Source organism: Lissotriton helveticus, chromosome 12 (genome assembly GCF_964261635.1).
Source record: "Lissotriton helveticus chromosome 12, aLisHel1.1, whole genome shotgun sequence".
Taxonomy (NCBI): domain Eukaryota; kingdom Metazoa; phylum Chordata; class Amphibia; order Caudata; family Salamandridae; genus Lissotriton; species Lissotriton helveticus.
The window spans coordinates 854,311,568-854,579,250 of record NC_136073.1 but is presented as its reverse complement, the minus strand read 5'-3'; the positions used below and the strand labels follow the sequence as shown (position 1 = coordinate 854,579,250).

The 267,683-nt window shown below is 47.5% G+C and overlaps 1 protein-coding gene across 3 annotated transcripts; it reads right to left on the bottom strand.

Moving 5' to 3' along the window:
* Positions 1–118,432: 118,432 nt before the first annotated feature.
* On the bottom strand, positions 118,433–249,249 carry HDGFL2 (HDGF like 2). 3 transcript variants are annotated; one of them, XM_078668584.1, is made up of 16 exons: positions 249,071–249,244; positions 244,456–244,532; positions 244,227–244,365; positions 227,058–227,261; positions 226,427–226,546; positions 219,765–219,842; positions 218,666–219,023; positions 198,150–198,237; positions 196,700–197,123; positions 195,154–195,227; positions 193,981–194,051; positions 183,015–183,085; positions 158,898–158,999; positions 144,265–144,472; positions 140,080–140,212; positions 118,433–118,839 (listed from the first exon to the last, which is right to left on the bottom strand). In XM_078668584.1, the coding sequence occupies exons 1-16, from the start codon at positions 249,143–249,145 to the stop codon at positions 118,740–118,742; spliced, it is 2,322 nt and encodes a 773-aa protein (XP_078524710.1). In that variant the 5' UTR covers positions 249,146–249,244; the 3' UTR covers positions 118,433–118,739. The 3 variants fall into 3 exon arrangements, with proteins under 3 accessions (XP_078524710.1, XP_078524709.1, XP_078524712.1); XM_078668583.1 differs by having other exon boundaries at positions 196,700–197,126; positions 249,071–249,238; XM_078668586.1 differs by lacking the exons at positions 118,433–118,839; positions 140,080–140,212; positions 144,265–144,472; ... (4 more) ...; positions 196,700–197,123; positions 198,150–198,237 and adding an exon at positions 207,953–209,150 and having other exon boundaries at positions 249,071–249,249.
* Between the last annotated feature and the right edge of the window lie 18,434 nt (positions 249,250–267,683).

Here is a 267,683-nt window from a genome sequence, read left to right as displayed (position 1 = left end):
CAAGCGAGACCTATTGGCTATGCCAATGCTTGTTGGCTGCTAGTATGTGTGTAGTGACCAGCAGCAAGTTACTACACACACCCCACCAGCCAAACATCAGTGCTCACACACTGCCAGCCTGGCACCAGCCAGATGCTAGCTCACACACAGCAGTGTGGACTGGCGTTTCGGTGTGTGTAGTGACGCAGCTGGTCACTACACGTAAATAAAATAAAAACTAGGTTTGAGGTCTCAGTGAAACAATACGTTTTCTCAGATTTATTTTAAATCTCCAAAACTTTATTTTATTAGCAAATTAAGCGACGGGCCAAAACGTGTTTCACAATGCATATCGGTTCATAAGGGCCATTTTTAACAATAACTAATACATTTATTTAAAGAAGCACAGCACATATAAAGTATTTATGCCATAAGTGCAGAGAATTTTATATAAACCATGAATGAGGACATGAAAAAGAGGAGTTTTAGAAACAAAATGAAAAAATATAATTCTATTCATCATTTATATGGCAATCATACAAACCAATTGCTACTATATTAAAAGAAAAAACACAAAGGAGTGAAAATAAGGAGAAATGAAAGCACCATATCTGTGATAAAAAAATGGTGTCATAAATCCCCAAAATGAAGAAATTACTATAAAGACCCACATCTTGTGATTGAAGAATACAAAGACAGAACCATATTGAAAAGCCTTAAAGCGTTTCAAAGAGTAATGTAGATATTGGGTGAGAGCCTTTAATGTGCACATATTGGCTGCAAAATGTATACCAATGAGGTATTTGAAATACGTAAACAGTATTCAAACTAGTAAAAGATTTTTTGATACGACAAGTCTGAAATACAGAAATATTTTGAAGAAAAAAAATTACATTGTTATACAACTTAAAAACAGAAGGAAAAAAAATGATACAAGATCACACAGTTCTATAGCTTAAAATGTTTATCAGTTCTACAATGCTGAGGTATTATGACCCAAGTATTACTTAAAGAAAAAGTGCCTGACACCTGTATGAATAAGGAGCTTTTGTAACTAAAAATAATACAATGTCTACAAGAAAGAAAAAACAACTGTAAGAACGTGGCCTCTTTCTGCATGGTTGCCCCCATCTTTTGCTTAACTGCTGATGTATTTTGACTGTGTGCGCCCTGGGCTCCTGCCAATCAGGTACCCAGGGCCCTCGTTCTTTCCCTAAAATGGCATTGAAAAAAAAATAGGCACTCTTTGCCCACAGGTCAGTCCCTTGTAAATGGTACCCCAGGGAAGGCCTCTATGGGCTGCAGCACTTATTGTGCCACTCTTAGAGACCCCGTACCTTTACACACACACTGCCATTGCAGGCTGCATGTTTTGGTGCAGAGCAAGGTGAATAGTCGACATGGCGACATGGCACATATCCTTGTGTGCTATGCCTACAACCCACTGCCCTGGCATAGGTCAGCCACCCCTCTAGCTGGGTGCACTATACCAGTGGTGAGGGTACAGGTGCATGAGCCCTGTACCCCTACAGTGTCTAAGCCAATTCTTAGACTTTGTAAGTGCAGTACTTCCATTAAGAGTATATGGTGCTGGGAGTTTGTCATTACGAACGCCACAGCATTATAATGGCTTTACGGAAAACTGGGAAGTTTTGTATCAAACTTATTAGCACATTAAACCCACACTGATGCCAGTGTGGGATTTAATGAAAAATGCACACAGAGGGCATCTTAGAGATGCCCCCTGAAAAACGACCTAACACTAGTGTCCAGGCTGAGTGGCTGCTTGCCAACTGCCACCACCAGACATGTTTCTGGACCCCTGGATCAAGAGCCTGCTGCTCTTTGGTGTCTGAAATAATGCACATCCTGGGACGAGGAGCCAAGCCTCTTCCCCCAGGATGAGCAGGGTCTACGAAGGGGAAGCTTCAGAGGCTTGCTACCTTTGTGAGCTTCCCCAGGCCTTTTACTGCTTCCAGCAACTGGCCCCCACCGGTTTTACCCTCCACTTTGGGTGGGCGAATTGGTGGGAATACCAAGTGAGGAAGGGACGTGTGACCACCTTTGCTAACCCCACCCCTCAGGAGGGGGAGGCGAGGTGAAACACAACTATCAGTCCCTGCCATCTTGCAGATGGGGGGATCCAGCCAACCTGAGTGAGGCATCTGTCCTCCCTCACACTGGAGGGTGGCATTATAGGAGGTGTACCCACCTCATGGAAGGGAACCATTGGTCCCAACATTTACTTACCTGTAACACCCCTAAACCTAGTATTTAGGGGCACCGCTGAACCTTGCCTCCTCAGACAAGAAGAGACTAAGAAGAAAAGGAGAAGGACCAAATAAGATGTGCTAAAGCTAAGAAGAGGAGGACGCCCACTGAATTGGCCCCAGCCCTCCCTGTCCACACCTCTACCGGCCTGTCCCCACCTCGAACCTGCAGAAGCGAAATCCCGGTGTGTCCTGCAGCCTCAAGAACCCGAAGGACCTGCCCTGCCTTTCACTCCAAGAACTTTGTCTCCAGCGAACACCGTATTTGTTCAACCACAGACTGTGGCTCCGTTCAAATCCACGAGTCTGCACCCGATGCCCACGGCCCGAGTGGCCCAACATCACAAGAAGGTCTTCCTGGCGATCCTGACCTGCGATCTGGTGATCTGACCTGCCTCGACCCACTCTGCAACGCCTGCACTCTCTTTCTGGAGGATCCCACGCCCGGAGCTGGTAAGAAAACCAGACGCCTAAAGACACCCCTGCACCCAATGTCCCACGGCCTTGCGTGGCCCAACCGACTGTTTCCCAGCGTCCCCAGGCATCGTAACTTACCTCTCCAACTGGTGGTCACCTCCAGAAAATCTTCGTCCCCGAGCCTGCAGTCTGTTGAAACCGGAGAATCCACATTTAAAGCAACAGGGCACCAAATGCCAAAACAGCACCCTGCACCCAGCCGCCCCTGTGCCACTGCAGGTGTACTTTGGGTGTTAACTCTGATCCCCCTATGCTCTGAGCCTAACAGCAGGAGCTTTGCTCGCATCAACCTTGTGGGCAGCCACCAACCGGAGGCCCTCTATCCCCCATTGGATAACATTGGGCTCAGCACTCTGCAACCCGCCGCCGAGGGTGCTTTGAGAGTGCATCCTTGACCCTGGGGGAACACTTGTTCTAACCTCAGAAACTTAACCCCAAAGACCGAGTACTTACCTGTTAACCGATAACTTCATTTCTCACCATAGGAATACATTGACTGTTTTCCCATGAAAAGTGTTTTAAGTGTGGAGTTGATTTGTATGAAAACCTGAAAAGCTACACCTGTACAAAACAGATTTTTCTTACCTTTTCTCTAGGAAATGTCCCAGTGTGATATCTAGGCAGATCACACTGAATAGAAAAAGTTCCTACCAGAACAAAAAGTAAATAATAGCACACAGTGTCAGAAAGAATAATACGAAAACACTGCACATGCCCAAGTGGAAGAAAGAAAATTAGATGTGCGCAAAAGGCGGCACAAGTAAACAGTACAAGTGGAATGAATAAACAATGACATACAAGATGCCGTTCCTAAATGAAGTAAATGCATGAAAATGGCAAGAGACCATAGACACTCAAAATGTTTTAAAAAACTATTTATTATACTAAGCTAGGAATAACTTTGCGAACATGCCAGAAAAATGCAGAAGGAATAAAGTAAAATAAAAATTAAATAAAGATGCTCCCAGACCACATGAATCTTGCTGTAAGACGAAAGCAGTATGGCTCTATAGGAGTGAATCCTTGAGGCTCAGTTAGACATGAACTAGTAAATGGGAAAATGTAAGAAAAGCCGACATGGCAGCACATGAGGCTAAGTTGGGGATAAACATGAACAATTGGGAGTGGCGGCTGTCTTAAAGCCGAAAGGCACTCCTAATAGACAAAGTATTGAAGAAGCTGCTAATGAGGCGATTCAATGTGGGGCAAAGCGCATGCTACAATCCAATAGGAGATACGACCAGTGGCGGCTGCTATGGGGCCGTGGTAGCGAGGCGGCCAGTGGGGATAAAAAAAAAGAAAATGGCACTTACCTGCCCGCTACCTCTCCTTCGTTCTTCCATCGTGGATGCTACAACAGGAAGCACCCAGGCTCCCAGTCTGTCCCAGCCAATGACGACACTGCTGATAGCAGCGACGTGATTGGTCTGAGCGCTGTGGTGTGGTGCTCCGTGAGGGAGTGGAAGCCTAAGCACGTTCTCCACCCAGGCTGTAATGCAGCCTGGGTGGAGAAAATGCAACTCGCGCAAGATGGTTTGGTAGGCCAAATTGTCATGCACACTTAAATGTGGAGAAGCGTGGCTCAGTGGTTAGAGGCGGCAGACCCGGAAGCTTAAATCGGCCGAGGACCAGGGTTCGATTCCCCGCCTCGGCGGGTCTTGGGCTCAAAAATTCCACGGACTCGACAATTCTCACTCCGGTGCCTACTCGACTCACGGGGTCACACTCTGCGACTCTGGGCAATAGCTTGCTTAATCTCCACTACGGCCCCTCGCGGCGGGATGCCTGGCTTTCACCTTGTGGATACCCTGCCGGGGTATCTCAAAGGGGAATACCAGGACGGGTTCCCTAAGCAAGCGCCTTGATACCTTCGGGTGATACGTGCGCTATATAAGTCGCAATACATACAATGCACATACCACTCCTCCCCCTGCTGCCTGACAGCCCTGCCAATAAAAAAAACTGGGCCCATATTTTTCGTGTGAGGCGACGCTCCTCCTCCGGAGCCGCCGCTGGAGACGGCTGTCTTAAACTAAAAAAGACACTCAAAATGAAGTATTGATGAAGCCGCTGGTACGGCACAGGTAGCAGCGCAAGACACGTGTGCACAAGCAGGATGAAATTAAACACGCAATGTTCGTTACCAAAAAGAGAAGCGTGAGCATGGAGCTGCTGCGACGACTGAATTCAAGTATTAGCACACATGCGTGTGCTACAAACAGAAATTTAAATAAAATGTAATCCTGCAACATTGATGCATGCATAAAAGAGAGATGTATAACAAGCTTATACTATACTTTAGAAATAATAACTTGTAACACTGTTCTATGCACAGAGAAAAGGGCAAGTGAATCTGATATGAAGGGCACATTGGGGCAAAGCTCGCACAGCAAACAAACTAATAAAAAAACAGAAAGAAAGTGAACGGACTCTGTTCTTATCTCAAAAAGTGCTCGTGTGATAACCTACCGGCATGATAACCGCTGTGTTGTGAAGACGCAAGATATCTTTAACGCCATTGCTCAATAGAGCACCCAATTTAAACCTGAAGTCAGGTCACATGAGGAGGCATGTGAACAATGCCAGAAATTAGGTTGCAATGCTAACTGCTAGCAGGTCAGAAAGCACTCGCAGCCAACTTCACTGGGGAGTAAATAAAACAAAGAAACAATATAATTGAATGGCCAACTTTTGTTGTACCAGATATGAAACTTTCGAACCACATTGTAAGGCTACAGCCTTTGATCTACCCTATCTACACCTCCTGTGTGCTTGTTGTAGTCTAGAATGCACACTGGTTTGTACACATCTGAAACCTGAGCCCAGTCACAGGCGCAGTACTTTCACTATGAATAGTTGTGAGCATGTGGACATCTCTTCTGTCTTAAAATTTCACTGCAAGAAGTTCATTGCTATGCAAAGCACTGCTCTGCCCCCTTTCAAGTTTTTTTACACACAAGCTCTTTAGGATAACCTTTACGGTTAGAGCGGATTGTGCCACATGCCCCAGTGCACACTTGAACTATTCTTTAAATAATTTCATACCTGTGTAGAAATTGCCCACGTATAAATGGTGACCTTTGTGAAAAAGTGCTCTGGCAAGTTCTCGCACAATTTTCTTACTGACTCCAAAAGTGGAAGGATACCTAGGGGGGGCAAATGAAGAATCCCCACCAGTGTACAACCTGAAATTATACGAATACCTAGTGGCACTTTCTCACACACAGCAAATACTGCTTAATACCATACCGTGCTCTCTTGCTGGGAAAATATTGTCTGAAAACCAAACGACCCGTGAACAAGACCAGAGACTCATCCACAGATACATCTTTCCGTGGAACATAGATCTCTGAGAAACAATCTGTTAAATGGTTATGAACATTGTGAATCTTGAAGAGGGTCACAATCAGAGTGATCTCGTGTCAATGCTGTAGCATTAGCCACAAAATGCAGCATCCGCTGCAGAAGCAAATACCAATTTCAACTCATAGTTGTTGGGGAAACGAGGACACTGCATTCATGGGAACTACGTGTCCCAGAACTTTTTTTTGCCTGCTGAGGGGGCGAGGCCCGCAATTGACCCACGCTATAAAGCGCCGCTAGCATTCCCTCTGCACGGGATACAAAGACACTGCATTCACGGGGACTACGTGTCCCAGAACTTCTTTTGCTTGCTGTGGAGGCGGGCCCGCAATCGACCTATAAAGCGCTGCTGACATACCTGCTGTGCAAGACGTGCCCAGGCGTCGGCCGGGGTGAAGACTGGGTCAAGAGCGGGCCGTTCTTCGCTCATCATCGTCAGTTAGAGGTCGGGCTGGGCTACCTCCCTTTGGCTTTCTGATTTGTGCCCCTCAACACAACCAACAAAACAACAATAAACACTGTCTCAAATTAGAACTCAACAATCTCAGCTATATCAAACAGTAAATATAACTATTGACATATAATGATCTGGAAAAACTATAAATACAATCCATACAATGAACTTGATTCTCTAAAAAGATACCTCTCATTTACTTGCCATAGACATCTAGACTGAGGAGCGATTGCACAGACACAGCAAGCACCAACGATATTCCACTAGAAAGGAAAAACAAAAAAATACACACAAGATAACACAATATAGATCTTGCAAAAAATCCAAACAGGAATTTGAAAAAATCATAAGCTAAATATGCTGCAATTATTACAACCGTGAAAAAACAAAAACAGTCAAGCCGGCAATGATACTCATTTGAAGTAAATATCACGAAAAAGTTTCCTTACCAAATAAATGCAACTACACAACCTGCAGATCTACCAGTGCTGAATCCACAAGCAGGAGTTGCAACCAAGGAAATCAAAAGCTTTGAACTACAATAAAAAGGAGAAATAAACATTAAGATTGCAAATGCTGACAAGAAGTAAAACAGTTAACAATATAAAACACTATGAAGTCTGCACCTGGGAGCAAATCGGCATCACAACCATCCGAGCTGCCCCCCAAGGGGAGCACAAAGCAAAGGCCCAGAGGGGAGTGACCCTTACACCAGACAAACACCAGTTTACACACAGCACCATCAAAACACCAGCCACACACAGCACCATCAAAACACCAGCCACACACATCACCAGGCAGAAGCCAGTTCACACACACAGCTAGCAAAATCCCCAGTTCAAACACAATGGGGGAAAAGCCTGCCAAATGCCAGTACATGCAAACTGCCAGTCAAACACTGTAGGAAACTGGCTCTATATACACTACACCAAAATGAGGTATAGTGTGTATTGAGTCCAGGTGACCCCAGAGGTAGGCAGAGGTTAAAGTTAGATGGAACCTTACTCTCTAATAGTGGTAGCTTGGTCGAGCAGTAAGGCAGAATCAGAGGACAATGTTAAGCATTTGATGTACACACTCAGTCAGCATATGAATTCACACACTCAAGGACTGAACTCTAGGTCAATTGTTGTTGTTTAAAAATATATATTGTTGTTTTATTTTTAGAACCAAGCAAACCTGGCACAGGTAAGCATTAAATAGGATGGGGGGATGCAGTAGATTGCAATACTTAGCAAATACAGTACATTGGAATGAATAGGCTTTTCCAGTAAATTCCAGGTAAGTTACTTTTTACGTTACTTTTCTAACTCAGTGCTGGATACCTAGATTCAGCACTGGGACATTTCCTGCAAACAGGTAAGTAAATACATTTTGGTTATTCATGCGATTTAAAAAAATATATGTTTAGATTTCAAAACTCTACACTTTGAAACTTTTTGGAAGAAAATTGTCAATGTTATCCTACGGAGAAAAAACAGGTTGTCGGTTCGCAGGTAAGTTATCGACTGTAAATGTCGGAATTTGTAAAGCGCACAGCTACCTCCACCGGAGGTGTCCCGGCGCTGTCCGTATACCGCTTAGGAACCCTTCCTGGCTTTCCTGGGAAATGTCCACTCCTGGGCACCCCCCAGGTGCAGCCAGGCATCCCAGCGCTTTTGGGGCCGTTGTGGAGACTAAGCAAGCTATTGCCCAGAGTTGCAGCGTGGGACCCATGATCAGAACAGGTACTGAGGCGAGAATATCCAGTCAGGGGAATTAATGAGTCGGAGACCCGCCGAGGCGGGAATCGAACCCTGGTCCCTGGCCAGAGCTCTGCATCAAGGTCTGCCTGCTCTAACCATTGAGCCACACTTCTCCACAACTGTGGGAGTTAAGGTTCCGGGGTTAGACTCAGGGGTCCCCCAGGGTGAGTGATGCACTCTTGTTATATCCTCAGCGGCACTAGGGCGGCCAGGTGCAGAGTGTTGAGGCCCAATGTTATCCAAAGGGGGGTAGGGGGCCTATGGTTGGTGGCTGCTGGCAAGCAGGCCACTGGTTTGTGGGAGCAAACCTCCTAGGGTTTAGATCAGGGCAAATGGGGAAACAAAGTAGCCCAAAAGGTGCACCCTCAGTGGCACTGGGGAGGCTGGGTGCAGAGTGCTGTTTTCGACGTTGGGCGCCCTTTCTATGGAGAACCTCCGGTTTGCAAAAGCACTGCAGGCAGGGAGACAAAGGACTTCTGGGTGCAAGCACCACTTCGAGAGGTAAGTTGGGAAGTTAAGGGTTGGATAGGCACCGTTGGTTTGGGCACACAAGGCCTTGGGACGTCGAGTGCAGGGGTGCCTTTTTGGGGTCGGATCTTCTTACCAGCTCCTGGTCGTGGTTAGGGGGGCCTTCTTGGTTTAGACTGCAGGCTTCGGCTGGAGGCTTGAGGCAGTTCAGGGGTCACCGGATCTCACTTCAGGATCGCCGGGGTGACCTCCTTATGGTGTTTTTCTACTCGGGCCGGGTTCGGCAGGTGCAAAGTGGGCTGGATTTGCGGTTTCCGGCTGCTGCCAGAGGTTGCAGTTGAATAATTCCGGTCTTCACGGGAGAAGCAGTCTTTGGAAGTGAAGGCAGGCAGGTCCTTCGGGGTTTTTGAGATTGCTGGCTGCAGGACACACCAGGATTTCACATGAGCAGGTTGGAGGGGAGACAGGCCTGTAGGGCTGGGGCCTAGTCACTGGGTGTCTTCCTCTTGTTAGCTGGTTGCACAGCTGTTCGGTCCTTCTTCTTTTCTTCTTGTCGTTTCGGGATCTGAGGAAGCAAGGTTCAGGGTGGCCCCTAAATACTAGATTTAGGGGCGTTACAGGTAGGGAAAGGGCAGGGACCAATGGGTCCCTTCCCTGGGGTGGGTACACCCCTATCGTGCCACCCTCCAGTAGGAGGGGGGCAGAAGCCTCTCCCTGGTTGGATGCATCCCCCCCATCCTCAAGATGTTGAGGACTCAGAGTTGTGCTTCACCTCGCCTCCCTCACCTGAGGGGTAGAGTTGGCAGAGGTGGGCACACCTCTTTCCCTCATTTGTTTTTCCAGCTGGCTCTTCAGCCCAAAGTGGGGGGGGTAGAACCAGTGGGGACCAGTTGCTGAAAGCAGCAAACAGTCTGGGGAGGCTCACAAAGGCTGCATGCCTTTGAAGCTTCCCCTTCGTGAACCCTGCCCATCCTGGGGGAGGAGGCTTGGCACCACGTCCCAGGATGTGCATTGTTTCAGGTCCCCGAGAGCAGCAAGCTCTTGACAAAGGGGTCCAGAAACATGTCTGTTGGTGGCAGCCTAAGCAGCCACTCAGTTGGGTCACTAGAAGTTGGTCGAGTTTCAGGGGGCATCTCTAAGATGCCCTCTGTCGTCCATTTTACATTAAATCCCACACTGGCATCAGTGTGAGTTTAATGTGCTGAGAAGTTTGATACCAAACTTCCCAGTTTTCAGTGAAGCCATTATGGTGCTGTGGAGTTCGTAATGACAAACTACCAGCACCATATACTCTTAATGGCAGCACTGCACTTACAGTGCCAAGGAATGGACTATGGCACTGTAGGGGCACAGGGCTCATGCACCTGTCCCCACACCACTGGCATAGGGCACCCAGCTAGAGAGGTGACTGATCTATGCCAGGGCAGTGGTTTGTGGGCATGGCACACAGGGATGTGTGCCATGTTGACTTTTCACTTTGTTCTGCACCAAGACACACAGCCTGCAAAGGTAGTGTGTGAGTGTCAGGGTACAGGACCTCTAAGGGTGGCACAGTAAGTGCTGCAGCACTTAGAGGCCTTCTCTGGTCACAGTGCCCTGGGTACCTGTGGTACCATTTACCAGGGGCTGACAAGTGGCCAGAGATGCCAATTGGGTTTAGGCTTCAATGCAATTTTAGGGAAGGAACATAGGCCCTGGGTACCTGATTAGCAGAAGCCCAGGGCACACGCAGTCAAAGAACATCAGCAATTCAGCAAAAAGTGGGGGCATACCATGCAAGAAAGAAGGCACTTTCTCACAAACACCAGTACACGCAGACCACTAGCCAAACTCCAGTTCACACACACCCAGAAACATATTCCTGGGGTTTAGTGGTATTCTGCCTCCCTAGTCGTGGTCAGATTGGCCTAAGAAAAGTCTGATCTCCCCTAGGGAGAGCAGAAAACGAAGGACATGCGTAGACTATACTAGAGAGCAACCCAGCATGCATATACAATAAAATCCCTGGTGTCTTGTGGGTTTTTGCCCCACTTGGGGGCTGATCACAATGGAAAATGGTTGATCTGCCCCCACCACGGTGGGAGTGGGGGCAAAACTGACAAAACATTTTCCCGAAAATGAGGAGCAACCCTTCCCTATTGGGCCACTCTCCAACATTCGCCAATGCTACATGGCTGATCTGCCCCCAGGGCGGTAGAAAATAGCGTTAAAATGCCCCAAAAAATTGGGGAGCGACCCATACCCAAGCGGCTGCTCCCCAACATTCCATATACAATAAAATTCCCGGTGTCTAGTGGTTTGTGGGGGGGCAGAAAACATTCAAAAGCATGTGAAAAATAATGGAGAGCGACCCTAGCCCCAGGGGGACGCTCCCCGCAACAACAAAATCCCTGGTTTCCAGTAGGTGCATTCCTGCTGCGCAATCGCAATCTCACTACCGATCCTGCAGCAGGAATGCACTGCAGAGAGACACCAGACTAAAGGAGAAACTCCTTCCTTTCCCAAGTGCCTCTTTACCCTCCCGATACCCCCTGGAAGGAAACAGCTTACCATACTCCTGGACGCGCTGGAAGCAGATGGCTTCCAGCACGTCACCCGACATGCGTGGTGACGTTATCAGATGTGCTTAGGAGGGGTCAGGAGTAGCAGCTAAAGTGCTTCCTGCTATCCCTGGTGGGGGCATGAGGTAGGGGTAACCCATTGGGGCAGTACCAGCACTTCCCCCGTGGGGGTGCTTAGACATGTTGGACACACCCTCAGGACCCGAGCGCCGATACTGAGGACATGTCCAGCATGTCCTTGGCGCATAAGGAGTTAAGAAAAAAGTACGCTGAATCACAATGCAACAGCTGAAGGACACTATGAAATCAATTAGTACTTGGTCCATGCTCCAGAGAAATAAAAGGAAGTGATGCAAGTCATATGGTGGCCAATTAGGAGGCAGCTAAACAGATTGACAGTCAAGCCATGCAAATTGTGAGTAATTGGCGGGCTTCAACCCCGTTACTGTTTACAGTATCCCTCGCCGCAACCGCTCATTTGTGCTAGTAGGCAAGAAAAGCTTTCAAGTCAACTCCTATGGGTGTTAATCTGCTTGAGTACAGGAACATTTTTATTTGGACTTTGATGCTGTTTTAGTCTATGATATGGATATCTCAAGCAGTTTAAAGTCAGAAGAGGTCCTTTAACCCCTTGGACGCGACCGCGATTCTGCGCCTGTGCGGCCGTTTTAATGAGTGGGCGGGTTTATGACAGCTCCCAGTCGTCATCAGCACACGCCCACCATGCTGCATGACGGACGGGGGCCGTCATCAGCATGGAAGGGGTTAACATGGATATGTTGGGTGAGGGTGATGGCTTGAGCTGAGGCTTGGATGCCCCCAGCAACTAACTGTGTCCATTTCTCTTTGAAACTTAACTCTGTACGACATTTGTATACACTTCTCTTCGGCCAGAGCAATAGTGATTTTCTGAAACACAGCGCAATGAGTATTCGTTTTCACCAACCTCATATCTTGCTGGGACCGACCATTTTCCTTGTAAAAAAGAAGTGTGCCATTTCTCTTTGGTTTCTAATTAGCAACATTTTTGTCAGGATAATCCTTTCTGCCCCTCTCAGTATGCAGTTTAAAGGGCCCACTTCTACATAAAGCCTAAGTGGGTTAAATCCAGCCAAGCCCAATGGAATTACAAAACATTGCAGTCAGGACAGGCATGTTTTGTGTCGAAAGTATGTTGTGCAACACGTTCTGAGACATTATGTCACTGCCTTGGTACACTGATGGATAAGAGATTGAATGTTACAAAAAGTTACTGCTTTTTTTAGGACAATTTCTACACAGTCAGCAGGTCATGTTCCGATTGTATATTTCCAGCAATTAGTTATTTACAATGCATCAAAGTGCAAGAACGCAGTGTCCTTTATGTGTTCTAGATTAAAATAGATTTAAAAACCAAATGCAATATTGTACTCCGCAGAAAACAAATCTACAAGTACATACGTCTTTCATTTAATAAACGGTGCAAATCGCACCTACAATATGATATGGCCAGGTCCGTCAAAGTTTTTTTTTTTAATTCTTTATCCATGCTGCACAGTATCGGGGATGCAGTATAGTGACGCTAAAAACCATTGACAAAGCCATTAGGTCCCAAAGGCGAGACTTATTGTCTTTCCCAGAGATTTTTTTATTTTTAATCTCTGCAAACTATTTGAAGTGTGACGCTCAAAGTTTTTGGGTGGAACAAAAGGCAGCTGTAGCATCTCTTTGTGGAAGTGGACAACCTTCACTCCTATGAGGGGTCATGGAAATACTGCTTGAATTGAGCTCATGCCAATTGCTATGGATTGAGGCCACATTCCAAACCATTGTTTTTTTGCTCACTGTCCCATTCTAGACATGGACCAGCCATACACAAATCAGTATTGGTCTTACTCCAATAGGAATAGTCCAGCTGACATTGCCAAACCAGATGCCTTGTAGATAGAGTGACCAGATTCTCAAAACAAAATACGGGGACAGGTCATAGACATAGAAGTAGGACCACGGTTTGCAGTAACCATCGACATAAAAGTAGGACTATAGACATAGAAAAATTACTACAATGACAGCTCCCTCCACAGACCGAGATTAAGCATTACAGGCAACAAATTCGAGGTCTTTTATTGGCACCCCTCTCCTTTACGCAGCAGCATTAGTACTTTTTATTATATTTACACAAGTGATGGGAGGAATGCTGGAATTCATCTCAGCCACTGGCTATGCTCCATGTCAGAATGGTCCTGTTGGCACGTGCCGTACCCACCAGTCACCTCTTTGGCAAGATCCTGTTTCTGCTTTGCCCACCAATTGTGCACCATCTTTATGGCCACACATTGTAGCCCTTGCCGTGTCCCCCACCAGCAAAACCAGCAAAAAGCATTAGCATAGGGCAGTTTCCTAGCTGCGGAAAGGCTGGTTCTTCATGAGCGGGACGCTCAGCAGCATGGAAAAAGCTCTGTTTGTGGGACCTCCTGTAGCTGGAACCCAGCCCAGTTGTGCAGGCCGGCTATGGGAAACTTCACATAAAGTCAAGGGAAATCTTAAAATATTGCTCAGCTCTGCTGATGCAAAGTTTTCAATTACACACCTGGTTGCTCGCAAAGGTTTTGCCTTTCCACCCCTAAAGGCGAGCCAAACTTACCAGCCCAACCAAACCGACTCTGGCAAGATCCAGTTTGCACAGGTCTGCAAGTGAGCCAAAGGTAAAGGGGAACCCAACAATTAATTTTCAGGGGCTTTCCTTGCTTGCTCTGTAGAGGCGTAGCCAGTATTGATCATCCACTGGTGTGGCCACGTCGCGGTGTATCTTGACATGGAGCGAGGTATCATTGGAACACGCAGTAGGCTAAGTTGTGGCAGCTGATGACATGCACCAGAGTAATTACATGGGTTTTGAGGCGTTCTGAGGCTAGGGAAGTTCCTTGGAGGTATACCAGGGAGTGACCAGATTTCACTTCCGGATATGATTTGATGATACTGACTGGATTGTGAACCCATCAGATCCACATCATGTCTTCAGCCACGTGAGAATGTTGTGGTCCGCTGCAGATAGTGCCAGGAGGAGAGATGTGAAGTTGTGACCCATCGTTTGTGGTGGGCACCTCATCCCGCATGATCATGATGGGTGTGGTGGTACCTATACATATTCTGAAACTACGGAGGATTGTGGTTCAAGGCAGGCAGAACTGTGGGATTGCTACCATTGAGGACTCTTTGCCATCCATTAAAGCCCAGAGCACCACTTCTACACAACCGAGGGTCATAGTAAATACAAAAGTAAGTACTTTAAAAGAAACGACAATTTTTTTTTAGAGCTTTACCTCGGTATTCATTTGCGTGTTCATTTATTGAGTCATTCTAAATTGTATACATGCAGTGATGTCATCATTTTCTTCATCCACCTATTAAATTTTTTATTCAGATGAAGGCTCCGCCTACTTTTTTCCCCTCCCAGTTCAAGCCTCTTTCATTCTCTATGATTGCATAAAGGCATTCTTTCTAGTTCTGTAGGATAGTGCACCTTTTTGTCATGGTCACCCCCACATTTTACTCCCCAGTGCTGATGATTTAGACTGGAAGTGCACTGGAAGCCTGCTAACCAGGACCCAGTGCCAATGCTCTTGCCCTGAAACAAGGTAAAAGATACAATTATGGGGAGAGGAGCTGGCCTAACGGCTAGGGCGGTTGACCTTGACTCTGGGGAACTGGGTTTGAGTCTCGACAATGACGCTGAACATCCTGTGATTCTGGGCAAATCACTTAATCTCCCCGTGCCTAACAAAATTTAATGTGTCCTCATGTAATGCAATTGGTGCTATGTAAAGCGCTCTGATACCCGATTCGGGTCAATTTCGCGCTATATAAAACTCTGTAAAATAAAAAATAAAACAATACAATTGGCATTCAATGTGGCACCCCTGTAAGTCCCTAGTAAATGGTACCCCTGGCACCTTGGAAATGGGTACCAAAGAAGGTTCCTAAGGGCTGCAGCATGTCTTATGACACCCTAAGGGACCCCCATACAAATTGCATGCAGACTGCAATTGCAAGCTGCGTGACACAGTGCAAGCCACGGTGCAAACACAACATGGTACACACCCTTGTGTGCCATGCCCAAGTCACTGTATACGATACATGTAAGTCACCCCTACAGCAGGCCTTACTGCCCTAAGGCAGGGTGCTTTATATCCTATGTGAGGACATAGCTGCAGAACAGATGTGACCCTGTGGTGTCTAGTTCAATTGCTCGATATTGCAAGTAAACAGGGAAGCCATCTTACGGTGTGTACTACTCAAAACAAGTTCCCAAGCTACATAATGGCTTGAATGAAATCTATGCTGTTTGGTATCAAACACCTTGGTTTAATAACTCTATACCGATTCCAGTGATGTTTTTTTAATACATGCACCCGTAGGTGCCCCCAGAAACATGCCAGCCTCTAGTGTGCTAGATGACTGGTGCAGCCAAGCCTGCCACCACAGACAGGTTTCAGACCCTCTGCTGCCTTTGATATGTGACCCCAGCTTCCCCCAGACCTGGGAGATGTCACCCCCTCCCCAAGGCCCATTTAGCACCAGGACACACGGAAAAATGAGCTATGGAGTAGGCGTGTTGCACACACAAGCTAGTCACACCCCTACCTGATGAACTCCACGAAGGAAGGGTTCCATCATATTGTTTTTGGTGGAAGTAGGAACTCTGAGTTAAGGTTATGCCCACTCCTCACAGGAAGTGGTCATATAGGGAGTGTAGTTACCCCAAGGGTAAGTTGTCCATTGGCTACAACCCTTCACTCCCCTTAACACTCCTAAATCTGGCATTTAGGGGAGCCCCTGGCACCAGGAAGGCAGAATCGACTGACTCAAGAAGAAGGACACCGAAGAGCCGCAACAAGCAAGAACTGAGGAGCAGCAAATGACTTGGCACCTACCCTGCCGGCCTGCCTGCTGTCCCTGAAAATTGCAACAAAGAGGACTCATCCTGCAGCTGGTCAGCCTCCAAAAGCCTGGGAGGGCTGCTAGCACTTTGCAAAACAGCCAGCATCTCCTGTAGAGTAGTGGACCTACTTCCCTGCATCCTGCAGGCAGTGAAACGCAAGCTCCACTTTACTGAACTGCTGCCCCCGGCCTCACTGATACAGCATCATGCAGTAGGATGTGTTTAGTGCTCCCAGATGTCAACCCCATCTTCCCAGCGAGTAACGAAACGCTAGACCCTCCAGGAGCCCTCCAGCACCAATACCCGGGGTAACAAAACCCTTGCAACAGCCAAGACTTGTTGGTGGTCCAATCTGGACACTGACCCCACAGAGACCGACCAGCCAACGAGGGATGTCAGCACTGCCAAAGCCATCATCCATAGTGGGCCAGCTGTCCTGTTGACGCCCAATCTCCAGGTCGTCACCTGAAGCAAGTGTCTCTGATTGGCACAACCCAACACCTCACAGCACCTCTGCACCCAAGCCCCCAGAGCCTGAGTCCAAATGAGCCAAAGGTGTCCCTAGCACCCAGAGACCCCAAAGACCTGAACTCACCTTTGAGTTCTGCCAGACTGGTCTCCCAGTCCTGCCTGCAGCCACTGCCTGCGGGGTCACCGAAACAGAGTGCTACTGACCGCCGTGACCCGCCGGACTAACCGACGGTGCATCCCAGGTCTAGAGACCCTAAAGACCTGAGCCCCTCTTTTGCAGGAACTGTTATCCATTGATGGGCCGCCCACACCCAAAAGCACCTCTGCACCCAGATGCCCCAGAGCCGACTAAGATGACCTGTTGGTGCTGTCTTGGACCTTGGCCCCTACTTACCTTAAGTCCTGAAGAACAGTCCTGTAAGCCGTTGACAAGTGGTCCTATGCAGTGTATGTTTTCCTCAAAGGATAATATTACCGCAAATCCAGTATTGCATTTTTAGATGCTGAAATCCTATCTTGAAAAGTACTCACCTGAACACAAAGATCTTGGTGCCTAAAATAATATATAAAATGTGTTATTTTTATAAATTGGTGTCGAACTTCTTTACAGAGTGTGTACCCCATTTCTTGACTGTGTGTGTGCAACAAATGCTCAACACTCCCCTTTAATTAGCCTATGCTGCTCGACCACATTACAACAAATTAGAGCACCGGGGATTTTTGAAGAAAGCCCTGTAAACTAATAAGGGTTGCCTGGACTCTCTCCACAGTGTACTTCGCTGTAGTGCACTATATAGAGAGCCATATTCCTACAAGCTCCCATAAAGGTCGTCCCCCTTGTTCCTGTTTTTTCATAGCACCAATTTTACTCTTGTCCTCCCTTCATTCATCTCTTCACCCTGGGAAGCGCCAAGTCGCCTCCAGGCATACGTTTGTGCATAATAAAAAATCTTTCATTCATTCTTTTCATTCATTGGTGCAGTCCCAGTGGAAATGTATTTGTTTTAATTATTTTTTATTGGGCACCTTAGTTGTGCACAGGCCCACTTTTTTTAGGTCTTGCCTACTTGACAGTGTATGAGCTTACAGTGGTCTTAGATCTCGCCCATTTTTATCATTAGCATGTGTGGGCTTTCTTTGCTCTTCTTGCATTTGTCCCTCCCCTAAAGAATGGACACCTTGCTGTGCCCTTACACTGCTAGCATTTTCAGGTGCTACTTTTTTCTTTTTGTTTAAGCACTCTACGAGATTGCATGTGTTTTCCAACTGTCTCCATGGTGAACTTCTCTTTCACGTTCTGTGCTGCTCTCACTCACTTACGTGCTTCTCCAGTGCTACCCATCTATGATGCACTTATCCTCATGTGCATTCCTTGCCTGTGTATTTCTACACTTTTTATTACATATTTCTACCTTCTCCCAGCTCCAAATGCTCTCTTTCACTGGTTTGCTCTTCTGAACCACTCTCGGCAATCCGCTTTGTTCTCCCTATTGCCATTTGCTCCAACAACCCACACCCTCTGTTGTTTCAGTCCCCCTGGTGGATTCCGATGTATAATTCACTCTTTTTGAGGTAAGGTAGGTGAACAAGTAGATACACAGATCCGCAGAGTATATAAATCGTGACCACCTTATTACCGTTGATACTGCCGGAAGGTATTGGAAAGCTTCCAAGACAAATTGGAGTTGCTGTATTATGTCTGTGGTTTCTTTAGCTTACCATAATTCAGGAAAGGGTTTCCAGGTTCAACTAAACCCCTTCAACCAGAGGAATGGCTTCTTCATGAAGAAAAGGGCCCTGGGATTTCTATTATTGCCATTTGTCAATCAGTAACATTGGTGACCCCTCACACATCCATTTCTCATCACAGTCTTGATTTAGCCACTGAGAACAGGTTAATGGTCATCACAAATGTTCTTTCATAAACACATGTAGGATGAAGAATATATTGGCTGCCATGTTTTGTAAATTTTGTCAGTGAAGAAGCACCTCTGTCTCATGATGTAGAGTCTCTTTTGTTTGTGAAGCAGCACCTTTGTCTCATGGTGTGGTGTCTCATTTGTTTGTGAAGCAGCACCTCTGTCCCATGGTGTGGTGTCTCATTTGTTTGTGAAGCAGCACCTTTGTCTCGTGGTGTGGTGTCATTTGTTTGTGAAGCAGCACCTCTGTCTCATGGCGTAGTGTCTCTTTTGTTTGTGAAGCAGCACCATTGTCTCATGGTGTGGTGTCTCATTTGTTTGTGAAGCAGCACCTTTGTCTCATGGTGTGGTGTCATTTGTGAAGCAGCACCTCTGTCTCATGGCGTAGTGTCTCTTTTGTTTGTGAAGCAGCACCTTTGTCTCATGGTGTGGTGTCTTTTGTTTGTGAAGCAGCACCTCTGTCTCACGGGGTGGTGTCTCATTTGTTTGTGAAGCAGCACCTCTGTCTCACGGGGTATCATCTCATTTGTTTGTGAAGCAGCAACTCTGTCTCATGGTGTGGTATCTTATTTGTTTGTGGATCAGCACATCTGTCTCACAGGGTTGTATGTCATTTGTTTGTGAAGCAGCACCTCTGTCTCATGGTGTGGTATCTCATTTGTTTGTGAAGCAGCACCCAAGTCTCACGGGGTGGTGTCTCATTTGTTTGTGAAGCAGCACCTCTGTCTCATAGTGTGGTATCTCATTTGTTTGTGAAGCAGCACCTCTGTCTCACAGGGTGGTGTCTCATTTGTTTGTGAAGCAGCACCTCTGTCTTGCAGGATGGCATCTCATTTGTTTGTGAAGCAGCACCTCTGTCTCATGGCGTGGTGTCATGTTTTTGTGAAGCAGCACCTTTGTCTCATGGTGTGGTGTCTCATTTGTTTGTGAAGCAGCACCTCTGTCCCATGGTGTGGTGTCTCATTTGTTTGTGAAGCAGCACCTTTGTCTCGTGGTGTGGTGTCATTTGTTTGTGAAGCAGCACCTCTGTCTCATGGCGTAGTGTCTCTTTTGTTTGTGAAGCAGCACCTCTGTCCCATGGTGTGGTGTCTCATTTGTTTGTGAAGCAGCACCTTTGTCTCGTGGTGTGGTGTCATTTGTTTGTGAAGCAGCACCTCTGTCTCATGGCGTAGTGTCTCTTTTGTTTGTGAAGCAGCACCATTGTCTCATGGTGTGGTGTCTCATTTGTTTGTGAAGCAGCACCTTTGTCTCATGGTGTGGTGTCATTTGTGAAGCAGCACCTCTGTCTCATGGCGTAGTGTCTCTTTTGTTTGTGAAGCAGCACCTTTGTCTCATGGTGTGGTGTCTTTTGTTTGTGAAGCAGCACCTCTGTCTCACGGGGTGGTGTCTCATTTGTTTGTGAAGCAGCACCTCTGTCTCACGGGGTATCATCTCATTTGTTTGTGAAGCAGCAACTCTGTCTCATGGTGTGGTATCTTATTTGTTTGTGGATCAGCACATCTGTCTCACAGGGTTGTATGTCATTTGTTTGTGAAGCAGCACCTCTGTCTCATGGTGTGGTATCTCAATTGTTTGTGAAGCAGCACCCAAGTCTCACGGGGTGGTGTCTCATTTGTTTGTGAAGCAGCACCTCTGTCTCATAGTGTGGTATCTCATTTGTTTGTGAAGCAGCACCTCTGTCTCACAGGGTGGTGTCTCATTTGTTTGTGAAGCAGCACCTCTGTCTTGCAGGATGGCATCTCATTTGTTTGTGAAGCAGCACCTCTGTCTCATGGCGTGGTGTCATGTTTTTGTGAAGCAGCTCCTTTGTCTCATGGTGTGGTGTCTCATTTGTTTGTGAAGCAGCACCTCTGTCCCATGGTGTGGTGTCTCATTTGTTTGTGAAGCAGCACCTTTGTCTCGTGGTGTGGTGTCATTTGTTTGTGAAGCAGCACCTCTGTCTCATGGCGTAGTGTCTCTTTTGTTTGTGAAGCAGCACCATTGTCTCATGGTGTGGTGTCTCATTTGTTTGTGAAGCAGCACCTTTGTCTCATGGTGTGGTGTCATTTGTGAAGCAGCACCTCTGTCTCATGGCGTAGTGTCTCTTTTGTTTGTGAAGCAGCACCTTTGTCTCATGGTGTGGTGTCTTTTGTTTGTGAAGCAGCACCTCTGTCTCACGGGGTGGTGTCTCATTTGTTTGTGAAGCAGCACCTCTGTCTCACGGGGTATCATCTCATTTGTTTGTGAAGCAGCAACTCTGTCTCATGGTGTGGTATCTTATTTGTTTGTGGATCAGCACATCTGTCTCACAGGGTTGTATGTCATTTGTTTGTGAAGCAGCACCTCTGTCTCATGGTGTGGTATCTCATTTGTTTGTGAAGCAGCACCCAAGTCTCACGGGGTGGTGTCTCATTTGTTTGTGAAGCAGCACCTCTGTCTCATAGTGTGGTATCTCATTTGTTTGTGAAGCAGCACCTCTGTCTCACAGGGTGGTGTCTCATTTGTTTGTGAAGCAGCACCTCTGTCTTGCAGGATGGCATCTCATTTGTTTGTGAAGCAGCACCTCTGTCTCATGGCGTGGTGTCATGTTTTTGTGAAGCAGCACCTCTGTCTCATGGTGTGGTGTCTCATTTGTTTGTGAAGCAGCACCCAAGTCTCACGGGGTGGTGTCTCATTTGTTTGTGAAGCAGCACCTCTGTCTCACGGTGTGGTGTCATTTGTTTGTGAAGCAGCACCTCTGTCTCATGGTGTGGTGTCTCTTTTGTTTGTGAAGCAGCACCTCTGTCTCATGGCGTGGTGTCATTTGTTTGTGTAGCAGCACCTCTGTCTCATGGTGTGGTGTCTCTTTTGTTTGTGAAGCAGCACCTCTGTCTCATGGTGTGGTGTCTCATTTGTTTGTGAAGCAGCACCTTTGTCTCATGGTGTGGTGTCTCATTTGTTTGTAAAGCAGCACCTCTGTCTCATGGCGTAGTGTCTCTTTTGTTTGTGAAGCAGCACCTCTGTCTCATGATGTAGTGTCTCTTTTGTTTGTGAAGCAGCACCTCTTTCTCACGGGGTGGTGTCTCATTTGTTTGTGAAGCAGCACCTCTGTCTCATGGTGTGGTGTGTCATTTGTTTGTGAAGCAGCACCTCTGTCTCACGGTGTGGTGTCTCATTTGTTTGTGAAGCAGCACCTCTTTCTCACGGGGTGGTGTCTCATTTGTTTGTGAAGCAGCACCTCTGTCTCACGGTGTGGTGTCTCATTTGTTTGTGAAGCAACACCTCTGTCTCACGGGGTGGTGTCTCATTTGTTTGTGAATCAGCACCTTTGTCTCATGGTGTGGTGTCTCATTTGTTTGTGAAGCAGCACCTTTGTCTCATGGTGTGGTGTCATTTGTTTGTGAAGCACCACCTCTGTCTCATGGCGTAGTGTCTCTTTTGTTTGTGAAGCAGCACCTCTGTCTCATGGTGTGGTGTCTCATTTGTTTGTGAATCAGCACCTCTGTCTCATGGTGTGGTGTCATTTGTTTGTGAAGCAGCACCTTTGTCTCATGGTGTGGTGTCATTTGTTTGTGAAGCAGCACCTCTGTCTCATGGTGTAGTGTCTCATTTGTTTGTGAAGCAGCACCTTTGTCTCATGGTGTGGTGTCATTTGTTTGTGAAGCAGCACCTCTGTCTCATGGTGTAGTGTCTCTTTTGTTTGTGAAGCAGCACCTTTGTCTCATGGTGTGGTGTCTCATTTGTTTGTGAAGCAGCACCTTTGTCTCATGGTGTGGTGTCATTTGTTTGTGAAGCAGCACCTCTGTCTCATGGCGTAGTGTCTCTTTTGTTTGTGAAGCAGCATCTTTGTCTCATGGTGTGGTGTCTCATTTGTTTGTGAAGCAGCACCTCTGTCTCATGGTGTTGTGTCATGTGTTTGTGAAGCAGCACCTCTGTCTCATGGCGTAGTGTCTCTTTTGTTTGTGAAGCAGCACCTTTGTCTCATGGTGTGGTGTCATTTGTTTGTGAAGCAGCACCTCTGTCTCATGGTGTAGTGTCTCTTGTTTGTGAAGCAGCACCTTTGTCTCATGGTGTGGTGTCTCATTTGTTTGTGAAGCAGCACCTTTGTCTCATGGTGTGGTGTCATTTGTTTGTGAAGCAGCACCTCTGTCTCATGGTGTGGTGTCATGTGTTTGTGAAGCAGCACCTCTGTCTCATGGTGTGGTGTCATGTGTTTGTGAAGCAGCACCTTTGTCTCATGGTGTGGTGTCATTTGTTTGTGAAGCAGCACCTCTGTCTCATGGTGTGGTGTCATGTGTTTGTGAAGCAGCACCTCTGTCTCATGGTGTGGTGTCATGTGTTTGTGAAGCAGCACCTTTGTCTCATGGTGTGGTGTCATTTGTTTGTGAAGCAGCACCTCTGTCTCATGGTGTAGTGTCTCTTTTGTTTGTGAAGCAGCACCTTTGTCTCATGGTGTGGTGTCTCATTTGTTTGTGAAGCAGCACCTTTGTCTCATGGCGTAGTGTCTCTTTTGTTTGTGAAGCAGCACCTTTGTCTCATGGTGTGGTGCCTCATTTGTTTGTGAAGCAGCACCTCTGTCTCATGGTGTGGTGTCATTTGTTTGTGAAGCAGCACCTCTGTCTCATGGTGTAGTGTCTCTTTTGTTTGTGAAGCAGCACCTTTGTCTCATGGTGTGGTGTCTCATTTGTTTGTGAAGCAGCACCTTTGTCTCATGGCGTAGTGTCTCTTTTGTTTGTGAAGCAGCACCTTTGTCTCATGGTGTGGTGTCTCTTTTGTTTGTGAAGCAGCACCTCTGTCTCATGGCGTAGTGTCTCTTTTGTTTGTGAAGCAGCACCTCTGTCTCATGGCGTAGTGTCTCTTTTGTTTGTGAAGCAGCACCTCTGTCTCATGGTGTGGTGTCATTTGTGAAGCAGCACCTCTGTCTCATGGCGTAGTGTCTCTTTTGTTTGTGAAGCAGCACCTTTGTCTCATGGTGTGGTGTCATTTGTTTGTGAAGCAGCACCTCTGTCTCATGGCGTAGTGTCTCTTTTGTTTGTGAAGCAGCACCTTTGTCTCATGGTGTGGTGTCATTTGTTTGTGAAGCAGCACCTCTGTCTCATGGCGTAGTGTCTCTTTTGTTTGTGAAGCAGCACCTTTGTCTCATGGTGTGGTGTCTTTTGTTTGTGAAGCAGCACCTCTGTCTCACGGGGTATCATCTCATTTGTTTGTGAAGCAGCACCTCTGTCTCATGGTGTGGTATCTTATTTGTTTGTGAAGCAGCACCTCTGTCTCACAGGGTTTGGTGTCATTTGTTTGTGAAGCAGCACCTCTGTCTCATGGTGTGGTGTCTCATTTGTTTGTGAAGCAGCACCTCTTTCTCACGGGGTGGTGTCTCATTTGTTTGTGAAGCAGCACCTCTGTCTCACGGTGTGGTGTCTCATTTGTTTGTGAAGCAGCACCTCTGTCTCACAGGGTGGTGTCTCATTTGTTTGTGAAGCAGCACCTCTGTCTTGCAGGATGGCATCTCATTTGTTTGTGAAGCAGCACCTCTGTCTCATGGCGTGGTGTCATGTGTTTGTGAAGCAGCACCTCTGTCTCATGGTGTGGTGTCTCATTTGTTTGTGAAGCAGCACCCAAGTCTCACGGGGTGGTGTCTCTTCTGTTTGTGAAGCAGCACCTCTGTCTCATGGCGTAGTGTCTCTTTTGTTTGTGAAGCAGCACCTCTGTCTCATGGGGTGGTGTCTCTTTTGTTTGTGAAGCAGCACCTTTGTCTCATGGTGTGGTGTCTCTTTTGTTTGTGAAGCAGCACCTCTGTCTCATGGTGTGGTGTCTCATTTGTTTGTGAAGCAGCATCTTTGTCTCATGGTGTGGTGTCATTTGTTTGTGAAGCAGCACCTTTGTCTCATGGTGTGGTGTCATTTGTTTGTGAAGCAGCACCTCTGTCTCATGGTGTGGTGTCTCTTTTGTTTGTGAAGCAGCACCTCTGTCTCATGGTGTGGTGTCTCATTTGTTTGTGAAGCAGCATCTTTGTCTCATGGTGTGGTGTCTCATTTGTTTCTGAAGCAGCACCTCTGTCTCATGGTGTGGTGTCTCTTTTGTTTGATTGTGAACCAGCATCTTTGTCTCATGGTGTGGTGTCTCATTTGTTTGTGAAGCAGCACCCAAGTCTCACGGGGTGGTGTCTCATTTGTTTGTGAAGCAGCACCTCTGTCTCATGGGGTGGTGTCTCATTTGTTTGTGAAGCAGCATCTTTGTCTCATGGCGTGGTGTCATTTGTTTGTGAAGCAGCACCTCTGTCTCACGGTGTGGTGTCATTTGTTTGTGAAGCAGCACCTCTGTCTCACAGGGTGGCATCTCTTTTGTTTGTGAAGCAGCACCTTTGTCTCATGGTGTGGTGTCTCTTTTGTTTGTGAAGCAGCACCTCTGTCTCATGGCGTGGTGTCATTTGTTTGTGAAGCAGCACCTCTGTCTCATGGTGTGGTGTCTCTTTTGTTTGTGAAGCAGCACCTCTGTCTCATGGTGTGGTGTCTCATTTGTTTGTGAAGCAGCACCTCTGTCTCATGGGGTGGTGTCTCATTTGTTTGTGAAGCAGCACCTCTTTCTCATGGGGTGGTGTCTCATTTGTTTGTGAAGCAGCACCTCTGTCTCACGGTGTGGTGTCATTTGTTTGTGAAGCAGCACCTCTGCCTCACAGGGTGGCATCTCTTTTGTTTGTGAAGCAGCACCTTTGTCTCATGGTGTGGTGTCTCTTTTGTTTGTGAAGCAGCACCTCTGTCTCATGGCGTGGTGTCATTTGTTTGTGAAGCAGCACCTCTGTCTCATGGTGTGGTGTCTCTTTTGTTTGTGAAGCAGCACCTCTGTCTCATGGTGTGGTGTCTCATTTGTTTGTGAAGCAGCACCTCTGTCTCATGGGGTGGTGTCTCATTTGTTTGTGAAGCAGCACCTCTTTCTCATGGGGTGGTGTCTCATTTGTTTGTGAAGCAGCACCTCTGTCTCATGGTGTGGTGTCTCTTTTGTTTGTGAAGCAGCACCTCTGTCTCATGGTGTGGTGTCTCATTTGTTTGTGAAGCAGCACCTCTGTCTCATGGGGTGGTGTCTCATTTGTTTGTGAAGCAGCACCTCTGTCTCATGGGGTGGTGTCTCATTTGTTTGTGAAGCAGCACCTCTGTCTCATGGTGTGGTGTCTCATTTGTTTGTGAAGCAGCATCTTTGTCTCATGGTGTGGTGTCTCATTTGTTTGTGAAGCAGCACCTCTGTCTCATGGTGTGGTGTCTCTTTTGTTTGTGAAGCAGCATCTTTGTCTCATGGTGTGGTGTCTCATTTGTTTGTGAAGCAGCACCTCTGTCTCATGGTGTGGTGTCTCATTTGTTTGTGAAGCAGCACCTCTGTCTCATGGTGTGGTGTCTCATTTGTTTGTGAAGCAGCATCTTTGTCTCATGGTGTGGTGTCTCATTTGTTTGTGAAGCAGCACCTCTGTCTCATGGTGTGGTGTCTCATTTGTTTGTGAAGCAGCACCTCTGTCTCATGGTGTGGTGTCTTTTGTTTGTGAAGCAGCACCTCTGTCTCATGGTGTGGTGTCTCATTTGTTTGTGAAGCAGCACCTCTGCCTCATGGTGTGGTGTCTCATTTGTTTGTGAAGCAGCACCTCTGTCTCATGGTGTCGTGTCTCTTTTGTTTGTGAAGCAGCACCTCTGTCTCATGGTGTCGTGTCTCTTTTGTTTGTGAAGCAGCACCTCTGTCTCATGGTGTCGTGTCTTTTGTTTGTGAAGCAGCACCTCTGTCTCATGGTGTGGTGTCTCTTTTGTTTGTGAAGCAGCACCTCTGTCTCATGGTGTGGCATCTCATTTGTTTGTGAAGCAGCACCTCTGGCTCATGGTGTGGTGTCATTTGTTTGTGAAGCAGCACCTCTGTCTCATGGTGTGGTGTCTCATTTGTTTGTGAAGCATCACCTCTGTCTCACGGTGTGGTGTCTCATTTGTTTGTGAAGCAGCACCTCTGTCTTGCAGGATGGCATCTCATTTGTTTGTGAAGCAGCACCTCTGTCTCATGGCGTGGTGTCATGTGTTTGTGAAGCAGCACCTCTGTCTCATGGTGTGGTGTCTCATTTGTTTGTGAAGCAGCACCCAAGTCTCACGGGGTGGTGTCTCATTTGTTTGTGAAGCAGCACCTCTGTCTCACGGTGTGGTGTCTCTTCTGTTTGTGAAGCAGCACCTCTGTCTCATGGGGTGGTGTCTCTTTTGTTTGTGAAGCAGCACCTTTGTCTCATGGTGTGGTGTCTCTTCTGTTTGTGAAGCAGCACCTCTGTCTCATGGTGTGGTGTCTCTTCTGTTTGTGAAGCAGCACCTCTGTCTCATGGGGTGGTGTCTCTTTTGTTTGTGAAGCAGCACCTTTGTCTCATGGTGTGGTGTCTCTTTTGTTTGTGAAGCAGCACCTTTGTCTCATGGTGTGGTGTCATTTGTTTGTAAAGCAGCACCTCTGTCTCATGGTGTGGTGTCTCATTTGTTTGTGAAGCAGCATCTTTGTCTCATGGTGTGGTGTCATTTGTTTGTGAAGCAGCACCTTTGTCTCATGGTGTGGTGTCATTTGTTTGTGAAGCAGCACCTCTGTCTCATGGTGTGGTGTCATTTGTTTGTGAAGCAGCACCTCTGTCTCATGGTGTGGTGTCATTTGTTTGTGAAGCAGCACCTCTGTCTCATGGCGTGGTGTCATTTGTTTGTGAAGCAGCACCTCTGTCTCATGGTGTGGTGTCATTTGTTTGTGAAGCAGCACCTCTGTCTCATGGTGTGATGTCTCTTTTGTTTGTGAAACAGCACCTCTGTCTCATGGTGTGATGTCTCTTTTGTTTGTGAAGCAGCACCTCTGTCTCATGGTGTGGTGTCTCATTTGTTTGTGAAGCAGCACCTCTGTCTCATGGGGTGGTGTCTCATTTGTTTGTGAAGCAGCACCTCTTTCTCATGGGGTGGTGTCTCATTTGTTTGTGAAGCAGCACCTCTGTCTCATGGTGTGGTGTCTCTTTTGTTTGTGAAGCAGCACCTCTGTCTCATGGTGTGGTGTCTTTTGTTTGTGAAGCAGCACCTCTTTCTCACGGGGTGGTGTCTCATTTGTTTGTGAAGCAGCACCTCTGTCTCATGGTGTGGTGTCATTTGTTTGTGAAGCAGCACCTTTGTCTCATGGCGTAGTGTCTCATTTGTTTGTGAAGCAGCATCTTTGTCTCATGGTGTGGTGTCATTTGTTTGTGAAGCAGCACCTCTGTCTCATGGTGTGGTGTCTCTTTTGTTTGTGAAGCAGCATCTTTGTCTCATGGTGTGGTGTCTCATTTGTTTGTGAAGCAGCACCTCTGTCTCATGGTGTGGTGTCTCATTTGTTTGTGAAGCAGCACCTCTGTCTCATGGTGTGGTGTCTCATTTGTTTGTGAAGCAGCATCTTTGTCTCATGGTGTGGTGTCTCATTTGGTCTGCGCCCGGCCCAGGGAGGTGCATACAAACAATGTATGGTAGCGGCTGGGTGGCTCACCACAGGCCCGGGTCTGAGATCACGAGAAATAGAAGAATATGAGCTTAAGTTGTAAGAAGAATGTAAACCTTTCCCACTGAGCAAGTTAATTAACATATTCTCGTCCCGCTAGCCAAGATGTGAAACGTCATAGATGGTTACTTCTTTAAGGCACGTTTAGTATGAGCAAAAAAACTTGGCTGCAGCAGTTCCAGAGGTGTGGCGCCGCAGCCAGGGCGACTGACGCTGGAATCTGGGGATCACGGTTCGATCCCCGGCTCCCGCGGCAGGTTAGCCCAGCACCATGTGACTCTGGGCAATAGCTTGCTTAATCTTCCCGACGGCCCCCAGCGCCTAGAGACCCTAACGGGTGATTGTGCGCTTTAAAAAAAAAAAAAAAAAGTTACACTAAGGCAATATCCCGCATTTTACAGGAGTTATGAAGATTTCTGGTAAGCAATCTACACAAAAACCCAAGTGAGCACAAAACATCTCATTGTAGAACCGACAAAAATCACTTGATGGCGCTATTGACCAATTTATACGAGTTCCAAGAACGGACTGTGAATAAACGATGACTAACTTTTGCATGGGAGCGCCCATGGCTTTTCCTTCTCAAGTGACAACATGTCATGCACCACATCAGATTCACACACAAAAGCATCGGGAAAATCCCTATTTTCGCAGAAAAGCCCAAATCTCATGGAGCTTTGTACCTTGTATGTTTTTTTTTTCCTTTTTGGGGAGAAAAATTTAAATGTGCAACGAGGAAAGTACGCCTGGAAATTCATGTAAGTTGATTTCTGTTAATATGGTCAGTACCCTAACTAACCAGGGTATAAGGCAGCATTCCTTTCCAAGGGTAGATTAATTGAGTGCTATCGAGAGAAAATCTTTTATTTACAGCGCTTATAAGTGGTCAAAATGCAGTAAGTATTGCTTTATAAGGAACGGTTTTTAGGTCTCGTGACCTACAATGCGCGCAAGCGCATTGAGGGATCGAGAATTCAAGTGCTCAAAATCCTCATGAAACCACTAGCTTTTTGCTGCGGTTTTCATGAAGTTCACGTGGCCACATGCACGCGCTTTTGGGCCATAAACTTGCATTTCTCCTCCCCCTCCCCAGCCAGCTTCCCCCAGGCCGTAGCAGCACTCCTCCCACACCAGCACCTCCCCTCTCTCTCCCCGCAAACACAGCCTTGCCCTAGCAGCACTCCTCCTCCTACACCAGCACCTCCCCCCTCCCACACCAGCACCTCCCCTCTCTCTCCCCGCAAACACAGCCTTTCTACGTACATGTATTCCACATCCCAGCGCTCCTTTTCTCCCCCTTCCTTGACCCAGCTTGCTTTCTTAGCCTTCCCTTCCCCCTGCTCGGTGTACCCTCTCCCCCAGCTCCTGTCGCTTCCTCCCCCCACCTCTCCCTCGAGCACATTTTCGACACATCTTTGTCTTTTTTTTAACATTAAATAATGGCGTAGCAGCACTCCTCCCACACCTTTGAAGTGAAGCTTAGCTTCACTTCAAAGGCCCCTGCTGCTTCACACCGTGTCGCATTTCTCCTCCCCCCTCCCCTTCTCTGCCTTCCCTCCGTCTTGTTTACCTACCCACCAACCCACTCTCCGAACAGACAGTTCAGTCTAACTTGTCTCTGCTTCTCTCTAACACCAAGGTTCTGGGTTGTGTACTTTTAACCATAAGATGTCTCCAAGGTTGAAAGTCACTAAATCATTTGCAGTGTGTCACAACTCGACACAGTAATTTGTTATGTTATAAGTTGAACAGTCCTAAATTAACTGGTGCTATGAATACACAATTTACTGACAAACATATGTAAACGGCCATTTACCTAACCAAATAACTGTGATGCGAAACTTCAGTGCGGTAATTATTATGATTAACATATTTCAAAGCACATTCATTCCGATTGTCACAGTAGCTGCACTGTAATGCAAATTATGTGCAATTGCAGTATGTAGCGCTTCTTAAACCACCTCGAAATGCCGAAGCGCTATGCTGGACCACAACTGAGTTCACTGGGATTAACATGAACTTGATTCTCAGCCAAGGGGGATAAAAAACTTGCTCTGCAGGCACCTCCTTGCCCAGCGGCGTGCCCACTAAAATTTAAAAGTGCAAACTTGAAAAATCCCTCAGATGCTGTACATACGAAAACATCGCAATTTGTAAATTACTATAAAATGTCCTATTAGCTCAATTAAATGTGCCGCTCCCCCCCCCCCCCCCCCCAAAAGCATGGTAAGGTAGACACACGGTATCTCTGAAAAGGCTGCAATTGCAAAATGCAATCCAAGCTAATCTCGCGCTCTCTGCCCCTCTCTCTGCTTCAAAGCTGCAGGCACGAAGATGTAGGCCAAAGTACAAGGCAAGAACATTGGCCAACTGTTGCTGAAACAGCCCCCTCCTCCCCAGCTCTCCATGTGGCAGCACCGGACCAACCAGGATGCTCCGCCCAGCTGTTCAGCTCGGCTCCCTCTCCCCTGACTGACAGGCGAGCTGTGTTACTGCAGGAGGTGTCATCCATCACAGGCTAGAGAGGGGTGCAGTGTTCTCAGAGTGTACCAGAAACTTTAGACATCTCCCGGCCTGACACATCTGCAGAGTGTCGGCCGTCCACCTCCTGTCCCTCCCCCATCTCACTGTGAGCAAGTAAATAAAAATGTACAACTGACAAAAAACAACCTCAATGTGCAGTTGTATGTTGGAACAGATGTCTTTGCAGTAAGCAGCAAACTACAGCGGGGGTCGTTTTTCACTTTTAATGCCCTATGCCCCCACCTCGCAGAGAAAGAATCCCATCGCCTCACAGCTCACACGGGCACGATTCCACCCGCAAATCTGGCATGCGCCCCTCCCTCCACCTCAAACGCCTCAATACCTCCGCTCCTTTTAAACGCCTCAATACCTCCGCTCCTTTTAAACGCCACCCCCTCCTCTCACGGAGACACCAAGCAAAGAGAATACGCGGCTAAGACGCTCAAGGGTAAACAGCAAGTTGAGGAACGAGAATGGTGGGCCTGTGTGCAAGGGAAACTGGGTTATGTGGCAGGCTCTGCAGGTATGTGCATTGACGGGGTGCAGAAGAGGGAGGGGAAGAAAATGAGGGGTAAGGTGGCTCCCCGCTTGCGGTGATGCTTGCTATCCCCCTCCAGACCACTTGAATAGTAGCGGAACCGGTGAATCACACAACCACTCTGAGGCTGTCCTTTTACAAGACTGTTCTCCACGGTGTCTCACTCTCTCATACACCCCTCCCCCGGCCCAACACATCTATATGAAATCTTCTATGGGCATTTCTCACACATCATCTCCTTCAACGTCATCACTGTGTCTCCTCTTTGTCCTTCTGCTGGCTTGCGTCACTCCCCTCCCTCTCACACATGCGCCCTCTACTGTAAACACAGCATTTGCGTTATCAACATCTCAACAACTGTGCATACCTACCTCACACTTTCACAAAAAATGGCACTTGCAATTGTCACACAAGTGACCATCAATCTGCGCACTCTGCAGAGAGGCCAAGGATTGGATGAGCATTTATGACCCACTGACGCATTTATGACATTGCATTACACCACATGCTGTAATTGGTGGCACCCAGGTAAAATATAAATCCTACCGCAGCAGCACCAGAACATGCAAGGAGACAGAACAGGAATGACACATGTTGGCAGCACGTGTGTCTTTGTTGCTCTTTTTTGACCGGAAGCGCGCCCTTGCATCAATTTTAGACGTAAGGTGCACTTCACAATAGGAAAAAAAGTGGACTAATGCCGGATTTACGTTTCACACAATTTTGTTTAATCTACTTATCATTATACGTAATTACCCAAACAGAAATTAAAATTGTGCACGCCTCTACTCAGAAGTACGTCGTCTGTAGAAAAGTAAACACCGTTAAGGAATGGAAGAAGTAAAACGTGACATTTAAACAGCAACTCAATCCCTGAGATGCATTGTCGTAAGGATTTCTACAGTCGTTTTTGGCAAATCGAACAGTGTGTTTTTTTTGCCTGTGACGTTAAGGACGTAAATTACCGAGTATTTAGGTCCTTTGGCCCTAAAAAAAAAAGCACTGGCGTTGCCAATAGGTCTCGCAGTAGGAAAGTTGGAGCTATTACAATTGCAAATAACAATGCCTTTTATTTTTGTTTTCATTTTAAAAACATAAAGGGCTTTGTCATTTACAAAACCAATAGCTCCAACTTACCTATTACGAGACCTATTGGCAACTCAAGTGCTTGTTAATATTCTTTGTATAGGATCTTTAAAAAAAAAAAGAATAATCTGCAGATGGAAAGTATTTCCCCAGGTTAAGAACCCCTTTCCTCTTTGTACACAGAGAAAAAGGTATGTTTGTAGTTTTCAGAGCCAATTTGTACATTCAGTACAGCACTTTTTAAGCACCACAGTTAAATGCATAAAATAAGTTTGAAAATCCATTGGGGATACCCAATACCAACAAAGTTATATCTTTGTTGGTGTACCCTCCCATGGCCCTTAACCTATGCCCTGCTGGAAGCAAGTTATTCAACATGTATCATGTGCACACGTCCTGTGTTGATGGATTGATACCATCAGGTAAGGGACTTGTCAGGCCAGGGCTTCAACTAAGGAGGTTATGGGGTAAAAAGTTCAGCCCAAACCCCTAAAAAAACAAAAAAACCTATGGGAGCTGTGCTAGCCTTGTCAGCCACAACTAACTTTGCTTTTTTAGAGAGAAATGTATGAACAAGTCCTTACAACTAGCAGCTCTGTATCTGCCTCTCCCTCGCCCATGACTGAATAGTTTTATTGTCCCTTTAATCCCCCTCATTTGATGGTTTTTCTCACTATGTTTGTGTTTATCCTCTTCCTTGAGCCTTTCGGTCTTAAGCTGTTTTTTAATTGGCAGAGTGCATCTTTCCATTGGTGAAGGCAAGGAACTATTTTGTGTTCTAGCTACAGAGCGCATTGGAACCAATGCTTTCTAATAGAGACTGGCATTTAGGTCTGCCCATTGCTTCTGCGTAGATACATTTCTTGCCTGAAGGATGCGGATGGCAGGCCTAGAAGGTGAAACCTGCGTTTTGTAAGGTTCCCGGAGGGCGCAGAGGCTTCTACCCCAGAACAATTTCTAGAAGATGGGCTGAGGACCTCGCTCCAGTCGACAGAACTTTCAACACTCTTTGTGGTGGAGACAGCACACAGCACCCTAGCACCTCTGCTACGCCGAGGGGACAGCCTAGAGCCATGTTCGCGCCAAACCACCGGGACAAATCGTTCTCAGGTAATGCGGTGAGAACCTGGAACTCACTTCCTACTTCGCTCCATGCCATCACCTCCATCCAGATCTTCAAAGCGGACCTCAAATCTCTTTTATTCCAAAGACACTTTCAGAACTAATTCCCCTCCTTCTCAGACCCTGCCAGGAAGTTCTTTAGTCATTGTAAATTTGTCACATATGTTTATCTTTTTGCTTATACATCCTGTGCTTGCTGTGTTTGAAATTGTGTTCCTTTTGCCTGCGTTGTTTTGATTCTATGGCCCGCTATTGTTCTTTAGTCATTGTAAAATTTGTCATATTTATTCTTACTTTTGCTTGTACAGTCTGTTCATGCTATTTTTGTTTGTTCTATTCCTGCAACAGTTCTCTCATGTAACGTAACTGGTTCTATTGTACAGTGCTCTGACACCTTCGGGTAAAGACCGCGCTTTATAAAAATGCATTAAATAAAATAAATATCTTGAAATGGGCCCAGACACAGGGTGATGTGAGGTTTGAGGAAAGACCTATATGCAACTTTCTGGACTACACAAGGAGGGTGCAGCTTGAACAAAAATCATTTATTGCTATTAAAAAGAAGCAGGAGAGGGCCCCGGCGGGCGGGCGCAGCGCCATGGGATTGGAGGAGAGGCACAGATGGGGGATGGCGAAGGAGCATCCAACTCCACGTGTGGTGGTACAGCCGGGCGGCAAACTGGCGATGCCGATCACCCCTGAGTGCAGGTGGGATGCAACAGTTGTCAATGAGAACTCAAAACCACCTGGGAACCTATTACTGAACTGCCTTACATACATACTGCCTGCATGACATGGTATCCTTTAAATGGCAGAAATGGTCTGTAATGTATAACTTACAAGTATGTCTATCGTGGGGAGTGGCCCTGGCTGGGTGACCTCCAGCTTGACAGTGCATAGTCCACCTCCTGACCTTTTGGGTGGTTGGTCACTTAAGGAGTGTCAGCGCTGGGGCCCTTGAATCGGCTACACCACAAGAGGAGGGACACACACACATGCACTACTGGCGAGTTGGGTGGCTGGCGGTCAAGCAGAGACAGGTAATCGGAGGGCCGGGACAGCCCACTGGACCCAGCACCGGGCAGTAGGGACATGGGTGGAATCTGGTTGCTGCGTCGGGTGGGACCTCCAGCTGGACACAGGGGCCAAGTGAATGCGTACTAGTTGTGAGTTAACATAAGGTCCCTGATGGACCACCTTGCGGTTAACACACTGCTGTTATAGCACTAGTGGGGAGACCAGGTACAGTGCACTCGAGCAGACAGATCCCCAACTTATGCAGGTACAATGAGGAGGAGGGGGGGGGGGGAGCGTGTCAAAGTTACCCATAGACAATGGCTGGCAACAGATCAGATGCACTACATATCGCGACCTGGAACAACTTAATGCCTACACAAAACAATACAGGGTACAGACATACTTCCGTAGACACGACATCCAGCTAGCCAAGCTACAGGAGATGCACCTCACCGACGAGAAAGCATAGAAGGAAATGCAGGGGACAAATGTACTCCGCGATATACTCCTCCTATGCATGGGGGACCCTGATCTAGATGTCCCCCGGGGTGCCATTCCAGCATCGTTGTGTTCATGCGGACAAAGCTGGTCGCTTTGTATTCCTGTATGACCTACTGGAGGGCAGGGAGGCGTGCTCCCTAAACTCTTGCGCACCCAACACGGATGACACATCATTTTACTGGACTATATTGGAAGTCCTGCTCCCCTACATAGACGTACCACTTATTTGGGGCAGAGACTTTAACTGCGTCATGGAGCTGTTCTCGACAGATACCCACCCAGACAATACGAAACCGGGATGACAGCTGCCCTGACTAAAGTGATGACCCACCTGGAATGTATTTACAAATGGCACATGCTACACCCCACACTGAAGCAGTACTACTGCTACTCGGCTGGTCACCACACACAGCCGGCTGCACCACATACTGGTGTCACATACCCATAGCCCCGCTACGCCTGCAGCACAGTATCTGAATAGATTCCTCTCGACCATGCGCCGCTATCGGTGCCTACGTGGCCTGCGGGGAGGATGCCAGTTCCACCACATGGCAACTGGCCCAAGAAGCAATGTGGGACCCCGGCCTTCCGCGCGGACATTAGTACAGAACTGGATGAATACCTGGAGCACACCTGGGGCTCCACACAGTGTAATGCGATTGAGTGGGAGGCACTGAAGGCAGTGGTGAGGTGAGAATGCTGGTCAAAAACATATTTTTACTACACAGCTCACCAATAATCCTAAACGGGCAAGATTTTCATTTTAGTCGACTAAAATGAAAATCTTGCCTGCTTAGGATTATTGGCTAGGTGTGGAGTAAAAATATGAAATGTATCTATCTCTCCATCTTTGTTGTTTAAACGAATTAGAGTGGTCTAGGCCAGGTAGTAACCAGACCCAAGCCTTTTTTGGTTCAACGGTCAAAAACATATGGCATAAGGTGACAACTGACATATGAGCTACAGCAAAAAGAGAAGAGACAAGCGGAACTGCACAGAGCAGGCACGCCAGCCCGGCACCAGTTGGAGACCCACTCTCAGCGACTACAGACCGAGGTTGCATGCAGACAGGGACAGGTCGGATAGGATGCTGGCGTGGCTCCTGAAGCAGAAAGCCCGCGTCCCTTGGTCCTTTCCCTCAACAAACTGGACGGAACAAGAGTGGTACCACTAACAGGCAAAATTCTGGAGTAAACGATGTACTTGTCAACCCTGTACAAGAGGCCCCCAGGCACTACACAAGAGCAGATCACAAACTTCCTACCTACAATCCCCATCCCGATGCTCCCAGCGGAGGGACAGGGAGGGACTGCAGATAACGCGTGAGGAGGTACTCACTGCCATCAAGGGTCTAGCAACAGGGAAGACACTGGGAAGTGACGGTTTCCCCCCTGATTTTTATCAGTTCGACGCAGACATTCTTGCGGACCGCCTCCTAGAGGTATTCCTGGAGGCCGGCAGGAGCGGCAGCCTCTCCGTCACCATGAAGGAAGCTATCATAGCCATGGTACCGAGGCAGGACAAGGACCCGGTGGAAATGGCCTCGTACAGACCCCTCTCCGTGCTAAATGGGATACAAAAATCCGTGCTTGGCTACGAGCCAACAGACTGCTTGCAAGGGCGGAGGCACTAGTGCCTGAGGACAGGTGTGGGTTCATCCCAGGGTGGAACACCATGAAGAACCTGTGGCACCTCAGACATGTCCTACACGCTACACAACATGCAATATGGAACAGGCCCTGTGGCCTTAGACATAGAGAAGGCTTTTGATAGCCTCAGCTGCGCATTGATGTTTGCGTTCCAGACCAAGATGGGTTTTGGACTGCAATTCCTCACATGGGTGAGGCTCCCGTATACAGCGCCCACGGCGCAGCTTTGCACCGGAAGGCCACTCTCTCCACAGTGGTCTTTTGAACATTAAACGTGGCACAATCCAGGAATGCGTCCTGTTCTCACTGCTCTTTGCATTCGCAATGGAGCCACTGGCCGTTGGGCTGTGGCGCACCCTACATCACTGGGGCATGAGGGTGGATGAGATGACACACGTGGTGTCCATGTACGTGGATGACATGCTGGTATACCTGGCCAACCCGGAGGAGTCTCTTTCGATTCTGTTTCAGGAACTGGCTACTTTTTGGGAAGCTGTATGGCCGGAGGATGAAAAGAAAGAAGACGGTACTATACCCCTGTGCAGCCCTGATCGGTGCACCCGTAGAGGCGTTGCCCTTAGTGGAGATTTTCCTCTACCTTGGTATCTGGGCAACAACAGACATGCCACCGTACAACAAACTCTCAAGATGGAGGAGCACACAAACAACGTATCGTCCTAACTTATTATTCCAAATATAATAAAGTTCATTAAGTTACACGAAGTAACAGTTCACGTTGTGGAAAATCATTAACACCCAATCAATGTAATATATGGGACAACATGAATATCACAATATCAATGAATGGAGGAGAGTTTTTTCATGAGTTCTTTTTCTTTCTTTTTATTCATGCGTTGCAAGTGTTTGATCAAAAGCGTCTTGACACAAATCGTATACAGCCTACACGTTTCATCCCTATTTCACAGGACTTCTTCAGGGCTGTTGTAATAGATCACATGTTTTTTTAAAAACAAGTCAAGAAGACCCAATGTGACTAAAACAAATACAAACAATAGCACAATAAACAACACCACATTTAACACAATATATACACAGTACATACATGGACATTAACAATAACCATTGTGCAATACACCAAAAGTACATAATTTAGTTTACATACTTTATGTTATTTCATGTATATTATAATATGAACATTCAAAATAGTACAGATTTCCAACATGATGAAAGGCAAACTCATCACCTATTACATCAGAACCATACGTGACAATATTTCCTGATTTAATTTTTTTTTTTTTTACCAATACATAGGTTCCACCATTTCATGCCCAGAACCACCTCCCAATCTGGAAGTTTGTCAAGAACCATTGCTAGTATGTTTGGTCTTAATCACTGTTCCTGCAAGTGTACAGCCTCCTTTTCCAGGCAAGCTCTTATCCCATTTCCCTATCAAATCATGTTGCCCCCCAATTGCCACAGTACACACGGCATCACATAGAAAGGATAGTGAGAGGGGTCAATCGATTTCTGGAATCCGCTCCCCCGCGCAATAATTAGGCGGGTTGCCCTGGCCAAAATGGTCCTTTTACCCAGATGCCTTTATGTACTCCAAAAATCTTTACATCCAATCCCCTGCTCGATATTCCTGAACCTCAACAAACTCCGAATATCCCTAGTAAGGGATGGGGCAGGCACAGTTGTAGATTGAAGGTACTGAAACTGAGCAGAGAGGAGGAGGAGCTTGGCCTTCTGGACCTAGAACTTTACTATATGTCATCACAACTGCAGCATGTGCTGAAGTGATGCACAACTGACCCCAACAAGGAAAAGCAACTCTTAAGGGGCATGGTGGAGCTGAAGGAGCTTCCCATCTGCCTCATGAGAGGCCGTAGACAATTGGTCAGACTGTTGGAGGTGGTGTCATAGAGGCTGCAGTAGTATGGGACAGGGTGATTTGCCGGATCCTACGCTGCCCACCGTTTTGTAAATCCCTCCCGCTGGACTGGCTCCACCCGTTTTGACAATGTCGAAGGTAATGAGGCTGCGGACTGGAAGAATGAGGTCTGCCTTCAGATTGGGGACTTTTACTCTGCAGACACATTGGCTTTGGGGTCAGAGTAGTGCAATTCCTACAGTGTGCAGGTGGATCTGGACGGACCTTCCGAAAGCACCACTGGGATCACATACCCATAGCCCCGCTACAACTGCAGCACAGTATCTGAATAGATTCCTCTCGACCATGCACCGCCATCTTTCACTTGCATGGCCTGCGGGGAGGATGCCAGCTCCACCACATGGCAACTGGCCCACGAAGCAATGTGGGACCCCGGTCTTACGTGCAGACATTAGTACAGAAGTGGATAAATACCTGGAGCACAACTGGGGCTCCACACAGAGTAATGCGATTGGGTGGGAGGCAGCGGTGAGAGGAGAATACATGTCAAAAGCATATGGCATAATGTAACAACTGACATGTGAGCACCAGCAAAAAGAGACAAGCGTAACTGCACAGATCAGGCGGGCCAGACCGCCCCAGCCGGAGACCCCCTCTCTGCGACTACAGACAGAGACTGCATGCAGATGGGGACAGGTCGGATAGGATTCTGTCGTGGCTCTTGAAGCAGAAAGCCCCGCATCCCTTGATCCTTTCCCTCAACAAACTGGACGAACAAGAGTGGTGACACAAACTGGCAAAAACCGGGAGTTATCGACGTACCTGTCGACCCTGTACAAGAGGGCCCCCAGGCACTACACAAGAGCAGATCACAAACCTCCTAGCTATAATCCCCATCCCGATGCTCCCAGCGGGGGGACAGCCGATGCTCCCAGCGGGGGGACAGTCCGGGACTGGAGATAACACATGAGGAGGTACTCACTGCCATCAAGGGCCTACCAACAGGGAAGACACCGGGAAGTGACGTTTCCCCCCTGATTTCCATCATACCTACGAAGATATTCTTGCGGACCGCCTCTTAGAGGTATTCCTGGAGGCTGGCAGGAGCGGCAGCCTCTCCGTCACCATGAAGGAAGCTATCATAGTCATGGTACCGAAGCAGGACAAGGACCCAGTGGAAATGGCCTTGTACAGACCCCTCTCCATGCTAAATGGGAATACAAAAATCCTTACTTGGCTACTAGCCAACAGACTGCTGCCAAGGGTGGTGGCAATAGTGCATGAGGACCAGTGTGGGTTCATGCCAGGGTGGAACACCATGAAGAACCTGTGGCGCCTCAGACATGTCCGACACACTACACAAAATGCTAAATGGAACGGGCCCTTGTGGCCTTGGACAAAGAGAATGCTTTTGATAGCCTCAGCTGAGCATTGATGTTTGCGTTCCAGAACAAGATGGGTTTTGGACCACAATTCCTCACATGGGTGAAGCTCCCGTATACAGCGCAGCTTCGCACCAGAAGGCCGCTCTCCCCACAGTGGTCTTTTGAACATTAAACGGGGCACAATACAGGCATGCCCCCTGTTCTCGCTGCTCTTTGCCTTCACAATGGAGCCACTGGCCGTTGGGCTGTGGCGCATACTACATCACTGGTATCTGGGCGACGACGGACATGGCACAGTACAACAAATTCTCAAGATGGAGGAGCACACAAACAACGTATCGGCCTAACTTATTATTCCAAATATAATAAAGTTCATTAAGTTACACGAAGTAACAGTTCACTGTTGTAATAGATCACGTTTTTTTAAAAACAAGTCAAGATGACCCAATGTGACTAAAACAAATACAAACAATAGCACAATAAACAACACCACATTTAACACAATATATACACAGTACATACATGGACATTAACAATAACCATTGTGCAATACACCAAAAGTACATAATTTAGTTTACATACTTTATGTTATTTCATGTATATTATAATATGAACATTCAAAATAGTACCGATTTCCAACATGATGAAAGGCAAACTCATCACCTATTACATCAGAACCATACGTGACAATATTTCCTGATTTAATTTTTTCTTTTTTTTTACCAATACATAGGTTCCACCATTTCATGCCCAGAACCACCTCCCAATCTGGAAGTTTGTCAAGAACCATTGCTAGTATGTTTGGTCTTAATCACTGTTTCTGCAAGCGTACAGCCTCCTTTTCCAGGCAAGCTCTTATCCCCCTATCAAATCATGTTGCCCCCCAAATGCCACAGTACAACCGGCATCACATAGAAAGGATAGTGAGAGGGGTCCATCGATTTCTGGAATACGCTCCCCCTCGCAATAATTAGGCGGGTTGCCCTGGCCAAAATGGTCCTTTTACCCAGATGCCTTTATGTACTCCAAAAATCTTTACATCCAATCCCCTGCTCGATATTCCTGAACCTCAACAAACTCCTGATATCCCTAGTAAGGGCTGGGGGCAGACACAGTTGTAGATTGAAGGTACTGAAACTGAGCAGAGAGGAGGAGGGGTTTGGCCTTCTGGACCTAGAACTTTACTATATGTCATCACAACTGCAGCATGTTTTGAAGTGATGCACCACATACCCCAACAGGGAAAAGCAACTCTTAAGGGGCATGGTGAAGCTGAAGGAGCTTCATATCCGACTCATGAGGGGCCGCAGACAACTGGTCAGACTGTCAGAGGTGGTGTCAGAGGTTGCAGCAGTATGGGACAGGGTGATTTGCCGGATCCTTCGCTGCCCACTGTTTTGTACATCCCTCCCGCTGGACTGGCTCCAGTCGATTTGACAGATATCGAAGGGAACAAAGCTGCGGGTCTGGAAGAATGGGGTCTGCTTTCAGATGGGGGACCTTTACTCTGCAGACCCATTCATCACATTTGAGGAGGCCAGGGAGAGCTTTGGGATCAGAGAAGGGCAATTCCTACAGTTTGCAAAACTGGTGCACACTACCAGGGGGATCTGGACGGACTTTCCTAAAGCACCACTGGGATCCCAGACACTGGAGATCATGCTTGAGGGCAGACAATGGAGACGACTGGTAGCCGGATTATATAAGGATCTGGCAGCTGACCGACCAATGCCACAGATCAAGGCGCGAACGGCATGGGAAACCAATCTAGAAACCCACTCACAACTGCAGAATGGACACTGGCCTGTACACCAGCCCAGGAGGTTGCAAGTAACACCAGGTTCAAACACACGCACTTTTACTTCCTTCACCAGACGTACATGACACCCCACTAGACTGCACAGGATATACCCTGCATAGCCCTCGGAGTACTTCTGGTGCAGCAAATCAGGCGCTACATTTGTGCATATGACCTGGACATGTAGGATGTTACATACGTATTGGTAGGAAGTGGTCAAGTGACTGAAGGGGGCCACATGGGTGGACATTCAGCTCACGATCCCACACTGCATACTGGGTTTGAGCCCCAGACCCAAGAACAGAACATTGCAATATAAATTCACAAAACTGGGTCTCCTGCCGGCAAGTCGACGGGTTGCAATCTGTTAGGTGGTTAGCGTTGGACGCATGGCGGCCTGATGGCAGAGGGACGTACAAGAATGGGTGCTAGCGGAGTAGATACACCTCAAGCAGGTCTACATTGACGACAAGGCTGAGGGAGACCTTCGGCACTAGGCGGAAATGCTCCGACAACTAGCAGGGGACGAAGACACGACAGACAGCGAGAACTCCCAGGCTCTAAATGGGGAAGAGACGGGGAGGATGTAGGTATAGATGGGACTGCACCCAGATAGACAACTAGGAGGATGGGCACCGGAAAGTGCTGCTGATAACTTCTCCTGGAGGGAATTACACTTGTGGTGGGCTACAACAGGGTAGCTTGGGGACGTTATTTATTGAAACGTTTTGTTACTAGTTGTTATTGTACGACAGACTTATGCATTTATGTATAAGCTTGTCAACTTTGGGACTGACGCAGACCAACGGTGCAGGATGTGCTAAGCATGCTATTATGCACCTGTATCCTAATAGTACCACATCACATGTCTCTGTAATAATGAGGAGTCTGTGTTTAGAATATGAAACTTTAATAAAAACAAGTTAAAAAACAAATGTCATGTCCGCACGCTAATGACATCAAAGAACACACACTAGCTGTGTTTTACAACCTTCAAATCAAGGGACATATGCAATCTAATAAAAGGACTACTTGATGCGCCACCACCCAAGCCTAATGCGACAACAAATGTGATCAGATAGCCATCCATGAAATGCAAGGGCCTCGACAGCTAGCCCATAGAGGCAACAGCAAACCATGAAAAACACTTCAAAGTCATTACACTCTCTCTGTATTTGTTCTTGTACGTTTTTGAAGAATTAATGACATGAGGTCTAACTGACATATAAAGCTCTCTTTAGCCAGGCCTAAAAGGCTTGACAGACACACACACACACACACAGACAGTAAAGTTATGGTTACATTTGTAAGAAACCCTTAATGTATCTTTTAATAAACCTCAGAAATTCGCTGAAAAAACAGTTAAATGCACTTATAGAAAACAAAACCTAAAAACACAAAAATTCACCATTAATCGTTAGGTAAACTAACCATAACTCACATCCCCGTAATGTCAATTTTAGTCTATTTCCATTCAGCCGATTTTTCTGTATCGAGGAGCAACGAATTGTAGGTGAAATATCATGGTTCTGTTCCATTCCATTTTTTTGGTTCTCACTTGATGGATCTGCATATAAGTTGCCATAAAGAACCCAAATTAGATGCCATTTTCTCTATCAGTTTAATTCAGATTAGTTTACTAGCGCATAAGTTATTACGAAAACAAAAAATGTCTTTTCAATGGAAACTCTGACCTATCCATAACTTCAGAGGCACTATTGCTGCCGCAAAATAATTATGTAATAACACTAAAAATGAGTATGTCCCACTAACAAATTATTTAAAACAAGTGTAGAAATAAACACAGATTCATACAATTGTTACTACCACATCAGAGTAACCTTCTTGAGCAAACACCGCTTAATGCCTTACATACCCATTCTAGCATCACTTACAGATTAAAACGGCTTATAAAACGTACGTATACTTTGATTATACTGTACAGATTTCATCACTTATACTCTGGTTGTGGTAAAACACATTTGTTTATAACAACTGTATTTGGAAAAAAGCAGCACAGCATAACCATACAATCAGATTCGCTGAGTGCATATGTTGTTTGTTACTGGGAGTAGAGGGGCATCAGACTCACTTGAGGCTTGAACTTGCACTCAACAATGGTAATAAATAGCATATTGTACTCTGCTATATAATAAGAGCAAACTGAAGGCTATCCATGCACTAAATTAAGTTATCCGGACCTTTCCCAAGGAGGGAGCACAACGGACCTCAAAGAATAAGTTACTTACGTTCAGTAACGGTATATCGGTAAGAGACATATATCAGTTATAGATTCCTTACCTTGGAATTACACCGAGGCGTCAGACTGGATCCGGAGAATGTTTATTTTCTTCTCAGCAGAACCCCTGGTGGTAGGTGCCGTCGGTGGACTCCGCATTTGTCATCGGCATCGTGATCGCCAGGATGACGTCACAGTACCTACTTAGACGCCGCCCCTGCACGCTGACGGCAGTTCTTTTACAGGACATTCCACGCCAGAAGCGCAGAGCCATGCAACAAACTGACCTCTGGTGCACAAAACTAGGGCTCTGAAAGGGAGTCCCTTACTCTAGAAGTCAGTTCGCAGAACGGGGAGGATGGGTAGGGTGGTAAGGAATCTATAACTCTTACTCATATATCATTACCGAAGGTAAGTAACTTGTTCATCTGAAAGATACTATTAGTTATAGATTCCTTACCTTAGAATAGATACCCCAGTAATACCAATCCCGGAGGTGGGTCTGCAAACTCAGTTCACACCAGAAAGTCCTGGAGAACTGAACAGCCAAAGAAGCAGTCTCTCCGGACTTGACTATCCAGGTATCAATGTTTAGTGAACATTTGCTGTGATGTCTGTCAGATGTCATCGAGGGGGACTCCATGACCCAAAGCAGTAGTGGCTACAGTCGCCCTGGTGGAATGGGTGTGCAGTCCTATCAGAGGTTCCTTTTTCACCAAGGAGTATCAGGTCCTAATGCAAAAGACGACCCATCGAGAGATGGTCCGTTTTTGCACGGCCCACCCTTTCTTGGCGATCAAATAGCCACAAAGAGTTGATCATCCACCCGGAATAGTTTTGTGTGATCCAGATAAAATGATAACGCATGTGTTGGATCCAGACGGTGGAGTCTCTCCTCTTTGGAAGGATGCAGGGGTGGAAAGAAGGTCGGCAAAGTGATGGTCTGACCTATGTGGAAAGAGGTAACCACTTTGGGTAGGAAAGAAGGTCTAGTTCGAAGGACAACCTTGTCCGGATGGACAGCAAGGAAAGAAGGTTTAGAAGATAGAGCTTGAAGCTCACTCACCCTGCGAGCAGAGGTGATGGCAACCAGAAAAGCAGTCTCTAAAGTCAAGAGTCTAAGAGGACAATTATGTAGTGGCTCGAAAGGAGCATACATAAGGTAAGCTAAGACCAGATTGAAGTCCCACTGGGGCATTACGAAAGGAATAGGAGGAACGAGGCGAGAATACCCGTAAGAAACATATTTACAATAGGGGACTTGAAAAGAGAACGCTGATCAGGAAGGCGAAGAAAGCCCGAAATTGCCGAAAGATAGCCTTTAAGGGTGCCTAGAGCAGAGCCCTGCTGGGCCAAAGATAGACGGAAGAGGAGCACCTCTGAAAGAGCAGCAGAAAGGGAATCCACCGCCTTTGTTGTGCACCATGCCACAATTTGTTCTATCTACAGGCGTATACTGTTTTAGTGGAGGGACGCCTGGCTGCCAAGATAACATCACAGACTTCGGAAGGAAGGTCGAAGAATGTCAACTGTCGCCGCTCAATCTCTATTCAAAGAGGTGGAGGCTGGACAGGTTTGGGTGGAGGACCGTCCCCTGTAGCTGTGACAGAAGATCCTCCCAAAGAGGCAGGCTGATCGGAGGATCGATGGCCATGTGCAAGAGCTTGGGATACCAGACTCTTGGTGCCCAATGCGGAGCCATAAGAATGACTTGGGCCCGTCGCGCTTGATCTTCTTTATAACTCTGGGCAGAAGTGGTATAGACGGAAAGGCATATAGAAGACTGCAATTCCACTTGCGAAAAAAAGCTTTGCTGAGCGAGTGCCCCCTTGGAAATTCCAACGCACAGAACTGCTGACATTGAGCGTTTTCTTCGATGGCGAATAGATCTAACCAAGGCTCTCCCCACTGCTGAAAGAGACCTTTCACCACCTCAGAGTGAAGACGCCATTCGTGATCCATCATGCCCCGGTGGCTAAGTTCGTCCGCACTGGCGTTAAGAGAACCGGCCAGGTGTTGAACCACCAGGGACATGCCCTGATGTTCCAGCCCCGTCCATAAGGCGAAGAGCCTCTTTACAGAGACCACAACCCCACCTCGCCCTGTTTATTGCAGTACCACATGCCGGTGGTGTTGTCCGTGAACACCTGCACTACCCTTCCTCTGACAGAAGGAAGGAATGCCTTCAGTGCAAAACGAATCGCCCGGAGCTCTAGAAAGGTTGATGTGGAGGCCGGACTCCACCAAAGACTGAAAGCCACCGATCTCTGCCTCTCCCATGTGGCCGCCCCAAATCATGAGTGACGCATCTGTCACCACTGTGAACTTTGGTTGGAGAAGGGAGAGGGATCTGCCCGTGACCCAATCCAAGCCCAGCACACGGACTCCTGTGGATAGGATGATCACCCGACACCACCGCCCGGCACCGTTGCAATGAAAAACATATACTTTGTTGAGTACAGGATATGGAAAGGAGGTGGAATTTTCTATAAAACAAATGAATGTCATTTGCATAAAATAACTGAAATGTGCATTATATGCATACTTAATTTTTGGCATGTCTCCTTAAATGGTCCAAACTGAAGTGATTACTAATGGTGACAGGCATGTAGAATATATAAAACTGATAAGATGTTAGACTTTGATGTCTTATTACTAAAGTTTAATATGTACAGTGGATGGTTTTGAAAGAGTTTTTTTTCATATTTCTTTTAACCCAATGAGTTGCCTTTTAATACTGTCTCCATTTGAGTATTGTCTCCTTACAAATAAAAGTAATATACTGGTAAGTATAGTCTTCCATCATTGCTTTCCTCATTAACGTTTTAAACTCTTCAATATAGTCATCCATAAGCACAATCCCAAAATACTCTTCATGAAGATTATTCTCTTTCCACAAAAAAACTATGCCAACTGAAGTGACAATAACCCATTGAACCAGCCCTACACAGCTGGAACAGAACTTCTGATGAAGGTTCCTATTAATAAGGTTTACAGAGCAGCCTCATGGAGACCGGTCCATACCATGGTCAGGCAGTACTCCATAAGGCTTAATACTTCCGCACAAACATTAAGATTGGTTAGATCTCTCTACAGAACATATTAAGCTGAAATCACTTAAGTCTAACTGTGCTCCAGTTTTTTTCTCATTCACCCAGCTTTTTCATCCGTCACCTATTAGGATTTGGTTAGTTTATCCAAAAAGCAAACATCCTGCACTGGTTCATAGAAAGGACGTCTTCTGTTGATATTGCTCGGCAATACCTGGTAGTGAAAATAGACATGTTGTTCTTGCTGTTTGCAAGTAGGTCCAAACTGGGCTTCCTGACTCCTGCCCTTCAGGGAGCAGGTCGTCATTTATTTATTTATTTATGAAATTTATAAAGCGCAAACAAATGCCCAAGGGCGCCTCGCGCTGTGAACGGAGGCAGACAAGAGAAATGGAAGTGAAGATTATTGGTTAAATAACCAGGTTTTTATTTTTCTTCTGAAAACGGTGAGAGTAGGACAAGATCTGATGTCCATATCCAGGGAGTTCCAAAGTTTGGCTGTAGAAACAGTGAAACGGCGATCACCCCACGAAGCGGTTTTAGTCCGAGGTACGGTCATCAGAAGGGCATTCATAGATCGTAATGCTCTATTGGGGGCATAGAATGCCAGGGATTTCAGGAGAAAATGAGGCCCTAGTTTGCGGGAGGCTTTATAGGCTATACAGAGTGCCTCGAGTTTAATTCGATTTTTTACCGCCAGCCAATGGTAATCTTTGATCACTTGGGCGATAGGTTTGAACTTTGGGGTGCCAGAAAGCATTCTTGCGGCTGCGTTTTGTACAGACCGCAGTTTATGAATAACTTTATGCTGGGCAATAATAAAGAGTCCGTTGCAATAGTCGAGAGAGGACATGACAAATGCAGTGACCAATGTTTTACCCGAGTTGGGGGGAAGAAAGGGAAGGATTTTCTTTATGGATTTGAGCTTGTAGAAGGATGCTGAGACGATGGAGTTTGCATGCACAGCAAACGTTAGTTTATCGTCCAGGAGTATTCCCAGGTTTTTTACTTTGGTGACTAGTATGGGCGAAGAGCCCAATTCAGTGGGCCACCATGCTCCGGGCCAATTAGGGGAAAGCTTCCCGCATATCATTACTTCCGTTTTATTGGAATTTAACTTGAGACAGTTAGTTGCCATCCAGTTACTGATAGTCAGCATGCCATGCTGAAAATTGGCAGAAATTTTCTCTCCATTGTTTTTTATTGCTAAGACCAGCTGGGTGTCATCCGCATAAGATGTTAGGCTCATCCCACAGTCCTTGATGACTCTCGCTAAGTCTGTCACATATACACATTAAATAGCGTAGGACTTAGGGATGAGCCTTGGGGGACGCCACAGAAAAGTGTCATCCGGGCAGAGCTAAAATTGCCCAGTTGAACCGTTTGGGTGCGATTAGAGAGAAAGGAGGCAAGAAGATCTTTAGCTTTATCCTGGATGCCTATGGCATTGACACGGTCGATCAGGATGTTATGGTCCACCGTGTCAAAGGCAGCGGATAGATCAAGCAGAATGAGCACTGCCGTCCCTCTTTGATCAAGAATGGTTCTTATCTCGTCAGTGGCTTTGATAAGGTCACAGGTTGAAAGGGCCTGCAGATCAGCCCCAAACTAATTGTAGATGAATCAGCGATCAAGATTTACTTTGGCCGAGGTCCTCTGAAATATCAGGTCTCAGCTTTGTTAGAAATGTGCTGAAACCACAGTTAAACTCCAGGGAAATCAATGTTTGAGGCATCAGGACATGCATATGATTTACAGAAATGTCTATGTTTTGAAATAATAGTGGCAAAAGTGAATGGTTTGACTGCTCGGCAGATCTTCCTTTCAGCAACCAATTGTCTAAGTACAGGATACCTTATGCTCATGTCTCCAGAGGAAAGTGGAAAACCAGGCAAGGATTTTGTGAAGATTCTTTGGTTGATGCCAGGGACAACTAGAGGCTGACAGGAAAGACCCTGAAATGATAATAATTAGAAGCTAATGAAAATTGCCTTTGTCTGCAATGCTTTACATAAATGGAAATATGAATTATGTGGATAGTAGGGCCTTAACATTTTTTTCCAGAAGAAGTGAAAAAGAGAAATCAAAGAGTATCTATGCAAATAATTACTAAATGCGGTACTTGAAAACTATATTAACTTCAAGACAGGTCATGAGGCCTCCAACCCACAGAAAAGACACACAGATAGCTACACAGTTGGTAAACAGCAGGCTAGGTGGAGTAGTAACTACAGGTACATTCTACAGTAATGCAACATCTGTGATAAGGCGGTAATGAAACTCATGTATGGTATGTTGTGACAAGTCTTTTTCGAAAGCATAATGTACCTCACTTGTGCGGAACAAAACTAATAAAAGAAGAGTATAAAAGAAAAACTGGCCACCAACCACCTGCTTTCTTTTATCAAAAAAGCTCTTAGCAATATGGTACTTGGTGAACATGTACTACCGCTCCATCCAACAGAAAGGCTAAGACTTGTTTTGGTAATTCCTCCAAATGTTGGTGTTCCTCATTTGTCAGATACACCAGTGGCAATCTTTCTATAAACTCTAAAGCGTGTCAGAATTTACGCTTTCCCACATCAATTGGAACTTTGATTTTCTGCCATCCCAGGGTGTAAAAAAGGTCCAAACTGCAAGCTGTAGAAAGCCAGGTTCTTTTTGCCAGATCTTGTGATCTCATTTGCTCTCTACTCCCTTCAACCAGGAGGATGTGTTGTAACCCATTCTATGCAGGGTAAGATGTAATCAGGTGAGCGAAATGGCAGATGTTGGAATTGTTGCTGCTGCAAGAAGTGGCAAACTAAGCAGGAAGAAGTCTAAGGTCTGTTTTGTGAAAGATGACCCGCAACACGCAATTGCTCTGCAAATGTGCAACGGAGTTGGCTTCCTTGTAACTGGTTATGCTTTGTAGTGCTTATTCTACAATTCCCAAACGAGGGAGCTGCCATAAAAAGGCACACTGTAAATATCTAGCGGATATGGTGCTACGAGCATGCCAAACACATGCACCAGCTAGTTGCCAAAAATAAATGTCTGAAAAATTTGGAGCATTAGCAGTCACGGCTGAAGAGGCTAGCTCACCGGCTCTCAAACTTCCTTTCCCATCCACCTTCATGCTTCAGGAATCAAATTCAGGTAAGGAGAGAGATTGCGCCATATCTGGTCACCGTAAACCCCAGGGATGTTTCTAGATATTAGATGTTTCACTGTAGTTGATGTCATGGAAGGAGTAGTTTCTGTCCTGTAACTCCAGTTCTGTAGTAGGGGTATCTCTGTTATAGTCATAATCTAGTGAATAGTCCCGCCCATGTGCGTGGACCCCGCAGCAATCAAAAATAATCTCTTACAGTGTAAAAAAAATGCAGAAATGCATAGACACTTAAGAGAGAATTTAAAGACAGATAATGCAGCCAAAAAAGGCTACACTGTCCAGTACTTCAACTAGAAATTCCACCACAAAATCCACAAAACAGCAAAGCCTGTACAGATTTCCCCTGCTTAACAGCAAAATCCCTCAGGAATGATAGAGAGAAGAACCTGGACAGACAAGCCCCATAGGCTGCCATTATGTGGCTTAAATAGGATACTTTGCCTTTAAGGAACCTTCCAGAACCTTCTCCCAGTATCCCAGAATGCATAGCAGGTCCAACTTAGTTTCAGTTCTTTTTGAAGGCGTAAAAAACGCCAGACCTGCAGCATTATGTACCTGAACAAATCTCCACCGGGGAGGAGGGAGGGCGCTTATGACTATAACAGAGATACCCCTACTACAGAACTGGAGTTACAGGACAGAAACTACTCCTTCTGTAGTAGGGGATCTCTGTGTATAGTCATAATCTAGTGAATAGAATGGCAAGCCCATCCCCACATCAAGCGGCGGTGGAGAATATGAAATTACGCCACTATTGTGCGAACAAATTCCGCAGCGAAGCCTGCCCAACCTGAGCGTCTGCCCTGGCATCAGTGTCCAGGCAGTAATGCTTAGCAAAGGTATAGACCGACTTCCAAGTGGCCGCCTTGCAGATCTCTGCAAAGGGAACATTACGAAGCATAGCTGTCGTGGCAGCTTTGCCTCTGGTGGAATGAGCCTTAGGTTTACCCCCTAAGGTCTTATTAGCTTTGCAGTAACACAATTGTATGCAGGACACAATCCACCTTGAGATGGACTGTTTAGAGGTAGCAAGACCTGTCCTGACTGAACCATAATTAATGAACAATTGGTCTGACCTACGAATATCTTTAGTTTTATCAAGATAAAACTTCAGCACCCTCCTCACATCCAGGGAATGTAAAGACCTTTCCGCTGGAGATGACGGATTCTGAAAGAACGTAGGCAAAGTGATAGTCTGATTGATATGAAAATCAGAAACAACCTTGGGAAGAAACTTAGGGTGAGTACGCATAACAACCTTAGCAGCATGAAAAACAGTATAAGGTTCTTGGCAACACAACGCCTGAATTTCACTCACCCTGCGGGCCGATGTAATGGCCACGAGGAACGCCGCCTTCCAGGACAGGTGCTGCAACGAAGCCTTATGAATAGGTTCAAAAGGCTCCTTCATCAATCTGGACAGCACCACATTCAAGTCCCGCGAAGGCGAAGGAAGCCTGACAGGAGGGAATACTTTCTTCAAGCCTTCCAAAAAATCTTTGATCACAGGGATCTGGAAGAAGGAAGTCTGTGAAGGGCCTTTCCTGTAGGCAGTCAAAGCAGCCAGATGAACCTTAATGGAATGGACATTAAGGCCCGACTGCGCCAGATGTAGCAGATATGGAAGGATGACATCTTCCTTGCATGTCGTAGGGTCATAGTTCTTAGACTTGCACCAGATGCAAAACCTCTTCCACTTGTAAGCATAAGAAGTCCTAGTGGAAGGTTGCTTAGCCTCCTTCAGTATGTCCATACAATCCTCTGGGAGATTCAGATGGTCATATTGCACTATTTCAGGAGCCATGCCGCCAAACTCAAAGACGAGAGGTTGGGGTGAACCATCCGCCCCCCGAACTTCGTGAGAAGGTCCGGCCTGCACGGCAGCTTCATGTGAGGAAGGAGAGAGCGGTGAAGTAGGTCCGTGAACCACCACTGTCTGGGCCATTCCGGGGCAATCAGAATCATTCTCGCCCTGGATTGAAACAGCTTGATGAGAACCGCCGGAATCAGGGGAATTGGTGGAAAAGCGTACAGAAAGCTGTTCGACCAGTTGATCCATAACGCGTTCCCCAGCGTCCCCGGCTGGTAGTACCTGGAGGCGAAGCCTCGGCATTTGCTGTTTTCGGCGGTGGCGAACAGATCCACGTCTGGAGTACCCCACCTTGCGAAGACTTCTCCTAGTACTTCGTCGTTTATGACCCATTCGTGGTTTTCCTGAATGAGTCTGCTCAGTTCGTCTGCCTGAACATTCTGCACACCTGGCAGATGGGTGGCCGTAATCGACAGTCCTCGAGCCAGAAGCCAGTGCCAGATCGTCTGCGCCTCCTGCGACAGAGTACGCGATCTCGAGCCCCCCTGCTTGTTGAGGTAATACATCGTTGTCGTGTTGTCCGTCTGAACAAGCAGAGAGTTGGTCTGAAAGGACGGGTGAAAAGCCTTCAGTGCCAAGTGCACAGCCCTGAGTTCCAGGAAATTGATGTGGTACGTGGCCTCCATCTGGGACCACGTCCCTTGAATTTGTAGGTCTCCGGAGTGCGCTCCCCAGCCCTGGAGAGAAGCATCCGTCACGATAGTCTGTGTGGGAATGTCCTTGTGGAAGGGAACCCCTCTGAGGAGATTCTCCTTCGAGCACCACCACTTCAGAGACTGAAGAGCATACAGAGACAGTCGTATCTTGTCGTCCCAAGATCCTCTCCTCTGGTCCCATTGATCCTCCAAGCACTCCTGTAGCGGTCTCATGTGCAGCCGCGCATGTGGCGTCAGGAAGATACACGAGGCCATCGATCCCAGCAGAGAAGACACCGTCCTCACTGTCGTGGACGGAGTAGACATGAGAGCATGAGCCTTCCGAAGGAGTGATAAACGTCGCTCTTCCGAAGGAGACACGCTTGCCGACAGTGTATTGATGGAGGCTCCCAAGTACTGGATGCACTGGACCGGAATCGGGACCGACTTGGACATGTTGATGTGCAACCCCAGCTTGTTCAAGAGAACGCACGTCTTCTGGAAGTGTGCTTGAGCTTCCGAGAAGGAGGAGGCCTTGATCAACCAATCGTCCAGGTACGGGTAGACAAACACCTTGTTCTTCCGCAGGTGTGCCGCTACCACTGCCATGCATTTCGAGAATGTCCTGGGTGCAGACTTCAGTCCGAAGGGCAGCACCATGTACTGATAGTGATTGGTGCCGACTTGAAAACGCAGAAACTTCCTGTGTTTGCATGCAATGGGCACGTGGAAGTATGCGTCCTGTAGATCTATGGCACACATCCAATCTCCTCGTTGCAGCTGAGGGTAGATTTGATGCAACGACAGCATGCGAAACTTTTCTCTGCGAATCCACTTGTTTGCCTGTCGCAAATCCAGAATGGGCCTGAACTCGTTTTTGTCCTTCTTGCGGACAAGAAAGAACCGAGAGTAAAGACCTCTTCCTCTTTGAGACAGAGGTACGTCTTCTATCGCCCTTTTCCTTAGCAGAATGTCTGCCTCCGCCTGAAGCTCGCGCAGTTGATACTTCGAGCTGACGGGAGGAATCGATGGAGGAGGGCTGGTGAAACGCAGACTGTATCCATTGCAAACAATATTCAGCACCCACTTGTCCTGAGTAATTTTTCTCCACTCTGCCAGAAAAAATTGAACGCTTCCCCCCACCGGAGCGGGTAACGGACGAGGGGGAAGTAACAGCTCAGGGTCGAGGCCCGGCCGGGCCCTTGGAAGCGGTAGAGGACTGCGGTCTACCTCTACCCCCCTGGCGTTTCTGGAAGGGCCGTCTGTACTGCTGCTGCTGTTGCTGCTGCTGATGTTGTCCGGCAGACTGCCCTCTTCCACGACCCTGCGACCCGAACCGCCGTTGGAACTGGCGGTAGGGTTTCTTCTCCTTGGGCTTCTCCAAGCCCACCGCCGTCAGGGTCTCTGCCTCGGCCTTCATCCTGGCCATCTCGTCATCCGCGTGTTTTCCGAAGAGGGTATCTACGGAAAACGGGAGATTCGCCACACGTTGTTGTGCTTCTGGCTTAAGAGACGTCAACCGGAGCCAAGCATGGCGCCTCTGGTTAATCCCGTGGCAGTATCCGTGCGCAGACAGCAAGGAAATATCCGCCGCGGCGCTAATGGCCTGATTAGAGACCAGCATCCCCTCCTGGACGATCTCCATGAAGTCCTCTTTACGGTCTCGAGGAACGAGGTCCGCAAACTGCTCCATTGAGTCCCACAGTGCACAGTCGTATCGTCCCAACAAAGCCGAGTCACTGGCAGCCTTCATTGACGAGGAGGATGTACCACACGCTTTTCGCCCAGCAGAGTCGATCCAGCGGCTCTCCTTGTCCGGAGGCACCGTGGACGCAGGGGAGGTGGCATGAAGCTTCCGGGCCGCCGTCACAATGACCGAATCCGGCGCCGGGTCCTTTCTCAAGAAGGCTGGGTCCGAGTCCGGAGCTCTGTATTTCTTGAGGAGCCTGGAAGGCGCAGACTTGACAACCGCCGGCGTCAGGAAAAGCTGTTCAGCCGGCTCGAGGAGCCCCGGCACCAGAGGCAGTAGGGGGCGAGACAGGTGTTTCTTGTGTAACGTCTGAAAGATGACAGAAGTCGAAGGCGTAGGCGCTTCAACTTTGATCCCCAACTTCGCCGCTCCGCGCAGGAGAACCTCTTGGAATGTGCCGATATCGTCGATCGGGGACACCCTAGTCTCCGGCGAATCAGACAGCGTGGGCGAGTAAGAACAGGTCCCAGATGAGCGTGACCTGGACCGACGCCTCCTATGGCAATGCCTGGATCTCGATGAAGATCCGCGTCCACTCCTAGACTTGTCCCGTCTCCCCGAGCGAGACCTCGATCTCTTGGGCCTGGGACGGTCCGCCGGCCTCCCCGGTTCCGGAGTCCGAGGCTTCGGCTTTGACTTAGGAGTCTTCTTCGGCGGCGTCGGAAACTTGGGCATCGACACCGCCCGCGGTGGAACCGGGGGTGGGGGAGTCACTGGAAGCGGGGCCTGCGGAGCCGGTCGAGCAGGCAATGCAGGGGGGGTCGGAGCCTTCGGAGGCGGACCCCTTGGCAAAGGAGGCAGTGAAGGAGGTGCTGAAGGCTTCTTCGGGGTATATACCTCGGAATACGCCGTTCCCGGCGAGCCATCATCCTGTCCGGAATGTGGGGAGCCCCCCACAGTCCTGGGCTTGTCTTTTCGACCTCCTGACGCCGAAGATCGGTGCCCAGACGGCGAGCCTGGGTCCCTAGACGTCGAACGGCCCTTCGGCGTCGACCGCCTCTCACTCCTCGACGTCGAACGGTGTCGACGTCTCGACGTCGACCCCGACCAGATGGACGAGCCACGAAATCTCGACGACGGGCGATGGTGCCTCGACGGCGACCTCGACCTCTTCGGACGTCTCGACGTCGACCTGGATCGTCTCGCCGTCGACCTCTTGGAACGTTTCGACGTCGATCCCTTTGAATGTCTCGACGTCGACGTCTTCCGCGCCGGAGACTTCTTCCGTCTCGACGGCGGCCTCGACGACGAGGATCCCCTCGACGACGATGTCCTCGACGGCGAACGGCGGTGTCGCCTCGACGGCGAGCGCCGACGCCGGGTCCTCCGATGTCGACCACTCGACGCCGACGAGATCGACACCGGCTTCGACGGCGGCCGGAACACGTCCCTCGACGTCGACGGGCGACGTTTTCTCAACCCAGAGCCCTGGGGAGACCGGGAACTGGCCGTGGACCTTCCCCTCGACGTCGTGGTCAGCGCAACTGACCCAGACGGAGATCTTGGGCACGGGCTGGACTTCCTGCCCCTGGGGAGCCCCCCAGAGGCCTCAGCATGGGCAGAAGGAGCCCCTCCTGACCCACCTCGTGCCTTCAATCTTCTTTCTTCAAGTCCCTGAAGTCTGATTTTACGCCTGTCCTTCAGGGTCCTTCCAGAGAAGCCTCTACAGATCACACACTCCTCAGGGATGTGGGAAGAGGGAAGGCAGAGGATACAGACCTCATGGGGGTCTGCCTTGGCCTTCTTCCTGGAGCACTCCGGGCATTTGTCAAATAATGCTGGCATTATGGACAATAAAAGAGTGCAGGAACCCAAGAAGAAAGTCACTAAAGTACTTTAAAAGCACCAAAAATCGAATTTAGTGTAAAAACACCAACAAAACCCTTGAAAAGGGAGAGCTCAATGCTCCAGGGTCCTGCTTGCAGGAGCCGGAAAAAAGAACTGAAACTAAGTTGGACCTGCTATGCATTCTGGGATACTGGGAGAAGGTTCTGGAAGGTTCCTTAAAGGCACAGTATCCTATTTAAGCCACATAATGGCAGCCTATGGGGCTTGTCTGTCCAGGTTCTTCTCTCTATCATTCCTGAGGGATTTTGCTGTTAAGCAGGGGAAATCTGTACAGGCTTTGCTGTTTTGTGGATTTTGTGGTGGAATTTCTAGTTGAAGTACTGGACAGTGTAGCCTTTTCTGGCTGCATTATCTGTCTTTAAATTCTCTCTTAAGTGTCTATGCATTTCTGCATTTTTTTGACACTGTAAGAGATTATTTTTGATTGCTCCGGGGTCCACGCACATGGGCGGGACTATTCACTAGATTATGACTATACACAGAGATCCCCTACTACAGAACGGACTCTTTTACTCCAACACGTCTAGGCATTTTCTCTGCATTCCATATGTGCTGTACAGAAACACTGGATTTTTTCATCTCCAAACATGACTCAGCCGGCCTTTTCAGCAAGTCCCACCTGGTGGTGTTAGGCACCTTACGGTTTTAAGGAGGCGTGGCAAAATACTTCAATGGACGTGGACCTTTCACACAAATATAGTCAAGGGCAACTTTTGCAGAAAGTCAGAGATGCTCTATACAATTACAGGCAATTCCACTTAGCCATACGCAAATCAGAGCACTTGGCTGCCCTCTCGAGCAATAAGAAGACATCAAGAGTTCATCTTCAGGAAAGACAGCAGGAGGTGTTGTGCTTGCCAGAATCAGGAATTACAAAGTCATGCACTCCAAGTGCAACATTGTGATCCTGAACTTCTTCTCTTTCCCAATCACGGACAAGGTTTGGCACCATATCCGTCAAGCTCTGTTTTTCGACTAATGCAGCCCTCCAGATCAAGCTGGTTTCTTCTGTGGGAGAAATAGGGGGGAGAGAATTACTGGTGGCTTTTGTTTTGGCCCAGAAGAATAATACCCATCCATCAATTGCTGTAGGAACATCAGAACATCTGATGGACCCTGTATTGTTGTGACTGGAACTGCTCAAACATTTCTTCTGCTTGCCTGTTCTTTTAATACTGGCAACAGCTGTAGGCTGACTATCACTGTACTTTCTCTTGTTCCTCATCATCATCACCCTTCTCTTAGGCAATCTACAGAGGCACTTCAGTTGTGACGTCTCGGTGGGACAATGAACATCATCAGCAGCTCGGTTCTTAAGGTAAAGGGTGTCGCACCCAATGCAACAGTTACCAATAGGAGGACCAACTTGGATCTTGCATTTGTATCACAGCTTTTCTTTACATACCAATGCGAGGGCAGTCGACAAGGGTGTGGTCATATACAAACTGGTGGATGGCATAATGGTCAACAAGGTGGTTGCTGGCTAGAGCAGTGCCTGAGGTTTTATCAACAGCAAATGGACAGTTGGCGAGCAAATCGTCATAGTTGTAGCGGACAAAATGTCGGCATCAGTTGATCAGAGATGTGCAAGGTCACACTGAACAATACTTTTTGTACTAAGACTTACATCAACCGTGAGGCACATGATGTTGAAAGGTCAATTGTAGGTGCTAAAGGACCCTTGAAGATTTTCCATGGTGGTAAAGCAGATGCAAGAGGAGTCAGAATCTTTTTTCTAGAAGTCGCCTTAAGTCACTTGTCTACTTTCACTTTTAAAAAATGTAATTGTAGAAATTACAGGTGTTTTGGGACCTTACTGGGATGGGCCATGGTTGAGTATCCCTTATGTAATATCGAAGTCATGAGGGTACATCCTCTGGACTAGGGTATGTTGGAGAGCTCCAGTCTGACAGAAACCATCCTCCGCCTCCTGCCCTTCCTAGCCTTTACGGTCTGATATAGAAGGCATGATAGTTTCCGAGCTCCTCGGGCACATGGAATACGAAAGCAACTAAATGGTCGTCTGCTAAGATCTTTGGTCTATAAATAACACAAGGCTTTATCCTCCTTTAAAGATTTTGCATGTTAATTCATCGTATACTGTCCCTTGGACCAGAATCTAAGCACAGCCCTTAGTGGATCAGAAACTAAGCACAAGCGATTAGGAGACTTCCTGGGTGGACATCAATACCGAAGAATCTAGAGAGCAAAACAGAAATTAAGCAAAATTATCTGATTAAGATATCTGAAAAATATTTAAACTGCAGAACTCTAGAAGAGATTTACACACACTGTGAATTTGAAATCTGAGCTATGGCTGGAGTTTGAAAATTTCACAATAAAGTAAATGTGATAATTAAGAAATACAGCTGCCTGGCCATTCAGACATGTTATTACTAATTAATGCCATCTGTCATGACTGCGGAATCCAAGGCAAACAACAAGCAACCATCCAACAATACGAATCTATGAAAGATCCAAGGCTCAAAAAGCATAAAGAAGGGCGAGTATTAACAAAGCAAAGCTGAAATGTGGTCAAACTGCAAAACTACTTTTAGGTTAAGTAACATTTCCATTTTGGAGAGTGATTACTTGCTTATCACATCCAGCACACTAAGTAGGATGCAAGTTTGCAAACAGATTTTTCATTATTGTCTTCCAACACCCTGGTCCCTTAGATTTGCATTAACATCTACACAGTAGGACTTTAATATGCCATTGGGAGACAAATTTGCCACACTGCAGATTTCTGCCCAAAACACATGTATAAGTTATTAAGCGGTTATTTTTCCTTGTGTTATGTGTTCCAGGCCCAGCGAGTTAAATTTTGCCAGTCCAATAATCACATATTTAGAAATTCACTCTTCTGGACAGTTTTCTGAAATCAAGTTTGGGAGGAGTTTGCAGTGTAAAAGACAACAAATAAATGAAATACAGAAAAAGCCTGTCTGACATTCAAAGTATGCAGTGCCTCATCTAAAGCAGATTGAGGATACTGGAAAAAGGATGCTAATTAAGCAGTTTAAAGTTAATGTGGTCTCTTTTCCACATTAAGTAGAGGCACACTTATGCCAACACATCTCCAAGGACCTGCAAGTATGGTTGACTTATTCTCAAGTATATCAATTTAATGTACACTTTGTAAAAAGTCACCTTGACCATCAGATATTTATGGGATAATATTTGCAAAGGCTCAAAAGGTAGTTGCATGAAATGGGATAGAAACTGGAGACTATTTTACAAATTCTATTAAAAAAAAAGATATGTTACTGGTGTGTGAAACAACAAAGACGTATCACTAGTTTTAATATATGCAGATAGATCTGAAAAGTATATTCAAAGCGATGCTTAACCTAAGTGCCAATCTAAAAATAGTAGAATTGTGTGGTTGGGATCAGTGGGTGGTATGTGCTCCAATTGCCACCATGATAGAACACACTTTAGTTTCCACAAAACATATCCGATTATTGGCCTGCACACCGCTAAGTTTTCTCTAGGAGGCCTATCCATCTCACACAAGATCCAAATACCCGGATTTTAAGATTTCAGTAGCAAGGCTGTAAACCTGTATGATCTGTGAGGCTTTGCACAACCTGCCTACACAGTGCAACTGGAAAACCTTAGTACTAGACCAATTATTTACTGCTTTGGGACACTGGAGTGCTTCGTAACTCCCTTCTGAGATCACAGCCCTGTGACTGTCAAGGCCCACCGTCCGGGCCCCAGCCTTGTTTGAAGGTTCTATTGTAGTGGTCCCTGGAGGGACTGCAACCACCACATGTTCTTTGGTGTCTACCATCAAAGGTTGTTTTGTCTAGTCTGACACAATCAGCAGATCCTACCATTTTCCCCAGAGTCGGAGACCACTGACTTGTAAGCGACTCCAGAAGCAGAACCATATGCAAGTAAACACGGTGTACCAAATTTGAATGCAGAGTGCCATCATTGAACTTCATTTAAAATCTCAATATCAGAAACTGCCCTCTGGTAAATGGAAAATGCATTCTGAATCATCAGTGGTTTTGCTGATGTCTTTTGCCGATTTCATGATGTAGAAATCCACATCTGGACATTTGTATTGGTTGGATGAGTTATGGGGGGGGGGGGAGTGGTGTCAGAGCTTCATTTAACTGTACAACCCAACAGGTACAATAGTATTCATCACAATCATCGTACTGGCATGATACTCCTAAACATACACCTTCACCAAACACCAGGCGAGGTTTCAATACAACGTACGGTAGATACAACAAGGACATAGTATTTGCCACCTACAACTAACTGCAGGTACCCAGCTTTGGGGAAACTAGGATGTGAAAGGGTGAATCTTTCATATCTATAAACTCCAGAAAATTGCAATTCTCCGGGAGACGAACAGCATCTAGAAGCTGCTTTGTACACATCACTTCAAGACAAGGCCCCAGTGGGTTTCCTTTTTTTGGCCTTAAAACAATACACTAAACACACTCCTTGGTCATATTTTGCCAATTCAATAGGGCACTCGTTATGCAAAAGTGATTCCATGTCAGAAGGCCGTTACCTTTTACTTGCGCAGGAGCAGAATGATGAACAGTTCCCAACGCCCATTCCGAGAAACACCTCTGATACTCCTTATTGGTAAGGCGTCTGAAGTTATCCCCAAAAGGGGAAAGGGGAGTTGGAGAAAGTAACAAACAAGAAGAAGAGACTGCCTCCGGTTATCGGTTCTCTGTACCCTGTACCCTCTGCACTCTCCTCTGCGTTTATTTTTGCTTGGGAATGTAGAGTTCTAAAAAAAAACTAAGAATATAACATTAATTAACTTACTACTCATATATATATATATATATATATATATATATATATATATATATATATATATGAGCAACTCTAATAATTCCACTCTCTTGTAATTCTATACATACTCAAATAAACTTAGGTGTTAGCTCCTCTTCTAATAAAAATGAGTTTCTTTTCATTACAGGTATTAAACTCCTATCTTTTCTTTTTTCTCTTCACAGGAAGAATATTAGAGAACTCTTCCTCATCAGGTAAGTCTGTTTCTTGCTTCCTCAGTAGTAGTTTAATATATACAATTTTAATAAGAAGAAGTTACTTATGTTCAAATAAACAATGCACCTGTTTTCTATTTAACCATATTAGAAAGGTCAGTCATTAACGATAAATAAATGGTACTTAGCTCATCTGAGTGCCTTTCTTCTTCAGTGACAATGGCAACGCTCTGGAGCTAAGAAATGATTCAGTGTTTTGCCTTCTGTCTCACTTTCATTCTCGGAGTTATTAACTGCACATGTACATAGGCAAGACGCACACTCTTCTCTATTGAGAGGAATTGGGGTATTGAAACAATGTCCTGCGCAGGCTCAAAGAAGTGATTTTTCTGGGCTGTTCGAGACTCTGCGCCGACTTCGCGGAATGACAGCTCTGGGACAGGATGTTGGATGCTGAACGAACGGAACTAACCTGACGATAAAACAAAGGCTCTACCCTGACTAGAAACAACAGAGAAAACTGAATGAGATACGTCTCACTGGAAAACCTCGTGTGAAGTGCACAGAAGTTCTAAGCTGTGTGCTCCTAGTACAATCCTTAGACTGGGGGAAAAAGACTAGAACCACACATCCAAGGGTATGTCGGCCATCTTGGAGTTTCTCGATCTCCATAACTCATTCCAAGAAATTGATTTTCTTCTTTGCCTGGTAAAACATTTCCTTCCTTGAACTGTAGCACACATTGTGACATCTGTGTTTTTAAGAATCCTGACAGTACCCCCTTGCAAGGGAGATCCTTCCGGTCGAGGCTTCTTTGGGAACTTCTGGTGAAAGGCCCTCACTAGGCGTGGAGCGTGCACATCTGAGTGTAGTTCCTTCGATTTTCTGGAGTCTAGAATTCTTTTAACTTCAAATTCGTCTCCTGACTCTAATTGCACTGTTCTTGGAGGATGTGTAACCCTCAATTCTGGTGATGCTTTTTTCAATAAGGAAACATGAAAGTCTGGATGCACTTTCATTCTATTGGGTAATTTTAAACGGTAGGTTACAGGATTAACTACTTTTCTGATCAAGTATGGACACCTAAATCTTGGTGGGAACTTATGGTCCCCTTTTAAACCAAGATTTTTTGCATTTAGCCAAACCTTGTCACCAATTTCTAATAATGGACCATCTTTTCTCTTTTTATCAGCGTGTTTTTTTTATAGTTCTCTTTAGCCTTCATCAAATTTTCTGTGGCTACCTGGTGAACTTGTTTTAGATTCTGCACTATATCTTGTACTGCTGGCACTGAAATCTCCCTGCCAATCACAGAAGAATTTGGATGTCTGCCATGGTTAAGATAGAAAGGGGAAAAGACCGTAGAGACATTTTTTGCATTATTATGTGCAAATTCTGCGACCCATAAGGCCAATCTCCTTCCTGATCTAGCAGAAATAATCTTAAATACTGCTCAAGTTCTTGATTTGTCCTTTCAGTTTTCCCATCAGTTTTTGGGTGATAGCTAGGGGAGTATCCTGTCTCTATTCCCAGCCCTTCCATAAACGCCTTCCAAAAATGGGACAAGAATTGAGATCACCGATCTGAGAGGATTATTTTAAGAATACCATGGGCCTGTACAATGTGGGTTCTAAAATGGGTAGCTAGTTGTTTGGCACTGGGGCTTTCTACAAATACTAGAATAGTGTCAAACCCCTGGCTAGAAGGCAGATCTACAATTAAGTCTACAGTAATCGTATGCCAGGGATGGGAAGGGGTGGGCATGGGTTGGAGTAAACTCTTTGGAGACGGTCTCTCCAATTTTCCCCAAGCACAGACCTCACATGTCCTCTCATAAGAGTGAATATCTTTAGTCATTCGTGGTCACCAATAATTCCTTTTGATCAAAAATCTTCTGTCTTCAAGATTCCCTTATGTCCAGCTAATCGACTATCATGCCTCTCTTCGAGAATTAGTCGTTGCAATTCTTGATTAGCTAGGTAAGTTGTGTCAGATTTCTCTCAGAGGATCTTGTTTTGCCCATTCTGACATTTCTTCTGGTGTCATTGTTCTAGCTACTTGATCCTCAATTGTTTCTTGACTTACTGAGCCCACAATTCTGTGTTCTGGAATACTTGTCTGTTGTTCTTGGCGATCTTCGGCTTTTTCTATATTTATTCGAGACAGAGCATCGACTTTCTGATTCTTTGATCCCAGCCTCTAGGTAATCACAAAATCATAGTCTGCAAAGTATAATGACCATCTAAGCTGTTGTGGGGTAAGGGTCTTTGCGGACGAACACCGTAACTGTATGCCTTGCTCCCATCAAGTAACGTCTTCAATCTTTGAATGCGTCCTTGATGACCAGTAACTCTTTTTCGGTGATGGTGTAGTTGGCTTCTTCCGGTGTCAATTTCCTTGATCTAAAAGCCACTGGGTGAAGTTGTCCCGTCTTCTTGTGTCGCAGAGAGAGAACTTCCCCAATCGCCAAATCAGAGGCCTCTAGATAAAAAGGTTCTCAAGGATCTGCATGTAGTAAGACTGGTGCACTGGTAAATTCCTGCAGTCATCTGGAAAGCCTCCTCTGCATCTTTGGACACTCAAAAGGAACTCCTTTCTTCATAAGACGAGTAAGCAGAATTAATTTGTGAGAGAATTCCTTTATAAACCTTCAATAGAAATTGGCAACGACATAGAAGCTTTGCAATTCCTTCATACAACTCTGGGATTTCCATTTCTGGACTGCAACTGCCTTTTGCATATCTATAGAAATTCCAGGAGGGAGAAAGCACAAATCCTAAAAATTCTACTTCTTTTACGTTGAAGGCACATTTTTCCAACTTTACATACAATTTATTTTCTCAATAGTCAAAAAAAATCACTTGATTGGGATGCTCTTCTACAGTGTTTGAGTAAATTAAAATATCGTCAATGTATACGTTAACACATTGATCAATGAACTCGCTCAGTACATGGTTTATGAAGTGCTGAGAGGCTGCTGGTGCAATGGACAGCCCAATGGGCATTACTTGGTATTCGTACAACCCTAGACTTGTTCTAAAGGCCTTCTTCCACACGTCACCTTCACAGATTCTTATCAAATGATAACCCCCCCCTAAGATCAAGTTTGGTGTAGGCTTGTGCTTCTTTCACTCGATCCAAAAGTACTGAAATGAGAGGAGGTGGATACCTTTTCTTGATGGTGACTTTATTTACTGCCGGTAATCAATGCAAGGCCTCAATTTGCCTTCTTTCTTTGGGACGAAGAATAACGGCCAACACACAGGTGACTGAGATACTTCTTAATATACTCCTTCAGGTGTTCATTTTCTTTTTCTGTCAAGGCATAGACTCAACTACATGGTAGATTAGCACCCACTTCCAAATTTATTCTCAGTCATATGGTCTATGTGGTGGCAATTTCTCCGCTTCTACCTCGTAAATATGTCCTTGAATTCTTTGTGTTCCTGCAGAATCTCACTGGTACAGATCACACACACTGAAGCTCCTTTTTCACTCAGAAGGGTCGCTGGAGCTGGATCACTAGATTTTTTCCTTGTACAGAAGGAAAATGCTACTTACCAGAATGCATCTGTTCTTGGCATGTAGAGCTGCAGATTCTCACACTGAGCATTAGATCGCCACCTGGTGTTGGGCTTGGATGCTTGCACCTTGTTGTTGTCTTGGAAGAAGTCTTTGTAGTCACGAGATAGGCGACTCCTCCCTTGGACGATAGTGCACATGGGCATCGACTCCATCCTTCGATTGTTTTTCGCCATGATGGGAAATGATAGAGTTAGTAAAAACAGAAAAGATGTCCATGTGTGTATATCTAAGTAAGATAAAACTGGAACAGATACAGGTCCCGGGGAGGCGGGTGGGCGTGTGAGAATCTGCAGCTCTACATGCCAAGAATAGATGCATACTGGTAAGTAGTATTTTCCGTTGGAGGCATATGAGCTGCAGATCTCACACTGAGCATTGACTAGACAGCAGTATCTCCCCTAGCGGTGGTCACCTGTACCTGTTGCAGTAGTTTGAAAGAGAGTTTTAAGAACAACTTGGCCTGCAGCTGCTTGGCTTGTACATCAACACAATAGTGTTTAGTAAAGGTGTGTGTTGTAGACCATGTTGCTGCTTTACAGATGTCTTCTAAAGGAATGTTCCCTAAGAAAGCCATAGAGGCTCCTACTTTGCGTGTGGAATGCACTCTAGGAGGAATTGTTAATGTACGCTTTGCTTTTTGATTGCATATTTGGATACATTTAGCTATCCACCTTACAATCCCAGCTTTAGAAATGGGATTTCCTACAAACAATTGTTTTGTTTTACAAACGGATTTTGTCCTGTCTATGTAATACATAAGTGCTCTTTTAACATCTAAAGTGTGTAGAGCTCTTTCTGCTACAAAGTCTGGGTTTTGAAAAAACACTGGTAACTCTACTGCTTGATCTAGATGAAAAGGGGTAATAACCTTAGGAAGGATTTTAGGATTTGTCTGAGGACCACTTTGTTACGATATACCCGTAAGAATGGTTCCTGTATAGTGAACACTTGAACTTCACTTACTTTTCTAAGAGAGGTAATGGCAATTAGGAAAGCTGCTTTCCATGTGAGGAATTGTAGTTCACATTTGTGTAAAGGTTAAAATGGGGAACCCATGAGCCTGGTAAGAACAATATTGAGGTTCCACACTGGAGAGGGTAGTAACCTGGGAGGAAGGATTCTTTTTAAGCCTTCCATAAAGGTTTTAATTACAGGGATCCTAAACAAGGACAAGTGTCGTCTGTTTTGTAAGCAGACAGCGAGTGCTGCTAGATGTAAACGCATAGATGAATATGCCAGATTACATCTTTGCAAATGCAGTAGGTAGCAAATGATATTCTTGATTGAAGCATCTAGTGGATCAATCTGATTGTTGCAGTAAATGGCAAATCTTTTCCATTTTGCAGCATAGCAAGCTCTAGTAGTAGGTCTACTAGCTTTTTTAATGATGTTCTTCGAGTCTTGTGGTAGGTTAAGGTAACCAAACTCTAAGACTTCAGGAGTCAGATCACCAGATTCAGCTGACTTTGATCTGGATGTCTGATCTCTTCATGGTTCTGCGTTAGCAGGGATGGGGACAGGCACAGTCTTTGATGTGGAACTAGTGAGAGTTCTAACAGAGTTGTGAACCACGATTGGCGAGCCCATGTGGGAGCTACTAGAATTAGTTTGAGAGACTGTTGTCGGAGCTTGCGTACCACTAGTGGATATAGTGGGAGTGACAGAAAAGCGTACACAAATCTTCCTGACCAGTTCATCCATATCGCATTGCCCTTGGACAACGGGTGTGGAAACCTGGTGGCAAAAGTTAGGCATTTTGCATTTTCGTGTGTGGCGAACAGATCTATGTTTGGTTGGCCCCACTTGTGAAAAAAAATGGTAGAAGAACTTGTGGATGTAGTTCCCATTCGTGAATCAGTTGTGTCTGTCGACTTAACAGATCTGCAATCTGATTGTGAACGCCTGGAAGGCGTTCTGCCAGTTTTTTGAGGGATGGCTCATCTCCAAATGTTCTGTGCAAGCTGTGATAGTTGCAGAGAGTGTGTTCTCCCCCCCCTCCCCCGTTTTTGTATATAGTACATGGCTGTCATATTGTCCGTCTGGATTAAGACAGCTTTGTTCAGTACATGTACTTAGAATGGTTTTAGAGCTAGGAATATTGCTAGTAACTGATTGATGTGGAGCACTGTGTTGCATGGTCCATCTGTCTTGAGTTATACGTCCGAGGAGATGGGCTCCCCAACCTGTGAGTATGGTCTGTGGAACAGGTTCTAAGAACAGCCGCCCTTTGGACAGGTTTTTGGTGATCCACCACTGCAGAGAGAGATGTGTGCGGCTGTCCACCAACACCAGATCTGTAAGATGTCCTTGAACCCGATTCCACTGTTGTGCTAGACATTCCCGTAATGGACGCATTTGAAGTCTTGCATATGGTACAATAAAGATGCAAGATGCCATCATGCCTATGAGTTGCATGAACACTCTGGCTGGAAGAGAGTGTTGGTTTTGAAATTTGGCAACTAAGGCTTGAATGCTCGCTATCCTGGCTGGACTGGGATATGCTAGAGCTGTAGATGTGTTTATTGTGGCTCCCAGATATCAGTGTATATGGGAGGGTTGGAGATGCGACTTGGTGTAGTTGATTGTGAACCCTAAGTTGTGTAATGTTCGAATGGTTTGATGAGTGTGATGAACACACTGATTGAGTGACTTGGCTTTTATTAGCCAGTCATCGAGATATGGGAAGACATGAATTTGTTATCTTCTGAGATGTGCTGCTACTACGGCAAGGCACTTTGTAAACACTCTTGGTGCAGTTGTCACTCCGAATGGGAGGACTTTGAACTGGTAGTGTTGTCGGTCTAGTACAAACCTTAGATATTTCCTGTGAGAAGGATGTATGGAAATGTGGAAGTAGGCGTCCTTGAGATCTAGTGTGGCAAGGAAGTCACCTTGTTTTAACAGTGGTAGCACCTGTTGTAGAGTGATCATGTGAAAATGATCTGAGTGTATATATTGGTTGAGGGGCCTGAGATCGAGAATTGGTCTTAGTGTCCAGTCCTTTTTGGGTATTAGGAAGTACAGCGAGTAAACCCCTGTTCCTTGATGCTGTAAGGGAACAATCTCTATTGCATTCTTTTGAAGCAATGAGAGAACTTCTTGTTTTAGTAGCGTAAGATGTTATGTGGACATGGGAAGCTGCCTGGGTGGTATGTGTGGAGGGGTGTTAGTTCTAGGCAGTACCCATACTGGATAATTTGTCTCACCCACCTGTCTTTTGTGATGGAATTCCAGACAGGTAGGAACTGTGTTAATCTCCCCCCGACTGGAGTAGGATGTTGTGGGGGGAGCAAAGGGAAGTCACTGTTTGGTGTTGGTAGAGGTACGATTGGTGTCATTACCTCGTCCTCTTCCTTTATTGCCATTTCCTCTATATCCGCCTCTAAAATATCCTCTATTGGGGGATGTTTGTGTAGTGGCTTTAAAGGAAGATGAATTGTCTGCTCCCATCTGCTTGGAGGCTCCTCTGTAGAAGGAGCGACGAAAGAAGCCGCGTGCTTGTGGGGACTGTAAAGCTCACAATGATTTGGCAGTTTGTGTCTTTTTTAAATTTTTTCTAGTGCAGTGTCCACAGCCAGGCCAAAAAGCTGTTGTTGGTTAAACGGCTGATTAAGAATAGTAGTCTGGACTTCCTGCTTAAAACCTGAGATGCGTAGCCAGGCGTGACGTCTAAGGAATACACTAGTATTTATGGCTCGAGAAGCAGTGTCTGCTACATCAAGTGCACAGTTTATTGATACATTTGAAATGAGCTTGCCCTCTTGGATTAGATCATTTGCTTGTGTTTTGTATTGTTCAGGCAAATGCTGTAGTAGGGCTTCTAACTGGTCGTAATGTGCCCTGTCATATCTTGCGAGCCGTGCTTGGGTGTTAGCTATGCGCCATGTATTAGCTTGCTTGGGCAGCTATTCTTTTGCCCGAAGCGTCTATCATTTGGGATTCTTTATCAGGAGGTGGCACTTCTCCTGAAGTTTGTGAGTTAGCTCGCTTCCTAGCATTAACAAGCATTGGAAATGCAATAGGGCTCGCATTAGGAAAGTTTGAGCTATTGGTGTTATAAATGAATTATTTTTATTTGTGTTTTTTTTTAAATAGCTAAATTAATAGCTTTATCATTTACAATGCCAATAGTTATAACTTTCGCAAATGTGACACCTATAGCATTTGCAATGCAACATGTTTTGTATTTACGTGACTTAGATGTATTGATATTACAAATAACAATGGCTTTTAATTTTTTTAAATAATTAATACTTAAATAATTTATTTAATTTGTAATGGCAATAGCTTAAACTTTTGTAAATAACATTTGTGAAGATTATGTTCAGTGTTTTTTATTGTGACGAAAATCCAAGAACAGAAGTGAAATATTAACATCTTTTTGTGATTTGTAATAAAGCGTGAAAGCTTGAAAAATTGAAAGAACATATTTGAACCAGTGATGCTGTGGTTGCGCTGAGTGGTGTGTGCATCGATGTAGCTGTTTGGTGGGTGCATTGGTGGAGCTTAGTTGGAGCATCGGTGGAGCTGTATGGTGGGTGCCACGGCGGAGCTGTGTGGTGGGTGCCAGGGCTGAGCTGTGTGGTGGGTGCATTGGTGGATCTGTGTGGTGGGTGCATTGGTGGAGCTTAGTTGGAGCATCGGCAGAGCTGTGTGGTGGGTGCCTCGGCGGAGCTGTGTGGTGGGTGCCTCGGCGGAGCTGTGTGGTGGGTGCCTCGGCGGAGCTGTGTGGTGGGTGCATCGGCGGAGCTGTGTGGTGGGTGCATCGGCAGAGCTGTGTGGTGGGTGCATCGGTGGAGCAGTGTCGGTGGAGCTGTGTGGTGGCTGCATCGCTGGAGCTGTGTGATGGGTGCATCGCTGGAGCTGTGTAGGTGGAGCTGTGTGGTGGGTGTATCGGTGGAGCTGTGTCGGTGGAGCTGTGTGGTGGGTGCATCAGTGGAGCTGTGTGGTGGGTGCATCGGTGGAGCTGTGTAGGTAGAGCTGTGTGGCGGGTGCATCAGGAGCTGTGTCGGAGGAGCTGTGTGGTGGGTGCATCGGTGGAGTTGGGTGGAGGGTGCATCGCTGGAGCTGTGTAGGTGGAGCTGTGTGGTGGGTGCATCGGTGGAGCTGTGTAGTGGGTGCATCGGTGGAGCTGTGTAGTTGGAGCTGTATGGTGGGTGCATCGGTGGAGCTGTGTGGTGGGTGCATCGGTGGAGCTGTGTAGGTGGAGCTGTGTGGTGGGTGCATCGGTGGAGCTGTGTGGTGGGTGCATCGGTGGAGCTGTGTGGTGGGTGCGTCGGTGGAGCTGTGTTGGTGGAGCTGTGTGGTGGGTGCGTCGGTGGAGCTGTGTGGTGGGTGCATCGGTGGAGTTGGGTGGTGGGTGCATCGGTGGAGCTGTGTGGTGGATGCATCGGTGGAGCTGTGTGGTGGGTGCATCGGTGGAGCTGTGTGGTGGGTGCATCGGTGGAGCTGTGTGGTGGGTGCATCGGTGGAGCTGTGTGGTGGGTGCATCGGTGGAGCTGTGTGGTGGGTGCATCGGTGGAGCTGTGTGGTGGGTGCATCGGTGGAGCTGTGTGGTGGGTGCATCGGTAGAGCTGTGTGATGGGGCATCTGTGGAGCTGTGTGGTGGGGGCATGTGTGGTGGGGGCATGTGTGGTGGGTGCATCGGTGGAGGTGGGTGCATCGGTGGAGGTGTGTGGTGGGGCATCTGTGGAGCTGTGTGGTGGGGGCATGTGTAGTGGGGGCATGTGTGGTGGGTGCATCGGTGGAGCTGTGTGGTGGGTGCATCTATGGAACTGGGTGCATCGGTGGAGCTGGGTGGTGGGTGCTTTGGTGGAGATGTGTGGTGGGTGCATCGGTGGAGCTGTGTAGGTGGAGCTGTGTGGTGGGTGCATCTGTGAAGCTGTGTGGTGGGTGCATCGGTGGAGCTTAGTGGGTGCATCGGTGGAGCTGTGTGGTGGGTGCATCGGTGGAGCTGTGTGGTGGGTGCATCGGTGGAGCTGTGTGGTGGGTGCATCGGTGGAGCTGTGTGGTGGGTGCATCGGTGGAGCTGTGTGGTGGGTGCATCGGTGGAGCTGTGTGGTGGGTGCATCGGTGGAGCTGTGTGGTGGGTGCAGCTGTGGAGCGGTGTGGTGGGTGCAGCTGTGGAGCGGTGTGGTGGGTGCCTCGGTAGAGCTGTGTGGTGGGTGCCTCGGTGGAGCTGTGTGGTGGGTGCCTCGGTGGAGCTGTGTGGTGGTTGCATCGGTGGAGCTGTGTGGTGGTTGCATCGGTGGAGCTGTGTGGTGGTTGCATCGGTGGAGCTGTGTGGTGGTTGCATCGGTGGAGCTGTGTGGTGGTTGCATCAGTGGAGCTGTGTAGGTAGATCTGTGTGGTGGGTGCATCGGTGGAGCTGTGTCGGTGGAGCTGTGTGGTGGGTGCATCGGTGGAGTTGGGTGGTGGGTGCATCGGTGAAGCTGTGTAGGTGGAGCTGTGTGGTGAGTGCATCGGTGGAGCTGTGTCGGTGGAGCTGTGTGGTGGGTGCATCAGTGGAGCTGTGTGGTGGGTGCCTCAGTGGAGCTGTGTAGGTGAAGCTGTGTGGTGGGTGCATCGGTGGAGCTGTGTCGGTGGAGCTGTGTGGTGGGTGCATCGGTGGAGTTGGGTGGTGGGTGCATCGGTGGAGCTGTGTCGGAGGAGCTGTGTGGTGGCTGCATCGGTGGAGCTGTGTGGTGGCTGCATCGGTGGAGCTGTGTGGTGGCTGCATCGGTGGAGCTGTGTGGTGGCTGCATCGGTGGAGCTGTGTGGTGGCTGCATCGGTGGAGCTGTGTCGGTGGAGCTGTGTGGTGGCTGCATCGCTGGAGCTGTGTGATGGGTGCATCGCTGCAGCTGTGTAGGTGGAGCTGTGTGGTGGGTGCATCGGTGGAGCTGTGTGGTGGGTGCATCGGTGTAGCTGTGTGGTGGGTGCATCGGTGGAGCTGTGTCGGTGGAGCTGTGTGGTGGGTGCATCGGTGGAGCTGTGTCGGTGGAGCTGTGTGGTGGGTGCATCAGTGGAGCTGTGTGGTGGGTGCATCAGTGGAGCTGTGTGGTGGGTGCATCGGTGGAGCTGTGTTGGTGGAGCTGTGTGGTGGGTGCGTCGGTGGAGCTGTGTCGGTGGAGCTGTGTGGTGGGTGCATCGGTGGAGTTGGGTGGTGGGTGCATCGGTGGAGCTGTGTGGTGGATGCATCGGAGAGCTGTGTGGTGGATTCATCGGTGGAGCTGTGTGGTGGGTGCATCGGTGGAGCTGTGTGGTGGGTGCATCGGTGGAGCTGTGTGGTGGGTGCATCGGTGAAGCTTAGTGGATGCATTGGTGGAGCTGTGTGGTGGGTGCATTGGTGGAGCTTAGTTGGAGCATCGATGGAGCTGGGTGGTGGGTGCATCTGTGGAGCTGGGTGGTGGGTGCATCTGTGGAGCTGGGTGGTGGGTGCATCTGTGGAGCTGGGTGGTGGGTGCATCTGTGGAGCTGGGTGGTGGGTGCATCTGTGGAGGTGGGTGCATCCGTGGAGCTGTGTGGTGGGTGCATCGGTGGAGCTGTGTGGTGGGTGCATCGGCGGAGCTGTGTGGTGGGTGCATCGGCGGAGCTGTGTGGTGGGTGCCTCGGCGGAGCTGTGTGGTGGGTTCCTCGGCAGAGCTGTGTGGTGGGTGCCTCGGCGAAGTTGTGTGGTGGGTGCCTCGGCGGGGCTGTGTGGTGGGTGCATCGGTAGAGCTCTATGGTGGGTGCAACGGTGGAGCTGTATGGTGGGTGCATCGGTGGAGCTTTGTGGTGGGTGCATCGGTGGAGCTGTGTGGTGGGTGCATCGGTGGAGCTGTGTGGTGGGTGCATCGGTGGAGCTGTGTGGTGGGTGCATCGGTGGAGCTGTGTGGTGGGTGCATCGGTGGAGCTGTGTGGTGGGTGCATCGATGGAGCTGTGTGGTGGGTGCATCGGTGGAGCTGTGTGGTGGGGGCATCTGTGGAGCTGTGTGGTGGGGGCATGTGTAGTGGGGGCATGTGTGGTGGGTGCATCGGTGGAGCTGTGTGGTGGGTGCATCTGTGGAACTGGGTGCATCGGTGGAGCTGGGTGGTGGGTGCATTGGTGGAGATGTGTGGTGGGTGCATCGGTGGAGCTGTGTAGGTGGAGCTGTGTGGTGGGTGCATCTGTGAAGCTGTGTGGTGGGTGTATCGGTGGAGCTTAGTGGGTGCATTGGTGGAGCTGTGTGGTGGGTGCATTGCTGGAGCTTAGTTGGAGCATCGGTGGAGCTGTGTGGTGGGTGCATCGGTGGAGCTGTGTGGTGGGTGCATCAGTGGAGCTGTGTGGTGGGTGCATCAGTGGAGCTGTGTGGTGGGTGCATCTGTGGAGCTGTGTGGTGGGTGCATCTGTGGAGCTGTGTGCTGGGTGCATCTGTGGAGCTGTGTGCTGGGTGCATCTGTGGAGCTGTGTGCTGGGTGCATCAGTGGAGCTGTGTAGGTGGAGCTGTGTGGTGGGTGCATCTGTTGAGCTGTGTGGTGGGAGCATCTGTGGAGCTGTGTGGTAGGTGCCTCGGTGGAGCTGTGTGGTGGGTCGTTCGGTGGAGCTGTGTGGTGGGTGCCTCGGTGGAGCTTTGTGGTGGGTGCATCGGTGGAGCTGTGTGGTGGGTGCATCAGTGGAGCGCTGTGGTGGGTGCATCGGTGGAGCTGTGTCGTTGGAGCTGTGTGCTGGGTGCATCGGTGGAGCTGTGTAGGTGGAGCTGTGTGGTGGGTGCATCTGTTGAGCTGTGTGGTGGGTTCATCTGTGGAGCTGTGTGGTGGGTGCCTCGGTGAAGCTGTGTGGTGGGTGCATCTGTGGAGCTGTGTGGTGGGTGCATCTGTGGAGCTGTGTGCTGGGTGCATCGGTGGAGCTGGGTGGTGGGTGCATTGGTGGAGCTGTGTGGTGGGTGCATTGGTGGAGCTGTGTGGTGGGTGTATCGGTGGAGCTTTGTAGGTGGAGCTGTGTGGTGGGTGCATCTGTGAAGCTGTGTGGTGGATGCATTGGTGGAGCTTAGTGGGTGCATTGGTGGAGCTGTGTGGTGGGTGCATTGCTGGAGCTTAGTTGAAGCATCGGTGGAGCTGTGTGGTGGGTGCATCGGTGGAGCTGTGTGGTGGGTGCATCAGTGGAGCTGTGTGGTGGGTGCATCGGTGGAGCTGTGTCGTTGGAGCTGTGTGCTGGTTGCATCGGTGGAGCTGTGTGGTGGGTGCATCGGTGGAGCTGTGTAGGTGGAGCTGTGTGGTGGGTGCATCTGTTGAGCTGTGTGGTGGGTGCATCTGTGGAGCTGTGTGGTGGGTGCCTCGGTGGAGCTGTGTGGTGGGTGCCTCGGTGGAGCTGTGTGGTGGGTGCCTCGGTGGAGCTGTGTGCTGGGTGCATCTGTGGAGCTGGGTGGTGGGTGCATTGGTGGAGCTGTGTGGTGGGTGCATCGGTGGAGCTGTGTAGGTGGAGTTGTGTGGTGGGTGCATCGGTGGAGCTGGGTGGTGGGTGCATCATTGGAGCTGTGTGGTGGGTGCATCGTTGGAGCTGGGTGGTGGGTGCCTCGGTGGAGCTGTGTGGTGGGTGCATTGGTGGAGCTGTATGATGGGTGCCTCGGTGGAGCTGGATTCAATGGTCTTATTACGAGGATGCCCTGGTGTCAGAACACTCATGTTGTAATAAAACAACGGATAGTACATTATCTAGAGATGTATTTGAAATCAACTTCAAGAAATTTGTTTAGCAATATTAGAATCGGAGTGCTTACTCACTCAGCATCAGAGTGGTTAAACTGCTGACCATGGAACGACTAGTTTCGTTCCAATTGTGCAGTACGGTACAAATAAATCTGTTTTGTGGCGTTCATTCAATTTCTTCATGCATGCCAGGTCACGTGCTTTAAACCACAGCCATATTACGTAGGCCATGCATCTTAGAAAGGATTTCTAGTTACACTTTTTTTGGTCATTCCCTTTAGAGAACACACCTCAACTTTCACGAAAGTTACAGCACATTAACAATGAGAGCTGCATTAGTGAGCGCAGGACCCATGATCTTCAAATTGCACACAGTTCTCTACAACATGCACATTAACCCACTTAGCTATGACACCGCTCAGAAAAAAATGCCTTGATAGGGGAGGGTGACACAGAAATTGAGCTGCAGGTGTGCTTCGTGCAAATTATGATGCGATATGTTTGGGGAGCACACTCACACACAACTCTACTCCACACTCCGAGCTCGTGCTAAAACCCGAATCTCGAGGGAGTTGTGTGTCTGTGACATTGTAACCTGGTAGCTTTTCCATCTTCCTTCCTTGTGTGCAGATATTTTCGGTGTGACGATTACGATGCAAATACACTCGTTCGAGAGATTGGAGCTGTCACTGGGGCGCTGGAGTCACAGCTGAGTTTGGAATGAAAGAGGCGGATGCGTGCACTCAGCATTCAAAGACCCTTGGACGCCTTAATGGCACATGGAATACTTTACAGCCTTCTAATGGCAGGCGGCGGTTATTGACTGGGAAGAACAAACAGAAAGCACCAGAAACTAGGCGGAAATGCAAGACACATGGCAAGCTGGAGGGAAAACGTGCGATATCGGCCTCTGCTTTTAAGGGATCTGAGATTTAATGAAAGGTTGGTGCATTTCAAAGGCATGGTGTTTGACGTCTGTGCCCCTTCACATGCGCGGCTCTCTACAGAGAAATCTCCCGAATAGCCCCTGCATTCTGTTGGTTAGAGATGCTGATTTATCAATTGTTAAGGTAGGTGGAAAATAGAAATGGAACTGTCCCCGGAATGGGTAATCAGCATGCATGAAAGTCTACAATCCCTAAATAAAACGCCTGTCTCTAATTTCTTTATACCTCAAAGAAACAAGTTAAACAGGTTTTAAAAGGAGACACGGCCTCCGGCCGTGAAACTTAAAGTACGGCCGGGCGGCCGTGAATAATTAGGTGGTGACAAATGCGCTGGGAGGGCTGCCTTTGATGTGGTAATGCGAGGCAGGCAGGCAGGCGGCTGGTGGCATTGTGCACGCGCTTTTTAGGGCTTGCGCTTGCGCAATGACCTAAAAAGCACATGCACTCAAAGGAATCGCCAGTGGAATCGCCAGTGGTGGTTAAACACTGGATAAGCCCCTATAGAGCTTCCAGCTGTGCACATGTGCACAGCAGGCGAGCCCTAAAAACGACCAAAGAATCTAAGGGCAGCTGACCTTCAATATACGGTACAAAAGGGGGTGGTGATGGACGGAGCATCTGAACCAATCAAACACTCACACCCAGTCAAAAGATCTGGGTTTGATCCATCACCGTTCTTTAGCCCACTCTGCCACCCCAGTTCAGATATGGCTATATGCAAATCAGTCTGACCCTGTGCCTCATGGGAACAGTCCAGCCCGAACTGCCAAGCCATGCCTTCCCTGGACCTGAAACAAGCTTCCGAGGACCGGTTTCTGGCATTCCAGCCGTCTTCAGCCCGGCTTGGTTTAATCCAGTGGCAAAGTGAGCAAGGGACTCACGTCTGAGCATACCCTGCCACACTTGTGGCGGCCAAAAGCGGTACAAAAGGGGGTGGTGATGGACGGAGCATCTGAACCAATCAACCACTCACACCCAGTCAAATGATCTGGGTTTGATCCATCACCGTTCTTTAGCCCACTCTGCCACCGCAGTTCAGATATGGCTATATGCAAATCAGTCTGACCCTGTGCCTCATGGGAACAGTCCAGCCCGAACTGCCAAGCCATGCCTTCCCTGGACCGGAAACAAGCTTCCGAGGACCGGTTTCTGGCATTCCAGCCGTCTTCAGCCCGGCTTGCTTGAATCCAGTGGCAAAGTGAGCAAGGGACTCACGTCTGAGCATACCCTGCCACACTTATGGCGGCCAAAAGCGGTACAAAAGGGGGTGGTGATGGACGGAGCATCTGAACCAATCAAACACTCACACCCAGTCAAAAGATCTGGGTTTGATCAATATAGGCAGGATCTGCAGGTCTATACTTTTTTTCTATTGTGGGGTTTAGAATCCTAGCATGTACAGGATCTTTAAACACTTCGGGGGCATGCTTAATGACTCACGGGTAATATTTGTACTGACTTTTGGGATTACTCAAAAGTATCTAATAGAAAATCCTCTTCTGCCTCATCCGAGTGCATTGTGACCCCATGATAGATGGCAGCCCTATTAATTAAATGTCCAAAACCAATTTTGTCCTCAGGAGGAGAGGATTTGGAGGGGTATGTGTGAGGACTTGGGATGTCTGGTATATCTTGTGGTACAGGGTACTTCCAATCAAGTGGGTCGGTTGGGTATGTAAAAGGATCATCTGGGTCACCCCCCATCCCCATGTCCTCATCATCATCATCATCGTTATGTGAAGGTGTATTATGTGGAGAAGAATGAGGTGGAGAAGTTTCAGCTAGACGTGTAATGGGTTTAGGTAAGGAAGGTTAGAAGGAGGAATAGGAGAAGAAGGGTGCATACTAGATGTAGCAGAGTCCTTCTTCACAGGCACTGGAGGAACAGGTGGTGTGTCCAACTTTCTCTTTCTATATGGTCCCGAGGTGACATGTCCTGTCTTTGGATCAATATAGATCTTTGTCTGCTTTGGATCAAAGGATCTGGATGAAAAATCTCCTCTTCTTAATGTACAGCTTCTGGCGCTGATTTGTTCGGTTCCGAGCGGGGTTGTCGCTTATTTTTGTCTTTAGCCTTAGGAGGTGTAATAAAGTCCTTTGGCGTAGCTTTTGGCCCCGAGGGGTTCGGCTTCGGCACCAGAGCTGGCTTTTTCGGCACGAAAGCTATTTTGTCTACGGGCTTAGAAGATTTCGAGCCTGGTTTGTCTTTCGAAGTCGATGGCGTCGGAACCGGTTTCAGAGCCGAGACTTTTTTGTTTTGGTGCCGAAGGAGCTGCTGGTACGGGTACATGCGGTTTGCTTGGTCCCAAGCTACCGGAAGGCTTTTCGATTTTCTTCGGAGCCAAGCTGGAGGGCGGGGCTCCTGAAGTCTGTTTTCGGTCGCGAGTGAGCCCAGTAGGCGGAGTGTTGACCATTGCCTTCGATTTTGGTGGAGGGGTTGGGGTACGGGCAGTAGTACTCACTTTTTGACCCGGAGTGATGGAGTAATCGGAGTCATCTTCCTCTGAAACGATTTCAAGATCTTCGGAATCTTCTTCTGGAACATCTGGGCCTTCCTCGGAGATGTCTACTGGTTCCGGAGCTGATCTCTGCATGATGTGTCGACGGGTCCTTTGATCTCGGATGATTTTCTTGGATCGAAATGATGCGCAGGCTGGACAGCGTGACGCGTCATGTTCCGGTGATAAGCACAGGTTACAGACCTTGTGATGGTCACTGTGCGGAAACTTTGCTCCACACTGGGGGCATTTCTTGAATGGCGTCCTTTCCATGGGCTGTAGGCCTCACAGCGTGGATAGGCCCAACAGCCCACGTCGACGACCGGAATCGAGCCGATGAAGTCGAGTGGAGGGCTAAGATGTTTAGAAGTTAATTTAGAAAGTTTAAGTAAGTTTTTTCGCATCGAACCACTTAAGAAAGTAGAGGTCGAACCGGAGCGGAAAAGTTACATCTGAACCCGATGGCGGAAAAAAACAATCTAAGGATGGAGTCGATGCCCATGCGCACTATCGTCCAAGGGAGGAGTCACATATCTCGTGACTATAAAGACTTCTTCCAAGACACCAACAAGGTGCAAGCATCCGAGCCCAACACCAGGTGGCGATCTAATGCTCAGTGTGAGATCTGCAGCTCATATGCCTCGAACACAATTTTCTTTGCAGAAACCCAAATCCATCCAGTCGATAGTCAGATTATGCTCGGTGAGCCATGGCAGACCCAGAATTATTTAGAACTGCAGAGCATCAATCAAGTTGAATTTGATTATTTTTCGATGACCTTCTTGAAAGGTCAGCTCCACTTGTTCTGTGTGGCTCACAATTGGTCCGGATGAGAGATCAGTCCCATCGTCTGGTCGCACTTGGTCGCTCTTTGCCTTCAAAATAGCCTTTAGTCCTATCTTAGCTGTGAGAAAGTGCCATCTTTCTTGCCTTGGTATGCCCCCACTTTTTTCTGAACTGCTGATGTGCTTAGACTGAGTGTGCCCTGGGTCCCCGCCAATCAGGTACCCAGGGCCTGTGTTCCTTCCCTAAAAACTATGCAGAAACAAAATACCCAATTGGCATCTCTGGCCACCTGTCAGCCCCTAGTAAATGGTACCCTAGGTACCCTAGGCTTGGTGACCAGAGAAGACCCCTGAGGGCTGCAGCACTGATCGTGCCACCCTCAGGGGCCCTGTGCCCTGGCACCCACACACTGCCTTTGCAGGCTGAGTGCCTAAGTACAGAACCAAAACAAGAGTCGACGTGGCACACATCCCTGTGTGCCATGCCCACAGAACCCACTGCCCTGGCATACCTCTGTCACCCCTCTAGCTGGGTGCCCTATGCCAGAGGTGAGGGCACAGATGCATGAGCCGTGTGCCCCTACAGTACCCAGGGCCATTCCTGGGCACTGTAAGTGCAGTGATGCCATTAAGAGTATATGGTGCTGGGAGGTTGTCATTACGAACTCCACAGCACCATAATGGCTACACTGAAGACTGACAAGTTTGGTATCAAACTTCTCAGCACATTAAACCCGCACTGATGCCAGTGTGGGATTTAATGTGACATGCACAGGAGGGCATCTTAGAGATGCCCCCCAAAACCCGAACCTACAATCCACGTCTGGGCTGAGTGGCTGCAGAGGCTGCCACACAGCAGACATGTTGCTGGACCCCTGGGTGGAGAGCCGCCCGCTCTCCTGGGTCTGCAACAAAGCACATCCTGGGCGAGGTGCTATGTCTCCTCCCCCAGGATGGACAGGGGGAATACCGCCTCTGAGAGCTTCTACAGACCATTTGCTGTACCCAGCAATCAGCCCCCCACCAGTCCTACCCCCATTCTGGCGGGAAAAACTAAGTCAGGAAGGGGGGTGTGCCAACCTATGCCAACTCCACCCCTCAGGTGAAGGAAGCGAGGTGAAGCACGACCCCGGGCTCCGGCCATCTTGTAGATGGGGAGTCCTGCCCAATCCCGGCTAGGCTCCTACCCCCTCCCACAGGAGAGGAGCAGGCTAGGGGGTGTACTCACCCCAGGACAGGGACCCATTGGTCCCTGCCCTTGCCCTACCTGTAACGCCCCTAAAATTAGTATTTAGGGGCTCCCTGAACCTTCCTTCCTCAGATCCCGATACCAAAACGAAGAAAGTAGATAAAGAAGACCCACCGCGCAGTTGCTAACAGGACAACAACAACTGACTTGGCCCCAGCCCTACCGGCCTGTTGATTCTGGAACCTGCTCCTGCCTAAACCCGGCGACATCCGTGGACGGCAACGTTGGGACACCCAGAGGACCTGCCTGCTTCGACTCTCTCGAAGATTGGGACTCCCTACAGCAGAGGGTCTGCTGCAACCACCCACCTGGTGCCAGCCAGTAAGCTCCGGACCAGCCCACTCTGCACCAGCCAAGCCCGGGCAGGGCCAACCTGAACCAAGACCACGAGGACGTCCCCCCGGCAACTGGGACCCGAAGTCCAGTGCCCAAAGACCCTCCTCGAAGAACCAGCCGACGCCTGCAGACTCAAAACAGGGGGCCACCCCAACAGCGACCAGCCGAGGGTAAGCTTTTCCGACACCCAAAGAAACCCCGGCGCCCTCCAGCCCCCTGTGCCTCCCTTTGGGGTACCTGCCTGTGCTCCAAGATCCCAACTTACCTCTCGAAGTGCTGGTCGCCCCTGGAGAGTCTCCGTCCCCGAGCCTGCAGCCTTTTTCCCTTTTGCAAAATCCTCATTGGATAATATTGAGCGCCCAACGGCTCAAAAGCACCCTGCACCTAGCCGCCCGAGTGCCGCTGGCTGTAACCCCTCTGTCCTAACCTACTTTCCCCTTGCCCTGAGCAAGTGACCAGGAGCCCAGCTCCCGGAACCAAGTGGCATACTAGCCAGGAGCCACCAACCGACGGCCCCCTTTCCCTCATTGGATATCATTGGGCCTACCTACCTCTGCACCCGGCCGCCCCTGTGCCGCTGAGGGTGAACCAACTGTACTTACCTGACCCTGGGGGACCCCTGAGTCTATGCCCAGAACCTTGACTTCATCAACCAAGTACTCACCTGGAAACCGGTACTTCACCTACCTGCTATTGGATAACATTGACCCATTTTGACTCGAAAATTTTATAAGTGTGAAGTTTTGAAAATCAAAAATATTCCTATATAATCAGCCGAAGTCCGAAATCGAAAGTACTCACCTGTGATCAGGGGAGAAGCCAGTACTGTACCTTTCAGCCCAGTACTGAACCGCAAAAGTAATCCCTAGCGGGTTTACTTGTAACCTGTATTTTCTCCATAGGAACCCATTGTCTGCTTTTCTATGACATTTCTTCTAATTTTCTACTTTTTAAAACTGCCAATATTCTTTAAAAATCGTACGAAATACTGAAACGCAATTACCTACCTGTGTTTAGTTAAGCCCCCAGTGCTGGCCCTAGGAGACTAGTGCTGGGTTACAAAAGTAACGCGAAAAAACTTTACCTGTATTTCCTCCCATTGAATAGCATTGTCAGATTTACCTTGAAAGGTTCTAAGTGTGAACTTTTAAAACAGTTTCATATTCATGAAAATTCATCACAGTAACTAAAACACTTTTGCTAATCTGGCTTTCAGCTTAGACCCCAGGACTGAATCTTAGATCTAGTCCTGGAACCACCGAAGTAATCCGTAAAGTAGTCAACTGTATTTACCTATGAAAACCCATTGAGCTCAATGCTAGAGTGTGATTCAGAACTGTGTTGCTTACTGCCTTTACTGTAACGATTGTGTACACAAACTTAATTGCTTCCTTGCAAAGTATTTATATGAGAGTACTCATAGAGAAAAGTATATTTTCTATAACTGTCGGTTCTAAAAATAAAACAACTATATCTGTGGTATAAAAACAATTGGCCTGGAGTTTAGTCCTTGAGTGTGTGAAACCCTTTGCTGACTGAGTGTGTACAACAAATGCTTTACACTGTCCTCTGGTACTGCCTTACTGCTCGACCAAGCTACCACTTTAGAGAGTAAGGTCAGTTCTGACTTTAACCTCTGTTATACCTCTGGGGTTGGTGGACTCTATACACACTGTACTTCTTTCTAGTCCTGTATATATAAAGCCACTTTCTCACATTAGCCACATACTTTAAGTTGCAGAAATTCCCAGTCGCCCCTCAGTCTATCATAACCGAGACTTCCATTAAGGATATGCGTCTGAATTTGAATTATATGGAGATTATTAGGTGAGGAGATGAAGATTGTAGAGTGTTTGCCAAGAGATGTTCTTCTGGAGTTCTTTCTTGCTCTGCACACACCTGCCCAACTCCACTTACTGGTGGTGCATGAGGTTTTCCTTCTTCCTTGAGGAAATTTTTGGTGTCTTCCGGCAAATTCTTACAAATCGTCAGCTGCTTCCGCAATACATGCATAAATTATTCCGTTGTCTCTTCTCCTTCTCCTCCTTGGATATGGGCCCCCAAACAACTCTTATTTGCTTGGGTTCAACTCCTGCTTGGTTTTCATTGACTCAGAGATTAGTTTTTACTCTATCAAATCTCGGAACGCTGGACTTGAACTCTCCTCTCCTCTCACCTCTCCTCTCCTCTCCTCTCCCTTTGAAGAAAATCGATCTCCAAAACCAGATCCTCTAGTGCTGATATCTCTGTGGGTCTATTTGGAATCTGGGCCAAGCTATCCTTCAGTTCATCTCTCAAGCCACAGTGAAAAACTGCAGCTCTTTAACTTTCTGGCCAATCGGTTTCCACCTCTAGCTTATTAAACTAGGCAAGATAAGCCACTAGATCCTTATTACCCTGCCTACGTTCTAAAAGTCCGTTATCTGTGGCTTGGAATACCTTTGGCCAATCATTGATTCGAAGAAATTCTTTTTTAAAGTATTCAAAATTGTAAAGTAGAGCATCATCTTGGGTAACCAACGGCATGGGCCAACTTTGAGGTATGAAAACATGACGGCCACTCGGGACTGTGCGTCTGGGAAGAACGACACATAAAATGTAGGGAACATTGCGTTAGAAAAATCTGATGCTTCTGGGGATCTTAGCTGAATCGCTCTGGTGGTGCTAAAGGAATTACTGGAGATAAGGAATGTACTAAATGGGTAGCTACTCTTGAAGTTGACTCTGCATTCTCATTTTCGGACACGGAGAACCTTACTCCAGCGCCAGGGTTCATATTGCTCATTCTAGCTGCAAGTTCTATGGTCTCCCCCCTTGAAACCATAATTTCTTGCTTCAGCCCCTTATTTTCTTCTCTAACTGCCGCTAATTCTTTTTTAATTAGGTCTAACACATCTCCAAGATTCTGCAAACTTATTCCCTCTGCCATTCTGTTCAGATGCAAGTTTTAACACATGGGCACTTCACTCTGTCAGAAGGCCGTTACCTTTTACTTGCGCAGGAGCAGAATGATGAAAAGTTCCCAACTCCCTTTCCGCGAAATACCTCCAACATCCCTTATTGGTAAGGCATCTGAAGTTATCCCCAAAAGGGGAAAGGTGAGTTGGAGAAAATAACAAACAAAAAGAAGAGACTGCCTTCGGCTATCGGTTCTCTGTACCCTCTGCACTCTCCTCTGCGTTTATTTCCGCTTGGGAATGTAGAGTCCTAGAAAAACGAAGAATACAACATTAATTCACTTACTACTCATATCATATATGTCACTCGAATAGTTCCAATCTCTTGAAATTCTACACGTACCCTAATAACCTTCGGTGTTAGCTCCTCTTCTAATAATAATGACTTTCTTTTTTTCATTACAGGTATTAAACTCCTATTTTTTTTCTCTTCACAGGAAGAATATTAGAGAACCCTCCCTCATCAGGTAAATCTGTTTCTTGCTTCCTCAGAAGTTTAATATATACAATTTTAATCAAAAGTAATTTATGTTCAAATAAACAATGCGCTTTCTTTTCTATTTAAACATATTAGAACTGTCAGTCTTTAACGATAAAGAAATGGTACTTAACTTCTCGGAGTAACTTTCTTCTTCAGTGACAATTGCAACGCTCTGGAACTAACAAATGAGTTAGTGATTTGCCTTCGGTCTCACTTTCATTCTCAGAGATATTAACTGCACATGTACATAGGCACAATGCGCACTCTTCTCTATTGAGAGGAATAGGGGTGTTGAAACAATGCCCTGCTGAAGCTCAAAGAAGTGACTTTTCTGGGCTGTTCAAGATTTTGCACTGACTCCGTGGAATGACAGCTCGGGACAGGGCGTCGGATGCGTAGCGAACGGAACCAACCCGACGATAAAATGAAGGCTCTATCCTGACTAGAAACAACGGAGAAAACTGAATGAGATACGTCTCGCTGGAAAACCTCAAGTGAAGTGCACAGACGTTCTAAGCTGCGCGCCCCTAGTAGAATCCTTAGTCTGGGGAAAAAAGACTAGAACCACACATCCATGGGTACGTCGGCCATCTTGGAGTTTCTCGATCTCCATAACTCACTCCAAGAAATGGATTTTCTTCTTTGACTGGTAAAACATGTCCTTCCTTGAACTGTAGCACATATTGTGACATCTTTGTTATTAGGAATCCTGACACTCCACATCTTCTATACAAGAGACATACAATGTTGATAATTATTTTTACGTTGTATTGACACGGCTTGATGGTGCAGTTGAATAAAATAGGGGTATCGAACCACTTACAACCTCACTGATCTGAGGTTACGTCTTAACTTTGGTGTGCAAAAATCCCCAGCTGTTCCCAGTATGTAGTATTATGGCAGAAGGGAGAGCAAATTGAGAGCTGATCTCTTTGGATGCATTTTCCCACAAAAAGATTAGAAGTGTCCTGCTGGTTGTTGATGCCAGAATGCTGGCCAAGCCCGTTTTGTGCTTTTGGCAGATTTCCCCAATTGATATCTGGCTGTCAATCCTGCGGTCTGCGTTTGAGATTGCAATCCTCAGCCTAAATCTGAACACTGCGCGAGTGCTCTCATGGCCTTTTAGGAACAGGGACAGGGTGTCTTAACACGTTCAAGTGCGTCATCCAAAGCTTTGCAAGAAAGCTGTTCGCCACAAACAGCATGGGAAGGCGTAACTAAACGACTTGGAAGAAGCCAGATATCTGTAATTATGAGCAGATGCATAAAACCGAGCTGGTAATGAGGCGCTATACATAAAACCGAGCTGGTAATGAGGCACCTATTGTAGAGTTAATCAGTTGCATCGAAGGAAGCCTTCATACATGTTTTGAAAATGATCACTGCCTCCTGTCTTTTGTGGTCCTTGGCAAAATTTTGAATGAAATCGTCAATATTGTTGAGGGCCATTTCGATTGGATGTGGAATTGATAATACACCATTGAGTTATCTATGCTACATTGTATCTGGCATTGTACTCGGATTTGTTTGGTGCTGGGTTTACAGATATCGCGCAGAAAGCTGGACCAGCATTGGAGGTAATGTAAGTAGGGTCTAGTGGCAGAGGTTAAGACAGGAGCTCTACTCTAGACGAGACTGCTTTAGCAGTGTCTGACATCTTACAAACATTACTGCCTTGCTGTCTTTCTGGTTGCATTTCTAGTGTTCTTCAGACCCTTGCTCAACATCGAAGGGCATTGGAGAACAGTAGATCAAAGAGTTTGCTTGGTTGCTACAATGTGGACTCTAGTGTGACTTTTTAGCAAGTTTGTTGTTGTGGTGCTTGATGAACGTACTTTGTCTTCCGATCACTTATGCCAGGAGTGGAAAGACGTAGAGAGATGTACAGTTGTACCTACAACCTTTGAGGAAGAAAGGATCCAATACTTGTAGGGTATCCTTTGAAGACACTTATTTATTTAAAAAGTTTTATATAGCGCTGGCTAGACCCGGAGGTATCAGAGCGCTTTACATGAGCATCGGATCATAGTTACAGGTTACATCGTTACAAAGGTTACACAGTTCTTAGAGCATGGCAACATAGTTACTTGTAAGGTCGAGATAAACAATAAGCACAAATACGTAAGGGGAAAAGAAGGCAAGGTGAGAGATTCAGGGCAGGAGGGTTGGAGTAGGGGAAGTAGACAGATAATGAAGGCGGGAAAGAGGAGGGGAGGGTGAGAGACACAGCATGGGACGAGGAGGGGAAGGGTGACGGGGACACAAACCGGTAGACGAGTCAAGGCAACGTCCAAAGTCCAGTAAGCTGTGATCCCAGGGGAAGTGGTATCCCTTCCCTATCACTATTGCGAGAGGCAACCTTAACGCAGTGGATTCTCTCAGAGGGGTCTCTGAGACTCCAAGGCCTACATACTGGATCCTTCCGAGTGCTTTGGCAAGGGGTGCCATACCATACCTCAAGTGTGAGTGGCTCCCTTGGCACAGTGGACTCACTCAGCGGGTTCGCTGGGACTCCAGAGTATAAATATTGGATCTTTCCCCAACAAGGGGAGAAGGAGTGCTTAGTCAAAGGGCACAACGGACAGGGGGGTAGGCAGAGTAGCAGGCAGGGGGAGAGACTCAGGGGAGAGAGGATAGGAGCTATGGAAGAGACAATAAGGAGAGACGAAAAGAAGTCTGCCTAAAGACCGACTGGGTAGGTGACTACCAAGGAGGAAATCCACGGCCCATCTCCCCTATAGCTAAACCAAGTAGCTCCATCGGGCATCAGACAAAATAGTTCGGTCTCAATACATTGAGAGAGGAACGAAGGAGAGACATAAATAGAGGGAGGATGCAGGAGGAGACGACAGGAGAGACACAAGGAAGTGCAACAATGTGGTTCAACAATATACCAGAAGAAGATCAACAAGTAAACATTACATCAAACAACCAGCAATACATTTAGGGGAGGAGAGAAAGGAGAGAGAAAGTAGTGGGGCGGGGCGGGGCGAGGAGGGAAAGTGAGGATAAGGGAAGAGACAACCGTAGAGACGAAAGGAAGTCTGTCTAAAGACCGACTGGGTAGGTGACGACCAAGGAGGGAATCCACGGCCCATCTCCCCTATAGCTAAACCAGGTAGCTCCATCGGGCATCAGACAAAATAGATCAGTCTCAAGTGGCGAGGGAAGAGGTTCACAAAAAAAACAGGGTGGGGACAAAGGGCAAGGGCATGTGAGGGCAGAGGACAGAAGCTGGAAAGAGTAGGAGCGGAGAGGGGGAGGGTTGGGGGGAGGGGGAAGGTAAGGTCAGGAGAAACGCGGCGCGTTAGCCCGCAGTCCGGCTGGGTAGGTGAAAGTCAAAGGAGGGAGCCCAAAGTCAATCTCCCCCATAGCTCGGCGAGTCAGCAGGCCCTGGTTCGTTCTTGCTCTTCTTTGGTTGGGTCCGCATTTTTCTTTCAGCCATTTTGGTGTCTCTTGTGTGTGATTCGTTGGAAGAAACCAGAACTCCTCGTCCCGCAACATATGTCTAAAGCAACAGTAGCTCTGTTGGGAGCGCTGTGCTTTTTTCTGACCTATCCTTGCAGCCTAAAATTCGAAGGAGCTTAAAATCTGAAACAGCAGACAGCAACAACCAAGCCCGGTAGGCTAGGCTGCAGTCACGGCCCAAGAAGTTGTATCACAAAGTAGTCTGCCTAACTCACAACCATGGGAGAGCGCACAAATGAGGTAAGAGCCTAGTTGGTAGCTCTCGAAGAATATCTAGCGAGGATCAACTTGGTGTTGATAGCTTCCTGATGTGGACAATAGCATTGGTTCATGCTCCACGATGCCATCATCCCCACCACAATGTGTTAGTGGCATTTGTGAAGCACGGCTTAAACATTGATCTTGTTTTGTCAGTTGTGGTGCATGTGCTTCTAAGGTTATCATGCCCTCCTCTTTTGCAGTGGTCCTTTTCCCTGTGCCCATCAATTCCTTGACTTCTTTACCTCTTTGCCCCTCACCTGTGAACAAATGGCCCTTCAGCACGGACCAATTGAAGATTATACAACTGGGCATGAACAATAGTGATCAGCAGAATTGAACCAGCAGCTCATGCACCAAAGTGCTTTAATGTTCTCTACTCACATAGCAGCAGAGTGGCAGCTTCAGTGAGCCTCTATACTGCTCATTGCAGCTGTGATGAATTACACATTGCAACAAGTGGTGGAAGAGAGTGGTTTACAGAAGGAAGTAATACGCTTCTACTTCTTCTAGTTCAATACTAGATGTCTGTGTAGCTCATAGGAGTACAAGTGATGCTCTCTAACCTCATCAGACAGAGATGGATGCTGTGGGTATGTGACCAACTCTTCTGCAAAAGTGTTCACTGGCCAGTTCTCTAACTATCTAGGTCTTTTTGCTGACCTGGACCATATTTTCGATCTGCTGGCTCTCGTGTCAGGGTTCATTAATTTCCTGTACTGCTTGGAAGGCGACCCTTTATTCACACCAACACATTTTTCGGGTGTTTGACTAGTGGGCCATTGCATAACATAAGTAAACCAAATTTTGTCTAAAGCGGTTTTGCAACACTAATAAAACTTTTAGAACATCAAAATCTTTTTTTGATTTTGTGCCAAATTCAGGTACAGAGGACCTTCCAGCATCGAAGGCAATGCGCTCAAGCACCCTTTTTAGGAAGCAGCCCTTTAAAAGGCCTTAACATCCAGCATTTTCAACACCCCACAATAGCGATTATTTATCGCGCCCTCTTCTCAGTTATGATCACTGCTGAGTCCTTAGTGGGCGCGGAAGCAATGTCATTCCTATTAAAATCGAATAATTTGGAAACTTTTGGTGGTCTATTGGTGTACAGGCCTCCTGGCCCCAGATCCCCGTTTCTCCTTTCTCTTCAGACTTACCTAGAATCCTGTACAGATACGGATAGTTTCACCATCCTCGGGGACTTCAATCTCCATTTGGAGGATAATAATAATTCAGACACCAACCACCTTTTAGACATCCTTGCTAGTTTTGGACTAAAACAAATCGTATGCGACCCTACGCATACAGCAGGTCACACGCTGGACGCACTTTGTTATGTTATCTTTTTGATTAAGCGCAACAGCTGCCCCAGCAACGGGGCGTCCCGGCGCTGAGAAACCACAAGAACTGTACTAAAGAGGGAAAGGGAAGGAAGAAAGGGAATCCTAAGAAGAGGGGAACAGATGAGTCTTAATAGCCTTTCGGAAGGCGGACAGATTTTCCAAAGAACGAATGTTCAGTGGCAAGGAGTTCCAGAGCATAGCTCCCAGAACCCGAAAGGAACGACCACCAATACGGCAGAGCTTAGTACGGGGAACAGTCACTAGGTGTTGGCCTAATGAGCGCAAGTTGCGCTGTGGCGCATAAGGAGTTAAGAGCGGGCGCAAAAGTTCTGGATTTCCGGATTTAAGGATCTTGAATACCACGGTGAGTGTTTTAAATTGAATGCGAGATTCAATGGGCAGCCAATGCAATTTTCGAATGGTAGCTCTTACTGAACATCTGCGGGGGAGACCCACCAAGGCTCTAGCCGCAGAGTTCTGAACGCGTTGCAGCCGCGCTATCTCCGCTTTATTGGCGCCCAAAAGAAGAACACTCGCATAGTCCAATCGGGAGAGGATTATGGAGCAGATTACCAGCAATTCAGGGATGGAAGTCAATAGGGTCACTCCTCTCCCTTGGACTGATCATTATGCGGTCCATTTCACTGTAAATGTGAAAATAGGGAATAGCCAACGTAGATTTAGACCACCGGTGAGGAAATATAGAGCCTGGAAGGCAGTAAATAGATCTGACCTACTGTCTGCACTGGACGCGCAGCCCTTGATCTCCCTCGACGCAAATCATGCAGCCTTGGAATTTCATAGTTGGCTTAATAAGGCGTCCAATAAGATAGCCCCTGAAAAAATACAACCGAAAAAGGTCTCGTCCCCATGGTACTCTGCGGACCTTAAAGCAGCAAAAATCAAATGCAGACAAAAAGAGCGTGCGTGGAGAGCAAAATATGATGCCACACAGAAGCAGGCCTACTGTGCAGCGCTTGATGAATATAAGAAAGCTATTATCCAGGCCAAAACTGCTTTCTTTACTCTTAAAATTCAAGAGGCGGTCAATGTCCCCAAGGAATTATTTCAAACAGTCACAGCACTAATGAAATGTCCTCGGGACGTAATTTTCATCCCCGACCAAACTTTTGTACACAAATTAGCCTTATTCTTTCAGAATAAGGTTCAGAAGGTATACAATGAATTTTTCAGTGTAGCTGAAGATTCCAAAGGAAATGATCCAGTGCAGTCTACACTCAGGGTCGTGGAATATGGCTTATCCCAATTCTCAACTCTGGCAGAAAAAAAAGTAGCCCATCTGTTGCTTTAAATTAAATCTGGCTCCCCATTGGACCCGTGTCCACTGCCCATATTACATCTGGCCCCAGAAGAAATTAGTTCGGTCCTGACCCCTGTACTAAACACCATCCTTTCCTCCGGAGTTTATCCTTCACAATGGAAAAAGGCCTGTATTCGTCCCCTTCTAAAGAAACCAAAACTCGACTCACTAGCCGAAAAAATCTATTGTCCCATCTCCTGCCTACCGCTTCCTGCTAAAGTGTTAGAGAAGGCCATGAACGTGGAAATAACATCCTTTCTAGAAACTTATAACATCTTGGATAACACTCAACATGGCTTCTGCTCAAACCATTCTACAGAAACAGCCCTGCTTATGGCAGTAGAAGAAACACGTAAGGTCATAGATTCGAGGGAAAGGGCTATTCTGGTCCTGTTGGACTTAACAGCAGCCTTTGATACCATGAATCATCTGGTGTTAATCCAAAGGATTCAGGACATTGCCATTTTGGGCACAGCTCTAGCCCTACTGTCCTCGTTTCTGTCATCCAGAAAACAAATTATCCATTGGGAAGGACTTCAGTGGGAGGAATTCTTGCTACCGGGAGGCGTCCCTCAGGGCTCTGCATTATTCCCCACTTTTTTTTAACCTCTATATTGCCCCATTGGCAAAATTAATAAAGAGTCTTGGCTTCTCGCTGGTGTCATACGCCGATGACACCCAGCCGATAGTATCGGTAACCCAGGCAGAGGTTGTCATGGCAGTGGAATTCTCTAACTGCATCTCGGCTTTGATGACCTGGATGAACGCTAACTTTCTAAAATTGAACACAGAGAAAACGGAAGTTTTAGAGTTTGGTCATAAAGCCGCCATTTGGGGTCAGCACTGGTGGCCATCTTCAGCAGGGGCTTGCCCAGTGCCAGTAAACAAAGCCAGAAATCTTGGCTTTATGTTTGATAAAGAACTGGACTGGGCTGCCCAGATCAATCCATTATCATCAGCCTGCTTTTTTATGCTTAAACTTCTGAAAAAGATCCTACAGTTTATTCCTCTTGTTTTGAGGAAAACTGTGATAATTGCCACAATTCTTTCGAGAATTAATTATGGCAATGCTTTGTATTTGGGAGCTGGTGTAAGACAACTGGCCAAACTGCAATCAATTCAAAATGCGGCAGCCAGAGTTCTACTTAAATTACCCAAACATCACCCTACCTCACTCGCCTTAAAACAACTTCACTGGCTCCCGGTACGACGGCACATTGAGTTTAAATCACTCTGCCTGGCTCATAAAGCCCTGTTTGGCGGTGGGGCAGAGGATGTGCAGTCCTTCTTCTCCCGGTACACACCTATGCCTGTTTTAAGATCGGCCACGCTTGGGTTGGTCAAACTCCCCAAGATAAAGAAAGCAAGATGAGGAGGAAAACGTATCTCCCTTCTCGTGTCTAGATTATGGAATTCAATTCCTGGTCATTTGAGAAGAGTAGCGAATAGAATGTTGTTCCGGAAGGAACTTAAAACCTGTCTTTTTACTCAACAATAATCCCTTGATTGCATTGTGGTCTGTTCATTTTCTCTAGCGCCTAGATGCCTCGGCAGTAGTGCGCTCTATAAATATTTTCATTCATTCATTCATCTGTCTATTCATCATTGAAACACCAAGGTCCTTGAGCATCAAATGTTAACTGTGGTATTTACAAACCATTGCTGTCAGATTCATTTTTTAGTGACTTGTGTCCGACGGCTTGAGTGCTTTACGGTTCTGTAGGCCCCGAGTTCCTTAGTACAGCTGAAATGCTTAGCACAGGTTCTTCATTGAAGTACAAAATATTTTTTCCTTGGTAAATTTAGACTATGATTTCACAGTCAAACTGATTGCAAAGTCCTGTAAACCGCTCCATAAGCTGTCCAGCTCTAAAAACCAGTCCAGACACTATCGTAAATAATGTCCACCACTTTCTAGGATTTTCACCAAAAAGTTGCACTATTTCAAAACTAACTATTGCTGTGTTGTCAATAGAGACATATATTTCACACCACGTAAGGTACTTAAAGTCTCTGGTTCAGAAGTGCTGCTTCAAGAACGTTATCCTACACTCATGGCCTAGCAGATGGTGCATCAAAAAATGTAATTACGCAAATGTAGTTCCTGGAAAAACTTTAAAGGACTAAGGCGGGGCAAGTACTCGGAAACACATTGGCCAAGTGGAATACATTGAAATGTTCTGAGGCGTAAAGGTCTTGAGGCTCGGTTATACACAAGGACAACTGCTCAAAAGGATCACTATCACTAGAATCAACAGAGATCCCAAGATCCAGTAGCAGACCAGCAGGAATAAATGCATTTGGCCGGTCAGATTTCCTGATGGCCCCTATAGCTATGAAGGATTTTACAAGTCCATTGAGATAGGTCCTGATGCATGTCAGGTAGGTCTTACAGATGCTCAACTACATCTGTCAGCCAGACAACACAAAACAAACATACAATCTATTGAGCAAGTAACAATTGATTTATTTCCCATGGGGTACAGGGGTAGAATCTCAGCCAGTTGTTGCTTAACAAACATCTGGCGGAGGATTTCCTGGCAGCCCCTAGCGAGAGGCAATGAAGACTAAAGGTCAACTAATGTATAGACTGCGCGGAGAGGGGTACAATACTCCTCCCCTCCTTCATTGATAGAGAGGTCTTCCTCCAGGAGAAGTGGTCCACGGCATGGAAATAGCAGGTCAAAGAAGCAAACCTGGAAAGGTCATGCTAGCATCACTAAAATTACCCAACAGCTTTGCTGTCCATGACCTTCTGCAGGACTCTCTAGGTCAGAGGAGTTCTATAAACCCCCACTACAGCATTAGGCTGTCACCATACACTCGGACCCCCCCTGAACACCAGGTAGGAAAGCAGGTCGCATTGAGGTGAGTGGCAACAGTGTATAATCTCTATATCAAAAAGGTGCACTTTGTCAAAAGGCATTTCCAGAAATTCTTTTCAAAATGACCCAAGAGTCGCGGTGGATGCCAATCAAGGATCTCATGGACAGCGCTATCCATTTCAGAGTGCTAGATTTGTTTCACAGCATTCCACCCTTCTTTTAACACGGTTCTGTTTGGAAGAAGACTGCCTTAACTACAAGGTGCTCAGGAGAAAGGCGAGCAATCAGAAGTTTTGCATACCCCCAAGTCACCGGACAATGGCGCCAGGAGACCAGGTGGCTCAGCCTGGGGCAAAAGCTGGCTTCTTCCAAGCCACTAGGATAGGGACCGTCAATGCCTCATTGAAGGGGAAAAACAGCTCAACCGAAGAGGCAGTATTTGTAAAATATAAGTGAGCTAGTTGGACTTTTTCTCTTCTACAGGTAATGGCCACTTAAGAAACTACATGACCTGTGCGGACCAGTCATGAATGAAGCAACTTTATCATTGTGGGGGCCGTAATTGCCACGCCTACACCCTAAAAAATGTCCAGGCCACTTGCATTCTGTAAAGATAAGTAATAGCCAGCATCTGTGCCAGTGGGGAGGTCATTGTCATTATAGTAGAGGACATTTGCCATCTGAATAAAAGTGTAATCTCAGCGACCACCCCAAGCCTGCTAAAATATTTGTTAAGAGGCAAAGGCCTGTAAGGCGCCTCACCCATTAACTGTTGTGCCCTACATTTGGACCTGACCAAGATGGTCTGCAACTTCTAAAAGTTTGTAAATGTGTGCAAAGAATCCAAAGATGACATGCCCAGCGTGACGACTAGGAAGGTCTTCAGTGGAGGGATCAGTTCAGCATGCGCTAGAACAGTGCCATGAGGAATCCCAGTAAGGTTGACTGGTGTGAGGTATGAGCCACTGGCTGGCACCCTGTGGGGATCCCTGGAAGAGCCTTGAGGTGAACAAGTGCTCTATAGGAAGTCAGGGTGGAGATCCTAGTTAGAACTAACATTGCTGGCCATGATCTGCACAGGCCAGAGGGGATGAAAAGCTAGGAGCGAATCAAAAGATTTCTCAGTTAGCACTTGGGGAAATCTGGCAATAATACGTCCAAGTCTGGCTTCAAAGTAGATGCCAAGACAGAGTCTAGGGAACGGAGTCCCTTACACACCTACCTCTTGGAGTGAGAGTGACGTCAGGTAGATAACCAGTTCTCCTGTGTGCACTCTCTTGTAGGCCATCTATCCTTGGAAGAGGCATGCCGCATGGATTTACTGATCAAAGAAGTGTCTGAACGGGAACTGGCACGAGAGCTGGATCGGCTGCACTTATCCAGGTGCTCATCCTGGTGCAGCACCATGAAAAGTTTAGCCTCCCTCTCTTTGATGGCCTTGGTGGACATGCTAGGGGACCAGACATGACAAAACTGATGTCATGAGGGAAGGGAGTGAAAGCAAAATGTCACAATAGTGGCATAGTCTGACAGCAAAGAACTTTGATAAATTTTCTTATTTTACAAAACAATTTTTTTTTTTTTAAATTAGAAAACTTTCCTATAAGAGCAACTCCAGAGCAGCATCAAAAGGCATGGGAAAAAAACAATTTATGTTATTGCCCTGGGATGACACCTTGTGGTTTCTAGTGTTGTGGCACTTTTGCTAGCGCCTGAGTGTTATTGCAAAGTTTCCAGCTCCAGCCTGGTTGGATTCAAGAAGTGCCTAATCAACAGGCAGAATTATCCATCATAACAGATACAGGCCCAAAACCCTGAAATGAGAGAGGTGTTACTACTAGAGCTATGCCAGGGCCGTTGGGTGTTGCATTGACACAGGAAACAGGAGTGGAGCAGTATATCTGGCCCTCAACTTTGCACTCAGGAGCATCCAAGAATCTCAGGAGTCACCATGGCTCAGGCTCGAGACAGCCTTGCTTTGGCTTCTAGGGGAGCTAAGAGCACAAGGAAACTCCTGATTCAGCAGTTCCTAGTCTGATGCATAAAAGAATCTGCCCTGTCAGCCATGGGAAGCTGCACAGTAATGGCTAGCTTCAGAAGAGACAGAGTCCTAGAGAGATAGACCAATTGTATTCACAGAAGCCTCAGACCCCTTGCACGTGGAAACTGTTGCAAATTGCTGCTCTTCCAAGATCTGGATCATCAGGGAAGTTGGTGTGGCCATGTACCTTGGCTACAAGCAGAGTGTGCGCAAAGGCCCAGAAAGACTTTTCGTTGGTCAACTTGAGTAAAGGATTTGGCAGGTGCTTGTCGCCTGTAGCAATTCTGCATTTTCCTTTGACTCTTGTATTTTGGGGAGTGGCATGGTAGAGGGTGAAGTGTCCCAACAGTACTCCAAATCTGAGACAATGATCTAAAATGGAGAAATCAAGCATGAAAAAACTCCCATTTTGAGAAATGTTATATTCAGGAAAAATCTTTTCCACAAAAATCTAAAGATTTTTTTCTGGGAAAAATATACCCAGAGCAGAATGCTGGTATAAACAAAAAAGTTAAAACTGCCTAAAATTACTAAAATGTCATCGTCTCCAGCACAGAGTTATTCTAGTCAACATCATAATAATTATATCATCCTCTGGAGATGGACCATGGAGTTGCAATACGTCAGCTTGCGAAGGCACCGGATCAGGAAGCAGCACCGGAGATCGCACAAACAATATGAAAGGAGCAGGTTGCGCCATAGCTTGTAGGAACCTCGAGTGGAAAGCCTCCATCATGTTTATGTAAGAGTTAAAAAAAAAACAGAGGCCATTGCACAGTGGGCTGTGGTTAAAGATCGGCCTACATTCCTAGGTGGATTGCTGAAACATGTAGAACCGCCTCTGGAGAGGTTATGGTTCGTCTTCATCCAATTACTTTTCATAACATATAAAAATCAATATTGCATTCTGGTGTCCCTTTCCTGTTTCAGCATTCTGTTCCACTAGAAATTTGGCCGTAAAAAGAAGAGAAAAAATTTTATAATTTTCAGCTTCCAGTCAAGTCAAATGTTCTGTTCACTGCTGGATGAGGCAAATTCAGAAATTAGAATAAACTGATAATGCAAAGTAAATGAACACAAAATATTACTTATCTTATAACCATTTATTTGCAATCTAGTTTTGGGCAAGGACGTTTACAAGTTGCGTTTATTTGAAGCTACGAGTGGAATATGCTACTTACCAGTATGCATCTGTTCTTGGCATGTAGGGCTGCTGACATTTATATCCATGCATAGATCGCCGCCTAGTGTTGGGTCCGGATGATTGCACATTGTTGTCCTGGAAGAGTCTTCGAAGTATCACGAGATAGGTGGCTCCTCCCCTGGACTACAGTGCGCATGGGCATCCCCTCCATGCTCAGATTGTTTTTCGCCATTGTGGCAGAGATGGAGTGTGAGAAAGTAAGTGATGACCATGCATGAGAATAAATGAATAAATTCTGAGTGCTACAGCTGCGACAGGCACCGGGGAGGAGGGCGGGCGATATAAATGTCAGCAGCCCTACATGCCAAGAACAGATGCATACTGGTAAGTAGCATATTCCGTTCGAGGCATGTGGGCTGCTGAATTTATATCTATGCATAGAATAAATAGTAGTACCCTCCTTAGCGGCGGTTGCCCGTGCCAGCTGCAGCAGTCTGAAAGAGAGTTCTGAGAACAGCCTGACCTACAGCAGCTTGCTGTTTTGAGTGTACATCCACGCAGTAGTGTTTGGTGAATGTGTGTATGGTGGTCCATGTGGCTGCTCTACATATGTCCTCTAGAGGAATGTTACCTAGGAAAGCCATAGATGCCCCCAACTTGCGTGTGGAATGCGCTCTTGGGGGAATTGTTAACGTGCGTTTAGCCTTTAGATAACAGATTTGGATGCACTTAACAATCCATCTGGCTATACCTGATTTAGAGATTGGGTTGCCCTTGTGTTGTGGAGAGAAGGCAACGAACAGTTGTTTAGTTTTCCTGAAATCTTTAGTCCTGTCGATGTAATACAGGAGTGCTCGTTTAACATCTAGTGTGTGTAGTGCTCTGTCAGCCACTGAATCAGGATTTGGGAAGAATACGGGTAGTTCAATAGTTTGGTTAATGTGGAACTGAGACACTACCTTGGGCATAAATTTAGGGTTGGTGCGCAGCACAACCCTATTAGCATGAATTTGGATGAAAGGCTCCTGAATAGTAAGGGCTTTCAGCTCGCTAACGCGTCGTAGCGACGTAATTGCCACCAGAAAAGCCACCTTCCACGTGAGAAATTGTATCTCACAAGAGTGAAGAGGTTCAAATGGTGGGCCCATGAGCCTGGTGAGGACTATGTTGAGGTTCCAGACAGGCGAAGGCGGGTGTCTTGGAGGAATGACCCTTTTCAGTCCCTTCATGAAAGCTTTAATGGCTGGCACTCTGAAAAGGGACAGATGCTGTCTATTTTGAAGATAAGCCGCCATTGCAGCTAAATGTATCCTGATGGAACTATACGCTAGATTACACTTGTATAGGTGCAGCAAGTAACTTATCATGTATTGTGTGGAAGCATCAAGTGGATTTATGTTATTATTGGAGCAATATATAACAAAACGCTTCCATTTCGCCGCGTAGCAGGCCCTGGTGGTAGGTCGCCTAGCCTCCTTTATGATGTCCATGTAGTCAGGAGGCAGGTACCACGCCTGCCGTGCCCACGTTGGAGCAACCAGGATGAGCGTCATGGAGTGTTGCCTCAGTTTGCATGCCACCAGCGGTATCAGCGGTGCTGGAGGAAAGGCGTACGCAAATCTGTTCGACCAGGTCATCCATATCGCATTGTCCTGAGACTGCGGGTGTGGGAACCTGGCGGCGAAGGTGCGGCATTTTGCGTTTTCGTGAGTGGCGAATAGGTCGATCTCTGGATGACCCCACTGCTGGAAATATGGGTGGAGCACTGAGGGATGGATCTCCCACTCGTGCATCTGATGGCTGTGTCTGCTGAGCAGGTCCCCTATCTGGTTGTCCCTGCCTGGGAGGTGTTCCGCCATGAGAAACATGTTCCTCTGAATGGCCCACTTCCACATGCACTGTGCCAGGTGCGACAATTGTGGAGAGTGTGTCCCCCCCTGTTTCTGGATGTAATACATCGCAGTCATGTTGTCCGTCCGGATCAGCACGACTTTGTTGCAGAGATGCAATTTGAACGCCTTCATTGCCATGAAGATTGCCATCAGTTCCAGTAGGTTGATGTGCAGCTTCTGCTGTTGCGGTGACCACAGTCCCTGCACTGTATAATGGAGGACATGCACTCCCCAGCCCTGGAGAGATGCGTCCGTTGTCAGCACTATTTGTGGTACAGGCTCTTGGAACGGTCGGCCCCTGCAAAGGTTTTGTGTGTTCCACCAATGCAGAGAGTTGTACGCACGACCGGTCACCAACACTAGGTCTTTTAAGTGCCCCTGAGCCTGGTTCCACTGGCGTGCCAAGCATTGCTGAAGCGGACGCATGTGTAGCCTCGCGTGCGGGACCACAAATATGCAGGAGGCCATCATGCCTATCAGTTGCATGAACACCTGCGCTGGAAGTGAGCGTTGTGGCCTGAATTTTTGAATCAGCACTTGCATGCTGTTGACCCTCGCGGAGTTTGGCTGCGCTGTGGCAGCAAGCGTGTTTATTTCGGCGCCCAGGTACTGCTGTACCTGTGCGGGCTGAAGGTGGGACTTTGGGTAATTGAGAGAAAATCCTAGACTGTGCAAGAGGTGGATTGTGCGTGACATGTGGTTGGCACACTGCTGGGCCGACTTTGCTTGCACCAGCCAGTCGTCCAGATATGGGTAGACATGGATGTGTTGTCTCCGAAGATGCGCGGCCACAGTCGCTAAGCACTTCGTGAACACCCTGGGGGCTGTAGTGACCCCGAAAGGCAAGACCTTGAACTGGTAATGCTGGTTGTTGATGGTGAACCTGAGGTATTTCCTGTGACTGGGGTGAACGGAGCAACGGGAGAACCTGCTGTAATGTTAGCATGTGAAAGTGTTCTGACAGGATGTGTACGTTTAGAGGCCTCAGGTCGAGAATGGGTCTGAGAGACCCGTCCTATTTGGGGACTAAGAAGTACAGTGAATACACCCCTTGTCCATATTGTTCCAAAGGCACGAGTTCTATGGCCCCTTTTTGCAGCATGGACAAGACCTCCTACTGCAATAAGTGCATGTGCTCGGCGGACATAGGACGGTGCCTTGGAGGGATGTTGGGTGGAGTGGAGGTTAATTCTAGACAGTAACAGTGTTGTATAAGTTGTCTCACCCACCTGTCCGTGGTAATGCTTTCCCAGACTGGCAGGAACTTTTGGAGTCTTTCCCCGACGGGTGTTATATGGTCGGGGGGCAGTGACAAGGCGTCACTGTTTGTTAGCGGCTGAGGATCTGGCATTATTATTTCCACGTCCTCTGCCCTTGGTGCTGTTTCCACGATATCCACCCCTATTGTTCTAGTTATAGGTGGTTTGTGTGCCACTTTTGGTGTATTGTCCTTGTTGTGATGCCTGACCTCTAGAAGCTCCCCCGTTACCGGAGCGACAGAAAGAACTGCCCCTGAACTGCTGAGACTGCAGAGCTCCCATGGATTTCGCAGTTTGTGTCTTTTTTAATCTTCTCAAGAGTGGTGTCCAGCTCTGGACCGACCAGGAAGTCAGGGTTAACTGGCTGATTGAGTAGGGTAGTCTGGATTTCAGCTTTAAAACCAGAGATACGGAGCCAGGCATGCCTCCGGAGCATAACGCTAGTGTTTATGGCTCTTGCCGCTGTGTCGGCTGCATCTAACGCGCACTTAATGGACGCGTTGGAGATCAGCTTCCCCTGCTGTATAAGCATTTCTGCCCCTCCTTATAAGTATCAGGCAGGTGTTGCATGAGCTGCTCTAATGTGTCATAGTGTGCCCTGTCATATCTTGCTAACAGGGCTTGTGTATTGGAGATCCTCCAAATATTAGCAGCTTGAGCTGCCACACGTTTCTCAGAGGCTTCTAAGATCTTTGATTCTTTGTCCGGAGGAGGAGCATCACCAGTTGTCTGAGAGTTTGCTCGTTTGCGAGCATTAGCCACCACTAAGGAGTCCAGCGGGAGTTGGCCCTTGATGTAGGTAGGGTCCACGGGCGCAGGCCGGTACTTCTTTTCAATGCGGGGTTCACCACCCTTGCTTTAGTGGGCTCCTTAAAAATGTCACTGGCATGTTTGAGCACACCTTTGAGCATAGGCAGAGTCTTCATGGACCTCTCTGATGTGGAGAATGTATCGAAAAGAAAGTCCTCCTCCACGGGGTCAGCGTGCATATCCACGTCATGGTTAAGCGCTTCCCTCTCAAGTAGGACATTGAAAGCGGCAGTATCTTCAGTAGGCGAAGTCTTTACAGCAAAGGAAAGAGTATCAGGAGTGGCCTGAGGGTCAGGGTCCACAGAGTCAGCCCAAGCCTGGGACTCATCTGGGTCAGCATCCATGCCATAATTGAACTGGTCCTCATTGTTTCCCCCCTCCATATCCTCAGTGGCATATGTGGGAGAGTGGGTATAGCCCTGATCATATGATTGTGTGGGCTCAAAAAGAACAGGAGAGGTAGAAGAGTCCCTCTTTTTCTTAAGAGGTATTTTATAATGTTCCATAGGCGCATCAGGCCTGACTTTACGCTGGTAAACAGTGGGTCGACCTGATTTGGCGTCGATATAGAGTTTTGATTGGTTGTCGTGGGACGGTGGCTGGAATACAACGTCTTCTGACCGTGGATGAGTGGTCGCGGCACCGGACGTCGACGTGGCAGAGTCGGTAGTCCGAGTATGTTGAGCAGTTTTAGGCCGCGCCGTCGGGGGTAGCCCGAACTTTATCGGCGTCGAGAGCATCGGCGACGGACTGACTGTTTTCGACAGAGGCGGTTTCTTCAATACAACCGACTTCGACGGTTCAGCACGTTTGAGGCCGTGCGTCGATTCGAGTCGTTGTTGCTTTGCAGGAACGCCTCCGTGCTGCGACGCGGTCTGGTGTTTCGATCAGACTTTATGCTTCGGGGCGAGCGCCTTGACCAACATCGGATCGATGGACCGCTGGGCCTCGAGCCCCTTGGAAGAGCTGCCATCTTTGGAGCCGGAAGTCGATAGGAGCGTGACGCGCTTCACAGCAGACACAGGCGTAGTCGATCCGATCTTCGGCTCGACGCCCCCTTTCGACCCCGAGGTGTCGAGCGCACGCTTTGACTTGGAAGGTTCTGAAGTCTTCGAGCCAATGGGTGTCTTAACCAGTTTCGGTTTCGATTTCGCTTCCTTTGGTTTCTCTTTCGATATCTCCACCGAGTGGGGCCTATCGACCGATGGCTCTTTGGAAATGTTCTTAGTCGGGCCCAGAAGCGGGACTAGAGAACTGTGTTGAAGATCTTGGCTAAGGCCTTCCGGCGATGCCTCGACCTGAGCCGTGGAAGAGTCTTTAAGGGCCCCCGCAACTGCGGTTGGGCTTAGGTCTCCACCTGAGTCGTCGTCGACGGCTCCGGTAGGTTGTACGTCGTCCCCTACCTCGACGATGTCTTCATCATGGACGTAGAGTTCTATCTCGTCCTCGTTGTTGGTGGAGTCGGGCTCCGAAGCAGGATCCGAGTGCTCCGGATCCTCCGCATGAACAGTGTCTTCGTCGTCGCCACCGAAGATGTTCTCCGGGTCCGGTGCCGATTCCCGCGCCGACTGTCGAGCAGCGCGCCGAAGACGGAGAGTTTTCTTGGATCGAAATTTCGCACAGGCCATGCAGCTGGCCTCGTCATGGTCCGGTGAGAGACATTTGTTGCACACCGGGTGTACAACGATGTGGAGATATTTCGAGTTGCAGACGGGGCAGCGCTTGAACGGGCTCCGTTCCATCGTCGATGGGCCTGTGGCGTCGAAAGTCAAAAAATATTCCGACGTAGAGTTCAAAGAGCCGGAAGGTAAAAAGGCACCGAATGAAAGACAATACCGACGCCCCTAAGGCCTGTTGGCCTCGAAAAAGCAACTTTTAGAAGTTTCCGAACTAGAGTCAAGAAGTACATCCGAACCCAATGGCGAAAAAAAACAATCTGAGCATGGAGGGGATGCCCATGCGCACTGTAGTTCAGGGGAGGAGCCACCTATCTCGTGATACTTCGAAGACTCTTCCAGGACAACGATGTGCAATCATCCGGACCCAACACTAGGCGGCGATCTATGCATAGATATAAATTCAGCAGCCCACATGCCTCGAACCACAAGATACCTTGTGACTCCTCCCTTAGCTCATTCTGCACCAGGAAGACGACCACCTAAACCGGTTTTCCGCCAGTGAAGCATGACAGTAAATATGTGCAGTGCATCGTAATGGGGTTTAAAGTGGTAAACATGTTGAATATCACTCCCAGTGAGGCAGAACCAACTTAACACAGGTTACAGGGTAACCTGTTCTGCTTTTAGCTTGTGTTGGTGTAGACAGGCATGCCCTGCCTAGATCGTAAAGCAGTATCTTCACTAATCGATGGCTAGCAAGCGGATGATGCAGATGTTTGAAACTTCGTCTGTCCAACTAAATCCTCTTGGAATGCCAGAATGTCCACACAGTAACATTTTGTCAACATGTGTGCTGCTGAAGCGGTGGCAGCTCTGCTAAAGTTGGTCTTAGAAATGTTCCCTATGGCCACAGTAGCTGCCATCTTCAAAGTGGAATGCGCTCAAGCATTACATAAAAGGAAAAGGTTACTTACCCTGTCTAGGAAGGTGGATATCGGACTATGGTTAGCCCCAACTTTTTGCCTAGTGTTTTGCTGGTTTTTTACTCAGTTGGCCTGGGATCCTGCTATTCAGGACCCCAGGCTTCCTGCTCTCTCTGTAAAATGGACTCCATGTACCCTAGGTACATCTCTAATTGGATACTGAGTCACCTTATCAGTCCCTGTACAGTGTACCATAGGTACCCAGGGCATAGGTGTACCCAGGGCCTTCCAGGGGCTGCAGCATGTATTATGCCACCCCTGGCTGGCCATCCAAAACTGACAACTGGCTGCAAGACAGCTGGGGCAAGGTGGTGTAATCACCCTTTGCTGTAGATATAGTTCCCTATATCTAAACCTAAAATGGACACATATATTCCTATCAGTCACTCCTATGGAAGGCCTTATCAATCCTGACGGCAGAGTGCTTGGAATTATGCGAGATGGTGCTCTAGCATGAGCTGAGCCCGTTTGCAGCTTGCGGAACCAAGTCCTAATAGCTGTTCCATGATAACGCTATACCATATACTCTTAAGTGCATTATAATCCTCGCGGTTAAATGCTAACTCTGGTATAACATTATCAAAACATGTCGAGTAAGGTGTCATACGAATTGGAATACTACCCCCTCGCCAATTCTGGCGACGGGGGTAGCATTCCACCCTTCTAGAGGGACACGACATGTATGTAACTGAGAACCCCGGTTAAAGTTAACTCGAGCCTTGGCATCACAAAATGGATGCTGCCACCACAGACACAAGTCTGACCTCCTGATGCTGGGAGTCCTTCCAGCGAGGACGGCTTGGACAAAGGGTTTCCTGCCTTGGGAGGTGCTAGCACCACCCCAGACAGGATTGTGTGTATTGGGTAGGATAGGCTTGAAAGGAATGAGACATGCCTGGGGCACACAAGGTGCCCTGTGCATACACCGGTTCAAACCAGTTGCTGGGGCACTCCAGCCCCAGCTCTGGCGGGAAATCGGACAAAGGATAGGGGGTGTAACCACCCCCCTTCCTGGTCCTACCCAGGGGAGGGGCCTAGTCAGTAGTGCAGCCCCCTTTAGCAGGATAAAGGTAGGAGCTGGTCCCATTCCAAATCAGATTATCCTGAACATATTCTACAAGAAGAAACTCTGGACTTCGACGTTCTGCTCCACAGAAGACTGAAGAATCTCCCTTGTGGGCAAGGAGTGTCCACCCTGCACCAGCAGGCACCATCAAGTGTCCAGCGGCTTCCCTTTGTCGTCTTCCTTCCAGGATCCAGACTTCAGAGCCCGACGAGACCCGGATTCCCAGACCTCTCCGACCTCAACCCACATCTGCAGCAAAGCTGACACCCGTGGGTGCGACGAGACACGTGGGACCGGCCATCTTGGAAGAAACTGCACTTCGCTTCCAGCACGACTCCCGAGGTAAACTCGACCAAGTGCTCTGGGGACTGAGAAGCCCCAACCCCGAGCAGCTCCTGCACCGAAGATCAGCCCTCCAGCATCCACGAGATCTGCGTGGAGCCCTTCTGCTTTGTTGCTGCTCGACGCGTTGTCTGGTCACTTGCCGGCTGGCTAGTGGCCTCCTAGACGACGAACCTTTGAATCTTTGCTGCTGGTCTGGTTGCTCCAGAATGGCCCTTGCTCCCTTCCAAAAGAGGGGCACCCCGGACTCTCCTAGTCCGCACCAGACGCTTTCTCCACTCACCGCGTGGGTTGCCTTTGCCAAGGCCTGTTGACGCCGATTCCGGATCCAACACCGCCGACAGCGAGAGCCTGCGTGGGACAGCTGGTGCCTCCATCCTGGTCGTCGAAGACACCTCCTGGTCCACGTGGCTGCAGAGTCAAGCGTCCACTCTTCACCTGATCGCGACGACGACATCTGGTTCCTTCCTGGTTCCACTCCAGTCACTGGCTAGTGACTGTGAACATTGTCCCCTCTGCTTTCAGGTCACCTTCTTCAACAATCCACCCTTGGATTGCACCGGACATCTTCCTCCTGGTCGCCTGCAGCATCTTTTCTTTCAGGCTCCATTGACTTCAACGCGAGAACCCGACGCACTTTGAACCCTATGCACCCGCGGCCCGTGGGTGAGGTAACAAGGGCACTTCGGTGCTCCAGGGTAGTTTAACTGTCCTAGTGTCTAGTTCCACAGTCATTTTAGTCCCATCCAGTCAGGATTGTCCGTACTCACCTTTAACTTGAACTGTACTGTCCATAGACGTTACGCATCTCGCGTGTGAGTTCACACTCTGCACACGCGTTCCGTGGGCCTCCTATAACTTACCTAGTGTTAGTGTAGCGTGGTCCCATCGATCCTACAGCCTCTGGACAGCTCCATTCCTTTTATCGACTCTCACATTCCACTTACTTAGTATATGGTTTGTCGTGCCCCTAGGGCACCATTGTAATATTGTGCAACTTATCGTATTTTTCCCAAGAGATTGTCATGTGCTTAGCCCTCTGACCTCATAAAGAGTTCAGAGGTGTTGTTATTAATAAATATACTGTTTATTTTCATAACAACCTGTGTGGTGTCCTTTCATCTGGTATTCAAGGGGTTATATTGTGGTAAAACAGCTGGCTTCACATGCCAAAAGAGTTTAGCCTAAAGACTGCTTTGTCCATGCTACCATTAGGATAGCTGGTCTATAAGGTTGACTTACAACCAATCACCATAAGGGTTGTTTGGACTGATACAAGGTGATCACTAGAACTAGTGAGCATCATATATCAGGCCAACTTCTCACACCCTGTAAGCATCTGTTTGTGGCATGTAGTGCTGTAGATTCACAATGTGCATTCTCTGGCCTTCTAGTGTTGGGCTCAGAAGTCTGCAACTTGTTTTTCTTAGAATAAGTCTTTCATGTCACAAGGTATAGTGACTCTTCTTATTAGTAGCTATGGACATTGGCATTGACTCCATTGATAGATTGTTTTCATGCACAGCAGGTGAGAAAGGAATGGAGTGAAGGGATATATACGAAGGTGACCATGCGAGAATAAAAAGATAGGAGAAACAAGCATAGTCTTACAGGGAGGTGGGTAGGTGCATGTGAATCTCCAGCACTACATCCCACGAACAGATGCTAACAGAGTAAGTAATATTTTCAGTTCATGGCATGTGTAGCTGAAGATACACATGCTGTGCATAGACTTTAAAGCTGTTCTCCCCTAAGTAGTAGACAGCTGGTGGATGTTGTAGAGGACTGAAAAAGAGTTTCAAAGCACAGTATGACCGACATTAGCTTGGTGTAGTGCTAGAACATCCACACAATAGTGTTTAGTAAAAGTGTGCGGAGTAGACCATGTGGCTGCCATGCAGAGGTCAGCCACAGGGATATTACCTAAAAAGACCATAGAAACCTCTTACAGGTAGAATGGGTTTTGAGTGGGACAGGCAAACACTGTTGAGCCTTGATATAAAAGGTTTGAATACATGTAACCAATCACAGTGCTACACTTGCTTTGGGAAAAAAAGGCTCTGGTGTGGCTTGGAAAAGGAGACAAAAGGCTGTAGTGTCTTGCGAAATGGCTTTGTACTGTCCACATAGTACACGAGGGTTCTTTTGACAAAGTATATGGAGAGCCCTCTCTGTCTCAGAGTCTGGGGAGAAGACCCCTGGAAGTTTTATTATTTGGTTATGGTGGAAAGAGGAGCCCACCGTAGTGAGAAATGTATGGTTGGTTCGAGGTCCACCCTATCCCTATGGACTTGGAAGAAAAGCTCTTCCAGGGTCAGAGTCTCAAACTCGCTGACACACCTGGGGGGAAGTGATGGTGAACCAGAACAGCTACCTTCCATTAAAGAAATTGTAAAGGCCAAGAGTATAGTGGCTCGAAGGGAGGGCCCACAAGTCTTTTAAGGACAACATTAAGGTTCCACACCAGAGCTAGTGGGAAGACTCATTTGAGTCACTCCATAAAGCCTTAAATGACTAGAACTCTGAACAGTTAGGTGTGATCCCTGTTCTGGAGGTAGGCAGTCACGGCAGCCAAGTGAAACCTGATACAAGTGTAGGCAAGGCCTACGTTTTGAAGGTGAAGCAGACGATGCCCTGCACAGCTGCTTGCAAATGGTCAGTGTGCCAGAGGAGTCAGAAGTGCACGAACCATTCCCATTCGGCTATAAAACAGGGGCTAACCCAATTGTAGTCAAAGGACCTGGGCTTCTGCGTTTTTCACCGAGGCAGTACGGAGCTATCGTCTGCTTGTGAAGGAGAAGATTTGTTCCTCCGCAGTCGTACAATCGACTTGAGCAAACAACTTGTACTAACGGTAGAACGCCACTGTGGGACGACTCGTGGTGCTAGTCAGCACAGTGATAAACCATTTGGGTGCGGATTAACAACGCACAGGTGGCACACCATACAAGGGTGCCCACTGACCTTGGGGTTATTTTATCTTCGTGCACATAAGGAAACCCCTCGCCCCCTTTCCCTGCCCCGCCCTGATGAAGACCCGTCTTTGAGGAATCCAATTACCCGCCTTTCCACTCTGGGTCGAAACGTTGACATTTTTCCCTTGGAGCCTGCACCTACATTTTCCGGCCCCTTTCCCCTCTCCCCCTTCCCTTTGCCAATTGTCGCAAATCAAGGAAGGAGGACTTATCATCCATGTGCCAGCGAAAAAGAGTTACATTTTTTGCGAGCTTTTGAGTTAGGGCAGGCTCATTTCTGTATATAAATCATTTTCACTCTTCTTCATTGATCCTCTTGATCAATCACATGAGCACTACTCTCACTCTTTTCTGTGCACTTTATTGATATTGGAACCCCTTTTGTATATAATTGTATTTTATAATTGCTATTTACAAAATGTACATTAAATAAGAAAGTCTCATGGACTTTATGGAGACTTATTGGTTTCAGGTGTGGTTATCTTGTACCAATTGATAAATCTTGGGGCTATTATATCTATCATGTATTGCTCTGTATTAATCATAGTGATTTAATCCAAAGGTGACTAAAGGAAATTATTCGTAGTAGACTACTATAAAAATTGATTTGTATGTTGAATTGCTGTCTAGGACCAATTGTTGACTATAACATTCCCATTTGGCAGCATAACATGCTCGAGTAGTGCGTCTGTGTGCTCCTTGAGGATGGCCATACACTTTGTAGGAATGCTCAGGTAACCAGTGTGAGGCCTTATGAGCAAATTCACAAGAGAGAGCTGCTTGGGGTTTAGACGCCAAATTGGTCTATGGTTCTGTGTGAGGTCTGGCCAGTGAAGCAGCTTCTCATGTGGGACTATGGATCGGTCAAAGAGGTTGGTAAACCAGGGTTGTCTGGCCCAATCAGAAGCCACTAGGATGAGCGCTGGGATGTCTGCCAGAGCATCCGCACCACGAACGGAACGAGGTGGAGAGAAGGAAAAGCATAGCCAAATGTGGTACCTGAAGGTGAAGCGTGGTTATTTTGCGGTTTTGGCAGTGGCAAAGAGATCTACATCAGGGAATCCCCAATGGTGGAAGAACGGGAGCAGGACTTGCTGTTGGAGTTCCGACTCATGGACTTGTTGCTGCATCCTGCTGAGCAGGTCTGCAAAGTCGTGGTCCACCAGTAGATGGACTCCGTGGTGAAGTGTTCTTCTCCAAATGCCCAGAGACAGTGCTGACAACTCAGGAGAGTGAGTACCAGCCTATTTCTGGATACAGTACATAGCTGTCATGTTGGGGTGAATGAGGGCCATTTTGTTGAAAATGTGACAGAAGGAGACTTTAAAAGCTAGCTGGATGGCTAACAGCTCGAGGTGGTTGATGTAAAGACTAAATTGGGGGGTAATGTTCATAGGCCCTGGACAGTGAAATCTTGCAAGTGCGTGCCCCTCCCAACTCCCCCCACCCTAACCTCCCCCCCCGCCACCAAGAAGGCCTGCGTCCATGATCATAGGTACTTGCGGAAATGGTCCGACAAAAGGCCAGCCCCGCAACAGGTTGCTGGCGTTCCGCCACTGCAGAGAGCAAGGAGTACAGCTCCAGATCAACACTATATCTTCCCAGGGACCCTCTGCCTGAGACCATTGAGCTGGAAGGCACTCCTGCAACAGGCACATGTGTAACCTGGAGTGAAAGACCATGGCAATGCAAGAGGCCATCATGCTGAGGAGGCGCATGGCTATCTGGACAGTTACCTGTCAATCTAGATAGAAAAAAACATGGAGCTACTTTTGAAAGGATGGAATCCTTGCTGGACTGGGGAAGGCCTTCTCTACCAACGAGTTGAGGACCACCCCCAAGAATGGTTGGCAATGGAAGGGCTGGAGATGTAATTTTGAGGCATTGATGGTGAACCCTAGACTATGAAGAAAGTGCATGGTGATCTGCATATGAGAGAAACACTGTTGGGTTGCGCTCTTTATCAGCCAGTCATCTAGGTAAGGGAAGAAGTTGATGGCTGTGCGCCAGAGGTGTGCGGCTACCACTGCAAGGCCTTTGGTGAACACCCTGCTGATGCTGGTAACACCAAAGGGCAGGACTTTTAATTGGTAATGCTGGCCACTTACCACGAACCGGAGACACCAGCAGTGAGCAGGGTGAATCAGGATGTGAAAGAAGGCCCCGCTGTAGCTGTGAAATGACATCCTGGACAGTGACCTTATGGAAGTGTTCTGCCAAGATGTACTTGGTGAGGGGCGTGGGGTAGAACACAGGCCTGACCGCCCCATCCTTCTTGGGAATGAGGAAGTAGAGGGAGTATACCTTTTCCATGCTGGTAGAACCATACGGGTTCCATAGCTCCTGTTAGACCTGTGACTATTTGATCCATGAAGGAGGCGAGGGAGTGTTTGTATGGTGAAATGTGTGGTGGAGTGGAAGGAAGCTCTTAACAGTAACCGTTGAGTATCATGTTGAGAACCCACTGATCTGAATTGATCTCTTCTCACAGTGGAAATAATCCCTGAAGTCATCCCCCAAAAGGTGTAATGTGGTCGGGTGGAAGGAAAATAGAGTTATTGTTTAGCGTGGGCAGTGCCACCTTTACCTCTACCTTTGGAGTTATTACCCCTATATCCCCCCTCTGAAATAGTTGAGCAGAAAGGATTGCTGAGGTTGTTACCTCTGAAAGGAGGTGGAGAACTCGTGAGAAGTAGTTCTGGAGCCTCTGCAGTATTGGGACCCGCAAAAGGAACCGCAGGCGGGTGGTATCTGCAAAGCTTAGCCTTTTTCTAGCATTAGGCAAACCTGCGGTCAGAAGAGGTGCTCCCCATTGAAGGACAGGTTGAGCAAAACTAGAACTGACTCAGTGAGCAGAGTTGTCAGGGGCATCCAGGGCACAGCAGATCGTACTGGAAATAAGTTTGCCCTCTACAACGAGGTTTGTGGTATTGATCAGGGAGGTGTTGGAGAAGCTCCTCCATTTCGTCCCAGTGGGCCCAGAGGTGAGCAATCCGACCAAGCTGGCGATGCGTCAGTGAGCAGCAGACTGGGCCGCCACACGCTTGCCCGCAGCATTCATTTTCTTGCTCTTCTCGCCTGGTGGGGGTGCACCTCCGTCCCTGGGGTGCTGGCATGCTTATGTGCGGTGTGAAGAACTAGGGAGTCTGGTGATAATTGACCCCCGATTTACGCTGGCTCCAAAGGGTACGCTATATACTTTTTGTCTAACATAGGTGTATTAACTCGCGCTTTCCCTAGATCTTTGAATATATCAGGTGCGGGTCACAGTAAGCCCTTGAACATGATAGCCAGAAACTGGTCCTAGGATGCTTGATTCCAGTCCAGGAAAGACATGGCTTGGCAGTTCGGGCTGGACTGTTCCCATGAGGCACATGGTCAAGACTGATTTGCATATGGTCATGTCTGAACTGGGCTGGCTTGGTGAGCAAAAAAACGATGGATCAAACCCAGATCTGTGACTGGGGGTGAATGTTTTGCCATTGTGCAACATTCCGTCCATCATCTTGTTTGTTTTGCTTGAGCATGGGGAGGCACTGCATGGAGCGCTGCATGTAGGATAGCATCTCAATGAGAAAATCATCATCCTCTGGGACCTTGGGCATTTCCACCTTGTCGTAGGCGGCCACCCAGTGGAGCATCTCATGGTAGAAGGTGGTGTTATCAGGTGGTGATGGGCGGGCAGGTTACAGTTCGGGATCAGTGTCCCATGGGGGATCAATGTCATAGTTGTCCCATGGGTCATCTTGTGGATGGGGCTCAAAAGGCTTGTCATGAGGAGAGCCTTGACTATGCCACCCCCAAAGGCAGAATGCGGCGATGCATGTTGCGAGTTAGACAGAGGGTCAAGATGTGGCAAAGGTGGGGGGAGAGGGAGGTGGCCGGTCAGGTAAAGGAGGTGGAGGAGACTGTGGTGGACGTTGATGCAAAGGCTAAGGTAGACTGGTTGTCTTGTCATTCTCTTCCAAGTCTTCGGTGCTGTCAGAAGCATGATGTCAATGGCTTCTTCGAAGGTGAGCTTAGGAGGAATAGAGTCGTAGGGATTTAATGGAAGTCGAGCGATGATTTGACCAGTCTGTGGGTGAATATGGATGCTCTTCTGTCAAGTGTCTAGTTTCTCCTGCAGGTTCAGCAGGATAGGTGCTTCTGATCTTCAGAGACGATGGAGGATGGACTCCATTGCACAAAACGTTTTGGTACCAAGGCAGCCTAGTGTGCTGTTGGCACCATGGGCCTCGGGTCCAAAGCGGTTTTTGACATCGGTGCTGAGGCCTTTGGGTCCGATGAGGTTTTTGACATTGGCGCTGAAAGGCGCATCTTCAGTATCTCCTTTGGCACCAGTGGCAGATTTAGTGCCAGGCACAAAGCGTGCTGTCGGTGTAGACCATGGAGTTGGGGAAGTGGTTGACCAGAAGCCTGGTGTCTGGCTTCGAGGCTCGATGCCTGCCCACCTGGAGATGGGTGCTTGGGCTCTGTACAATGCGAGGGTGGCTAAGGAGGGTGGGACGTTGCGCACTCTGCAACAGTCTTCGGTCTTTGTCCTGAAGGAAGCAGTAGTTCATCAACCTCCGCATCGGAGCTGAAGTCCTTGCAGGGATAAAAGTGAGCTTCCTTGGCAGATGCCTCTGGCTCGTGGTCGCCTTCAACATCGTTCGCTGAAGAGATCTGAAGTGTTGTTGCTTTGTCTCTGTGCCATGGATGTGGAAGCGAGGCATCGATCTCGACTATACCAGACCGTTTTTCTTGCTGTGGAAGGGCAGACAAGCTTTGCAGGCGGTGTCATGGTTTGTAGACAGACTGGTTGCACACCTTGTGTAAGTTCTTTTATGGAAACTTCATGTGACACTTAGAGCAATTGCAAAATGGAGTTCTTCCAAAAGCCTGGGGGCGATGCACCAAGTGGGAAATCGAAGGTGTCTCTTGAGTCGAACCATGACGATTCGAGATGAGAGAGAAAATGTGACGATTTTACAATACCGGAGGAGTGGAGAGAACCCAAATGGGCACCACAAGGCTTCAACCCAGAGCTCTCTGAAGCATGTTTGACCCTGGAAAAAAACAAAAATCTAACAAAGGGGTTGATGCCAATGCGCATATCCACTAATAGGAGAAGTCACTACACCTCGTGACTCGAAAGACTTCTTCAAAGAAAAACAAGATGCACACGCATGAACCAACACTAGATGGGAGTTTGCACAGCATGTGAATCTATGGCCCACATGCCATAAATTGTATGCCTAGCCATAGCATATTCAGTGTATACACCCAACAATGAATGCCACCCCCATAGAAACAGGATGCTTGTTTGAGGTTGTGCCAAATCGATTACCAGTTGCTTTGTCTTGTGCATTGATTTAGCCTGGTCAATGTAATACATCAGTGCTCTCTTGACATCAAGTTTATACAGAGCACTCCCAGCCAGTCTCTTGGTATGGTAAGGAACTAGGCAATTTGATTGTTTGCTTCTAATTGAAGTGAGACAGCTTCTGGGAAACATTTCGGGTTTGGTCTGAAAACCACTCATCTTTATATAGCCGAATAAAACATTTCTTTACAGTTAAGAGCTAGCAACTCCTCGATTGTCCTGAAAGATGAGACAGCAACAAGGGAGGCTTCTTTTCAGGATAAATCAATCAGGTTAGGACCATGCTCAAATTCTAGAATGGTGCGGCGTTCTTGGAGGAATCACCCTTTTAAGACTCCAAATGAAGGTCCTAAAATAGATAAAGAAGGAGAAATGTTCTGATTTGCATGTAGGCTGCCACTGCGGCTCAATGCAAGCGAATGGAGGTGTGTGCCACTCTTGCCTCACTAGATGAAAAAGATAACAGATATTGTCCTGAAGAGATGCAGATATTGTCCTGAAGAGATGCAGATATTGTCCTGAAGAGATGCATTAAGGGGTTCTATATGTTTAATTAAACAGTAGTGGACAAGTAGTTTCCACTTTGATGCAAAGCAAGCAAATGTAGGTTTACCTCCTGCAGGATTTGAATACATTCCTCTGTAAGTTTGATGCAACCAAACTAAGACCTCAGATGCCAGATTGCTAGATTCAGCTGTCTCAGGTGTACGTGTCTGAGCTGCCCGACGTGGAGTCAGGAGGACTATTCTCAGTGAAGGATTTTCATGAGGATGAATCAAAGCATCAAATAGCATAGAGTATCTAGGCGGTCTCACCCAAGATGGTGCCATCAGGACGAGGGCCATGCGTACTTGCCTCGTTTTCTTAAGAACATACAGCATTGGAGGCAGTAAATTTCCCTAACCAGTTTATCTACAGGGCAATTCCCCTTGACTGTGGGCGTGCTGTTTTTTGGCATTTTTGCATGGCGGCGAATGGATAAACTGTGGGAGTGCCCCATTGGCAACAGTAAGATTGCAGCATCTGGGGATTCATCTTCCATTCGTGAACTTGTTGGGCAGTCCTCTTTAGCAGGTCCCCAGAGTTGGTCATCCCCAGCAGATGCCTGGCAACAGATAAATGGGATTCCAGATTTCTCAATATCAAATCGTTAGAGCTTGAGCCGACAGATGGGGTGAGTCCCCTCCACGCACCATCTCCCAACTTCTATATGTAATACATGAATTGATGTCCGTTTTTATGAGGACTGCCTTGCATAGGAAGAGCTGGTGGAAGAGCTGGTAGAAGGCTTGGAGTGCTAACTTGATTGCTGTGCGAGCTGGATAACTAATACGGCCACTGAACAGTCATTTGATTGAGAGGTGGTCAACAATCTATGAGTGAGGCGCCTGAGGTAACGTCTGCGTTTGTGCTGGCAACAAGTTCTTGTTGTTCCACCACAGAGAGTGTACTTAGTGCTTGGATGTACACACTAGGTCTTCCCATGTACACTTGTGACCTTTCCCTTGCTAAGCGCTCCTGCGGTGGATGCATCTGTAATGTTTCATGCAGCCCTATCACATTGCATAAGACCATCATCAAACTGCTTCATTACCCTCCTTACTGTAAGCAGAGGTGGTGGCTGATAAAGAACCAGCAGCAGTTGGAATGCAATCAGCCTATCTTAGTTTACATAGGCGTTTCCTTTGATGGCATTAAGGATAGATCTTAGTTAGTTACCTTTGGTAACGCCTTACCTGGTAGAGAAGATCTAGCCGCAGATTTCTTACCTTTGAATTAGCCCCAGATGTTGAACCACCAGGGGTATGCCCTGCTGTTTCAGCCATGTCCACAGACCCAGGGCCTCTTGAAAAAGGGTCCACGACCCTTCACCGCCCTGTTTGCTGTCATACTACATACTACCATGGGGGTGGTGGTATCCGTGAACACCTGCACCAGCCTTCCCTGGATGGAGGGAAGAAAGGCTTTCAACGAAAATCGGATCGTTTGGAGCTTCAAACGGTTGATGTGGAGCCCGGATGCTGTTCCATTTTGGAACTTCAGGTCCTACTGCAGAATCCACATATACCAACGGGCATGTGTCACAAGCGGGATGCAGGAAGCCACACACATCATTATCATAGCCTGAATATCCTGGACTCGCCGTTCAGGAGAGCAGGCCCAAAACTGGAGTCCAGAACAGCTCCAATGAAAGGGAACGTCTGAGAGGGTCAGGTGTGACCTCGACATGTTGATAGTGAACCCCTAAGAAGGCAGTAGGTCTGCTGTAATCTGGAGGTGGGAGACAACAGCCTGGGGCGCGCCCACCTTCAACAGCCTGTCATCAAGATAGGGGAAGACTGCAGCCCTGATCTCCACAGAAGAGCTGCAACCGCCCCATCACCATGGTGAACCCTCGAGGGGTGCTGTTGAGGCCAAAGGGAAGCACAGCGAACTGAAAGTGCTCATGGCCCACCGAGAACCACAGATAAAGTCTGTGGGCAGACAGGATAGAAATATGGAAATATACATCCTGCAAGTCCAATGCTATCATCCAGTATCCTGGGACCAGGGTAGAAAGGATCTGAGCTAGTGCGAGTATTCTTAAGGAAGAAGTTGAGGGTGTGAAGGTCTAGGATAGGACGGAGACTTCCATCCTTTTTGGGCACCAGAAAGTAGCATGAATAACAACCACGACCCACTTCTGCCATCTAACAAAAGATCTCCGCCAAAGTGACCCTTCGGGGGAGCCGTATGGCATTGCAGCGTTGGCCCGACGAGGCGCAATCGCCCGATGATGAAGCAGACATCCTTCCGGGTGTGTGAGGGCAACAAAAGACAAGACATGTGCTTGCCTCAGACAAGTGGGTTCTAGACCTTGGACTCTCCCTTCACCACTTTATTTCCTCTACTTACAGTGAGTGGGTGACTTTTAGCACCCCTACCTTTGTAACAGCTACCCTTTATTTTGTATCATGATTAATATCAGGAGCACAGGTTCTGGACCACAACCAGCTCCTAGCCCCCCTCTTATTTGTTGAGACTCAAAAAGACTATGAATAAATCTCACAAAAATCCTTGTTGACTTCCAGGGGGTGGACAACAACAAGCAGAGCCCAACAACGCCCTCTGTCAGTGCTCAGGGCTACTGCTCACAAACATTTTCCGGATCCGGTCTGATGCCTGGGAGAAATTCACAGGTAAGGAATCTGTGGCTAGAAGCCTCTATCAGATATGGCTGGATTCATTATAGCTCAAGATTCAACTTTTTGGAATCGACAGTGAAATCTACTTTGTGAAAAAGTAATACTGACGATTGAACTTGTGCTTGGAATTCCACTTCACTGCCTCTCTATCAGCCAATCGCCTAGGTAAAGAAGGACCTGGATGGTGTTTCAGTTCAGGTGCATAGCTAGGACCACTAGGCATTAGGTAAATACCCTGGTGGTTGTTGTGACCTCAAGGGATAGAATTTTGAATTGGTGGCTTTGTCCACTTGCCACAAAGCACAGGTAGCGGTGATACAGTGGATAAAGGGGGATGTGTAAATGCATGACCCTGAGAAAGAGGGTTGCCATGTAAACCCCTCTAAGAGCAGCGGCAGGACATCCTGCAGGGTGGTTATGCCAAAGTGCTCCAACACAATGTAGCGGTTCTGTGGGCTGTGGTCTAGGATAGGCCACGGAGTTCCATTTTTTTGGGTGATCATGAAGTATAGCGAGTAGACTCCTTGGTCCCACTTGTGAGGGTGCACCAGCTTGATGGCACTGTTGGCCAGGAGTGCTTGTATTTCTTCCTGCAACAGTTGTAGATGTTGCTGACAGTCCTGCTTCTGAGTAGGGGTTGATTATTGCTGTTTACTGACAACGGACCAGGGTTTCTGGGTCTGTAGTGCATCCACAGTCTTAGCAATCAGAGTCCACCTAGATCTTCGAGCATCATGTAGACCTGTGGGCCAAAGAAATGCTCCAAGTCAAACAGAAGACATATGAGAGTTGTTGTATATCTGGACTAAAGCCTGAGACACTTAGCCAGGCATGAAGCCCGAGCCGGATGCTGGTGTTCATCTCTCAGGAGGCAGTGTCAGCAGAGTCAAGGGCACACCAATTATTCGCGTTGAAGATGACCTTCCCTTCGTTAACTCATTTTTGCCCGCTCTTTCAGTTGGCTTTGGAGAGGTGCTTCAGCATCTCATCTTAATGAGGACGATCGAAAGTGCAGAGAAGTCAAAGAGGACTGGCAATCCTCAACTGAGTGGCTACCTAGACAACCACACAGCCACCCATCAATTTGCTTACTATCGTATCTGGAGAAATTTTGCCTGAGCTCCGGCTCTCTTTCTTGCAGTGTGCACCATTAGGCAGGCGTCACTCAGCCCCTGATTTAACCCAGGTCTGCTGGTAATACCTTGAAATTATTTTCAACCTGTAGGGTGATTACTAGAGCGCTGACCAGGCCATTGAAATGGTTCATGCTACACTTCACCATGCTTTTAAGCATTGACAAGCACAAACAGATCTCTCGGTCTTACAGTCTTGATTTGAAAAGTTTGTGATGAAATAGGGGCTATAGAAGTCATTTCTGTCCTGGGGCCTGTGCTCTGGGGAAAAAGGAGTTTTTTTCCTCCTCCGTCCCCTAAGCATCAGAGAAAAAAACCTCTGTGCTTTGTTCTTACACTCTAAAGCTTTGCACACCAAGCCGGTTGATTCCTCATGCTACACAGTCAAGCACACGTTACAGACCCAAAGGCGGTGGTGGTCCAGAGAAATTTGGACTTTAATTCACAGCAGAACTGAAGGTGACCTAATCGAGAAAGTCATGCCGACGCCGCTGGAAGCAGAGTCCTACACAGACGGTGATCTGGTAGATAGTTATTTTGTCGTTGGGGTTGAATCCTCAAAGACTGGCACAAAAGGCTCCATAAAGGACATCATGGATTTCAGACCTGCACTCAAAAGTCCAAACCTGATGGCAGAAAAAAACATTCCATGTTACAGTGTTTGTCCTGGTGCACAATGCACCAGGACAAACACAGAGAAGTCAAGAGAGAAGTCAAGAGGTATCTTCTGGCTCAAAACATCTTCAAAGATGCAACATGCAAACATCTGCGCCCAAAACTAGATGCAAGGACCAGGCACAGCATGTTTATTTACAGAAAAAAATGCTACAAATCTTTTAATATACCTTTCTTTACAATAAATTCACCATATTTGGTGCATTCATATTAAAAATGGCACCATACGTTGCAGATAGATTTTATAGGTAAAAAATGAGCAGATGGTAAAGAAAGTATTGCTCTGCACTCAAGCACTAGAAGAAACCTCTGAAAATAGAGATGAAAAATAACCACACATCAAAAGAATTCCATCCTGTGGCAAGCCCAGGATGAGACATGTGAATATAGCCTCCCACAGTAAACACCCCCCCACCCAAAGGGGGGGGGGGAGAGAAACAAATTGTAGCAATTGGCTTTTAAGAAAAAAAGTGAACACTGTGCAAACACATTCAGTCCCCTGTGGGAGAGCAAAGTGGAAGGAGTCTTGGAGTGGGCAAGTGTGTTGTGAGCTTTACCTAGCCTAGGGAATAATGGAGGAACAGCATAGAATTTCTGAGCAAGGATGTTAACTACCCTCATTTGCTGGGCGGAAACCATATCAGCATGGCATACACGTCATACCAGCATTGCTTTTACCACAGGATTAATGTGCAAGATGGCATACTACGATAAGCAAGACCTAAGGCAGAGTAGGTCACAAGCATGCATTTTTTGGCTAGCATATCCACTCTGCATGAAGGTTTTTCAAGGAGCTCATCAGAAAAATTGCGGCTTGCATCCAGAGATTGAAGTAAGTACAGAGTCAGGGTCCAAAGACTGACCATTACAGCGGTCTCCAAGCATACAAACTTAAAAAAAAAACTTCACAGCACTCTACTGTAATGCAGTAACATGCTGGTTTCTGTAATTCAAAAAGCTAAAATTAGCAGTGTGTGGCATCTGTGCACAAGACAATGGCCAAAACACAAGGTTAGGTGCCCCCCCCCCACCCCCCCCAATGCAATTCCTGTGGTGCAAACCAAATAATCGTGGTCCTTGCATTAAAGTGACAGTCAAAAGCAATGCCAGTTGCAAAACTCGTTAATAAGACATGAACATTAATTATTATTTCATTAAAAAACTCTTTATAATCATTCAGATTTAAATCACAAGAAATTATGTGAAAAAACAAGGGAACAAATACAAACATACATCTCTGAGCCTTCAGGGACTGTCTCCAAACCTTCCAGGACACCCCTCCAAGCCTCCAAGGACCTTCAGATTCCTGTAAAAGGCAGAAGGCGGAGTGCGGAGGAGGGTTGGGGAGTGGGAAACTATGCCACGGCATGGTACTGAAACTGTCTGAGCTAGAGGAGATTCAGAAACTTCCTCTGTCTTAGTTTTTATTTCATGAGCTCCAAGCATAATTTCAGCTCTCGCCGACGGCCTCTGACTCTGTGTGCACCGCCTGTTCCTCTGGGCTTCGATGGTCACTATTCGTCTTTTCGACCGTATGATGATCTTGTGTGCTGTGGGGAAAAACAAAGCTGCTTTGAACTGGTGAGACTCTTTAACAGCAGTCACATCCTTTAGATTTTATAAATGTATGTAACAACTCAGGCTCTGGTGTTCTCCTAAGATAAATGGGGCACCTCGTCCTCTAACTTGTTACATCAGACTAAAATCCAGACAGGCAAACTGGCAACTAACTCATACAATTCTTTCAATAAACCAGAATTTATTAACATATATAGGGCCTCTGTACTTCACATTTTTGCTGCCATGTTTAGTACACATAATTTGTTTCAAGCTATGAGGCTAGTACATGCATGTAGCAAGTGACTGTTCTAGTAAGAAGTGTCCCAGGATTGGTCATTGGAAGCAGATTTATCCTCGCTGAGACGAGGCAGATGGTACTGCATGATGAACCAGAAAGCACTGTGTCAGGTAGAAATAGATGGACACTTCCTTCATGGAAACAGAATATTTTTTGAGAAAATATGAGTCACCAGTATTTTTAGGTCTCGGACCAAAGGCTGGCTTGCCAGCCGGAAGTCGGAGATTTTATGATCTTCAGTAGGGCAGTTTAACTCGCCTCTCTGCTCTGTCTCTCCTCCATTGGCTGGCTTCCTAAACGGAGGCCAGCCATTGGAAGAGAGAAGCGTCCCTCGAAAGACGCTCCGTCTCTTTCGGATTCGGGGGCGTGTTCGTGCTGTTCTTTCCACTTTTTAGCCACACCCTTTTTAGAACAGCACGAACACGCCCCCGAATCCGAAAATGTTCGGAGCTCTGCGCCGCCATTTCTGCCTGACGCGACAGACCGTTTCCCTGCCCCTGCTCTCTCCCTTCGTTGTTTAATCCTCGCTCTCTCTGCCTCCCTCCCTCCCCGCTCGAGTGGTGATGCGCCCACACTGCCTGCTCTGTCCCTGCTCCAGGCTCAGTGTGCTCGTCTCCCGAGGGGGAAGGGGGGGGGGGCAATGCCCCCATCTTCGCCCCGGAGCTGGTATGTGCTCGTGGAGACCCGCGCTGAGCGCCAGCGGCTGTAATCAGGGATCACGCGTCACGGAAGCACGCTTTCTCTTTTCTCCATGGGCACAAGTGCGGAATTTGCCTCTGATTAGTCAGGAGGATTTTGTCGCCTAATTGCGTGTGTGTTTTTACTTGTCAGGGAGGCGGAAGAGTAATGTGCACAGAGCAGGTCGCGGCAGGCAGACGCCCGGCCCGCAGGCCTCGTTGCGGGAGTACATGTTAAACGGCTTAATTACAGGCAGCAGCTTTAAATCACATCACACTGCCCGCTCTGTCCCTGCTCCGGCTCAGTGTGCTCGGCTTGGGGTTTGGGCCTCTCCCTGCTCTGTCGGGATCTCCGCTCCGAGCGTGCCTCCTCCCCAGAGCCTGGAGAGATGCGGCGCTGGAAGCCCCGTGCAGCAGGCGGAGGCAGTCCGAGCCTTTCCCCCTCCTCGCCCTAGAGAGCCAGGCTCTGGCTGCAGGTGGTGCCGGCCGAGAGTGCAGGAGGGGCCCTTGCCAACCCGCGCTATCTTGAACACCCAAGTATCCATCAATGAACTCCCAAAGCTTTTCAGGTAGGAGTTGAATCCTAACCCTGGCCAGCCCCCTTCACCACCTACTTCCGCCTTCTTTACCCACTGTAGTAATTCTCTCATCACCACATTATCTTCAATTACGCGCCCACACTGCCTGCTCTGTCCCTGCTCGGCTCACGGCTGGGCTTTATCTCATATAAATTTGGAATTAACACTTATTTGCCTCAGATTGTATGTGCATGGAATCGCTGTATGGTGTAAAATCGTGGAAGGCTCTGGACCTTGTTTGACGTTGTTGTACTGCGCTGCATTTCATCAAGGTGTGAAATGGGGGCATCTCTTGTGCTCGAGGATTACCGGCTGTGAATGAGAACACGCAGGTTACAAATGTTTTTTACTTTGTGCTATTTTCAAGGTCACACGTAGAAATGTTCCTAAAGAATTTAATGCGGTGTCTTTGCTGAGGTACCAGTTTGCATGTGCACAGACACGTAAAGCGTCCAACCTCTGTGGGCGCCCACACCTCCTTTTGAATCCCAGACTGCAATGCGCGCCATCAATCATATACCACCACGGGGTCTCCCTGCCCATGAAAGAAGGATGCGGAGTGACCTTTAAGAGAAATACAGAACCTCAAAGGAGAAAGGAGACGAAGAGGACTTTCCTTTAACTGACAACACTAAGTTATCTGGGTGCGTCATCGTCCATTTTTTTTTTTGCTTTGTGCTTCTCGTGAGATGATAAAGTGCACCACGCAAAAATGACAGACTGCTGGCGTCAGAGGGAAGGTGCGTCCACACATGTTGCTACAAGCCCAGCCAAAAACGGTGCTAAGAAACGTAAGTGCTGCTGATGGTTTAAGGCGTTGTTAACTCCATTCGACCAGCCACAAGATGGTCTAATTTATTACATTATTGAAAGCAGTCCATACCGCCACGGCTCCTACGCAAACACCAGTTTGCACGGGGGGTCAGTAGTATACGTGTTACTACTGCATCCCTTTCCCTAGATACATTTCAGCAACTTTACCAAGAGAGGAGAATTCCATTAAATTCAGAGAAATCGGGATTCTGGTGCGAAAAGCATGTATTCTTCGTGCCTTTTCCCAGTTTTCAGTGGAAAATCTCAGAGTTCGAGATAATTATGGCACCTAGAAAGTTCTGAACTCCGGGTATCTGTTTTCACGTGATATAAAAATGACATCAACCTCATCCTGGTCACTCGTAATTAGGACCTAACTGCCCTTCTTTCGAGCTAGCTTTATTGATGCCCTATATTGTATCTGATTTACTTGATCCACTAGCTAGTATTTTAGACGGCTGTGAGAGCTGTGTGGGCAGTGAGAGCTGTGTGGGCAGTGAGAGCTGTGTGGGCAGTGAGAGCTGTGTGGGCACTGAGAGCTGTGTGGGCACTGAGAGCTGCGTGGGCACTGAGAGCTGCGTGGGCACTGAGAGCTGCGTGGGCATTGAGAGCTGCGTGGGCATTGAGAGCTGCGTGGGCATTGAGAGCTGCGTGGGCATTGAGAGCTGCGTGGGCATTGAGAGCTGCGTGGGCATTGAGAGCTGCGTGGGCTGTGTGGGCTGTGAGAGCTGTTGGCAATGTAAATAACAATGCCATTTATTTATAATAAAAAAAAAAAAAAGAAACGTCATGAGCAATGCCAATAGCTTTACCTTTAATAATGCCGAGACCATTGCATTGTAAATGCTTGTTTGAAGAGCAGGTCAGTAGTTACATGGAAATAAGGGAGATATGCCATTCTACAGTCATGGTGGTGACTGAACAAGTGGTTATGGCTGGTTAACTCATGTTAAGGGACACCCTGGCTGCACCATTGGTTTGGTTCATCATGTATAGTCGAGTAGAGTTCAAGTAACTGTGGGAGGGTCGTCTTGCTTTACGAAAGGTGTGTGGAGGTGGGGTGGCTGCCTTAGGCATTTGGAAGGATATGGGGTGTTTCTGTGGTCCAGTAGCTTGGCCAGGGGCAGAGGAGGTATTTTCCAGGACGCTGGTCAGGGTAATTGTTAATGGTATATGCCAAAAAACAGCAAGGCCAACTGGAATGTAGTATCGATGGGTGTTAGATATCAAGTCACAGATGAACTCTGGGTTGCACATTTTAGGCCAGCTGTTAATCTTGGATTAGAAGAGGAAGTACCTCTTGCAGCATACTCCAGACACAGATGCTGACTTGCACAATATAAGGTGCAATTTCGGACAGACAGAAGGCCTTTGCCAGCACCAAGTCTGGAGAGAGCACAATTCATCTACCTACTGCACTCTAACCAACTCCATGGAATAAGGTTAAAGGAAATCAGTTACGTACCTGTAACAAGGGTTTTAGAACTTCCAGATTGACATGCTACGTATTATTTCACTATCTAGTGGTTGGGTCGGGAATAGTTTGTAAGCCTAAAAGATTTTTAGCGAGGGTGTCAACCGGGAGAAGCCATATGACTCACTAGGACATCCATCATAACCCACGTCACACAAAGTGACCCCCATTTTAGATTGATTCGTAACATTGTGGGCCTTGTTAAGAAGGCACAGAGCAGTACAAGATACTCAATGATCCAGCACAGAAAATCACAAGATATGCAATAACACATTACCATATGTGTTTTGAGTAAATGTGGGTGTACCGGCCGTTTCTTAGCATTAATGAACGCAAACCATTTGGATAGGATGGGGGAGGGGGGGGCTGTCCCTTGCCTGCAAGATTGTGCACTGCCCCCCCACGCCCGCCACCCAAGTCCCAGAAGCAGAGCTCTGCCCTCACCAACATAGTCTGAATCGTTTGTTGGGAGCAGGTTGCTCTAACCCAAGAGTCATGTGAACCATCTTCCTAGCAATGCAGCTTGAGAGAGATTCCATTTTCCAGTCACAAGAAAGACCTTAACCCAAAGATCTACACCCACTGTAGACTGGTAAAACCTGGGACCTCAACTCGGGTATCGGGTCACATGGTACTCCACAGACCTGAAAATCTAGGCAAAACAGTGGATTTTAAAACGCAGATTAAAAGTTCAAGCACCCTCCAAGGTACTCCACAGTGGGTTCAGGCTCACTATTACATCTTCCATCGGTGAGAAAGCAAACAAAACAAGCATTTACAATGCAATGGTTTCGCCTTTGGAAAAGTTAGAGCTATTGGCATTGTAAATGACAAATTTTGTATTTATGTGTTGGTTTTGAAACAGATAAATAAATGGCAGTCATTTACATTGCCATTAGCTTAATCTCTCGCAAATGTGAGACCTATTGTACCCTACGGACGATCTCAGCATACAGCAATTACTACCACACACACACACACACACACACACACACAGAGCCACACACACACACCCAGAGCCACACACACACACACACACACACCCAGAGCCAGCCACACACACACCCAGAGCCAGCCACACACACACACACACCCAGAGCCACACACACACACACACACACAGAGCCACACACACACACACCCAGAGCCACAAACACACACCCACACCCAGAGCCACACACACACACCCACACCCAGAGCCACACACACACACACACCCAGAGCCACACACACACACACACACCCAGAGCCACACACACACACACACCCAGAGCCACACACACACACACACCCAGAGCCACACACACACACACACACCCAGAGCCACACCAACCCAGAGCCACACACACCCAGAGCCACACACACCCAGAGCCACACACCCCCAGAGCCACACACACCCCCAGAGCCACACACACACCCAGAGCCACACACACACACACAGAGCCACACCCATAGCCACACACACACCCAGAGCCCCACCCACACCCAGAGCCACACACACACCCACACCCAGAGCCACACACACACACACACCCAGAGCCACACACACACCCAGAGCGAGCCACACACACACCCAGAGCCACACACACACCCAGAGCCACACACACACACACCCAGAGCCACACCCACCCCCACACCGAGCCACACACACACCCACACCGAGCCACACACACACCCACACCGAGCCACACACACACCCACACCTAGCGCAACACACACCCAGAGCCACATACACCCACACCTAGCGCCACACCCAGCGCCACACCCACACCCAGCGCCACACCCACACCCAGCGCCACACCCACACCCAGCGCCACACTGTGAGAAGTTGGCCTGATATGCAGTGCTCACTATTCTAGTGATCACTATGTATCAGTCCAAACAACCCTTATTGATGATTGGTTGTAAGTCAACCTTATAGACCAGCTATCCTAGTAGCATGGATACGAGCAGTCTAAGGCGAAGACTCTAGAGGGCGTGTTAAGCCAGCTGTTTTACCATCACATTACCCCTTGAACACCCAGTGAAAGGACACCACACAAGTTGTTATGAAAAAAAAGGGTATTTATTTATAACAAGTCTACCCTGAACTCTTTATGAGTCAGGGAGCTAAGCACACAACAAAACTCTTACGAAAATACTTTAAGTCGCACAATTTACACAAATGCCCGAGGGGCACGAAAAACCATATACTACAAAAGTGGAATGTGAATTACTAGCAGGTAAGTAACGATTCTCAGAGACTTTAGAAACGCTAGGCCTACAATACTGAACACTCAGGTTAGGAGCAGGAGGCCTAGGGACGCCACGTGCAGAGTGGGAACTCTCACGCATAAGGCGGGAAAAAGTCTATGGAAGCTAGAATTCACAAAGTTACTGTCCTCGGGTGAACCCGACTAGCTGGGACGAAAACGGGAGTGGATCCGAACACTTGGAGTGTTGGACTATGCTGGGGCACCGGAGTGCTGGATTTACCTAGCCCAGGGGCTGCGGCTGCATAGGGTTCAAGTTGCGTCGGAAACCCACGTTGACGGACCAGGAGCCTGAAGAAGAAGATGCTGGCAGGCGGCCAGTGAAGAAAAGTTCGAAGAGATCCAAGCCTGGATCAGGGAAGAAGAAAACCTGAAAGCAGAGGGGACCAAGTTCTGAATCACTAGCCAGTGATTAAGTGGGCACCAGGATGGCACCGGGCGAAGTCACCGCAGTCAGGTGAGTGGGCGCTGCTGGGCTCTGCAGTCTCTCGGACCAGGAGGCGTTGTCGGCGACCAGGATGGAGGTGCGAGCTGTCCCACGAAGGTTCTTGCTGTCGACGTCGCTGGACCCAGGATTGGGCAACAAGTCTTGGCAAATGCAAGGCCCACGCGGTGGACCTAAAATGGCGTCTTGAGTGGACCAGGAGGGTCCAGGGTGCTCCTCTTTTGGAGGGAAGCACAGGCTAGTCTGGAGCAACCAGACCAGCAGTGTTAGTTGTCGTGGAGCGTCGTGAGGGGGCCACTAGCCAACGGGCAAGCGACCTGGACAACGCGGTGAGCAGCAAAAAGCAGAAGGGCCCCACGCCGATCTCGTGGATGCAGGGGGGCTGGACTTCGGTGCTGGAGCTGCTCAGGGTCGGGGCTTCTTACCCCAAGGCACTCAGTCGAGGGTCACTCAGGCGTCGTGCTGGACAAGCGTCGTGCAGTTCTGAAGATGGCCGGTCCCTCGAGGTCTCGTCACACCCACGGATCACAGCTGGGCTGATGATGTAGGTTGAGGTCAGAGGGGCCAGGGAAGCCGGTTCTCGTAGTGCTGGAGCAGTCTTGATCCGAAGGAGAGACTGGCAACAAACCGCGATGCTTGGTTGGTGCCTGCTGCTGCAGGGTGACTACTCCTTAGTCACAAGGGAGAAATCTTAGGAAGAGTCTTGAGTTCCTTCTTGAAGAAAGTAGTTTCAGGATTCAAAGATGATCTGATTTGGAAGGGGGCCAGGTCCTACCTTTATCCTGCAAAAAGGGGCTGGCACGCGACTAAGTCCTGCCCTATGGGTGGGACTAGGAGGGGGGTGGTTACACCCCTCTCCTTTGGCGGGCTTTCCCCAGGCCAGGGGCTGGAGTGTCCCTGGAACTGGTTTCAGCCGGCCTATGCACAGTGAGCACCGGGGTGCCACTTGCAGTCACCTTCCTCTGAAGCCCTGCCTACCTAGGATACACAAAATCCTGTCTGGGACGGTGCTAGCACCGCCCCTGGCAGGAAACCCTTTGTCCTTGCCTCCTGCTCTGGGAGGACTCCCAGCAGCAGGAGGGCAGACTTGTGTCTCGGTGGCAGCATCCATTTTGTGGAGCTAAGGCTCTGTTTGACTTTAACCGGGGTTACAGGTTACATCCATGTCGTGTCCCTCTAGAAGAGTGGAATGCTAACCCCGTCGCCAGAATTGGCGAGGGGTTAGTATTCCAATTCGTATGACACCTTACTCGACATGTTTTGATAAAGCGATACCAGAGTTGGCATATAACCACGAGGATTATAATGCACTTAAGAGTATATGGTATGAGATATCATGGAACCGGCTAAGGGATGGATCCCGAAAGCCGCAGACAGGCTCAGCTCATGCCAGAGCACCATCTCACACGATTCCAAGCACTCTGCCTTCAGGATTGTCAAGGCCTGCCATAGGAGTGACTGATAGGAGATCTGTGTGTCCATTTTAGGGTTAGATATAGGAATACTATATCTAAAGTGATAGAGCAAGATTTCGCATCGCGACTTGCTCGATTCATGAACCTCGAAACCGTTGTAACCTCGTAACGAATTGTACGTCTTACTAATATCTTTTATTTCCGATATATATGTATGATAGAGAAGCTTGCATATGTGTTCTACTAATACGTTTAATCCGGGTCCCTAAAATGGCCGCTGCTTGTCTTTTAGCTTTTGCGCATGCGTTAGTCACACTCACGTGACTCTACGTAGATGTAGTTCTGGAGGGAAAGGGTGCGCATGCGTAATACGCAGCTTTCGTGATAACGTGGTGATGCCCGTGCAGTTGCTCTCGTGTCCGTGTATATGTTACTAATGTCTAATTGCGTAGTATATTTTTCTGATGATTAATCTGAAGTACAAAGTCATGACATGTAATACAAGCATTTATTTCTATGTATTAATTTGTTTTCGCTTACTTTCCATGTATCCTCGACACGGAGGGGTGCTGGGGAGTCCATCTTGGAGGGTATTTCTGCGCAGAATCACTAGATGGTGCGGTGACATTGAACCGAAGCCAAAGAAGGTTGATGCCAGAGCCAGTATGAGAACGTGCACCTTCACCCAGCCAAGGCATCATGATTGTATTCTATTGTATCAAAATGTGTTCTTTCCATTGTATTCTCTGCGACTTCTCGTGGGAACCCCAATCTTGCTAGGCGGCACCCTAGGATGCTAAGTAGGGCTTGTAATAGTCTGTTCTGATTGGTGTGTTAACCAAATCCTACCTTAGGACCAATCGAAATTTGGGGATTCTGACACTTTGCAACATTGGGGGGTGGTACCCTGTCCTAAAACAGTATATCTACCCTGGGTTCACCTAGGGAAATTGTCCGACTTGTCTGAGTAGCTGACCTGTCACTGACCCAACGCACTCAATAGGTGACTTGATACAGAGGTGCTGCGGAGCTCTCTGTCCGAAATTTGACCATAGACTCTGAAGGTTTTACTGAACCTTAAGTGCTGGCGAAGCACTTTGCTGGGGAATTCGCTGACCCAATCGGGGTCCTGATCGATAGCTGCAGAGAGGGTGGAGCGCAGGCGTTGCTTCCGAACTGCGGGTGCTGGTCGTATCCTGGTGGTCCTGTCCTGATCCTAATCTGAGGGTTTCCTGTCCTGTCTTGGGGGTCCATTTCTGCACCTGCTGTCCATTGAGGGGTATCCTTCCTTGAGGGTTTCCTGTCCTTAACTGACCCGTGGCCAGGGTTTGGTTTTTCACACCAAGTCTAGGTAAATATTGCTCTGAATCTCTTGAAACTGCACCTTTCTATTTTTCTGTCTTTGCTTCAATAAAGACATTCCTTTTGCACGTGAATTAATTTTCCATGCTTTCGCCTGCAAACATTGTATTTCATAAAGTCAATTGCATTTGATTTCATAGTGAGTTCCTATGTTACCCTACATCTTAGAAATCATTTTCTGTTTTGCAGTTTGCAATTTCCTGATATGGTCTTGGTTTTTCTCTCATAAACTGGCTAAAAGAAATTCAGATTTATAGCGTGTTCACTTTGACCCTTTATCTTAGTTTCCCTCTCCCTTAGCGGGTTCCCTGTCGCACGAACACTATTCTGATAAACCTGTATGACTGCCCTTATTTGAACTTTATATAAACTTTATAAAACTTCTAGTTGTCCGTGGTCATTTTATGAAAAGTAAAGTTATTTTTTGAAGTGTATATTATTTGCTGCCTTTCCTTTTACAGCTAGCTCAATGACCCATCGTGGTCATAGGTACCCATAACGGTGGATGGTAAGTTGGGTACACTGGAAATAATCGAAAGGGAACTTCACAATTATTGGTAGTAGATTGTGTGGTTATCTGATCAATGTATATGATAAAGTAACGTATATGGGCCCGAAGCCAGAAGTGGCGAAATTATTGGTCGGGTGACCCGCGATCTCTAGCAAAAGCAAAGGGTGATTACACACCCTTGCCCCAGCTGTCAAGCAGCCAGTTGTGTCAGATTTGGATGGCCAGCCAGGGGTGGCATAATACATGCTGCAGCCCCTGGTAGGCCCTGGGTACACCTATGCCCTGGGTACCTAAGGTACACTGTACAGGGACTGATAAGGTGACTCAGTATCCAATTGGATATGTACCTAGGGTACATGGAATCCATTTTACAGAGAGAGCAGTAGGCCTGGGGCCCTGAATAGCAGGGTCCCAGGTCAACTGAGTCAGAAAACCAGCAAAACACCAGGCAAAAAGTTGGGGGCAACCATAGTCAGGGATCTACCTTCCTACACACACACCCACCCAGAGCCACACACACACCCAGAGCCACACACACACCCAGAGCCACACACACACACCCAGAGCCACACACACACACCCAGAGCCACACACACACCCAGAGCCACACACACACCCAGAGTCACACACCCACCCAGAGCCACAGACACCCCCAGAGCCACACACCCACCCAGAGCCACACACCCACCCAGAGCCACACACCCACCCAGAGCCACACACACCCACCCAGAGCCACACACACCCACCCAGAGCCACACACACCCACCCAGAGCCACACACACCCACCCAGAGCCCCACACACCCACCCAGAGCCACACACACCCACCCAGAGCCACACACACCCACCCAGAGCCACACACACCCACCCAGAGCCACACACACCCACCCAGAGCCACACACACCCACCCAGAGCCACACACACCCACCCAGAGCCACACACACCCACCCAGAGCCACACACACCCACCCAGAGCCACACACACCCACCCAGAGCCACACACACCCACCCAGAGCCACACACACCCACCCAGAGCCACACACACCCACCCAGAGCCACACACACCCACCCAGAGCCACACACACCCACCCAGAGCCACACACACCCACCCAGAGCCACACACACCCACCCAGAGCCACACACACCCACCCAGAGCCACACACACCCACCCAGAGCCACACACACCCACCCAGAGCCACACACACCCACCCAGAGCCACACACACCCACCCAGAGCCACACACACCCACCCAGAGCCACACACATCCACCCAGAGCCACACACACACACCCAGAGCCTAACACACCCACCCAGAGCCTAACACACCCACCCAGAGCCTAACACACCCACTTTGCTCTTCTAAAATCTGGGCAAATTCAGGATGCACACAATAGTTCAGTTCAGGCGGTTAGAGGGACGCCGCGGTGCGGGGCGTATAGGCGGGACCTCGAGGGGGCACAGCGGAGGGTCCAGGGCGCAGGCGATCCTTCGTGGCGCTCAGGGGCTCCCAATGCAGAAAGGCGGCACGGAGCAGCCTGTGCGAATTCAGAGGCACAGGGCGGCTCGCAATGCGGCTCAGGTACGCCCCGTACTGGGGGGCAAAGGGCAGGCTGGCGGGCACTCAGGCAGCGGGCGCGCCGTAACTTCACAGGGGACGCTGCAGGCTGGTGCGAGGCGTACTGCCGAGGGAACCAGGCGGTACGTCTCGGAAGGTTGAGCAAAGGCGGGCGCAGCTGGGTACGCTCCTGGCGTACGAGACGTACTTTCAGAGTACGTGCAGGGACAGGGCGCCTGCGTACGCTTCAGGCGTACGTTCGCGGCGTACCGGGGCACAGTGCAATTCCTCACGCTTCTAGCGTATGCGGCGTACATGGCGTACCTTCAGAGTTTGTGCAGGGACTCGAGGCGTACTGGGGCAGTATGCGATGCCGGTCGAGTCGCACCAGTAGAGCGGGTGCTTCGGGGGAGAAGTGCGGTGCATGGCGGCTGGTACGCTCCAAGCGTACGAGTCGCACTTGGTCCTGCGAGACGGCAGATCTCCGGTGGCGGCTGGGACACAGCGGCTCTGGGCGGCAGAAGGGACAACGCTGTGCGGTGCGGTCTGGCTTTGGGGCAGTGCGTACTTCGGCTCGAGGATTGAGCGGAGACGCACGGTGCAGGCAGTACGGCACGGACTTACAAGCGAGTTAGGGTCTCAGGGCGGCCTCAGAAGTGCGGGTCCAGCGGCGGGTCAGCGAAAGGGTACCTTTATTGTTTTCTAATATATACACGGACAGCGGGAGGGGGGGCGGGGACGGGCACACGGACAGCGAGAGGGGGGGGGGGCGGGAACGGGCTAAAAAAAGTAGTAAAATATGCCACTTACCTGCTGGCAACTCAAGGAAAGTGAAATCGCGCAGCCCACCCATGCAAAGCACACGTTGGAAATGAAACAAACATGCCGATACGAAGAAAGAAAAAAAACGCCCACCGCCGCATGACGCACGAAAATGGGCGGGATGAGTAAAAAAATCGCCGGAACGCCCACAAATCTGCTCGGGAATGAGTGACGCATCTCTGTTCCAATGGCTAGCCTCCATTTATGGAGCTAGCCAATGGAACAGAGAGGCGGGACAAAGCCCCAGACTGTTCTCAAAAGATTGCCAGCGGATCGCCAGGCGAAGCCAAAAAAAGGGGAGTGGGGTTGGAGGGGTTTAAAAACACATGCGGATTTGTTCAACAGAAAGGACCTGGCCACATGACTGCTAATGACTAGCAATTTTAAAAAGACTAATGTACACTGCGAGAAAGGAATCTGGGGGAAAACAAATCTTAGTTCCCTTGTTTGACTGACTAATTAAATATGTTTGACTCTAGAGAACAGAACATATAGTTCCCTTGTTTGACTGACTAATTAAATATGTTTGACTCTAGAGAACAGAACATATGCAATTTACTGAGTATTTGTATTGGTAAATATTTTAAACAAATGAGAGCATGTAGCTTAATTCTACAATGTTCACGCATACATTAGTATATTAATGTGTTTCAATGATACAATTTATAATTTTGTAAAGAGTTTAATACAAATATAATTAAAACCAGCATTTGCAATGCGATAGGTCTCGCATTTACGTGAGTTTGGTAAATGAGGCACCTATTGCATTACAAATGCGAGTTTGTAAAAACGCCCCTGCAGCGCTTTAACTTTAATATCACCTGCGCTCCTTTTTTCAGACAACCAATGTCTAAAGAAAGGGGCGTGGCCGCCATTAAAGCTAAAGCGCAGCATAGGGGGCTTTTACAAAAAAAAAAAAAAAGCATTTGTTTTTCAAGTTGACTAACATGCTTTTTTTGTAAAAGCACCCTATGGCACGATTTTACTTTAATGGCGGCCATGTCTCTTTCCTTAGACTCGGCTCGTTTAAGGAAAGGGGCACGGCCGACAATAAAGTGAAAGTGCAGCATGGGGCAATTAAAAAAAAAGAAATAAAATTAAAAATAGTTTGTTGAAAAGATGCGCTGCATTTGGCACGGCAAGTAAAACAGAGGCACGACTGCCACTATCAACGTGGTGTACCGTGCTATGTTAAGGCTAAAGCCTACTGAGCAACAACACATGTAAAAGGGGGTGTCCTCATAGGAGGTTACAAATGAAGAGAAGGCGGTACTAAAGAGGGACTAACAAGCCAATTTACAAATTAGACGCCAGCATTTACCAAGGACAATGACACAAGCCAATGACAAATATGGGCTGAGTGTGGGCGGGGCTTCAAGTGCATACTCCAATAAAGCATGCCTCGCAGAGCAGCTCAAGCGCTGCCCAGGCTTGACCTAAAAAAAATAGACACGAACCAGTAGGGTCATGTACTGCTTATTGGACAGCCGTCACTGGGACTGTGTGCTAGCCAGACACCGGTGAGTAAGACTAACCATCAACACAGATGTTTGACCTACATTATTTACTTTATTGGGATGCGGACTTTGTTGATTGGGTGGTGGGTTTTTAAGTTTACTAATTTTTGAGGGACTATGTAAGTGGGTACTCTCGACTTGGTAGCAGAGGCTTTAGCCAACTGAGGGGTCTAGTCAGGTAACCAAAGTTAGGACCAATTCAATGAGGTGCTCAGGAGATAACACATCTATATCCCTTTCGCAAACATGAAGACTTGAGGTAGAAAGTTTATGCGAGTAACCAGCCAAGTACAAAAGTTCCCAGAATAGACCAGAGTACAGCCTCAGTAGAATATGGACGATGGGTCCAATGTTGTTGAAAATCTAGTGGATTTGAGCTACAGAAACTTTAAGGGTTGAGTCTCCAAGCCAAAGATTGTAGCACATTCTGGGTTTTTTGTGTTCTGGTTTTTACTCTTCTAATTACCTAGAAACCTGCAAGTCTTAACTTTCAAGTCTGAAGCACTAACAGGATACATAGGTATTCGAGTTAGTTACTGCCTCATGCAGTATTGGAGTTCTTAAATTCCTACCATCTCTTAAGCACCTAGAGTGTGTCAAGTGCAGAAACTGAGTAATGAATATGCTACTTACCAGTATGCATCTGTTCTTGGCATGTAGGGCTGCTAACATTCATATCTTAGCATTAGATCGCCGCCTAGTGTTGGGTCCGGATGATCGCACATTGTTGTCCTGGAAGAGTCTTCGAAGTATCCTGAGATAGGTGGCTCCTCCCCTGGACTACAGTGCGCATGGGCATCGGCTCCATCCCCAGATTGTTTTTCGCCATTGTGGCAGAAGATGGAGTGAAAAGTGTAAAGGATGTCCATGCTAATGACTGAATACAATAGTATATCTGCAGCTGCGACAGGCACCGGGGAGGAGGGTGGGCGATATGAATGTTAGCAGCCCTACATGCCAAGAACAGATGCATACTGGTAAGTAGCATATTCAGTTCGAGGCATGTGGGCTGCTAAATTCATATCTTAGCATAGAATACATAGCAGTCCCTCCATCAGCGGCGGTTGCCCGTGCCAGCTGCAGAAACCTGAAAGAGTGTCTTGAGAACAGCCTGTCCTACAGCAGCTTGCTGCTTGGAATGTACATCAACACAGTAGTGTTTGGTAAAGGTATGTGGTGTAACCCACGTGGCTGCTCTGCAAATGTCCTCTAAAGGAATGTTCCCTAGGAAAGCCATGGATGCCCCCAATTTGCGTGTGGAGTGCGCCCTTGGGGGTATGGTTAGAGTGCGCTTGGCCTTTTGATAACATATTTGGATGCACTTAACAATCCACCTGGCTATTCCTGCTTTTGAAATGGGGTTGCCTTTGTGTTGTGGTGCGAAGGCAACAAAAAGTTGTTTTGTCTTTCTAAAGGGTTGTGTCCTGTCTATGTAGTACATCAACGCCCTCCGTACATCTAATGTATGGAGCATTCTTTCCGCTACCGTTTGTGGGTTTTGGAAGAATGCCGGCAAGTCAATAGTTTGGTTGAGATGAAACTGTGACACCACCTTCGGAAGGAATTTGGGGTTAGTGCGTAGCACTACCCTATTTGGATGAATCTGAATGAAAGGCTCTTGGATTGTGAGCGCTTGTAGCTCACTAACACGCCTCAGTGACGTAATAGCTATTAGGAAAGCTACTTTCCACGTTAGGAACTGGAGTTCACACGAGTGCAGTGGCTCAAAAGGTGGTCCCATCAGTCTGGTGAGGACCACATTGAGGTTCCACACCGGAGCTGGTGGTGTTCTTGGGGGGAATGACTCGTTTCAGACCTTCAAGGAAAGCTTCAATGGCAGGCACTCTGAAGACAGAGAGATGCTGCCTGTTTTGAAGATAAGCCGCTATGGCGGATAGATGTATCCGAATGGAAGTGTACGCTAGATTGCACTTGTAAAGATGCAACAGATAACAAATGATGTTAGGGATAGATGCGTCTAGCGGGTCGATGTTATTAGCAGTACAGTAAATGACAAAACGCTTCCATTTTGCAGCATAGCATGCTCTGGTAGTTGGCTTTCTTGCCTCCTTGATGATGTTCATGCATTCTGGAGGCAGGTTAAGGTATCCGAACTCTAGGACTTCAGGAGCCAGATCGCCAGGTTGAGCTGTTGCGGATCTGGATGCTGAATTTCTCCATGGTTCTGCGTCAAAAGTGTGGGCGTGAGGCGCAGTCTTTGATGCGGCACCACTGAGAGTTCGAGGAACGTGGTGTACCATGCTTGGCGCGCCCACGTTGGAGCAACCAGGATGAGAGTCATCGCGTGCTGCCTTAGCTTTCTTGCCACCAGCGGTATCAGAGGGGCTGGCGGAAAAGCGTACACAAATTTGCCTGACCAGTTCATCCATATCGCATTCCCCTGCGACTGTGGGTGAGGGAACCTGGCGGCAAAGTATTGGCCTTTTGCGTTTTCTTTTGTTGCAAACAGGTCTATCTCCGGATGACCCCACTGCTGGAAGTACGGGTGGAGTACAGATGGGTGTAACTCCCACTCGTGCATTTGATGGCTGTATCTGCTGAGCAGATCCGCCATCTGATTGTCCTTGCCCGGGAGGTGTTCTGCCATGAGGAAAATGTTCCTTTGAATGGCCCACTTCCACATGCTCTGAGCCAGATGAGACAGCTGTGGCGAGTGGGTGCCTCCCTGCTTTTGAATGTAGTACATCGCGGTCATGTTGTCCGTCCGGACTAACACTACCTTGTTGCACAGATGTACAATGAAGGACTTGATCGCCATGAAGATTGCCATCAGTTCCAGATAGTTGATGTGCATCTTCTGTTGCTGCGTCGTCCATAGTCCCTGCACTGTGTAAGTGAGCAGATGAGCTCCCCAACCCTGGAGAGATGCGTCCGTCGTCAGGATAATCTGTGGCACTGGCTCCTGGAACAGTCGGCCCTTGCAAAGGTTGTGTGGAGTCCACCAATGCAGAGAGTCGTATGCCCGACTGGTAACCAACACTAGGTCTGTTAAATTTCCCTGAGCCTGTGTCCACTGATTTGCTAAGCACTCCTGGAGCGGGCGCATATGTAACCGTGCGTGAGGGACTATGAAGATGCAGGAGGCCATCATGCCTATCAACTGCATGAACACTCTGGCTGGAAGCGAGTGTTGTGGTCTGAACTTCTGGATTAGAGACTGCATGCTGTCTATCCTGACTTGGTTTGGTTGAGCCATGGCCGTCAGGGTATTGATCGTCGCACCTAGAAACTGCCGGACATGTGCCGGCTGAAGATGCGACTTTGGGTAGTTCAACGAGAAACCTAGATTGTGAAGGAGGTGAATGGTAGTCGACATATCCGCGGCGCACTGTAGTTCCGACTTGGCTTGAACGAGCCAGTCGTCCAGGTAGGGGTAGACATGGATGTTCTGCCTCCTGAGGTGCGCTGCTACTGTCGCCAGACACTTGGTAAACACCCTCGGGGCTGTGGTGACTCCGAAGGGTAGGACCTTGAACTGGTAATGCTTGCCTTGGATAGTGAACCTGAGGTATTTCCTGTGGGACGGGTGTAGTGGAATGTGGAAATAAGCATCCTTGAGATCTAAGGTTGCTAAGAAGTCCCCTTGGTTTAACAAGGGAAGAATCTGTTGCAGTGTAAGCATATGGAAGTGTTCCGACAGTATGTACAGGTTGAGGGGACGTAGATCTAGAATGGGCCTGAGAGATCCGTCCTTCTTTGGAATAAGGAAGTACAGGGAATATACCCCTGTTCCTTCCTCTCCCACTGGCACGAGCTCGATTGCGCCTTTTTGCAGCATCGCCACTACTTCCTGCTGCAATAAGTGCAAATGCTCTGCGGACATAGGCCGTTGCCTTGGTGGAATGTTGGGTGGAGTGGACTTTAACTCTAGACAATAACCGTACTGGACAAGTTGTAGCACCCACCTGTCTGTGGTGATGTTTCTCCAGACGGGCAGGAACTGCTGCAGTCTCCCCCCGACAGGTGTTAAGTGGTCGGGGGGCAGTGACAGAGTCACTGTTTGCTTGGGGTAGAGGAGCGGGAGTTGTTGTTTGCTCTGCCGCGACCTCTGTTGCTGTTATTTCTGTAACCTCCCTTGTTCTGTTTTGTGAACGAGGATTGTGCTCCACCTCTTGAGAATTGCGATTGCTGACCCATTTGTCCTCTGGTGACTCCACGTGCACCTGAGCGACGAAAATTATTGCCACGAAACTGTTGTGATTGTAGGGCCCCCATAGATTTAGCAGTTTCCGTGTCCTTCTTTATCTTTTCGAGGGTGGTGTCAACATCTGGACCAAACAGTCTATCAGAATTGACTGGCTGATTAAGTATGGTTGTCTGAATATCAGGTTTAAACCCTGATATGCGGAGCCAAGCTTGTCGTCTCAGCATGACGCTAGTGTTGATCGCCCTAGCTGCTGTGTCTGCGGCGTCAAGTGCACACTTGATGGCTGCGTTGGATATCAGTTTCCCTTCCTCAATAAGCAGTTTGGTGCCTTCTTGAAACTGTGGAGGCAGGTGTTGTACAATCTGCTCTAGGGTGTCGTAATGCGCCCTATCGTAACGTGCTAAGAGTGCTTGTGTATTTGCAATACGCCAAAAGTTGGCAGCTTGTGCCGCCACTCTTTTGCCCCCTGCCTCTAGCACTTTGGACTCCTTGTCTGGGGGAGGAGCTTCGCCCGTTGTCTGGGAGTTGGCCCGTTTCCTGGCATTTGCGACCACAAGAGAGTCTAGTGGCAACTGTCCCCGAATGTATGCAGGGTCTGCAGGTGCTGGTCTGTACTTTTTCTCGATACGTGGATTGACCACTCTCGCTCTGGTAGGTTCTTTAAAGATGTCAGCTGCATGCTTGAGGACTCCCTTGAGCATAGGCAGCGTTTTCACAGTTCTTTCAGAGACTGAAAAAGTGTCAAAAAGAAAGTCCTCTTCTACTGGGTCAGCATGCATGTCCACATCATGATTAGCAGCTGCCCTCTCAATGAGTGCATGAAAACCTGCAGAATCCTCTGTTGGGGATGCACGTGCACTGAAAGGCTGTGGGTCTTGCCCCACACTTTGGGTGCCTTGGTCACCAATGTCATCATATGCATCTGGATGTGCATCTGGTTCATTGATGGGGAAGGTGTAGTGGTCCTCCTCATGATATCCCTCACCCTCAGAGTGTTCTGGTGAGGGAGTAGGGCTTCTTCTTGGAGGAGGCTGGATAGGTTCTATGAGGCCAGAAGCGTCCAGAGGAACCCTTTTTTTCTTTAGTGGGATGACATATGAGTCCAGAGGCTCAGAAGTAATCCTCCTTTTGTATAGGGTTAATTTGCCAGTGTTGGCGTCGATGAAATGCTCAGAATCGTCCTCTGATTCGGGTTCTCGACCTGAAGGTACCCCCGCCGTAGAAGAATCCGACTTCTTTGGCGTCGATTTCGTCGAAAAGGCCTTCGGAGCCTCTTTCGGCGGCAGAAGGAAGAGAAGCTTACTCTTAGGCTTTGCCGGCGTGTCCTTTGGCGTCTGAGGCGACGGTAACGGAGCCGACGTAGCAGCGGCCTTGTCCCTGATTCTCTGCAGCGAAGCGGCGATGGGGGACACTTCACTCACAGTGGCTTTTGGCGCTGACGAGGATGTCTTGACCTTCCCCTCGGATCTGACGTCATGGTGGCCTTTCGGAGTCTTGGACGCCGATGCAGTTGCCGTTGACCCAGAGTCCTTGGATTGATGCGCAGATGTGCCAACCTCCGACTCCACTACGCGTCCGACGGACGGAGTCCCAGTCGGAACCGGAGCCGTGCCGCTGGCCTTGGCGTGCTTAGACGGTGTCGCAGCGGTTGATCCGTGCCGACCACCCTTCTTAGAGGATCCCTCCTCTGGCGTCGATTTTGACCCTGTGGAATCGACAGACTTCTTCGACTTCTGCGTGCCGGAGGTCGACGGAGCCGATGCGGCGGGTGCAGTAGCTTTCTGTTGGCCGGCCGCCATTTTAGGGACGCTCGAGTCCTTAAGTTTCAGTTTCGGGTCGGCCATTTTAGGCGTAGTCGATACCGTCGGTTTCGGTTTCGATCCGGCCTGCCCAGCAAGTATGTCCGTGGCCGGGCCTGAAGGCTTGTTTTTTTTTTTTTTTTTTTTTTTTTTGTGGCTTGCGGTACGGGGTCTTGGGTAAGGCCAACTGGCGATCCCGTGACCCGATCGTGATCTTCGAAACCTTCGGGGCATAGCTCGTCCCCTGAGCTATCTGCCGCGGCCCCATAAATCTCCTCGACGTCCCCTACCTCGTCGACGTATTCAAGGCCTTGATCCACGACTCCGTCGTCGTCTTCCGGATCCGCCTCGACCTCCGTTTCGGGTGGGGATATTTGGAGATGATGACCCTGTTCATCTTCTTCTTGGTCGCCGAAGATGTTTTCTGGATCCGGGGCCGCTTGTCTGGCCTCCAGGCGCACTGCGCGCCGAAGCTTGAGAGTCTTTTTCGACCTGAATTGAGCGCAAGCCTTACACTTGCCGTCGTCATGGTCCGGTGAAAGGCATTTGTTACAGACCGGGTGCAGGTCTATATGTGGGTACTTGGACCCACAGAGCGGACAGTACTTAAACGGACTCCGCTCCATGCTGGAAATTCGTGGTCGTGTCGCGATGAGAAGGCCTCGATGTCCGAAGAGTGAAAAAACTCCGCTGAATCCGACTTCAAGAGTTGGAAGAACTCGAGACCGTGCGCAAACAATACCGACGCTATAAATACAAGGCCTTTTGGCCTTAAAAAGTTAGTTTTACTCGGTTTCGACAGAGAGAAGCCGAGACCGCATCCGAACCCAATGGCGGAAAAAAACAATCAGGGGATGGAGCCGATGCCCATGCGCACTGTAGTCCAGGGGAGGAGCCACCTATCTCAGGATACTTCGAAGACTCTTCCAGGACAACAATGTGCGATCATCCGGACCCAACACTAGGCGGCGATCTAATGCTAAGATATGAATTTAGCAGCCCACATGCCTCGAACCTTGGTTATCCAACTAGAGTGCAATGGTACTGCAGAGCACGGAAGCCAATGTAAATGGGTGTAGCCACACAGGATACTGCCCAATACCATGTTTGCACAATAAACACAAGAAAATGTCTCAACATGTAAATAACAGTATTTGATACTTCCCTTTATTCACTGATGGAATAACTTTTAGCATTCTATAAAAATCATACTGGAAAGGGAGCACTGTCAAAATATGTAATAGTGATCATCAGATTGAACCCTGGATACCAAGGAAGGTTTCGTTCTGGTGGCACAAACACCTACATTTGTTTTAAAGACTGGAGACCTCAAAAGCTTAAAAATAGTAAGTCTCTACAAATGTATGGATGCCTTGCTTCATGTAGGTGCTGTTGAGCGGTTGTGGGAAGCTCAAAGTTGGACAGCCATCAAGGAAATAAACAAAACAAAGAGTGTTCCATTCTGACAGCTCAACACACAGCAAATCTGCAGCTTTATAAAACAAAGAGTACCCTGGCAAGCCAGGGATCCTGCGCATGGTTACTCACTCTGCTGGTTGCTCTCCAGGGGAATTCAATCTCTGTTCTTTGATTTCATTTTGTTTACCCTCATGCTCTTTATCGTCAATGCTTTCACCCTTTTGTGACGTAGAATCGCCGTTTACTGGGGCAGAGAGATCTCCTGAAAGAGAATTGTGACAGTTTATTATTTTATTTTTATTTTGAAAGTTTTATATAGCGCGAACAAGATCTTTGCAGATATCAGAGCGCTTTACAAGGGCATGGGGATAAAAATTACAGAGTAATAAAGCGTATATACAGAGTAATATATGAGGTAGTTAGGTACAAGGTGCTAGTTACATAGGTGGGACAAAGGACATGAGGTAGGTCACAGGTGAGGTAGTGTCGGTACACAGTGTATAGACAAACAATTGCGTCAATAGTATAAAGTGCAATAATAAGGAGCATATACTTGCTTCAGCGTGTTTAGAATATTTAGAGTTTAAAGGTGGGCACAGTTGAGGTAGGTGTGAGCAGGGTGTATCGTCCCACAGGTGCAAGAGTATTAGGGGAGTAAGGAACGTTGAGATGGAGAGGGTAAAGTGTGCAAAGTCAACCAGGTGCGTCAATAATATAACAATATACATAATCAACCAGGTGCATCAAACATTATAACAAAATACAAAGAGTGAGCGTATACAGTTAAGTAATTCGATAACACGGGTGGTACAGTAGACCAGGGTCGGGCAGGACTTACAGGGCAGATTCATGAGTGATACGGAGCAATAGATCATGTGTATTTTGCCATGAGGATCGCTTTAACTTCCCTCTTAAAGATTGTTTCGGAGGAGATGAGCCTTGTTTCCGGAGGGAGAGAGTTCCAGATCCTGGGTGCCATTCCTGAAAAGGAGCGTTTATAAGTTTTTTCCTTCCGAAATCTTCGAGGTTTCAGCAAACGATTGTTTGTGCTTCTAGTAGTTTGGGAGCCACCCGAAATTGTCAGCTTTTGAGTGAGATAGGCGGGTGAATTCAGGTGCACAGCCTTGTGCGTCATGCATGCGATTTTCAGTTGTATTCTGGCTTCAAAAGGTAGCCATTTCAGTGATTTAAAGTCCGGGGAGATATGCGAGTGTTTTTTTGAGCCAGTGACGAGTCTCGCTGCGGCGTTAAGGGACGCTCTTAGGGGTGTCGTTGTAGTTAGGGGGAGCCCGCAGAGGGCGGTGCTACCGTAATCTATGTGCGGGATGACTATAGATTGTACTGCAGTTTGGAAGTCTTTGGCAGGAAGGAAGGGTTTAAGTTTTCTCAGGGTATTGATTTGGAAGTTCGCTCCTTTGGTTGCCTTGCTGATGTGCTGCTGCATGTTGAGATTGGTGTCCAGTGTTATGCCTAAAGATTTTGCTGAGTCTACTACGATGGGCTGTACATTTAGAGCCGTTAATTGCTTAAGCCATGTTTGAGCCGTGGATATTTTAGCGGGAGGTGAGATCAGGAGGAACTCGGTCTTCAGAGCATTGAGTTTGAGGTGATTCTCAGCAAGCCAGGATTGGGTGTTTCTGATCGTGGTGTTCAGAAGCATGATGTCCTTGGGAGATTGTATTTTGAGATAAAGTTGGGTGTCGTCGGCATACATGTGAAAGTGCACATTTGATGCCTGTAGCAACGTAGTGAGAGGTTCCATAACTAGGTTGAACAGTGTTGGGGAGAGGGAGGATCCTTGAGGGACGCCTAGCGATACAGGTACCGGAGAGGACAGCAGGTTGTTGCTTTTGAATCTTTGTGTATATTATAATATATGTGCAACTGAAGGACTGCACAGTCAATACCTCCACGTCAGGTGCGATTCCCAACACAACTAATGACTCCAGTAAAGTTCAGGTGTACCAATAATAATGTCTAGAGTGAATTAAGAAAAATTTAAAATAGAGTACAAACTAAATCCTTTCATTAAAATGAAGTATCCTTGTTTCACATTTACACAGATGTTTACATAGAAATACAGGAGAAAAGCAAACTATTTTCTTGTCGGCATTTATGTGTAAAAGAGGGTAAACACAGAACAGGACATTGATGATGTCATCTCGTTTTTTAAATGAAATGGTAAGTTTGTCAGGCCGCACCCCCTACGTTAATGAAAACGTTAATGAGGAGCTGAGGAAGGGGAGCTAAAAAGGAGCTGTAGAAAAAAGTGAATTATTATTTGAGATGGACAAGGAGGAACGCACCACCTGCTACATATATCACAAATTAAATAGAATAAACCTGTGCTTAATTCCTTGTAATGTAACACAAAGCAGTCCGGCTTAGCTCAAAGGCAATGTATTAAGTATTTAAGCAGTGTATGCACAGTAGAAAAGTCACACAAAAACTTGAACAAATTTTAAAGTAAATGGAAATTTTACATTAGTAAAATAAAACAAAACATAAAAAAATCTAATAAGGGGAACAAGAGATTTTTTTTAAAGATGCAAGTGAAAAATCACACAATGCCAATGACTGCCTATGGCAGTTCTAGACTGGGACCTAGGTGTGATTTGAGGCGGACTGTGATGGAGCCCTGCTCCTCTACAAGTGGATTAGTCTTGATGAAAGCCTGAAAGTCAAAACGTTTCCCAAGTTCCATCGCATAAAGGAGTTTGGTCAAATTTTTAAGAAAGGCATTGAAATTTCTTAAGGCCTAACGCAGAAAGGGACTGTCACTTTTTGGGAAGCAAAATCCTTTGAGCGGGCCACCGCTGAAATTGTAGCTCTCGCCGAGGAGCTGAAGGTAGAATACTTGAAGCAGGTTGGTCCCGCTGCAGCTTTTAAGCTTTGGAGATTTCTCGCTGCAAATGTTTCAAGCCCAAACAAAGAATGAGACAGACTCATTTTTTCAGAGGTGCTGGTAACCTTGAGCCATAAAAATATCTATGGCCCCCGGACCTCAAGGTAGGGCACTTCGGGACTCTCAGGGCATCAGGTAGAGGCCAACAGCAAAGTCCAGTCCAGGTTCAGTAGTTATTGGTCTGCTGGGTACTTCTAGGAAAAAGGCCTACTTCAGCATTTTGTGTCCCTGTAGGCGCACAAGAGGCCAGCCAACTGACTCTTGGGAGTCCATTGCTTTGTCCTAGGTCCAAGATGGAGCAAGTCCAGTGCTTCAGGGCTTCTTTAAACTCACAAACAGGGAGTCTAGTCCTCTTATGATCTTTCACAAGTCTAGAAAGGGTTCCTGAGAAGGGTTCCTGGGGATGCCCCATGTATACCAAACACCAGCTAGTAGGTGTGGCTTACTCCGGCAATTGCTAAATCAATGGGGTAAATGTTCCCAGGGGCAACCCTACCCACTTTTTCAGTTGTGCCTGTTTGCCTTTCTGCAGAGCCTTTGTGCCCACTCAGAGGTGGGGAAGGATAATGAGCAATCCCCTCCTCTGTGTTCACTGCAAACTAGTGCTCCGGGTAGGGTTCCTCCCACTGTGGGTTGAGACACTTTTCAAAAAACAACAGTTGATGGACAGAATGCAGAACAATGTCATACATTCACCCCAGTACAGAGATCTGGGCCTAAATCCATCGTTTTTTTGCTCACCACACCTCCCCAGTTCAGACATGGCCATATGCAAATCAGCCTTGACCCTGTGCCTCATGGGAACAGTCCAGCCCGAACTGCCAAGCCATGTCTTCCCTGGACCGGAATCAAGCATCTTTGTACTGGGGTGAATGTATGACATTGTTCTGCATTCTGTCCATCAACTGTTGATTTTGCAATTGTCACCCCGAGTGGGACGGGTATGCTCAGACGTGAGTCCCGTGCTCTACATGCCACTGGAATCAAGCTATCCTGGCTGATGAGGGCTGAAAGCCCGAAACCGGTCCTAGGATGCTTGTTTCCAGTCCAGGGAAGACCTGGCTTGGCAGTTCGGACTGAACTCTTCCCATGGGGCACAGGGTCAAGACTGATTTGCATATGGCTGTGTTCGAACTGGAATGGCATTGTGAGAAAAAAAAAAAACGATGGATTTAGGCCCAGATCTCTGTACTGGGGTGAATGTATGACATTGTTCTGCATTCTGTCCATAACTGTTTTTGCATGAGACACTTTAAACCAGGGTGTTAGAAGATTCTTCTTTCAAAAGGACACCAAACTATCCATAAACATGTTTCTGTGGCCTGCATCTCTACTCTTTGAGCAGGGGTTTCTAATACATTGTCCACTGAATATCTGCACACTATTCCCAAAGCCATGACTCAATTTACCTGTATCCAGAAGCTTCTCAGTCTCCTTCTCCCCATCTTCTGTTGTCTTGAAGTTGTTCTGCGTTTCTTCTTTATTGCCTTCATCCGATTCTGCTTTGCCGCTCTTCTGTAGTGCTTCCAGCTTTGGTCCTAAGACACGAGATTTCATCCGCGTATACACCTCTGCTGCTTTCTCCATCACATCTTTGTTGGCTTTATAACGGCGAATCTGTCACAGAACACACACATTAACAGAGACAGGTTACAAATTTGATTTCGTATTTCTATTCACCATTCTAAATCAGCTGTCTGCTTCCCATTTGTTGCACATACTCTTAAAGCAGTAATTCGGACCAATCAGGACAAGAAATGCGTTACTTACCTGTAACTGCAGTTATCCAGTATTGGCATCTTTCATAGATTCACATGCCTGAATCATTCCCCGTCGTCGAGATGGGAGCCCCCGGTAGATAGAAAAGTAATGTCCTATAGACATACATAGAGAAAAGTAGGCCTATGGGCCTTGCCTTAGTAGCCTATGTCCTTTTTTGTAAAAAGGACTAAAATCCTGAAGGTAGCCAATCAGCTACCACCTCCCTCTAGAACCTTCCTGCCAGGAGCCTCAGTCTCTCAGATTTTCGTACGCACCAAGCTAGGTAGACGTAACATAAGGTATAGAGTGAGAGATGAGACCTTCCTGGGGAGGTGGGAGGGTTGCATGTAAATCTATGAAAGACACCAATACTGGATAACTGCAGTTACAGGTAAGTAACGCATTTCTTATCCAGTATTAAGGGTGTCTTTCATAGATTCACATGCCTGAATCAGAGTAGCAAGCAATACATTATGCACATTTGAGATGGAACATAACGAATAGTCTGAGATAATACATATCATGCGACTAATAACCATCAGCAATACAAAAAATAAAGTAAATAAATGTGCATACCATTGCAGGACGGTGGGAAGGAGGAAGGCTTATCTTACTGGAATAGATGGCGAAGTACAGCCTGGCCCACAGCTGCATCCTGCATCAGTTCCGTATCCAGGCAGTAGTGCCTGGTAAATGTATGCGGCGATTTCCAGGTCGCTGCCCTGCAGATGTCCAGAATCGGTACTCCAGCGAATAGTGCCGCCGATGTGGACATGGCCCTTGTGGAATGTGCTCGGACTTTGGAATGTAAAGGACGTCCGGCTTTGTCATGGCAAAAAGCAATTGCCGCTGATATCCATCGTGAAATGCTTTGTTTGGAGAGTGGCATGCCTTTTCTAGGTCTGCTGAAGGCAATGAAAAGCCGATTCGTTTTTCTGAAATGTTTTGTTTAGGTAAAATTTTAGACATCTTTTTAGGTCCAAAGAGTGAAGGGATCTTTCAGCTACAGTACCTGGGTTTGGGAAGAATGAGCGAAGTACAAGTGGTTCATTTAAATGGAAGTCCGAGGGGACTTTAGGAATGAAGCGAGGATTAGTTCTTAAAATCACTCTGTCCTCTCTGAACTGCATGAATGGATCTTGTATTGAAGAACAAGTTACTTACCTTCGGTAACGATATATCTGTAAGAAACAGTAGTTAGTATTAGATTCCTTACCTTAGAATATCCCCAGGCGTCAGTCTGGATCCGGAAACTTTTGCGTAGCAGTACCCCTGCGCGTCGGTAGGCGTCGTCTGCAGGCGTCCCCTGCGGCTCCGCGTCGTCGGCGTCGTGCGCCGTGATGACGTCGCTGGAGTATATAGACGCCGCCTCCGCGCGCTGACGTCAGTTCTTTGCACACAGCTTTTCCGCGCCAGAACACGCAGAGCCATGTGAGAACCAACACTGGTGCCATTTGAAACTAGGGCCCTGAAAGGGATGTCCCTAACCCTAGGTATCAGTTCGCAGAACGGGGAGGATGGGCGGGGCGGTAAGGAATCTAATACTAACTACTGTTTCTTACAGATATATCGTTACCGAAGGTAAGTAACTTGTTCATCTGAAAGAAACAGGTTAGTATTAGATTCCTTACCTTAGAATAGATACCCCAGCAATACCAACCCCGGTGGTGGGTCTGCGAACCAATACAACCTACACCAGAAAGTCCTGGAGGACCGAACGGCCAAAGAAGCCATCCCTCCGGACTTGACTGTCCAGGCAGTAGTGCCTCGCAAAGGTGTGCAGCGAGGCCCACGTGGCCGCCTGGCAAATGTCCTGCAAAGGGACTCCCCGGCCCAGGGCAGTAGTAGCCGCCGTGGCCCGAGTGGAATGGGCCCTCAGCCCAACAGGAGGCTCCTTCCGAGCCAAAGAGTAGCATGCTTTGATGCACAGGACGACCCACCGAGAGATGGTCCGTTTCTGTACCGCCCTTCCCTTCTTCTCACCCACGTAGCCAACAAACAGTTGGTCATCCACCCGGAACTGGCGTGTGCGATCCATATAGAATGAAAGCGCACGTTTTGGGTCCAGACGATGGAGCCGCTCTTCATCCTTTGAAGGATGCGGAGGCGGGAAGAAGGAGGGCAAGGTGATGGACTGCCCAATGTGAAAAGCAGAGACTACCTTGGGCAGGAAAGAAGGTCTGGTCCGAAGAACCACCTTATCAGGATGAACAGACAAGAAAGGAGGTTGAACAGAAAGAGCCTGGAGCTCACTCACTCTCCTGGCAGAGGTGATGGCTACCAGGAAGGCCGTCTTTAAGGTGAGAAGACGGAGAGGACAGGAATGAAGGGGCTCAAAGGGAGCGCACATCAGGAAAGTCAAAACCAGGTTCAAGTCCCACCGAGGCATCACGAACGGAGCTGGAGGATACATGTGCGTGATGCCCTTTAAGAATCTTAACACAATAGGGGACTTGAACAAAGATGGCTGATCAGGTAGCCTCAAGAAGGCGGAAAGGGCAGAAAGATAGCCCTTGATAGTGCCCAGAGCAGAGCCCTGCTGGGCAAGGGAAAGGAGGAAGAGGAGAACCTCAGATAGAGGGGCAGAAAGGGGATCCACAGCCTTCGCTGTGCACCATGCCACAAATCTGTTCCACCGGCAGGCGTATACCGACTTTGTGGAGGGACGCCTGGCTGCCAGAATGACATCACAGACTTCAGGAGGCAAGTCAAATGGCCTCAACTGTCGCCGCTCAATCTCCACGCATGGAGGTGGAGACTGGACAGGTTCGGGTGGAGGACCGTCCCCTGCTGCTGCGACAGAAGGTCCTCCTGAAGGGGCAGGCGGATCGAGGGACCGACTGTCATGCTGAGTAGCTCGGGATACCAGTACCTTCGAGCCCAGTCCGGAGCCACAAGGATAACTTGGGCCCGGTCGCGCCTGATCTTCTTCAGCACTCTGGGCAGAAGTGGTATAGGCGGAAAGGCGTACAACAGACCGCAACTCCACTCGCGCCGAAAGGCGTCGCCGAGCGAGTGCCGTCTTGGAAACTCCAACGCGCAGAACTGATGACATTGCGCGTTCTCTTCTGTGGCGAATAGATCTAACCAAGGCTCTCCCCATTGCTGAAAGAGGCCTCTCGCCACATCCGAGTTCAGACGCCATTCGTGATCCACCGAGCACCGACGGCTGAGTTCGTCCGCCCTGGCGTTCAGAGAACCTGCCAGGTGTTGAACCGTCAGAGTCACGCCCTGACGTTCCAGCCATTGCCAGAGGCGCAGAGCCTCTTGGCAAAGGGTCCACGACCCCACACCGCCCTGTTTGTTGCAGTACCACATGGCGGTGGTGTTGTCCGTGAACACCTGCACTACACTCCCGTTGACAAAGGGGAGGAATGCCTTCAGTGCCAGGCGAATCGCCCGCAGCTCCAACATGTTGATATGGAGCCGGGACTCCGCCGGAGACCAGAGGCCTCTGATCTCCGCCTCTCCCAAGTGGCCACCCCAGCCTTGGAGGGACGCGTCCGTCACAACCACGTGCTCCGGCTGGGGAAGGGAGAGGGATCTGCCCCTGACCCAATCGCGGTCTGTAAGCCACCACTGCAACTGTCTCGCAGTGCCCTCCGAGATCAGGACATGGTCGGATAGGTTGCCCTGATGCTGGGCCCACTGAAACTTCAGGTCCCACTGCAGAGCCCGCATCCGCCATCTGGCGTGATGCACCAGAAGGATGCAGGAGGCCATCAGCCCCAGAAGCCGCAGCGTCAACCTGACCGAAACCCGGGATAACGGCTGAAAGATGGGAATCAGAGCCTGAATATCCCGGACCCGCCGTTCCGGGGGATAAACCCGAAACTGCGCCGAGTCGAGAACCGCTCCGATGAAAAGGAGCTTTTGAGAGGGACACAGGTGTGATTTCGGCACATTGATGGAAAACCCCAACTCGTGCAGGAGGTCTGCCGTCATCTGAAGGTGGTGGACGACTGTCTGGGGCGAGCCCGCCTTCAACAGCCAGTCGTCGAGGTAGGGGAAGACTGAAACCCCTAACCGGCGCAGATGAGCTGCGACCACCGCCATCACTTTCGTGAACACCCGTGGGGCGCTGGTAAGGCCGAATGGGAGCACGATAAACTGAAAATGCTCGTGGCCTACCGTGAACCGCAGGTAACGCCGGTGGGCCGGCAGGACGGGGATGTGAAAGTACGCATCCTGCAAGTCCAACGCTACCATCCAGTCTTGTGGGTCTAGAGCAGCCAAGACCTGAGCCAAAGTCAACATCTTGAACTTCTCCTTCCGGAGGAAGCCGTTGACGTTCCGTAGATCCAAGATAGGACGCAGGCCTCCCTTGTCCTTCTTGGGTACCAGAAAGTAGTGGGAGTAGCAACCACACCCTACTTCTGGCCCAGGAACGCGCTCGATGGCCCCCTTGGCCAAGAGGGCCGTAACTTCCTCCTGCAGAAGTGTCAAGTGGTCCCCCGACACACGGTGGTTCTGCGGTGGCATGGCTGGAGGAGTGGACTCGAAGGGGAGGGCATAGCCCCTTCGGACAAGCTGCAGCACCCACCTGTCCGATGTTATCGCGCGCCAGCGGGAGTGGTGATGGCGAACCCTGCCACCCACTGGCGTCACGTGAGCCCGAAAGCTCGGACTAGGAAGGCTTGGATGCCGCAGCGGAGGGAGGCGTGGACTGACCACGACGCTGGCCTCTACCGCCACCACGGCGGAAACCACGGGCGCCACCGCGCTGGGGAGCGCTCTGCGCCGCGTGGCTGGCAGCACGTGTGGGACCTCCTCTCCCTTGGCCACGAAAGGGCCGAAACGAACCCGTCTGCTGGCGCTGGGTCTGGGTCGAGAGACCCAAGGACTTGGCCGTGACCCTGGAGTCCTTGAAGCGCTCCAGCGCGTGGTCCGCTTTGTCACCAAATAGGCGACTGCCATCAAATGGCATGTCCATAAGCGTATTTTGGACGTCTGGTGAGAAGTTGGCAGATCTCAGCCAGGCATGGCGACGAATCGCCACCGTAGTGGACATGGCCCGTCCCAGGGAGTCCGTGGTGTCCAGACCACAACGGATCGAGTACCGCGCCGCATCCCGGCCTTCAACAAAGGCCCGGGTGAGCTTGTCCCGCACTTCCTGGGGGCATTGCGGCAAACACTCCTCGACCGTATCCCACAGGGAGTGGGTGTAGCGGCCCAAGAGGCACGCGGTGTTACAAGACCGCAGTCCAGCACTCAAAGAGGAAAACACTTTCTTTCCGAATTGGTCGTACCTCTTTGATTCCCGGTCGGGCGGAGCCGACGGAAATGCGGACTGCGAAGTGGAGGCCTGGATCACCAGACTCTCCGGGGAGGGATGGGTGGACAGGAAGGCAGGGTCGTCCGCGCAGGGACGGTGACGCCTGGCAACGTTCCGGTCAACCGGCGCACCAGAGGCGGGCCTGGACCAGGTGCCCAGAAGGACATCCGTCAGGGCCTCATTAAACGGCAGCAGAGGCTCCTGGGGGCATGACTGCGGTTTAAAAACTTCCGTCAGGATATTCGGTTTGACCTTCGCGACGGGGAGCTCAAGGTGTAAGGCCTTGGCAGCCCTCATCAGGACCACCGAATAGGCAGCACCCGCCTCGGACGCCACAGGGGACGGAGAGACAAACCCAGGGTTGGGCGACTCGTCCAGGCCACTGGCATCACCCAGATCACCTACCCAGTCCACATCGTACTGGCAGGCACGGGATAGAGGGTCCTCAGACCCCTCCCAACCCTCACCATACTCCTCCTCGTCATACCCATATTCTGGGTCGACGATATAGACATCGGGGTCAACAGGCCCCATCGGCGTCGGGTCCGGCGTCGGCCGACGCCGGTCCGGCTCCGAGTCCGGAGTCGGGGAGGAAAGGGGGGTGGCGCCGCGCGGCGTCGGTGCCGGGGACCCGACGCCGGCCGGAGCCGACGGCGGAGTCGCTGCACCACGCGGGGGCGGTACCCTGGGCTGGCCCACAGGAACCGACGCCGGAGAGGCCGGGAGACCAGCCGGCGACGAACCAGAGGGAACCAGCGGCGCCGGGGCCGGAGCCACCGGCGGCGCCGGGGCAGGAGCACCCGAACCGCTCGGGCCCCCAGACGGGACCGACGGGCCCGCAGGCGCCGAAGGCCCCGCCGGAGAAGACCTCGCCCTCATAGCAATGAGGAAGGCCTCGATCTCCTCACGCGACGCGCCTTCCCCAGGGACCGACAGGTGTGGGGCAGACGGCGTCGGCGACCCATGCGGGACCGCGGGGGTGGGGTCACCCGAGCCCCCGGCCGCAGCACGCGGGCGTCGGGGGGAGTCGGGGGTGCGATGGCGACGCCCCGACTTCTTGTGCTTACCTGACGAGCCGGAGGAATGGTGGCGACTCCCGGAGCGCCCATGGCGGCTCCGCGACCGTTCCCTCGACCGCTCCCTCGACCTCCGACCGGACCGGGACCGCTCTCGACGCGGGGCCGACAACCGGAGCTCGAGAAGCTTGCGGGACCGCTCCCGCCTAGCTTTTCCAGTCAAGGCCCGACAGTCGACGCAGGACTCCACGTCGTGGTCCGCGCCCAGACACCGGAGGCAGAGTCGATGGTGGTCGGTGACCGACATCAGGCGGTCGCACTCGTCACAACTCTTGAAACCGGGCATCCTACCGGCACCGTAAAGATCAATCAGTTAACAAAAAACTTGGTCAAAAGACCGGAGTACTGCTCTTCGGATCTGCGCTAACTGGCGCGGAAAAAAGAAGAACTGACGTCAGCGCGCGGAGGCGGCGTCTATATACTCCAGCGACGTCATCACGGCGCACGACGCCGACGACGCGGAGCCGCAGGGGACGCCTGCAGACGACGCCTACCGACGCGCAGGGGTACTGCTACGCAAAAGTTTCCGGATCCAGACTGACGCCTGGGGATATTCTAAGGTAAGGAATCTAATACTAACCTGTTTCTTTCAGATAGAGCATGTAACTCACTGACTCTTCTCGCTGATGTTAAAGCCAAAAGAAGTGCTGTTTTCCATGAAATGTATTTGATATCAGCCCTATGGATGGGCTCAAATGGGCGTTTCATTAATTGGTTGAGTACCACATTAAGGTGCCATGTTGGTGGAACTCGTCTTGGCCTTGGAAATGATCTATAGAGCCCTTTAAGGAATTGCTTTATTAATCTGTTGGACCATAGGGAAGGTCCTTTTGAAGTTCTTGTAAAGCGGGAGATTGCTGCCAGATGAACTCTAATAGAGGCATGCGCAAGTCCCGATTGTGCCAGATGTAGTAAATATGGCAGTAATTGCTCTGGAGTGATCTTGAAAGGATGGAGATTGTTGTCCTTACACCAAACACAAAAGCGTTTCCATTTCAAGGAATAACTTTGGTTCGTGCTAACTGCTCTTGCCTTAGCTAGGACTTCCTTGCACTCCTGCGGGATGTTTAGGTGGCAGTACTCTCGGTACTCAGGAGCCATGCCTATAATCTGAGAGATTTCAGATTTGGGTGGAGTACTTGGCCTTTGGACATAGAGAGTAGAGAGGGATGTTGATGCAGATGGATTGATGGTTGGACTGAAAGGCGACGGAGGTCTGTGAACCAATGCTGTCTCGGCCAGTATGGGGCAATGAGAATCAAGGTGCAGTGTTCCATTTTCATTTTCCGAATGTCTCTGGTTATTAGGGGAAATGGCGGAAATGCGTACGCAAACACGTTGCGCCATGCGATGGAAAATGCATTTCCTAGTGACCTCGGTTGGGGATGCCAGCTTGCGAAGCTTTGGCGTTCTCCCTGGTGGCAAAGAGGTCTATTTGTGGTCTGCCCCATTCCGAGAAGATGTTGTTTAGAACTCTTTGGTCCAGTTCCCATTCGTGGGACAGTGACCTCTGTCTGCTTAGAGCGTCCGCTATGACGTTGTCTTTTCCTGGGACATACTCTGCTTTTAATTTGATGTTGTTGTGTAGTAGCCAGTTCCAAATTTTTTGCGATTCGCGAGACAGTGTCAGCGTACGTGTCCCTCCCTGCTTGTTCAAGTAGTGCATTGTGGTTGTGTTGTCCGTTCTCACAAGCACTGCTGAGTTCTTGATGCGAGGGAGGAATGCTTGTAGAGAGTGTAGAACTGCTCTCAGTTCTAGGAGGTTGATATGTAGATATGTAGAGTCCTCTCTTGTTCCGTCCACTTGCCACTGATTTGCAATTCCTGAAGGACTGCACCCCATCCTTCTAGAGAAGCGTCTGTCGTTATGACATGTGGAGTTGGTGGTATCCAGAACGTCAAACCTTTTGATAAGTTCGTGTCTGTTGTCCACCAAAGTAAAGCCTTGGTTATTTGTCGAGAGATGACAATGTGATCCTCGAAAGAACCTGTACATTGGGTCCACTGCTTGGTCAAGGCCTCCTGAAGGGGGCGCATCCTGAGCCGACAGTGAGGGATGAGTAGTATGCAAGAAGACATCATCCATAGAAGGGATTTGAAAGTACGGACTTTGATGGTGTGTTTTGAAGACACTGCGGTAGCCAGAGCCATCAGTTTGTGCTTTCTTTCTTGAGATGGGAAGGCTTTGGAAGAAATTGTATTTAGAGTTGCCCCCAGGAAAGTTATGACTTTGGTGGGCTGTATGGTCAATTTCTCGTAGTGGAGAGTCAGACCTAGGCGCTGGAAAATAGCGAGACAGGCGTTGGAAGACATTTGCGCGTCTGTCATAGATGGTGCCTTCACCAGCCAGTCGTCCAGGTAGGGGAAAGACCTGGTGATTTTGCTGTCTCAGGAAAGCTGCCACAGGAGCCAGGCACTTTGTGAAAATGCGTGGCGCTGATTTGAGGCCGAATGGGAGGACACAGAATTGGTAGTGTTGACCTGCTACTTCGAATCGTAGGAATTTTTTGTGGCGTTTGTGTATCGGGATATGGTAATATGCGTCTTGCAGGTCTAAAGACGTCATAAAGTCTCCTTCCTCTAGGGATCCTAGGATTTCCTGGATAGTCACCATTCGAAACGACTGGCTCTTCAAGAAGGTATTGAGTGCCCTGAGATCTAGAATGGGCCTCCATTTCTTCTTTTTCTGTTGAATTAAAAAGAAGCGGGAATAAAATCCCTTCCCTTTTTGAGCAGATGGGACTCGCTCTATTGCTCCCTTCTTCAACATTGAAGAGATTTCTAGCAGAAGTAAACGAAGGTGCCTGTGTTGAATTTTGCGAGGAGGAGTTAACGGTGGGATTAAGTTGAATTCTAATGAGTGACCGTGCTGGATTAGTTGGAGTACCCACCGATCTGTTATCGATCTCCAATTGTGGAGGAAGTGTGTAAATTTTCCTCCAATTTTGAATGGAGAAGACGGTGGGGGGACTGGCTGCTGCAAATGGTCATTGTCGTCCGCCGGCTGGTTTCCTCTGGGATTTTCCCCCGAAGTTCGATCTCCCGTAGGAGGTCTGATGACCTTGTTGCTGCTGTCGCTGCTGATATTGTGAGCGATTCTGATTGTAGGAATAAGAGGATTTCCCTTGATATGATCCTCTGTATGAGGGTTGTCCCCTTCCTCTGTGCCCGCGAAAGGACTGGTTCTTAAATTGTAAGGTGCCGAGAGCTCTTGCAGTGTCAGAGTCTTTTTTGATTGTCTGCAAGGCCTCATCTATTTTTTCCCCAAATAGGTGTTGTCTGTCATAGGGCATGTCCAAAACTTTGGTTCGGACCTCTTGTCGGAAGGATGTTGCTTTGAGCCATCCTTGTCGGCGCAAAACTGCTGCGCCTGCCAACTGTCTGAAGCCAGTCATGGCGACATCTACAGCGGAATCAATGATTTCCGACGCTGACATTTGTCCTTCTTTGAGGAGTGATTGAACCTCATCCTTCAAATCTTCGGGTACATCCACTAGATACGGAACAATGTCTTCCCATAATTGTCTATTGTATCTGCCGAGTAGTGCAATAGCGTTTGCCACTTTGACAGTCATAGCCGACGTTGTAGAAAAACGTTTGCCGATGCCATCCAATTTCCTGCCCTCCTTGTCTGGTGGTGCAGACAGTGGCGAGGATGGATTCCTGGAATTTTTTTGAGCGGCTTGGGCGACTACCGAATCCGGCTTGGGATGTGCATTAAGGCATGTAGGTGCTGTTGTTGGTGCCTTATACTTTTTATCCAGTATAGGTACAACTATTGAAACTGATGCAGGTGTTTGCATGAGTTGCTGACCTTGTTCCGAGATGTGATCGATTATGGGAATTGATCTAGCCGTTTTTTTTATAGGATCTTTAAAGTCATATAAGAAACAATCTGTTTCCTGTGATTCTATGGTCATATGGAACCTAGTGGCTGCTCTCTCTATCAAATTGTGGAATCCGCCGATATCCACTGGCGGAGAGTCTGAAGTGTTGGGTTCTGGTGTGGCTGGAGAATGAGCGACATAATCCTCATCGTCTCTGTTATGGGATAGGTCGTCTCGAACCTCTCCTTCTGGTTCATCGTCTTCATCATCAGAAGATTGAACGTGATGAACTGTTTCCCTCTCTTGAGGAATGTCCAAAGGTGGTGGTCTTGACTTAGGAGAAGGATGCGGTCTGGATGATGCTGGAGATTTCTCCGTGGAAGGGGCCGTTGACGATTCCGGGAATCGTTTTTTGTAGTCGATCAAGAACTGTAGATCAGTGACTATCGCTGCTGGAAGGACGACCATTGGAGTGACATGAGTTTGTACTTAAGCATGAACAGTTTCTTCTGTAAAAATGACTTCATCTCCATCGTCAGTTTGCTCTGGCATTTTACAATGAGATCCGATGGACTAGTAGCCTGATCGAATTGGTCGTCCTCTGATTCATCATCTTGTAATAGACAAGATGGGAGTAATTTTTGAACCCTACTTGGCAATGTCAAATCTGGCGTAGTAGGGAGTTTAGTAACCTCTTTTGATGGAATTAACTCCGATTTTTTCCATGGCGTCGACGATGTTGATGTCGATCGTTTCTCAAGCGTCGACGAGGCGGACGTCGACTGTTCCTTCGTCGACGGTGCGGTCGTCGGCGATGTTGTCGTCGGTGATGTTGTTGTCGTCGACGGTGCCTTCATCGTCGACGGTGCCTTCGGCGTCGACGGTGCTTTCGGCGTCGACGGTGCTTTCGGCGTCGACGGTGCTTTCGGCGTCGACGGTGCTTTCGGCGTCGACTGTGACTTTGGCGTCGACGGTGCTCTTACCGTTGTCGATGTCTTCGTAGACGGTGCGCCCGATGTCGATGGTGTCTTCGTCAACGGTGTAGGCGTCGCCGTTTTTTGTCTCGTCGACGGAGCATTGATGAACGTCGACTGCTTTTTTATCAGTACAATCGATGACAGTGGCTTACCCATCGTCGACGATTGGGTGGTCGTCGTCGTCGATGAAGAGGCAGACGAAGCCATCGTCGTCGATACTGTCGTCGTCGACGTGGAGACATAGGTGGTTTTTCTTGAAGAATCCCTTGGCCTCTTCAAGAACAGTTTGGATGAAACCGAAGCCATTTCACTGCCCTCCGAGGACAGGACATCATCCTCTCTGGTTTTAAGTCTGTTCAACCAGAGGAGCAGTCTTCCTTCTGTGTCTTCAAGAGTCTTAGTAGAGAATGTTCTACAAATCCTACATTCTTTAGGAGAATGATCAGGGTAAAGACAGTAGAGGCAAGTTTCATGTTTGTCATCGACGTGCAGTCTCTTCTTACCACAGGATGAACAGGCTCTAAACAGTCCTTTCTTCTGTTGATCAGCCATTGTTGTTTGATGAAGCAAATAATCCAAGTTTTATGAAAAAAGAGATAAATCCAAGAAACCTGAGGAGAGCTCAGGTGGAGACTCCCTAGCAAAACGTGCGGTAGAAAATCTGAGAGACTGAGGCTCCTGGCAGGAAGGTTCTAGAGGGAGGTGGTAGCTGATTGGCTACCTTCAGGATTTTAGTCCTTTTTACAAAAGGACATAGATAGGCTACTAAGGCAAGGCCCTTAGGCCTACTTTTCTCTATGTATGTCTATAGGACATTACTTTTCTATGTACCGGGGGCTCCCATCTCGACGACGGGGAATGATTCAGGCATGTGAATCTATGAAAGACACCCATAATACTGGATAATAAATGGAAATCTCATGAAAGGATCACAGGAAATATGGCTAACAGACTTAGTAGAATATTAAGTAACCAAACTTTCAATTAACAATTTTCACAATATTAGATCCAGATGGTTCCACAAAATAATGTATAGGCCAGCAAACTCCTTTTTAGGGGGAAAATGGCAAGCAAGTGCCCCTCAGTCAACATCTGTTACAAGAAACAGTACAAACATGGAGCAACCTGATCAGCCATGGTTAATATTCTTTTCATTTTGCTGCTTCAACTGCAATATCAAATGTGAACTGACAGATGAAAGTATTGTAAAAGTAACTTGGTGCCAACTATTGTATCCTTTCATATTAGGTAGCTGTTTACATGTTCTCCATGAAGCAAAAAAACCTTTCCAATAGGGCATATGACAAAGTTTTTTAAAAACCTAGAATATACAGAATTGCTCCCAGACAACGGGAGACATGCATAATACATGTGGGAGAGACATGGAAAATGAAGGACAGACAACATAAATCTATACAAATGCTAAGGCTTCTGTCTCCATCAGCCCGGAGGCGTGGAAGTGAAAGATGTGCCTTCTGCCAGGTCGGGCTCTCCTGTTGATTAATCTTTCCTCAATTGAAAGAAAACTCTCTCTGGAATCCAGAGTGCTTTCCATGTCCCCAGAAGTGGAGACTGATAAAGAAGTGGGCATTGGGAAATGGAGACCGTCAAATTCTGAGTCAAGATCTGGCCTGACAAGCTGAAGTGATTCCAAGGCCTGGGGTATGAGCAGATATATATGGTGTCCATATGGACATAACCCCAATTAACATCACATAAGAGTGGTTGTATTCTGAATACAAAGGTCAAGTCGACTGCACCCAAATAGAAGTTATCTACCTATTTGTTTATTTAGAATGAGGAATTCTATGAAGTCATGCAAGAAGATAATAGTAGTTTGATTCTAGACAACTACAGTCTTGGATCAACCATGGTCTGTCCCATTCCTACAGCACACACTAGCTTGAGCTCTCCATCCCCACAATCTCCTTTGTACCCAGTTGACTCAAAAGCAACTCTTAGAAAAAGCATCAGATGAGGGAGACAGCAGCTCCTAAAAGCTTTAATAAAGTTCTCCCTTTGACTGGCGGCATTGGTAAACCTCTCCCCTCAAACACTTTCGGGCAGGTCTTGTACTGGAGGTACCCAAAACAAATTAATGTGGGAACTTCTGTGTAAAGAAAAGTAGACTATGTAGACATAAGAATACGATAGGTTTCATTTTTTAGGCATCTATCTGACCAACATGAAGTTCTCCTACAGGACAAGTGGCGTAGCAATAAGAGCTAAGCAGATCTGAGAACGGGTAGCTCCACGCAGTATCACTCAGGAAAGACAGGCTGGCATCCACACAGCCTCCAAATTATAATTTATGACTAGAACATCCCACCAGCTGGAGAACAGAAGAACAATGATTTACAAAAACCTTAATCTCATAGTTATAAGTGAACGTTACTTGTGTTACCCCATCAGCTCAAAAACTCTTCTATGCCCTTAATTAGCCACGGCCCAGCACATAATGTCCTGAGTCAGGAAAGCTTGAAGTCAGCATCTACTACTGCAGTGCTGCCTTCAAGAGTTCAGCTCGCGCACCTCCTGATCAGTATAGAAGTATTAAGCATATAATTATAATGCAAGAGTGGCTCCAGGGAATCAATCACTGCACAGCTTGAATCAATTTGCCTTCCGGGGCCTTACGTATTATACCGGCATCAAAGTCCTCTCAAAGATCAAGTATATTTTAAATATAAATGGAGGATGTCTGGGGTCAGCTTAATTCGGGCACTATGATCTTTAATCGGTTTAACTACTTAAAAGCTATGGACAAGATTGTCTTGTCGCCAGCTCAGCCAGCCCCAATGGTGCAGAGGACGAGACCATCTTGTTCTTAACACGCAAGGGGTCAGAGACACCTTACTCAAGCTAACAATTAACATTAATTTACAAAACTGACTGACAAAATTAAATGGCTAAAAGCGCGAGTGAAAATCCATTCATGAGGAAATTTCAAAACAATCTAAGGTACTTCCATTCTGCCATTTCATGTGCCTCATTACAAGTTTGATAGGCTAATCCCCTACTGCATACATTTGTTTTACACCACCAGTTGAGGGCAATGTTTATTCTAGCAACTGCTCCCTCCCTCCACACCTAGACAAAAGGCCAATAACATCTAATCAAACCTACCTTTTTTAGCGTGGCCACCAAATCGGTGTTCTTCTGGAGAATGTGGGAAGTGACTTGTAGGGACCCCAGCTCTTCCAATGCATCTAGGCACTTCTTGATGTCCTGCCAGAAGAAAAAAGAAACTCATAGCATTGATTGAGTGTTGTGCGGGCCTCCATATCAAAGTGACGAAAGTGATAATTCCTACCATGGAGACCCCTTGTGCAGGTGGTGGGGCAACCAACTTTGTACAGAGAACATCAGCTTAAAAAAACAGTGGAAAGCATGTACAGCTAGTGCTTCCCCAGCTGCTGTGTGTGTGGCTAACATGCAGTCAGTCCATCTGCTCACACAATATGAGCCTTGCCATTTATCGAATGGAGAGGGAAGGGGAAGAAGGAGTAGTTTCTGTCCTGTAACTCCAGTTCTGTAGTAGGTATCTCTGTTATAGTCATAATCTAGTGAATAGTCCCGCTCATGTGCGTGGACCCCGGCAATCAAAAATAATCTCTTAAGCGGTCAGAAAACTGCAGAACTGCAAAGACACTTAAGAGATAATTTAAAGACAAATAATGCAGCCTATATCCACAGGCTACACTGTCCAGTACTTCAACTAGAAATTCCACCAAAACACACACACACACACACACACACACACACACACACAACAGCACAGTCTGCCCAGTTTCTTCCATAGAGAAACTTGCCTCTACCAGTAAAATCCTCTGGAATGATAGAGAGAAAGGTATGGACAGACAAGCCCCATAGGCTGCCATTATGTGGCTTAAATAGGATACTGTGCCTTTAAGAGAACCTTCCAGAACTTTCTCCCAGGATCCCAGAATGCATAGCAGGTCCCACTTTCAGTTCTTTTTTCCGGCTCCTGCTAACAGGACCCTGGTGCATTGAGCTCTCCCTTTTTCAAGGGTTTATTGGATTTTGTGCACTTTTTGACTTAAAAGTGTTTTCTGTTGTTAATACTTGGTGTTTATCTTCATTCCTGGGTGTTTGTTCAGGCTTTTAGGGCTCTAAAATGCCTGCTCTGTTTAACAAGTGCCCTGCATGTGGAAGGAAGAAGGCCAAGTCGGATTCACACGACGTCTGCATTCTCTGCCTCCCTGAAGAACTTGTTCCTGAAGGCTGTGACATTTGTCAGACCTTTTCAACAAGGACCCTGAGGGAAAGGCTGAAGATTAGGCTCCAAGGCCTAGAGGAGAGACGACTGCAGGCTGCAGGTGGGTCTGGGCAGGCTGGGAAGGCTCCCTCTGCCCCTGCTGAGGCCTCTGGGGGGCTCCCCAGAGGCAGGAAGACCAGCCAACGATCCCGGTCTCCGTCGATTGCATCGACGACGATGTCGAGAGGGATGACGACAGTGTGTTCCCCATCTCCCCGGGACTCCGGGTCGAGACAGCGTGGAAAGTCGACGTCGAAAGGCCTGGGCAGGCCGCCGTCGAAGTCACCGTCGACGGCGTCTTCGTCGTCGAGCCATCGACGTCGAAGGAGGACCAGTAGGCATCGGCTCTCACCGCCGAGGCGACACCGCCGTTCGCCGTCGAGTGGACGTTCGGCGTCGAGGGGATCCTCGACGTCGAGGACTGCGAGGAAGTGGTCTACGAGGGACAGTCGACGTTCGTCGTCGAGAAATGAACCTGACACTGCAGTGGTATGGGTTACAGTAGCCTATTGGTTACCCTAAATAATAGCCAAAGTCCGAGGCAAGAGGGTTACGGAAAGTAATGCAATGGGTATTGTGACATGGTCACTATAAAAAGATTAGCCCAAGAGTATCTGAAACAGAGGATTACAAGAAATAACCCATTGAGGATATGAATACACCTAGTGGAGTGACAACAGGAAATGTTTCAATGAAAACTGGTAGCAATAGTGATTTAGCGATTGTTGCGTTAAATACTGGCAGCCTTGCATCATAAACATATACAATAGCCACCTGGTACAAGGTCTTTACATGAAAACTGTTGTAGGGTTGTAGTGGCTAGACTATACAGGTGATAGTTACATTTAGGCCAAGAATTGGTCATAAATTGAGAACTCCTTTTTAAATTGATCTAAACAAATTAACTATTAATACTGTCCCCATCTCTGCAAGGACTTCATGGTATCCTGTGAGATCCACATAGTAACCTCATTAAAGAAGTCTTGAGAAAAATATGGCACAAATCCCATTTCATTGTCTGGTTCTGTAGTAGGGGATCTCTGTTATAGTCATAATCTAGTGAATAGTCCCGCTCATGTGCGTGGACCCCGGCAATCAAAAATAATCTCTTAAACTGTCAGAAAACTGCAGAACTTCAAAGACACTTAAGAGATAATTTAAAGACAAATAATGCAGCCTATATCCACAGGCTACACTGTCCAGTACTTCAACTAGAAATTCCACCAAAACACACACACACAACAGCACAGTCTGCCCAGTTTCTTCCATAGAGAAACTTGCCTCTACCAGTAAAATCCTCTGGAATGATAGAGAGAAAGGTATAGACAGACAAGCCCCATAGGCTGCCATTATGTGGCTTAAATAGGATACTGTGCCTTTAAGAGAACCTTCCAGAACTTTCTCCCAGTATCCCAGAATGCATAGCAGATCCCACTTACGTTCAGTTCTTTTTGAAGGCGTAAAATGCCAGACCTGTAGCATTTCTACATGAATATCTCTCCTCCGGGGAGGAGGGCGGGCGCTTATGACTATAACAGAGATACCCCTACTACAGAACTGGAGTTACAGGACAGAAACTACTCCTTCTGTAGTAGGGGATCTCTGTGTATAGTCATAATCTAGTGAATAGAATGGCAAGCCCATCCCCACACCAAAGCGGTGGTGGAGAAAAAAGAAATAACCACTTATTGTGCGAACAGATTTCGCCGCAAAGCCTGCCCAACCTGAGCGTCTGCCCTGGCATCAGTGTCCAGGCAGTAATGCTTAGCAAAGGTATGAACCGACTTCCAAGTGGCCGCCTTGCAGATTTCTGCAATCGGAACATTACGGAACAAGGCTGTCGTGGCAGCTTTGCCCCTGGTGGAATGAGCCTTAATTTTACCCCCTAAGGTCTTATTAGCTTTTTGGTAACACAACTGTATGCAGGACACAATCCACCTAGAGATGGACTGCTTAGAGGTCGCAAGACCCGTCCTGACTGATCCATAATTGATAAACAATTGGTCTGACCTACGAATATCTTTGGTTTTATCCAGATAGAATTTCAACACCCTCCTGACATCCAGGGAATGTAAAGACCTTTCCGCTGGAGATGAAGGATTCTGAAAAAACGTAGGCAAAGTTATGGTCTGGTTGATATGAAAATCAGAAATAACCTTGGGAAGAAATTTAGGGTGAGTACGCATAACAAACTTAGCAGCATGAAATACAGTATAAGGTTCCTGGCAACACAATGCCTGAATCTCACTCACCCTACGGGCCGATGTAATGGCCACGAGGAACGCCGCCTTCCAGGACAGGTGCTGCAACGAAGCCTTATGAATGGGTTCAAAAGGCTCCTTCATCAACCTGGACAGCACCACATTCAGGTCCCACGAAGGCGAAGGAAGCCTGACAGGAGGCAATACTTTCTTCAAGCCTTCCAAAAAATCTTTGATCACAGGGATCTGGAAAAAGGAAGTCTGTGAAGGGCCTTTCCTGTAGGCAGCCAAAGCAGCCAGATGAACCTTAATGGAATGAACATTAAGGCCCGACTGCGCCAGATGCAACAGATACGGAAGGATGACATCTTCCTTGCATGTCGTAGGGTCATAGTTCTTAGACTTGCACCAGATGCAAAACCTCTTCCACTTGTAAGCATAAGAAGTCCTAGTGGAAGGTCGCTTAGCCTCCTTCAGTATGTCCATACAATCCTCTGGGAGATTCAGATGGCCATATTGCACTATTTCAGGAGCCATGCCGCCAAACTCAAAGACGAGAGGTTGGGGTGCACCATCCGCCCCCCGAACTTCGTGAGAAGGTCCGGCCTGCACGGCAGCTTCATGTGAGGAAGGAGAGACCGGTGAAGCAGGTCCGTTAACCACCACTGTCTGGGCCATTCCGGGGCAATCAGAATCATTCTCGCCCTGGAGTGGGACAGCTTGATGAGAACCGCCGGAATCAGGGGAATTGGTGGAAAAGCGTACAGAAAGCTGGTCGACCAGTTGATCCATAACGCGTTCCCCAGCGTCCCCGGCTGGTAGTACCTGGAGGCGAAGCCTCGGCATTTGCTGTTTTCGGCGGTGGCGAACAGATCGACGTCTGGAGTTCCCCACCTTGCGAAAACTTCTCCTAGAACTTTGTCGTTTATGACCCATTCGTGGTTTTCCTGAATGGGAATGTCCTTGTGGAAGGGAACACCTCTGAGAAGATTCTCCTTCGAGCACCACCACTTCAGAGACTGAAGAGCATATAGAGACAGCGTATCTTGTCGTCCCAGGATCCTCTCCTCTGGTCCCACTGATCCTCCAAGCACTCCTGCAGCGGTCTCATGTGCAGCCGCGCATGTGGCGTCAGGAAGATACACGAGGCCATCGATCCCAGCAGAGAAGACACCGTCCTCACTGTCGTAGATGGAGCGGACATGAGAGCCTGAGCATTCCGAAGGAGTGATGAACGTCGCTCTTCCGAAGGAGACACGCTTGCTGACAGCGTATTGATGGAGGCTCCCAAGTACTGGATACACTGGACCGGAGTCGGGACAGACTTGGACATGTTGATGTGCAACCCCAGCTTGTTCAAGAGAACGCACGTCTTCTGGAAGTGCGCTTGAGCTTCCGAGAAGGAGGAGGCCTTGATCAACCAATCGTCCAGATACGGGTAGACAAACACCTTGTTCTTTCTCAGGTGTGCCGCCACTACCGCCATGCATTTCGAGAATGTCCTGGGCGCAGACTTCAGCCCGAAGGGAAGCACCGTGTACTGATAGTGATTGGTGCCGACCTGAAAGCGCAGAAACTTCCTGTGTTTGCATGCAATTGGCACATGGAAGTATGCATCCTGTAGATCTATGGCACACATCCAGTCTCCTCGTTGCAACTGAGGATAGATCTGATGCAACAACAGCATGCGAAACTTTTCTCTGCGAATCCACTTGTTTGCCTGTCGCAAGTCCAGAATGGGCCTGAACTCGTTCTTGTCCTTCTTGCGGACGAGAAAGAACCGAGAGTAAAGACCTCTTCCTCTTTGAGACAGAGGTATGTCCTCTATCGCCCTTTTCCTCAGCAGGATGTCTGCCTCCGCCTGGAGCTCGCGCAGCTGGTACTGCGAGCTGACCGGAGGGATCGATGGAGGAGGGCTGATGAACCGAAGACTGTATCCATTGCAAACAATATTCAGCACCCACTTGTCCTGAGTAATTTTTCTCCACTCTGCCAGAAAAAATTGAACACTTCCCCCCACCGGAGCGGGTAACGGACGAGGGGGAAGTAGCCGCTCAGGGTCGAGACCCGGCCGGGCCCTTGGTCGCGGTAGAGGACTGCTGAGCCCCTCTACCCCTCTGACGCTTCTGGAAGGGTCTTCTGTATGGCTGCTGTTGTTGCTGCTGCTGATGTTGTCCAGAAGACTGACCCCTTCCACGACCCTGCGACCCGAACCGTCGTTGGAACTGGCGGTAGGGTTTCTTTTCCTTGGGCTTCTCCAAGCCCACCGCCGTCAGGGTCTCCGCCTCGGCCTTCATCCTGGCCATTTCATCATCCGCGTGTTTCCCGAAGAGGGTATCTCCGGAAAACGGCAGATTCGCCACACGTTGTTGCGCTTCAGGCTTAAGCGACGTCAACCTGAGCCAAGCATGGCGTCTCTGGTTTATACCGTGGCAGTATCCATGCGCGGACAGCAGGGAGATATCTGCCGCGGCACTGATGGCCTGGTTAGAGACCAGCATTCCCTCCTGGACGATCTCCATGAAGTCCTCTCTGCGGTCGCGAGGAACGAGGTCCGCAAACTGCTCCATCGAGTCCCACAGTGAACGGTCATATCGTCCCAACAGAGCCCAGAGCCGAGTCACTGGCGGCCTTCATCGTTGTGGAGGACGTCCCACACTCCTTCCGTCCAGCAGAGTCAATCCAGCGGCTCTCCTTATCAGGAGGCACAGTGGATGCAGGAGAGGTGGCATGGAGCTTCCGAGCCGCTGTCACGATCACCGAATCCGGTGTCGGGTCCTTTCTCAAGAAAGCTGGGTCCGTCTCTGGAGCTCTGTATTTCTTGATGAGCCTGGAAGGCGCAGACTTCACCACCGCCGGTGTTAGGAAGAGCTGTTCAGCAGGCTCAAGGAGCCCCGGCACCAAAGGTAGTAGGGGGCGAGACAGGTGTTTCTTATGTAATGTCTCAAAGATCACAGAAGTTGAAGGCGTAGGAGCTGTAACCTTGATCCCCAACTTCGCCGCCCCACGCAGGAGAACCTCCTGAAACGTGCCAATGTCATCTATTGGGGACACCCTAGTCTCCGGTGAATCAGATAACGTTGGCGAGTAGGAACGAGTCCCCGAGGCAGAACGGGACCGGGACCTATGCCTCCTATGGCGATGCCTGGATCTCGATGAAGACCCTCGTCCACTCCTAGATCTGTCTCGTCTACCCGAGCGAGACCTAGATCTCTTGGGCCTGGGCCTGTCCGTAGGCCTCCCCGGTTCAGACGCCTTAGGCTTCGGAAGAACCTTCGACTTAGGAGTCTTCTTCGGGGGTGTCGGGTACTTGGGCATCGACACCGATCTCGGCGGAACCGGTGGAGAAGGCGTAACCGGAACCGGGACCTTCGGAGCTGGTAGGGGAGGCAACGGGGGAGGGGTCGGAGCCCTCGGAGGCGGACCCCTAGGCAAAGGAGGCGGAGTAGGCTTCTTCGGGGTATACACCACGGAATACGCCGTTCCCGGCGAGCCATCACCATGTCCAGACTGTGGGGAGCCCCCCACAGTCCTGGGCCTGTCCTTACGACCTCCTGACGCCGAAGACCGGTGCCCAGACATCGAACGCGAGCCCTTCGACGGCGATCGGCCCTTCGGCGTCGACCGTTCCACACTCCTCGACGTCGACCGGTGTCTATGCCTCGACGTCGACCCCGACCAGATGGATGAACCTCGAAATCTCGACGACGGGCGATGGCGCCTCGACGTCGACCTCGACCTCTTTGAACGTCTCGACGTCGACCTCTTAGATCGCCTCGACGTCGACCTCTTAGACCGTCTCGACGTCGATCTCTTAGACCGTCTCGACGTCGACTTCTTCGGCGCCGGAGACCTCTCCCGTCTCGACGGCGACCCTGACGACGAGGATCCCCTCGACGACTTCAACAGCGAACGGCGGTGTTGCCTCGACGGCGAGCGCCGACACCGGGTCCTCCGATGTCGTCCACTCGACACCGACGAAATCGACACCGGCTTAGACGGCGGCCTGTAAACGTCCCTCGACGTCGACGGGCGACGTTTTCTCAACCCAGAGCCCTGGGGAGACCGGGAACTGGCCGTGGACCTTCCTCTCGACGTCGTGGTCAGAGCAACTGACCCAGACGGAGATATTGGACGAGAGCTGGACTTCCTGCCCCTGGGGGGCCCCCCAGAGGCCTCAGCATGGGCAGAAGGAGCCCCTCCTGACCCACCTCGAGCCTTAAATCTTCTTTCTTCAAGTCCCTGAAGTCTGATTTTTCTCCTGTCCTTCAGGGTCCTTCCAGAGAAGCCTCTACAGATCACACAATCCTCAGGGGTGTGGGAAGAGGGAAGGCAGAGGATACAGACCTCATGGGGGTCTGATTTGGCCTTCTTCCTGGAGCACTCCGGGCATTTGTCAAATAATGCAGGCATTATTGACAGCAGAAGAGTGCAGAAACCCAAGAAGAAAGTCACCAAAGTACTTTAAAAGCACAAAAATCGATTTTTGTGAAAAAACACTAACAAAACCCTTGAAAAGGGAGAGCTCAATGCTCCAGGGTCCTGCTTGCAGGAGCCGGAAAAAAGAACTGAAACTAAGTTGGACCTGCTATGCATTCTGGGATACTGGGAGAAGGTTCTGGAAGGTTCCTTAAAGGCACAGTATCCTATTTAAGCCACATAATGGCAGCCTATGGGGCTTGTCTGTCCAGGTTCTTCTCTCTATCATTTCTGAGGGATTTTGCTGTTAAGCAAGGGAAATCTGTACAGGCTTTGCTGTTTTGTGGATTTTATGGTGGAATTTCTAGTTGAAGTACTGGACAGTGTTAGCCTTTTTGGCTGCATTATCTGTCTTTAAATTCTCTCTTAAGTGTCTATGCATTTCTGTATTTTTTGACACTAAGATTATTTTTGATTGCTCCGGGGTCCACGCACATGGGCGGGACTATTCACTAGATTATGACTATACACAGAGATCCCCTACTACAGAACCTCTTCCACTTGTAAGCATAGGAAGTTCGAGTGGAAGGTCGCTTAGACTCCTTCAGAATGTCCATGCAATCTTCGGGCAGATTCAAATGGCCATATTGCACTCTCTCAGAAGCCATCCCGCCAAACTCAAAGACGAGAGGTTGGGGTGTAACATCTGTCCCCCGAACTTCGTGAGAAGGTCCAGCCTGCACGGCAGCCGTATGTGCGGAAGGAGAGACCGGTGAAGCAGGTCCGTGAGCCACCACTGCCTGGGCCATTCCGGAGCAATAAGGATCATCCGCGCCCTGGACCGGGCCAGCTTGATGAGCACTGCCGGAATCAGGGGAATGGGTGGAAAAGCGTACAGAAAGCTGTTCGACCAGTCGATCCATGGCGCATTTCCCAGCGTCCCCCGCTGGTAGTACCTGGAGGCGAAGTCTCGGCATTTGCTGTTTTCTGCTGTGGCAAACAGATCTACGTCTGGAGTTCCCCACCGTGCGAAGACTTCTCCTAGTACTTCGTCGTTAATGACCCATTCGTGGTTTTCCTGAATCAGTCTGCTCAGTGCGTCCGCCTGAACATTCTGCACACCTGGCAGATGGGTAGCAGTTATCGTCAGTCCTCTGGCCAGAAGCCAGCGCCAGATCGCCTGCGCCTCCTGTGACAGGGTGCGTGATCTCGAGCCCCCTGCTTGTTGAGGTAATACATCGTGGTCGTATTGTCCGTTTGCACAAGCAGAGAGTTGGTCAGGAAGGACGGATGAAAGGCCTTCAGCGCCAAGTGAACAGCTCTGAGTTCCAGGAAATTGATGTGGTACGTGGACTCCGTCGGGGACCACGTCCCTTGAATTTGCAGATCTCCGGAGTGCGCTCCCTAGCCATGGAGAGAAGCATCCGTCACGATAGTCTGTGTGGGAATGTCCTTGTGGAAGGAAACCCCTCTCAGGAGATTCTCCGCCGAACACCACCAATTCAGAGACTGAAGAGCATACAGAGATAGTCGTATCCTGTCGTCCCAGGATCCTTTCCTCTGATCCCACTGGTCCTCCAAGCACTCCTGCAACGGTCTCATGTGCAGTCGTGCGTGTGGCGTTAGGAAGATACAAGAGGCCATCGACCCCAGTAGAGAAGACACCGTCCTCACTGTTGTGGATGGAGTGGTCATAAGAGCCTGAGCCTTCCGAAGGAGTGATAACCGTCGCTCCTCCGAAGGAGACACGCTTGCTGACAGCGTATTGATGGAGGCTCCCAAGTACTGTATGCACTGGACTGGAGTCGGGACAGACTTGGACATGTTGATGTGCAACCCCAACTTGTTCAATAGAACGCACGTCTTCTGGAAATCCGCTTGAGCTTCCGAGAAGGAGGAGGGCTTGATCAACCAATCGTCCAGGTACGGGTAGACGAACACCTTGTTCTTTCTCAGGTGCGCTGCTACCACCGCCATGCACTTCGAGAATGTTCTCTGCGCGGACTTCAGTCCGAATGGGAGTACTGTGTATTCATAGTGATTGGTGCCGACTTGGAACCGCAGGAACTTCCTGTGTTTGTGTGCATGGGCACATGGAAGTACGCATCCTGTAGGTCTATGGCACACAGCCAGTCCCCTTGTTGCAACTGAGGATAGATCTGATGCAACGACAGCATGCAAAACTTTTCCCTGCGAATCCACTTGTTTGCCTGCCGCAAGTCCAGAATGGGCCTGAACTCGTTCTTGTCCTTCTTGCAGACCAGGAAGAACCTGGAGTACAGACCTCTTCCTCTTTGAGACAGAGGTACGTCTTCTATCGCCCTTTTCCTTAACAGGATATCTGCCTCCGCTTGGAGCTCACGCAGTTGATACTGTGAGCTGACCAGAGGAATTGATGGAGGGGGGCTGGTGAACCGAAGACTGTATCCATTGCAAACAATATTCAGCACCCACTTGTCCGGAGTAATTTTTCTCCACTCTGCCAGAAAATATTGACCGCTCCCCCCCACCCGAGTGGGTAACGGATTGTAGGAAGGTTGATCCCTGACTATGGTTGCCCCCAACTTTTTGCCTGGTGTTTTGCTGGTTTTCTGACTTAGTTGACCTGGGACCCTGCTATTCAGGGCCCCAGGCCTACTGCTCTCTCTGTAAAATGGATTCCATGTACCTAGGTACATATCTAAATTGGATACTGAGTCACCTTATCAGTCCCTGTACAGTGTACCTTAGGTACCCAGGGCATAGGTACCCAAGGCCTACCAGGGGCTGCAGCATGTATTATGCCACCCCTGGCTGGCCATCCAAATCTGACACAACTGGCTGCTTGACAGCTGGGGCAAGGTGGTGTAATCACCCTTTGCTTTAGATATAGTATACCTATATCTAACCCTAAAAATGGACACACAGATCTCCTATCAGTCACTCCTATGGCAGGCCTTAACAATCCTGAAGGCAGAGTGCTTGGAATCGTGTGAGATGGTGCTCTGGCATGAGCTGAGCCTGTCTGCGGCTTTCGGGACCCATCCCTTAGCCGTTTCCATGATATCGCATACCATATACTCTTAAGTGCATTATAATCCTCGCGGTTATGTGCCAACTCTGGTATCGCTTTATCAAAACATGTCGAGTAAGGTGTCATACGAATTGGAATACTAACCCCTCGCCAATTCTGGCGACGGGGTTAGCATTCCACCCTTCTAGAGGGACACGACATGCATGTAACCCCTAACCCCGGTTAAAGTCGAACAGAGCCTCAGCTCCACAAAATGGATGCTGCCACCGAGACACAAGTCTGCCCTCCTGCTGCTGGGAGTCCTCCCAGAGCAGGAGATAAGGACAAAGGGTTTCCTGCCAGGGGCGGTGCCAGCACCGTCCCAGACAGGGTTTTGTGTATTGTAGGTAGGCAGGGCTTTAGAGGAAGGTGACTGCAAGTGGCACCCCGGTGCTCACTGTGCATAGGCTGGCTGGAACCAGTTCCAGGGTCACTCCAGACCCTGTGCTGGGGAAAAGCCCGCCAAGGAAGTGGGTGTAACCACCCCCCTCCTAGTCCCACCCATAGGGCAGGACTTAGTCGCGTGCCAGCCCCTTTTTACAGGATAAAGAGAGAGACTGGCCCCCTTCCAAATCAGATCATCTTTGGAATCAAGATACCACTTTCCACGAAAGGACTTCACGATTTCTTCCTCAAGATTCTCCCTTGTGGCTAAGGAGTAGTCACCATGCATCCGCAGGCACCATCTAAGAACACTGCGGTCTGCTGCACGTCCTTCCTCCGGAATCCGACTGCCCAGCTCGACGAGACCCGGCTTCCCTGGCACCTCTGACCTCTACCCACCTCTACAGCACAGCTGAGAACCGTGGGTGCGACGAGACCTCGAGGGACCGGCCATCGCCAAGACTGCACGACTTCTGCACAGCAAGCCCACCGAGTAATTACCTGGTGAGTGCTTTGGGGTCCGAGAAGCCCCCACCCTGAGCAGCTCCAGCACCGAAGAGCAGCCCCCCAGCATCTCCACGATCGGCGTGGGGCCCTTCTGCCTTCTGCTGCTCACCGCGTTGTTTGGCTACTAGCCCGTTGGCTTGTGGCCTTCCTGACGACGCCCGACGACATTTCTGCTGCTGGTCTGGTTGCTCCAGACTGGCCCTTGCTCCCTCCCAGAAGAGGAGCACCCTGGACCCTCCTGGTCCACTCAAGACGCCATTTTGAGTCCACCGCGTGGGCTTGAATTAGCCAAGGCTTGTTGCCCAATCCTGGGTAACTTCGACGCCAACGACTTCATCCTTCGTGGGACAGCTCGCACCTCCATCCTGGTCGCCGACAACGCCTCCTGGTCCGAGAGACTGCAGAGCCCAGCAGCGCCCACTCACCTGACTGCGGTGACTTTGCCCGGTGCCATCCTGGTGCCCACTTAATCACTGGCTAGTGATTCAAGAACTTGGTCCCCTCTGCTTTCAGGTTTTCTTCTTCCTTGATCCAGGCTTGGATCCATCGAACTTTCCTTCACTGGGCGCCTGCCAGCAACTTCTTCCTTCCAGGCTCCTGGTCCGGCAACGAGATTCCCGACGTCTTTTCAGACCTATGCAGCTGCAGCCCCTGGGCTAGGTAACTTCGGCACTTCGGTGTCCCAGCATAGCCTCACTATCCTAGGGTCAGGATCCACTGTCGTTTTCTTCCTACCAGGTCGGGTTCGCCCGTGAACACTAACTTTGCCTTTACTAGCCTCCATAGACTTTGTCCCGCATCCCGCGTGAGAGTGCACACTCTGCACCCGAGTCCCCTGGGCCTCCTAGTAGTAATCTAACGATTCCCTAGTCCAGTCCTAGCGATTCCAAAGCCTATTAGAACTGTTACTTACCTGCTAGTAATTCGCATTCCACTTTTAGTGTATATGGTTTTTCGTGCCCCTCGGGCATTTGTGTAACGTGCTAACTTAAAAGTATTTTCGTAAGAGTTTTGTTGTGTGCCTAGCACCCTGTCCTCATAAAGAGTACAGGGTTGTTGTGATTCTAATAAATACACTGTTTATTTTCATAACACTTGTGTGGTGTCCTTTCACTGGGTGTTCAAGGGGTAATGTGATGGTAAAACAGCTGGCTTAACACGCCCTCTAGAGTCTTAGCCTTAGACTGCTCGTATCCATGCTACTAGGATAGCTGGTCTATAAGGTTGACTTACAACCAATCATCAATAAGGGTTGTTTGGACTGATATATAGTGATCACTAGAATAGTGAACACTGCACATCAGGCCAACTTCTCACATTGGTGGCAGCGGTGGGATTTGAGCTTGCTGTTGTTTTACCACACATGCCCTAAGAATATCTTGTGAAAGATCACATAAGTACTAAAGGTACATATAACTTAGCTTAGAATACTCTGAGTTCTACTGAACCAGCTGTTGTAGCTCCTAGGGCCTAGCACACCCTAAACTACAACTCTAGCAAGGGATCAGTAGGCAAACATATAGTGTAGGTAAGTGCACCACTTACACCTCACTAGAAAAGCATGTCGACTCAGGGGGACTCTACTGAGACTCCCCTGGTCAGTGTTGACCCTCCACAGGTCACTTCAAGATATGCAGCTCTCAGTTTTCAGGAGATGAGACAAATCTGTGTCTCCAGGAAACTGAAGCAGGGGTCTAACCCCACCATTCCCTTTCTGATAGGTCTCTTAGAGACATATGATGCCAGAAAGCTCTCTCAGTTACATGAGAGCATGCCAGCCTTAGAGGGAACCTCTGGGGATCCAGACCTCCCCAACACTGATTCAGCAGTTGAGGAGGAGGATCAGGAGGTACTCTCTGGGGATGAGGTAGACAAAGGTCTTGAGGTAGTCAGAAGGCTAACTAGGACCAACTTAGACTTACTTGGGCTAGGATCTGGGGGACCCCCAGTACTAACCCGAAGTGGGCCTAACCTTGGAGTTAGGAGAGATAGATCTCTTTCTAGGGACTCCAATAGATCTCTGCACTCTAATGCCTCTTCTCAGGGGAGGAGGAATCCTCCACAGAGGAGATTTACTTCCCCTCAGAGAAAGGAGCATGAGGCTAGGATGAGACAAGCTGAACTGAGGATTGAAAGGGAAGAAATTGCCCTGGCCAAAGAGAAGCTTGCCCTGGCAAGAGAGCAGCAGATGAGTGGGCTAGCTCCCACTGGTGGCAGCAATCTCCCAAGAGATAGAGAGAAGGGTTTAGATACTAAACACCTGACTAAAATAGTGCCCCCCTTTAAGCAAGGGGATGACATCCAGAAATGGATGGCTGCTCTGGAGAGGGCCTGCACTGTGCAGAGCATTCCCCAGAGTCAGTGGGCAGCTATACTGTGGCTCTCCTTTGATGGCAAAGGTAGAGATAAGCTCCTCACTACTAGAGTTGAGGATGCTAACAATTACCAGGTCCTGAAAAATGCACTGGTTGATGGGTTTGGTTTAACCACTGAGCAGTACAGGTTGCTGTTCAGAGACACCCAGAAAACTCAGTCTCAGGACTGGTCTGACTTTGTTGATTGTGCCACTAAGGCTTTGGAAGGCTGGCTACTGGGTAGTAAGGTTACTGATTTCAAGGGATTGTATAATCTAATTATGAGAGAGCAAGTCTTAAATAATTGTCAGAACCAGTTATTACACCAGCACCTGGTAGACTCTGATCTGACCTCTCCACAAGAATAGTGAACACTGCACATCAGGCCAACTTCTCACATTGGTGAGCAGCGGTTGGGATTTGAGCTTGCTGTTGTTTTACCACACATGCCCTAAGAATATCTTGTGAAAGATCACATAAGTACTAAAGGTACATATAACTTAGCTTAGAATACTCTGAGTTCTACTGAACCAGCTGTTGTAGCTCCTAGGGCCTAGCACACCCTAAACTACAACTCTAGCAAGGGATCAGTAGGCAAACATATAGTGTAGGTAAGTGCACCACTTACACCTCACTAGAAAAGCATGTCGACTCAGGGGGACTCTACTGAGACTCCCCTGGTCAGTGTTGACCCTCCACAGGTCACTTCAAGATATGCAGCTCTCAGTTTTCAGGAGATGAGACAAATCTGTGTCTCCAGGAAACTGAAGCAGGGGTCTAACCCCACCATTCCCTTTCTGATAGGTCTCTTAGAGACATATGATGCCAGAAAGCTCTCTCAGTTACATGAGAGCATGCCAGCCTTAGAGGGAACCTCTGGGGATCCAGACCTCCCCAACACTGATTCAGCAGTTGAGGAGGAGGATCAGGAGGTACTCTCTGGGGATGAGGTAGACAAAGGTCTTGAGGTAGTCAGAAGGCTAACTAGGACCAACTTAGACTTACTTGGGCTAGGATCTGGGGGACCCCCAGTACTAACCCGAAGTGGGCCTAACCTTGGAGTTAGGAGAGATAGATCTCTTTCTAGGGACTCCAATAGATCTCTGCACTCTAATGCCTCTTCTCAGGGGAGGAGGAATCCTCCACAGAGGAGATTTACTTCCCCTCAGAGAAAGGAGCATGAGGCTAGGATGAGACAAGCTGAACTGAGGATTGAAAGGGAAGAAATTGCCCTGGCCAAAGAGAAGCTTGCCCTGGCAAGAGAGCAGCAGATGAGTGGGCTAGCTCCCACTGGTGGCAGCAATCTCCCAAGAGATAGAGAGAAGGGTTTAGATACTAAACACCTGACTAAAATAGTGCCCCCCTTTAAGCAAGGGGATGACATCCAGAAATGGATGGCTGCTCTGGAGAGGGCCTGCACTGTGCAGAGCATTCCCCAGAGTCAGTGGGCAGCTATACTGTGGCTCTCCTTTGATGGCAAAGGTAGAGATAAGCTCCTCACTACTAGAGTTGAGGATGCTAACAATTACCAGGTCCTGAAAAATGCACTGGTTGATGGGTTTGGTTTAACCACTGAGCAGTACAGGTTGCTGTTCAGAGACACCCAGAAAACTCAGTCTCAGGACTGGTCTGACTTTGTTGATTGTGCCACTAAGGCTTTGGAAGGCTGGCTACTGGGTAGTAAGGTTACTGATTTCAAGGGATTGTATAATCTAATTATGAGAGAGCAAGTCTTAAATAATTGTCAGAACCAGTTATTACACCAGCACCTGGTAGACTCTGATCTGACCTCTCCACAAGAATTGGGTAAGAGGGCAGACAAATGGGTCAGAACCAGGATTAGGCCCAAGAACCAAGGTGGTGACCAGAAAAAGGAATCAACCAAGCCTCAAGAGAAGGGTGGGAATAAATCTACAGATCAAACCACATCAGGGCCCCAAAAATCCTCTGAGGGGGGTGGGTCCCAGAATCCTTCCAACAACCAGAAGAAACCTTATTGTTATCCCTGTAAACAGGTGGGTCATTTAAAAACTGACAGCAGTTGCCCCAAGAATAACAATAAGGAAAACATACCCCCAAGTAACAATCCCAAACCTCCTGTTACTACTAGTAGTAATCCCCCAGGTGGTGGGAGTGCCCCCAAGAATTTGGGTGCATTTACTTTGGGAGTTCCTGGGGACTCTGGCCTAACCAGGTCCCCTGACTTAGATACTCTTGTCTGTGAGACTGGCATGGGGTTTGCCAACTTCACAACTTGTCCCAACACTTTGGGCAAGTACAGACAGGAGCCCCTCATCAATGGTATAAAAGTTGAGGCCTATAGAGATACAGGGGCTAGCATCACTATGGTGACTGAGAGTCTAGTCCCCTCAAGGCAACTTTTACCTGGTGCCACATACCAGGTGACCAATATTGATGGAGTACAGAGAGATCATCCCATGGCAGTGGTCAATCTCAGCTGGGGAGGTGTCACTGGCCACAAGAGAGTGGCAGTGTCACCAAACTTGCCTGTAGATTGCCTACTTGGGAATGATTTAGAGCTCTCAGCCTGGGCTGAAGTAGAGCAAGAAACCCATTCTAAAATGGTAAACATCCATGGTAAGGTTAGTGGGGCAGTGGTAGCCACAGCCCCAGTCCAAGATGTCCTCCCTGAACAGGTCAGGAGGGTTGTGCCAGTCACAACCCAATCTCAGACAACTTCCTTCCCAGAACAGGTTGTCAAGGCTGTCATGGTAACAGCCCACACCCAAACTGAGCCCCCTCCTGAAAAGGTTGGGAGAGTTGTGATGGCCACAGCTCAAACTCAGACAGATGATAGTGTTGTGAAGCCTGAAACTATGGATCACTCCACTCAGACAGAGAGTATTGAGGAGGAAGAGAAATCTCCCTCCCACCAGACTTTAGGAAAAGATCAGCCTCCTCAGGGAACTGATCTGACCCCTTGTGAAGAAACTGCCACAGAGGTAGTCAGGCCTAGCCTGGCAGAACCCCTGATGTCAGTGGACCCTTCCAAGGTGGGACCCAGTCTGGAGCAGGTAACCTGCCCCTCTCTACCCTGCCTCAGTCAGCCCAGGGCTGTAGAGGTCAGGGAGGCCAGTGTTGGACCCCAAGGGGCCCCCTGTCCAAAAGAATTTCCCAATCAGCAGATTAAGGGCACTGAAGCTAGTAGTCCTAGCCAAGTGAAAATAAAACATACTCCTGAGGGATCCCCCTTAAAAATAGTTAGGGACCTCCCACAGATGGACACTGTTGGGCACAGCCAAACTTGGGACCTGAGGGCCCCAGACCTGACCTGTCCCTCCAGTAAGCCAAACAGAGGGACCCAACCTCCAGCTGTAGGTAGCCAGAGGTTGACCCTGAGAGCCCAAAACAACTCAGTCTTGGAAAGGAAGGCCTCTATGGTGGATGATGATTGGAGGAAGCTGAGCCCAAAGTTAGTGGAGCCTCACTTCAGTACTCCATTTCAGCACCAGCCTTTTTCTTTGACAAAACACACCACAGGTAGAGATTCCCTATGGTGGAGACCCTCAGACACCCTTAGGGTGAGGGGTTGCTTAGTGGACCATGACATAGGGGGTAACCATGCCAGTGCTGGTACTTCCTTAAATGGCCACTTAGGCAATATAGGCTTACCTGGACAAGGATAGCCTTATCTCCTTTCGTTTGGGGGGGGGGTTATGTAGGAAGGTTGATCCCTGACTATGGTTGCCCCCAACTTTTTGCCTGGTGTTTTGCTGGTTTTCTGACTTAGTTGACCTGGGACCCTGCTATTCAGGGCCCCAGGCCTACTGCTCTCTCTGTAAAATGGATTCCATGTACCTAGGTACATATCTAAATTGGATACTGAGTCACCTTATCAGTCCCTGTACAGTGTACCTTAGGTACCCAGGGCATAGGTACCCAAGGCCTACCAGGGGCTGCAGCATGTATTATGCCACCCCTGGCTGGCCATCCAAATCTGACACAACTGGCTGCTTGACAGCTGGGGCAAGGTGGTGTAATCACCCTTTGCTTTAGATATAGTATACCTATATCTAACCCTAAAAATGGACACACAGATCTCCTATCAGTCACTCCTATGGCAGGCCTTAACAATCCTGAAGGCAGAGTGCTTGGAATCGTGTGAGATGGTGCTCTGGCATGAGCTGAGCCTGTCTGCGGCTTTCGGGACCCATCCCTTAGCCGTTTCCATGATATCGCATACCATATACTCTTAAGTGCATTATAATCCTCGCGGTTATGTGCCAACTCTGGTATCGCTTTATCAAAACATGTCGAGTAAGGTGTCATACGAATTGGAATACTAACCCCTCGCCAATTCTGGCGACGGGGTTAGCATTCCACCCTTCTAGAGGGACACGACATGCATGTAACCCCTAACCCCGGTTAAAGTCGAACAGAGCCTCAGCTCCACAAAATGGATGCTGCCACCGAGACACAAGTCTGCCCTCCTGCTGCTGGGAGTCCTCCCAGAGCAGGAGATAAGGACAAAGGGTTTCCTGCCAGGGGCGGTGCCAGCACCGTCCCAGACAGGGTTTTGTGTATTGTAGGTAGGCAGGGCTTTAGAGGAAGGTGACTGCAAGTGGCACCCCGGTGCTCACTGTGCATAGGCTGGCTGGAACCAGTTCCAGGGTCACTCCAGACCCTGTGCTGGGGAAAAGCCCGCCAAGGAAGTGGGTGTAACCACCCCCCTCCTAGTCCCACCCATAGGGCAGGACTTAGTCGCGTGCCAGCCCCTTTTTACAGGATAAAGAGAGAGACTGGCCCCCTTCCAAATCAGATCATCTTTGGAATCAAGATACCACTTTCCACGAAAGGACTTCACGATTTCTTCCTCAAGATTCTCCCTTGTGGCTAAGGAGTAGTCACCATGCATCCGCAGGCACCATCTAAGAACACTGCGGTCTGCTGCACGTCCTTCCTCCGGAATCCGACTGCCCAGCTCGACGAGACCCGGCTTCCCTGGCACCTCTGACCTCTACCCACCTCTACAGCACAGCTGAGAACCGTGGGTGCGACGAGACCTCGAGGGACCGGCCATCGCCAAGACTGCACGACTTCTGCAGCAAGCCCACCGAGTAATTACCTGGTGAGTGCTTTGGGGTCCGAGAAGCCCCCACCCTGAGCAGCTCCAGCACCGAAGAGCAGCCCCCCAGCATCTCCACGATCGGCGTGGGGCCCTTCTGCCTTCTGCTGCTCACCGCGTTGTTTGGCTACTAGCCCGTTGGCTTGTGGCCTTCCTGACGACGCCCGACGACATTTCTGCTGCTGGTCTGGTTGCTCCAGACTGGCCCTTGCTCCCTCCCAGAAGAGGAGCACCCTGGACCCTCCTGGTCCACTCAAGACGCCATTTTGAGTCCACCGCGTGGGCTTGAATTAGCCAAGGCTTGTTGCCCAATCCTGGGTAACTTCGACGCCAACGACTTCATCCTTCGTGGGACAGCTCGCACCTCCATCCTGGTCGCCGACAACGCCTCCTGGTCCGAGAGACTGCAGAGCCCAGCAGCGCCCACTCACCTGACTGCGGTGACTTCGCCCGGTGCCATCCTGGTGCCCACTTAATCACTGGCTAGTGATTCAAGAACTTGGTCCCCTCTGCTTTCAGGTTTTCTTCTTCCTTGATCCAGGCTTGGATCCATCGAACTTTCCTTCACTGGGCGCCTGCCAGCAACTTCTTCCTTCCAGGCTCCTGGTCCGGCAACGAGATTCCCGACGTCTTTTCAGACCTATGCAGCTGCAGCCCCTGGGCTAGGTAACTTCGGCACTTCGGTGTCCCAGCATAGCCTCACTATCCTAGGGTCAGGATCCACTGTCGTTTTCTTCCTACCAGGTCGGGTTCGCCCGTGAACACTAACTTTGCCTTTACTAGCCTCCATAGACTTTGTCCCGCATCCCGCGTGAGAGTGCACACTCTGCACCCGAGTCCCCTGGGCCTCCTAGTAGTAATCTAACGATTCCCTAGTCCAGTCCTAGCGATTCCAAAGCCTATTAGAACTGTTACTTACCTGCTAGTAATTCGCATTCCACTTTTAGTGTATATGGTTTTTCGTGCCCCTCGGGCATTTGTGTAACGTGCTAACTTAAAAGTATTTTCGTAAGAGTTTTGTTGTGTGCCTAGCACCCTGTCCTCATAAAGAGTACAGGGTTGTTGTGATTCTAATAAATACACTGTTTATTTTCATAACACTTGTGTGGTGTCCTTTCACTGGGTGTTCAAGGGGTAATGTGATGGTAAAACAGCTGGCTTAACACGCCCTCTAGAGTCTTAGCCTTAGACTGCTCGTATCCATGCTACTAGGATAGCTGGTCTATAAGGTTGACTTACAACCAATCATCAATAAGGGTTGTTTGGACTGATATATAGTGATCACTAGAATAGTGAACACTGCACATCAGGCCAACTTCTCACACGGATGTAGGGGAAGTAAGCGCTCAGGGCCTAGACCCAGCCGGGCCTTTAGTCGCTGTTGCCGACTGGTGGCCTCCTCTGGCGCTTTTGGAACGGTCTTCTGAACTGCTGCTGTTGTTGTCCTGAAGACTGGCCACGCCCTCTGCCCTGTCCACCAAACCGTCTCTGGAACGGGCGGTACGACTTCTTACTCTTCTTGGGTTTTTCCAAACCCACAGCCGTGAGCGTCTCAGCCTCCGCCTTCATGCGGGCCATTTTGTCATCCGCATGTTTCCCAAATAGGGTTTCGCCAGAGAATGGGAGGTTGGCAACCCTTTGTTGTGCGTCAGGTTTTAATGACGTAAGGCGGAGCCAGGCGTGTCTTCGCTGGTTAATCCCATGGCAGAAACCATGTGCCGCCAGCAGGGAGGAATCGGCAGCGGCGCTGATAACCTGATTCGACCACCAACATCCCCTCGCTCAGAACTTCCTGGAAATCCTCTCTCTCCTCACGCGGCAGATGTTCCACAAACTGCTGGAGGGATTCCCAGAGGGCTCGATCCTATCGTCCCAACAGGGCCGTGGCACTCGCCACCTTCATAGAAGTTGCCGAAGTCCCACAAACCTATCTTCCAGAAGAATCCAGCCACCTCATCTGGCGGAACTGTGGACGATGGAGTGGTGGCATGCTGTTTGCGCGCTGCCGTCACAATCACAGAATCCGGAGGAGGTTCCATCCTCAGGAAGGCTGGATCCGAGTCGGGAGCCCGGTATTTTTTCTGTAGCCTCGAGGGAGCCGCCTTGGTCACCGCTGGGGTGAGGAAAAGGTCCATGGCCGGTTCTTCCAGGCCCGGCACCAGTGGTAGCAATGGTCGGGATAGATGTTTCTGGTGCAGCGTCTCAAAGATCACCGACGTCTTGGGCGTGGGCACCGTCAACGAGATGCCCAGCGTCGCTGCACCCCTCAAAAGGACTTCCTGAAAGGACACCAAATCATCAATCGGTGAAACCCTGGTCTCAGGTGATTCCGACAACGTCGGAGAATAGTCCCTGGTCCCCGAGGACCTTGTCTGGGAACGAGACCTGTGCCTCCTGTGGCGTCGTCTCGACCGTGTGGAAGACCGGTGGCGCGATCTTTCCCTCCTCCTGGAACGGGAGCGCGATCTCCCAGAACGTGGACGCTCCGTAGGTTTCCGTGGAGGCGTCTTCCGTGGTTTATCCTGGGTTTTAGGTCTTGGAGTCCCCTTCGGAGGTGTAGGTAGCCTGGGTAGGGACGTCGACCGCGGCGGAGGGACCGGAGGAATCTCCGACCGAGGCCTAGGCCCACGCGGTGGAAGCGGTGGCGGTGGATGCCCCATTGGTGGCAGAGGAGGTAGCGGGGTTTAATGGGCGGATCCTCCTTAGGTAGAGAAGGAGGCGATTTAGGCCGAGGCGGTGTATAAACCACCGAGTACACCGAGCCCGGTGACGACTTCGGAGGAGGAGGGGACTGCGAACCAGCCCCTCCAGAACGTGAGCGCCGCCTCCGGCGTCCTTCACCAGACCCCGCCTGACTACTGGCGCCAGAACTCCTTCTGCGCCGTTTTGGGGAGGCAGAACGGCTCCCAGGCGCCGATCTCTTCCTCCTTGACGTCGAGCGTCGTTTTTCTGGCATTGAACGTCGACCCCGTGACTCAGGCGTCGAACGCCGTCTCCTCGACGTCGAGTGTTTCTTCTTCGACGCCGAGCGCCGCCACCTCGACGACGAGCGGTCAGCTCTCGACGACAAACGTCGACTGTCCCTCGTAGACCACTTCCTCGCAGTCCTCGACGTCGAGGATCCCCTCGACGCCGAACGTCCACTCGAAGGCGAACGGCGGTGTCGCCTCGGCGGCGAGAGCCGATGCCTACTGGTCCTCCTTCGACGTCGATGGCTCGATGACGCCGACGACGACGAAGACGCCGTCGACGGTGACTTCGACGGCGGCCTGCCCAGGCCTTTCGACGTCGACTTTCCACGCTGTCTCGACCCGGAGCCCCGGGGAGATGGGGAACACACTGTCGTCATCCCTCTCGACATAGTCGTCGATGCAATCGACGTCGACGGAGACCGGGATCGTTGGCTGGTCTTCCTGCCTCTGGGGAGCCCCCCAGAGGCCTCAGCAGGGGCAGAGGGAGCCTTCCCAGCCTGCCCAGACCCGCCTGCAGCCGTCTCTCCTCTAGGCCTTGGAGCCTAATCTTCAGCCTTTCCCTCAGGGTCCTTGTTGAAAAGGTCTGACAAATGTCACAGCCTTCAGGAACAAGTTCTTCAGGGAGGCAGAGAATGCAGACGTCGTGTGAATCCGACTTGGCCTTCTTCCTTCCACATGCAGGGCACTTGTTAAACAGAGCAGGCATTTTAGAGCCCTAAAAGCCTGAACAAACACCCAGGAATGAAGATAAACACCAAGTATTAACAACAGAAAACACTTTTAAGTCAAAAAGTGCACAAAATCCAATAAACCCTTGAAAAAGGGAGAGCTCAATGCACCAGGGTCCTGTTAGCAGGAGCCGGAAAAAAGAACTGAAAGTGGGACCTGCTATGCATTCTGGGATACTGGGAGAAAGTTCTGGAAGGTTCTCTTAAAGGCACAGTATCCTATTTAAGCCACATAATGGCAGCCTATGGGGCTTGTCTGTCCATACCTTTCTCTCTATCATTCCAGAGGATTTTACTGGTAGAGGCAAGTTTCTCTATGGAAGAAACTGGGCAGACTGTGCTGTTGTGTGTGTGTGTGTGTGTGTGTGTTTTGGTGGAATTTCTAGTTGAAGTACTGGACAGTGTAGCCTGTGGATATAGGCTGCATTATTTGTCTTTAAATTATCTCTTAAGTGTCTTTGCAGTTCTGCAGTTTTCTGACAGCTTAAGAGATTATTTTTGATTGCCGGGGTCCACGCACATGAGCGGGACTATTCACTAGATTATGACTATAACAGAGATCCCCTACTACAGAACCAGACAATGAAATGGGATTTGTGCCATATTTTTCTCAAGACTTCTTTAATGAGGTTACTATGTGGATCTCACAGGATACCATGAAGTCCTTGCAGAGATGGGGACAGTATTAATAGTTAATTTGTTTAGATCAATTTAAAAAGGAGTTCTCAATTTATGACCAATTCTTGGCCTAAATGTAACTATCACCTGTACAGTCTAGCCACTACAACCCTACAACAGATTTCATGTAAAGACCTTGTACCAGGTGGCTATTGTATATGTTTATGATGCAAGGCTGCCAGTACTTAACGCAACAATCGCTAAATCACTATTGCTACCAGTTTTCATTGAAACATTTCCTGTTGTCACTCCACTAGGTGTATTCATATCCTCAATGGGTTATTTCTTGTAATCCTCTGTTTCAGATACTCTTGGGCTAATCTTTTTATAGTGACCTTGTCACAGTACCCATTGCATTACTTTCCGTAACCCTCTTGCCTCGGACTTTGGCTATTATTTAGGGTAACCAATAGGCTACTGTAACCCATACCACTGCAGTGTCAGGTTCCACAAATCCCAACTGTACTATCCCTGTGACCCACGATCACCTGCGCGATCCCTGCAATCCAAGACCCACTGCACATGTAGCACCTGTAACACAAGATCCACTGCACCCACAGAACTCCCAAACCTTTCTACTTACTGGATTGTCCACTTTTAATGCAAACTTGATATCATTATGGAGCTTCTGTAGTTTCTCTTCCACCGAGGGCTCTGAAATGAAAAAGGTGAGGATGATCACATCTCCAGCTAAAGGCAATGAAGGGGCTGGTGCTACCGCGTATGCAGAGTTTCGCAGAAAGAGAGAAATACCCACAAAGATACCCTTACATAAAAAATTATCCTGGGTGAAGGAAACAGTTACAACTCACCACAAATCAGGGGTCAACCATTAAAAAGTTTTCAACCTTGTTCCTACAGATACAATACAGACAGTTTGAAAATCATTGGGTATTCTCATGCAGCAGAAGGAAGGATGGGATACATCCAACATAATCTTTACATGAATATTTTGTTGTATTCCCTTTTGCACAGCAACTTTAAGTCAATACAAAAAAAGTCATGGAGGGGGGCGTGGCCAAGATGGCGACGGAGTAGGACGTGCATTTGTCCCCTCCGGCGCCGGGCCCTGAAATAGCTTTGTCTAGCACTGTCCCCGGGTGTCTACCTGGGGTTTTGGGCTGCTCCGGAGCCTCATCACTGAAGCGGCCGACGGAGGAGTGCTTTCCGGCGGTCTCTGAGCCCTCGGTGGCGAGGCGAGGTCGGCGGCGGTGTCCGGGGCCTGGGCGAGGCCGGACCACGGAGTGGGGACCCTGGCGGGGACCCGACGGCCCATCGCAGCTGGGGGCATCGAGACCGGGTGCCTCGGAGTGGAGGGGAACCAGCGGAGAGGAGGCCGGCTCGGCGCATCAGTCTCGGCGCCGGGGAGGGGGCGGAGCCTCCTGGCCGAGCACCCGGCATTGCGCTACGGCTGTCGGCGCACTCGAGGCCGGGGTCTGAGGCCTAGCTGCCGGACGTGCTGACCTGCTGCCGGGGGCCTCGTCCGGACGCCCCGATCTGCGGAGAGTGGTGGTGGTGGCGGCCTGTGGGGACTGTGGAGGGCCCCCCCTATGATCATTGGCTGAGTCGGGTCCCTCATCTGGGGCCCACGAGGTGTGGTTGGCCGGACCTGAGGCCTGAAGACCGCGGCGAAGACGTGGGACGTCGTGACTGTGGGGCCTCTTGAGGTGTGAGACATAGCGGTGAGGAGGCGGATGAGCAGTGGGCCCTTCACTTGGGTGAACAGTCGCTGAGAGCCCGGGGGAGGCTGCGGATTGACCATACAGCTCCGGTGTGGCCCCCCCTGCGTGTTGGGGACTGGTTTACGAGACTGGACCTGAGGGGCCGGCAGGGAGGGGAGAGGTGGACCCCCCCGAGCGATCAGCGCAGCTGAGGTTGTGGATAGCTGCGGGCGTTGCGGTGGGAGCTGGAGCTGCGGGGGCTTCCCTTACTGTTGTGGACCTGCTTGCGGTGGGGGCACATCTGGAGCTAGTTGCTGCGGCTGGGGCTTTGGGTGCACGGAGCGAGATCGAGGTGGTGGCACCGGCTTGCCCAGCGTCTGCAGCATTCCTGTAGTGGCCGCCTTGAGACTGCCTTGGGATCTTGGAGCGGTGAGAGACAACTGGCGCACTTGTGATGGCCCTGCCCGTCCTCCGTCCTTCTGCGGGACGCTCTTCCGACTCTTGGGAGCAAGGCACTGGAGCAGTGATGGCCAATAATCCCCGCAAAGTGAAGGCTGGGAAAGAGGGGGCTGCCAAGAACTCTCAGGCTCCGGCCTCCCCTGGCCAGAGTTCATCATCGGGGAGATCGGACGATGAGGCCCCCGCAACTAAGGCCTTCATGAAGGAACTTTTTACCTCCATCAAAGATGATATATCGGAGCTTCGCGCCCAGCTGACGTCGGATCTTCGCGAGGTGCGGCGGGACGTCGACGGCATTGGGGACAGAGTGGCCACCCTGGAAGATCACGACCTTAGCATGGCCAATGATGTGCACTTGCTGCAGCAGGACGTGCTCCGCCTGATGGAACAGAATATAGACTTGCAGGCCCATGCGGAAGACCTGGAGAACCGTTCCCGCCGGAACAACATTCGCATTCGGGCGGTTCCCTGGGACGGTGAGGCGGGGGATCTCCGGGAATATGTGCAGGCGCTCTTTCTTCAGATTCTGGATGAGGAAGACGTGCAGGAGATCAGAATGGATCGGGTTCATAGAGTGGGCCTGCCCCGGCGGAACGGAGGTCCCCCCCCTGATATACTGGTGTGTGTCCACGACTTCCAGCTCAAGGAAAGGATTCTGAGGAAGGCGCGAGACATACCCTCCCTACAATTTAGAGATCATCGCCCTCAGCTTTACCAGGACTTGGCCGCGACGACGCTCCAGAAGAGGCGTGTAGGAAGGTAGATCCCTGACTATGGTTGCCCCCAACTTTTTGCCTGGTGTTTTGCTGGTTTTCTGACTTAGTTGACCTGGGACCCTGCTATTCAGGGCCCCAGGCCTACTGCTCTCTCTGTAAAATGGATTCCATGTACCTTAGGTACATATCTAAATTGGATACTGAGTCACCTTACCAGTCCCTGTACAGTGTACCTTAGGTACCCAGGGCATAGGTGTACCCAGGGCCTACCAGGGGCTGCAGCATGTATTATGCCACCCCTGGCTGGCCATCCAAATCTGACACAACTGGCTGCTTGACAGCTGGGGCAAGGTGGTGTAATCACCCTTTGCTTTAGATATAGTATACCTATATCTAACCCTAAAATGGACACACAGATCTCCTATCAGTCACTCCTATAGCAGGCCTTAACAATCCTGAAGGCAGAGTGCTTGGAATCGTGTGAGATGGTGCTCTGGCATGAGCTGAGCCTGTCTGCGGCTTTCGGGATCCATCCCTTAGCCGTTTCCATGATATCGCATACCATATACTCTTAAGTGCATTATAATCCTCGCGGTTATATGCCAACTCTGGTATCGCTTTATCAAAACATGTCGAGTAAGGTGTCATACGAATTGGAATACTAACCCCTCGCCAATTCTGGCGACGGGGTTAGCATTCCACCCTTCTAGAGGGACACGACATGTATGTAACCCCTAACCCCGGTTAAAGTCAAACAGAGCCTCAGCTCCACAAAATGGATGCTGCCACCGAGACACAAGTCTGCCCTCCTGCTGCTGGGAGTCCTCCCAGAGCAGGAGATAAGGACAAAGGGTTTCCTGCCAGGGGCGGTGCCAGCACCGTCCCAGACAGGGTTTTGTGTATTGTAGGTAGGCAGGGCTTTAGAGGAAGGTGACTGCACGTGGCACCCCGGTGCTCACTGTGCATAGGCTGGCTGGAACCAGTTCCAGGGTCACTCCAGACCCTGTGCTGGGGAAAAGCCCGCCAAGGAAGTGGGTGTAACCACCCCCCTCCTAGTCCCACCCCTAGGGCAGGACTTAGTCGCGTGCCAGCCCCTTTTTACAGGATAAAGGTAGGAACTGGCCCCCTTCCAAATCAGATCATCTTTGAATCCTGAAACTACTTTCCTCGAAAGGAACTCAAGACTTCTTCCTAAGATTTCTCCCTTGTGACTAAGGAGTAGTCACCCTGCATCCGCAGGCACCATCTTAAGAACACTGCGGTCTGCTGCAAGTCTCTCCTCCGGATCAAGACTGCCCAGCTCGACGAGAACCGGCTTCCCTGGCACCTCTGACCTCTACCTGCATCATCAGTCACGCTGAGATTCGTGGGTGTGACGAGACCTCGAGGGACCGGCCATCTTCAAGACTGCACGACTTCTTTCCAGCAAGCCCGCCGAGTAATTTCCTGGTGAGTGCTTTGGGGTCCGAGAAGCCCCGACCCTGAGCAGCTCCAGCACCGAAGTGCAGCCTCCCAGCATCTCCACGATCTGCGTGGGGCCCTTCTGCTTTTTGCTGCTCACCGCGTTGTTTGGCTACTAGCCCGCTGGCTTGTGGCCTTCTGAACGACGCCCGACGACATTTCTGCTGCTGGTCTGGTTGCTCCAGGCTGGCCCTTGCTCCCTTCCAAAAGAGGAGCACCCCGGACCCTCCTGGTCCACTCAAGACACCATTTTGAGTCCACCGCGTGGGCTTGAATTAGCCAAGGCTTGTTGCCCAATCCTGGGTAACTTCGACGCCGACAGCTTCATCCATCGTGGGACAGCTCGCCTCTCCATCCTGGTCGCCGACAACGCCTCCTGGTCCGTGAGATCTGTAGAGCCAGCGTCGCCCACTCACCTGACTGCGGTGACTTCGCCCGGTGCCATCCTGGTGCCCACTTAATCACTGGCTAGTGATTCAAGAACTTGGTCCCCTCTGCTTTCAGGTTTCCTTCTTCCTTGATCCAGGCTTGGATCCATCGAACTTTTCTTCACTGGTCGCCTGCCAGCAACTTCTTCCTTCCAGGCTCCTGGTCCGGCAACGAGATCCCCGACGTCTTTTCAGACCTATGCAGCTGCAGCCCCTGGGCTAGGTAACTTCGGCACTTCGGTGTCCCAGCATAGCCTCACTATCCTAGGGTCAGGATCCACTGTCGTTTTCTTCCTACCAGGTCGGGTTCGCCCGTGAACACTAACTTTGCCTTTACTAGCCTCCATAGACTTTGTCCCGCATCCCGCGTGAGAGTGCACACTCTGCACCCGAGTCCCCTAGGTCTCCTAGAAGTAATCTAACGATTCCCTAGTCAAGTCCTAGCGATTCCAAAGCCTATTAGTAGTGTACTTACCTGCTAGTAATTTCGCATTCCACTTTTAGAATATATGGTTTTTCGTGCCCCTCGGGCATTTGTGTATAACGTGCTAACTTAAGTATTTTCGTAAGAGTTTTGTTGTGTGCCTAGCACCCTGTCCTCATAAAGAGTACAGGGTTGTTGTGATTCTAATAAATACATTGGTTATTTTCATAACACTTGTGTGGTGTCCTTTCACTGGGTGTTCAAGGGGTAATGTGATGGTAAAACAGCTGGCTTAACACGCCCTCTAGAGTCTTAGCCTTAGACTGCTCGTATCCATGCTACTAGGATAGCTGGTCTATAAGGTTGACTTACAACCAATCAATAAGGGTTGTTTGGACTGATACATAGTGATCACTAGAATAGTGAGCACTGCACATCAGGCCAACTTCTCACAAGGCGCGAGTTCCGTCCTGTCACTACCTACCTCCGAGAGCACAATGTCTCCTATTCCTGGGGGCACCCTTTCCGGATCATCTTTCGATGGCAGAACAGGTTGGCTCAGATTCGCTCTCTCCGGGAAGCAAAAGAGCTGTTGGGACTTGGGGATGAGACCCCGACTCCCGACCGTCGGAGCTCCTCACCGCGGAGAAGGCGCCGTTCATCGTCCTGGCACAGGGTGGGCCCGGAGAATCGCAGGAGGCCCGACCGCACGACTAGCCTTCAGGAACGAGGAAATGCTGTGGCCTCTGTGGCCTCCGCCACGCTTCCGCCGTCGCAGCAGAGCTCTGGGGCGGCCTGATCTTCGTCCTGCTTGCCTTGGTGCCGGAGGGGCACGCACCTACAGGTAACGGGGCGATGAATGTACTTTCCGAGAAGACACCCCGGTCTTTGGCCCTGGGAGACTCGTTCTTGGGTCTCCAACTACGCCCCCTGGGAGACTTTCTACGGGGACTGTCCACCTTGGGACTCATTCTGTTTGTGTTTTGGGTTGTTGGGGAGTTGAGGGGTAGGTGGGGGGCAGAATGGGGAAAGGAGGGGTGCTGTTGGGTGGATGGGGGCTGGGGGATGGGGGGGGAGGGGTGGTGACGACGGGTGGTCGGTTGAGCGTGTCTGGGCTGGTGTGAGGGGAGACTTCCTGGGCCTGGGAGGTGTCTGGAGAGGGGGATTGTCGAGAGGAAGGGGGTTTACTGGATTTAGCTGCTGGAGAGCTGGGAGGCCCGAACTACCCACATGCCTATTAGTTTGGGTACCTGGAATATAAAAGGCCTTAACTCGCCGCAGAAGCGCCTGAAATTGTGGAAATACCTCTTGGATCACCAATTAGATGTGGTGGGGCTCCAGGAGACCCACCTGGCCCGTAGGGATGAGCTCCGGCTCCGACATAAGCAATTCCCCCTCATATACAGGTCTTCCGCTTCTACTAAGCATAGAGGGGTGGCCCTTCTGTTTCGGTCCTCTATACAGTTCCAGCCTCTAGGAGTGAATAGCGATAAGGATGGCAGGTGGCTGATGGTTAAAGGGGTGCTTCATGGGCGCTTGTGTACGTTTGTAGTGGTGTATGTGCCGAATGCCCAGCAAAATAATTTTCTTCAGGGACTGTTGGATGCGGTGGGGGCCTTCGTCGAGGGTCACCTGGTGGTTATGGGGGACTTTAATATGGTATGGGATCAGGTTGTGGATAGCTCCCGTGCCCAGAGGTCGGACTCTGGCGTATTCTCTGCTATGACTAAGCAAAGGATGGAGGAGCTGGGTCTTCTAGATGGGTGGCGTGCGGTGAATATGCAGTCCAGGGACTATACGTTTTTTTCTCATGTGCACCACACCTACTCACGCATTGACCATATTTTTGTGAATCAGGCCCTTAGGGGAGATGTCCGGGCCTCTACGATTTTTCCTCTCTCTGTCTCAGATCATGGCCTCTTGACACTCCAGCTTCAGTGGTCAGTGAGGGGGGATGGGTATCGGAAGTGGTACTTTCCGGCGGCTTTGGTGCGTGATGAGGCGTCCTGTAAGGAACTCAGGAAAGCCATTAGGGAGTTCTTGACGCTTAACCCGAGCTCGGACACCTCGGTGTTTAATACCTGGGATGCTTGTAAGGCCTCACTGAGGGGCACCTGCATAGGGCTTAATGCAGCTCTTAATAGCCTGCGTAGGGAGGAGAGAGAGACCTTGGAGGCTGAGCTTGAGAGACTTGAGCGGGCCCACAAACTGAATCCTTCTCGCATGACACTCCGACCTCTGACGGCTATTAGGGGGAAGTTGAAGGCGCACTACACCAACCGCTCTGAACTAACCCTCTTGCGGCTGCGCCGGGGTTCGTATGCTCAGGGGAACAAGGTGGGCCGCCATTTGGCTCGCCAGCTTCGAGAAAAAAGGGAGAGGGAATATATAGGGGGAATCCGGGACCCGGGAGGCACGATTCATCATCGGGACCGGGATAAGGCGGATATTTTTGGGCGGTTCTACGAGACGCTTTATACAGGCGATTCTCTAGATGCGGAGGCGCAAGACGCCTTTTTATCCGGCCTCCCCCTCCCACAGGTCTCTGCCGTCAGCAATGACCAATTGGCTGCCCCCTTTACTAGGGAGGAAGTCCTTGAAGCGATCAAGGCCCTGAAACCCAATAAAGCCCCGGGGCCTGATGGGTACACGGCTTATTTTTACCAGTCGTTTGCCTCGGAACTTGTCGATTGCCTGGTCTCCCTTTTCAATAGCATGGCGACAGCCGGGGAGACCACGGGCACTATGGCTGAGGCCCTGATATCTGTGATTCCCAAATCGGGGAAGGATCCCTCCAGCTGTACCTTGTACCGCCCAATAGCCTTATTAAATGTGGATGCCAAGCTGTATTCCTCTCTCGTCGCCCGCCGGTTGCAAGATCTGATGCCGGCCCTTATACATCCGGACCAATCTGGTTTCATTAAGGGACGGCAGACTCACGACAACTTACGGAGAGTGATCCACCTGATTGAGAAGGCCTCTAGGTTCCGGATTCCTGCGGTGTTGGTAGGTCTGGATGCTGAAAAGGCCTTTGACCGAGTCGATTGGGGCTTCTTGTTCCGCACCCTGACTGCTTTCGGATTCTCCCACCAATTCCTTACGATGCTGCAGGCTAATTTCCATCGTCCTACCTCGAGGGTGCTGATTAACGGGCACCGGTCGGCCGCCTTCCCCCACTCTAGAGGTACGAGGCAGGGGTGCCCTCTTTCCCCTCTCCTCTTTGCCTTGAGTATTGAACCTCTGGCATTAGCGATTCGGGAGAATGACCGCATCAAAGGCATACCCTTCACGGGGGAGCAACACAAAATCTCTCTTTTTGCAGACGATGTCCTGCTGTCTTTAGGTGACCCCGCTCAGTCCCTGCCGCCTGTCCATGAGGAGCTATCCAGGTTTGAAGCAGTGGCGGGATTTCGAGTCAACTTTGACAAGTCGCATGTCCTGAATTTGACCCTCTCCTCAGCGGAGGTAGACCGACTACGCGTAATGACGACTTTGTCTTGGACCCCCTCGTCCTTACTGTACCTGGGGGTACGCCTCACGCCAACTGTGGGCTCCCTCTTTGCGGCGAATTTCCCCCCCCTGTTGGCCTCGGTGCGCAATGACCTTGACCGGTGGAAGCCAAAGTTCCTTTCGTGGCTCGGTCGGATACATGCGCTTAAAATGGTCCTCTTCCCCAAATTCCTTTACCTTTTCCAGGCCCTACCTATACCTTTGGACGCGGATTTCTTTCGCCGCCTGAAGACGATGATGCTGAAGTTTGTTTGGCAGGGGGGCCGGGCTCGGATACCCTTTACGACGCTTCGTCGGCCTAGGGAGGAGGGGGGAGTTGGACTCCCGGATATGCTACTGTATTACAAGGCCGCACAGCTGCGGGTGATAGTGGAGTGGACCCAGCAGCTTTCTGAGAAGCATTGGCTACATATGGACCGGGCAGTGGCAGGTAGGTCAATCTGGGACCTGGCGTGGAAGCCTAAGATAGATCGCCCAAAGAATGCTTACATTAGCACACCCACTAGCACGGTTTTAAAGGTGTGGGATACGGTCACTGGTGACGATCGGTGGACCACTTTCCCATCTCCCTTCACCCCTATCCACTTTAATCCGGCCTTTCCGCCGGCCGCTCAGGAGGGTCCCTATCGCCAGTGGCGTGAGGGTGGATGTCGGGCGCTTACGCACTTGTTTCATGGGAACGTACCCCTCACCTTCCATAATTGTATGCGTGATTATGGTCTATTACCCACAGAGAGCTATCGCCATGCCCAGCTTCTTCACTGGGCGACCACAGAGGGGGTGCGTGAGGCGGCTACCCGTCCACTCTCTCTCTCTTTGAATCCTTCTTACTTTGCACTTCGACGATGCGGGGAGCGATTTTCTTTTTATACAGCCTGCTCCTGCGCACGGCGATTGCTCCGCGCCCTCGATATATGGAACGATGGGAGAGCATTTTGGAGCGGGACATTTCTGACACGGAATGGAAACACCTCTGGAGGGATGTGGCAGCACACAATCACTCTGTGAGCCTTCGGGAAGCCCATCTGAAATCGATGTATGATTGGTACCTGTACCCCTCCAGGCTCCATCGCATCTTTCCTACGTCATCGGACCGTTGCTGGAGAGGGTGTGGCCTGTTGGGTGATTTCCACCATATTTGGTGGGATTGCCCGATCATCCGCCCCTTCTGGTCGGAGATTCTCTCCCACATCAAGGAGATATTGGGGTACCCGATCTCAGACTCGGTGGCTCATGTCCTGTTGGGTCTTCGAGACCCATTATTGGAACACCAGACTAAGGCTGATAAGCGTATTCAGTGGTTATGTCTCGGGGCGGCTAAGCTCACCCTGGCGGCGGCGTGGAAAAAGCCGCAAGCACCGGCTGTATCATTGTGGCACTCGAGGTTGTGGGGCCTTCTGAGCATGGAGAGAATGTCGGACATCTTCCTGGGGGACTTTAAGAATTTCCACTTTCGATGGGGTCCACTAGTCCGCTTTTTGTCATCTGGACTCCCGTCTGCTGTATGCCCGCCCACGCTACGTGCTTTGCACTTGTTCCAAGTATGATTGGTTTGTGTGTCCTGCCTCCGGGATATGTGGGAGCATGGCTGTGTTGTCACCACCGGGGAGGGGTGGGGGGGTGGGGGGGGGGGAGATCCAGTTTTTTTTTTTTTTTTGGTTACTGTTTATTGTTGCGACTCTGCTTAGCTTGGTGCCTAGGAACTGCTATGGCTTCAAGCACCTTTCCTTTACTGCTTCTGGACAGTGTTTCTTTGGTCCATTGGGAAGGCACGAGCGTTGTGTCTGTCCGTACCTGATGTAGCGTGTACTATCGTGGACTGCTTACAGCATTTTCGTTACAGCTTATTACACTCCCCTGTGTGGGATTTGTGGCGGGGTTGTCGCCTATTCCCTTTCTTTTCCCCATTTCCTCCCTTCCCCTTTTTCCTCTGAATAATTACAATAAAAATATATTTTACAAAAAAAAAAAAGTCATGGAAAATGACAACGGGAGATCACACTAAAGAGACAAGGAAAAAAACACAAGGATCAGGATGTACTGGACGAAAGGTCTTTTCAGAAATGCACTTGAAGATGGGCCCTCCCATGATAGGAGAAATAGACCTTCAGCTGTTAATCTTAGTAACCAAGATTACCATAAAGAGTACTTTTTGGAATTCTTGAACAGGATAGGGGTGTCTGCGAACGAGACTCCCAAACTATGCACTGTGTAAAACGTGGAAGAGAAATATTAATGGTTACCTCTCCCCAGAGAGGGTAACCAGATTCTAAAGCTGAAGATGCCAACAGGGTCTTATTTTTCAGCAACCATGTTCTGCAATTGGTGGAATCTAAAAAAAGAGGAATTCTGAAAAAAGGGAAATGTTGTAACTTAATCAAGTCTCGTAAAGCTGTAAAACAACAACATTACCAATCCAGGCCAACACCAAATAGGAATTGAACCTACTTCAGACTGCATCTTCAACCCATGTTTGCAAGTGGAGGCAACAAAGTGCCACGACACCAGGTTACACACTTCATTAACTGGAGATGGTACAAGAGTCATGCCACTTGAAACTCTCCCAGGTTATGTGGCAGGCTTCTCTATAGAGCCGTTCAGATGCTCTCTTCCAGAATCCAGTATTCTGAGTCCCAGGTTTTAATTTTCCGCTGAGGACGTTAATTCATCCTGTGACACCTCCAACAACAGATGCAATGCTACTATTAAGAGCTGCAGCATATGGAGTGGGCAACAGGGCATCAGTAGGCACCTTTCAAAATAGAACAGCCCCTCTCCTACAGGTTAACACTGTCACTTTTCTTGAACAGCCAGGTTAACAATTTCACCCTTCTAGAATAGTCCTTTTATATGCTCACTCTGCTTAGAAAGAGATTACATCTTCGCTTACCTTTTTTCTTTTCCACTCTCCTCTCTGAAATGGGTTCAGGCTTTTTCTTGGGTTTATCCACTTTGGAAGATCTGAAACCAAGATGGATGAAAAAGAAAAGAGCACTGAAGTGAGCTTTGGAGAATTCTTGTCAGTAGTATGTCCAATGAACTATAGAGTGAGAGGTTCTGAAGGAAACAGTAGTGATTGGACAAGCCTATGACAGTAAGCTGCAAAATAAAAACTCCCAGAATATTATGGAGTGACGTGATTCTGATAAATGCACCATTTATATAGCATTGTAAAATTGTGCAGTACTATTCATGCAGGTTTAAGTGACACACGCAGGAACCAGTCCACTTACAGGAACGAAAGGGTAATGATGAGGCTTTAGAATGAACTACATAATAATATAATGATAGATCAGCAATTTGGCAGCAGCAGATGTACACACCAAATATGGCGGATGATAGTGAGACAAGAAACGCTGAAAGGTTATTACTGAAACTAGACGGACGGACAGTGGATGAAAGGACTGAACCACATACAGCATTCTAGGCAATAGACAATCATGCAGGTTGAGTGAAAATAGGTCCAGCAAAGAGTAGTTAAGATGCAGCAGATTTGAACAGTATAAGAACCAACTTTAAAAATCCAGTTTCTTTTTATATATTTGTGCAGCAAAGACCCCCGCTAAGGTTACCGAAGCACAGTCAGTACACCGAAGCACAGTCACTGCACCAAAGCACAGTCAATACACTGAACCACAGGAATACTTTAACAGGAAAGTAGGAGGGACTTTAACATTTATCTGTGGGAGGGGCTTTCCCATGATGGACATATTAAAGCCCTTTGGAATTAACATTACTTGTTTCGTCGGTATGAGAGAACACATGCTCAGCCAAGAATGTAGTCTTCAGATTATCACTGGCCGTTTTTCAGGTATATTGTTACCCATGAGCACCTGGCTGAGAATCGGATTACCTTCTGGAGAGCTCGCCAAAGTCAATCCACTCAATACAAAGCAAAATTAGATCTCAGAATTCTGTGCTGCCCAGTGGTGGCAGACAAAAAACACACACAAGGACATAAAGGGATGGAGAAGAATTGCCCCAAATTTATGCTTCTTCTCTGCTCAACAAGATGCAAAGAGGGAAAGTGCAAACAGCTTTTAACTGAATGAACAAGACGTACCTGCCTCTGGGCTTTTCTTTCTGAGCAGGTTTTCTTGGAGACTCAGGCGGACGTTTTTTTACTGGTTTCCGTACCTTTAACATAAATTAAAACAAAAAAAAGTAAACAGAGAGGAGCAGAACATGCACAGCATTGTTCTGCCAAAACTAAGTTGTGTTCCTATAACTTAGGGAGTCCAAACCAGGAAAACAAAACAAGAATTAAAGGCAGTCAACGCCCATCCCTCCACCCCTACACCTATCCCTCCACCCCTACGCCCATCCCCCCTCCACCGCCCACCCCCCACAGATTAATAAAGAGTGAGGTATAAGGAGGATCCAGGACCAAAGTGGGGTGGGATAGCAAACAAGCTGAAAATGGAGAAGGTGGTTAGAAACAATCTAGTTTAAAAGTTTCGCGGAAACCTAGGAGGTAATTCACTCTTATTTCAGAGCTTAGGTTCCATAAAAAGCAGGCTCCCTTCCCTACCGGAGACACTATCTTGTGACTGTGTTCAATACTCCACACCCTTCTTTTAGTAGCATCTTCCACAAAACGTGAACATATAGAAATCAAACAAGTATTTTAGCATCCACATCTATGTATGTTACCAATGACAGAATTAAAAGTAACTGAAATTCTCTCCCAGGGGACCCCAGATAGGTTTGGTGAGCCAGTAATTCTGGGAAAACTCACCACTTTTGGAGCAATATAATCCTGCGTATGTTAACCACAGGAAAGAAAATTATCACCTCATTTTTTGTATATTCACACAATTTAAAAGGTTAACACGTTTTAGAATTTTAAATCACTGGACAACAGCAGTACAAGCACTATATACATTAAGGAAAGGAGAGGACAGTATGGGTGGTTGAGGAGCAGCAGCTCAGAATGGCAAAATATCCACTTCCCTATTAAAAAAAAATCATTCAAAATTTAGCATTATGGTTTGATGTTCTGGCTTACATGTTTGGAACTAGAACATATTAGGTATCAAATAACATATAGGAGTATCAAGCACGTCAATCTCCAAAAGGGACTGCGATGACAGAAGTCCAAAGAGATCAAAGTAAAATCTGACCTAGGAGATGGAGTCACTACAGCTCCAAGTGATAGGACTTTAATAGGTAAAGCATGGAGTATGTTAGTACAAGGCACACAATTTTAAACTGGAATTCATTAAGACCAAACACTACAGAGGACAAAATGTCACAATACGCAATTACAGAGGATTTGTGTGCTATGATGTCTACAACACCTATTTTGACACACACACAGTAACATTCCACCTCCTATTAAGCACCAGCGTTATGTCTCAGTAGTACACGGACTCATCATTCCCTAAATTCTTCACCTTTTAGATGCATTTTTTTCAGAAAGTACCATTTGTTTTGTTCGAAAGAGGAAAGCAAGTGGCAACTAAAACTCAAAATGGGACCAGTGACAGACACTGAAACAGAAACTTTGACAGACAATTAGGATTACATTAAGATGGACAATTTTTACAGAACTGCCTCTGCCAATCACTGCCCTACACTGCAGCTAATGTGTAATCGTCTGCTCTCACCTCTCGTTCAGAGTCTGATCCAGAGGAGGACGACCGCCGGATTTGTGCCTTTTTCCCCCTTTTGGATGACCCATCAGTCGCCTTCCGTACATGTCCATCTGTTGCTGAAGGTCTGTTTTTCTTGACCTTTTCTGGTTTTGCCTCTTTCTCCAGTTCAGAATCAGAGGATAACGCTGGCCGGGCTTTGGGTTTTTTTGCTTTCTTGGGAGAGCCCTCTTCCTTTATACCGCCACTCTGGCTGCTGTCACTGTCACCTCCTTTCTCTGCCTTTTCCCGCTTCTTGGCTTCCTCCTCTTCTTTTTCTTGCTCTCGCAACCTTCGCAGTTCCTCCTCCTGCTCCTTCCGTCTGCGCTCCTCCAGTTCTTTCCGCCGTTCCTCGTCACGCTTCTTCCAGTCGCTAATGCGGTCCACGTCACTGTCGCTGCTACTGACAGAGAGACACAAAATAACTTCCATACAGGGCAAAGTATTGCGTACTAATGAGCAAGTTTACTTACCGGAGACTGTACAGGACGGCCCAGGCTCCAGAGGAGAAATGTTGCACCCAAAACATACAGGCAACCATCACCAAGATTACCGTCCCGACCCCCAAGTACACACTTAATTATAAGCATTACCCAGACCAGCAGCCACACTGCCCTCAGAGGTCCCCACACTACACCATCTTCAATACCAAGGAGTGCCTGCCCATGCGTCTCTCAGCCTTTGCCTCCTCTACCAAACAGCATACACACTACATGAACCCTGTGCTCATCTGTATAGTATTCAATCACAAGATGGTTCTCAATACAACTCGTTGAGTAACTGATTGCATGAGAGATATCGTCTACTCAGTTTCAAAAACCATCTACCATATTTGTGAAGACACAAGTGACGGGAGATTAGCCTATATAGCCTCTTGTAAAGGTTCATTATATAGTCAGTCACACATTATAAACCATAGTAAACAAAAATACCTTCTGGCCGTACATATGGGTGCCAAACCAGACAACTGCTTAACTAAAAGTACCACCTTAATCTTTGAGGCAAGAGGTCTGCGACCACTCCCTGCTGATAATCGAAAGAGTTCTAAGGAGTGAGAGAGTAGGTCTTATGAATGTATCTCGACATACTAGTAAAGGAGGCTGCTTTCAAGCTCAGAGACAAGTAGTCTCTTATTTATAGTTCCTGATATAATGGTGGCTGCCCACTGAGGAATGCATGGCTAAAGGTCTCAGATCTACATCAGTCACTGCTGAAAATGTAAGTAGAAGGCTGTGCCTGAGACAAGTGGCCATCAAGTCTAATCAAGCCCTTTGAGTGAAGGGATATGCTTACCAGCTACAAGGCTGGAGGTCTGCCTCTTACCTGTCCCTGCTGATGACAACAGCAGTCCTCTGGCAGTGAGACACGAAAGGTCCGACTTACATGCCCCTACTGGAATTTTAAAGAACAATGCTCCTACTCTCACCTGTCGCTGGTGGAGCTGGAAGATGCCCTCGGAGGTGGCGGTTTTCGGTTGCGAGGTTTTGGAGGCATCTTTGGTTGTGCCTTTGCAGCTACAAAATAAGTTCAGGTCGAAATTAAATACACGGTATTTAGTTCTTGTTCTTCACCATTGCAATCCTTCCCCCCCCCCCCCCCATGAGCAACGGAGAAAGAACACAGGTGGGTGGAGTGCGTAAAAGAAGATCATGAGAGAAAACGGTTACTCACCAATTTGTTTGTGGAACAAATTCTTTAAATTACCTTTGTAACCTGTAGCATGCTCCCACGGAGTAGGCTCCAATGGACCAACTGAAGCTTTGAAAGCTGGTTGGAAATTTGGAGCTATTGTACTGTTCCTGTTGTTCTTTTGGGGTGTGGGGAGGTGAACAGTGGAAGTTTCACCATAAGTTAAAGGCAAAATATTATATGGTTAGAGGAGTTTTTCATTAATTTCTGAACGAGTAGATTGTTCAGAGACCTGGAAGGGGTGAATGAAGAAGGAGGTGGAGGAATTCTAGGAGCTATTTCCAAGGTTCTTGTATATGCATCTTATGCTCAGACAAGGTTGCTGCTATGAATAATCTTGCAGGATATTATGGTAGAAGGTATTTTGAGGTCATTACAAGATAAGGAGTGGTTTACAACAGACTAAAAATAAACCTATGTGCGAGATGTGTAGCTCTTCATGGAGTCTACATCTTTGCTGGTGACAAAGGAGTTTGGGAAATGCAATAGGGAATCAGTGATGCTAAAGAACAGTACACTATTTGGAGTGATCGCAAAGCGGGAGGTCAACTATCTGGGTCAGCTTCACAGCTAGCAGGTACGTGTTTGAGACATGGGAAGATGAAATTGAGATAATCCAGTTCGGGAACTACAAAGGCCTATCTCGACTATTCACAAATGGTTTCAGGAGGACCAGGGGTAAGAGCATGATCATTAAAAGTATGGAAACACTGTGGAGCCACCGTAAATAAAACAAAAACATCGAAAAAACAGACACGGAAAATGTACAGTTGAAATACTTTCAACATATTTCGATAGCATGTTCAGAGGTTAGTGACATGCTCAAAGACGAGTAGGGCTTGTGCTAGGTTTGTGTTAGGGAAAGGACTAAGAGGCAAGGGTTGTTCTATGGCTCAATGCTATGGTAAGGCTTAAGGTTGGCATAAGGATTACAGTCATGGTTCCAAGAGTATTTAGACTTAGGTGGGTTGTTCTATTCACTGTTGACAGACCAACAGCAAACATGTTTTATAGACATTTCAAAATGTTGCTCCCGTCGGATTTTGAATTCTATATTGGTACTCAGAAAATAGCCACGGGACAGTGTTTTGTGTTCTAATTGATCAGAACCCTCTACAAAGCCTAACAGTTACTTTACATGCTGAGATTCCAAAGCTTGTGATGAGCTCAAATAAAAATAAAAAATCCAATTGTAATTATGTGTATTTTTCTACATGTTTCAAAGACAAATGATACAAAATTGTGAAATCTATGGGGTATTTTATATCTAAGCATTGGCCCGAGGATGGTCTTGCATATTAATTATACAAGAGACTGAAACGTTGAAGTATGTCTACTACTTGCATCTTTGAAACCAGTTTGGCTTATGTCAAAACACAAAAAATGTTAATATGAACTGATTCAGTCCCGGTTAAACTACCTTCTTGTAAGAGAAGACCAGAGTACTTGTGGCTTTATCTATAAACTGGATAGACAGATTAGTCTGTTGGATGCTGGAATTTGTGCAACCTCTCATTTCTGTTTATGTCTTGTTTTGACCTTTTAAGTAAAAAAAGTTTGTTTTATTGTATGTATCAAGTGTTGAATGACTATCACTTTGATGCTCAGTACTAAGAGATATCGCAATGTATGTATTGTTAATCAAATCTATTTAGATTTCTTGTGTTAGGATTTGAAGGATCCCCTTGTCAGCCTTTTGTTATATAGCTAATATTTCCCCAAGCTCTAAAGGGTAACTGAGTTGTCCTTTACTGGAAATAGAACGATTTAAGCATTACATTGTTGAGCGTCTGAAATAGGCAATCAGCTATTCCATTAATATGAACAGGTAAAGGACACTGGATTACTGAACAGAAATCCTAGCAAACTGCCTCCTTGAGATATTTTAGGAATAATGTAGGTAAGTATCTAATTTTGATCCTTTATGCTGCAAGGAATGATTGGGAATTTCGAGTGTCAATCAGGAGCAATAGCTATGATGTGCCTTGAACTTTGAGACAGATAGCAGAGAACTGCAATATGTCTGGACAAGAGAAAGAAATAAGGCAGAGCTTTGAGAAACACTAGGAGCTAGTAAAGGAGAGACTGGCTGGGAACTAACAATTTGGTTTTGGTGATTAGGAACAAACTGATTCACAATAGTTTTTCAACTGCCCCCACCAAGTCCTACTAATCTTAGAAAATGTGTAAACTTACAGCAAAGCGAAGCAGGTTTATGTGATACAGCACTGCCAAATATGTGAATGGCGAGTAGCTTATAACAGAGAGATTTATAAAGTGGGTCCTGTAAAAGAGACTACTGCCGAACTAGCGATTGTAAAAAAGGTCACTGTGGAAGCAGTGCTTCAAATCGGTGACCGCCCCCCCACCCGACCCCACCCCTTCCCCATCCAAGCCAAAGAACACGAACTAAGAAGGAAAGTTAGATTTGGAATTTGGAGGAATGTTTTTGAGGTCAAGGAGACAGAGCTTAGCTAGGATTCTGAAAACTGGGAATATACTATTAGATACTGGATGGATCTTTCTGTTGTGCAATGAATAATGGATTTAGATCCAAGACTAGAGTTTATGATATACTGTTTTGAACCACTGGCAGGAAGAGTGCCTGAGACATAAGATTCAAGCATGTCACAAAACCTGGCTAAATGTGCATCTACAGCTTTAGCCTGCCAGGTGTGGCCTAGGTGAAGGAGATGACTTGCTTTCAATTATTAGTTTGCATGGATAGGAGGCTGCATGGCAAGTAGGTGAGGGTAGACGAGGTTTGTGGTTGGAATGATCAAGAAGTCTGGAATGCAGACAGTGCATTTTCTGCTAGTACACCATGGATATTGTACAGCTGCACTTTGCTTCTGAGGAGGGAAGCTGTGGCCTAGTCAAAGTAGAGGCTAAAGACCAGTGACAAAACCTTACATGAAGCTGGGGGAAATGTAGTTTTTTTTTTTAAAGCAGAAAGGAAACCTTTTTCCGCAGAATAAAGAAGGTATGGCCCTTCCATTGTAAGAAGCAGAAGTCAGCTAGTTTGGACAGAGCAGTCAAGGACTTACTGCCCAGAGTGCAATTTGTTAAAAGGGCTGTTCAACTTCCATATACAAGAGCAAGATGCATCAACTATTCAGAATATATCCACAAGACATCTGTACATAAGAAAGCATCTAAATTGGGGCCATTTACAGTTTGTTTATGTTGGCCATCTTGTATGGTTTCCACCATCACGGGTCATAGCTGACAACCCGGAGCCGAAATGTGCTAAGTGGACCACTATCAGGGCTTCAATTTGGTGCATCTCAAGGGTTCCAGTGATACTGATGCAAAAGCAAGGTTGAGGGATGATAGAACCCCTGGTTGTGGCATCAAATCCAACAGCACCACTAGCATGAGCCGCCAGGTCAAGCCCAGTGCAGTAGAGAAGCAAGATTTAATTCTTCAATCAGGGGACAGTAGTTGCCGAGAAGGCTATAAGATCCAAAGGAATTAAACCACAGGCTGTTCTAGATGATGGACTCCAGCGGGTAGGCTTCATCAAGGCAGCAGCACAGTCTGGCTTAATGTCCTGGATGACTGCATTAATCTAGCAGGTATACAGCAGTGTATGAAATCAACCTATGTAAGGTCTGATCACACAAAGAATTTGAAGAGTGTGGGGGGGCGGCGGAGCACACAGTGACTGCCAGCATAGGGAAGCTGAAATAAGGGCTCAAGACTCCGAGGATGCAGTGCAGGTAGCAAGCAGATGGGGTTTGTATTCATGCACAATATGAACATAAAACATAATCCAGAAGTTAGAAAGGTGCCAGTTAATGGAATCAAGTGGAACAATACAAATATATTGAACTATTTGTGACTACAACATGCATGCATGCAGCACCTTTCAAACAAGGCATTAATCGAAGCTAACATTTCCATGTCACAGTGGTATTCTGTACCAGTCTCATGGTGCCATAAACATTTCAATAAGTAAAACATCCGCTCACACTGCCATGGTGACACTTCACAGAAGGCTGCTACGGATGGCTATTACCTGGCTTCCCTACTCACCAGTTTACATAATAAGTGTTCCCCTTAGGTACATAAGAGCCAGCCGTGTCATATTTCCAAGATCACTACAGATTTTGTAAAGGATTTGCAATGAAATTCATTGTAGATTAATTTCTCGTGTGACTATCCCAAAACTCTGTCATGGTTCTGACCCTTGTGATGCTACATTTGACACCTGTGCCTTATAACTTCTAGGCAAATATCAAAAAAATAAAAACCAAATAGCCGTAGATGTGAAACCCTGGTCTTATTGCAGATATTTGTTGTCAGCGGTCTATGGGATGGGATAGGACATATACGTAGTGGATAGACACCAGAAGAGTAAGAAATTGACAAACTTCAATGAAAGGGCATTACACTTCAGAAAAGGATTCCATGGAGAACAGGGACAGTGGCAAAGGCCAATTCAATTCCGACTGTACCATAATTTATGCTAAAAGTAATTGGTTGGTTCTGTAGCTTACCTGGACGGTTTATGGTATACTAGACAACATAAAAACGGTACAAGAGCTCAAATCAGTGAAAGGCAATACAAACATTACCAGGACTCAGGCATACTTTCCCCAGAGAATGGTCAGGAGGTTCAAAGAGGATAAATCCAAGCTATTGGACCACATGGGTAACCAAAAATCATGCAGATCCGAATGTGGGAGATAAAAACAAACACATTGGCATGGTTTGATTTATTGTCGACTCAGAATTAGTACAGCTAATGGCCGCTAAGAAACTCCAGGGGACTTAAGACACATCAGAATAGCGTGCAGGGTCTCCCAAGACAAAAAGATTCACATTTCCGATTTTCCCTAAGAGCTGGATTTGTCTGCACACCAATACACAAATCCACTTCCTGAAAAGGTTAAGTCTAATTTTTAATAAATTCATAGAGCAAGTTAAAGTATCTTTTTTCTGAATTTGTTGACTAGGGTGGATTATGCTCCGTATACGAGATCATCAGTACATGTTACTTACCACAGTAGTTTACAGCTGGATCCTCGGATGAACGTATGCTTTATTAACCGTACCAGAGCACATCCCTCCGCACTAAAACAAGGACACAGGGTATGTGTAGCCACCGACAAACAAGTCCTGCTTTCCACACACACAGGACTTTTTAATGCCACAGCACTCTTTTGCTGAATACATGGGGGATGAAAGCTTGTACACAGGGTAGTTGGCTATGGGAAGGATCTGTGCGTCTACAACTGAATGAAGGGCTGACAGACGAGCCACAAGTTTCTGAAAGAGTCCCTGTACTCATGGTTACCTTTTTCTTTATTTCCTCCTCTTCGTGGGAAAGTTACCACACTCAAATTTCCAATAGAATACGTTGTTGCTTTGTATTCCAATTTCTTTTCCACATACCTTCTTACTGAATTTTAAACTGAACATAAAAAGAGAATTACAGGTGACCAGACAAAAAATGATACTAAAAAGGAAGCAAACCAGGACACAGTGAGATACACTCATGTAACTAAAAAAGTAACCACATAGAGGGAGATGTGTTATGGAGTCTAATTCTAGGGAGAGTCGGGTCAGAGTAGGGTGACACATTTATCAGAAGGGGGATACAGGCGTTGCACTTATTCACATGAAAGAGTAGCTCCGTTGCCAATTACAAAACATATTAAATGTGCTCCAAGGGTTCCGGAAGGTTATATTTCCAAACGATCGCCCCAATACTTCCTGCAAGCACAAAGTCACACTTCATACAATGAAAACATTAGAAGCTGCTGATTTCCAACTGTTGATGTCAAAGGAAAAAGAAAATCAGTCTGTCCTCTTTGTGAACAGTTAAACCAACCCTGAACAGCCATTAAATAAAACACTGCACAGGTCTGAGCGAGAGATAATGAACTCAAAATGACTCTGTATACAGTTAGAGTAGCGTTAGACCCCTCATCTGGGATACTGTGCAAACTACAAATCCCAGCCCTTAAAAAAAATAAAACAGTGGAATGTATTAAAAATACTTGATAATCTACAGGAAAGAAATAATAAAAGAAATAAGTCACTTCAACCATACTTTATCAAGAAACATTAAGGGTATTTGGATGGCCAAAATAATCAGAACCTACTAGCATCTTTATTAGAGCAGACTGGCTATTGTGCATCCAACCTGGCTTTTCTTATTATTGCACATCTATACCTTCACACATCATTGAACATCTGAAGAAATGTCGCCCTTGGGAAATGAGACCCTGCAGGCACCGAGAGTTTTGAAGATGCTTTTAAAAAATAATGTCAAATTACAGTTTTCTATTTTTGCATGAATGGAAAGAAATCGGTTCACTCCAATTCACAATTAACCACAGGAGAATGTAACGAAAAAGAAAAATGGTGGCCAAGATACAGCAAAACACTGACCTTGCGTCACCACCCTTCAGATGACAAGCTTTGGTTAACTACTTTCACAGCTACAGTAAAAAGCAGACCATTCCCTTTTATGCCAAAAGTCACAGGGAAACCAATATGAGCAAAACATTGGCATAAAACATCTTATATCTGCTGTAATTTCTAGTTGTGGGTTTGAAGCTACTCTTGTCTAAAACAGGTCTTCAATAACGTCCAACAAAGTTGGCATCGGCTTGCGGCACAATATCCAACGAATAATGCTTACAGAAAGCATAGGGCATGGACCCAGATGACTTCTCACTAAAGTCCCTGTAATACATACCTCTTGAGTGCCGTCTTAACCAAGGTGGTATAATCAAGGAACCCAGAGCGATAAATAGCCTTTAAAGGGCCCATGCAGCACAACACTATTACACTCGAGGTAACTTGTTTGATGCAATATGGCACATCTATGTCTGAATCCGTATGAACAACGCAAGAACACTGTACAATATAAATGACACCTTGGGTCTCTTTCAACATCGAAGAGAGCGAACACTCCCACTACAGCTCTGATGATGTATTACTAAGTAAACCTGAAGGCAAACATCCACATTCTAAGGAAAAATCAACAATCTTTTCTTGAAAGGAGGTGGCATTCTCAGAAATGTACACCCCTAAGAAAGGCAGAGCATACGCTTTTACATAATGACAAGAGTAGTGCATTTCCACGCAAGCAGACAAATAGCTCAAGACACAAAACTTTCCAAGACACCATGCTCAATTTACCCTAGGTGACACTTGCAATCAATTTCAGGCACCACTTTTAATGCATTCAGGTGCCACACTGCTTGAACACAATATCTTAGTTTCAGAAAGAATGAGCCTTCTGGAACTCATCACTTTCTTGCAAAGGTTTTTTTTCTTGGAGAGACCAGTCTCTGTTGGAGATTTCCAATTTTCCAAATTAACCAACATGTGAGCCTTACAACACTCCTTGGACACACAAATGAACCAAGAAGAAAAATGACAGAACACAGCAAAGTGAGAAACTAAGCAGCTTCTGCCAGGCTTGTTTTATGGCTGAGTGCTCAGGAGAGTCTGATCACTGGGCAGAAAGGAGAAACAGATCCCACTAGAGACAGCCGCAGTCAAGAAATGAGAAAACACAGAAGACAAATAGTCACAGAACCATGTACAGCTGTGCCACAAGTTTAAAGCTGCAAGGAGAAATTTTACCAAATAACAGATTATTAAAAGACAAAGCAATACCATAAAATTCATACTGTAAATGTTTTGATCAGAGACTCTAATGGCACAAAAATGAGAGGCATACCGATCTTGGAGGTTTATGCAGAGAACTTGTCAGCACAGCATGGCAATGTGTCACAAGTCAGCAGACAACCCATTCACACCTTCAACCAAAACCTACATATATAGAGAATACCATCTGCTTCAAGTTCTGATAACCTACATCAGTCGTAAATGGATGGTATCCTTCCAAGACAATAGGTCACACTTACGCTATACCAACTCGTTTCAGACAATTCTTTTACATACAAATATTAAGAAGAATCTATACCTTAACAAACTCCACCATCACCTCTTGCCCAATCATACTTCCCGTGCACCAGCACTGGCTCAACAGTCAGAACCAGAGATCCATCAGCTACCAAGATATCACACTATATGGACAGAACAGATTTCCACCATCCAATTAAAGACACAAATGATGCAGTATCGCAACAGACAAGCCCTCTCTCTCAGTTGGTCAATGGGTCTAATCTCTTTAGCTTCTACACTAATCTCCTATTCATGAACACTCACATTAATGACACCATAAACTCTGCCTGCGGTGCTCTTTTCTCCTTCCAAATCCTTAGGGCAAGCCTTAAGGGATATTCCATTTCAGTAGTCCAAGATACTACCATACTCAGATAGGACTGTGGAAATGCCTTATTGATCACTTCAGCCACCTCTAAAAGTGTACTCTTCAACTCGACTGGTTTCAGACTCCAAGAAATATGACCACACTTCCCAATCATTTAAGCAACAAGAACCAATACTTGCTAATCTAATCCTTCAAGAACTCTAACTTCCACAAACTACATCAGTGTTTCCTAAAGTTATCTGGCACTGCAAAGACTCTTAGAAAAAAAAACAATTTTCTGGAAAGCTAAAACGTTAAACTCTCCAACAGTGTGTAAAAAGCTAAAAACATTTATTCTCTGCACTTTGTCTTTCTTGATTCTCCCTCACTTTCACCTCTTTCTTCAGGTCAATGATCTTTACTGACTAACTCAAATCACCATAATCAATTAAATGTGTGTGTCACTTACCTTTGTCCACTTTCATTTGGACTGTAAAGATGGTTTTTGGAAGTAATTATATACTTATTTTTTTTTAATTATCTCTGTTCTATATAACCACTCTTTAAGAGTCTCCTTATCTTAGCGTTTTTTATTCGGTGCCCTGAAGCCCAAGTGAACAAGAGCTGCACTATGTGGACTATATAAATAAAAGTAGATTCAAGCAAGATGCAGGGATCAAGCGAAAACAAACGAGTATCTGGGATTTGTATTAGTGAAGGTAAGGCTGGTTATCAGCCAACTCGTTTGGTGGCAGTACCAGCGGAATATAGTCCTTCATGCAGAGCTCAATAGTTGTAATACCACAGGCTCATTAACAGCAGGATGACTAACTCCTCGAAGCAGGAAGCAGTGGGACCAAGCAACTTGGAGTCACCTTGGTGCTTTACGAAGACCAAACCTGTTGATTGCTTACTGTGTTGGGACGGCTCAGTATTTTAGAGCGATTATCAATGCCAGGCCAGAACAACTTCTCAGAAAACTAACAGTACACTTAAGAGAAGCGTTTGTTCGTTATAGTGTCAAGCATAAAACTCCCCATACAGTGGCCTGGCCCTTTATTGGGGGGAAACCCCTCAATTTATACTTTTAGGCTTGAATGAAATGTTCTGGGTATTCTTATTAATGTTAAGTCACTTGCAAAAACACAGACAAAAATCACACACAAAACACAAATACGATCTAGACAAAAAAACAAAATAAGACCAGTCTCCAAATTATCAAGTAGCATCTGTAATACTCAAAATAACTAAAGTAGTAAAACATAACAGGTGCATCGCTGCAGAGAAGACACTGCAAAATCTACGAATTGTAACAATATTTATTTTAAAAAAAGGCAAAAGTCAAAATTCAGCGGTAAACAAGACTTAAAGTTTCAGCTTCACATTACAGTCTTTAAAAATGCAGATAGTACCGATCTCACACTGAGTCCGGGCTATTTCTGAGATAAAGTAAGTGTCTCTTTCGGTTTCCAGGATCATACTTTTTAAAAGAGGGTGCAGCGTAAGCACCAGGACCCACAACATAAGAAATCAGTAAGAGGAAAAGTGTCCTTTCGGGTCCTGTGAGCTATTCGACGTGTCATGACAGACCAATCTTCACCCTCCATGGGGGCTCTTCTTCCTCATTTCCTCACACTCTTCCTTCCTCTGTGCTCCCACGACCTCCTTCCAGCTCTTCCCATGGCAGACAGCCACCTCCATCTTCATACCCCTCATCGCTCTCTTCCTCACCATCCTCATCTTCCTCTTGCTCTCCTAGTGCTAGAGCCCCACTGTGATCTGCCAGCATCTCCATTTCTGACTTTACTTTTTCCTCCCCTTCATCCTCAAGCCCCCTGCTGTGGTGGGCCTCCAGCTCTTTAGTCTCTTCCCTTTTCTTTTCCTGTACCCTCTCTTTTTTGGTGGGTTGCCTGGCAGGTAAGCGCCCACCCCGGTAGGCTGCCAGCGCAGCATCATACTTTTTCTTAAGTGCAGCCGCCCTAATATTGAAGGGCATTTGCTGCTCAGGGGTCTGCTCCCACCACTTCCGGCCCAGTATCTTGGAGATCTGGGAGAAGGTCAGGCCAGGGGTTTCTGCACGTATCTGGGGTCTGTGCTTAGAGGCAAACAGAAAGAATGCAGTGGGTGGCTTTTTGGGTGCATATGGGTCCCTGCGGCGACGTCTACCCCGGCGCTTTAAGGGCTGCTCAGCATTGTTCCCAATACTACAACGTCGCTTGGCTCCATGCGACAAGTGTTCGAAAAGGGCTCTCTCACGGGGTGAGGTGCTTCGCCAGCGCACTGTGCAGGCCTTCGACAGCGCCTCCACATTTACAGAGGCTCCTGGATGCCGGCGCCGAATCTCCACCTGGCAGGCTTGTACGAAGAAGGCAAATGCAGACATGTGACTCTGGGGCTTGTATGATTCGATAATTGGAGCTGTGGAGCTGCCAGGGTTTCTGTGAACTCTTGATTCAAAGAGAGTCTTCAAACGATATGGGTTTGACTGTAGGGGCCGACCTAAAAAAGAAGCATAAACATTACAAGTATGTATCACGTGACTGCGGCCCAGGCACAGCAAGCAGTGCCTGAGGGGTCAGATGCTAGGATCTGAACCCCACAGGACCGACTGTCTTTAAACCCGGACTTCTGCAGCATATGCAGTACAAGTTACTCACCCTAGTATCTCCTGTATTCCCAAGTCCTTGCACCATACTTGTGGAGCGTCCTTGCCACTTTAAAGACAGTACCAGAGCACGTGAACAACACTAAAAAAGGAGGTCCAAGCACAAGTGTGGCTACATGGATGCAGTGTTCCTAGCCCCATTAAACACTCACACCCCCTCTGCCTTTACTACACCTCTGTTCGTTTTCATGAATAATGTATGCAAGTTAACACAGCAAGGAGAAAATGGACAGGCCTCAATATTGAAAGAGGCTGAACGACAAAGAGTACATGGATTACTATGGTAAGTGATGTACTCCAAATGGCATTCTAGCCCCTATCATTTATTCTGCTGTTATGATATCCAAACACAACTGTTCTTTGGTGATGCAGCTGAAACATCGATCAAAGGCCTGGCCAAATGTGTTCCTGAGCCTGCTTGGAGGAAACTGGGTATCGACTTTGGAGCTTAAAAGAGCTTTATGAAACATCATGGCACAACAGTTCTTGGCTGACTCTCGGGAGATTGGTTTCTATTGGAGTTGGTTGGCTAACTCAAGTTGGACAGAGTTGGAGGGTCCTCTCTCAACCTTTCATAAGCTAAAATACTGGGGTCCTAAGCTGTTCAAGTATGGGCACTTGAAATAGTCTTTTCCTTTGTCCTAACCAGGCGGAAGAAATTTCCAGAAATGGCTAGAATGCCTAAAGCAAAGTTGGCATTGAGGGCGTAAGAGACAACCCACCAAACCAGGGAGTACTTAGAAGCATATTTTCTGGGCTACGATCACCATATCCAATTAAAAGTGTATCTTTAAAAACAGAACAATTTGATCTAGAAAGGGCTGTCGGGATCAGAAGATCCAAGACTATCTGGAACAAATATGGAATCAAGATCTAATCTGTAGAGGTTTCGCGTACCTAAGAATCACTCAGGCCAGTAGCAACTCTAAAGAAGGGGGCTACAAAACACCTCCGGCTACATCCAGGAGGGTTACTATGAGCATGTGGAACAGCCATGGAAAAAACGAGAAACCTGGGGAAGGGCACTGCACGTACGCCCCAACATTAAGGGCCGGAGCTCTTTGGAACCATGAGGCAGAGATGTTTTGTTAAATTCAGATAGAAGGTGGGAAACGCCTCAATCTTTGGCTGGGCTACCATGACCTGGCACACTGAAAGCCCAGGTCCAATCAGTGAGTTCTCATACAGGCTTCAGGTAATGCATAGAATTCACCAAATGGTTGACCAGATCAGGCTACAGTTTTCACAGGGGAATCGGTGCATCTTCCAGTGTGAATTTGTCAATAGGACCTCCACTACACAGATCAGCCATTTTTGTAATGCACAATTGATGAATGGTACTTTATAGATGGTGTGTTGATGGCACAGAGGCAGTCACTCTTCTGCAGTCACGCAAGGTAAGTCACAGCGCAGCCACCTTTAATTTTGCACTGCACTCCTGTCACAACAGTATGAAGACTTTAGAGGTTGAGATGGACGGTATCTAAAATACATTTAGAGTAAAAACTACATCTTTGAGAAATGGACAAGTTTTACAGTAACTAAAGAATGAAACATGGTCATATACTCTAGAATGTGCAGCTAATCCCTTATGTTGAGGGAAAGAATTGTTGGGTTATTGATGGGATATTTAAATGTTTGCATCCGCTATCAAGGAGAACCCTGGGTAACCGGTAACTATGTGGTGTCCATTCAATTTCCTGCCTTCATGTGCAGCTCTCCATGTCTAAGTATGCAGCTCAACTTTGGATTACTGAAGAAGTTAAAAAGATTCCTACTCAAAGAGAGGACCCAATTTCTTAGTAATATGGAAGCAATGGGTGTTCCTTCTGCAATTCAAAATAAATGCAGATCAACAAATCTATTTTCCCCGCAATATTAGTTGAGATATCGAAAACAAATAAACAAGAGGCTAGCCATTCTCAGTCATTTACTTATTTATTTACTGGTGATTCCTTAGGCACCACTGGCAACCCACAGCAGAATACCACATCAAAACACAGGGTTGCTGGGTTGTAGGTGGCAGACTTAAGGAAACAGGAGATCAGGCTAGTGCATTGTATTTAGAGTTCTACTTTTCATGCACTCAGAATTTTTTTGTTCGTAGTTTAGCTGGCATTTGTGGGTTGGCATAAGATATCAAACTAAGTCTCCTGAAGCTGAAATTCGGATATGAACGAAGACGAGAATGGCATTTCATTCAACGAGTGAACCTGAATTGTGTTAAAACACATTTCCCAGAGGTGATTTAAGATACATTCATGTTGCCCCCAAAGGTTGGTCCTTTCAGCTCAGTCAGTACCACATTAAAGGCCCGACATTCAGAGTATCGGTCCAACCGCCAGATTATAATGCTGGTGGTCGGAGCGATTTGGGCAGGGGGGGGGGGGCGGGGGGGGGGGAGACCGCTGCCTCCGACAGGTTGAAGGAGCCAGTTGGGCAACGGTACGACTGTAATCTCTGCAATGGCGGCGGTGCCTGCACAGGCACCACAGTAGGAAATACGATGTCCATGTTCCTCTGCATTTACATGGTGGGCCGACCACCATGTAATGTCAGACAGAAAGGGACTTTGGTGGCCCCTAGCAGGGCCCCCGTGCACTGTGGGCCTCCGCTATGGGGCCCATGAGGGGGTGGGGGGAAGAGGCATGCGGTGCCCCCCCCTCTCCCCACACAGCCAGGCACCACATAGTGCCTGGTGCATGAATGTTCAAAACCATCCCTTTTTCCATTGTGGCTGGCATTGCAGCGCTTTTCCAGGCGGCAGCACAAGTCGCAATGGAAAAAGGGAAGTTTACGATTGCCTGCACGCAAGTTGTTTCGTTATTGGGCTGTCGGGACCGCAGACTCCTTGACGAACGCTCTCCAGCCCAAAACCATGACAGTCGAATGAATGTCTGACCGCCATCATTATCATGCATTAAGTTACCAAACTGCTAACCAGCCCAAAGTCAGGAGGGACCTCTTCTAAATATTAATTAACCAATGAAGTAGAGTTCCTTTTTTACCAAAATTTATAAGACCATCAAGCATGCCTCAATGAATGAGAAGACAATTGGTGATCCCAGATGCAGTATATATAAATACAGATATTGTATTGAGTAGGATACCTTTACATATCTGCTACACTGTTTATCAATATTGTTACAAAGTTTACGTAGTTGGCCGAGTGGAACTTTATATCAACAAGTACTGGCCAAGATCTGCAGTATGGGTGTGTTTTTTTAAGGAGGGTTTCACCCTACAATCAGCTATCCGCTGGGAGATGTGGTTTGAATTTTGAAGGTTTGCGATAAATCAGTGCTCCAAAAAGGCGGTGCACTGTGGGACAGATATTGCGATATTGATCTTGCCCCTTTCTACCTTAGCTCGTGTGAAATATATCATGGGTGTAAAATTCTAGGATATTGCTGCGGTGGGGAGTGCTATGAGAACATTCATTATATAATGGCCTGTTGAATGATGTTCAGCGAATAATATATACAACATACGTGAGATGTGGGAAGTAGGTCGATTAGATGTCAGGTAGCATTTTGGTGGTACAAGCTGTGGTGAAGACAGATGAGCTATTGGTGTGGAGTTCAATGAAGCAATGGGAAGAAGTTGCACTGTGAGGCAGTTCATGTCATGGATGACATTTTTTACGAATTCTGTGCAGTCATATGTGGAGTGTTGAAAGACTAAATTCAGATTGTTCCCAAAAATAATTTTAGCGCAGACACAACTTTGAGACAGTACAATCAACATGTAATTCCGATCCCAGATTTTTGCCCACAGAGCTTGGTTTTATCAGGTGGTCAAGTGGCAGTATACATTTCCAATGCAAACACTTGATGATAGTCCAGACAGTAGTATTAGGTTTTGGGGTTAACAGAGCCAAATCTTGAGCAATGCTGAACGGCCAAATTGCCGCAAGCTGAACATGTATTAGGGGAGCTCCATCACGCACATGATCTTAGGTTCTTTCAGCGATGGCGGTCCAGCGGTATATACCCAGTGACCAATTATTCACCTGCTTCAGTTACAAAAGGTCTTTTAATTAGCATACTAAAAATATTTCTACCACACATGGCTGAAATATTGCCGACTAGCTTTTTAATTACTCTATTGATATGGATTCAGACCATGAGTGGTACTGAGAGATCTCATCTAGTTTTCGAACAGACCTTATGTTCCCTCACCACCCACGTCTCTCAAGAACAGCATCTCTTAAGCCAGCCTCATCCTAGTTTATCACAATTTAATCTTTTAAGCCATTCCTCATCCCCCACATCCAGTTCCCGGTCTGCCTACAGTCTTTTCCAACCATACTAATTTAATATATTTTAAGGCCAGTTAACTCGTTTCTGCACACTTAAGTGCTCTTAACACTTAAGTGCTTCTACTGTTTTCCAGTTTGTCATCTCAGTCGTTCACCTTCCTTCTCATAAAACACCGCACGCCCACTGTTTCTGCACAATATTACAGCCTCTCTCCCCATAGTTTTCCCCCCTCTCCCATTTGTTTCCATTTTCACCCCTTCTCACTTTTTTCTAGGACTACTTTTTCAAGATTTTCCAACCCATACCGAAGCTCTCATACTATTCCTCTTTCACTCTCCTTGCCTCTTCTTATCAAATTGAATATATGCAGAACGTAGGATATTTGCTTCATGCCCACTTCAAATAGCTTGCATAATTCCATAAACTGGAACTAGGAAATATTGCATACATTTGAAAACAGTCACTGTGAAAATCAACAAAAGGACCTATCTCTAGCCACAACCCTTAGAACAGTGTAATGCCAACTATACACTATGCTCACATTTTGATTCATCAAGACCCATATTGTCATCTTCACACTGAATGCACTGCTGCTCCTAACCAGCTTAAGTGAATCTTCAATTCAATGCCAGCAGTGTCACTAGACGTTTTAGTTCAAAAACATCTCGAAGCATTACGATTTATGGTAAAACAAAATGTTGTTTTCAAAAACCTCAGCACAAGACATCATTTAAAAAATAAGCCTAGGGTTATTGTATACATCAATTAAAAAAACAAGTTGGGGGGGGGGGGGCTGCAGATGAATATTTTGACAAGAAAATGATAGCTGGTAAACACACCAGTTCACCAGTGAGTCGTTTGATGGAAAATAATAGAACAAGAGCCCATAGGTCCTGCCGAATCATGGTGTAAGCATTACCTACTAATCACGTACTGAAACAAATGTGATGTTTTGAATTATTGCAGATCACTCCAAGCTGGAACTGCAAGTTGTATTATTTTTTAATACATTGCATTGCTTTACTCTTAAGCTGTGCTAATCAAAATAGGCAGAGAGCACCACCCTTTGGTGTACTCTCATAAACAAGGGTCGGTATTTAAAAACAAGAGCAAGTGCCAAGCACCGACAAACATTAAGCATCGTCATGGAGTCAATTGTCTTGGTTCTGCACTGCAGTGAAGTGGTCACTGCAGTCACCAATCCTCAAGATCACATTCGAAAATATGCTGCAGCGATTTTATTACAGAATGCATGACTGCATGCCGAAAATCAAATGATCTCAAATGCAGACGCCCAAAGGAAAGCGTACAACTCCAATGCAGGAGGAGAAAATATGACCGAGAACCAATATTTAAAAAGGTCTTATGTCTTTATTTAAAGGAAATGAGGCAAAAAGGCACTCCTGAACAGGCTAAAACAACACAGGAGACTCCTGCCAACAGAAAAAACATGCAGGATTAATACTAAAGCAACTGTAGAGGAAACATAAAAGAGGCTTGTGCTCTTTCGTGGGTGACTTCAGGTGGAGCTACTGTCGGTTTTCGGTTGGGAAAACCTCTTACCAATACCAACTCGGGTGTCAGATAGTTGATCATGTCTGGAGGCAGAGCACAGAGTTCGTTTAACTGTTTGTTTTAATGGGTCTCTCTTAAAAAAACATTAACATGCATAATAGGTCCCTGTGAAGCTATCTGAACACGGAGTACACAAGTGGCGAAGGTCTCTGCTATACCAGTAGCAAAACTGGGATTTTTCGCTTTCTTAGAACCAAATGATTCTTGCATGTCTATTTTCTGAAAAACACAAGAGTGCAATTTTTTTTGAAAACTCAAAGTAGATTCCACAGTAGACATTTTATGTGGAAGCAGTTACATCTTCATGGCGTAACATTTGGCTCCTGTGCAATTCCAATGATGGCTTCTTGGGTTCTGGGACGCATTATCCAGGAAAGTGAGGAACAAGCAACTGCTCCCCACACCACTTGTCTCCATGTACAAGTTTAATTCGCTCAAATTGGGACTAATGATGGGAATAAGCCGTGGCAATTTTGGAGAGGGATAGTGACCTGCTCACCTGGCTTTAAAAGTCGTGATCTGAAACTTTTACCGCAAGAGGGCTATTGAGAGAAAGTCATGAATCTCCTGAGGGGAAGTGATTGAGGTAAGTGTGTCCGTGAGCAGGACTGCAGCTTCTGGTCTTTAAGAGCCCGGCAAACCCTACAAGACAATGTACTAGTACCAGATCTTGATTTCTATGTTTTGAGTGTCCTTGTTAATATTGTGCACCAGTAGTCCTAGAAAGCAGTAATGCAAACCCAGCACTAGGCTGGAGTATCCTCACTCTAGTACATTACCTGTAAGTCTCATAGGAATCCTTGGAGTTGCCCTAATGAAGTTCAAAACTATACGGTACAAATATTCAAAGTGGGCCTATGAGAGTAGTGGGCTACCTTTCTGTGCCCTTCGTCCAGTTCCTTATCCAGCACTCAATCCTCTTCTGCTGTAAAGTGAGTGGACACAGATTCCCAGGATGACACGCGGTGTGTAAGCAGAAGCTCCTTCACAGTTACCTACCTGGATATCACTCTTACCGGTCTTCTCAGCAACCCCTATATACCATGTTCAGCGATGTCAACGGTTTTAAAAATTATTGCTTTCTTCAGAGGCTATGAAACAGCTACCTTAGAATGGAACCCTGCAGCACTACATACTCTTCCTTACACCTTGGCAGCATGGGCTACCAAGATCAGATCTGAAAGGGAATTGCCTACCACATTGCCCTACTGATAAGCAAGTAAGAGAACATGCAAGAAGAGTCGAAAGTGCAACCAAAGATATACACATGTGCAGCAGTTAAGAACATACCATGTGGAGCAAGTCATTTTAATAGTACAGTCGGGGACCAGGTCCAACCCCAAGATCCTACCCTCAACCAGATTTCTGCAGCATGCATCAAGAGCACATTAAGGAGTGCTTTGAAAAAGCAACAAAAGAAAAAACATCTCTACAAAATAATCTGAAAGCACAAAGCAATCACTGAAGAGAGATCCAACCAGAAGAATCTCATACCATGCGTAGAGGAAAAAAGGGAAGTGGCAAAATGCAGGATGCGCTGCAGGACAACGTCAGTTGTTAATAAACCCGTGCAGAGACCTCCTTTTTAGTGCCGACGTACGTGCTCTGGTACAATCAAAAAAAAAAAAAAGTAGAAGGATCACCTAAGGCTATGAAAATAAGAGTGATGGGTGTAAAAGTACAGAAATGTATTAAGAGACGCAATGAACTGCAGGGAGTCACACAGCAAAACTTCCTGAAAACAAACTCAAAGGAAAGGGGAAGGCTGTAGAGCAACTCGCTCGAGGGTGGCTCTGGAAGCAAGCGCTGTGCATCCGTCTTTTCTAAGTAGATCCTGTGCACGTGTGTAATCAAACATGTGCTCGTCTCTTCTTTAGTGCAGAGGTTATGTGCTCCGGTACGGTCCTTAACGGCAAAAGGATGATCCACGAGTATGAAGAAGGAAACGTAAGAAAACGATTCATTTTGTATACATTGCCATATTCTTTTAGAGCCCTTTTCTTACAAATGCAGTCGTTGGCTGGGAAGTTGGGGAATCTGGTGGAGCATCTCCAAATACAGTCATACTCCAAACATACCATGCAAAGAGCAATAACAGGCTCACCCTCACATACTTTTGTTGACAAATATACTGCAATGCCTAGGAACATTTACTAGGACCATCAGATAAATAATATTTGCAGTGGAACACATGAAAAGTTCATATTTGAGGAACAAACTAAGATTGTCATGACACCTCCTACTGGCATCAGAGAAGAATCTAATTGGTAACTAGAGCAAGCAAAGTTTCCTGCGTGACTGCCTACGAGCATGACCGTGATCACATTTTCAGTAGTCAGGGGGCAACATGAGCAAGACCATTTGAGAGAATAACATGATTTTACTAGTTAATAAATTCTATAGCCGATTCTTGCTGCAACACTATGGGTCATTATCTGAAAAGCAGGAAGAAGCTTCTATTAATTATGTGGAGCTAGTCACCATGGCAGTGGTATGTGATGCTAAAGTTTTATATACGCTCTGTGTCTAAAGAAGCAAACTAGAATTCTAGAAGTTTGGGATAGGTTTGGCACTTCTTTTATAGAGAGCACTTCTCCATTGTAAGAATGAGATCAAGCCCGTTCAGCTATGCCACACATACGGGCCCCCAAAAAATAAAAAACAATCTAGATTCTTGCAAAATAACTGCCACATTCATTATGCACTCTGATGTACTAAAATAATTTAATTGAGACAGGCCAAATCTCACCCTTATAAGCGGTGTACTTTGTAAAAGTCAGCAGGGCTTTTCATTTACCGGTTTCCTTAAATGGACATCAGAACCAACTACACAGATTAGCATGTTTAGGTGGCTTCATGCACAGAAGTATTGTGCTACTGATATGCAAAATGTGGATTTCAAAAAGGTGAAAGGACACCCAGACCACCCGTTTTATCGTTCCAAGTAAATTCCTTGTTTAGAAGGCCATCTCTCAGTGCTTTGAAATGTTTCCACTTCTATCTCCTAGGAGGACAATTTCAAGTTTATAAAAATGTAAATGCTGAACCACTTTCGCCATAAAATTACTTGAAGGCGTTGGTGAAGTTGTAAGGTTATCCACCGCAAAAAGGAGTCCTGTCCAGCACACAGACTTATTTTCAGAGGACGACAACTGAATTGCCAGGAGCCCTTCCAGGGCCATGCACATCAATCATACCTATGCTCACCTAGAACAGTTCCGCCTAAATGCTTTTCTCAGAAGTAATCATGTAGCACTCATAAAACAGAGCTCAATTTCGGGGTGAAGTGTCTCCACAGACACGTAAAGTAAAATTATGTTATGACTTCTATTCTGTACTCTACAGGCAACCCACTACTAAACGTAGAACTAGCAACTATAGAACCCAAGATGACATCAACACATAGATCAGAAGCAGCACATTAATAATGAACAGATGTATCAGGATCATGCATTGCACACTAAATCTACTTCATACAAAAAGTTTTTCATAGGTACAGGGCCACTTCCCACCTGGTTTTCTGCCTCGGGGAGCTTTCTTCACAGGAACATCAGATTCAGAATCAGATTGTGGTTTCTTGGCAGCAGGCTTCCTTCCACGCGGAGTCTTCTTTACAGGCACATCAGAGTCTGAGTTAATGTCCGATTTCTTTATTTCTGGCTGCTTCGGGGGCACGTCAGACCCAGAGCCGGAGTCCGATTTCTTCACCTCGGCCTCAGTTTCCTTCACAGGCACATCAGAGCTAGAGTCAGATTTCTTTACTTCTGACTCTTTATCCTCCTCCTCCTCATCCTCTTCCTTCTTTTCCTCCTTCTCATTCTCCTCCTCAGATTCCGCTTTAGACTCAGAGTCTGAAGCAGACTCCACCACCTGAAAAGAGTAGGAATAAAAGCCACATGAAGCAAACCTACTGTTCAAGGAGAAAGGAATGAAGGTGCCAAAGGTGAATGCTTTTAACTGAAGCCAAAGGCAAGATCTCCTCCAGAGTTGTTACTAAAAAACTATAATGCAAGGGTGTCCTCCCAGCCTGTCTACACAATTTGCAAAGGACTGATACCAAACACATACAAATGTGTGGTAAACCTTTGCCTTTTGAACAAATAGGCAGAACTGCATATTCCCCACAATCATCAACTTTTAAAACGTAAGTGAGCTTCCACAGCAGTGTAACCAGTCGGTTTTTAAGCCATTACATTAAAGGCCCAACTACACAAGATAAATATCCATAGGCTCAAAGAGAGCAAAAGGAGACAGCAGTATATTTGTAATCTCTTGATTAAACAACCTGCAGCAACCCTTATGGCAGAGCCAAGTATTAAACCCATAAATTTCAAACAATAGCATATGGACAGAAACAAGCCTGAGCGTCTAACAAGGACCAATCCAGACTCACAAGAAATCAACTGCAGAGTTTGCATATCCTTTTAACGAAACAGTCCGGAAAAGCAGACAGTAATGTGAGGACTGGATGCCTAGCACAACTCTTCAGTTGCTATTGCCAGTATCCATCATGCCGGGGATAACTGCACTATTATAAACCACTGTTAGCTAGAAGCTTTGGTCATTCAAAAGCAGATATGCATTTTTTCAAATTACGAAATGGCTACCCACCTTTTTTTTCCGTCCACCCGTGGACACCTTTCTCGGAGGCCTACCCCTGGGTACAACTTTCTTCTTTGGAACAAATTCCTATAGAAAACATTGAACAAATATCACTAATCAGGCTTTTTGCATGCAGACATTTTAAGTATTAATTAAGGGTAACTGCTCACCATTCCCACCCTACTATATCAAGTCTTCGCTGCACTTAGAAACCGTATGCATGGGAAAACAATTCCAAGCAGGTGTGCAGGATTTGATTTTAGGAGTTATTGCAAAGACCCTGTGAATCATAGTTTTAATTTAGTGCCTCTGTCCCGTTTGTCCATATTCTTTTCCTACGACCGCTCAATCCTGGGCCACAGGGACAGAAGCACATCCAAGTAGTTCTCGTAGCCTTGTGCTTCGATGGAATGCGTGACGGTAACACAGACAGGCATTTATCTGTTAAACGAATTCCCTCCAAAACCGTTGCAAGGGATTGTAGGCCAGAGTAGTGTTGAAAAGATTAAGAGCAAAGCACACACCACAGCATAAGTACTCGCAATTCAGTAGAGAAGCTACTATGCTATCTTTACTTAAAAAGACACAATACTACTTTAAAAAGTCTGCGTGTGATGCATTGTATAACGAATACCTCAGCAATTATGCATTTCTCTTCACCGCAACCTAAGACAGACTCCCACAGTTTACAAAATAAATCCTCCATTCACCCGCTGGACCCAAGTCAAATTGCTTACTGGCTGCCATGTGCTAAGAGGAACGCTTGGCAGAGATTGATGCCCATGAGAAAGACACAGAGGAGTCTTTTACTCATACTGGTCATCTTATCGTTTTATAAATGTTAAGAAACATACTTCCTCACTGTATGTTCTGTGCCTCTGCCCACAGGCAATGGTTATATACTAACTGTGCTACACGAATTAAAATGTAAAGGGTTACTGGACTGAGGCCAGATATGGGCTGCAAGAAGAAACAGCAATTGGAAAGCTAGAATAGGAGTAACACTGGGCCCAGACTGGTACATCCCTGGACGAAGGGCACAACACTATGCACAGGCTTAAGGTTGCTTGCATAATGAGCAATAAGACAATCATGAGTTGATGTGGCTCTCATAAATAAAATGTAGCCCTGGCTTCTTTACATGGTCAATCACAAGACAGACCGCTCCTCTCTGATTTAGAATGTGAGAAATCCAGACTGACTCCACTCCGCTTACACCCCCCCCCCCCCCCCAACAAAAAGCTGCTTTTGCAACATTCAGCTCTAGCATCATAACGGGATTTCTTTCAAACCAAAAATCTAAAACGGTTGATCAAGATCACTGGAGGGTGAAAATGATTCATCAGTGTAGCTGTTGAACCTTTATATCAATACCCCTTCCTTCTAAAAAGGGAAAAGTTCTTTAAAAGTCAACAACGAATACATGACAACATGCTCCCTTAGCCCCTTGGGTTATGCCCAATACACAGATTATTCTTACATTGGCAGTATTCAAGGTATTCTGGTTTACAGTGCATTTTGTAATATGCTGAGTGCCTTGTATAATTCTTGATAACTGCTGAGTTCCTGCATCTTAAATCTCAGCGATAAGCTGCTCCCGCTCAGTTAATATGTTCAGCATAGCTGTTCCTGTATTGATGCACCAGTATCCTCAAAGGACCTGTTGCCTTAAGTTCTTTTATTTCACTGTCATTTTATTTTTTAACAAATACATTTCAAAAAAAGAACCAGCCACCTAAACAACCAAGGTCATATGCAAGAATTACAACCTGTGCAATAGAAATGAAATTGCAATATAAAACTATAGATACACCCTTCAGAAATGGCATTTGGCAGAGCAACCGTTTTAAAATGTAGTGACAACTAACCTAGGCCCCTGCAGTCCAATACTAACTAGAGACTGTTTCTTGCAATTTTAACTTTTTTTAAAACTAAAATTTAAGACCGCTCCACACAACTCCACTCGACCCCATATTAAAGGGCAATCCGTGCTGAAATAATCTGCAAACTGCAACACTTGGAAATAAAAAAAATTAAAAAACATTTCTCGGCTATACAAATGGTGTCAGCATGCCCTGCTCTTCCTCCAGCATAGGCACAACCAAATTATTTATAATTACATTTCCTATCTCCTCAGCCTCTACCCTCCCCCACCATCCAATTCAGACCCATGGGATACGGTACTGCCGGATCTCCCAATTTATAATGGGTATTTCAAGTTAAACAGCAGAGTAGACAAACTATGCAGTTTGGGAACATGCATGAAGATAGGCCCTCCTAGACTAGCTCAGAGGTTTATTCGCAGGCCTTGAAGTCTGGTGTGCACCTGCCGGGCTGGAAGGAGGCAGTTGTCATCCCTCTGAAGAAAAGCCTAATGGGGATTTCGGTGATTTAAAAAAAATCTGTGCCCTATTGCTCTGTTGCCTGCTCCATCTAAATTCCTGGAGAAGCACATCAGCCAGTAATTAACCCAGTATCTCTCAGATCAAGAACTCCAGGGCCCTTCTCAAAACGGGTTCAGGAGTAATCTCAGCACTGGATCAACGCTTATAGCGATGGCGGATTCTATTCGCAGGCAAGTCGACCAGTGAAACGCGGCTATTCTAGTACTGTTAAACTTGTCCACAGCCTTTGACACAATATCTCCATCTTTGTTGGGCCTACAGTAGGCCTGGCTGAAGGACGTGGTGCTTAATTGATTGGAGTCCTTCCTGCTAGATAGGACTCCCACAGTCACAAGTGGGAATTTTAGAGCCATACATTTGCAGCTCCCCTGTGGGGTCCCACAAGGGCCATCACGGGGTCCTAACCAATTTCATTTGTATGTTGCCCCTCTGGCAAAGCTGGTGCGTTATTTCCGTTTCCAGGTGTCATCTTACGCACATGACACCCAGATCATGGTTTCCATCTCTGATGTCTGGGAAGAGGTGGCTGAGGAGTTTAGGGCTTGCATGGCAGAAATCAGCAGGTGGATGAGGGAGTATAGGCTCAAAATGAAAAGGGGAGATTGTGGTTTTCGATCAGGACTAACTGATAGTGGACGGAAACTTGTGGTACTTTACCTGTTCCGGCCGCTGACACCAACAATCTGGGTGTGATTTTTGATAACACATTGACTTTTGAACTCCAAGTTAATAGAACAGTGAGCTCCTGAATCCTTAAGATCTTGAAAAAAATCCTGCCTCTTCTCCCGAAAGAGCTTAGGGTGTCAGTGGTCATCGTTCTTATTACATCCTGCTAGGACTACTGCAATGCCCTTTATCTTGATGTAAACCAGTACTCACTAAATAAGCTCCAAATTATCCAAAATGCAGCAGCATGCTTGGTCCTGGGACTGCCAAAGCACTTTTCAGTCAGGGAGGGTTTGAGATCCCTACACTGGTTGCCAGTGCAGAGGCAGGTGTCTTTTAAAGCCCTTTGCTTAGCATCTAAGGCTCGGGTCGACTTACTTTAGGTCGGCCTTTAATTATTATGTTCCTAATAGGCCTCTGAGATTAGCTGGACATAGTAAGGTGGTGGTGATAGCTAGGTGGAGGAAAACTAGGAGAGGGGGACGGGCCTTCACAGTAGCGGCTGGGAAGTTGTGGAACTCTCTTCCTGAACATATCTGGAGTTTAAACTCGTACTTGATCTCCCAAAGGCTGGTGAAAACGTGTATATATTCCAATTAGTCCTCCCTTAGACGTTAACCGGTTGTTGAGGTTTTTTCTGCTTTGGGTCCTCACCTTTCTTTCACACAGTTCTTTTACGGATTAGCACTTTGATGCCTCCCTCCTGGTTTTACACTCTATAAATGCTACAATTACATTTCTAATTAGAGAGAACCCTGGAAACTGTCACCGTGTCTCACTGCAGCCAAACTTCAAAGACCTAGTTACTCCAGCAGTGGCGCTGCTTAAGTATCTGCTGGTCAAATCGCTGTATGCCTTTGTTAGAGTAGAATTGCAACTAACATCAAGTAACAATACCGACAGGTCACCTGAGGTCTCAAAATGTCTGTTGTGAGACTTGGAGATCCACACTTGCCACTACACCACATTCCGGCAAATCATCAATGAGATGTTTGCTGTGCCTATTCAGCTAAAAAAAACACAATTGCATTCAAAGGCAGTTTTTTGTAATCCCTTTTAAATCTTTCATTGCCTGGTGAACCCCTACTGAAGCACAGTGGGGCACCAGGTTGTTGAAGCGGAGACATACGATACAGAGGCTTACAAGAGCCATGCAACATTTGGTTGGTTACTGTGAGCTCCCCAATTTATACTTTTATGCCGCGAATCGTGTTAAACTGCCGCAGACAGTCACATATTTGCAGACACATCCTTCCATTACGAAGTAACACACGACTGCCGAACTGAATGTAACCCACATGGAAAATGAGAATCGTCAAACTCAAAGATAGAAAGATCTGGATTGCACAGAGGATTCAGTCAGCAAGGTTCCATCAGGAAAAAACCAAAACTCAGCTAGATCTGTTCAACTTTTACCAACACATCAGCAGGAGTGAGCCAGAAACGCCATTACAATATGTGCAGCTCACTGTGTTCCTTCCTGCTTTAAGCGTGCTGAAATGGCACAGTGAACAGGAGTGAGCCACAACTTCTAATTACAGCGCAATCTTCCCCTGTGCCAGAGTCACTGAACATGTCCAAATCACCTCTTCGGGCACACCTCAACCTGGATGAACACAATGAGCAGTAACTGAAGTCAAGACACGAAAGGTAAGTCATGGATATCTTTTAAGGAAGCAGAGTTCCTCAAAGGGGACAGATCCTGGACACAACTTTTCTTTAGCAGGATACCAAATGTTGCATTTTGTGGCATCCTACATCAATTAACAAGTGTTTTTGATTGATACACATATTCTCCCTTTGCTCCCATCGGTTACAGAATGGGCACATTATTCATGTTAGAAACACATAGATATCAATTCATTCTTTTGATTTTCACTTTTGTAAGAAAACTAAAGGTTGTGGTGTGCCACCTTCACTTCTTCAGAGCATATTATGAACAACCAGGGTCTGTGACTTGCTGCTGTTGATGTGGCAACGGTGGTCCCCTCCTGCCCATCACAAGTTTCATAACATGAAGCATACATCACATCCAACTAGTTTAGATCAATGGCCAGAGTTCAGTCCCACCAAATATCCCTTATTTAAAAGGAAACACCATTTCTCTATCAACACACAATTATGTCAAGCCCATCGTTTAACCCTCCAACCACAAGTTGTGCAACATCTTATGTTACAAACCTCATCACTGGTGGAGCAAAGGCATTTATGCCATAGACTGCATCTTTGATCAAAGCCTACTTCTTTTCAATCAGAAATGTCAACCTCAATTTGAGGCTGTCACCTGTGAACTAGTTTACATTCCCTGCACTTACAAAATATTTCAAAGCCTTGATAGTCAACTAAGCTCAGACTCTGTTTCCCCAAATACATTTCATATCTGGAAGTTCAAATGCTGGCTATTGAAATGCCATTTCTTCACTGCAGATTTAATCACAACTTTAAAAACTTAAAACAGAACACATAAGAACACAGTTCTACCAGAAAAGTCTTCCGACTGATAGAAACCTAGTACAACCCAATTTCAATTCTTCAGACACAAACATTAACTGCAAGTAGAAAAGAATACGTTTAAAGTAAAAACAACAAAAAAACACAAGCTTTGGAAACTCTAATAGCTTACAAAAAAAGCTGTTGACATCAGAAATCTTAAGGTAGCTCAAATCTACACAATTCAATGTTTTCAATCTTTATAGCTGCATGATTTATTTTTCAAATACTTGTCACTAATTAAACTCAAACTGAATTTAAAAATAATACGGAAGGTTAAAGTAAAACGTTTGCTAAGGCCTAATTTACTTCCAGAGGACTCTGAACTGAAACATACTACAGTAATTTGGTCCACTACAGTAGCACAGAGAGCAAATTGATAGGCCTACAGGAGAAAAGACATTTCATTTTCTGTTATGCCAATTACACATTCTGTCTCAAACACCAGCCGAGTGTGCAGCAGCAGGTCTATTCCATAGCTCCTCAAAGGATTTTTTGCCAAGGCTTGAGCTTTAGTGCAATATGTGGCATACATGAGATAAACCAAAAACAACCCTTAAAGTCTTCTCTAGGTCACACCCTGGGGAAAATATACCTGCAGCGGTGATATTACAGAATAGAAGGGAGGGGTGGGAAGTAAATGTGTAAGGTCGGGTATTTGAGGGGGGAAAGCATCACACAAGAGAGATAGAGAGAGCAAGAAAACACATGCACTCTAAAGGATTGCTGAATGAAACAAACAAGTAGATCACTAAATGTGAGTAAGGATACAAGGCAGCCAATCAAAGGGATGGTAAAGAGGCTATGCTGTAGGGGAGGGGCAAAATAGAAGAGAAAGGCAAGCCATCAAATAAGAAGCAAGCAAAGGAGAGTGATATTAAAGCAACCGATGGTAAGAAAAGAGATGGCTCTCAGCCCACTGTCATTTTTTGGTATGGCCCACAAAAGGCTTAAACCTACAGAGAGCTAAGAGCTGTTTGGTATGTGAGACCTAAAAAGCCAGTGTCCTGTTCAGGGCAACTTTTGTGATCCATCCTCCATTGCCTACACCAGGGTTTTTCATCTACATGCACGAGTCTGCTAGCAGGACTGAGTGCTCATAGTGTATACCTGATCACTGTTGTCTGATCGGTATGAACTCTCTGAATTAGCCTCCTCTTCCTCTGAGACAGAATCACTGGGCACATCCAAATCACTTGAAGGTTTTCTTGCACGCTTTGCCGGAGGAACCTGATGTGAAAAAAATAATAAGCACATAAACAGATCCCAAGTAGAAGGTTTATAAAGAACGAAGCCAGATTGCCTGGAAAAGAACACCTGACTTTTCAGGCACTTGAACTTATGAAATGATTAAATCCCTTTGCCGGAGACTACCAGATACAAAATGGTATGGGGAACGTAAAAGTGTATATATAGGTTAAGTATGGTGAGAAAGAATGGGGTTGCCTATTTTGTTGCTAGTGTGCATATTAGAGGAAAGAATGCTGATATACTTGGAATGTGAGAACTATGAATCTCTGTTGATTAAAAAATGATCTTACGTCACTTTACTAAAGTATACTCAAGTAAGACGTTGGTATGATATTCGAATAATATTGGGCGAGAAGGCTACAAAAACCAATACATTCATGTCACATTAAAATAAAGACAACGGTGCTTAAATAAGGGTAAATTCTAGTTCCATGGAGTCTAGGAACAGAGACCACCTAGAATGCCCAGAATAAGGTTTGAATTTTGATACCTTTATAGCCGGAGCTTTTCGCTTGATACCCGTGTGATCATTTTCCTTTTCTGATGCGCCTGCATCATCCTCCTCTCCTTCACTTGCAATTTTCTCAGGTACAGCCGCTGGAGGCACCTCTTCATCATCATCATCGTCTTCTCCTGGGTCACTTGGTGCAGCTGCTTCATTCTCTGGAACTTCACTTTCCGAGGAGCTTGGGGCCTAAGACAGAGAGGGAGGCAAGGAGTAATAAATGTATGGACTCCCTGTATTTCACAGAGATGCTCGCTGAAAAGTATCAACTACAAAAAAATTGTTCCGTCAATACCAGGTGACTAATATATGTACAGGAGAAGATACCAAGCTGCAGCAAAACTTGTTTGATGGCAAGGGTGACAAAGACGACAAATAGAAAGATCGTAAGAATTATGGAAGCACTCTTTCATATGAACATCATACATCATCTCTACTTCTATAACTGCTCACAGCGTCTTATACAATGATGGGTGTGGGCACTCAATTCTTTTGAAGCCATGCTACATGAAGGATCAAACATTTTTGCTTCTAACATCGTATGGGCTTGCAAAGATCTTATCCACACATAGCAAACAAAAACAGAAAGCACAACCAATTAAACAAAACGCAAGCAAAAGATGCACATCACAAAACTATGGACACCAAAGCTCACATATGAGCAGCCCAAAAATAAAAAGCAGGTTACATAGATGAAGGCCAAGTAGAAATAAAGAAAATAATAGTCTTGACAGTCAGAGTTTCCAGAAGACTTGATCTGACAACCGCTTTTAAATTTACTGAGATGGCCTAACATAATCCAAGCCCTATACTGTACATCCTGGAACACCGGCATGAACTCACATGTTGTGTCAAGTAACAGGAAATCTCAAAAAAGATTATCTCAGGAGAAGCTGGTTATTCTAGTGATAAGATCATCATTACAGACACAAATGTAGGCATTACAAAGGGATCTTGAATAAGAATCCTCTCCGAAACCAAGAAATGTAGTTCCAAGTAGAAGCAGTACTGAACAAAGAGTAAAATTTAAAATAAAAATAAAAATGGGTTGTCTGCTTTCTCCTCCACTTCAGGCTTGATATGCAAGTTTTTAAAACTTGACTAACACTTTTTTCCATTGGTCCCTCGCACTCTCCCACCTTCATATTTTCATATGAATGAATTAAAGGATAGCATGCCTGTGCTTGTCTTTTTAGAATGCAATGACAAAAAAAGGTGCAACATGTATACATGTTATATATATATATATATACACACACACTATCTAATGAGCCTGGGTCAGAACAGTATAACAGAGCTGATGGGGCAAACTAGTTTCACCAGGAGATTAGGTGTCAATTTGGTGGTAGAAATGTAGTGCTAGTCTCTCTTGCCCCTAATCACTCTTCCACGATGCCCTCCAAAAGACCTCACAGCTATGGACAGGAAAGCAACTGCAATTCTGATTACAGTTAGGACAGACCATCTCATAGAAGCCCTAATGTCAACAAAGCTATACAAGGGTGCATCAACAGTAAGATGTGTGCCCTCAGGTCACAAAGGAAAGTTGCTTCATTTGGGCAGACTTACAACACAGGATAGCTTGATATTGCCAGGGCACAGGTTAGGATAGGAATGGAAAATGAGGATTGGAAAAAATTATCTAGTTTTTAATCAAAGTGAGTGTGTGAACGTGGAGATAGTACAGGAGAAGAGAGCACTGTCTGATTGTATATCCGGCCACTTGAATAGTGGCAGTGTACATGGTGGTTACTAGCGACCTGTATTCCTACTTGGCAAGCACCTGCTTCTACACAACCTGCTACTTGTCTGGCACTCGTCTATGGAAGTAGAGTACTTCAACTCACTGGGCAGAATCGTTCTGCTGGTGTGCACAAAAGGAAAGGCCCTTCCCATTGTACACGGTCAGGCTGACCTCCTCACACAACATGTCCAAGAAGCAAACTGCTCGACTTTGAAACAAGAGATGCACAGGCTCTACACAAAGGGACATGGTATAGAAGATTACGGTGGTTGCCGAACAATGTTGCACCGCCACAGATTTTGTTTGTTCCTCTGCTTCACTGCTGCAATAAAGAATAGTTTTTGTAGTCCTCTGAAGTATGCAGTCATCGCTTGGAAATTCTAAATTAATTTTTTGATCGATTACATAGCTGCCAAGGTTTCAGATTGTTATGCGTGACATTTATAATTTCAGTGACATTTCAACAACTATTAGTGACACTTTCTCATGAGCAAAATCAAGCAATGAAGAGGAGGGACACATACAAATATCAGAAATAACACCCATTTTACCAAGGAGAAACTCCAAAAAGAGCTTTGTGGCTCCCACATACATGTAGCCTATGGTTAAGTTTAAAGGTATCAGGCAGGTTTACAGAACTTAACCGTATATGCAACGGCCTTTAACTTTAACTAACTGGGATGTGACCAGCTGCATGAAAGAATTGTACTTTTAAATTCAACTTCACACTCAAAATTATGAAGTCACATGGATCACTGTAAAATAAATGTCTCTGCCACATCTACTGAAGTATTACTCTCAGCCTCTGCAACATGGGCTGCTGCCTCTGCGGGACGCTTCTCCGACTAGGGTTGCTTACTGAGAAGTATAATTAAATCACTGTAGCACTCTTTATTTGAAAAATATGTTCGCCATGCCAATGTCGCCTTTAGTCACTTCGGATTTGCACATTCCTCTATGTGGCCCCGTTCACATTGCAGTAGCCCTCAGTTTGAGGCAAACTTTCACTGCAGCAGCATCGTACTTGTGAAAGGGTGGTGGTGGTGGTACTGAAATACGCAACACGTCTGATTTGTTCATTTAGTTTATGGAGGTCTGAATGCCTACAGGGGTAAGATCACTTAACGGCTTGGGCCAAAGTTTTTAACTAAAAAGTTTATTCCAAAGTGCTGCCCGAAAATACGATCAGCCGCTCTGTATGGGTACCCTTCTGTAGAAATGCGCAGATTGGGCCTTAGCAAGTCTGCAGCCAGTCAATCGGCTGCAAAGTCTAGGCTCCTGTCTCTGAGAAGCAGGTTGTTAGAAGCAGAAATGGAACTCAGATGAAGTGACGAAAGTGAACGGTCTTTCAATCTAGGAGGACAACAAGGCTCGCTGTCAAGCTGGTGGTGTGTTATATTGGATATCCCCGAACACTAGGTACCTGCTGGTGTTCAAACAAGGACCACCTTACTGTGCTCAGGAGCCTCTGCCGCCAGTGGTGTCAGAGCGAGGATTAAGTGAGTGGACACACTCTGCCTGTGGGAGAACTTAGCTGAGCAACACCCCTAGGTTGACTGCTCCCTCAGCATTTAAATTACGGCATAACAAGTAGCAAGTGTTTCTTTAAGAGAACAAATACCGCAGAAGAGCTCAACTGGGCACTTACTTATCATGAAGGCGCCGCGGCCCAGAGGGCTAGGGTTGGTTCAGGCAAGGCTGACTGAAGCACACACACACACAGCGCCAAGCCCACCGCAGGCTGCATTATTTCAAAAGTCACCGACACACATTACCGGCCAGTGCAGGCTACTCAGGACTCACTGGTCTGCGTCACAAGTCAGCCGGCCGTGGACATTGACAGCAGAGCAGCGCTAGAATGCATTTCAGTGTGGTGATGCGGACCACCACACTGAAATGTGTTCGACTAACACCTGATCCGTGGTACTTGGCAGGACTGTCATGGTACTTGGCAGGACTGTTCCGGCTCGGGCCTCAGCTATAAACGGCTTCGCTCAGTTTACCGACCCAAGAAGCATTCAAAAGTTGAAAAATTGGCGACTTAAGCACTTATTGTGAAAACCTGCTTTGACTTTTGGGACACAGATTTAAATTCAGATGAGTCACCTCAGCCTTTCAATCACTAGACAGTCGATGAAAAATCTTCAGTAAGAATGTTGTAAATATAAATTCTTTTCACTTTAAAAAGTGGACACTTGGAGAAATTTCTGAGTTCTGCAATGTTAGCCTATTGAAGTAGGAACATGTTCGGCAAGCAGGTTCAGTACATCACCTTAGAAGACTAACCTCCAGGAGTTATGGTGAGTGGTGGTGGTGGTCAAGGTATAAAGCAGCACCAATTGAACACCCCTGCGGCATGAGGGCAGTCGGTGCAAATATGCATTGTGAGCCCAGCGTATTTCAATTGAGATTGATCACGGTCAAGAGGCAGCAAGCTCTGGCTAAAAGGCCAGTTGGGCTGAACCAACAAGTTCTTCTCCAATACAAAGGGGCGACGGGTGTAGAGGTACACATAAGCATAGGGGCTTTCCTTACTGGAGCAGTTGTGGTAGAGGGAGTCCAATAGGGGGCAAAACGACATGGACTCGAGCTCTGGAGGACTGGGGGGCCTGGTTGATACCAGTGGCCAACATCAACACGGGCTTGAGGCAACAGTGCCGTGGTGGCTTCAGGTGTCCAGTTTTGATGGTGCCAGAGTCCTCAGTCTCTTCTCTTTTGGAGTTTCTTCAGAACAGGTCCACTGTTCAAGGGAGGTTTGGAGCCTCTTTTGAAGGCAGGCAGTCCTCCCAAGTTTCTGGAGTCAACATCTGCAGGACATGTCGACTTTGCCGCATTTTTCAGCGAGGGATGCAGACAGGCTGGCAGGGTTAGGACCAGATCAGCTGCTCGCTACTCTTCTCTGCTTTTGCAGCTTTTCGGGGTCCACCCTCTTCTTAGGTCATCAGGATATGCTTCTCTGGTGCCAGGTGCTCTTCTAAATACTGAAATAAGGGTCTTAGGCGAGTGTAGGGTAGTAGCCAACGGGCTACTGACTCTTGGGGTCACTATGCCTCTTATAAGACCACTTGCAGTGGTAAGTGGGCATAACCCCGTCCCAGAATTCCTAAGTATTCCATCACAAAGATGGCTACTTCTGAAAAATGGTGTCCACCTCACAGTAGCCCACCTTAGCAGTGTACTACCCTGGAAGTGGCAAATATATCTGACTAGCTCGTGGCACATATATCTGACTAGCTCATTTTCCTGCTCGTCCAGGTGCCAAGAGAGCTCTGGAAAGGGGGGGCGGGGTCACTTTCTCTCCTGTGAGGAGAGCCAGATTAGCATTCCAAAGGAGGCAGCGTCTTCAAAGCTAGTCAACCCAAAGAGGCTAATCAGCAGGTTGTCCTGTAGGAGGGGGTGTTACACCATCTTCCCAGACAAGCTTTTATTCTGGGTCTCCTGAGAGCAAACGTTCTCACCATGGAAGTGTCTCAGGTGGCATGCTGGCAGAATCCAGTCAGCAAGCACCCCAGAGACTGGTAGGTTTTCAGAGTGTACCTCTAAGATGCCCTCTCGGTGCATGCATTGATAAATCCAACACTGACATCAGTGAGGGTTCACCAATATGAGATGTTTGATACTAAACATACCTAATTTCTGTGAATCCATCATGTAGCTGGAGAACTAGTTTTCACCAGTGTCCATCATGTTTTAAAATGGCTTCCCTGGTCACTTGTACACTCAGCCTGCCATAGCAGACCTGCATGTGCCTAGGGAGGGTTCCCTCAGGGTGGCACAATTCGTGCTCCAGCCCCTGGGGCCCTCTTTAGTACTTCAGGCCCTAGGTACCAAGGTATCATTTACTAGGGACTTAATCAATCCATCAATCAATCAAGGCATCTGTATAGCGCGCTACTCACCCGGAGGGTCTCAAGGCACTTACAGAGGGTGCTAACTGTTTTGCCAATTGTGGGGAACAATTGTAAATTTTTAAGGAAATAACTATTTTATCGGGGACCTAGTTAGCAGGAACCCAGTACATTTTAATCTAAGCTGCACATACCAGGCAAAAAAAAAGGGGGGTGGGGGAGTACTGAAACAAACACCTAGTTTCCTACAGGTCTTCACAGCAAAAGGCTTTACTGCAACATTAGGAGCACATGACAGGAATACAATGGCATCTGCACAGGCAATGGTCTACTTAGCTACTTGTCAATACCTCAAGTTACAACAGTTGCCAACAGGTATAAAGCATGTTCTATTGTGTCCAATAGGTGGTTTCAAGGCTGTTGCGGTGTTCACAGTCATACAATTGCCACATAATCCGGTAGCTTTTCTGTCTTGATGCAGAAGACTGGCAGGGCTTCTTTCCTGAAGTCAATTAAGTGGCAGCATCTTTCTGATCTCCTTCTGTACAGTCCGAGCGCCTAGCATTGGATGTCCTTCCCGGGATTCCAGCTCCATGTGCATTAATGCACATTCTCCAAGTTACAAAGACAGAGACAAAGTGCACTCTAACAGAACTGACAAGTCAGAAGTTCTGACGTACTCTGTATACCACACCAAACTTTACTTGTATTACCAAGTGTGCATTTCCTTACAAAGAGTGACAAAAAGTGGCTCAATTAATTATCTCATTACTACTTAATTGTCCTAGTGAAGTCCACTGATCTGAAGCAAAGTGGACAAAAATACGAGTCGCATTTGCCAGGGACCGGCAACATTTGTAAGGGTATTAATACAGCAAACGCGTCGGCACCAACACTATTCACTTGACTCAGTATCAACATAAAAATTGAGATTGAACAAAGGATCTAACATGTTTAGCAAAGATAAGAAGGTCTAAACTTCAAATGGTTCTTGTATGTCATTCTGAGCACAGTTTTTTATTGTAGGACCACTCCGTAAAAGTCTATCAAGGATAATTTGAGTCTTATGTATCCCGATACAGATATGAGAATAATAGTAGGATTACTACAAATCATGATTCTTTGAAATATTTTGTGTATTTGAATGATTGTGTATAAAAATATATATGCACATTGTGCTGGTTCTTGATATCTGTGCATGGATTACAGAAAAATGGTTACATGTAAGTGTATGTATACTAATCACATGGAAAATATAGCATCAAAAGAATCAAAAATTTGAGTTTCTATGAATGAAGTAAAATTCTTTTGAAAGAGAATATTGGAAATTGTTCATTTATGTTGTATTGATTCCTGCCAGAAAGACAAACTAAAAGGTGTTGTCCATCGATCTTACATATTTAAATAATCGAATATTATAGTCTTCATTTATTGAAAGTGACGTAGGTAAAATAAGAATACCATCGCCGCCAGTAAAATTGAGAATTGATGGTCCCAGAGGTACTACTTTATTGTTTCTTAGAAGTAAAGTAAGCCAGTGATTAGCTCAGCAACATGAATAGGTCTCGTACCATTAAAGGCTTTCTTAAAACTATTCGGACTCTTGAACAGCATGGTAGTATAGCATCGTGTGTTTTTGGATCGACCGCCTCAATACACTGCCCTGGAGCTGTAGCAGTAGTACATCCCACACATGCCTGTGAAGGGATGGAGGGTATCTACTCTACCCCTAACTAATTACAAAGGTTCATGGCTTGTGCTCTAGCTGGATAGCTGCATCCGCAACCAAAAGAATCAGAACATTTCAAAATTTGCAGATCATTCCAGACCTTTGATCATACTTCACCGCCCCCTCCAAAATGTCAAACACACAGACACTGAAGATAAAAGTATTCCTCACGGTCCAAGAGAAGCATCTCCTGTGAACAAACATGTACTTTTACGGCCAAATCTTGATTTTTGTTTTTATGTGAACCGGATTGTCAAGGGAGGTGGCTTCACTCTTTTTGGCTGCATCTTAATCTTTGGCTTCCTATTAGTTTAAGTCACCCTGGAATTATCTCCCTGTTCCTGCTGGGTATGGTTTGTCATTGCAGAAGGTGGGCTTCCTCCACACGGAAACAGTAGGCAAAGATGGTTTAGTGGTTTGAAGACACGAATCACAGCTTCTTTTGTGCATTCTGCAAACATCTGGTAGGTGAAGTAATCTCAACTCCATTCAACAAATTACCATTTCTGTGATTCCATGATAACTCGTAGGTTGAGTTCCACCATGTGCATACTCACCTATAAGCATAGAGCAGGTCTATTTTTCTGTTGCACTTCTCATAATGCTGGAGCTCTGAAATAATGGTATTTTTTTACACCTTGTTTGAACGTAATACTAAGTTGAGGAGGAACACTGTTCACTAATGGCATGCATCCCAGACATCAAGCTTCAGCTTGATTGCCGGTATCAATCCATCCGTCATCATCATGGTTTCCCAAAGTATAGATGTCCCTTTCCCCAGGAGACTGCCTGCAATCTCCCTATAGCTTAGAACACACAAATGCCAAGGTGTGTGACCATCACACACTGCAGACACAATGATAGCCTGCAACGCAAACTTCCATCCCATCAGACACCAATCCCCACACTAAGGATCAGCTATATCAAAACAAGGCTACTTGTTGGTAAGAGGTTTCCTTGCAAAATTGTGTGCTGTAGTGATGAGACTTCCAAGTACCCAGGCAGTGTTAATGATCCTCTTGATCAGGTCCTATGAGTGGTCATAAATACATTCATTGTAAGTGCCTTCAATAGCACCATAAGCTGATCCAAATTCAAACTCTGTGTATCCAGATCACTCAGATTTCCAAATAGGCTTTCCTTTGTTCTAGTGTGGACCTCTTCGTATGGTCTTTTTATATTTCTTATACCGTAAGTGAGCAAGAAACTGTATACATTGAGAGACAAGGGAGGGTGGGGAGAGAATGGAACACAAACACAGAACTAGGACTTTTGGGAGTATAAAACAATAGCCACCAGTCTCAGCAGCATTGAGCAAAAAAATGTGCCCCGCCCCAATGCATAGTGAAAAATGTAACTGGGGTTCAGTGGGCACCTAAAGGCCAGATGTCACACTAGTAATAGCTACATCGTTGAGCAGGCTGGCTTTGGCTTGGAGCAGAGCTCCTAGTATTCCCGAGTTTATGTGCACTAGCACGTCAAACTACACATGTACTCAACAACATAATTAACTCTGCACCAAAAATTTGGTCAGAAGTAAACACATTACAACTTAGAAAATGCACACTGAACACACAGCAGACATTATAAACAGATTTGGAAGCGATGAAATGCAGCTGACCGCATCTGCACTGCCTATATACAAAATGTTCATTGACACTCATTTCCTCTTCCGAACCGCAGTGAACTGCTTGGCTGGCTCAATTTTTATTTTGGTGTCGGGACATGGAGCTCACATGAGAATGACTCAAACCAGTCTTCCCAACCCACATAATACACAACAGGGTTATATACAGAAAGGCTCACCAGTCTGTTACTCTTCCACACCTTCTCTGAAGACCGTTATCCTGATGCCGGCACACTAAGCCCCATTATAAGGTACTTTTTGATTGACGAACAAGGAAATTCATCATGAAACTTAAATAAAGATTTTGCTTCAAAACTAACAAGGTAGGACAAAAGTTTCACCCCAAGAAAGCAGAGGTAAACGAGTCTTTCTTGAATTACCTCTGGAAAAAATAAATAAAATACTGCATATACTGTACACACACTGCATGCTCCCTAAAAAAAGGTTAACAGGTGCTATTGACATCTAGTCTGTCTGTATCAATCCCTTCTCTGCAACTGGTCAATGGAGAAGGAAAATGCTTGCATCAGAGAGCCACAGTGTACAACATGTTGTCTCACATAGTTATCTTGTTTTAAATAGAGAAGGATGCAAATCCGAACGACTAACTTTAACTTCACACAGCAATATGCTCAAATAATTATCAAGTAAAGGTGCAATCCTGGCTGATGGAAACAATGATTGTAGTCTCTAAATGCAGGACGCTAAAATTATTTCATTGTTAATACTAAGGCAGTTTGCACTCTTGTCCTAAACAAATCTGCCTACATAGGAGATGCAATATCCAGAGGAGTCATTCTCCGATGGAAACTAGTTCATTCAATGCTAATTCATATTTTGCAAACATTGCTCATTTTACAGGTTGGTGCTATTGGATATCATCAGGTCACGCAGGTGTAACAGACCTTAAAGGATATGCTCCACAAACCATTGATGAATGGTTTGGGTTGGGACGGTGTCAACTTGGTGAAAACTGAGCCAATTTGCAGATTGGAGGGATAAACGGGACATGGGTCCACCGACAAGGAAATGCAGGCATTCAGGACACCGAGGAAATCCAGATCAGAGGGAAGGAGGCAGATATGCTCAACCTTATGAAACAGAACTTTAGTAGAAAAAAAGAAAGAACTACAGTATTGTTCCAGAGAGCATCACAGAAAGAAAATGTTCGAGCACAATACAGCAACGAGGTTTTAATATTGCTGTGATAACATATCACCTTCCCTTTTGAGATTCCAAGCATACGGACATCCACAATGTCCAGTATAGTAGCTTTGCTAGTAGCCTCTGAATAGCCCTGTGGCCTGCAGAGACTCCAAGTACTGATTAGGTAGAGAGCACCCAACACTAATCAAGCACTGGACATGCAATTTAACATCAACCAGAAAAAAGCATGTCTTAAAAGATACAAGAGAAAATATACAGCCTTTGCAGAAGAGCAAGAGAAGCCAAAAAGCAAAGGGAGATAGATCATTGTGTGCACAAAGAATAAAGAGATTAGTAGTGAAATAAAGTGAGGCTGTAACGTGTTGATGTTTAACAGTGCTGAACTTTTAAAAAGGCATGTCGACCAAGGTTTTGCAATACAGAAAAATAATCGTTTCCCATTTGAATGCATTTAAATTCGGCAATCGAGAAATGGAATAAAGTGTTTATAGAACATTAAAGTATGCATTAAAGTATAGAAAACAAGGTTTGGGGAGCGCTGGCCAATCCAAGATTTATGGGGCGTAGGATATTTTTTCAGGTCGATGGCATAAAACTTGTGTTTAATGCAAACCAATACATTTTACAGGAAAAGAAAAGGAACCCATTGGTCAGGGTTTATGGGCGAAAGAAAAAAAAAAGCGTACGGCCCACTTAAAAAGGATGGGAATAGACATTCAAACTAGGCCTGGTGGGGCACACTGTCAAAGACCAGGTGTTTGCTGGGGTCCACCTTAGGTGCACAGGCTCAAGTGATCCAGTGTCTGAGGAGGGCAGCCGGAGGACATTGCCAACTGCATTTCCTATGGTGGGGTGTTGGTATAGAGGCAGGGGTAACTGCACGAGGACCACCAACTGCGCAACCTACAGCATGAGCCGATTTCCAAAGTTATGGGTCTTTCCCTAACACTGCTGAAAATAGATATTCTCAACTGTATCCAGGCAAAAGCAACTGACCTGATAGCTGGAGCACATTCATTACAGAGCCACGGCAAGGCTAGTTAGGGGGGGGGGGGGAAATGTGTTGGGGATGGTGCACTCAAATCACACACCTGCAAAATAAGACCGATTATGCATTTTCCAATAAATCACAGAATTCAAATGGGCTGAATACTAACGCTGCCCAACACACTGTGGCAAATGAAACGAGCTAGCATTGCACCGATTATATTATCAAGTGCCATGCATTGACCCAGAAATTGCTTAGTAGATTCCACATGAGCATACAATCAGGAACATTAAGTTCAAATAGCAACAAGCATTGAAAATGCAATAGGTCGCGCCTTTGATGAAGTTAAAGCCATTGGTTTTGCTAATGATATTATATAGCAAAGCAAATGGCTGTAACTTAATAAAAGGCGAGACCTATTGCATTTTCAATGCTTGTTTTGGTTGCAACTCTTCTTCCCGTCCCCCGCACCGTTTACTGTGATCCTCCAGTCAGCTGGTCAGTGGTGTGAAGTGAATTGCTCCCGTGCCATTTATTGCTTGTATCTTTTTGTTAACATTCTATGCTCAACTGTTAATCTGCTCTGATAACACAAGGCCATCGAGCAAGCGAGACTATAGGGGCTCATCGACTCTTTATCTAACTTGCAAGGAATCGTGGCGATTCCTTGCAGTGCCCGTGACTTTTAAGCTCAATGCGCATGTGCATTGAGCTTAAAAGCGCGTGCACAGCCGCCCGCATTCCTCCGACACCTTTGAAGTGAAGCTTAGCTTCACTTCAAAGGCCCGGCTTCTTCACACCCACATGCCGCTCTGCCCCGCTCCGCCCCCTCCCCTGAGTCATCCTGCCTGCCCAGACTTCTCCTCCCCCCTACTTACATCCCGCTTTCACTTGTTTTTTTGACTCGACGTTCCCCCCGCCCCCTCCCGCCACGCAATGCCGAGAGCTTGTTGACAATGAAAACAGTTTTAGTGATAGTCCCGTGGCATTGTCGTGTGTAATCTGACACTGAACTTTACCGGACCAGAAAGTATGCTTGTCTTTCATTGCAGCTTTGCTTTTTCTGACTGCCTCGGCAAGCTCCCATCCTATCGTGGCTCCTATCTTTCTAACATGATTTGGCCATGCCAATCTGCCTCATTTGTTTGTAATAGGAAGGAGGGGTTTGGTGTATATACTGTGATATATAACGAAGGCATTTCTATTCCCGGCCGTACTTTTTTTTCTACTCCCCCCTAATTATTCACGGCCGCGTTGCCCAGAGCTGCCACTTCTCTTTTTTTGTGCACACCTTTTTTCTTTTTTTTTTTCTTCTTTTTGCTTGCATTTTTTATCACCTCTCTCTTTCCACTCACCATCTACCTCCCTCCGCGATCTTTCTCGCTCTCTCCCTCCCTGTCTCACCCCCTCTCTTCTTCTCCACCGAGTCCTCCCCTGCCCCCCCTGCCCTCCCCACTGCCTCTTTTCACGCCGCTCTCTCTTCTCTTTCTCCCCTCCGTTATGTCACAGGTTGTTACCCGCGGAGTGAGACCGGCCGGGTGAGACCCGGTTGAATCAGCGTCTCTCGCCTGTCAGCCTCTCACCCCATCCCTCCCACCCCTCCGGTCCCTTCCCAGCTTCTCCCCGTCTCTCCCTTTCATCGTCCCCGCAGCATCTTCCCCATGGACCCCACACTTCCGGTCCGATTCCGCTCCACATCTACCTTTCCTCCCCTTCCTGCCCGCCTATTCCCTTTCAGTATTTCTCTTTTCATCCCCTCTCTTGCGTTCCCTCGTGCCGCCCTTCCACCCCCTCTCTCTCTCCCCACCTCTCCAATTATGCTTCTGCCACTGTTCTCCCTTCCTGTCTCGTCTTCTCTCCCTTCGCTTCTTCCCAGTCTTTCCCACCCTCTTTCCCTCCAGCTCCCATTTTACCATTATCTTTCTTCCTATCTTCCCCTCTCGCTCTCTTTCACTGCCCTTCCACTCTCTCTCATTTTCCTCTCTTACCATCTCTCTCTTCTCCGTTCCCGTGGACTCTTTATTTTTCCCCCCTCTTTATTCACTTTCCTTTTCCCATCCACCCCTGCTCTCTGCCACTCCTCTCTCCCATGCCACCAGCCTTGTGGAGTGCTGGTACGCTCCCATTCAATGTAATATTACACCTCTACTGAGAAATTAAGGTACTCTCCCTCATGAGTTCTAGAGTCGCAGGCACTGAGTACCGGACAGTACCTGTCCACTCATGTCACTATGCTCAACCGGAAGCTATATGGAAATGCACGTGCGTGTGTTCTTTCACATATGAAGAAGAGCTTTGGTGACTGTAGCGCCTCGCCTTCTTCTCGGTATCAACTTTAAAATGGGTGCAATATTGTGATTTCGTTATTTTGTGTTTAATGGCTGAAACAGAAATGTCGAAAACGGCAATGGATTAATGTGTACTACAGCGCACTTCGCCAACATAGTGGCATATATATTTTTTCGGTTTACACATTGTCATGTCCGTTGACAAGAATTTGACCGAAATTACAAAAACATACAGAGGGATTTGCATGCAGACCGCTTTCAAATTAACTCTTTCAACAGAGTGTTTATGATTTTCTACACATTTTTTTTAGCGTGAACTTGACCCGAATGCACTGGAGCAGTGTACAGGAGCACCAGTTACATTACACAAGGGCACACATTCATGTGTTTTTTTTGTTAAGTATCGAGACTTTAAGTGATTTGCCCAGAATCACAGGATGTTGAGCTGCGGAGAATCGAGCCTATCTCACCACTTCTAAAATCAGCACCGCTGGCCGTAAGCCCACATTTTCTGGCCATTTTCTACAAACTTTTTTTTGGGCCAGTGCACTATATCGAAATATTCCATTTCAGCAGACTTTGCACTTATCCTCCCATAGTAATCAAAAACGTAAATAAGTGTGATTAAAAACTCACTTCTACACTTTATATCAATGGTTTCCAGCCACCATAAATGATTGTCAATAAATGGCCGACATTGAGAATACAAAGATATTGTGTCTGGTGAACAAAGGGACTTTTTTGCCCCGTTTTTTCTAGGTGCCCTCACTCTATCTATCTATCTATCTATCTATCTATCTCCCTCACTCTATCTCTCTATCGCCCTCACTCTATCTCTCTATCGCCCTCACTCACCCTCACTCACCCTCACTCACCCTCACTCACCCTCACTCACCCTCACTCACCCTCACTCACCCTCACTCACCCTCACTCACCCTCACTCACTCTCACTCACTCTCACTCACTCTCACTCACTCTCACTCACTCTCACTCACTCTCACTCACTCTCACTCACTCTCACTCACCCTCACTCACCCTCAACCCCTCACCCTCACTCACCCTCAACCCCTCACTCACCCACCCTCAACCCCTCACTCACCCTCAACCCCTCACCCTCACACAGTGCAATAGGTCTCGGAGCATTTGAGTTAGAGCTTTTAGAAATGTTTATGGCTTTTTTTTTTTTTATTCTTTAGCATTGGCTACAGGAAACAAAAATGCTAAAGATTTACAAAAAAACCCATAAACAATTCTAAAAGCACTAACTCTAATGCTGCGAGACCTATTGCATTTCCAATGCTTGTTTTCTTATGACTTGCTTCTCGGTGGAAGGGCTGCAGCTCATTGGGACCAGCAATGCCTTCGTCATAAAACGTTTCTGCGTTTTTGCGCCATTTCGAGAGGTACTGTGTTACGTTACAGGTCCATCGGAATCTCCCCCCCCGGGGGATTTGCTTGTCGCTGTACAACGCTGTGAGATTAACGATTTGCAAGCAAGGGGAGCTGATTTGCATTGAATTGAAACAGGCTGGCCATGGCAAACCCCTTTTGTCTCGGTGCAGGGAGACTGACTGTCTGACGTCACAGCCTAATTAGCATGAAGAGAAGGTGAGCACTGCAACACAAACGATCATGGCTCCGGAAGCAAACTGACAATTGCCCTCGATCATAACATCATATTATAATTTAGTTGGTCATACATGTAATCCCACTGCAGAGTCGCAGGACAGAGTGTCCTTGGTGAGTGTTCCGACAGACGGCGTGCCCTGCAAAACTGGTCTTTCCCTGCTCTTACCCAATAGCGGCGCATTCTTATACCATTCTCTTCATAGTATTTCTCTAGAGCAGGCAGCAGCGTACTCACTCAGAACCACTTGTTTGCAACAACAAGCTAAAATAATCCTTTCCATGTGAAGCATATGGATGTTTTCGAAAATGTTAACTGCTCTTAATTGTTTAACCCTCTTAGCAAGCAATGAGCAATTCCCCTTCTACTGAAGCAACGCACAACAGACAGTCTGATCGTTTTTTTTTTAACCTAGATAACAATCTTTTCATTTTTCACAAAATAAAGCAAGAATGTTTAGTGTTAATTTAATGCCTGTTCAAGCCAAGTTCACTTATGGCACATGAGCACACTCGATACGCCACTCACTTCACAAATACGTCCCGTTTATGTGCATTTAGACCAGCAATGCATGTTAATAACACCAAACAAATGTGAAAAAGCGTCCAAGGACGTGTTTACATTAAGTAGACTAGTAAAGGTGACAACCAACGGCAGAGTGAGTGGGGTGAAGTAATACGGAGTGCCCGGGGTGGCAGAAAATTAAATAAAAATAAAAGTGGAAAAGAAAAAAAAAAAGGGTGGGTGAAAACAAGGCATCTGCCGCCATATCTCCTCAATCGCCCCATACTGTCACCACACCACTTCTCGCCTGCAGCCATTTTGCTCTCTTCGCACCTCCTTCATGCCGGTAAACATTGAGGGAGCTATCTATGTTTGTAATCCTGGAGCTGCGAGTTTAAAACATCACCTGGTAGTGCACACCGTTTGCGCGGTTGCCCCTAATGAAATAAATATGTTCAAACTAAAAGTTCCAGGAAACTGTGAGGGTAATTTGCAGGCTGACTATTTGAAAGTACTGAACTGCAACAGTTGTGTTATGTCGTAGGGTCCGGAAGCAGTCAAAGTTTGTTGAGGTCAGAGTAGGCCAACTGCTAAAGATGTTGAAATGGCAACCAAGATGGACAGACACGTTTGGATACACGTAAGCTGCATTTTCGTTGCTGGGACAACGAAAGCTTCATTGCAAGATGGCGTTGGACTGTCCACAGTCGGTACGGATACACACATGCTGCCTGCTATGGACAAATGGCAAGAGCAGCCATGTTTGTCCATGCAGACGCGTAAACGAAAGCCCTCGCCAGAAACGATTACAAAAGGCACTCACACTAGCAAGAGCAGCGCCTGCGCTGCTTTCGCCAGGCAAGACCTAAAAATAAGCCATGCTTCTAAAGGCCTATGTGTAAGTCGTAATGTCTACAACTTAATGCATAAGCTGCATATAGTGCAGCTCAGGAACAGGGCAGAAACCACCTCTCCCCGATTCTGAACTGTATTGTCTTGAGCTCAGGCAATAACATGTAAAGACTCAGTTACGCTTATGTGGTTTAGAAGCAGTGTGCCTTAAAAGCTGCCACGCGCAGTGGCGAGAGCACAAGGGATGGTGTGTCAGGAGCTACAAAGCACAGAAGGTGCAGCTTTGAGACTAGAACGTTCACCGGAGAGCCTAGGAATTGTCAGAGTGCTTAAAAGGAGTGTGAAGAACTTAGATGGCGGCTGCCCATCAACAAAATACAAGAACTTTCTTTGAGGCAGTTGTGGAATCTGACCAGGAGCACATATTCATGCACAGAGAACTATTAACGCATAAAAGTAGCATTCTTGACAACACAATAGCAACGTGGGGAAGATCAACAATTAGCAATGACCAATTACTGAAAAGAAAGATAGAGTAGCCTCAGTGACGTCTAAGGTCCTCTAGGTAAATGCTAATTTGGAGTGGATGTATGAAGTATTCCCACAACGGAAAGCTTAGAGTTAGAACAGATGAATAAGATCACTCACCCAAGAAGTAGCCGAATATGGTGTGACCCTATTAAGACTAAAACACAGCAATAGAAGTAGCTTTGCTGGGGGTCAGGAGGAGGTCTCTAATTAGCACATGGGCCATCACATAGACACTAAAGAGATACTCACTTGAGGAAGTGTGTAGCTTGCATGGGGGTTATTCTGAATTTCCCAAAGGCCCTCGTTAAAGCCTTTCCTCTTGGTGGGTTTGCCATATTTGTCTTTATACTTGTCATACAGGAAGAGGTCCTTGGGTGGTATGAAGGCTCTACAAGATAGGAAGCAAAGGGGACGAGTTAAAAGCAATACAACAGCAGGAATACAACGCCGTCTGGGGCACTCATAGGACAAAACTTACGTTTCGTGAGTACCAAAGAAGAAGATTGGGTACTTGTTTGGGGGAGGTTTCACTGCCCCGTCAGCAACGTCATCAATCTAAAAAGGAGAAGAGGAAAAAAACTATCAATTTTGATGCAAGAAATTAAAGGCAGAAAAAGTGCAAATTCCAAATGTTTTAGTTAATGCAATTAAAAACAAGGATGTACAATTAAATTAAAACAGTGCAGTAGATGTAAAGTGTTTGCCTCTCTTCTACAACACCTTCGAATTAGACTGACATGCAAGGGACACTCAATACTATTCCCAGGTAAAATATGGGGAAAACAAAAAAATAGGATCACAATGACCAGAGTCACCAGAGGGTTCAGAAACAACAGCTTATGAAAAAAAAGCAAGTTTAGATCAAGTCTGGCTTGAAAAATAAGTCTGATTTGCCCAACAAAAGGAGCATATCAGGTCCAGCCAGGCAGTCAGTTTCATGTTCTTTCTTTTGAGTGGCAATACATGCGATGAAAAGCGGCTTCGCAGTGATTGTGAACAGAGCGGTGCAAACAAAGGGCCCTATTGAGGAAGCTCACTGCGTAAAGTGAAGTTTCCTCCTGTAGAATTACTTCTACATTGCAGTAAATTGGCAACTTTCAGAAATTCCATAAGCAACCCTGGAGTAGTTAGTATTCCAGGAAATCTAGATTTCCAATGCATAATACTGGGTAAAAAACTGCCTTCCTCGCCCTGGGTGTTATCACACAAGCATTTTTTCCCCACACTGCTAATAAACTCAAGTAAGTTTCTCACAATGCCCACCCTGGAAAACGCATACTCCTGCATTTGGGTAGGACTGCTACCCCGCCAGCCTAGGGCACGAGTATTGCTGGTTTGTCTCCCCCATCTTCAGCCAAAGATTCTGAATTTCAAATTGCTGCATCACAACAGCCCCTGCAACTCATTGATGCAACCTTTCTTATAACATGCACACACTTCTTTTAAAAAAAAAAAAAACACACAAACAAACACAAGAGCTGAGCTTTCTGCAGTATTGGCCGATAACAGAAAAGCCAACCCCACATATACATCCCCCAGCAGTGCCATAGAAACAGGGCACTGCGAGTTTCAATCGGATGTACTGTTTCAATGCTGAGAGTAGTGCTGCAAGCGCACCAAATGCAGTGCTGTGAGAAAGTACTGCTATGACCACCTCCTAGGACTGGCTCACCAACGCTTTTGAGCGCATATGTGCCAACTCTCCGAAATCAATCCAACTCTTGCTGCACCACAGTCTTCAACGAGTCCTTATCACCAAAGTTCTATGAAGCCACCTGACTTTCCAAGTTATTCATTAATGATCTGCCCCCTTCAGCCCCATAGCACGCCATGGTTTATAAACATGAAGCTTCCACAGAATTGGAAACAATGTTATTAAAAAGATACAATGCCCAACCAAATGGTTATAAACCAATAGACTACTTCAAATACAAGTATATCCTCAATCTCTGGCAGATCTCGGAGATTCTTCTGATTTCCTTTCACTGCTTATTTCCACCTCCAATTCAAGAGCGATATCCTAACTCCATAATATGCCAGCTTCCAGTACACCATCAGCCCATGTCCCACCTCACAACACTATCAACCAGGAGTCTACAATCCACCACCAGAGAACTGCTAACTCAGTCTATACTACACTTCATAACCAAAAGGTTTGCGAGTTTTTGCCCCATCATATTGACAGAAAGCCCCCAATGGTAGTTTTAGGCATCTTTTAAAACTTCTTCGCTCTGTATATCCCCCACGTATCAACTATGGTAAACTATCTGCTAGAGGTAGTTAGCCCAGTGAAGTGTGAATTGTAAGCATTATCGATCAATTATGGTTTCCACAACACCTGTCCCAACTCCAAAGACTTACCAGTTAATAACAATTACACTATCCTCAAGCATTCAACTTCGGTAGATCCTTTCATGTCATCACGTTCACGTTAACCTAGAGTTTGTTTCTTTTTCAATTCTTATCTATCTCCCAATAAAGGGCCTCCTCAACTCCCTCATTGGCCTCCAGGAGGTCTTCCAGCGGGGCCAAGGTTACTTACGCCTATGCAGTGGCATCACCACCTTGCCTCACCAAGGATCTCTGCTTGGTCCATGACAGCTTTCATGTACAACATCTCCAGGGCTTCCTTCCACTAGCAGTTTAATGTGCCTCGTTTCCTTTCCCACCTCAAAGCAATGTCGCACCGCTAGGGCAAGCCACAGAATATACACATCTCAGCTGCATAAACTCAGAAAACAAGCCTCCTCTCACACTCCTACACACTTTCCTATTGTCTAATTTAAAATTTTTAAGCAATGGAGAAAAATGTTCTACAGAAGTACAAGTGGGTTAGACTCCATCAAACGCACGAAAGGGGGTGGGAGGAATGTTTGCAACTTATCTAACCGCTGGCAATCGTTCAGGGTGGCAATCCAACCCTTCGTTCTTTTGCGCACCATGCCACCTCAGTTTGGACCCATCTACAGGCACATCAGTCACAACACTGCTTCAATAGGAAGAGTTCAGCCCAAACTGCCAGGTCAGGTCCTACCTAAACCAGAACACAAGCAACCCAAGACCAGTTTTATGCTAATTGGTACTCTTCAGTCGTGTGTCACGTGCTTCTAGTGACACAGTGAGCACACCAGATTTTCAAGATAACCACAGATCATTTATTCACCGTATTGAAACTTGTTTTAAGAATTTACTGAACACGCAGCATGGTCTGGTCTTACAATGGCACCCCTGCTCTACATCTACTACCAGCATGGCTTCAAGTGTTCCTATCCTCAGTGTATATTTTCGGCAGCATCCTCTTCCACTCCAAGTGCACACCACACCATAATTCACCTTCACTCTTGTGCTTAAGATGTCTGTAAGCTCTCATCAATGTTCTAGTGCTGAATCTAACCTCCTACAGTCTCAGCATCTCACTGAACTCTCTCTACCACCAGCTTCTCCCATGCAACTAATGCAGTTCACTACAATATACATGTGCTACTTTCTGATCGTAGAGCCACTGTGTCCCCATTTCAATCACATTCTAGAGGACTGACCTCCACTTTGGACATTCTCCACAAATGCCCGGTCATCCATGTATACCACAGGTGACCTGGTCCCGTCAGCCACATATGCAACAGGAAAGTACACCCACCACAAGAGCTCTGGTCCTCGGTCATCCTCATATACCAGGGGGAGGTGCCCTGATTCCCTACATCCACAAGCACCACAGGGAGGTGTCCTGGTTCCCCATCATCCATATACATCACAGGATAACAGGTGCCCCGTACCTCTCTCATGTACATAGAATGTAGGTGACCTTGGCTAGCCCCATAGTACACAAGTGCCCTGGGGTCCTTCCTGGTCCATATACTACACAGGCGCCCTGGTCCTACCTCATCCTACAATGGTGTCCTGGTTCCCTGCCCCCAATCATCCACACACACACTCCACAGGTGCCCAGGTCCCCCACCCCATCATCCACACACACACTCCACAGGTGCCCAGATCCCCCACCCCGTCATCCACACACACACACTCCACAGGTGCCCAGGTCTCCCACCCCATCATCCACACACACACACACACACTCTACAGGTGCCCAGGTCCCCCACCCCATCATCCACACACACACACTCTACAGGTGCCCAGGTCCCCCACCCCATCATCCACACACACACACTCTACAGGTGCCCAGGTCCCCCACCCCATCATCCACACACACACACTCTACAGGTGCCCAGGTCCCCCACCCCATCATCCACACACACACACTCTACAGGTGCCCAGGTCCCCCACCCCATCATCCACACACACACACTCTACAGGTGCCCAGGTCCCCCACCCCATCATCCACACACACACACTCTACAGGTGCCCAGGTCCCCCACCCCATCATCCACACACACACACTCTACAGGTGCCCAGGTCCCCCACCCCATCATCCACACACACACTCTACAGGTGCCCAGGTCCCCCACCCCATCATCCACACACACACTCCACAGGAGACCTGGTCCCCCACCCAGTCATCCACACACACACACCCCACAGGTGCTCTGGCCTCCCCATCATCCACACACAGATGTCCTGGTCCCCAATCATCCACACACACACACCCCCCACCATCCGCATAGTCCTAAATAGTTTCAGCAACTCGTCTTCCTCTATCCTCCAGGCAGCCCACTTCGAATCCGTGTGCCATCTTTCCTAGATGCCCTACTCCCTAACAATGTCCAATCCCTGTACATGACCACTCCCCCCAAAGGTGTACCACCGCCCCCATGGGGCACGCACTGCACGGGGGGGGGGGGCGCTTTCTCACTAATCCCTCCCTCTGCAGCTTTCCATTGCCCCGAGTGTCCTTCTGTCTCAGGCCCCGCCTCCTCCATGTGCCCATCCTGGGGCTCCCTCCACCTGCCCCACAGGTGGCTCATTCCAGCCCCACCACCCACAGCCTGCACCCCGTCACCCGACCCACTTCTTAAAAGACTCACGAAGCCCCAAATAAACGACGGTTGAGGAGAAGCCTGCACCTCCCCGCCCCCTGCCGGAGGGGGGATTACCGCAGCGTGCCCCCGCAGCTCCACGCCCGGACCCCGTCTACTCACCCTGGCCGGCCAGTGCGGGTATCCCTTCATCTTGGCGAAGACCAGGTCTCCGGCCTTGAAGTTGTCCTGCGGCATGGCGACACTCAAGCGGGGTACAGGCCGAAGGAAAAGCCCAGGCCTCTGCCAAGCCCAGGCTGGAGCACTGGGACAGGCCTCTCTGCGCCGGAAGTCCCGCCCCCACCGCGCTGCGCACACTGGCCCGACACGCTGTCACTCCGGGCAACTGGAGTTCCCGACCATCGGAACAGCCAATGAGCGACGAGGCGGGAGCCGAGGCTGCCCTCTGATTGGTCACTGCCTCTGAGCTAGGCTCGTGGTATAAATATACAAGAAGGCGCTGAGGGTGATGTGCGAAAGAGAAGGAGGGGGCCTGGGGCAACAAGGGGGAAGGGCAGGAGGATTAAACGGGCCAGGAAGGAGGAAATAATACTCAGAGGGGGCATTGGGGTGCTGGGGAAACTAGAGGAAGATCTCAACTCAAGGGCAAAAGCTTTTAATGTACTGGGAAGATGTCGTTTTTTGTGGCAAAAACTATGGGATAGAATTGATGGGTAGAACTGCGATGCCCCTATTTTGACCTTCCATGAAACGTGTTGCTGAAAAAGGAGATACATTTTATGCTAGGTTTGATGCGGAAACAATTAGTAATTTGGCAGAAGTTATGGCTGAATTACAGTTAAAAGTGGAAGAGTTGAAATAGGCAGGGATAATGTATGTTTAAAAATAACAAAAATTGCCTAAAATACAAATAAAAGAAAGCCAGGTTTAGAGAAAATGTAAAACGCCGAGATCGGCTTGGTGTGGTTAGTTATGCAACCTGTAACTTGTCTGCTGTGCGCTGCTTACCTTATGTGACATTGCTGATGAGGTTTCAAATGACATAATTGATAACATCAATAAGGTAATTACTTATGACATCACCAATGATATCAGTGACATCACTGTGTAAGAAACACAATGTGTGGTGTGAAACGCACAGGTCAAACAAGCACAAGAAATAATTAAAGACCAGTCTTAATACGTCCTAGAATGACTAAATAGCCAATAGTTTGTACAGTTACAACCGGGGAAAAGGATTGACACTTTACACAATCTAATATAGTTATTGTATAAAATATACGAAGTACAAAAGGATGCTTTGTACTAAGGATGGAGAGAAGGGCAAATTCATCAGACGAGGAAACTTACTTAAGTGGTGAGACCTTTAAGTAATAGAAGGATGTATTGTCTGTATTATAAACACCACAAAGAAATGTATTGTGCAAACTCTAGGGAGATGGTTAAACTGATTGTTATGTGTTTGAACTTCATGTGTGTTATACTAGGAAGATGGTATTACAATGTATAGGAGGTACCCTAATACTGGGAAAAGGGATGGGTATATGGGCACAAGAAAAAACAGATTCCCTTCTATTTTAATTGCACATTTCGGATCAAACTGAGACTCTGAAAACTTAACAGACACAATTAATCACTCCGTGATCTGAATCAAAGTTATCAAAACCCAAGGGGTTTCCAGATCGCTAAATCACAAATTTCTGTTCATACAAGTGAGTAAGGCAATAATATTAAGTAATACATTCTAAAAGGGAATGTTATGTCAAAATAAGTTTTATTTCTACTCATACGTGAAGGCAATATGTTGTACATAAAAAACATACATTTTCACATATTCAACCACTTTTTATGATTTCATGTACAAGATCGTGAGTAGTGCAAAGTGGGAACATGAGTAATGGGTTAGATAGCTAAACTTAACATTTGCCATTTTCAAGGAGTATTCAGGTTTTGTCAGCACCATAACTTCATTTTAACTGTGTATTTTCTGTGCATCTCTGCACTTTTATACATTTGTTAATGTCTTATGAGTAAATGCAAAAATCACTCGCTCCTCACTAAGGTTTGTTTGGATTTTCTGATGATATGCTACATCAAACAATTTACATGGTCAACCAAAGCTGCACACAACATTTGGCTGTGCATGTGGCCTTCAGATAAGCCCTGCGCCCACCACACCATGTGGCACATCCCTGTTGTATGGAGTTTGGCCACAAGCCAATACTATACCTAATATGTGGCCAACCAGGCTGCCCAGTTAGCTGTAGAGCCAGGCATGTGCTCATGACTGAACATAATCCACTTTGCATCAGAACACTATGGATGTGGGGCTTCATCGGTTATAGCAGGGGTTGGACGCAGGTCCAGGCCTGTAGCCAGGCAGCCAGGCAGCCGTGCCCCCGAACCCAGCAAGTGGTGAATCCTGAAGCTCACAACCTCCAGCCACTGAGCTTGGGAGTTTGTCAAGAGGGTATGTGGCTACAGAGTTGAGCAATCAGAGTTACCCACAGAGCCTGGCCCATGCCAGGTCCTGCACCCAACCCCTCATGGGACACTTCTGATGCACACAGCCATACAACCTGTGTAAAAGCCACTGTACAGCCAGTACCCACTCTCTGGTGTTACCAACCATGCTGCATTGGGATTTGATGCAGGGTCTGTACCCAATGCTCCATGCAGCCAACAGCCCCACCGAAAGAGTTGGCCATGCTGAGTAGGGTTTGACCTAAAGGCCTGGCTTGCAGCCATGCCCGCACCCTAACTCCCATGCAGGCAACTCACATAGAGACCAAATGTTGCTGCACTCAGCCACCATGCAGCCACAGGGCCTGTTTAGGTGTCTACTTTTTTAACAGTTATTTCAGTATTAGCAGTGTTCTCTGAGTGCAGAGACAATGCCATTGAACCATATATGGACACAGGGCCTGACACTTCCTGGTCCACTGAATCAGCTGTGTATGACATTTGGCTGAGCTCAGTGGTCTGTGGCTGATGAACCTGCCAGAGGCCAGCAGTACTGTGTCTCCGAACCAGTTATTCCTGGCTGTTGTGCAGTCAGACCTGAATGTAGGCATGACGCTGCAGGTAATCAAATTGGTCAGAAACTCAAATCCACTGAGGATCCACGAAAGGGAAAAATGCGCTTTGTACCAATGAGATTTAAAATTTTGGATCCTCAATTCCTTCATGGATCCGGATTCGAGGAGATTCCGCATATTAATAGACAGCATATACAGATGTAAATCTCTCATTAACCCTTTGAAGTTTGCCCAACAAACTTTTGTGAAGCAATTATTTCTATAACTAACACATTGATTTACAGCAAACCACAAAAAGACCCTACTCTGAGTAAAGTTCTAGTTTCATTGCAGGTTTGGTGTAGTTACATTCAGCAGTTTTTGCTGCAGACAGTTGCATCTGGATGATAGGCATAACACTTGATTAGTTGAAATTAAGGCAACCGGTGCTAGATTTCATATAGATTTGTCAAACGCTACCAAAGCTATAAGCAAATCAAAAAATGCCTTTTAAATAGAAAATGAGACATTAACATAACTACACAGAATCTATCGCTGATTTTTACACACACACACACACATATATATATATATATATATAACTATATACGTGACAGACACCACCGCAATGGAACGCACACCGCTAGCCCCTCCTCCGGATCGCCCCTCGGGATTCTGGTACTTGTAGTTCAATAGTGGATCACCCAGGTGGGTGCAAGTCGGTACTTGTTGGACTGATGAATCTCTAGACCCGATACATGTCCCGGGTTTTTGGGTATCGCCCGAGACATGGCTCGGGTTTCGGGATAACTTCCCTCATCAGTAGAGAAATGGTTAGGGGTGGAGGAGAAGGCCGCCAAACAACCGTCAATGGCCTCGATGCCCGAACCGGCACGCAGGGCAGCATCCAGGAGCCCGTCGGCTCAAAGCTCAAGGGAGCCAATTAATAGAAACCACCGCAATGGAGCGCACACCGCTAGCCCCTCCTCCAGATCGCCCCTCGGGATTCTGGTACTCGTAGTTCAATAGTGGATCACCCAGGTGGGTGCAAGTTGGTACTTGTTGGACTGATGAATCTCTAGACCCGATACATGTCCCGGGTTTTTGGGTATCGCCCGAGACATGGCTCGGGTTTCGGGATAACTTCCCTCATCAGTAGAGAAATGGTTAGGGGTGGAGGAGAAGGCCGCCAAACAACCGTCAATGGCCTCGATGCCCGAACCGGCACGCAGGGCAGCATCCAGGAGCCCGTCAGCTCAAAGCTCAAGGGAGCCAATTAATAGAAACCACCGCAATGGAGCGCACACCGCTAGCCCCTCCTCCGGATCGCCCCTCGGGATTCTGGTACTTGTAGTTCAATAGTGGATCACCCAGGTGGGTGCAAGTCGGTACTTGTTGGACTGATGAGGGAGGCGTTTTTTCTGTCATCAGCTGTTGCACTCGGCCGGGCTTTGCTCCGCCGTGGTGCCTGTGGCCGGGCTTGGCTCCGCCGGCATTTCCCTGCACTGTGGTGTTCTCGGCCGGGCTTGGGTCCGCCAGGGGGGCGCCCTGACTACAATCCCCAGCTGCCCCAGCGCTACAGGACGACGCACACGCAGAAGGGCAGCGCCGGGAGGCGCATAAAGGAGAGCACGCCGTGTGAGCGTGTTGGGAGGCGTTTTTTCTGTCATCAGCTGTTGCACTCGGCCGGGCTTTGCTCCGCCGTTGTGCCTGTGGCCGGGCTTGGCTCCGCCGGCATTTCCCTGCACCGTGGTGTTCTCGGCCAGGCTTGGCTCCGCCAGGGGGGCGCCCTGACTACAATCCCCAGCTGCCCCAGCGCTACAGGACGACGCACACGCAGAAGGGCAGCGCCGGGAGGCGCATAAAGGAGAGCACGCCGTGTGAGCGTGTTGGGAGGCGTTTTTTCTGTCATCAGCTGTTGCACTCGGCCGGGCTTTGCTCCGCCGTGGTGCCTGTGGCCGGGCTTGGCTCCGCCGGCATTTCCCTGCACCGTGGTGTTCTCGGACGGGCTTGGCTCCGCCAGGGGGGCGCCCTGACTACAATCCCCAGCTGCCCCAGCGCTACAGGACGACGCACACGCAGAAGGGCAGCGCCGGGAGGCGCATAAAGGAGAACACTCCTCCTCGTCCCGCGGGACGCGCGCGGGTGCGCCCGGGGCGAAGCCCGGGCAAAGGGCGGGCCCTCTGTGGCCCTCAGAGGCCTGAGGAGACTGGACTGGGCCAGGGACCCTGTTTCGCCTCATCCTGAAGGTTATCGTGCTGTGTGCACGTAAGACTTTATTTTGAATTCGTCTGTAACTTTGTTTTAATATCCCTTTGTGAGTGTGTAGACTAGAGAGTATTTGTGTGTTAGTTGATAGCTTTATTGTTTATGATGTCTAAACCCAAAACTGATAAGGTGATGGTAGGCCCTGCATCTATGGATAATTTCCTGGTTAAGAAAGTTAACCAGATTAATAATGATAGGCGTGCATCGTTGGGGAAGGCTTCTATGACAGGGGACTTACTAGAGCTATCCCCTGATATTACTCCGCTTACAGATTCAGATGCTAATACCAATGAGGTCATTTTTAATGACTCTTCAGTGCCTATTACAGTGAGTGCTGAGGTCTACTCTGACCCATTGGTGCAGTTAACTGATGATACTGGTGTACAGCATAAGACCCAAACTGAAACTAGGCCCCTGAGAACTTGTAGAAATGTATCTCAAAAACAAATTAACAACAATGGTAAACATAATAATTCTAAGGTTAAGAAAACGGATGGTAAAACAACTAGTGGCCCTGTTGCAATAACTCCTTTTGTCTTCACAGGTACTAATGGTAGTGGGGATAATTTAAACTCTGATTTACTTGCCTCATTCATAAAAAACCTTGAGGCTTCTATAACAACAAAAATAGAAGAGCTTATCAAACCTCTAATTAATAAGATTGATAATTTAGCAAAGGAAGTCACAAGGCTGGGTGGTCTGTTATCATCACAGAAGACTGTAACATCTGGTGGCACAGTTCATTGTGGGGGGAAAGGGAAAGAATCTGTTGAAGTTAATGTTACGCAGAATAAGGGTCGGGGGCATGCCGTTGTAGCGGCACCAGCAGGGCCAGATAGACATAATATACCGGATGTCCCAGTGGTATTGGCACCGCACCCACAAGCATCTATAACACCCCAAAACAGCAGAACTCCCAGACCCCCAAAGAATAATCGTTATCTAAATTTACCACCTGATTGTGCTCCATTTGTGGCAGTACTGACTAATGTTCCTTCTTGTGGTACACATCCTGCATCTCCCTATGATGAATCACACAGTTCCCTGAAAAACAAGACTGTGGCGTGGCTCAATAAAAACTGTGGCTTTCCCATCACATATTCTGACCAGATAATGGCAGTTAGACGCGTAAATTGGGTGGGACCCTCTAAAAAATCTTGCTCTGGAGACTGTATAGTCATTAATTTTAAACACCCTCAGCATGTGGCAACTGTTCTCTTGAGAGCTTCTACACTGGTCTATACTGAAAATAGTATTTGTGTACGCCCCTTGGGTTATTTCTATGCGCATCTCTGTAAATCCACACCACAACAGAGTTTAACCAGGCAGGCGTTTGAACCATATACTCCTGTTCAAGATACCCAATTCTTTTATAACATCACAAATTCCGGTAGGTCAGGTGGACCCAATAATGTTTATAATAGGAGTATTAATGCTGGCCATTATCGTCATGGTACGGATCTAATCACACAGAACAGGTATGAAGCATTATCTGGGCTTGAGATGTGTGACTGACGGATGGCACCTGCGGCTCAGGACACTGTGGCTACAGGTGAACTTATAAATATAAATTTAGATAACCAGGTGGCTACTAACCTAGGATGTCATGTTGTTTCCTGGAATATAGCCGGTCTTGCGGCGAAAATGTGTGATGTAAATTGGGTGACTTATATTAAACAGTTCTCAATCATCTGTCTACAAGAAACTTGGGAGGTGAGTTGTAACCTCTTTTTGGAAGGTTACAAAGCTTTTTATGTACCAGCTTTGCCATCTCCAAGGGGGAGGCCGAAGGGGGGCCTTGTAATTTTGATCTCTATATTAATACCTTGCGGAGTACGTAGAGTTGAAGCCAAGCACACTGGTGTAATGGGCTTGGCCCTATCTGGAGGAAATGTCCGTGTGGGTTTGGTGAACTTTTATAATGCCATCTATGATTGTGAGGCCAGGAATGACATTTGTAGTTTAAACTCTTTTGTTTCTAATAACATGAAAGACCTAGGTCATAACTTGATGATTATGGGGGATTTCAATTTGCACCCCTGTATTGATCCATTACATAAGCGCTTATCAGAAATGTTGTGTGAACGTGCTTGTTATCTCCACATGGAACACACTAAGGAGGGGGAACTGTGCAATGATCTAATGGATGACCTTGACCTTTCAATAGCCATGTCTTTTAAAGATCCTTTATATTATTTTGATATTCCAACCTTTAAGGGACATGGTAGGGGTACCTTTATAGACCATATACTGGTCTCTCGGACGATGCAAACTTTTATAGACTCTTTTTGCATTGTTTCGAGTGAATTCAGTGACCATAATCCTCTAACAATCTGCCTTAAATGTCCCTGGGTAAAGAAGGGAAGTAAGATCATTAGTCAAGGCAGTCTGGGAACAACTGATGGGAGGAGGAGGTTAAAATGGTCCATGGTTTCTGCAGATATCCTCTACAAAACAATTGTTGAAAGGTGTACACAGGATATCAAAGTATGCACGATTGAGGGGGGTGACCCCAGGCTAGTGTTAGAGTCCTATCAAAACGTGTCGGAGAAGGTGTCAGCGCTTCTTACTGTCCCTAATAAAAATCAGTCTAAATTAGGCCCGAAATGGTTTAGTCATGATTGTACCAAAGCTGCTCGCAATTTGAGGGTTGCGTTGTCAGCTTCACCAAGGAACCAGGAGAAGGTAAAAGCTTGCAGAAAAGAATATAAGGCTATTACTATCGCCCGTAAGGAGTCCCTTAGGAAGGAGGCTTGGCAGGAACTACTTGATCCCTCCACCCTGAAGTGCAGCACAAAGTTCTGGGCACTGGTTAAAAAACCTTTTTTGACCTCCGATCCATGTAATGAACTTGCTTGCTGCATAACAAAAGAAGAATGGGAAAGCCACTTTAAAAGCCTGTACCACTCAGAGGCTGCTGGAACCAGGGCTGCTATTCCCCATGATGGAAGCAGTAATATAACATTTGAAAACAGTGAGGTTTTGGTTGCCATTATGGGCCTTACAGCAAATAAGGCGCCCGGTCCTGATGGAATTCCGCCGGACCTTTACAAATATGATCCAGCTTTCTGGTCTCCAATTCTGACCGCTGTATTTAATGCCGCGGCCAGAGTGGGTTGTCCGGGAACGTGGGGATTATCAACTATAGTCCCGGTTTTTAAAAAAGGTGACAGGGGAAGTCCTCTTTGTTATCGACCAATATCCCTGATTGATTCAATGGTTAAAATTATGGGGAGAGTCTTGCTTCAACGTCTGGTAAGCTGGTCGACTGAAAATAATATCATGTCGGCTTCCCAATATGGTTTTTGTGAAGGTCGCTCCACCATAACCCAGTGCCTTAATTTGTTTCTTATTCTGAATAAATACACTGTTGTACAAAAAGGAGCAATTCACCTAGCCTTCATGGATCTGTCATCAGCCTTCGACTGTGTTAACAGGGGGAGGCTGTGGCAGACCATGAGGGATAAAGGTGTTGACAGGGGGATTGTGGATTTCCTTGCGGACCTACATAATGATACAAGAGCCAATGTGAGGTTCTCAGCGAATGGGGATACCACAGGTAATTTCTGTATCAATAAAGGAGTACGACAGGGGTGCATCCTGGCCCCATTTCTTCTTTTTAATTTTTATATAAATGACTTAGAGTCTGAATTGCAAGAGATAAAATCAGATTGTCCTAGAGCTGGTGCGAGGGGTATTCCCTTACTTTTATACGCTGATGACGCGGTTTTAATATCACGAACAGAGAAGGGTCTCCAAGCACTTTTGAATGCTTTTAACAATTTTATGTCTGACAGGGACCTTATGGTCAACAATTCGAAATCTTTTATTATGCATGTTGGCCGTCAACCGAAAAAGAAGTTCGTTTTTAAATTAAATGATGTTGTGATCCCTGTCACTAATACGTTTTCATATTTGGGTATTTTATTTGATACTAAGCTAAGTTGGGCTCCGCATTTGGCCAGGAAGAAGGGTGAATTGACCAGAGTGAACGCCTCGATTTTTAATTTTGCGAGTAAATTGGGGAAAAAGCCGATGGTGGCCATGATGCAATTATATAATGCTAAATCTATATCCACCGCAGTTTACGGCAGCGAGATATGGGGCTATATAAATGGTGAACAACTACAAATAGCCGAAAATAATTTCTTAAAACGCTTGTTGTGTGTCCCAGGTAGTACACCGAACGTAGCTGCACATGAAGAGCTTGGTTGTCAGTATATTTCAGACATTGTTGGTCTGAAACCACTGTTATGCTGGACAAAACTATGGTTAAGTCAGGATATTCCCTTAACTCACCAGATACTGGAAGATCTCGTATCAATGGATTATGCCATGTGTGTACCCTGGCTTAAATATCTGAAGTCCCAATTTCTTAAGCTTGGTCGCCTAAATGTGTTTGAAAATCCGAGGGATATAGTCAAGGGCGATGTCGTAGCAATCAAGAGGGCCTTTCTTCTGAACCGTAGTGCCCTAAGAGATGAAGTTGAGCTTCTGAAACCAAATGTTAGAAAGTACATTATGTTAAGAACTTGTGACACTATGGAAATGTACCTAACATGCTCCTTTTCCTCTCATGATAAATTTTTGCTGACACGCTTTAGGTTCAACATCTTTCATCATATTTTAATTAGACCAAAGTTGGACATTTTTAAAAAACTTGCAGCACCCTGTGGCTGCGACGGGAAGTCTCCACAGGATATGCTGCATTTTATATTTTTATGTAAATTTTATGAGTACCCCCATAGGCGGTATCTCGTTACTCTCTTAAGGAAATTAAACTTCAAACAAATTAGACCCGCCCTTGTATATTTACAGCTATTGCATTCTGATTGTGTCCTCCGGGTGTTAGAATATTTAAAACTATCTGTGAGAATAAGAAAATGCCTAGATGAATAACTGTGATTTCCAGCTCGAATCATCTTTTGCATTTTTTCTGTATATGGGCTCGATTTGCACTTTTTTGTACTGATCTTGTCTACTCACTCTGTTAAGTAATCTATATGTTTTATGTATATTGACCTGTAATCTTGTGATGTTTTTAAATGCAATGTATAATGTACTGTACTTTTATGGATTGCAATACATCTGAAATAAAGTGTTTTTGGATTGGATTTGGACTGATGAATCTCTAGACCCGATACATGTCCCGGGTTTTTGGGTATCGCCCGAGACATGGCTCGTTATCCCGAAACCCGAGCCATGTTTCGGGCGATACCCAAAAACCCGGGACATGTATCGGGTCTAGAGATTCATCAGTCCAACAAGTAACGACTTGCACCCACCTGGGTGATCCACTATTGAACTACAAGTACCAGAATCCCGAGGGGCGATCCGGAGGAGGGGCTAGCGGTGTGCGCTCCATTGCGGTGGTTTCTATTAATTGGCTCCCTTGAGCTTTGAGCCGACGGGCTCCTGGATGCTGCCCTGCGTGCCGGTTCGGGCATCGAGGCCATTGACGGTTGTTTGGCGGCCTTCTCTTCCACCCCTAACCAATTTCTCTACTGATGAGGGAAGTTATCCCGAAACCCGAGCCATGTCTCGGGCGATACCCAAAAACCCAGGACATGTATCGGGTCTAGAGATTCATCAGTCCAACAAGTAACGACTTGCACCCACCTGGGTGATCCACTATTGAACTACAAGTACCAGAATCCCGAGGGGCGATCCGGAGGAGGGGCTAGCGGTGTGCGCTCCATTGCGGTGGTTTCTATATACGTGACAGACCACTGAAATTTGGCAGTTATGGTTTGCAGACACACAACAAATGCATAAACATGCCACTAGCAAAATTGTTCTTAGTATGCCATTTCCTTTGTTGCTGGTCTGTTTGCCAATTGGTGTTTTGAGCATGGCGGTCAGTGCCAGTTATGGCATGTGTTGTGTGCGATGGTAACCATTTTTTTAATGATGTAGTTAATTTCCAATCTCTTCTGCTTATTGCCTTCGGACACAGGGCCTGCTGCATATCCAGCTGTGCTAAGCTCTCAGTCATTCACACAGTACTGACTACAAGGCCTGCTTGAGGCTTTGCATTATGGGGGTGGTGCTTGTGGGGGTTGGGCACAGAGCCTGATCCCAGGCCAGGCTCTACGCCAACCCTATGCTGTACATGGCAAAATGGCCAGGGCCCAGGATTCATCTTTATATAATATTTGGGGAGGGGTGCATGAGTAGTGCCCCCCTCCGAGCCACCATTGGGCCGCGGGGACCCCTCCCCCTGGGGCTGAATGTCAATTCAAGAGGAGGGGACATGCAGCCCCTTCTCCTCCTGGCTCTATTGGCCCTGGGGACCCCATTCTCTGGTGACAACAGGAAATTAAAGGACATGCAGCCCCTCCCCAAGCCACCATTGGGTCCAGGGCCCCAATCCCCTGGGGCTGAATACTAAATGCAGGGATGGGGGCATATGGATCCCTTCACCGAGCCACTATTGGGCCCTAGGAACCCTATCCCCAGGGACTATTTGTAAAAAAAACAAAATGAAAGGGAGCTTGCAGACCCCTCCCTGAGTTGTTGGTGGGCCCAGGGGAGTCTATCTCCTGAGGCTAAAATTATTCAAAAAGGGGAAGGGGGTCGCGCTCTCTCCTCCCCGTGCAGGTATCCACCCCAGGGATCCCATCACCAGGGCATGATTTTTCACAGTGTCCTGGGCAGCCTACACCCGGTATACTGTGATTCCCTGCACAGGAGCAAAGAAAAGATTCAGGCTCCTGACTGCACCCCTCCAGCCCCAAACAACCGCCTACATTGTGGGTGCCCTGCGTAGACACGGGCCACCCACTATAGGAAAAGAAAAGGTTGCATCCCACAAGGGAACCGGCTGTAGCTGTGCGTGTCATGCGGCTCCCCCATGGCACCCAATAAAAAAAGATTGGTGGGTGCCCTCTTCGTTACCCACTCAATAAAAAATATATGCCGGATCTGGCTGGCACGCAATATGTGTGCCGGCTGTGGAGTCGGCTGGAGCCGTGGCAGTCCGGGGGAATCCTCTGCAGCCACTTAATAAAAGAAAATATATGGATGTCACGCGTGGGTATCAGGACACCCCAAAAAATGTTTTTAATGTGTATAATAAATGAGCTGCAAAAACTGCTAAGTTATTATTCACTGCTTCGATAAGGGGCCCCCCAAATGCTGTGCAAGTCTGTTTACATCTTTTTTACATTGGTGTCGTCCCTACAAGGCAGAGGCCCACACACATTTTGTTTAATGTTGTGGTGGAGTTCAAGAAGTGTAACATTCCCCCCAGCAACATTAAAAAAAAAAAGTAAGTCTACTGGGTCATTAAATACATGACCCGGGGAGAACTTAACATACGTTTTTCAAACAACTCCAAGATGGAGCTCTATGCTCTTCAGCTGGAGTGCAAGGCCCTCTTATATATTTATTTATTTTGAAAGTTTTATACAGTGCGAACAAGACCCTTGCGTATATCAGAGCGCTTTACAAAGTAAGTGACTGGGTAGCAAAGTAAAGTTCTTTACACATCAGTTAAATACAAGTCAAAGCTTGTATACATAACATCTCATAAGCGCAAAGTAGTAAGGTACATCACAGAAACTAACCCAGTGAGTCAGGCAAAGGGTAGATATATTGTCTAGGATGCCTGGAAGGTCCATAATTAGGATCAGTAGTGAGGGGACATTTGGTCTCAAAATTTCTTTAGTCCATGCTCAGGTGAATTTAGTCATGAGAATCGATTTTACTTCTTTTTTGAAAGATGCAGTAGAGGAATTAAGTCTGGTTTCTGGGGGTAGGGCATTCCAGATTCTGGGCGCCATCCCTGAAAAGGTTGTTATATGTTTTCTCCTTGTTGAATCTTTGCAGTTTCAGTTTTCTGCACTTCTTGAGGATCTGATCCCACCAGAGAGCATCAGTTTTTGAGCCAGATAGCTGGGTGCCTTGTGATGCATGACATTGTGAGTCATACACGCTATTTTCAAATGAATTCTGGCTTCAAAAGGTAGCCAATTCAAGGATTTTAGGTCCGGGGAAATGTGGGTGCTTCTTTTAGAACCAATGATGAGTCTCGCTGCCGCATTGATTGAAACTCTTAGAGGGGCCGTTGTAGCTTTGGGCAGGCCAGAGAGAGAGACACTTCCATACTCCAATTTAGGGATAACTAGAGCTTGTACAGCCTGCTTGAATTCGTTGACCGGCAAGAAAGGATTCAGCTTCCTCAGTGTATTTATCTGGAAGTTTGCTCCTTTTGTTGCATTGCTGATGTGTTTTTGCATATTGAGGTTTGTGTTCAGAGTTATTCCCAGTGATTACGCTGAGTCCACGATGGTTGGCTGGCCGTTGAGTGCTGTAATATGTTTGATCCAGTCTTGCATTATGGGAACTTGGGCGGGTGGAGCGATTAGGTGGAATTCGGTTTTTAGGGCATTCAATTTGAGATGGTTTTCTGACAGCCATGTCTGGGTTTTCCCAAGCGATTTGATGTCTTCTAAGGTGTGGATCTTAAGGTATAATTGAGTGTCATCAGCGTGCATGTGATATTGCACGTTAGACGCGTGTAGAATTTTGGTGAGTGGTTCCATGAAAAGATTGAACAGTGCCGGGGATAGTGAGGACCGTTGCGGGACGGGTTTGGATAGGGAGTTGTTGACTTTGAATTGTTGTGACCGATTTTGGAGGAATGAGGTAAACCAATTTAGCACTGATCCTGATAAACCCATTCTGTGTTTCAGAAGATCTATCAGGTTCTCGTGTTTGACTGTATCAAAGGCTGAGGAGAGGTCTAACAGGATGAGTAGGCAGGCTCCATTCTGATCTAGGATTTGTAGAGCGTCGTCAATTATATGTGTCATGGCTGATTCAGTGCTGTGACCTTCTCGGAAACCTGATTGGTATTTGTTAAGTAGATCAAAGTGATCAATATGTCTTATCAGCTGGAGGTGTACACATTTTTCTAATAGTTTGGCCAAGGTAGGAATATTGGATATAGGGCGATAGTTGTTTAGGTCCGTAGGGTCGGCCATGGGTTTCTTTAGAATGGGTTATACCTGCCTGGCTTTGAGAGTGTCCGGGATGCAGCCTTGTTGTAGTGAGCTGTTAATGATCTTGGTCTAGAGAGGTAGAAGCAGTGGAGTTAGGTCTTTAACAGCGTTTGCGGAGAGAGGATTGGTGAAGTGATTGTCCGGATTCAGAGCACTAAGCATTTTGCAGATATCATCTCTACTGTAAGTAGCAAAGGATGACTAGGTTGCGTCATTTTTTAGGTCAAACTTTGATGGGATTTGGTGTGGAGCAATTGGAAGGGATGGGGAGGTTTTCATATGTGAACCAGAGTGTAAGATGAGATCATTGAGGAGGTCATTCTTGATGCTGTCAGTCTTCTGAGTGAAGAAGGCAGCAAATTCTTCACAGGTGGGTTGAAGGGATGCTTTATCTTGCAGACAGTGAGGTGCATCCTTAGATTGGGTTTTAATTAATTCAAAAAGTTTTTTAGGACGATTTTTTGCTTGGTCTAGTTGGTAACTGAAGAAGTTTGATTTAGTGCTTAATCTTTCTGTAATATGCATTTCTCTTCTTCCTTAGAATCTTGAGATGATTGGGGGATGGAGCTGATCTCCATGTGTGTTCAGATGTTCTGAGAGATCGTCTATCCTCGTTGAGTATTCCATTGTACCAGGGCTTAGAATCTTTTATGGAGACTCTCTTAAGTTGAAGGGGGGGGCTACCTCATTTAGTATCGAGTTCATGGAATTTAGGTAGTGATTGGTGAGGTCATGGACTTCGGAGATCCCTACAGGGAGTAGAAGTAGGTTGTAGCTGGAAGAAGGTATTATGTTAGGGTTGATGTTTTTCAAGTCTCTTTTCCATACTTTAGGTCTTGTGGATTGAACCGAGTTAAGTTTCACTGTTTCCTTGATAAAGAAGGTGATAATGTGATGGTCTGACCAGTCACAGGGTTGAACCGACTCTAACTGAATGGAATCTCTTTTAGAAATTATTATATCCAGTTTTGCACCTTTATCGTGTGTAGGGCTGTTACAAATTTGGGCGAGGTCTAGGTCATCGAGGTAATTTTTCAGACTATTGACCACTGCATCATCGTGGTCGTTCCAGTGGAGATTGAAGTCTCCGAGGAATATTTGGGTATTTTGATGTCCAGTGTTAGATGAGACAATATCCATGAAGTGTTCGGTGAAGGTGAGGTTGTCACCTGGTGGATGATAGAGGGTGTGTAAAGAGCATACTGGTTTGCCATTACTGGTGATGTCGAAGCAAATGTATTCGCAAGAAGGGAATACCGGGGATATGGATCTGTTTACTGAGATATTGTTACGGTGTATGCAGGCGATACTGCCCCTTGTCTTATCAATTCTATCCAGTCTGATGATGTCATAATTTGGGGGTACTAGTATGTCAATGATTGGTGTAGAGGATTCCTTTAGCCAAGTTTTAGTTAATATTATCAGGTCCGGTTCTTGTGTGAGAATGAGGTCAGCTATGTCAGCTGCGTGTCTTGAGGCCGATCAACAATTTAGGAGAATGCATTTAAGTCGGGAGTGATGAGGGATGAAGTAGGTTCCTGAATGAGGGGGACTCTTCTTAGGTTGTTGTCAATGACGCCTCTAGTGTTGTGTTTAGTGGTCCTGTCAGGGTTGGGGGGGGATGGTTGGGATTGTCGCTATACTGGGAGTAAAAGGGCTCCTGTGGGAGGGTTCATATGATTGTAATAAAGAGTGTAGCTCGTTCTCCAAAAGCGGATTGTTGCTACGGATTGGGCGGGTTGATTTATTACGAGAGGGAACTGTTTTTCAGCTGGGTAGCGCAAGCTTCGAAGTGTCTATTAGGTGGTTCAGGTGTCCGTTAGATTTAGACTGTCTTGTAGCTCTGGTGAACCGTGGTTGTCTCGATATCACCTCATTAAATGCTTGAAGTTCTTTGATTTGACTTAATGAGATCATTATCTCATCAAGTCTGGGGTCTGGTGCGGGTATGAGTAGGGCTGGCGGCTGTGTTATGGATGTGGATGGCTGAGTTGTGGATGTGGATGACTGAGTTGTGGTTGTGGGAGGTGTACTTGGGTCCAATGGGTGATCAAAGGGCGGCGTGTCTTCTATGTAGTAATGGAATGTCCTATGTTGTTCCATCTCCTGAACTGGGGGGGGGGGGGGTGAGCTGGAATGGGGAATGTACTTGCGAAGCGTATCAGTGTGCAGCACGGATGAGGTAGCGGGAGTGTTGGATTTGCAAGGGATAATGTTAACAAGGGGGGAGCTGTGTTCGTTAACGGGGGGATGCAATATCAGTTGGGTGTGCGTATGCCGCCGCAGTCGTGAAGGGTTAGTGTATTATGTGTGGGTCTGGTGGCGTAGGGAGCTTGGTAGTTTATACTGGTCGCGATATCCCTGTTGTAGTGTGTGCGTCTGTGAGGCATATACATGCTGGTGTTGTGGGGATGGGGGAGAGTATTGTAGGTGATCCAAGCGGGGAGTGGGGAGTGGCATATGTCTCAGCTGTAAATATTGGACGGGGTAATAGAGGAACGTGGTTGGTGTAAGGGTTTGTTGAAGTGATGTGATGTGTGTTGGGGGTAGTCTGTGTAGAGGTAGCGTATGAATCGGTTGTAAGTACTGGTCGGAATAGTAGTAGGGCGTGGTTGTCCGAAGGGTTTGGCGATGGAATATGTTGTGTACTGGTGGTGGGAGTAGCCTGGGTGGAGGTTTGGGGGTTAAACACTTGTTCTTTGATAATGGGGAAGATGTTATCCAGGAGATTTAAACGGCATTACATTAAATTGCATTAAATTGCTTTCAACAGGCTGAAAAAGGTTTAAAAGAAAGACTCAGAGACATGTTGGTTTAAAAAAAAGAAACAATTCTGAGTCTTTCTTTTAACATTTTTCATCTCCCAAAATGCAATACGTATAATACATAACAGCACACTACACATACTTGACTACGGGGAGCTACAGGAAGATGGGATACCGGGCCACAAACATGGGAGTTGGGGTTGTTTGCCATTGGTGTCCCAAGTAATGTCCTAATATGGACTTGCAAACGGGGTCAAGTACACCCTCTTTTGCACTTCACTGTCAGGCTAGCAATGGCAAGCAGTCATAGGCGTCTCAGGGAGGTACTGTGGTATGCCTGAGCTCAGCACTCAACAGTCAATCAATAGACACAATAACGTCAACTTCCAGCCAACTGCTTCTGCTATAAGCAAAATAAAGTACTTTTTATTCACATAGCAGTAGATAATACTATACAGTCCAACTTAATATACAGGTCCGAGACCTTGGGTACGATTCTTGCTTGTGGCACTATTGCAGCTGAATGCTCTGTAACTAATTCCCCTTAGCTGACTCCTTGCTAATATTCATATGTTGTCACTGGCAACACAGCTGTTGGGGCTAACTGGGCAAAGCAGCATGAAGCGCCTTAAACATAGCCACTATTCACCCTTCTAGGTTCTAAGATCAAACAGAAGAGGAAACCACATAACTGCATAAGCAGATAATGACAGCATCACTCCATGATACCCAGGAAAGGCCTTATTCCCATCCAAGCTTGTTATCCTTCAGGGAAATTTAATGTGCCATTAAAGGCACGACCCATGACTCTTCTGCGAGGGAAACATCACTTACAACTCAACTTTTACCACGCAGTGCCTTTACATCGCAACCATTACAACTCAAACCATTACAACGCATTGCGCTGGGGGGCGCTCTAGGATAGGAGATAGGTTAATTTACTATCCAATAACCTTCCCTACTATCCACGGGGACTGGAGTTGGAATAGTAAATTATACTATTCACTATCCAGCGCCCAAAAGCACTATGCTTTGTAATGGTATGCGTTGTAAAAACCGCGTTGTAAAAGCATGCGATGTAAAAGCATGCGTTGTAATGTCGTACATCCCTTCTGCGAGCATTACTGTGTTTTGAAATAATTCAGGGAGAGTCACTGAAATATCCATGTAGAAATAGACCTACATATTTGCCTATCTCTCACACCACATAGGATCACCTCTCTATTCACTCATGCATGACACCAAAATACGTCCGACAACCCACACAAGGTACGGCAGCTAGTTTCCTATCTCACCTAAGCCCACAGGGAGTTCCAGTGCTAATAACAAGAGAATCCAAAGATTATGGATGGAAAGTCTTCCCCCACATTTTTGTGGCATGCTTCATCATAGGCCAGTCCACCGCACCATGTGAGGACGGTGCCAACACGGTGGTCTCAACCTTACTGTAAGGGTGAACAAAACAAAGTGAATCTGGTTAATCAAGAGATCCAGATATTGTGATAAAATCACCTCTGCGCAAACACAGGGGATTCCCTTTATTCAGTGGATACTAGGGCTGAAAACAATAGTCCTGAATGTTAATGTGAGTCAATGTCTCAAAACATCCATTACAAGAAATCAAAGGCAACATGTTTCGGCCATCAGAAAGGATCCCATCATAGAAAAAGCATTTGTAATGCAATAGGTCTCTAATTTGCGAGAATTTAAGCTATTGGCA

Excerpts from the sequence above, each read along its gene's own strand:
- HDGFL2 (XM_078668583.1), bottom strand. The coding sequence starts at position 249,145 with ATGCCGCAGGACAACTTCAAGGCCGGAGACCTGGTCTTCGCCAAGATG. Across the intron at positions 197,127-198,149 it reads TCCAGCTCCACCAGCGACAG|TAGCAGCGACAGTGACGTGG; the intron begins GTGAGAGTAGGA and ends TCTCTCTGTCAG. Across the intron at positions 195,228-196,699 it reads GATCAGACTCTGAACGAGAG|GTACGGAAACCAGTAAAAAA; the intron begins GTGAGAGCAGAC and ends TTTATGTTAAAG.